The sequence below is a fragment of the Barbus barbus genome (assembly GCF_936440315.1).
Source record: "Barbus barbus genome assembly, chromosome: 45".
In the NCBI taxonomy this organism is placed as follows: Eukaryota; Metazoa; Chordata; class Actinopteri; order Cypriniformes; family Cyprinidae; genus Barbus; species Barbus barbus.
This window is the reverse complement of record NC_136723.1, coordinates 4626308-4914665: the sequence shown is the minus strand read 5'-3', so window position 1 is coordinate 4914665 and position 288358 is coordinate 4626308. Positions and strand designations below refer to the sequence as shown.

General features: G+C 38.0%; 1 protein-coding gene across 1 annotated transcript; it reads left to right on the top strand.

Annotated features, from left to right (window-relative positions):
- Positions 1-87102: 87102 nt before the first annotated feature.
- On the top strand, positions 87103-261297 carry LOC306863764 (ciliary neurotrophic factor receptor subunit alpha-like). Its single transcript, XM_079407314.1, has 9 exons — positions 87103-87376; positions 143572-143653; positions 178532-178765; positions 213253-213370; positions 217850-218016; positions 221295-221458; positions 250710-250899; positions 256433-256550; positions 260145-261297. Coding segments are annotated over exons 2-9 (1074 nt in total). The 5' UTR covers positions 87103-87376; the 3' UTR covers positions 260146-261297.
- Positions 261298-288358: the final 27061 nt, after the last annotated feature.

The window sequence follows — 288358 nt, the reverse complement described above, 5'->3', positions numbered from 1 at the left end:
GGCCTAATGGTTAGAGAGTCGGACTAGTAATCGAAAGGTTGCGAGTTCGAGCCCCCGGCCGGCAGGAATTGTAGGTGGGGGGAGGGAATGTCCAGCGCTCTCTCCACCCTCAATACCACGACTGAGGTGCCCTTGAGCAAGGCACCGAACCCCCAATTGCTCCCCGGGCGCTGCAGCATGGCTGCCCACTGCTCCGGGTGTGTGTTCACGGTGTGTGTGTGTGTGTGTGTGTGTGTGTGGATTTGTTCACTACTCACTGCTGTGTGTGTGCACTTGGATGGGTTAAACGCAGAGCACCAATTTCGAGTATGGGTCACCATACTTGACAATACGTCACGACGACTTTTTTTTATTCTATTTGAAAATAAATAAATAAATAAATAACGTGAAACTTTGCGTGTTGCGTTTATTCTGGGTTCACCTGCCTGTACGTTAGTTATGTATATTTTAATAATGATGAGGAGCATATTGAGTATGCACTTTATCATCTTACTCCATTATGCTCCATTATCCCATGTTTTGCGTTATAGGAGGAAAATACTATATACATATGCATTATATTAATAAACTGTATATTGAATTTGATATTTTAATAGATTAAGCCATATTAAGTGTTTATGGTTTTCTATGGGAGGAAAACGCTTAACGAGAAACTTTGCGCATTGCGTTCCAACCAAGTATTAAGTGCATAGAAATGAGCATACTTTTCAGAAGCCTGACATTTAAAATATCCTTTTTTTATTGATCTTATGTAATATTCTAATTTTCTGAGACACTGAGTTTTGGGTTTTCATTATCTGTAAGCCATAATCATCAACATTTCAAGAAATAAAGGCTTGAAATATTTCACTCTATGTGTAATGAATCTATATAATATATGGGTTTCACTTTCTGAAATGAGTGACAAAAAATATTGACCTTTTTCACAATATTCTATTTTTTTTTTGGATGTACCTGTATATAATATAAAGTAAATATAATTTACTTGTTACTTTGTGGTTTAAAAAGTGTGTTAATATTTATACTGTAGTGTATTTGTTCATTGTTAATATATATTTATATTAAAGTATTTGGTAATTTTATAATTAAAGCTTTTTAATATGTTTAAATGGTTGTATTTGTGTTTCACTGCTGAATTACATTTAGCAGTTTCTGGGCCACATTTGGCCCGAGGACCAAGCCGAGTCTCAGCCAGATCTGCCTTAAAGTGTCTGGGCCACATAAAATAATAGAAGTCACTCTATAGTATGTGGGCCAGATCTGGGCCACATCAATAAATAAGAGTCATTTTACAGGGTATGGGCCGCATCTGGGCCAGAAGAAATTGTTTGAGTCGGTTTTCAGTTGTGTGGGCCAGTTTTAGTCCATTGACCCAGCCAGAATTGGGCCAGAAGTGAAGCAAGGTTGTGGCCCAGAGGTGGGCCAGACAAATTTTGCTATCTGGGCATAGTTTCTATACTGTAATAAATGTTATGTCAATTAGCACTGAATTATTCGTATAATATATTACCTGTAAATTATCTAAAATTATCTTTTTTTTGGCTACAGCAATAGCGGGAAGCCCTTGTCCATATTAGGGATTTCCTACACATTGTAAGTTATTATATATTACTTCTACGAGGCCATTTTGGACTTCCTGCACGAGAGCGCCCTCCGGCTTCAAGTATGAATGAAATGTCTCATTTGACTGGACGATTTATTCATATAAAAAACGAGACCATGTGAACATTACGAAGTGCTAAACACTTATGCAGTGCATGTGCCATTCATACTCAAAGCCGGAGGGCGCTTTCTCACAGAAAGTACATTTCTGTGCAAGATTATCTTGTTTCTTCATCCATGTGCACACACATCCAAAGCACACACAAAGAAAAACGGATTTTAAATGCATCAGATTAACAGATAAATCATGGTTGATCTATCAGCTAGATGCACGTAAAAATGTGTGCTCTCATATATCAATGTTGTTGTTAATGTTGAGGTTATTTTAGCTTCGTACATTTAGTTTATCCGCACTGTTAAAGAGGGTGATTTTTACCATTCAAGTGAACTGTGTGCATGTATTTTAGACACTTACATTTTTCTTGCTCCATCCATGCAAAAACTGTCCTTCTATCAACCGAGTCTCTATTTACTTACACTGCTGGGTGCTCTGGTAATATCAACGGTCTGACCCATTTCAGGAGCTGACAAAATTACGATTTAAAATCAGAGCATAGCTCACATTCACTAAAATATTGAAAGGCTAATGATGATGATTCAAAGCGACAACGCCGGTTATTGACAGTCAAAGCAAAGCCTGCTCTGAATGTCCGCCCCCGCAGCTGAACTGGAAGTTTGGATTGGTTTTGCACCCAAATCAGACCTGTCTGTTATTGGCAAAATAAGGGACACCCATTCACGACCCCCCCCCACTACCACACACACACACACACACAAAAAACATGCTCAAGTATGTAAACTTCCAACAGAACATATTAATATTGTTATTTTAAATTTGATTATTTATAACTATTAATTATTATTAGTCTTTTTGACAGTTCTGCAGCTGTTACCTGGATGAGATGCATTTTTATTTATTCATTTTTATTCATTTGCACAAATTAGGGCTACATTTATATGTCCCATTTCAATCTAAATAATTTAGCTTTTTTTTTTTTATTATTAAAATGCCAAATTGTATATGACATTTTTGATTATTTATTATGTATATATTTATGATTAATATAAATTATAAATTAATAAATAGGGTCTAAAATGAATTATAATCCATTAATTCATCTGTCTAATAATGTCTAAAAATATAATATACTAATATACTACCAAGCTCTGATAATGTATGGAATATTATATTGAAGCATAGATGTGTCTGTCACTTTATGGTTGAAAATTCTGTCATAATTTACCCCAGGTTGTTCTAAACCTTTATAAAGTTATTTCTTCTGTTAAACACAAAAGAAGATACTTTGAAGAATGTGGGTAACCAAACCGCTTCTGGTCCGTAACTTAAAAAACAAAACAAAACTAGTAGAGTCATTGGGGACCCGAAACTCTTTGGTTACACTCATTCTTCAAAGTATCATCTTTTATGTTCAACAGAAGAAATAAATTATTAAGGTTTAGAATGCAGGGCTCCACCCCAGGAGTGCCCATCAAATGCCGGCTCACTCAGTTTCTCCATTGGTGCCTTTTATTTGTCTATTTTATTTTATTTATTTATTATTTTTTTTGTACTTTTGGTGAAAAATTAATGTAGCGGAGTTGAATACTTTGCAAATCGCCTTTCTTAATAATGTACTAGTTAGCAACTTTCACGGCTAAATGCGGCTAAAGTAAACATTCCGGCTCATCAGCCCACAGAAGAGAGGGGAGGGGTGAGCAAAGCTCATTACCATTTAAAGGCAAATGCAACAGAATGGCTCGTTCTAAAAAGGGCTGATTTTGACAAGGTAAAAAGGGTGTTTTTTACACTACCACTGATACATTTTAACCAAAGTATGTACCAAAGACTTCTCATTAAGACCATAAAGAATCATATCAACTTGTGCAAAATGGGCCTTCAATGACCCCTTTAACATTATTTTGAGCCTGTGCGTGGTAAATATTGTGGTAGCTACATGAATGGAGGAAACTTAAGTACTTTTGCTTATTCCATTCTAGCTGCCATATCAGTTTTTTTTGTTTTTTTGGTCTAGGTAATTTGAAGAAACTTAAGCTAGCTGTCAAGTCTAAAGCTCACGAAATGTGAACAAATGTAGTGCTATGGATGCAATACTAAGGTTATCTGAGGTTTACAAACAATACTTAAAACCAATGAGGTCGCTGAGATTAGTGGCATCTGACTGCTTATTTCTATTGATGACAGGTCCTCATGGCAGTAACAAGAATTCTTCAGATCAGATAACCAAGTACACACACAAGCGGTGTACTCTACACTTTGATGATCAGTCTACCTCTACCGTGTCTCAGGTACGAGTCTCTTTGAAGTTCTGCAGATGAAAGACAGGAGGAGCTTTTTTTTGTCTTACCTCTAGATAAATGGGAGGCAGAACGAACAAAGGCAATGTTTGTGGAGACCCAAAGTCAAGAGATTTGTGTTCGTAGGGAATAATATAAGTGTCTCATCCAAGGTAACTTTCAAGGATTGTGCATATCAAAGTCATCTCTTGACATCAAAGCCACTCCTTTGACATGACTAACTAAACACCTCAGATTTGTGTGTGTTAATGTTCCTTACTAGTGCAGATAAAATAATAATGCAGATTGATATATTACATCACAGACACTCTTAGAAGATATTACCAAGCTTCAAGGTAGGAAAGAAAATCATAGCATTCTGCAAATTAAAGATGTTCTTTCTTTGCCTAAGGATGATTTATGGAATGGATTGCTTATTTAGCCTATGAAATGGATTTTCATATTTTATTTATTACTATTACTATTATTATTACTATGATTATTATTATTATATATTACATTCTGTATGGTATGACACAGCTTTTAAGACTGAAATGGTGACTTAGTTGTCTTAGTAGCCATTGAGGTATTTAACAACATTAAGATACATAAACTATAACAACAACAACAACAATAATAATAATAATTTAATTGGATAATGGTGTATATACATAGTGTACACGCACTTTGTTTTTGATGTCTATTTTAATATGGTTTGTACTGCACAGTGGTCAACAGTTGTTGTACTCTTGTTTTATAAATATTTTCTTTGACCTAATAATGCTTTATAATTATTATTAATAAATTAAATTCATAAATATTTTTTTGTAATGATGGAAAATAAAAAAGTTTTTTTCCTATTCATTGTAAACATAATGAATGAATTGTTGTTGTTGTTTTTATTTTCATGACTATTTTGCTAGATACTGACCAGAAAAACTAATAGGCCCTACAACTAATATAAGTAAAACGTTTATAAATGAAAGTGTAAATAGAACAATATAACAAATATACTATTTTTTGTATACAATGCAAATGCTCTAATTTTTGTCAGGTAAATCTCTCCAACAATATTCAGGTAGGAAATACTACAGAAAGTGAATAATCACAAATATAAAATGCAACACTGTATAAATATATACACATGGCTTTTTATTAAATTTGTCATATTTGCAAAGTAATGAGCGGTGAGTAATTTTACCATTTGTTGATTGATTACTATTAATGATAAGTATATAAGGATGCTATTACTTTAAAACCTAACGTCAGCCACAATATTAAAACCATATACCTAATATCATGTAGGCCCAAACCATATGCCCAAACAGCTCTAATGTGGTGAGGCATGGACTCCACTAGACCTCTGAGTGTGTCCTGTGATCTCTGGCACCAATTCATTAGTAGCAGATCTTTTAAGTCCTGTAAGTTGTGAAGTGAGGCCTCCGTGGATTAGATGTGTTGGTCCAGCACATTCCATAGATGCTCAGCCGGATTGAGATCTGGGGAATTTGGAGGACAAGGCAACACCTTGAACCCTTGTTATGTTCCTCAAACCATTCCTGAACGATGTGTGCAGTGTGGCAGGTGCATTATCCTACTGAAAGTGGCCGCTACCATCAGATCTTCAATGAGCCTTGGATGCCCATGACCCTGATGCCAGTTCACAAATTGCACCAATTCTGGTAAGTACTGACACCGGGAGCGCCATACAAGACATTCCGTTCTGGAGATGCTTTGACCCTGTCGTCAAAGTCACTCATACCTTTTTGCTTGCTCATTTTTCATGCTTCCAGCACATGAAGAACACTTCAAGAACTGACTGTTCACTTGCTGCCAAATCAGTGATACTCTCTGTGGTTTTAATGTTGTGGCTGATCAGTTTGTACATCAATTGAGGTGAAAAGGGTATAAAAACAGAAATAATTTCAAAACATCAGTTTCCACAAGGATACTTTTTTTCAGAATTTTCTCACATTTATACTAGATTAAGTTTTTAAGTGCTGAGAGGTCTCCCCTCATTCAAGTCTGTTCCTTCAGGAAATATTCTTAGAACATGTCAGTGGCAAAAGAAAGTGTTTTCTTCAAGGTCTTAACAAGAGCAAAACATTGTATATAATAATTACTTTTTCATTTTAAAGGCTAAAAGGTTGTCTGATAGGGATGTAACAATTCACTCAACTCACAATGCGATATGATTCACTATCCGATTTTCTCACAATTATTATTTTTTTTAACAAAATGAGATTTAAGACAAATTTTAAATGAAAAGGTGTCCTTTTATTATTTATCAGACAAAATGCTGCACATTTCTTAGTGAAATTGAAATATTAAAATTTAACTGAAATTTTCACACAAATCCCAAATCAAATAATAATACAATAAAATAAATCTCTTTCCATTTAAAATGAGGCAACCACTGCATTTTGATCACAATCCAAGCAAAGATGCTGCATGCTTGCAAAAGGGGCAGTTTTTAATTTAAATTAGATTGTATAATTTCCAAATTTGAAGCAAAACAGAATGGTCTGACTTTTGTTTTGTGAAACTATACTACATAAAACATATCTTAATGAAACAAAAACAGCAGACGAGTGAAAATGCAAATTCACTTTCTGACAGCAGGTGGCAATGTAACAACAGCAATACAGCGCTGCACTTATAAGCACTGATTTAAAGATGCAAAAGGAGATATAGGAAAATACTAACTTTAGCCTGATAGCACTGAAAGCGAACGTCCCACCCTCCGTGCAAAGCCACGCCCCCTGAACGTACAAACGCTCAAATACCCCTTTCCACCGAAAGGAACCAGGTGCTAGTTCAGAGCCAGTTCTATTGCCGGTTCTTAGTTTGTTCAACTGGCAAGCCCTTTAAGAACCGGCTGCTTTTCGACAGGCTAGAGAGCCCATACAGAGCCCGGTCTTACGTCACTGAATACGTTTCATGTTTCGGTTCACTGGTGCGGCCACGGCAGCGCCAAACACAACAGACAGATCGATCGATCGGCGCACAACACACTAAAGCATTGCGAGAGCGATTCAAAAGCATAAAGAGCCGTCTGCTTTCCAGTTGCTCCAGCAGCACCCCGATGCAGTGCCGATCCATCCCGAACAAACCTAAACAAACTATCAACAACGGCGAACATTGCATTGCTATTGATGTTCATGGCATCCAAACACGGCAAATCCAACGTGTTCATGTTTAGCTGTGTTCGTGTATTTATATGTTTTTATATATTCTGTTGAAGCGTAAGACCAAGAAATGTTCGTCCAATCAAAACGTTCGGTCCGAGCATTTTAATTGGACGAACATTTCTTGGTCCTACACCTTCCACAGCATATATAAATACAGATAAATACATTTAGACCACATAACTTAATGATTGCTATCAGGATGTGAAGAGACTTTCAACCAGAATAGCAAAATATGTTTCTTAAGACAGTCACCTATTGCACCTTTAATATGCATTATACAATTAAAATGAAATCCAAAGTAAGAGTAACAATTTAATTGATGTTCAACAAATAAAAAAAAACAGATATAATACAGATAAACTAATGATAAAGCTTGGCTTATTGAATATTAGATCCCTTTCTACAAAAGCACTTTTTGTAAATGATATGATCACTGACCATAAAGTCTGGTAAAATATACCGAAGTATCAGATCTAGGACTTCTAGGCTGTTAAATAGCTTTTTCCCTATAGCTATCAGACTGCTTAACTTGAGAATGTGAACTACACTTAAAAGACTGTACTTTTTAAATTCTATTTTAATGGATTTTAGTTTATTTATTAGTATTCTTATTTATTAGATATGTGTATAATATCTTTTTTGGCACTGAATTACTGAGGTGTGGAGGTATGAAACATATAAGAATAGAATCTCTCTATCTCTAAACTAGATGTGCTTTGTTTGACAGAAACCTGGCTAAAACCAGATGACTACATTACTTTAAACGAGTCTACCCCCCAAGATTACAGTTACAAACATGAACCGCGTCCAAAAGGTAAAGGGGGATGTGTTGCCACAATTTATAGCAATATTTTCAGTATTTCTCAGATTTTGGGTTTCAAGTATAATTCGTTCGAAGTAATGGTGCCTCATATAATGTTATCCAAAGAAACAAGTGTTAATGATAAATCCCCTGCGATGTTTGTACTGGCTATTGTATACAGGCCACCAGGCCACCATACAGACTTTATTAAAGAATTTGTTGATTTTCTATCAGAGGTAGTGCTGGCTGCAGATAAAGTCCTAATTGCTGGTGATTTTAATATCCATGTTGATAATGAAAGATTTGTTGGGATCAGCATTTATAGACATTCTAAACTCCATTGGTGTTAAACAACACGTTTCAGGACCTACTCATTGTCGAAATCATACTCTAGATTTAATACTGTCATATGGAATTGATGTCAGTGGCGTTGAAATATTGCAGCAGAGCGATGATATCTCAGATCATTATCTAGTTTTGTGTATATTCCATATAGCTAAAGCTGTAAAGCCAACTCCTTGTTACAAATATGGTAGAACCATCACTTCTACCACAAAATACTACTTTATAAATAATCTTCCTGACTCAATTCCTCAGCATATCCAATAGCTCAGAACAACTTGATGATGTAACAGAAACTATTGACTTTCACTTTTCTATCACTTTAGATTCGGTTGCTCCTTATGCTTAAGGAAGATTAAGGAAAAGAGTCAAACACCGTGGTATAATGAGCACACTCAGGCCCTGACGAGAGCAGCCCGGAAAATTGAGCTAAGCTCGAGAAAAACAAAATTAGAGGTATTTCGTATTGCTTGGTGGGAAAGTACCCTATCCTAGAGAAAAGCATTAAAAACGGCTAGATCTGCTTACTTTACGTCTCTTTTAGAAAAAAACAGACACAACCCCAAGTATTTATTTAATACAGTGGCTAAATTAACAAAAAATATAACATCAGCAGGTGCAGACATTACCCAGCAGCACAGTAGTAATGACTTTATGAACTGCTTTACTTCCAAGATCGAAACTATTATATATAAAATTGTAACCATTCAGCTGTCAGCCACAGTATCACATCAGATAGTACGCTATAGATCCCCTGAGGAACAATTCCACTCATTCTCTTCTATTGTAAATGAAGAACTGTATAAACGTGTTAAATCATCTAAACCAACAACCTGTATTTTAGACCCTGTTCCATCTAAGCTCCTAAAAGAGGTGCTTCCAGAAGTAAGAGATCCTCTTCTGAATATTATTAACTCATCATTGTCATTAGGATATGTCCCAAAAACCTTCAAACTGGCTATTATTAAGCCTCTCATTAAAAAACCACAACTTGACCCCAAAGAATTAATTAATTACAGACCGATCTCGAATCTCCCTTTTCTGTCAAAGATATTAGAAAAGGTAGTATCATCACAACTATGTTCCTTCTTAGAGAAAAAATATATATGTGAGGATTTCCAGTCAGGCTTTAGACCATATCATAGTACTGAAACATGGTGTTAGCTTTCACTGTTATGCTGATGATACCCAGCTCTATATTTCTTTGCGACCTGATGAAACTTACCAATTTGCAAACCAACGGAATGTATAGTTCATATCAAAAACTGGATGTCTAGCAATTTCTTACTGCTAAATTCTGAAAAAAAACCAGAGGCGTTAATTATTGGACCAAAAACCTTTGCATGTAATAGCCTAGATCACTGTCTAATACTTGATGGCTGCTCTGTAAATTCTTCGTCATCAGTTAGGAACCTAGGTGTACTTTTTGATAGCAATCTTTCCTTCGAAAAACATGTTTCTAGCATTTGTAAAACTGCATTTTTCCATCTCAAAAATATATCTAAATTACGACCTATGCTCTCAAAGTCAAGCGCAGAAACATTAATTAATGCATTCATGACCTCGAGGCTAGATTATTGTAATGCTTTATTGGGTGGTTGCTCTGCACGTTCCAGCTGGTTCAAAATGCAGCAGCTAGAGTTCTTACTAGAACCAGGAAGTATGACCACATTAGCCCGGTTCTGTCAACACTGCATTGGCTCCCTATTAAACATTGTATACATTTTAAGATCTTGCTAATTACCTATAAAGCCCTGAATGGTTTGGCACCTCAGTATTTGAATGAGCTCTTATCGCATTATAGTCCTTCACGTCCGCTGCGATCTCAAAACTCTGGCCATTTGATAACACCTAGAATATCAAAATCAACTGCGGGCGGGAGATCGTTTACCTATTTAGCGCCCAAACTCTGGAACAATCTACCTAACCTTGTTCGGGAAGCAGACACACTCTGTCAGTTTAAATCTAGATTAAAGACCCATCTCTTTAACTTGGCTTACACATAATACACTATTGGATTTCTAAAATTCAAATCCGTTAAAGGATTGTTAGGCTGCATTAATTAGATCAACCGGAACTGGGAACACTTCCTAAAATACCTGATGTACTTGTTATCTGATTCTGCTCTAGCTTAGATTTAAACTGCTGATTTTGTCTGGCCAAAGGAGAATGACACTATTTCGACAAACTATTTCCCCGTCTAAATACTGATATAAAGCTGATATAAAGCCGATATCAAGCCGATGTAAAGCTGCTTTGACACAATTTGCAATGTTAAAAGCGCTATACAAATAATATTGACTTGACTTGACTTGATTGGACATTTTCTCAAAAAACATTTTGAGTGAATTATGTTTGTAATCAGCTTGGTTAATTAAAACTAATTTGTGTTGTCTTCATGAGAGTTGAAATGAACTCGCACTGAATGAACAATGCAAGGTAGGTCAAGCTTAAATTAAATTCTGTCAGTGTTCTGTCACAAGAGACTTGATGTGTCAACTTATATTTAATTGCCAGTTGCAGACTTACTTTGTGAAATGGTTTCTTAGTCTTCGCTTGGCAGTCTTTGCTTACAGTTAGAACTGAAGATCTCTGTGGTTATGTGAACATGCCTGTTGCATGAAGAGTGGGACACAGATCATGCTATAGCACTAAAAAGCAGCCTGGCTTTTTTTTAATGACAGCATGAAAAAAGAAACCCGCCTTGAGGGTTAAAGTCACAAAATTTCAGTGGTAACAAATTACAGGATTGCTGTAAGCTTTATCGTTTAAAAAAGGATGAAAGTTCCGGCTTTGGCAAACCACCACTCTTAATGGACCTCCCAATGAGTCTGTTTCTGAGATGCCTTGCATATGAGTCACATGTAAAGAGAATAGTGTAAGAAATGATCATATGATTTATTAAAATGTTCGGTAAATACAAATAAATAACAGTTTATTGGTAAATTTCACAGTTCTTTTGAGGTATCCAAGTACATGAACCACTTTCCCAGAAAACATCTCTTAAGTAACACTCAATATGTATGTTTGGAATAGCAAACTACTCTATTTTTGTTTAAAGTTTAGTTTATATGTTTGCATACTAAACTGTAGTTTATAGTATGTACATGTTCATAGTCATAGAATACTTGGATAACCTACTACACTGATTTTGCAGTGTGAGAAATGTTTTTAAAGTAGTGTAGTGAACACTGACCTCATACTTTTGGCAGTTTTTTCCAGCGTTCTTATTAAACCAAGATGCTTGATGCTTCCGTAATTTACGCTTCTTTGATATACTGCTAATTAGCTATTTTCGCTCTGCCCGCTCTTGTCCCTAATTGTAATTATACATAGTACAATACTGTCACCTTGAAAATGAATTACCCACAAATGTAATTACACAGCTGATAATGCAGTTGATAGCATTTCATTTTATAGCTCCATCTGAGGAAGCAGGCCGTCCCCACTTCCATTTGTGTATTTATGCATATGAACTTTGTGAGGAAATTCAAATTAATAGAGATGAGGTTGTTCATTCATCAAGTGAGGTGTGCTGAAATCATCCACACATCAGGAAAGTGCAATATATACTTATTTAATATATAATACGCATTTATATTGAAGCTAACCGTAATCTAAAATGTAACACATTTTTAAAGTAATTCGAAGTGTAAATATATACATTGTATTTAACTGTACTTATAAATTAAACTATTTAAAAATCAAGGAAAACTTAAATTACAAAGATAAAAATATTATATAAAAAAATATATTCTGTCCCTCTGCAAAATGAATGAATGAATGAATAAAAAATAAATAAATAAATCTAAAGTTTACCACCATGCATTTAAGCAGCAACTTTAACCATGAAAAAATGAAAATAACTTAGAGGAACAGGAAAAAAAATATATACATATAAATGTTGTGTAATTAATATGCTCTATATGAATTATTTGCATTTTAAATCCCCCCAAAAATTCTTAAAATAATAATAAATAATTGTGGAAAATTTGAGCATTGCTTGTCTGTGCAAATCTTACTGCCATGATTCTAGGCTGTTGTTTGTATTTGCTAGGGCATATATTAGGGCTGGTTACTAGGTTATTGCCAGATTGATGCTAAGGTGAGTGGTTACCAGGGTATTGCTAGGCAGTTGCAAGGATGTCCTGGGTGGTTATTAGGAAGCTGATATTTACTACCCCAAGGCAGAGGAACCCAGCCTCAAGTCTCTATGATATTAGTCTATAAATATTTTCTATGGACTAAATGAAATTCTGAGCCTCAGCAAGCATCACTAATACATTATATTTTTCTCGGATTATTTGATCTCTAATCAGACACCCACTGATGTGCATCATAGAGATATCACTCTAGATTTCATCTCTTTGAACAAGATAAAACTGGACATTTTCCCACATTTGTTTGTGCTTGATTTGTCTTGTCTTGCACTCTGATTATCAGCTCTGATCAAACTCCTCTCATGTCAGAACACAGGCGATAGTATCAGCAAAACAACGTTTGAATTTGTATTTCCCTGGTTGCTGAAAATATCTGTAGAACTGGATGGGTGGTTGGTAATTTTATAATGCACATCGAAAAATTTACAGTTCTTTTCCCTCAGCTCTGACTATTAATTCATAAGTGGCTCCATATAAAATAATTATCGTTAGCCATCCTTTCATTTCCTGACCCGAGGCTTACAATTATGTCTTTATTTTTATATCCAAATTATATAGACGGACAATTATTTGTGGCATAAAAATTCACCAAATCCACAGACATTCTTGGCTGCCCCAAAGAATTAATTTCACACATTGAGGCAAACATTCTCTTCTGGAGTATAGTTTGGCAGTATACATTCTCGCAAGCTGTAAAGTAATGAAAATGAATTGGAAACCATATTATAACGCTGAGATTCAAATCCAGCTCTCTCTGTCTGTTACTGAGGCTATAAAGAATCCAATTTGCTGAAGGGCTAATAGAGAGCACGGCACAATGGGGCATCTGTGTGTTCATTCATATATATCAGCTGTCACCGCATTGGTCTCGCTCTGTCAAAACCACGGAAGACTGCAAAACACCCTGCTGTGCAGCATAAACCTCTGCAAATAAACACAGAACACAAATGTCTGTAATTTTCTGTGCTTAATGTCAAAGCGTCCATGTGTAATTTTATGATTTTAACATGCTTCATTTTATCTCTGTTTAATATGCATGAGGCCTGGTTCACACTATGGTCAAACAGTGCTAAAAGATGCATTGGTGTACCTACAACAGCATGCTTGTGTCACACTGAACGTGTTTCTGCTGTGCTGTGAATAATCATATTAATTATTTATTTTAACAGCTACCATAAATTGTAAAATGGTTATTGTAAGTGTCCCTTTGAGAATTATTACAAACTCGATCATAGAGAAATCAATTTTGCATGAGGAGAAAGACCATATTTACTTCCAAATGGTAATTGATCTATATGGAACTGATTCCCAATTCCCAAATGTTGTTTTGAACTGCTTAAATCATCTGGATTCTGTCACTTTGTGTGGAACCAAATACTCCAGATGTCTTATTTCAAACAATGAGTGTTTTTCTCCAGTGTTTTGTGCCTATATTGTGCTGATAAATAGGTTTTTAGTGTGTTTTCACATAGTTCAACATGTAGAACTGTATTCTGCTTTGTCTGTGAAATACAAATGGCTTTTGAAAGAATTCTGATCACAAAGTCTTTGCACATTTTACAGCTTTCTCTCCAAGCGTTCTCTTGTTTTGTTCAGTTGTTTCAGATTAAAGTTATAGTTCACCCAAAAATGAAAATTTGCTGTAATTTTACTCACCCTCAGGCTGTCCAAGATGTAGGTGACTCTTTTTCTTCAGTAGAACAATAAAGAAGATTTTTAGATTAAACCGTGCTCCTTGGTGATTCATAAAATGCAAGTCAGTTACTGGTATTTTGAGAGCCATAAAAAGGATTTTAAAGATCACAAAATTAATGCCTACAGTATGGCTCCCTGACAATATATTGAGATCTTATGAAGCGCAACAATCAGTCTGTGCAAGAAACGGAACATTATTTACTACATTATTACCTGTAATCCATAGCCTTATGCACTGATTCAATTCACTAGTTTACATAATCATGCAATTATATTATTAAAGCACCCCATAATAATGCAAAATGTGAATGTTTTACCTGTCTAACGCTGACTATACTTGTTATCATCAGCTCTCCTTTTTACATAAAGGTTGAGAAACCATACAAATTTTCGTTTCACCCCTTCTTTCATGTTTTCGGTTCACACATGCGCATATCAGTGGCTCATTGGTCTTTGGTCCGAGTCGAACTGTTTCATCAGTTCAGTGACTGTTGGAGGAGTTTATTCATACCAGATACACCAGTATTTTGGTTTGATTCAGAGTGACTGTTTCAGACGGTTCAGTCCAATTCGGTGAACTCATTCAACTGGTTCACCAAAAAGAACCAGTTCAAAATAATGATTCAGTTTGTGAATCGGACATCACTCCGAACTGCTTGCCTGAGGCTCTGGATTACAGGTAATAATGTCGTAAATATTCTTTCTTGCACAGACGTTTTATTTTATGAGACCACTATATATCAGGAGCTACTGTTGGTAATTTTGTGAATCTTGATGTGCTTTTCTCAAGGAAAGAGTCACCTACATCTTGGATGGCCTGAGGGTAAATAAATTAGCAGCAAATGTTCATTTTTGGGTGTCCCTTAACTATACTTTAAACTTTTCCCTAAACGGCACATACTAAGAAATCGTCAGGGCAGGTGGTGTCTTTCTAAGTGGGCAGTTCTTGGCCAGGATCATCTGATATTTGGACACTTCTTTATGCCGCTAGTCATAAAGCCACGTCTGGCTATGTGAAATGTGATTCTGTTGATGACATTAGGCGTGCAGAAATGACACATTTCACCTCCTACATCCATAACATAAATGACTATAATTTTGTGCTATCAATTTTTCCAAGCTATCCATCAAATTGAATCGTGCTTTCCAGTCTGTTTGCGGCTTATTTGTTTAGGAAATAAAGAATAGAATTGGCAGTCTGTCACACCAGCCTGCAGTGGCAGCAGCTGAAGATTTTAAAGCCAGTAATGATGTCGGCTCATCAGTCTTTGAGGAGTTGGAAGCGCTGATCCAATTGACTGATTGTAATAGGACCTGACTAACGGCGGCCAACACCATCCTGGCGGCACAATTTATATTCCCGCATGTCAGAATAGAGATCACTCCTGCAAAAGACTCCGTGACCACAAATGGGCCGTGATCAAACAACCTTGCCCACGTTTGGCCCTAATAGGGGGCCTTAACTGTGCCTGAAACTGGGACAATAACTTTAAATATTTTATTTGGTCTTCTGGAAAGGACTGACGCATTAAAGCTAGAACATCCTGTCAGACTGACACTGATGAAAGGAGAGAGAAAGAATAAAGACGGTGAGAATGGGAGAGAAAATTTCTCGTTCACATTTACCCAGTTTTTGCGCTTCAGAAGAATATTTAAGTGTATGGAAGATCAAAGAGACACCAAGAACTCGCTGCACCCAAGCATGTCCGAAACTAGCTTCTAACAATGGAAATAGTGGAGAAGCTGATGCATCACAAAGGATGGAAAGATGCTTAAATAAACAAGACAGAACAAAGACATTCTCTTACTCCCTAAAGTGAAATTGACTGACATTTTATTCATGAGCTACCACTGCATAAACAAGAAATGCTGTATCTTAACCAGAGTTTTCATGTCCTGAACAACTTCCAGCAACAGGAAATTTGTGAAGGCTAAGTAAAGTCAGGTCAAATTTAAAAAAAAAAATTCCCACTTGGACATGAAGACTTGTCTAGCTAGCATGCACCAACTAATCCCAGTTGCTTTGTAATGTGACTTTTAGGTGTGGGTAAATCCCAAGGGTTCACACTGCTTAATAACATTTTCTTTTCAAGACTTTTTTTCTTCTTTTTTTCTTGATTATAGTATCTGGATCTGGATCAGCACCTGTAGCTCCCAAACAATTTTGACTTCCTGCCTCCAGACAAATATGAAAATGTATTTTTTTTTAATTAATGAAATAAAATTAAATGGTTTTAATAGAAAATATGTATTCAAGTTCTAGTATTTAACATGGATTGTAGTTTTAATGTATTTTTTGAATGAATTATTATGATAAAATAGCAGCTCCATATCACTGACCCATAGCACTAATATTTTATTACAGCAGAGGACTCTTAAAATGTGAAATAGACATATAAATGACTACTGCCTTTGATGTCACAACTCAGAATAGGCACTAGTAAAGTGCTTAGGACTATGCATGTTCTTGTGTGCCATTGACATTGCATGATGACATTTTTGCTCCATTGACTTTCATGTGTATGGGAATGTGGGAGACTGGAAAATGCAAGCTCATGCAATGAGGTTTTGCATTTTTCTGAATTCCATAATTACAGTTTTGCAGGGAGGTGGAGTATATATATATATATATATTAACATTTTGTATTTATTATTTGATATATGATGATTTTTGTTTGTTTGTTTGTTTTTTTAAAAAGACGCCAGTGAGTCTAAAGTGTCATTTGAGATGTTTTATCGTCACTCGTACCTGAATGCTTTTTATTGCAAGTGCAACGCTGTATCAGGTGCGCTACCAAGAAAGTTTACTACATCAGAAAAGCTAAGCGTATGTGGCTGAAAATATGTTAGTTTACCAATCATGCACTGTGGCAAAAGAGTGTTAGGGTCATAATATATAATTTTGCAAGGAACCACACACAATAAGTCTTTGTAAATAAATAATTTGCCCCTGAAAGTTGGTGTTTGCTGCCACTAGTATTTGTTTCAGCTAAATGCAGTGAATTGTATATATTGGTATGTTTTTTAAGTTTTGCACAAAAAAAGGCACTCGTTGGTTAGTAGAGCATTGATGGGTAGTTTTTAGGGTGGTCTGGGTTATTGTTAATTAGTTGCTTAGTGGTCCAAGTCAAAAGAGCCCACCCACATGCCTCTATTTTGATCTGTACATATGACCATTGGACCGTTTTACCTTGTTTTTTTTAACTGATAAACACCTGCATATCCTGAATGAAGTTGTGTAGAGTTCAGATAATCAGAATCACATTGCAGCTGGTGATCTCAGCCAGGTCTTGGCATTTTTGTGTGTAATATACATCAAGTGGTCTGTGAATCATCCATGCGTTAGCTGTTAAGACGACATGGACATAATGACTCATGCTTCCCGTCATCCTTTTGCTCATCCTGCTGTGATTTAGCAGCATAATCAACACAGCATTTCAATGTATGATGTTGCTCTTGTGTCTGTTGAAGAGGGTTCAAGGACCATACATCTCTTTGAGATAAATAATGTTGAAAATCATCAGTGAGTATCTTCATAAATATTACAATGTTCCCTCTTCAACTATGGGCACTTTTGGCCATGTGGATAAACTTGCTAAATCACACTTTTCATCCTCGTTAGTTAATTGTCTACTAATAATTTCTAACATCAACAAACATGCTTTGTAAATTATTTATTTTTTTCCATATCAAACTATTTTCAGATGAATTGGCCATAGAGTAAATGACAAATCAAACCTTTTGTAAAATGAAATAAAATGGATTATTTGTATATGTTTCTTATATCCTAAATACATTTTATTTAGGATTTTGTATTTTACATTTTGTCAATTGATATTTTATTTAAATGTTTAATATATACTGTATATACACTTATACTGTACATGTATGTGTGTGTGTGGAATTTTTTATATCATTCAGATTTTAGGATGCACTTTCATATTTTAAGAAAGTTAATACAAGACATAATGCCTTTGAAAAGTAGACAAAATAAAAATGGAAAAGAAAGAAAGAAAGAAAGAAAGAAAGAAAGAAAGAAAGAAAGAAAGAAAGAAAGAAAGAAAGAAAGAAAGAAAGAAAGAAAGAAAGAAATTCATGGGAAATAAAAATTCAGCAGTTACAAAAACAGCGGTCACATGATTCTCATTTCTTAACTCCACTCACCATAATCACATATTATTACTCTTAAACAGTATGCTGTTCTGCTTACAGTATCTGGAAAGTAACTAAACAGGAATGTATTTCTTGAATGCAGACATGTGTTTTCCACCCTGTCGTGAAAAACATAATTGATGCATATGCGTATGAAAAGTTGGACATGTTGTTTATTTATGAGAAAGGTAACACAACCCAAGGTCTAAACTCAGCATAACTCATTCCATCAGAACGTGCCAGGCATTTTTTTTTTCTCCATAATTACTTTCTTGGCAAAAACAAGTTGTTGAAATGTAATGAAATTTGACGTGTCATCTCTAACTGCCCTTCCTTCAGCTCACCCACTTACATAATTCTCTGTTAAAAAGAGATGAAAATTGCATACATTGTTATTCAAAAACTACATTAAAATGCAATTAACAGATGATGAATTGAATACACTTGTTGTATAATTAAAGTTTTCAATATTTTATTTAGTTGTGTTTTATTTATTTATTATTATTATTATTTTTTTATTTTTTATTATTTATTTATTTGGATGATTCTCCTTGTCATTTCAGTTATGCTTATTTGTCATTGACCCATGTATGGTCATAATGAGAGTGGATCATCTTTTTGGTGTTCCTTGGCATTAATACATTTGATAGAATTGTATTTTATTTTTATTTTATTTTTTGGTACTGATGTCATGCTATATCATTAATATAGTCACTTCTATGACTTCCATGATGTACAATTTAATTAAAACTTTTTAATTAAATCTGATTTTTTCAAATTTCACTAGATTACATTTAAAAAGATTAATCAAATTGGTTAAAGTTTTATGCATTATTTGAATTAACAGAGTTTTTTTATTACAATTTGTATTAAATCACAAAACATAGATTCCATAAAAATTTAAACAAAACATTTCTGATAAAGCAAAACACATTTCTGTAGGACACTGTTATCTTGAAAATGGAAATAACTTATTCAATTCTTAAAGTTTTATTAATTTTATTGTTTAATTAATTGTTTTTGATTTTATCTTGTTTATATATATTGGATATAATATTAGATTATATATTGTTTGTTTGATTATTAAAATTTAATTAAACCATTACAAAGAAAATTCCTTTTTTAATTGGACACAGAGGCTGGGTGAATAAAGAAGAATTATGGGATGGAGGTGACGCATTTATAAACAATGCAGAACCGTAATTACTGTGGTGGTGCTTTGGCACAAACATAGACGAGCACTTGTGCTGATTTTGGTCTGTGACATCTTTAGAATGCTCTTGGGTTTAGCAAAGGCTGCGGAAAGGGTTTTGGACCACATTCAGAGGTTTGGAGTGATTTGTAGGTTTGATGCTGGACCACATACTGAGATCAGCCGTTTACTTTGAGGAAGAGTGTGTGTGTGGGCACAGCAAATACAGTTGGTTACATTTTGAAATAAAACAAATTCTGTGTAGATTTCTCATTCTGTCAACAGACAAGACATTTTCTGTATGCAGAACCACAAACAAGAGGAAGTTTTAATTGGCTCTAACACACTTTCGTATTATTGAATAAAATAACTTTTGTTCAGTGTGTGTCAATTCTGTACAGGAGCAACAATCTCATTAACCTGCAATCATTCAAGTTCAAGTACCTTTATGCAAGAAAAAAAAAGCATCAGATGAATTATGTTACTTACAACGCTTAGAAAACTCATTATTTAGAATTGTAGATGAAGAATGGGGGAAAAAATAACTTTTTTGCCATTGCAAAAGTTACCTTTGAGAAGCTTGGGTGTTGGGTAGTTGGCAGAATGCAGCAATGTGGTTGATAAAGCATTACAATAGATGCTATGGTGTTCTGGAGGGATGCTAAGTAGTTACTTAATGGCCAAAGCATGGCCACAAACAAGCTCAAAAATGTATTAAAAAAACAAAGAAACAAACAAAAAAACTATTGACAGTTGACTATACACACTTGTAGTTACAAACCCGATTCCAAAAAAGTTGGGACACTGTACAAATTGTGATTAAAAACAGAATGCAATGATGTGGAAGTTTCAAATTTCAATATTTTATTCAGAATACAACATAGATGACATATCAAATGTTTAAACTGAGAAAATGTATCATTTTAAGGGAAAAATAAGTTTATTTTAAATTTCATGGCATCAACACATCTCAAAAAAGTTGGGATAAGGCCATGTTTACCACTGTGTGGCATCCCCTCTTCTTTTTATAACAGTCTGCAAACGTCTGGGGACTGAGGAGACAAGTTGCTCAAGTTTAGGAAAAGGAATGTTGTCCCATTCTTGTCTAATACTGTCACGAATCTGGTCCATGCTCTCCTGGTTTACCACCACCAGAGGTCACCCATTCACCACATTGACTCTCACACTACACAGCACACTGGACTCCATTTCCCACTATGCATTGCACAGATCACAGCTGTCACCATTCACTCATCACACACACCTGATGCTCATTTCACAATCACACACACTATGGCCATGGACTTCCTCAGCATCAGGGCCGAGTATTGTTAGCCAGTCTACCTTACAAAGCGTTTCCCTGTTTTCATAGTCTTAGTCTTTCCTTGTTTCCCTGCCGTGTCTGACCCTGCCCGTGTTTACTGGATTTACCCTTAGCCTCTGCCGTTTGGACTCTGTTCGCTCCCCGTTTGGACTTTTGCTCTCGCTTTTGGATTATCTCTCTGCCTTGCCCCTTTGGATACTGTTCGCCGATCATCGACCCACGCTTGCGCCCCGGATTGCTCTGTCTTGCCTCTGCCATACCTGTTTGCTGTCTCCTGACCCTGCCTGTATGACCATGTTTTCTAATAAAGCTTTGCACATGGATCCGCATGTCTCACGTCTCGTCAGCCCCGTAACAGAATACTCGGCCACAAGAGGATCCAGCAGCTTTCCAGAGGATCAGGAGGAGGGTATGGACACAGCTTATCGCTTGCTGCGGTTCAAGCAGGGTACCCGATCACTGGAGGAGTGCATTGAGGAGTTTTTAAGTGTAGCCAATGACTCAGATCTGCCGGACTGTTTTTTAATTCATCTTTTTGGGGATGGCCTTAATAACCCTCTCAGAGGTAAACTCTTTAGAGAGGGTCCGCGTTCGTCACTTGCTGAGTTCATGGACTATGCCTTGATGTTGGTGGGTTCTTCATTCACTGTGGGTGTCGCGGAGGAATGCAACACCGCACTCACTCGCAAAATGGCGGCAACAACACCACCCCGTAGCTTCATTGCTGCCAGTCACGAGCCAAGTCGAGTCCCTGCCTATTTCAAAGAGCCAAGTCAAGCCACAGCCTGCGTTAAGAAGCCAGGGTCTGCTCACGTCATGCCTGCCAAGCCAGAGTCTGCTCACGTCATGCCTGCCAAGCCAGAGTCTGCTCACGTCATGCCTGCCAAGCCAGAGTCTGCTCACGTCATGCCTGCCAAGCCAGAGTCTGCTCACGTCATGCCTGCCAAGCCAGAGTCTGCTCACGTCATGCCTGCCAAGCCAGAGTCACTTCACGCCTCAGCTCCTCAGCCAGAGTCACTTCACGCCTCAGCTCCTCAGCCAGAGTCACTTCACGCCTCAGCTCCCCAGCCAGAGTCACTTCACGCCTCAGCTCCCCAGCCAGAGTCACTTCACGCCTCAGCTCCCCAGCCAGAGTCACTTCACGCCTCAGCTCCTCAGCCAGAGTCACTTCACGCCTCAGCTCCTCAGCCAGAGTCACTTCACGCCTCAGCTCCTCAGCCAGAGTCTCTTCGCACCTCCGCCGAACTGCCAGAGGCTGTTACCACAGATTCAAGGTCAGTCCTTCGAGTTCTGATATCCAGTGTGATGGACCCACCACTGATGTCGGTGCGAGTAGCTGGCATTCCCAGGGCCTCAACCTTGGCTGTTACAGAGACTGTTCCCCTGACCTCAGTGCTTCCCGTTATGGCGGTTGCCATTTTGAGTGTGTGGGCTGCACACTGTGCTCCTGAGGCCTCTTCAGTCCACGACTCTGCCCCAGAACCTCCAGAGGAGGCGGCATCCACTGCAGAACCACCAGAGGTGGCAGCTTCCGCTGCAAAACCTTCCGAGGTGGTGGCGCCCACTCATGAACTCGCTGTCTGCCTTGTCACGGCCACGGAGGCCGTTCCTGACCTCATGGTCTGCCCCGTCATGGCCACGGAGGTCGTTCTTGAACTCACTGTCTGCCCCGTCACGGCCATGGAGGCCGTTCCTGAACTCACGGTCTGACCTGTCACGGCCACGGAGGCCGTTCTTGAACTCACTGTCTGCCCCGTCACGGCCATGGAGGCCGTTCCTGAACTCACTGTCTACCCTGTCACGGCCACGGAGGCTGTTCCTGAACTCACTGTCTACCCTGTCACGGCCACAGAGGCCGTCCCTGAACTCACTGTCTGCCCTGTTACGGCCACGGAGGCCGTTCCCGAACTCCTTGTTTACCATGTCACGGCCAGGAGTGCCGATCCCGAGTCCCGAGAATCCAGTTCTCAAACTACGGCCAGGAGTGCCGTTCCCGAGCCTCAAGTGCCCGCTCCTCCAGAGCGCCCTCAAGTGCCCGCTCCTCCAGAGCGCCCTCAAGTGCCCGCTCCTCCAGAGCGCCCTCAAGTGCCCGCTCCTCCAGAGCGCCCTCAAGTGCCCGCTCCTCCAGAGCGCCCTCAAGTGCCCATTCCTCCAGAGCGCCCTCAAGTGCCCGCTCCTCCAGAGCGCCCCAAAGAGGCCGCCTGTGAACTCACGCCCTGTCCTGTCACGGCCAAGGAGGCCGTCTGTGAACTCACGCCCTGTCCTGTCGTGGCCAAGGAGGCCGTCTGTGAACTCACGCCCTGTCCTGTCACGGCTATGGAGGCCGTCTGTGAATCCTCGTCCTGGCCAATCACGGCCATGGAGACCGTCCATGAACCTTCGACCTGCCCGGTCACGGCTCCTGTGACCATGGGGACTCTCTCTGGGTTGTCTGTCTCTGTTCTCCCTGTGGTGTCTGTCTCTGTTCTCCCCAGATCCCTGATCCTGCCATGGCTTCTTGACCAGTCCGCTTTACCGTGGAGATACTATGCCCAGTCTACGCCACACTGGTGGGCTCCGGCTCCGTCTACTCTGCCGTGGTGGTCAGCTGTCTGGCTCTGGGGGTCTCCTGCTCCGCCCAGGTGGAATCTGGTCCCGTCCTGCCCTGCAACGAAGACTCTCCCAGTGTTGTCTGTCCTTGTTCTCCCCAGATCCCAGTCTCTGTCATGGGTTCCTGCCCTGTCTGCCTCCCTGTGGTGGTCTTCTGCTCGGGTCTGGTGGTTGTCTGCCCCGCCGTGGTGGTCTTCTGCTCCGGTCTGGTGGTCCTCTGCTCCGCTGTGGTCTTCTGCTCGGGTCTGGTGGTCATCTGCTCCGCCGTGGTGGTCCTCTGCTCCGGTCTGGTGGTCATCTGCTCCGCCGTGGTGGTCCTCTGCTCTGGTCTGGTGGTTGTCTGCCCCGCCGTGGTGGTCTTATGCTCGGGTCTGGTGGTCTTCTGCTCTGCCCTGGTGGGCTCTGGTCCCGTCTGCTCCGCCCTGGTGGGCTCCGGTCCCGTCTACTTCGCCCTGGTGGGCTCCCGTGCCGTCTGCTCCGCCCTGGTGGGCCTCTGCTCTGTCGGTCCTTACCTGGCCTCTGGCTCCGCCCTGGTTTCCTGCTCTGCCGGTTCTGCCTCTGTCCCCGGTCTTCCCACTTCCTCAAGGACCTGGCCCTCCGTTCCCTCCCCCTGTTCCGCCTCCACTCCACCGCCCTCCTGGACTATATAGGAGCGTCTGGAAGCCGCTCCTTGGGGGGGGGGCTATGTCACGAATCTGGTCCATGCTCTCCTGGTTTACCACCACCAGAGGTCACCCGTTCACCACATTGACTCTCACACTACACAGCACACTGGACTCCATTTCCCACTATGCATTGCACAAATCACAGCTGTCACCATTCACTCATCACACACACCTGATGCTCATTTCACAATCACACACAATATTTAAGCCATGGACTTCCTCAGCATCAGGGTCGAGTATTGTTAGCCAGTCTACCTTACAAAGTGTTTCCCTGTTTTCATAGTCTTAGTCTTTCCTTATTTTCCTGCCGTGTCTGACCCTGCCCGTGTTTACTGGATTTACCCTTAGCCTCTGCCGTTTGGACTCTGTTCGCTCCCCGTTTGGACTTTTGCTCTCGCTTTTGGATTATCTCTCTGCCTTGCCCCTTTGGATACTGTTCGCCGATCATCGACCCACGCTTGCGCCCCGGATTGCTCTGTCTTGCCTCTGCCCTACCTGTTTGCTGTCTCCTGACCCTGCCTGTATGACCATGTTTTCTAGTAAAGCTTTGCACATGGATCCGCATGTCTCACGTCTCGTCAGCCCCGTAACAAATACAGGCTTCTAGTTACTCAACTGTCTTAGGTCTTCTTTGTCGCATCTTCCTCTTTATGATGCGCCAAATGTTTTCTATGGGTGAAAGATCTGGACTGCAGGCTGGCCATTTCAGTACCCGGATCCTCCTCCTATGCAGCCATGATGTTGTAATTGATGCAGTATGTGGTCTGGCATTGTCATGTTGGAAAATGCAAGGTCCTCCCTGAAAGAGACAACGTCTGGATGGGAGCATATGTTGTTCTAGAACTTGGGTATACCTTTCAGCATTGATGGTGCCTTTCCAGATGTGTAAGCTGCCCATGCCACATGCACTCATGCAACCCCATACCATCAGAGATGCAGGCTTCTGAACTGAGCGCTGATAACAACTTGGGTTGTCCTTGTCCTTTTTAGTCCGGATGACATGGCGTCCCAATTTTCCAAAAAGAACTTCAAATTTTGATTCGTCTGACCACAGAACAGTTTTCCACTTTGCCACAGTCCATTTTAAATAAGCCTTGGCCCAGAGAAAATGCCTGTGCTTCTGGATCATGTTTAGATATGGCTTCTTTTTTGACCTATAGAGTTTTAGCCGGCAACGGCGAATGGCACGGTGGATTGTGTTCACCGACAATGTTTTCTGGAAGTATTCCTGAGCCCATATTGTGATTTCCATTACAGTAGCATTCCTGTATGTGATGCAGTGCAATCTAAGAGCCTGAAGATCACGGGCATCCAGTATGGTTTTCCGGCCTTGACCCTTACGCACAGAGATTGTTCCAGATTCTCTGAATCTTTGGATGATATTATGCACTGTAGATGATGATAACTTCAAACTCTTTGCAATTTTTCTCTGAGAAACTCCTTTCTGATATTGCTCCACTATTTTTAGCTGCAGCATTGGGGGAATTGGTGATCCTCTTGCCATCTTGACTTCTGAGAGACACTGCCACTCTGAGAGGCTCTTTTTATAGCCAATCATGTTACCAATTGACCTAATAAGTTGCAAATTGGTCCTCCAGCTGTTCCTTACATGTACATTTAACTTTTCCGGCCTCTTATTGCTACCTGTCCCAACTTTTTTGGAATGTGTAGCTCTCATGAAATCCAAAATGAGCCTTGCCATGACATTTCAAAATGTCTCACTTTCAACATTTGATATGTTATCTATATTCTATTGTGAATAAAATATAAGTTTATGAGATTTGTAAATTATTGCATTCCTTTTTATTCGTAATTTGTACAGTGTCCCAACTTTTTTGGAATCGGGTTTGTAGAAATAATAAAATATGCTTTCAGGTCTTCTCTAGTCATAGTCGCACATGCTCTGTTTTTCTGCATGTTTTTGCTGTTAATCAGAGTTTATGAGGGTTTGTGAGTCAGAAAGAGAAAGGCATTGCTGTAGCTTGAACATATGGTGATGCTTATTGAATTTGAAGGCTGAGAAGTCTTAAACAGATTAGACATATCAATGATTGTGCCATGTGGCTTACATTCAAATTAATTTAGTTTCTTTCCAAATGAGCTCCATAATGTCCTTGAATAGAACTGCTTGTACATATACTTGTGTATAGTAGTTTAATAGCTTAACTCTCTTTTTTAAAGGCCCTTTAAAAGTGATTCACAGACACATCAGTATTTATTTATTGTTTGTTTGTTCGTTCTTTCATTCATTCACTCACCCATTTACTCATTTATTTATTTATGCCGGGCAACGATTAATCATGATTAATCACATCCACAATAAAAGTTTTTGGTAACACTTTAAGGTAGTTTAAGGTAAGGTAGTTGCAAAGTTTAAGTATGGGGTAGGATTAAGGGATCTAAAATACAGTCATGCAGAATAAAGCATTAATATCTGGTTTATAAATACTAATAAACAGCCAATATGCTAGTAATATGCATTCTAATATGCAACTAGTTAATAGCGAGAAGACAGATAGATAGATAGATAGATAGATAGATAGATAGATAGATAGATAGATAGATAGATAGATTTGTGATAAACCCCAAAAATCACAGCTCTATTCTCCCTCATATCGTCAAAGATACTTCAAGGATCATTTTGGATTTGAATCATACCTAAAAGTTCACACCTCCATCCCCTTCCCTTTCCACTCACACAATCGTTCTCTCTGTCACGCTATCTGCAACGCTTTTCATGTGGAGGTCAAAGTGCTGAATGACGCTCATGTTGAAAGGTGCATTGAAGCTCTGACACGAATCACAGGAAAAGGGCCTTAAGCGCTCCTAGAATAGATTTACAATTTTTCCTTCAATTTCAAAGTGTTTAGAACTTTGTTACTTTGAAATGAAAGTTATTTGAACTTAACAAGATTCAGGTACCTTTTTCAAAATCTCATTAAATGTAATTTAGCTGTCAGTGTTAAGGGGAGCCTTGAACAGGCCTCCTATAGTCAAGAGAAACAACACGGCTCATCTGCATGCCAATTAATGAAACAATTCAGAAGACGTTAATTTATCTAATTTGAAATAAGACCAAAGGGCTTCAAGGAGCTGGTATTTTTAGTCTTAATATAATTAGATGAATTAAAAGCTAATATATTAAAAGTAATTTGATATGCCGTGACACTGGAGAAATGGAATATTAATGGAACAAAAATTGGACAGTGTGTAAATCAGACAAAATATTTAAATGATTAGTTCACCCAAAAATGATTAACCCCACTGTATCATATTTGATACACTAATTTGTAAGGTCTCTGAATGATCAACATGATCAAAACTTTGCTGAAAAGCCTCTTATACACAATCTACAACATGCCTTCTGTCATCTGGTCGGTAGTCGGTAGTTTATACTAAAGGGCCAAGAAAAAGGCCCTTTAGTATAATTCAAAAAATGTGCACGTTTCCTTTTGCTTTGAAATCTTTACAGCTTTTTATGTGACTAATGCATATTGTTAGTGATATATCAAGATAAACACTTACTTGACTGAAGCAACTTACCTTTACTTAATTATCCATACATATTCTTTTAGAAAACAATAATAAAAAATATCAAATATGACAATCAGAGTGTTGAGGAACGTTTATTTATTTTATTTTTTTCATCTCTCAATCAGCATTGTATTGTTACATCATGTTTTGCTCTACCACAATAAAATCTGCAGAGCTTCGATCATAAAACTAAGCTTTTATATACCATCATACTAAGACATTGTTTTGTAGTATAAAATAAATTATACTTCTATGCATTTTATGTAAGTAGCTTGCTATAAATATCTCATTGATTTACATTTCAAGCTGTCAGAATTTAATTTTACTTCTTGGTAATATAAATATCAACATCTGCACCAAAGGCTTGGGCCTCTAAATAAAACTTTTTTTTTTTTTTCCCTTCTTAAGTATATTACTATATCAGTGCCAATAGCCTTGTGGGGAGCGTGCCGACATATAGCACAATTGCGCTTCGGGTGTCCCAAGCTCGAGTCCTGGGCTGGCTTGCAGACCTTTCCTGGTCCTGTTTCCCCTCTTTCTGTCCACTTCTCTTCCTGTCTACATACTGTCCTACACTAATAAAAGCAAAAAAAAAAATCCCAAAAACAAATATTTAAGAAAAGTATACAATACTATAAAAGATATAGTAAAAAAAAAAGAGAGAAAAAAAAAGGAAAAGATCGTTTCTATCGCGGTCACATGCTCACTTGGCACTGCTGTGCTATGTGGTCATGAAAACTGTGGTCACTGCTCTTGACTAAATCACTTTTATAACTTTAATAAGAAGAAATATATATTCAATTTACACAGAGAATATGCAGTGTTTTTATGGATTTGATTACTATTTACAATGTATGTAGCATTTCTTATACTATTCAAAAGTTTACGGTCAGTAAGAAAAAAAACAAAAAACATGTCGTTCCAATATCCTATGGTTTTTGTCACGGTGCATGGCGGAACTGGGAACTCTGGGGGCCATGGTGGTGCAGGGAACTCAGGAGGTCATGGCAGGTGGTCCCAGCTGGAACCCTTCTGCCCCCCCCCCAAAAAATAAAAAAATCCATGGGGCAGCTATTGGGGTATCAGCCCCTCTGGGGCTGTCCTCAGGAACAGGAGCCCATCTTGGGCTAGCTTGGAAGCTGAGGCTTCGTCTGGGCATGACGAGGAGTCATGCAACCGCTTCCATCTCAGCGACAAGGAGGCAGATGGACATATCTACATTCAAATATGTTTTTTTTTTAACCTTGTAATTTTTCAAAGTGTCAAATTAATTTTCATGTGAAACAATACCGAACACACACACACACACACACACACACATAATATAATATAATATATACTTATTTTTATTTATTTATTTACTGGTGGCATATGCCAAACTTCTCCAATTATTTTGTAATTCTTAAAATTTGCCTCTTTCTTACAATCAAATGCAAGCTCACATTCAGATTTTTTAACTCGGATATGCATGACGTCAATACGAAAGAAAAGATCTGCCACTTCTGTTTCATCCTGAATGTATTAAAGGATTTCCATGTGGCTCTTTTCCATACAAAGACAGCAGTGGTGACGTTTCTTTTTTCACCTAATTTAACAAAGACAAAACATTTGGAATGACAAGTAAATAATGGTTAAATGATGATAGAATCACTATTTTGAATACATTTTTAATGACATCCTCTAAAATGACGTGATGTTCTTCAAACAGTTTCAGACATTTTCAGAGTGATTTTTTTCTTCTATCAGCATCTTGTCTCAAAACATTAAGTGAAACTTAATATTCGAAACTCTGAAATCCAAACATATTTGCGGACTTGATCTTTACACTAATATGCCAAGTTCAGATGAATCCACTTTGACTTCCAGCAGTGCGAAACCGGGACGGTTATATAAATGTTTGCAAATCATTAACTGCTTAGCTGACCTGCTAAATGACTTTGACAGAGGGAGAGGCGGCTAATGTAAATGGCACAGTTTATTTACCCAGCAAACACACCACTTTACCGCAGCAGCTAATTATCAACAGCTAATGGTAAATGAGTTTGGGGTGTCTGTGTTAGTGTCAGTCCTGTGTCTTGTTTTCCCCTCCCCTCGTGTCTCTATTAGACCTTCCTCGTTCCTGTGATCAGTAGTTAATTAGTCCCTAGCCCTGTTTAATTTCTCCGCACCTGTTTCTGTTCTTCCTCTGTGATTTCCTTGTGTTCTTAAGCCCTGTGTTTCCCTGCCCCTGTGTCCGGTATTATCGTCATCTCGACTCGTCATCTCCATGTCTCCTGTGATCCCAGTGTTATCAATAAAGTTCTGAAGTGTGTGAAGTTCCTCTCCTCCGCGTTTCCCTGCTCCAGAGTGGGCTCTGACAGAATACCGGACCTAAAACTGTAAGCGGCATTCCACGTTTTTTGTTTTCGTTTTTTGGAAAGTTTTTTGTTGTTCCAGTTTTTCCTCCATGGACACTACCGGCCTGAGTTGGAGAGAGGGGATCTACCGGTGTCTGGGAAGCATCCAGGCCCGAGCCAGCTCGCCGTCGCCCGCGGCTATCCCGAGCCCGCCGCCGTTTGCGGCTCTCCCGAGCCCTCTGCAATTCGCGCTTCCAGAGCGCCCCCGCGAATCCGCGCTTCAAGAGCGCCCTCCTGTGCCTGCTCCTCGCAGGTGCTCTCCTGCATCTCCGCTGGTCCCGTCCAGCTCTCCTGCGTCTCCGCTGGTCCTCGCCCCCAAGTGTCTGCGCTTCAAGAGCGCCCTCCAGTGCCGGCTCCTTGCACGTGCCCTCCTGCGTCTCCGCCGGTTCCGTCCAGCCCCGCGCTGCAAGAGCGCCCCACAGAGTCCGCGCTGCTGGAGCGCCCCACAGAGTCCGCGCTGCAGGAGCGACCCACAAAGTCCGCTCCTCAGTGGCTCCCAGGGGGGAACTTCCCCAAGAATTTTTTTTTGGGGGGGGTTATAGGGTCATGGCCTGTGTGGCCGGACCGAGGGCCAAGGCAACAGAACCCGAAAAAATAAGGCCGTGACCTCCCGAGTCCCCTGACCCGCCATGGCCTCCCTAGTCCCCAGACCTGCCATGGCCTCCCGAGTCCCCTGACCCGCCATGGCCTCCTGTGCCTCCCGTTCCGCCATGGCTCCCGGAACGGGCCCCCGCTCTGGAGGCAGGTAGCCTTGCCCCTTGATCCCTGGATGCCTCCAGAGTGCACACCCCCCCTCCCCATTAGATGGAATAGGGCGTGAGGACACACCTTCTGGAGGGGGGCGTTATGTCAGTCCTGTGTCTTGTTTTCCCCTCCTCTCGTGTCTCTATTTGACCTTCCTCGTTCCTGTGATCAGTAGTTAATTATTCCCTAGCCCTGTTTAATTTCTCCGCACCTGTTTCTGTTCTTCCTCTGTGATTTCCTTGTGTTCTTAAGCCCTGTGTTTCCCCGCCCCTGTGTCCGGTATTATCGTCATCTCGACTCGTCATCTCCATGTCTCATGACATGGTTGTTAATAGTAGTACAGGAAGAATTTTAGCCAAGAAGTAATGATGTTGGACTTGGAGATTGGATGCATATTTTAAGTCCGTATTTATTTTGCTGGCAGAAGGCATGTTCTACATGTTTGACAATTTTGGCATATGGTGATCATTTATAGACAATGCATGTTTCAAACAGGTCTGTGTTGTTTAGGTTTTTAGTTTGATCGGGGTGTTTGTGGAAACAGAGATGAAAATATGATATTACTATATTTGCTGGATGTAAATTTTTGATTTTGATCCAAAACTGTATTTATTTATTTTTTAAGTATAGAATTGCAATATTAAATAGCTGTTCTACTTTAATATTTTGAAATGTAGTGTAACGTGATTCTTCAGAAATCATTCAGATATGATGATTAACTCCTCAAGAAACATTTCTGATTACTATCGATGATGAAAACATTGCTTCATATTTTTTTGGAAAACATGACTTTTTTTTTTTTTTTACTTTTCTGCTCTTTTTTTTTCACAGGATTTTTTGATGATTAGAAATTTCAAAATAACAGCATTTATTTCAAATGAAAATGGCAACATCATAAATGTTTTTACTGGCACTTTTAATCAATTTAATGTGACCTTGCTGAATAAGAACTTTTTTTTTTTTTTTTACTGACCTTAAACTTTTGAATGGTAGTGGTATATTTCACTTTGAATTGCCAGACTTAACTCTTTCCTAAAAAAATAAAATAACGAAAACGACTAAATGTGACTAATACTTTTCTTTTAAAGTCATAATTTTTGCTGGTTTAACAAAGCAAAATCTTGAATCTGTTTAAAATACCTCCTGCCGTACACTTACTCCTGGTTGGGAATCGGTGTATAAATAATGCAATAAATAACACCTTCTTTCCCGTGGAGCTGTAGGGAATCTCACTATTTTCACATTTGAATTGTTTCAAAGTGTTTCCGTATGTAAGCACAGCCGGTTCGTGTGGAAAACCTAATACTGTTTACTCACCGTATTCAGCTGATTTTGACTGGTGTGTAAATTCTGTGTAGTATTATCTCTGTCTGTGAATTGTCAGAATGCTCATATATCCTGTTTCTGAGATGCAGTCGCAGAAAATATTCAGTTCTACTTTGACATTTTTTCAGTACCATGGACAGCAGACATAACTACTGTATCTAAAAACCAAATGCAATGCATTCCACATTCTAGTTCATGTCTTTTAATAAGTACATTATTTAGCAAAATGTCACCAATTCACACTTATGGAGCCGTTCACATGAGATGTACACAGAATTACCTAAATTGGGAGACTTTTTTCAACTATTATTGATGTATATATTTTAGTTGTGATTAATTTTTTAAGCATATTATGCAATTTATTTGAGCCCTAAGTCTTATTAAAACAAAATGAAACCTATTATTTCACTATTATGTCTCGTCTCAGACTTCCATTGCTGATTCTGCTGCGCTATCAAAGCATTAGAGCACTATCTTTCCCTCAGGCCCTGGTATCTGTTCAAATGGCATTGACACAATGATGCATAATCCAAGCTGAGCGGCAGTTTACATCTGAAGGCTTTTTCAGTCTGCAATTATAGGCTCTGTGACCTTTTCCGTTGTTATTTAGACACATACAAAGGCTGCACATATCTGACTCTGGAAATAAACGGAGTGTTACCATTCCTCTTAATTAACTGTGGGTTCAATATTAGGTAGAAATCCTAGCAAATTTGTGACAGTGAATGATTTGTGTGGTTATTATACAGCAACAGAAATGTCTGAGGATTATCTGAGATTATAAATGCATTTTACTTGTGCCATAATGGGCTATTCCCCTATTTTTGATAGTTTTCTCTTCCACATGAATGTATTTTGAAAATATAAAATGTGAGTGATACGTATATGCAGGTGATGTCTCTTATTGCATCCATGCCACATGGAATAAAATTGCCCTTGATCTTTAGAGATGAAAGAATGCTGTGAAGTACAATAAAAATACTTTAACTTTCATAACTCAAACCTTTTTCACCAGTCCAGAATAAGAATTTACTAAAACTAAGCTGCAAATTGACTCTATCTGAACATCTGCTCCTCTTTGACATCACACAGATTAATACATCAGTACATGGGCACTTATGTTTGCACTTAAAATATACATTTTGAGTGTTCAGAATACTATAGTAACAGAAACTAACAGTAAAATAGTAAGTCAGTATTTTTACTAAACATCTGAGGAATTAATAATAAGAAGAACATGTAGTAAATGTAAAATTGTGTGGTGTTTTGTGGGTATGTGTAGCACCTACACTCTGTGTGTAATTTTTAAAACCCAATGTTACCCGTCAAAAAAAATAAATACATAAAATACATACTAAAACATGATTGTTTCGGGCACAAAAACAAACACAAAAATTTACTTACATAAATTCACAAAATGTGAATTATTCTATATCGTGGAGTTGAATGTGTCGAGGCGTGTGGAGTATTTTCTTTTCATTCCTGTTCAAAATGAAGAAAAGAGATGTAAAAATAATTAGATGTTTTCAAAGTTTTATATATGAGGATATATGAGCATTTTCAAAACTAAGATTTTTTAAAATAAAATTTAAGGGTAGCTTTTTGCCAAACCAGTTTTATTAGCATGACTCCCCCCAACCATATAGTTTTGTAGTATTTCTAGTGATAATAATTATCATACATACTGTATTAATTTATAAATGCTTTTTTCCCAATAAATTTGGTTTCTGTGTGAATTGAATGTGATCTTGTTAGTGTCTGTATGTATTTGTTTGTAAAATATCTATCAGTCGTTTTGTCTCCTGCGCATGTTTGCACCATGATAACACTTTCATCACTTGCATATTTAGATTTATCACTATAATACTAGGCTAGTGCACTCTATTAGTTAAAATACCGTATTGCATTTGCAAATCCCCTCATGCCTGAATGTGCTAATGTCAGCTGTGTTGTGAATATTTTCAAATGTGATTATTTGTTAAATATTCAAAAGCCAAGAATGAATTGGCTACCAGCTGTGCTTGTCTAAGCCCATTTCAGATGATTTGTAAATTGTCTTTCTGAATGTCCATCATCTCCAGTGTCTGTTATTTCTGTGCAGTCATGCATAAAACCTCTCTACAAATGTGTGATTATTTGAACTTGTATGCATCACATCTGCATTTGCTGATATTTAGCGATGTGATCACTGAAAAGAACGTGTCAGTGACTTCCACTCATTATTATTCAGAGTTGAAATGATTTTACAGAGTTTGGGGAAGTCTACATAATGTTTGTTCTAACATTACACAATAACATGTAAGACCTTAGTGATGTAGTACTGTTTGCTACACAAAATCACACATGCTAAAATACTAAAGTAGTAAATCTTACATTGCCACTGTATGGTGTAGTGGTTAAAGATCTGGGTTGGTTACAGACAGATTGCAGGTTAGATGTCGGAGCTGACAACATCATTCTCTTGAGTAAGGCAATTTACCCCTGGTTGTTCCAGGAAAGCTGTTTCTGTAACTTAACAGCCTGAGGCATGTGGCAGTAAATACGATGTATACACATTATAATGTATAGCATGTGAATGCATTAAAATTTGTGACGTATACCATGGATAAAATAGGTTTTAAAGGAACCCCTTACAATGCGAGTGAATCAGTCTCATATGCGACAAAATTTCACGCTCAATTTCAATGTAATTAGCCATTAGCTAAGAAATTGTTAGATTTAGAAAGTTTAGCACACACACACACATATATATATATATATTTATATATATATATATATATATATATATGTGCTAAGCTTATTCCTATAAGTTTATATATTCCTCTATATATATATATATTGATTGGTTTTACTATATATAACTATATTTTTGACATTGTTTTGATGACTAGGTTACATCATCTTTTAAAAGTGACACATATCCGATATCTGCATTTACACTATACTAGGGCTGAAATATTTATTCAACATTATTGACAACAAATATATATATATATATATTTTATTTAGTCGAATTGACGTTTGATCTCATATGACCTAATGTAAAGACCTGCAATAACGAGGTTAATTCAGCTCTCCTGGTTACAATCTAAAAGAAGAAGACACACACAGCTGACCAGACGTAGCTAAGAGTGGCGATTAGACACAGAGAAATATGTAAATATGTGCTTTCTTCTTTTCGCTTAATAATGAAATAAACATAACATGAATGAAAATGGTGAGAAAACAGCATTTAAGAAAACATCTGATCATAGACAAGTGGATATGTTTGCATTAGCTAAGCAATTGACGCTCCAGTAAAGTCACTTCACTTGTATTTATATCGTGTTTTATACAAGAGAGAGGGAAGTTGTGGCCTAATGGTTAGAGAGTCGGACGTGTAATCCAAAGGTTGCGGGTTCGAGTCTCGCAGGAATTGTAGGTGGGGGGAGTGAATTTCCAGCGCTCTCTGCATCCTCAATACCACGACTCAGGTGCCCTTGAGCAAGGCACCGAACCCCCAACTGCTCCCCGGGCGCTGCAGCATAAATGGCTGCCCACTGCTCCGGGTGTGTGTGTGTGTTCACTGCTGTGTGTGTGCACGTTGGATGGGTTAAATGCAGAGCACAAATTCCGAGTATGGGTCACCATACTTGGCAGTACATCACTTCACTAAAGCAAGCAGCTTTACAATAGTTAAAAGAAAAACTATTCAATTCACTTTCACTTTCAATTAGAATTACAACTTGATGTTCTGTTATAAAGCAGCTCTCCAGTGTGGAGTGATGAAACAAAAAAAATACATACTGTCAGACCTGTGTCCTCTCTTGTCTTGTGGTTTTCTGTCTCGTGCTCCCCTGGACTTAGTTTTCCCCATATTTGGTTTGGTTCCTGTTCCTATCTTTATTGTTTCATTATCATTTAATTATGACCTACCTGTGTTTGTTTTATTATCTCATTTAGTGTGTGTATAAGCCCTGTATTTGAGTCTAGTGTTTGGTATGAACGTCGATGTCCTGTTCCTTGTGAGTCTCTGCCCATCTTGTGTTCCCTGCCTTGTGCTACCCTTTTTGGATTTAATTAAAGACTGTTATTTTGAAGCTTACCTCTCATATCCTTGCTTCCCTTGTGTTGTACCATGACACACACATACTGTTTTGATTATTGTAACACTATAAGATGTTTGAGAGCTAATGTTGTGAATAAAATAATTTATTAAAAAAATAAATGTCTTGTATATTACCATTTTGTTCCTTATCAATATGACTTACAAAAATAGATGTTAGGCAGAATGACGCATCATTCAATTACTTTTTCATATAGTTAATTAAATGGTGAATGATAATGTTTTTATGTCTGTCATCTCATTTTGTGTGCCAAATATATGTATTTGTATTGTTAAAGCTTGGAAAAAAAAAATCCAAAAGCTGATTACCTTTTTATTTATTAGTTAGAATATGTATAACTCAATATTTTAACTGTAAAAGTGTAAAAGCTGAATGATCGATCGAAGCCTATACTGATTATTCTGTGAAATAATCAACGATTAGTCAGTTAATAGCTCTAATAATCGTTAGTTTAATTGATTATCAAAATAATTGTTTATAGCAGCCCTACACTAGATGTACTGACCCCGAAGTAGGTTTGCCAGGTCAGCAAAACAAAACCAGTGTAATTGCTAATCAAATCTAACCCAATCACATTTTTTTTGTGATTGAGTTTGTTTGGAATTATTCGGCCTTTAAGAACAAAAAACATTTGCCCATTGGTTCCTTTGGTTGTGGGAATAATGTGAAAGTGGCAATCCCATTGGCTAGCATTTACCTATCATCATCGATGTTTTGAAAGCAGCAGATCAGTTTGAGTGAACACATAACAATGTCATTACTATTCATGAGCCCAGCAGCTTATCAGACATTAAAGCATGTATATGATTATTAGTAGTAGAATTGGTAGCAGTATTAGTATTATTGTTAGGTAAAAAGATTACTAGCCAATGGCAAACCGACAAGCTTAGCAGGTGAGTTGGATTAATGCTATTACTTCAGTAATTGTGTTTATGATTCAGTCCTATTTACCAAAGTCCCAGCATACATTGGGGTAAAGTTAACATGGTCGCATTGTTTGACCATTTTGCACTGTTGTTGTTGTTGTTTCTGTTGACAGCTTCACATTTTACAAGTATACTATACATTTATACAAGTCGGGATGAAGAAAACAACCTGAAATAACTTTCATCTTTTTAAAGTGAAGGTTTGTCACTCTATCTTGGTTTCCTTAAAGTGTTTAGACTTGTTTAGTAGTGTTTATGGAATATTGTAACATCAAAGGAGAACAACGTTTGCAGTCTTGGTCCTGTAACACAGCCTGATATTCCTCAGGGCGTTTTGCGACCGTGCAAAGCAAACGTCAGGCATAATGAGTCCCATGAGGTGGCTGTCAGTACCATTACAGATTCCCCACCATGATTAAAAACCTACAACAGACATCAGTTGAAGGAATTCTGTGGCTTTCAAATGTAAACCAATCTGGATGCTAGAAATAAAGTGAAAGATGACACATAAAACCACATCGAAATTGCTTTGCCTCATGGTTTAAATGTCCAGGTTTTGTGCTTCTAATTTAATGTTGTGTGTCATTGTGAATTGGACCTTGATATACTGCATTAGTAGGGCACTTTTACAGAACATGGTTTTCAAATATTGATTAGTGATTAATTGCAATACCGTATATTGCTATACATTTTTTTTAAATAATATATATTAGTCACGGTGCACACAACGGGGAGGAACGAGGAAAACAAGATGAGGATGTAACTCAAAATAACAGTCTTTAATGAATCCAAGGCAGGGCAAGACAAGGCAGGGATGACACACAGAAACACCGGGAGTAACGAGTCGACCAGACCAAACCTAACTGAACAGACAGGAACTTAAATACACAGGCTAATTACAAAACACAGCTGGACAAGAATTAACTAATAATCACACTCAACAAGGACAGGAAACTAACCAAATAAGGACACAAGAGGTAAACACATGACACACACGACACATGACTGACATAACTCCCCCCTCCCAGAAGGCGCGACCCGTGCCGTAACAGTACCACTGAGGAGGGGGGGTGGGCGGAACAGACAGAACGGAGGCCATGGGAGCTCTGGAGGCCATGCAGAGCAAGGAGCTCAGGAGGCCATGGCAGGTGGTCCTTGTGGCTGTGGCTTCGGTCCACTCGGCCTGGCCACTACAGCTGGAGCTCTACTACCCCCCCCCAAAAAAAATCCATGGGGCAGCTATTGGGGTATCAGGAGCCCTCCAGGGCTGTCCTCAGGAACAGGAAGCCCTCCTGGGCTAGGCTTGGAAGCTGAGGCTTCTTCTGGGCATGACGAGGAGTCAGGGGCCCTCACAGGGTCCCTCAGCAACCGCTTCCATTTCAGCGACAAGGAGGCAGGCGGCTTGCCACAGTAACTGCAGGCGAGCTTGGGTGAGCTGCGGATGGCGGCGTGCTTGAGAGAGCTGCGGACGGTGGTGATGATATCCCCTTGGACGGCGGGCTTGAGGGAGCCACGGACGGTGGTGGGGTGGAGAGGCTCACGGCCAGCGGACTCGTGGCGATCCAGCTGAACTGACGAGCAGCAACTTCCTTGCCGCGGGACAGACAGAAACTAATAAAAAAAACCGTTTAAAAACAGACAAAAAAGAAAACGAGGTGAATGGGCGCAGCTTACTGTTTAGGTATGGTCTTCTGTCACGGTTCACACAATGGGGAGGAGCGAGGAACACGAGACGACGATGTAGCTCAAAATAACAGTCTTTAATAAATCCAAGGCAGGGCAAGACAAGGCAGGACTGACACACAGAAACACTGAATGAATTAATTAATCTCTATATGTCCTCCCAAAAACCCCAGGCAAACACTAACAAAAATAAATGGGCAAAATAAATTTGGCTAACAGAATATTTAGCCATCCCGGACGAGCCCCTAATTTCATGTTATACCCCATCTAGGGAAGAAGTGCAACATGAAAAGACTGGCACGAACAAAAGATTTTCAACAACAATACGTTTATTGTGAGTATAAGTTCAGGAGCCGACAAAGCCAAAATAACAAACAAAATGTCTTTTTTTCAAACCTCTACCTTGCCTAACCAAAATAAAATAAAATAAAGTACAGTTCACTATCCTAACTTCCTAAGACCAAAACAGAGAACAAAAGGATTCACAAACAGAAATGGCATCAGACTCCGTGCTATCCCAATTTAGTATTTACAATATTTACAAAACTATTTACAAGTTTAGAGGGCAGTCCAAAAATCAGTGTCAAACAGGCAAATGGGTCAAATAACCCTGTGTATCTTTGATACAACACTTGCAACCAAACAAAAAAGCAAACAGTATTCACAATCTCACAACTCTTTTAATACAAACTCTCACACAAAAACTCTGCACTATACAAAACAAACTGCTCAAATCACAAAATGGCAACAAAATGGAAAAAGATTGCAGCTGAGGAAGTGATGTTGTGACTTTTAAAGCTCTGTAGACCAATCAGGAGACAGCAACAATCAGCCTGCAGGAGACAATCAGATGGCTTTCCCTAGGGAGAGCAGAAACACAGACAGCCCCAACATAACAGAGAAATCAGAACAACCACAGGGTTATAACAATATATATATATATATATATATATATATATATATATACACACACACACATATAAGTATTGAATTATATTAATTATCAACATGTAAGGTAAGCAAGTAGTTTGCAATTATAAATAATTTACTGTTATTACTATAGTAAATACATGCAATGTAAAGTGTAACAACGACACTTTAAAATAAAGTGGGTAGCACTTTATTTTAAGGTGTCATTGTTAAACGCTACATGCACATACACATACTATTATAATAATAATAAATTATGCATAATTACATGCAAGTAACCCTAAGCCAATCCCTAATCCTAACCTTTACCATATAGTAAGTACATGTGGTTAATTAATATTGCTCAGTACTTAAATATATAATTACACTGTAACAAGGACACCTTAAAATAAAGTGTAACAATAAAGTGCTATCAATATTGCACATTATTTCAAAGACAATGATTCTGTCATTGACTTTATTTAAACTCAAATGTCATTTGTTTCAAATAATGTTGACCATTGGTTCATTATGGACATTCTTGAAAAAGCCTTAGATGTTTATTAATTCATAAGTATTCCAATGTACCTATAATGCCCAAAAATGCTGTCTTAGGTACCTATAGCGGTTGCCTTCATCTTTGCGCTGATTTAACCTGTAGCAGCCCTCATCTTTGATTTTATGAAACTTATAGACCTAAAGAAACGATATGAAAAACGCAATTATTTTTCCAATTTCCCCAACTTTAAATAAGTCAAGTGTAAGTGAGGGTCTGGAAAGACCCTAATAAATGCAACGTGGTCAGACTTTCCCCTGCAAAAATAAATGTCAGACTTTCCATAGTAATATATGTCTGGAACATCATAAATCAAAATAATCTCGTGCAGTGGCGAGGCCACTGTGGGGGTAAATGCAAACCAGACTGGTCTGCAAAACAAAGGCACCTTGACTGGACCACTGCATAGTCCAGGGAGGACTTAATTTATATGAGCTAAAAATAGAAATGCCGTACCCCTAATGACATCACAAAATAATATTTCAGTACTTAATGGCAAGTATGAAGACTTTGAAAGAGAGTAAGTATTTGACCATTCACCACAGAGCATGCATGCAAAATTTGTCAATATCATACTGAGTTGGCAGTCTGTACGACCAAATATGGGGGGGGGGGGGCAAATTGTTCCCGTAATTGCACAAATATATGAACAAATGGGCCTGTTTTCAGCAAACACATAAGCAATTCTAGATGAATACACTATCTGCATATGAACATCTATTCTAAAGCTTTGAAGTTGTTATTAATGATGCCGATTTAACCTTGTGAGAACGGCATTGTTCCGTTTAGCCCTGTGTTTTTGTAAGATGGTTTAGTTAGTGCTCCTGAGATTGCTTATGAGTCCCTTTTTGACTGCATAATTGTCATTTGTATTTCAATGGAGTGCATTTTTTTTGTTCCAGCTAAAGAACAAATTATGACATTTAACATCTTAAAAATCCTATCTGAACACTCACATATGGGTACTTTTTTATTGTTGTGATACTTTTCCTTCAGCTACTGCTGTGATGTTTGATAGTGCCTGTTGATGTCAATACTACTTCTTTTTTCCCCCTTTTTGAATCAGAGAAGGTTTCCTGTGTGTTTCCTGTTAGAATCATGTAAAGGCTGCTCAGTTAAAACAGCTTAAACCTAGTGTTTCTATTGAAGTGATTCTAGTGATCTATTTCACAACACCCCTTTTATCTACATCTAAACTGCATCCGAAATTTAATTACGATTTTGTTAGAATTCATGTTCATAAACTATGTTAACTGACTCATAAACAACTGAAAAACATGTCTTTTAACTGATTCCACACATTTTCAAAACTTTGCCTCATTTTTTTTCAAAACTTCACACACAAACCCAATAATTGTACACACAAAATGTAAAATACCTCATGCACATCTCTTGCAAACTGAGCCACTGCATTCAAAATATCAAAAACGCATCTCAAAAGCAAACATTTGCAAACACCTTTGCCATAATATTAATTCCTGTTAGATTTTTGGGTCCCACTTTATATTAGGTGGCCTTACCTACAATGTACTTACATTTAAATTAATAATTTGATACAATGCATTTGTTGTGTACATACATGTTTTTACATTGTACTTATATTTTTTAAATACCTGCATGTAACTACATCTGCAACTAAATTCTGTAACTACATTCATAATTACACTGTTGAACCATCCCTTACACCTTAACCCACCCAGAAACCTACACATAGCACCAAACCTGACCCTAACCTTACCTGTATCCCACCTCAAGGACAGCAGAAGTGCTTTACAATACATTATGAACACAATAAGTACATTTACCTATTTTTTGATGTAAGTACATAGTAGTTAAGGCCACCTAAAATAAAGTGTAACCAATTTTTGTGTTACATTAAGTTTTATGCAAGTGTTTTATGTAATTGAAAACTGAGTAAAAGGCCAATAATTAGTGTATGATTTTGCAAATTTGGTGTGTGGTTCTGGTGTTTGAGTGACAGGTTTCAGAAACTGTGTGACAAGTAAAGATTTTGTGTGTAAGCATGCATTTGAAAAAAAAAAAACAGTAATTAAGACTCATTTCCAACCTTACTTTTGTGTGAGTAATCCAACATACACACATATTCACTTTTTAGAGGTGTAATAATGGAGGTTTGTGGATAAACGGCTTTAAGACTTCTTTGACCAACATTGAAAACTGTAAACATGTTTAAATTACCTGGAAGAGCACCTCATCTGTCCTGTGATCACACTTGTGATTAGAGCATGTTGTGGTATAATGACGTGACACAACCAGTGTGATCTGTGATCTCAGATGAGCGCTGTGATGAATGACTGTAACCTTCAGTCAAAGACACAAGTTCAGCTCTCAGCTCACAGCTTTATCACTGGAGAAAACAGCCCCTGTAATTGGCTGGTAATATGTAAGGGTCACCCCAATCAAATTACAGAGACGCAAGACATAAATATTTATTTATATCACATAGTAAATATTAGAATTGTATTATAATGACTACCTTCATGATTCACCAGTTTTTTTTTTTTTCTCTATAGAGAAGGAATGTAAGTAAACTTCCAGAAACAGACTTTTGACTGTCAGCATTGTCTGGTCCACTGCACAGCATTATTCTGTACAACAAGTGACCCATGGGTCAATGCAAACTCTTACAGCTTCCTTCTGTTCTCCGAACACAAAAAAAAAAAAAATGTTGTTTTGAACAATGCAGTCACTCTTTCCCATGCAGTTCCAAATAATGGAGGCTAATTTTGATAACATCTGTTAAATTGATCCTCAAACTATTGTCGAAAACCAATTTATTTTAAAAATAAAATACATATGCACCCCCCCTCCCAAGCAATCGTGTTATCACATGGTTTCTTTTTCACAAAAAGAAGTAACATTGAATTTTGTGACAACATTCAAACCCTTTCTACAGCATGAAGAGAATACAGTAGTTTGTACAACAACTGAATTTTTAAGTTTTTTGTAGGAAAACATATCATTAGTTTTATTAATTTATGGAATATAGACTTATTAATAACTATAAGCCAATATTTAAACCTAATTTAGTTAGCCCCTATATTAAGGTTAGGACGTTTTGTTTTGTTTTTATTTTATTTTTAATTAATACTTTTGTTCAGCAAGGATAGACAAAAAATCACAGTACATACATGTATAATATTGTGATTTGTTCTTTTGAACTTTCTAAAAAAGTATCACAGTTTCCACAAAAATAAGCTGCACAACTGTTCTTTTAATATTGATAATAATCAGAAAAAAATCAGCATGTTAGAATGATTTCTGAAGGATCATGTGACAATGAAGACTGGAGTAATGTTGCTGAAAATTCAGCTTTGCATCGCAGGAATTAATTACATTTGCAAAATTATTCAAATTGAAAAATAGTTATTTTAAAATGTAATAACTTTTTACAGTATTTCAGTTTTTACTGTATTTTTCATCAAATAAATTCAATCCGTATCCAAACTGTATCAACTGTTCAAAATTTAGTAACAGGGTTACAAAAAAAAAAAGCTAAATCCTTATAGAAGTTAAATAGAAAATATATTAAACTTTATAATATACTTTTATTTTAATGTGTTGATCAAGAGTTTTTGATGGTTAAGCATGCATCATTTTGTAGTCTTTTCATGGCAAGTGTCAAAGAACTTCAATGTAGGCCCTAAACTTCCTCTTGAACGTTTTACTCTGCCACATTGCCAAACCAAACAATTAATCAATTTTGTTCCCATAAACAAAAGGCTGATTTTTTTTCAATTACCTGGAGAGCATCTGGGAGAGCTAATCATACAAGGTGATGCATAATTCAGAGAGCTGACTCTGTGTGTCTCACGCTGCAAAGATGATCTGCTGACACGGGAACTAAAATTTACATGTCAAAGAATGTTTGTACAGGTTCTGCGTTGGCCTTCCGCCACATCCAGAGAGAGTTGTAGCTCACGTTTGAGAGGTAAGAAGCTCTGCTGCTGTGTTGCAGGTCTCATGGTGAATGTAAATGTGACATTGCTAATTTCTAAAGAGAGCTTCGGGTTATATTTAGTGATTCTTGTTTTGACAGCACAACCTTTAGATAAACAAAGTTGATGAAATTATTCATTTTCATCTTTTACACAAACTGTGTCGATCCAAAACATTGTGAATTCTACAGTATGATGCAAAAAGAGACATTTTGAAGAATGATCATGCTGATCTTTTCCAAATTTCCTTAAAAACGTACAGTGGACATCTTTATACGTTGATCCGATTACTTGAAGCAATAGCTGTAAATGTCAAAGCTGGATTAGCACTTGATTAACTGATTAAGAACTAGCCAGATTTTGAGTTTGTAAATTGTATATTTCAGTACCGTCTGCAAGAAACAGTTGGCATGATAGTTTTGATTGATATTTGCTCACTGCAAGCTGTTGTAGTTTTCTTTTTGACCTATTCATACTATATCGCATTAACAACCGCAATATCTTTTGAACAAATAAAACTAATAAATGATCAACCAAGATGTCCTGCCTTGCTAAACCATCCGCCAGATAAGCTTTCTACATCTGACTTGTAACTTAATTAAATCAGATGACTGCCTTTCTGGGTGGAAGCTTCAAATGTTTAAATTACACGAGTAAGTAAGCAAGATTAATTAATATGATAATCAAAAAGGTGAATGTGCCTCACTGTTTGTACGAGTTTAGCAACTTCCTCGAAATTAAAGCAGATCTTGCGCATCTTTTCTTCTGCAGGGATTGACTAATTAACTAAAGTAACACAAGTATGGCAAATTAATTTCGCCTCCAGGACCGCAAAGGGCTGGTGGTGTATGCTTAATGTAAATGAGTCAAGAAGAACAGTAAATAGCACTTTACGCATTAAAAATCAGGTCGCATGCCACAAACAAAACTCCATCTCACAAAAACAAATATGAAATTGCTTAAACTTTAGATTTTCCTGGGTAATTTCAAGAAACTGATTTATTCTGAAATAAAAATGCTCTGACAGTGATGAATACGTGCTGTTCCAACCTGCGCTATTCCAGCAATAGGAGGCCATCTGAAGTTAAACAGCTTGTTAAACAAGGTTTTTATTTTTTTCAGACAGGAAAACAGCATTACAGAGATGTATGAGTTCGGTTCAAGAACTTTTGCAGCATTAAAAAAGAAGACAAGAAGAAGAGAACTGCACTGATTTAGGGAGCCAATTATGTGCAGTTTGTTTATTGTTTACATCTCCATCTATGAATATTAATGACAATTAATATTTAATGTTATACTGTTGGATGAAAACCGTAATGCATCTTCTGATTAGCTAACTGGTAACTTAATTTTTGTGTAGGTTTAATATTTAAGTCAACACATTCAGTTTGGAGACTTTAACTAATAATTAATAGTCGTAATTAACTCATTTCAAAGGATTGTAAACCCGTTGGTATGGAAGCCCATTTCTGCCGCTGAATAAATAAAATAAAATAAAATAAAAAAGGTAATTGCAATGTTTTATCTCACAATTCTTTTTTTTTTCTCACAATTGCAAGTTTTCATCTTGCAATTCTGACAACAGTCTTTTTTCTTCTCAGATCTAGACTTTATAACTTGCAATTGCGAGCTTAAATCTCACAAATCTGAAAAAAAGAATTGTGAGTTTGTCTCAGGCAATTCTGTGAAAAAATTCTGAATTGCAAGATGTAAACTCAAAATTGTGAAAAAAAAAATATATATATCACAATTGTGAGATAAAAAGGTCGCAATTACCTTTTTTATTCAGTGGCGGAAACAGGCTTCCATACATACTGTAGGAGATACAATAAAACATAAAATGAAATAAAACAATATATTGTGACACGTGTCCCGGGCACCTATCAGCGTCGCCCTGGAAATGGAGGAGATGCACCTGCTCCCAATCACCACGGGCTGATCGGTCCCAGCTGAGACGGCTTAGGGAGGGTTACAAAAGCCGCAAGAGGACCCATTTTCGGTGAGCAACGACTCCTGAAAGAAAGCCACTAATGTTGTGTATTTTATCCTCACAGAAAGCAGTTGACCGATCAGCCCGCCACCCGAGCACAGGAGAACGAGTACCCTGCACTCTGCCGGCCGGCCCACTGGGTCACGCAGCACTGAAAGAGGACACAAGACACGTTGGCACTTTCATCTATTTTTATTTGTTGTACATTAAACACACCCCATGGGTTTTTTTTTTTGCAATCCCCCTTGTCGTGTGATTCTTCAGCCCGCTACAATATATATATACACACAGTGGTGTGAAAAAGTGTTGGCCCCCTTTCTGATTTTTTTGCATGTTTGTCACACTTTAATGTTTCAGATCATCAAACAAATTTAAACATTAATCAAAGATAACAAGTAAACACAACATGCAGTTTTTAAATGAAGTTTTTTATTATGAAGGGAAAACAAAATCCAAACCCACATGGCCTGTGTGAAAAAGTGCTTGCCCTCTAAACCTAATAACTGGTTGGGCCACCCTTAGCAGCAACAACTGCAATCAAGCGTTTGCAATAACTTGTAATGAGTCTGTTACAGCGCTGTGGAGGAATTTTGGCCCACTCATCTTGGCAGAATTGTTGTAATTCAGCCACATTGGAGGGTTTTCGAGCATGAACCGTATTTTTAAGGTCATGCCACAGCATCTCAATAGGATTCAGGTCAGGACTTTGACTAGGCCACTCCAAAGTCTTCATTTTGTTTTTCTTCAGTCATTCAGAGGTGGATTTGCTGGTGTGTTTTGGATCATTGTCCTGCTGCAGAACCCAAGTTTGCTTCAGCTTGAGGTCACGAACAGATGGCCGGACATTGTCCTTCATGATTTTTTGTTAGACTGCTGAATTCATGGTTCCATTTATCACAGCAAGTCTTCCAGGTCCTGAAGCAGCAAAACAGTCCCAGACCATCACACTACCACCACCATATTTTACTGTTGGTATGATGTTCTTTTTCTGAAATGCTTTGTTACTTTTATGCCAGATGTAATGGGACACACACCTTCCATTAAGTTAAACTTTTGTCTCGCCACAGAGTATTTTCCCAAAAGTCTTGTGGATCATCAAGATGTTTTCTGGCTAAACTGAGACGAGCCTTTGTTATTTTTGCTCAGCAGCGGTTTTCGTCTTGGAACTCTGCCATGCAGGCCATTTTTGCCCAGTCTCTTTCTTATGGTGGAGTCATGAACACTGACCTTAACTGAGGCAACTGAGGCCTGCAGTTCTTTAGATATTGTTGTGGGGTCTTTTGTGACCTCTTGGATGAATCATCGCTGCGCTCTTGGGGTAATTTTGGTCGGCCGGCCACTCCTGGGAAGGTTCACCACTGTTCCATGTTTTCGCCATTTGTGGATAATGGCTCTCACTGTGGTTCGCTGGAGTCCCAAAGCTTTAGAAATGGCTTTATAACCTTTTCCAGACTGATAGATCTCAGTTACTTTCTTTCTCATTTGTTCCTGAATTTCTTTGGATCTCAACATGATGTGTAGCTTTTGGGGATCTTTTGGTCTACTTCACTTTGTCAGGCAGGTCCTATTCAAGTGATTTCTTGATAGCGAACAGGTGCGGCAGTAATCAGGCCTAGGTGTAGCTAGAGAAACTGAACTCAGATGTGTGATAAACCACAGTTATGGGAGGGGGGGAGAGGGGAAACAAAATTATGAAATTTTGTTTTCCCTTCTTAAAAAAAAAAACTTCATTTAAAAACTGCATGTTGTGTTTACTTGTGTTATCTTTGATTAATATTTAAATTTGTTTGATGATCTGAAACATTTGCAAACATGCAAAAAAATAAAAAATCAAGAAGGGGGCCAACACTTTTTCACACCACTGTATATGCATGGGTGTGTATATATTTAATTAAAACTGCATAAAGGTTTCATAAATATAGTACATAGTTTGTTGGAATTAGTTTTGAGATCCATGGTGGCTTTTTAGTGAATATCAAAAAGCTATTCCATGGCTGGAGAATCTTTGAAGCTTTGACAGACTCTTCAGAACTGAGGTGAGAATGCCATTTTTAACATTTTGTTGGTCCAGGACAGCAGCAACTTTTCCTTATGAGACTGCCCTGTGAACATCGATTCAAGTTCAGAGGATCTGAAATATATGGTTGAAAGTTTTTGGTCTTCTGTTTTTGAGAGTTTCTGCAAAGCCTGACACATTTTTATCCGATGAGTTCCCAAATAAAGCAAATTTTGTCATTTAAGAAAGTTTATAGTGTTCTAAATCTACAGTTTCCTTCCAGGAACTCGAGCTGCGTCGAAACGCTAAGTGGGTAACGCCTTCAGCGTGACCGCGCTCTGAACCACGTGTGTAATCTGTCCAATGGAAGGGCGAGACGTCATAGGCAGGTGACGTCACCGACCGGGGAGCATAAAAGCATGTGCGGTGGAACCGGCGTTTGCTTTTTGTCATTCAGCAACCGCCTCTCTGTCTGTGTGTACTGTCTTTGCATGTTGCGAGTCTTATTTAGTGTTGTCTGTCCCTTATAACACATTATAAGCTCCACAATAAAACATGTCTGAGAGTGCTCAGAAGTTGAAGCACATGGGCGACAGCAGATCACATTTCAGACTGTGTGTTTCCACTTGCAGACGCTACATCACTGTGGGGATACTCACGATCTGTGTGTGGTCTGCTTGGGAGTCAAGCAGACTCTGCTCTCGAGGGAGTGTCCCTATCTCCTTCCCCGCCTATCAGACCCAGCGGCCGCTCTCCGGGATTGGAAGCCCGCTCCGCGGTTTCTTCCCCCCAGGTGGAGAGCGTCGATGAGGCTTTGCATCCTCAGTCGCCCCAGTATGAGGAGCTCATGGAGGTGGCCTGCAGAGACACCGGCCGAACTGCAGAAAAGTAAACTAGATGAGAGGTTTCTGCGTGTCAGGCCGCCACCTTCACGTCGGAGTCTGACATTTTTTCCCAATCTCCACACCGAAGTGTCGAAATTGACGGGATAAACCTTTCTCGGCCTGTCTCTTCATCCCCGCCTCTGGTAATTCCGGTAATGTGGCGAGGTTGAGTGAGCACGGATATAGAGCGATGCCCCGAGTGGAACAGACGCTCGCAAGCTAGCTGTCCCCTTGCGCGGCGGCAATTCTAAAGACTCCGGTCCTTGCCTACCAAGCCGCTTCACACAACTTCAGCACTGGTGGGCAAAGGGTAGGTTGCTGCAGGTCCGGCTAGTGCGTGTCTGCACACCATGGTGGTGTTACAGGCGTACCAAGCCGACCTGCTTAAAGAGCTAGATGAGGGAGAGGAGCTCAGGCCTGAAGATATTACTGAGCTCCGTAAAACCGCTGATTTGTCTCTCCGCGCCACCAAAGAGACTGCCCGGCCCTGACGAACGTGGCCCAGGGCTTACGAGGGCAGGCCCCTCTGGAGAGGAGCGGGTTACACCTCATTATACGGTGTCCGTCTCCCCCCAGTGCCCTCGGGAGACCAGTCTGCCAACCCTGCCAGAGCTCCAGGGCACAGCTGGCTCCAGCGAGCGCTTCTCTCAGTTATTTCCACCCCAAAGTGTAGCGGAGCTGAGAAAGCTCACCACCCCTGCGGGGGTCTCTAGAGCTCCTGGTTCGGCCGTCTCCTGCGGACCTCCGCTTCAGGGCACCGAGTCAGCAGCTCTGAGTACATCAGAGGCCAGTCTTGAGAGACTGGTTCCCTTAGTAGACCATCTGGCAGCGTGGAAACTACTGCCAAATGTGTCTCAGTGGGTCCTGCATACTGTAGAGAAATCGTATTCAGTTCGGCGCTCCACCGCTGCCTTTCAACGGGGTGATTTCCACGTTGGTGGGCCCCGAGCAGGCTCTGGTCATGGAACAGGAAGTAGACACTCTCTTGAGGAAGGAGGCCATCGAGGTGGTCCCTCCTCACGAAAGAGAATCCGGGTTCTACAGCCGGTACTTCATTGTTCCAAAGAAGGATGGAGGGTTGCGTCCCATTTTAGATCTGCGTCAGTTGAACCGCTCAGTCATGCAACTGAAGTTCAGGATGCTCACTCTCAAACAGGTTGTGTCTCAGATCAAGTCCGAGGACTGGTTTGTCACGATAGGTCTAAAAGACGCATACTTCCACGACTCCATCCTTCCCACTCACAGGAAGTTCCTGAGGTTTGCTTTTGGGGGCAAAGCATACCAATATCGGGTCCTTCCTTTCGGCCTTGCACTCTCACCCAGCACTTTTACAAAGTGTGTGGATGTTGCTCTGGCTCCCTTGCGACTCCAGGGCATCCGCATACTCAACTAAATCGACGATTGGTTGATTCTAGCTCAATCAGAGAAAGTGGCGATTCGACATCGAGATGTCGTTCTCACGCACATGAAAGTGCTGGGGTTGAGACTGAACGCCAAGAAAAGTGTGCTATCTCCAGCTCAGAAAACCACTTATCTAGGTGTGGTGTGGGATTCAACCACGATGCAGGCACGTATGCCCCCTGCTCGGATCGAGTCGATCCTCACCTCAGTCAAGAGAGTGAAAGAAGGCCGGTCACTCACTGTCAAGCAGCTTCAGAAACTGCTGGGGCTGATGGCAGCTGCGTCCAACGTGATATATTTTGGCCTGCTGTACATGAGACCCCTACAGTGGTGGCTCAAGACCAAGGGGTTCTCCCCGAGGGGAAACCTTCTTCGCATGATCAAGGTCACGCGGCGATGCCTACGTGCATTTGACATGTGGAGACAACCTTGGTTCTTGTCTCAGGGCCCGGTGTTGGGAGCTCCTTGTTGTCGTGTAATGTTTGACATGAGTGGCCACCCTGCGGTCTGTGGAGTGGTCGCCATCTCACATGGCACATCAATTGTCTGGAGATGCTGGTCGTGTTTCGAGCACTCAAACACTTTCTCCCAGACCTAAGAGATCACCATGTGTTGGTGCGCACCGACAACACAGCAGTGGTCTCTTACATCAACCACCAGGGAGGTCTGCGTTCGTGCCCCTTGTACAAGCTGGCGCACCAGATCCTTGTGTGGTCCCAGGGCAGACTTCGCTCGCTGAGAGCCGTCTACATCCCTGGGTATCTCAATATGGGAGCAGACATCTTGTCGAGGTAGGGGCTGAGGCCCAGGGGAATGGATGCTTCAGCCCGAGGTGGTGAAGCAGTTATGGAGAGTGTTTAGCCAGGCACAAATGAACCTCTTTGCGACTCAGGAGATGTCCCCTCTGGTTCTCTCTAGGTCCTCCAGCTCCTCTGGGACTGGATGCTATGGTACAGACCTGTACGCCTTTCCCCCGATAGCTCTGCTCCCAGGAGGTCTGGCGAGAGTGCGCCAGGATGAGGTCAGTCAACCGTTGGTAGCACCGTTCTGGCCAGGCCGAGTATGGTTCTCGGACCTGATTTCTATCCTCGACGGCTCTCCATGGGCGATGGCCGTCAGGAGAGATCTCCTCTCACAGGCAGGGGGCACTATCATTCACCCCCGCTCGGAGCTGTGGAAGCTGTGGGTGTGGCCTCTGAGGGGGCGCAGCTCATAGCTTCCGGTCTCTCAACCGAGGTTGCTGAGACCATCCTCCAATCCAGAGCTCCCTCTACGAGGAAACTGTACGCCCTGAAGTGGAAACTTTTCACTTCGTGGTGCGGAGACCGCCACCTTGACCCAGTTAACTGCCAGATTGGTACAGTGCTGGAGCTTCTGCAGGCCCGTTTCTCTGCAGGGCTATCCCACTCCACCCTGAAGGTTTACGTGGCGGCTTTATTGGCTTACCACGCCCTTCTCGGTGGCCAAACAGTGGGTAAGCACCCCCTTGTTACACGTTTCCTCCGCGGTGCGCTGAGGCCTCCAGTACGATCCCGTCGGTGGATCGTGGATGCAATCTCTAGCGCTTACGAATCCTCTGGTCTCCTCTCGCCTCTGGGGGTCAAGGCTCACTCCACTCAAAGTATGGCGGCCTCCAAGGCCTTCCTGGCAGGTGTTCCTATGCTGACATCTGCAACACTGCGGGTTGGTCTACGCCTCTGCTACGCCATACTTCCGGCATCCCTGCGGGCGGTTGCTTCATTCCTAGAAGCAAACGCCAGTTCCACCGCACGTGCTTTTATGCTTCCCTGTCGGTGATGTCACCCACCTATGTTGTCTCGCCCTTCCATTGGACAGATTACACACGTGGTTCAGAGAGCGGTCACGCTGAAGGCTTTCCCCGCTCAGGCGTTTCGACGCAGCGTCTCATTCCCTTCAGGGAACCAGGGTTACATACATAACCTGAGACATTTTTCAGCATGACTTGAGTAAACAAAAACAAAAACTCATTCAGATGTGTGTTTAACCTTTCAAAGTTGTTTGAAATTGACGGCCGTAGAGGCAAACTAGGCTCTAAATGTAAACCCTATTCCTCTGAGAATAAATAAGTTGCCCACATGCATATAAAACAAGCATTAACATTTGGAGTTAAGTCGCAGCTCGATAGGCCTCCCAAAAGAGCTGCTGATGAGCGCCAATATTAATGCTAATGGTTGATATTTTGTGATGATGGTACTCCATCAAAGTCATTTCATACTGCAGACCTGAAGTGGTGCTTTAGTCTCATTTCCATGCTTTATTTATCAGTAATTAACATAATTCACGTGTGTACATTTAACCAGCCAATTATTTGTAGATTCACTTGGACATTTTCGTCAAGGGTCAGTTCTGAGTTTATTTGACATACTTTTTTAACATTATTTTTTTCTTTTTTGAAAGTTTTTCAGCATTCTAATCAAGCGGGTACAAGATTGGAAAAAGTTGTCTGGTTACAGATTTGAATAGCTAATTAGGTGTCATTCACGTCTACTGCTTAAAACCAGCATGGAATGGAATTCACAACCCATTTTACTGTGCCATATTAGTTATTTGGCTACTGGTTTTAATTAACCAATAGCATACATGGCCTAGATGTTGTCAGCAGAAATGGAAAGTTGTTTTATTGGTTTTATTTATGTATTTATTTATTTAGAATAATGTGTGCTGATAAATCATGCATAATAAGACCAGATTAAAAAAACAAATGGGGTAATATTTTATAATTTATTTTTTTATTTTTGACTTTAAAGTAAAACAAGCTAAGAACAGAGACGGTTTGTCATGTATTTCTAATTAAATCTTTTTGTTCTCTCTTGTCACCTACAAATAATAAAAAATATAGTATGGATCAAAGACGCTGAACTGCAGTGGGGCACATTCTGCCTCTGTTTGCCTGCATGGTGATGAGATGGCACAAACTAACAGCAGCTCCACACAATAATCTCAGTTGTTCCATTTTCCGCCTGCCTGTAAATCTGACATTTGAACATATAAATAAACCGAAAAAGAAAAAGGCCATAGCAGGTTATTGTCTACAGAGGTGCAATATAAATAACAGTGAATTTTGTCAACAGGATATTGTCAAAGCAAATAGAAATGTCATTATGAAGTCATAGAAAGCGACGCTTTATTGCTGTATTTTTGTCGTTTTATGAGTTTATAAACAAATAATATTGCTTTAGTAAAATTACAGGCAAAGTTAATGTTGTTTTCCCCACTGTAAGCAACACAATGATAACTAGCGCAATAATTACAGGCTTAAGCTGTCCATCATGTTGGCAGTATCGTTGCAATGGCAACAGATCTGTTTGTAAGCAAGGAGCAGACAGCTTGTGTCCCACATGGTATGTAAATCGTTTGGGTCCACGACCAAAATGACTGTTATTACACTTGACCTTTACAGTAAATTGCTCTAGGGTTCTGTTTGTGACAACATTGGCTGTGTCCTCCTCTGTTTATATGGCATGAGTGCCTCCTAAAGTTGGGTGATGTCAAGGATGTGGTCTGACATCTGCAGCTTTTCTCAAAACTCATACCCACCACAACGATAAAAGTTCACAGGTTCACAACAACGGTTGAAACCTTCTGAACATGAACATGAACATGAAAAAAAAAAAAAGCAAAATACATTATTCGAAACTGTAAAAGGTTTACACTCAGTGTCTGAATTCTGACTTGTTTTCATTCACTCATTCAAGACTGTGTTAACAGAAGTGATGTTGCAAATATTGAAAAATATTGTTAGTAACGAAGCTTTTACGGGTTTGGAACGACATGGGGGTAAGTGATTAATGACAAAATTTTTATTGGGTGGAGTAACCTTTTAAGAAGAGTGTTGATCTTCAGTTTATATTCGGTGACTTGTGTGCACTTTGGCTGCAGATGATCTGAGCCAGTTTTGGTGAACATGTAGCTTAGCTTAACATATCCCTCTTGGCCCCAGTCAGAACATGAGGTTTTGACTTCAAATCTGTCTTGGGCTGCCTGCTGTGCCTCTTCTCGAAATATATTGATGGTCTCAAGCTCTGCTTGCATTGTTTTTCTCCAGATTAGAGCTCCTCTTTTTCTCTTGGGGATTTCATTACAGAGCATGGTATGCAAATACTGGATTGCTCAGTCAACTTGTTGTTTACGATGGGCTTCTGGTTGGTGCGATGCCTTTTGTTCCTGATTTTAAATACACTCTGGCCATCTAATACGTATGCACAATGTAGGATTTGTTGTAAGCAAGTGTTGTTTAAGATTTGTAGCTTGTGGTCCAGGCTCTTGGTGTGTCTCCAGGTTTCTGCACAGTATACCACTACCACTTTGACATTTGTTTTGAATTGTCTCATTTTGGTGTAGCTCTGAGATTCTTTTTCCTCCACATTGGCTTCAGGATGCTGAAGGCATGGCCAGCTTTAACTAGACCACACCTGTTATTCTGTTGCCCTTTTTTAGTGGTGATGCTACTAGGGTAGATTAAGTGGTTGACATCTACAATTGCCTGGCCACCTATAGTGATGGGAGCTTTCTGATTGGTGTTAAACCACAGACTCTGGGTACTAATCTCAAGGCCTGTAGACGTTGTGACATCCTGAAGTTCTTTCTCTGGATATGTTTGTGGAAGTGAGACAGCAGGGTGATAATAAATACTATGATTATTGATTTACACCGTATTCATACAGTAATCTCTTAAGTATTATTACAGAAAACCAAGTTATTGAATAAGTTTAAATGTATAAGTACAGTCAGGTCCATAAATATTGGGGCATCGACACAATTCTAACATTTTTGGCTCTATACACCACCACAATGGATTTCAAATGAAACGAACAAGATGTGCTTTAACTGCAGACTGTCAGCTTTAATTTGATTTACATGCAAATCAGGTGAACGGTGTAGGAATTACAACAGTTTGCATATGTGCCTCCCACTTGTTAAGGGACCAAAAGTAATGGGACAATTGGCTTCTCAGCTGTTCCATGGCCAGGTGTGTGTTATTCCCTCATTATCCCAATTACAATGAGATAAAAGGTCCAGAGTTAATTTCAAGTGTGCTATTTGCATTTGGAATCTGTTGCTGTCAACTGTCACGATGAGATCCAAAGAGCTGTCACTATCAGTGAAGCAAGCCATCATTAGGCTAAAAAAAACAAAACAAACCCATCAGAGAGATAGTAAAAACATTAGGCATGGCCAAAAACAACTGTTTGGAACATTCTTAAAAAGAAGGAACGCACCGGTGAGCTCAGCAACACCAAAAGACCCGGAAGACCACGGAAAACAACTGTGGTGGATGACCGAAGAATTCTTTCCCTGGTGAAGAAAACACCCTTCACAACAGTTGGCCAGATCAAGAACACTCTCCAGGAGGTAGGTGTATGTGTGTCAAAGTCAACAATCAAGAGAAGACTTCACCAGAGTGAATACAGAGGGTTCACCACAAGATGTAAACCATTGGTGAGCCTCAAAAACAGGAAGGCCAGATTAGAGTTTGCCAAACGGCATCGAAAAAAGCCTTCACAGTTCTGGAACAACATCCTATGGACAGATGAGACCAAGACCAACTTGTACCAGAGTGATGGGAAGACAAGAGTATGGAGAAGGAAAGGAACTGCTCATGATCCTAAGCATACCACCTCATCAGTGAAGCATGGTGGTGGTAGTGTCATGGCGTGGGCATGTATGGCTGCCAGTGGAACTGGTTCTCTTGTATTTATTGATGATGTGACTGCTGACAAAAGCAGCAGGATGAATTCTGAAGTGTTTCGGGCAATATTATCTGCTCATATTCAGCCAAATGCTTCAGAACTCACTGGACGGTGCTTCACAGTACAGATGGACAATGACCCAAAGCATACTGCAAAAGCAACCAAAGAGTTTTTGAAGGCAAAGAAGTGGACTGTTATGCAATGGCCAAGTCAATCACCTGACCTGAATCCGATTGAGCATGCATTTCACTTGCTGAAGACAAAACTGAAGGGAAAATGCCCCAAGAACAAGCAGGAACTGAAAACGGTTGCAGTAGAGGCCTGGCAGAGCATCACCAGGGATGAAACCCAGCATCTGGTGATGTCTATGGGTTCCAGACTTCAGGCTGTAATTGACTGCAAAGGATTTGAAAAAAAATCCTTAAAAGTGAAAGTTTGATTTATGATTATTATTCTGTCCCATTACTTTTGGTCCCTTAAGAAGTGGGAGGCACATATGCAAACTGTTGTAATTCCTACACCGTTCACCTGATTTGGATGTAAATACCCTCAAATTAAAGCTGCAGTTAAAGCACATCTTGTTTGTCTCATTTGAAATCCATTGTGGTGGTGTATAGAGGCAAAAATGTTAGAATTGTGTCGATGTCCCAATATTTATGGACCTGACTGTATTTAGGTTCAATATTTGATGAGTTAAATTATTAAATTAATATAGATACGTAGACTGTGTACATTTAATCAAGACTCTTTTTTTTCTAAGTTTGACAATTGACAAGACACTGATGACTATTTCTTATACAGCTTACATTGCATCTGTTCTTATGTTTTCATTATTTGTTGGTTTGCTTCTCTAAAAGTAAAAAAAAAAAAAAAAAAAAGCACTGCCGAAAGTTGATGATAACTGCAGCAGAGTGCAAGGGGTGAAAATCCCTGGGCTGTCAGAAATATTTACAACTCGGGTGCTTAGGAAAGCAATCAAAATATATCTGATTAATCTCATTGTCTTCAAAACACATTCCAAACTTTGCCTTCAGGGTCCTTGTACAGAGTCCACTTAGCTAAGTCAAACATAATGAAATGCTCATTTATCATGTGCTATTACCTTGCTCAATTTTAATAGGAGCAGGTGACTTTTTAGACCTTATTATTATAACATATTTACTGACAGATAACTCGAGACTTACTGATATAAAAGATATAATTAAACTTTACTTGACATACTACTTGTGCAAAGTGCACTTTTCTTAATATTAAGTCTAAAATCTTAATGCCACTTTTGATGAGGATTGTATGATGCTGCACAATTAAAGTTAAGTACAACAGTACAAAAATTAAGTTGTTCCAATTTAGCAGACTTTAAGTATATTGGTTTAGTATACTAAAAATACAATTACAGGACATTTTATTAAGTACATAAATATGAAAATGTACTTGTCGTATACTTAACATGAAATAAATGTATTTCAAATACATTTAAGTATATTTATTTTTCACTAGGGATGTATGTGAGTGTAATCCATGCTGCAGAACAAATTAACCCCAAAGGGGACAATGAAAGGTAAATCTTTCAGCTTCAGGGTGAGGGTCCACTGCATTCCCCTTGTTTGACCCGTGGTTGTCTTCATCACCCAGTCAGTCACAAGGGAGATTATTATCAGTGACAGGGGACACTCTTGCCTGACTCCTTTCTAGACTGCAAATGATGCAGATGTCCATGCAGAAGCTTTGGACAAGATTGATTAACTTCTGCTGCATTGGATTCTCCAAATTGGTGTCCAGTCTATGAAGCAGATGTACAATGGTGATTGCCACTCTAGTGACTGCTCAATAATAATATGTAGAGTTGCTTTCTGGACTGGGTATGATCTTCCAGCTCAGAATCCTGCTTGTTCTTCCTCTCCAGCATCACCCTGGTGAAAACCTTGCTGGGGAGGAACGGGTGCTGGATTCATCTCCAGTTCAGTCCAGGAAGCTTGTCCATGTATCCCATATTCCATTCTGTTCCTCCTTCTCCTGTGCTTCTTGTAGCAAGTCCACCATGATGTTTTTTCCATATTTGATCTTCCAGGCAGATTTATTTTTTTTTGGTAGTGGAGCCCAGATTCACATGCAGGTCTTTCACTGGGTGGTTCTCCACCTGGAACCCATTCAGTAGATTGCTGAAGTTTTGGTAAACGCCAGACAACAGTAAACTGAAATGGCAACCATTCAACTTGGCATAGAACTTTTAATGTAATCAACTTGACCAACTAAATAAGAAAAAATGCATTTGTAGTCCAAAGGGTTCAAGAATTTTAAGCTGATGAATCTGCGACCTTTGATCAGTTAGTGGTGCAATAAAGTTGGAGTGCCAGAGCCCAAAAAGTGCGCCAAATGTCAGTAAGAGTTTTCTATTTATTTCCTTGTGGAGTTAAACAGGAAATAAGTAGTATGTAAATATTTAGAGTACTTCCCTGAATTTTGCGCTCTCTCCCGTAGATGTCTCTAGACTCCCATTGTTTCGTTCTCAAGGCTAAATTAGTGTTGTTGTTGCATTTGAAATATTTTGATAACGCATACATCTGTTTCTTGCTAGTAACCCTGTTCCTCAGTGCGAACATAAAGCTGCTGTAATTTATTATTCATAACGGCACACTAAACCTGTTGGCCTCTTAAAATCTAAAGCCTTTTCGACATCTCAAGAGGAACTATTTTATTTTCTTTACATAGCAAACTTGGAGGTCTCTGCGCAAAGAAAACTGCAGTGATTTAGCAGTGACACGAAGAGGTTTCCAAGATATTTGTTCACCTCATAAGAGTGAAAACAAATGTAAATTAATTTGGAAGGAGATAACAGGTTGATTTATAATTGCTCCTAACACTGGGCCACATTGGTAATTTGCTCAGCACTGGAAAATGGCTTCAAAGAGATTGAAACGACTCTACAGCATGATTATATTTTTAGACAACGAATAATCTTCGGTTAATTGTCTTCCAAGAAAAATCCTTGGCATGCCAATGTTGTGATGTTCTCTGACTGGTTGTGCTTCTTCACAGCAGCCTGACTGAATGTTACAAAGTCAAAAATTTAATTTTAACAAAGTGGGCTGTGTTTTCCAAAGGCCAAGAAAGGCTAGCATTATAAGCAGGCACTACAAAAAGACGCCTCACATGACTGCCTAATCCTTAACATGCACACAAAAATGTGTGTTGCTCCTGAAGGCAATTATGCACATGTGTGAATGCCCGGGGCCAAATGTAGCATTCTGCCATGCAGACGAGCCAATGAATGTAGATGAGCTTTTCTCAGATAGTAGTGTTTTTATCTCTAGTGGTTGCTGAATAACAAACCAATAATAGAGTAATATATGTGGAGCTGCTCCTTGACATTTATTTCGTTAGCTATGCTATTTGAATATGCATGAATAGTCATTCATATTTTAAGACTTAACCCTGGTGCATCATTAAAAAAAGTTACACATAGGTCCATAATGGACAAAAATGGCCACGTTAAAAAAACTGTCATAAAGATTTTGAAGCTTGGGAGCACAGACTTACGTTTGGTCTCATTTTAAAGAAGACCCATGGCAGATTATTGTTGAAGTAAAAAGTTTAAAAAGTGAAACAAACTAAAAAAAAGTTATAGGGGATTAAGTTTATGAAAATGATTTATAAACAATATTTTTATTTATTATAAAATATAAATTTTATGAAACATGTTGAACTATAAACCTGCTAGAAAACCAAAGCCATACATCTAAACAAGTTGTGTTCCAAATTTGAGGATGATATCTCAAAAAATGAGCTTTCAGTAAGAGTTTGTTTGGGCACAGCACCAAGTTTTCCCCATTAGATGCCAGCAAAACTCTGCTGGTTAACACAGTGGTTGGATTTGTGATTTGTAGTGGAGATTTTCTCTCTCATATATTACAAGCACACACACACTTTTTCTTTTTTTTTAATGACACACATGCAAACCACACTCTGACATCCATACCACCACACCCACACAATTATAGCTGCATTATTTATCCAATTGTCTCTATAATATGCAGAAGCAGAAAACAGAAATAAAGCGAGTATTTGCTTTTATAGGCCAAACCTGAAAAAAATGGCACCATCTGGTAAAATTAAAAAAAATAAATAATAATTTTGAAGCTTTGCCAACAGAATGAAAGCCTATTGACAAAAATTGCCTAATTTTACAGTTAAATGGCTCTGCGATTAAAAATAGCATTTTTTTTATGGATTTCAATGGGAACATTGTTGTCCAAAAGTTACTGAGAGGAACAATTTTTTTGTACCTAGTGCAAAATAGATTTATTAAAGGAAATGGGGGAGAAATAGTAAAATTCCAATAAAAATACACACCTGTGCCAAAATTAATGCAGCAGGTAAAATGATAAAAAAAACTAAAAAAAAAAAAAACTGAAAAGGACAAAAATGTCCAAAAGGTTGCACAAGGGTTAAGATTTGTGTAAAGATAGTGCTGTTCTAAGCTTACACTGTAATGAAGAATGGGTAAAAGGATATTTTAATAACCCTCTAAGAATCTAGCTAGCGCTTTGTGTACCAGCAGGACCAACTACCAACTCAATGCGGTACCTGGAGAGTGATTCATGCAGTTTAAGTTGTGTAATGCAAACTGTCAAACAGTACTTCAGTGTTTAATGGTCTGTGGACCAAAGTCAAGTTTAACATGACAAGTACAAACTTTATTACAAGAGAGTTCCCACCTAGGTCTAAAACTCCATATAGATATATATTTTTTTAGACTGAAATGACCAACCAATAAGCTCAAAACCCAGAAAGTGCCATCCAGCCTGCTGAGAAAAACAACATCTCCTGTGGAGAATAAAGTTACTAAGGATCTCTATAAAGGCTGAAGGAACTTAGACGTCTTTATCCATCAGATAAGTGCACTGGTGTCACACTTGCGATGGTCAGTATGTACCTTTACCTCCTTGGCTATTTCACTCTGTTCTGTTCTTACTCTGACAATGTGTACTTTTTTCTGTTTGCTGCTGTTCTTTAGCAGTGAGACATTGTGTAAAAATAACAAGAGAAATAGAACAAGACAATAACAAGAGAAATAGAAATGAACAGATATTTCAAAAGAGGTCTATCACTTTTCATTTTTCCACTTTCCTTTTTTATCCATATGTTTAAGTCACAAATAAAATGGGCTACGTGCTTCATTTTTTATAACATAATGTGAACCATAATGTAACCTTTTAGTAATAAAAACAATATGCACATTGTATGCATATTTTTACAAGTTTCACTGCTGAAATATAGTGCTACGGATCATATAACCTCACAATTAGCCACAAGCGTCACATTTTATTTTAAAGTTTGGCAAAGAACTGGCCAGTAATTTGTTTGATTACAGAAATTATTCAGCTGATTACAATCATTTGCACAGAATGTACAATATATTCTGTGTGAAATGTCTACTCTGGAATATTTTGGAAAGTAATAAAAGTAACAAACTATTGATTATGTTTTGATCATTTAAAAGAAAGAAAGAAAAAAAACATTCCTGATATATTTATTATGAATGACAGACCCCGTGAATCACTCAAGTTGCAGCGCGCAGATTAATGTGACCATACCGAGAATAAAACATGAATTTACAAGCTCTGTCACTCTGTATTAACTCACTGTTGCCCTGTCTAGAACACTTGGTTATTTGTGACTACAAAGTATGTGTGTAATGTGACACCAATCCTCATAAATAGTGCATGTATGATAACTGTGAGTTTAAACTGATAGTTGCTCAAGGTTATATATCTCATTCAAATACAGGTGGCTGTACATGTAATGCTTAACAGAGTCTGTACCGTGAAGAATGAGTTTTAATTTAAGAAAAACTACAATTCTTAGTTCTTTATTCACTTTTTCAATGCAAGCCTATTATAATATCTTAAAGTTATTGAAAATAGATAAAAGTTTAAACCCAAGGGCATTGTTTGTTATGGACTCACAGAAAAGGAAGATGTATGACCGCTTTCAAATTTAATCAATCTTCTTATATTTCTGCATCCTCTTATCTCTTAAAGCGTTTCCCTTGAATTAAACTGAAAATGAGTTCATGGCAGTCTTACAACAGAATACTTTCTAGGCCATGGAATGGTGTTTAAAAAGATTTGAGGTGCCAACTGTCTGCATTTAAGCCTGAATATAGACCAACATTTTACTTCAGCTCAATTGAACGCTTTCCCATTCTTTGTAAATAAATAGCATCCAGATGGGATGTATTTTCTTCCTTTAAAAAATGGGGTTTATAAATCTCTGACCTCAATATCCATTGATGTGAAAGAGAAAAGCAACTCGAGTGAATGACTTTGCTTTTTGACTGTATCCACAGAGCATTTTAATTAACTAATCATGCAGTTTATATGTATTAAGATAGATTTACTCTGTCAGTCGTCATGTTTCGAGGTGCCAAAACCCACAAAACTCAACATTTCAATTAATTCCAGAGCACATACAGTAGAAGTGGCCACAGATAAACCTGGCAAGAGACCGACCTTACTTTCTCAGCCAAAAATGCTCATAACGGCCTCTAACCCTACACTTAGTTTAATTGAAAAATTAGAGAGCACTCCTCTTTTTTTTCAATTGCATTCAAATAATGTTCTTCCCCATGAGTTCCCTTTGTACGACCACTGCTGCACACATGGTTTTACTCGTAAAACATGGCTAACAGAGGATAGCACATGACTCTTATTGAGGGTTTGGTGACATTTAAGATGTGCATGTGTAGGATCTTGACCCTTGTCCTTGCCACCCGTAACCAAAGCATCATTGCATTAAGAGACATCTTCACTATCTGGAACTGAACTAAAATCTGGCACTGAACCGAAATGTAAAACGCAATCTCAATTCAATTCTAAGTGACACACAACCCTGCTTCAAAACAATCTTGTTGTATGGAGTCATAGCTACCCAAATATTGACAATCATGAGACAAATTCAAGTCAAAGAACTCTGAGATTGGATTCATATGATTTGCGAGCTATAGGAAGGGAAGTCAGTCTGCTAAAAAAAAATGTGGCCCAAGTCTTTGGTAGATCTGATCTTCAAGAGCAGTTTGTATGCATTTATCTCTCCCGCCTGTCCGCCCCCTGCTCTTCTGTTGAGGTTAGGCCTGCGTTTTATCTCGGACCAAACTTTAAATATTTTCAGACACAACTCTCTTCCTTAGCCGTCTTCCTTTCAGCAGACGCATGCCACAGAATGTGTGAAGTTCAGCAGTTGCAGACTTCAAGTGAATATATTTGTATTCCACTAAGCCTCTTCAAAGATAAATTCCGTCCACATCCGCTTCTGATATTTCTTCATTGTTTGCATGTAACGCGTGACCCTCCGAGATCCTAGTTCATCCCGGTGAAAAGCGATGCAGTCCGGTTAGTGTGTCACCAATAGAAGAACAGTTCCAGCTAATGTATTCCATTTATTTCAAACAGCCAAGCGTGAAGTTGTGTGCTTTTATCACGATGACAGCAAATAGGTCTGAAAATTCTCCCTTTTTGGCTGTCTGAGATGAAGACATGCAATTAAAACAAAGGAGAAAACCAATTAGCTAACAGACACCTTCCGGGGTGTGATGACCTTCAGAATTGTATGGAGCAAGAACGATGTAATGAAATGTTCAGAGTGCACTTTAAAAAAGAATAAACAACAATAACAACTAAACACTTTAGCGGCATTGCTGTTAGTGTTGCAGACCCACAGTCAACTTGCTCTTGAGTGTTCATGGATCTGCTTTGACCATTCCAAACAGGGCGGCTGGATTACATATACAGGTACATCTAAAAAATTAAATGGAATATTGTGAAAAAGTTCATTTTTTCTTGTAACATTTCAAAAAGTGAAACTTTCATATATTTTAGATTCATTTTAGATATCTCGTTTTCTTTGAAACCACAATAATGGGAAAGACTGCTGACTTGGCAATGATCCAGAAGACGAACATTGACGCCCTCCACAAAGAAGGTAAGTCACAGAGGGTCATTATTGAAAGGTGTGGCTGTTTACAGAGTGCTGTATCAAAGCATATTAAATGCAAAGTTGACTGGAAGGAAGAATTTGGCTAGGAAAAGGTGCACAATCAACAGGGATGACCGCAAGCTTGAGAATACTGTCAAGCAAAGCTGATTCAAACACTTGGGAGAGCTTCACAAGGAGTGGACTGAAGCTGGAGTCAGTGCATCAAGAGTCACCACGCTCAGACCTCTTCAGGAAAAGGGCTACCAAGCCACTTCTGAACCAGAGACAAAGTCAGAAGCGTCTTACCTGGGCTGTGGAGAAAAAGAACTGGACTGTTGCTCAGTGGTCCAAAGTCCTCTTTTCAGATGAAAGTAAATTTTGCATTTCATTTGGAAATCAAGGTCCCAGAGTCTGGAAGAAGAGCGGAGAGGCACAGAATCCATGCTGCTTGAAGTCCAGTGTGAAGTTTCCACAGTCAGTAATGATTTGGGCTGCCATGTCATCTGCTGGTGTTGGTCCACTGTGTCCACTGAAGTCCACAGTCAACGCAGCCATCTACCAGGAAATTTTAAAGCACTTCATGCTTCCTTCTGCTGACAAGCTTTATGAAGATGCTGATTTCATTTTCCAGCAGGACTTGGCACCTGCCCACACTGCCAAAGGTACCAAAAGCTGGTTCAATGGCCATGGTGTTACTGTGCTTGATTGGCCAGCAAACTCGCCTGACCTGAACCCCATACAGAATCTATGGGGTATTGTCAAGAGGAAGATGAGAGACACCAGACCCAACAATGCCGATGACCTGAAGGCCGCTATCAAAGCAACCTGGGCTTCCATTACACCTGAGCAGTGCCACAGGCTGATTGCATCCATGCCACGCCACATTGATGCAGCAATTCATGCAAAAGGAGGCCCAACCAAGTATTGAGTGCATAGAAATTAACATACTTTTCAGAAGCCTGACATTTCTGTTTAAAATATACTTTTTTTTTATTGATCTTATGTCATATTCTAATTTTCTGAGACACTGAATTTTGGGGTTTCATTATCTGTAAGCCATAATCATCAAAATTTCAAGAAATAAAGGCTTGAAATATTTAACTCTATGTGTCTATATAATATATAATATAAGGGTATCTATATAATATATGGGTTTCACTTTCTGAAATGAGTGACAAAAAATATTGACCTTTTTCACGATATTCTAATTTGTTGAGATGTACCTGTAGCAGCCTATAGAAAGAGCTGCTAATGAGGCATGTATTTAACATGTATGTTACAAACCCTTATCAACCACCTCATAGCACCCTAGTAATTACCTCAAATATTCTAGCAACCTTCCAGGAAGTCTTGATGTAGCCACCAGCTTGAATACTCTAGCTCAGGGGTGTCAAACTCAATTCCTGTAGGGCCACAGCCCTGCAGAGTTTAGCTCCAACCCTAATTAAACACACCTGATCCAGCTAATCAATTCCTTCAGGCTCAATTGAAAACTACATGGTTTGTGTGTTGGAGCAGGGTTGGAACTAAACTCTGCAGGGCTGCGGCCCTCCAGGAACTGAGTTTGACACCCCTGCTCTAGCTGGTGGCTAGTAATGCATCACTACCCAGAAAATCCAGGACAATCTAACAACACTCTAGCAACCATCCTTAAAATACTACCAACGCCAAAGCCACTATCCTAAAATTTAAGAATAATTAATATTCTTGAAAATTCACTTCTAAAAAAATCATCATGCAAATAGCCTTAGACTTATATTAAAGGGATAGTTCACCCAAAAATGAAAATTCTGTCATCATTCACTCACCCTCAACTTACTCCAAACCTGTATGAATTTCTTTGTTCTTCTTAAAACAATAGGAGGATATTTTCAAGAATGTTCGGAAGCAAAATGTTTCTGGTCTTCACTGACCTCCTATATATATACACATACATACATACATAGAGTATATATATATATATATACACATCCCAAATTCCGGAAATGTTGGGATGTTTTTTACATTTGAATAAAATGAAAACTAAAATAATTTCAAATCACATGAGACAATATTTTATTCACAACAGAACATGGATAACTTAAATGTTTAAACAGATAAATTATACAATTTTATGCACAAAATGAGCTAATTTCAAATTTGATGCCTGCTACAGGTCTCAAAATAGTTGGAACGGGGGCATGTTTACCATGGTGTGGCATCTCCTCTTCTTTTCAAAACAGTTTGAAGATGTCTGGGCATCGAGGTTATGAGTTTCTGGAGTTTTGTTGTTGAAATTTGCTCCCATTCTAATTCTATTCTATTCTTTCATTAAATAGGTTTCCAGCTGCTGAATAGTTTGTGGTCATATTTGACGTATTTTTTATTTAATGATGCACCAAATGTTCTCAATGACTGCAGGCAGGCCAATTCAGCACCCAGACTCTTCTACTACGAAGCCATGCTGTTGAACTAGCTGCAGTATGTGGTTTTGCATTGTCCTGCTGAAATACACAAGGCCTTCCCTGAAATAGACGTCATCTGGAGGGGAGCATATGCTGCTCTAAAACCTTTATATGATGTTTTATAAACAAAGTTTAGGAGGAGCACGTTCAGATAATACCTAATTAATACGAGAAGAGAACAATCAGTAATCAACCCAGTTAACAAGATAAGAGGAGTGTATATATACACAGCAGACTTACCTCTGTTCATTGGCAGTTTTCCAGCATTTGGTTTACAACTTTTGCCATTATATCACAGACTCAACATTTCTCATCCAAACAACGAGACCTATACTGGGGATTTTTTCGGATCCTCCGGCCAATCCGCCGATCGCTCCTTCTCCTCCAGACATGGGTGCCGAGCTCCAGGCTTCGTTGCGGCCGCTGCTCTCTGCTCGACCAGCCACACGCTCTCCACGACGCCGAGGCTTAACCCCATCCTCTTATCATTCGGCCGTGCCAACAATTCCTCCAATCGGAAAGTGGATCGTATTTAAGCCTGAGGCAAACGCTGATTAATTCCGATTAATTAATATCAATGAGGCTTACCCGTCTGACACAGTGAGCATTGAACTGCTGTCAGGAAAACATTGGCTTTTCCGTGAGCCCTCCTGATCGGGCTTCCCAAATCACGTTGCTCCTCGTCCATCGGCTAGTGGGGCCCATCTTCCCAGCGCTGCGAGCTACTCCCATTGGAGGCAGTACGAGCCCCCGGTCTGACGGCCCAAACACGCTGCTCCTCCTCTTATCGGTCGGTAGGGCTCACCGACCTGACGCTGTGAGCTTCTCCCGTCAAGAAACGGTATGAGTCCTCCCGATCAATCACCCAAAAATCATGCCGTTCCTCGTCCATTGCTCCCGTCGGAGTTTGTATGGGCCCTCCCGGTCAAAAGTCTAAGTTTCTTCCTGAAACGCCAGCCCGCCAAATTTTCGGCACTCATTTTGGGGGGTTATTTGTCAGGCGGCTGTCCTTTTGCTATGTTGCTTTTTGGGGGTACTCTGTGTTCGGGCCAAAATTCCAAGCTCAGAGCCTTCCCCTCAGACAGCACGCCAAATACGCATACACTTTATTCTATTTATTATATGTAAGTGTGTACCCGTGAAATTATGTTTATTAACAAAGATCGGGAGGAGCACGTTCAGATAATTAACCTAATTAACACGAGAGGAGAACAATCAGTAATCAACCCAGTTAACAAGATAAGAGGAGTGTATATATACACAGCAGTCTTGCCTCTGTTCACTGGCAGTTTTCCAGCATCCCTCCGCCACCCCTTCTCCGCACTTACAACTATTACTGTCTTATCCTGTAGGGGGGGTACTCTGGGTTCGGGCCAAAATTCAGAGCTCAGAGCCCTCCCCTTGGACAGCACGCCAAATACGCATAAACTTTATTCTATTTATTATATGTAAGTGTGAACTCGTGATATACCTTTCAGCATTCATAGTGTCTTTCAAAACATGCAAATTGCCCATACCGTATGCAATTCTACACCCCCATACCATCAGAGATGCTGGCATTTTAACTGAACGCTAATGACACGCTGGAAGGTCGGAGAACACAGCGTCCATGATTTCCAACAAGAATGTCAAATTTGGACTCGTCTGACCATAGAACACTTTTCCACTTTGAAACAGTCCATTATAAATGAGCCTTGGCCCACAGGACATGACGGCGCTTCTGGACCATGTTCACATATGGCTTTCTTTTTGCATGATAGAGCTTTAGTTGGCATCTGCAGATGGCATGGCAGATAGTGTTTACTGACAGTGGTTTCTGGAAGTATTCCTGGACCCATTTAGTAATGTCAATGACAGAATCATGCCGATGAGTGATGCAGTTGTCTGAAAGCCCGAAGACCATGGGCATCCAACAAAGGTCTTCGGTCTTGTCCCTTATGCACAGAGATTTCTCCAGTTTCTCTGAATCTTTTGATGATGTTATGCACTGTAGATGATGAGATTTGCAAAGCATTTGCAATTTGACGTTGAGGAACGTTGTTTAGTATATCACAGTTTTTTTACACACTCATTCACAGATTCTCGAGACTCTTCCCATCTTTACTTCTGAGGGACTCTGCCTCTCTAAGACATCCCTTTTATAGCTAATTATGTAACAGACCTGATGTCAATTAACTTAATTAGTTTTTAGATGTTCTCCCAGCTGAATATTTTCAAAATGTCTTGCTTTTTCAGCCCTTTGCTGCCCCGTGCCAACTTTTTGAGACCTGTAGCAGGCATCAAACTTGAAATGAGCTCATTTAGTTGATAAAAGTGTAACATTTCTCCGTTTAACAGCCACTCAGAAAATTTTTAGCAATTACCCAGAAGATCCATCTATACCCTATCAATCATCCAGAACAATATAACATCTAACCACACATTATCAACACCTTTTCAACTACCCAAAACACCTTAGCGACAGTGTTGCAATTTCCCAGAAAGCAACCAGTCAATACTTGGTGGACACTCAGAAAACATTCCCTGTCTTTTTTTTCCTCCTCACCTTCAAGCACCACTTGCATACACCTTCTCTGTCTTGTTTTCCTCCTCACCTGCATGTACCACTTGCATTGTCTTCAGAAAATTTTAAATCAGTTTGATCTGTTACAATTGCTGTTATCTGGATTTGTGACAAAAACCCGTCTAAAACCCGAACAATAACTTGTGAAAGTTGTGGAACAGTTACTCTTCTTTACCTCCACTAATGAATGTCAGCGTATATAGTTAATTATTTTTCCCCATTCTAATTGGAAACTTAATTGACAAAGGATTAGCCATAAGAGGGAATTAATTGCCTTAGCACACACATACACAAGTTCGTCTGAAAGCAATTCTGTTCAGTGTCCTGACAAAGATTTATTTCCTATTCGGTGTTAACAAGAATTTAATCTTTTACAGCAGCTTCTCGAGATGGGCTCAGCGCTATTAAAAATACTCCACAAAACTTTGATTTTCCCCATCAAAACCGCAGCTGAATATTATCAGCAAAATGAGAGCGACCACTAAAGCAGATCAAGAGCAGGATATCACCACGTTCAGACATATCACAAGCAAGAAATTCTCTGAAATTTTCTTCAAAGGTCTTAGACTGATCTATCACCTCAAAAGGGATGTGATGTTTCATAATGTGTCCATACATTCACATAAATGATTTGCAGATTATAAAAGCACACAGTACATGTAGCACATATGGAAAACAGACCGTGCCGCCCCACCATGTGTGTATGTAAGTCACCCTTTGTGTCCCGTGACTGGTTTGAAATGCACTTTAAATGTCAACTAACCCTGAAGCAAGTGATTACTCCGTCTAAAGTTTCATCACCAACCCGTGGTCTGGTTGTGCTTACAACAGAGTTGAATAAGTGGCCGTTTCATCTAGAGATCCACCTGATGTGTTTGGTGCAGCTCATTTTGGACTTTGAGTTTGGCCTACATGTCATGCAGACATGATGAAGAGACTCTTGTCAAATCCTTATGTTCCTCCATAGTTTCTTCACTGTACGATCTCATTATTAAATGCCTTCATGTGTCTCATGGACAAGTTCCACATTTGGTGGTTCTTCAGTGATCTTTTCACAGGTTACCTGACTTTACTGAACCATTTTTGTCATCTCTCACATACTGTAACATGGATGTGATCATGTTAGACAAACAGTAGACAAGTGTAGGTCACGAATGAATGAATTGAAGTGATCATTTGAAAATATGAATTATTACTCCACCAATTGTTTAAATGGTCTTGCCTCATATCAGAACTTTTTAAAACCCAGGAAACATGTTTATGCACTCTTGGTTCTATTGTCCCAAAGTTTTTTGAATGGACTTTTGGTGAAATGCCTGAACATTAGATGTCATAACAGCAAACAAGAAAACTCATTTACTTATTTGCTGCTTTCAGAGCCGCATTGTTTATACTCGTGCTCCTGCGAACTTTCCATCTTGTAGATTTCAAATAAAGTCTGAAAGAGTGGTGACATTGAAGTCAAGTGGCCATGGTGTATTTCATTTATAGCTTCGATTTAGCTTTTTACTTTGTATTTAGGTTTCAGTATTTATAAAATTAAAGGTTATCTTGAACAAAATGTGTAAAAATCTAAATATTTTGTTGATCACAGAGCTTATTTTCTGCAAAAAATTCAACCCAAAGACAAACTCCTATTTGGTGAGGAAACCAGGGTGATGCTTACTTTTGGGTCAATCAATAAACGTATGTCCTCACTGCAGCACTTTATTAAGGTCGACATCTAGCGGGTGTTAAAATCTTGGTGGTTGGGTCTGATTTTAATGAGCTAAAATTGCTTCATTTGGTCAACTCTGATGGTCTCCTTTATATTTTCAAAAACCTCATCTAGGCACTTTTGAGATTCTAGCAGCTTGAGTTTCTGACCTCCTGACCTCTTCTCTGAATCTCTTCAAATGGACCTCTCTCTCAGAACATGCTGGCTTCTCTTTCATTTCTTCCTGATTTAGAGACATTGAGAAACTCAATGACAACTATGTTTCCATTTTCAAGGTTGAAATCTTCAGTGATTAGATCCATGTTCAGCACCCAGCTCACAGCTAATACGTTCAAGCAGCAGATCTGAAGAGCTGAATTTCCACAAAATCTGCACCCTTTGCACCGAAGGTCAGCCGTCCCAAAGCGATGTTCTACTTTTGTTGCACCATAATCCATGTACTTAATATAGCGCACACAGTGAAGTTTTCAGGTACTGATCAGCTTGTCTTGGTGTCAAGGTTTTAGACATGAGGTAAGAATCGAATGAAGATTCTAATCCATGATTTAATTGTCTAGTTGTATCTTCTCTATGTGCATATTTAAACAAATTGTAATCATATTTTAAAGCCAAAACATTGATTAGTTTATTTAAAGTCCCTTTGTAATTATTTTATTGGATGTGAAGGATAAGAGTTTGTTTACCAATAACATTTTAACCCATTAACCACGTTTTACTAGAGCAACTGTGTATATCACTCAACAGTTCACCGTAGTTTGTGTTGTAGAATAAATCTTGTAGCAGAAGAATGCCAGCCAATGAAACTGCTCAATAAAATAACATAGTAATGAATATTTGTGGTAAGAAAGACACTCAAGGTTGTGCTTTATTGTGAGACTATAGTCACAGCTGAACAGGCAGCAAATTGTGCCTAAAAACATAATTCAACCTTGACAATATATGCAATATAGCACATGCTCTTTTATACTGTATTGCTTAAAAATACTCTGTATTTGTATTTTTTAGCTTAACTTACCAATTCAAAGGCTGACTTAACTGAATGCAAATGTAATAAAATAGTTATTACATTGTTATTATTGCTAGTTTGACCAAAAACATTCTACTTTTTATAATTTGTTTTCAAATCAGCTTCCACACAGTGTTTATAGAAAGCCAAGTGAATAAGTCACATATCTGAGACCTGACATTTTGTTCTCCTTTGCATTAACTGTCCTTATCTGGATAGAAAGATTAACATTTGGAGTCAAACCTGTCACGTTGTGAACGCACTTACCTGCAAGCCAGAAAGTCAATAAATTTGCCAAAGCCATTTGCATACAATAATCTTTCTCTCTCATCATCCAAGGACATGGTGCATAAACATAATTTTGAGTGATTTCCACTGGGTAAAACATCATTGTCTCTATCTGACATTGTATGAGTGCGGTATTGTTGTTATTTATTGTTGCTGTTTCTCAGCTCTTCTTGGAATGAACAAGAGCAGCGTCTGTCACATACAGAGTGATTGGATGCCAAGAGAAGCTTCTCGGTGTGATATTTCTCCAATGACTTGCCTTTTATACTAGTGCAGACAGGTAAAGATGCTGTCAAATGTCAAAATAATTCTTACACCTATGATATAATCAGTGCTTTTAAAGTGTTAAAACATTGTATATGTTTCCTATGTCCACTGCTGCCGCTGTCAAGAGTGAAAGTATTTTAATATCCTGAATTGTATTTGTGCTCTGTTTAGGCCAGTAAGCAACCACTCAAATCAGCCTAGCAACTGCATAGCAATGAATTTGAAGTCCACTTTGAACAGTCTAGCAACTGCATAACAATGAAACAATATCCAGCATAGTGTTTTGCATGGTCAAGATCCACTAATTTTCTTCAGAAAATTAAAAGTCTTATTTTCTAACAATCTCCTTAAAACTTTCAAATGGCACAGAGGAACATGTGGTTCATGAAGCAAATTATTACGCTCAAACTGGACAATCCTAACACATTTCCGAGGGTTCTGATGCACATGAAAGATATTTATATGATATTTGATAATATTCATCCTGTAAAAACAGCTTCAGTGCCCAGCTCTGTTTAACTAGATTGGAATTTGTAATGATCACTCAATTCATAGCCAGACGTTATTGAGCCGTCACCAGATGGTGCAGGGAATCAAGGTGAAGTGGCCGCATGCCCAGCCATATTCAGGCAAGTCTGTTCTAGCCTTCGGTCATAATATGGCTCACATAAAGAGGAAGTTGGATAAAGTCCTGTCCATGGATGAAACCTAATCCATGACTAAATTATGCCCTACCATCCATTGAACACATTTTTGCTCCGAGTTCTCGTTTAATCTTTGTCTGGGAAACAGGCCTGAAAGTAAGATGAACTGCCTCATTCTGTAGATACCGTCATATCTAAAAGTTTTCATCTCGATCCAAGGTCACCAAAAACAGCCCTTTATTTAGATAAAGCTGTTTTTCCCCTGAGAATGAATGCAGTGTTGCCTACACCAGTGCTAAGATTACCCATCAATCTTAATATATGACGTATGCTTTGTTCTGCTCATATGACAGTAGAGCATACTGTCAGATTCAAGGCTGGGTAATGGTTTCCCTGTTTTATTTATTGTTCAAAGACTAGCCAGACTTTCCGATACCTAACACAGCAACTAAACTAGAGGTCTCAAACTGCCCTAGATAGTTTCTCACTGCCACTCGTGTGTCAAGATTTATCTTTCGACCCACAAATAATTTCATACTTAAGATCGATTTGGCCTTTGATCATACAAAGCAGGGTACTTCAACTCTGTGTCTCATTAAGATATATATATATATATATATATACAGTATATATAGAAGTTTCTAACCAAGGCTGCATAAAGAGTAATATTGTGAAATATTAATTAAGCAACTGTTTTCTGTTTCAGTATATTTGAAAATATATTTTATATCTGTAATGCAAAGCTGAATTTTCAGCATCATTACTTCAGTCTTTTGTGTCACATGACTCTTTAGAAACCGTGTGTGTGTGTTTGTTGATTAATAGAAATCTCAGTAGTATGTACTTTTTATACATTTACTATATATTATATAGTAAGAAAATGTCTCGTCTTTTGTGTGTCAGCGTTGTTTATAATGGCTATCTAACTGTTTGAGATGTCTGACCTCTTCTGTAGCACTTTAAGTAGAATATTATGTGTAGAATTGGGTCAGATAAATTTTGTGATCTGCTTTGCCTTGTTGACTCATGCAATTGACCTGCTCTGTACTGTCCTGTATCCTGCAGTTCTCGAGGAACATAATCTCAGGCGTCAGTAGTTCACTAAACATGCTGAGGGGCATGCTGGCTATGAGTCGTTCTGAAACTCTGGAAAGGGCTGTCATGCATCAGTAACTGTTTATAGTCAAAAAAATCCATTTGACATAATTGAAGAAGTGCACCACCCGACTAGTAGCCCTCGGGTTAGACTTTGAGATCCGTGAAGCAGACAAACCAGACTCTCAGTGGATGTTGTATTTAACATACCAGTCTGCAAAGTTCCTGAATTACATGCAAAAAAGCTATTGTTTTCTCTTGTGGTGAAGATTTTTGATGATGCAACACTGCTGAAACACCAACAAGGATTTGAGCGCATTAAGGTGCACTCTATCAAAGTTGTGGATAACGGCCAAGAGTGATTGCTGAATGATGCTCTTGTCATAACAAGCGACAACGTGAACCGAAATGTGATGTGATGTGCCCTGTGCGGTTACACAAGCCTTTTAAGGAAAAGTTCAAAGCGTTCACCTTGACATAGACATGAGCTTTGACAGACAGCGCATACTATAAAAGTGACTGCTGTCAAAATGACAGTTTCATATGAAAGTTTAGTTGCGATGTTCTTTAGTGAAGTGTCATAGTTCATTCAGTGTTGGAGGGATCGGTTTATAGGAAAAAAATGTAATTGAGAATGCGAGAAAACAATGTCTTAAATCACACTTGAAGATCGCATGACATGACATATATTAAGTGTTTCGAACAGCTATGTACTATCATTTAGATACAATGCACAATACACCCTGTAAATCCATAAAATATTAAATAAAGTCAGAACACACTCAGAATAAAACAATTAAAAGAGTATTTTTGCTTGTTTTTGTTTTTTTTTTAGTAATATTATGGCTCAAATAGTGTGATAAAAGATAATATGGAGCTCAAACTCACACAACAACAAAAACAACAGTTACTGTATAAAGTGGGACCTCAACATTTTTAACCTTTTTTATGACATACAGTGAGCCTAATTTTTGTTTTACTTACAAATTGTAGTCTGTTTGCCAATTATAAATTGTAAATTATAAATTGTAGTTACAATTTTAGGTGGTGACTCCTTTTGGATTACCTTTAGATTTATTATGACCTTTAGATTTATTTTTATTTTAACTTGTTTATATTGTATTTCATTTTCTTTTTTTTTCTATCAACTTCATGAAATGCCTCAAACATTACATTACTCTAGAGTTTTCCAAACTGGGGTAAATAAAAATAAATAAAAACTGCAGGGGGTTTATAAGTTGATAAAAAGCTAATAATTTCATTTAAAATGTTAAAATGAATAAATTGTTTATAGATAAATACATATATACATAACTCCCAAGTGTTCCAGGTTTTTAATATTTTTGTCAGATATACTTTGGCAGTGTTTAGAAATTTGCATAATTATTCATCTCAAACTTGGTGTAATGGACTGAGAGGTGTTTTGCCCCCAAATTCAAAAGTATGGATTGCAAATTAATTTGCCTCATAGTTATATATTGTTACTTACTGTATTCGATATCACACACAGTAGAACTTGTAGAAAGGGAAAAAAAAACAAAACACAAAAATTACAAATTAATGTGAATAATTTGTAATGCTGTAATCCATAAAAAGTAACTGTAATCTGATTATGCAATTTTCTTCATTTATTTATTTTCTTTATTTTCTTTTTTTTTTATTCTGAAGTCTCAGCAACAAGTCTTAAGGTCATTTTTCAAGGATGTATAAAGTCAGTTCCCCTTAGGTTCACACAGTTCACTTGGTCAAATAACATCAGTTTAGTTTCACTAAGTTTGATAGATAAAGTTTCTATCCAATTTCACAATTTCTATTACATTTCAATTCTATTCAATACCTTGATTGTTTCATATTATGGAACCAAACCAATTTTATATATATATATATATATATATATATATATATATATATTTGTTTTTACTGAAAATTGTATTTGTGCTGATTTAACAAAAATGCAACTTTGTATTGTTTTGTTATATAATGTAAATACATTACTACATTTTTAATTGAGGCTTATGTGTCCAAATAGAGATTTTAAGGCTGCTGTACTACATATCTGAGCAAAATGAGATTCACTTTTAGTCCTAAGTATAACGCTTCAGGGTTTAAGTTGTTCTGCACCTTTTGTGCACTAAAATTGCCTTGGCACTGAATTACGGCGCCCTAGAAACTGCATATCAATGTACTAACAACACCCAAGTTTCAAATTGATTACATTTTGATGAAATGGAAATTTTATATGATATGATTTGATTTAACTACTAGCATTTTAAATAAGTAATTAGGGTCTATTTTATTTTTCTTTTTTTTCTTTAAAAGTCATCTCCTGTTTGGTAAACACATATATTCAACATTCCCATATTGGTTAACCATTCCGGTCGTCTGAAACATGCCTCAGGGAATACGTCTGCCTGTGATCTTACTCCTCTCAGAAGGTCTTCTGAGTAACAAACAGCCTCAGACAGTTTTCACTCCATTCAGTGTCCATGAACCCAAGATGAGCCTCTACAGGATTTCACACTCATATTAGCATTTTAATATCGTTAATACAATATGCTATGTGTTGGGTAAGTTACTTTCAAAAAGTAATGAATTACTATTTCTAATTACATTATATTGTATTGAAATTACTTTACAAATTACTCTGTCTGAAAAGTAATTTAGTTACTCAATCAGTAACTTTATTAAAATCACTAATTAGGCTACATCTTAAACTCCATATAGGCCATAATAAATTCTTTATTCTTTCAATTTGAGTCAAACAGAACAATTTAGCCTTTTAGCTTTAAAACAGGTAATACTGAAACATTTTTATAAAACATGTAACCACCTTTGGTTAAATAGAAATACTCTGCAAAATGTCTGAATTAAAAAGCTTAAGAACATTTAAACAATACATTGCACATTATAGGTAAGAATAGAACACAGAATGCAGAATACAGAAATGATCTCCTCAGCTGAATAAAGCCGCGTCAGATCGCGCTGTTCTTCTGAGGTAAATTCTGGCTTATTCCTCATAGCAGGTCTTCTTTCAAAAACGATGAAAATTAGATGAATCTTGATTTTTTACCCATTTTATTTAAATCTAGGTGAGGGCACGCAGGTGACTGCATAATGAGCTCAGACACGGGAAAGCCTGTACCTTGCTTTAGTTCCATAAGGGTTACATAATCAGAGAATATCCGTTTTCAATTTGAATTTGTTCATTTAAAAGTAGACACTTCAAGCTTTCTATAGACATATTTATCATGTCTCTTTATCAAGTATTCGCTGAGTATGTGATGCGTAGAAAGTTGTTCACGGAGACCTAGACGGCAGAAAGTGCATCCTGTTTGTTTTGTTTATTTTACAAAATGTTTTGTTCTTATTGTCATTGTACACAAATAAAAGTAGGCCCTTTTTAGATTCAATGGATTTTAGTCTTATCTGTATCTGAGTATGTAAGGTTTCTCTGTGAATCAGGAAAAACTGAAAGTGAACAAGCTGGCTTGCAGAGGGTTAAAGATGATGCATTCAATTTTATGGTAACACTTTAAAATAGGGAACACTTATTCACTATTAACTACAATGTTTCCCCCAAAGAAATTCTCATTTGCAGCTTATTAATAGTTAGTAAGTTAGTTGTTAAGTTTAGGTATTGGGTAAGTTTAGGCATGTAGAATAAGTTAATGTAGAATAAGGCATTAATATGTGCTTAATTACTACTAATAAATAGCTAATATTCCAATAATATGCATGCTAATAAGCAACTAGTTAAGAGACCCTAAAATAAAGTGTTACCAATTTTATATTTAAACTGTAAATTTAGATTTCAAATTCAATATTGATTTTTAGAACTGTTGGAATTATTTACAGCATGTAACGCAAGTACTTTATAAGTGACTGTAATTAAATTACCTAAAAATTAACAGTAATCCCTTACTTTACTTTTTCAGTGGATAAGTAATTTAATTACTTAGTAACACCCAACACTGGGCTATCATGAGACTAGCACTAGCATGAGAATAGCACTAATCAAACTAGCACTCACACTCGCTGTGGGGAAGGCAAGAACATTCACAGCCAGTTACTTCCTGCATGTTCAGGGTTCCTCTGGGAGCTTTTAGAAGACTAGATTTTAAAACGAGTAAAAAAACTGTTGCAAGTCGGTTTGCGAATATTGCCATTGTTTCATTGCTGTTAGTTAAATTTTAAATGGCAATCGATAGAAAAAAGCTGAAATTGTCTGCAAAACAAAGTTTGAACAAAGTTTGCATGTTAAACGATTTGGACGAAACTAACTGCCGAGGTTTATTATTTCAGGTTAGATAATTAGAACAAACCCAAAACAGAATATTGGAGAAATATAAATTTAGTGCTGCCTTGCAAGCATTGTAATTACCTCCAGAGAAGTTCGCCAATTTCTATTATCAAATGAACAAAAAAATTAACTGATTATGATTATTATGTCTCACTCGTTTGTCATTTCTCAAAAACTTGGTATAATGAGCAGATCCTGAAAGTCGAGCTCTGAGGCTGGGTGAACAAAGAACAAGTACATGAATCGCTTGCACTTAATTGACCAGATGCGGTGCAGCTTTGGCACAAACTGCAGGGAGATAGTTTTAAAACTCACACGCATTAACACACAACAAGGTTTTGAACTAATCAACGAGAACGCCTGTACCATTAAAGTCTTTGTAGATTGAAACCAGCAAGTATAACGGTAACACTTCATAACTTATTAATTAAAGTGCTGCACCTGGTTCTACCTTAGATGATTATACAGTGTGTGGTACTTTGAAATATGATACTGTATGATTATCATGTTCATATACCATGATTTTCATGTTCATATACCATGATTTATGTCGTAAGGGGAAAAAATAAACACATTTTATTGTGTGCTAAGGCAACTATTACACAGTGAAACATTTTTTTTTGTTTTAAATAAAGTTTTGTTTCACTTTTATTTTTAATGCTTATGAAGTTTGACACACTGAATATGAAAATCATTACTTTTTGTATATCAATAACCGTGTTCATGGAAGATAAAAATATATATTGACAACTTGTACAAGCTAATCTCTTATTACTCATGCATAAAAATGTCATTGTCCAAGCATAATACTAAGCCAACAACAACAGTGTGACATAGACAGTTAACAAAACTTTAGATGTGTGTGTTGGATGTTTTATGTATTTGTTGATTAGTTCCACAATGTTCTGGAATGTTTCAGAAAGCACTATAATATTCCAGAATATTCCAAAATATTACAGAAACTTCTAAAATGTTCCCATCCTTGTAAAACAAAAATATCTAAATGAATAAACAAACAATCAAACATGCAAAATTAGTACAAAAATGTATTTGTACTAAACCAATGTTTCATGATGTATGAGTTCTAAAATATACCTGACCTAAATATTTACCAAATATTGATGATACATGAAAAATAAATAAATAAATACATACATACGTTAATACATACATAAATAGCACAACATAATTACAGAAGAACCTTTAACAAAAAATGAGGCTAATTTGTTACATTATGTTATAGGTTATTTATTGGCATAGATGGTTCCATTAAGAACCTTCATCCATGCAATCTTTGTTTTTTTTTTTATTAACAACTGTTTATTGAAACAAAAATCAGCTGTACAAATTTAAAACCCACCCCTTGGTAGACTTAAAAATAAATAAATAAATAAAATAACAAATAATAATAATAAACATGTATTAATTAATATTTATAGATAAACAAATAACAATACAATTATTTTTTACAAATATTTTAGAAAAGAAGACACAACGTTAAAAGCTTAATGCCATGAATTTACAATTTTCACGTTAGATCCATGTATATGAGAAGTAGAGAGTTCCATTGAGATAATATCCAACAAATACACAGTCCAGGTTCGTCTGTCTATTGTGTGAGGAGGACTCCAACGGTTGACCAGCAATTTTTTTTGCTGCTGTGAGAGCAGCTAACAGTAAAGATCTTTGTTGGATGGACATGGTGAAGTTCCAAAAGTCATTCATGAAAAAATGGCGTGGAGTCAAACATATCTCAGTACCCAACAAATATGATAGGTCCAGTGAGAGCTGAGTCCAAAAAGGTGAGAGAAAGGGGCACTCCCAAAAAAATGCTAAAACGTTCCTAAAACTCCTTGGGAAAAGAGATTACACTTAGGAGAAGACGACTGATTCATATAAAACTGTTTCATTGAAGTGATTAGGGTTTTTAGAAGACAATTTAAACATACCCCATACCTGATGGGAAAATAAAACATGCACATTCTCATTAAGATCCTTAGCCCAAACAGTAGTAATAGATAAAGGTTTGTATGAATGCTCAAGAAGAAAGAGATAGATGACTGAAGCAGAGGAGGGAGATTCCTCAGAAGGAAGGATTAGTTTGCGCAAAGAGTGAACAGGCAGTTGAGAGTTCCAAGGCACCCCAAACGCCCGTAGGTCCGATCTAATACGCAAATACATAAAAAGGATGTGCCTGGCAGATTATATTGAGTTTTAAGATTCTGGAAGGATTTTAAACCACTATCATCATAGATATCTCCCAGAGTGTTTACTATGAGTCCATTGCGGACAATGAAATGGAGTACTGCCTGACAAAAGGTTATTTTTGTGGAAAATAGGTGAATGCTTGTAACTAGCTGTGAACGTCTTTAAACATCCCTCCATGTGGAGAGGAGATGGGTTACAATGGGACCAAACCGAGATTTACACTGCCTAAGGGGAACTCCCGAAAAAAAAAAAAAAAGATGCTTCAATTTATACGGATAAACAAAATAGATTCCTCAATTGCTCTCCAAGACACAGAAGCGTCAGGATCAAACCAAACTGCTAAAGGGCGGAGGGAAAAGGCTTGAGCATACAGTCTAAAATTAGGGAAAGAAAGACCTACATGTAATCTACATCGTTGTAAGGTAGTCAGTTTAATACGAGGACGTTTCCCATCCCATATATACCGTGAAACACATGCATCTAGTTTATTCCAGTAGCCAACCGGTGGAGCAAGATGAATCATGGAAGAAAAGAAATGAATACGTGGGAGAACATTCAATTTAATCACCGATATACGAGTCTGAAAAGAAGTAGGAAGACCAGACCGATTTTCCAAATCTGAGGATACTTTGGCTAGAATACCATTATAGTTTTTTTAGATGATTTCCTGCAGGGAAGGACAAACATCTATCCCTAAGTACTTCAAGTTTTGAACCAATGGAATAGATATAGAAAGGGACATGGAATAAATTTTAGAATTGAGGGGAAGTAAACATGGTCACATTCAACACATGAGGAATAGAATGTGATGGCTTCTCCAAAAACAATAAGATATCATCCGCAAACAAAGAAATATGATGATGAGTATTCCGTATAATTATGGGAGAAATAGTTTCAGATTGTTGGACCGCTTGAGCTAAGGGTTCCAAGGATAGGGCAAATAACAGAGGAGAAAGCAGGCAACCCTGACGAGTACCTCGATATATAAAGAATGGGTTAGAGCAAACAGCACCTGTGAGAACAGTGGCTGCTGGATTGGCATACAGAACCTTTATCATATTTATGAAACTCGATCCCAGACCCAGATACTGTAGCACCGCCCATAAATAGTTCCATTCTAGCTGATCAAAATCTTTCATCGCATCTAGAGATAATACTGTGCAAGGAGAGGACAAACTATTATTTGAATTAATAATGTGATATAGCCTGCGTAAGTTGTCCGAAGCTGTGCGAGATTTAATGAATGTTTGGTCATGATGAACTAGCCTATTCATAAATTTCTCTAGACGACGAGATAGTACTTTAGCATATAATTTAACATCAGTCCCCATCAAAGAAAATGTCCGGTAAGTAGAACCGGAAGTCGGATCTTTATTTTTTTTAACAAGAGAGAAATAACAGCTATATTAATAGATGAAATGAGCCTTGAGTAACTGAAAAAATGTATCATATCTCACATGAGGGGGCCTAAATCCGACCAAAAAGTAGTATACAATTCGATTGGAATGCCATCTATGCCTGGGGATTTCCCCTTGTTCATAGATCGAATTGCTGACTCCAGCTCCTGAAGAGTGATCGGTTCAGCCAGTTATTCCGAATCTGACAGCCTAGGTAAATCAAGGTTGGACAGAAAAGATGCATAAGAGTCAGGGTCACCATCAGCGGAAGACGTATAGACGTTAGAGTAAAAAGAGTGAAAGGCAATATTAATGTCTTTTGGGTCTGTAATAATGAGCCCAGAATGGGATTTCTCTGCTGAAATATTAGCAAACTTTTCACTGTTGCGTAATCTTAGGGCTAAAAGATGGCTTGGTCTACTCCCTTGAAAATAGTAATTCTGCCTGGATCTTTGGATCAGGAATTCTGCCCTGGATCTCAGTAATGAATTGAGTTCGGACCTAACCGCAATGATTTTACTGAGTGTATTGTCTGAGAAACAACGCTGATTATCTCTAGTCAGATTCTGTAACTGTTATTCCAGTTCAACTATCTTTTTGTGTCGGTTTTTCTGAAGGAAAGAGGCATATGAAATTTATCTATTCCTTATAAACCTGCATTCCAAAGTGTTCAAGGATCATCCACTGAACCTTGGTTAATTTCAATAAACTCAGCAAATTTATTTCTGAATTGACTGCAAAAATTTTCATCCTGTAACGATTTAAGGTTAAATCAGCATCTAGTGGCATGAGATGTCCGAGGGATGAAAGATAATCTGCACAAATTTCCATCATGATCCGACAAAGATAAGGAACAGATATCGGCATCACGAACAGCTGAAGATAAAGAAGTAAAAATGAAAATATAGTAAATTCGCAAATAGGATTTATGAGTAGCAGAAAAGAAAGTGAAAGACTTAGCATAAGGGTTTAATAAACGCCAACTGTCCACCAACGAGGATGAGGTTACACATTGCTGAAGTTTGTCAGAACACAAAGCTTGAGAGTGTGATTCCTTTGGTCCAGATCTATCTAGGATATGCGACATTACATAATTCATATCTGCACCCAATACAATTTCTAAATCTGAAAACTTCAAGAGATAGGTTGACAAAACAGAGAAAAAAGTAGGGTCAGGAGTACAAGGGGCATAAACTGAGAGAAATACAATATTCCTATTCTCCACTATTGTTTTTATATGTTATTCTACCATTTGTAACACAACCTTTATCTAAAATAGTAATATTTAAAGTCCTCCGGACCAATATTAGGACACCCTTGCTTTTAGTAGCCGAAGATGAGTGAGATACCACTTTATAAAACTTATTATTACACCTGCGTTTATCCTCCTCTTTCAAATGGGATTCTTGAACTAACACTATATCAATATTTCTTCTTCGCAAAAAATCCAGAAAACCTGTACATTTGTGAGGGCCATTTATTCCATTAATATTACAACTCAGAGTATTAAGGTCAGTCACAGGTATCAAACAGAATTACTGCATAATAAGACAAAATACAAGTTTGAAAATAAAACCAGTTGAGTCTACCATTAAACCACCCCCATCCTCCCTGTTACCATTCAAAAAAACAAACACATTCCCATGAACTATGGCAGATCAAACCAAGAACAAACCTTGATCTGCCAGCACCCCTTAATATGGTCCGTGGCGTCAACAAAAACCTGCACATTACTGAAGCACCAACATTTGGCCCCATAGTCACATATTGACTAGGTAGTATTTCTATTAAAAAAGAAAGAGAGGTAAAGAATACAACTAAAACAAATAAAATATCATAATCAGTAAGTGATGCTGTATGCACAATGAACTGTGAATTAAGAAGTGAACATTAAAGTGAACAGTGAAAGATACAGTCACCTTACCATTTAGAGCATCTCTTCTTTGATTAGACAGCAAATGTCCAGCTGGAGTTCACTGAGAGTTGGTGGATGAAAGGGATCTGAGAAAATCTCTTGCTGCTTCTGGGGAGTGTAGCATTTTAGGTTCACCTTGATTGAGAATGACCTTCAGCGTTGCAGGATAAAGAAGAAAATTCTGGATGCCATCGTCTCTCATCTCCTTCCTAATTGGCGCAAACGCACTTCTTCTTTTTACGGTGACCAGAGAAAAATCTGGAAAGAAAGACAGCGTTGCTCCGTCTGAAGTTTTCACCGGGGCATGAAGTCTGGCGGCCCGCAGAATGATCTCCCTGTCCGTGTACCGCAGCAGTTTAAAGATGAAAACCCGTGGTTTAGCACGATCTGATGAGAGCCTTGTGTACACGCGATGCGCTCGCTCCACTTAAGTCTCTTTGCCCGCCGGAAACGGAAGCCATGTCAGTAGCAATCTTTTCAAAAAGCCCATAGGGTCGTCCTTTTCGGAACCTTCAGGCAATCCAAACAAATACAGATTGCTACGCCTATTGCTATCCTGTAAGTCCTGCAAGCCGACGGAGACAACTCCTGATGTTTACGACTGCATGCCATCAGGTAATGAATAAATTAATAAAACTTAAAACAAAACGAAAAAAATCAGCAAAAAGAGGTCAAACGTACAGAGCTCTAACTCAAGTGCGACTAGGTTCATGAGCACGTCACGTGACTCCCCCATCCATGCAATCTTTCAAGACAAAATTTTTATATAGTGGACAAAGGTTCTTTAGAGTTTATTTTGAGTTCCTTAAAGAATCTTTCAGTGAACAGTTTGCAAAGGACTTTGGAAAGGTTCCATGTGTTAAAAGGTCTTTGTGGAGCCATTGATGCCAATAAAGAACCTTTATTTTTAAGCGTTTAACTCTAAGTGTAAGCATGGTGGCTATGAGTTTTTGCATGGCCAAGCGCAATTTTCTTTAAAAAATTTAACAATTTAGATTAAAAGATCTCAAGTTCATTTATATTCAAATAGCTTCATAAAACTTTAACTCTGAATTTTTAATACCCATCTTTATATGAATATATAACTACTGATCTGGTATGCATTGTATAATGTTCATTAATGACTTAATGATATTCGGTATAAAGAAACTGACCCCTATTTATTATTTTTTTATGCTCTTTCTTAAGTGAAGCTACTGCATCGGAAACCATTTTGTCCTCTGAACCAAAATGCCAGTCATTTCTGTAATCACTTAACAGTATCACTGTCGATCCGAGCTCATCTTGTAACTTTACAGTGTGTTCCTGCAGTGCATCGTGGGTAGTCTCCCCCACTGGCTGAACGGTGAGCAGACTGATAGGAGGGCTAGTAGTGACTTTGCTTTTCTGTGGAGCAGCTCATGTTTAATGCACAGCCCTGCTGAGATCTGAGTATTGATTTGTAAATGCTCGCCATGTGTGTTTATCCGGCTAAGATTCTGACCATTGTTTCAGGAGGCACATTTGCATAGAAGCAAGAGCCCAGAAGAGAGAGAGAGAGAGAGAGAGAGGAGGGGGCATAAAGTGCTGATGAGCTGTAATTCAAATGTGATTTAAATAAAAAAATAAAAAAATAAAAAAAATAAACGGAGAGAGACAGATAAAGGAAGTGGGGTGCTGATTACTGTGATTGGTGGAAAGACTATTTTGTAATATTCATTCATTCACTGTTGTACATTGTTTATTATTTGATTTTAGGGTTGTCTGTTTAATATTTAGGGTGTGCATTTTCCATTCGGATTGGTTTGCACTCTGTTTAGTGTGCATTTTTATGTTTGGTGTGTGTTAATTGTTGCATTTCAAGTGCGTTCGTAGATTTCGTAGATTATGTTGAACCTGTAGTTTGTTGTTATGTTTGGTGTACTATAAGCAGTTTGTTGTGCATTGTTTGTTGTGTTTGGTGTGCACTATTTATTATATTTTGTTTAGGGTGTGTTGTTTTTAAGTTTGTTGATTGTTGTGTTTTATTTGTGTTGTTTATTATGTTCAGTCTGATGGTTTTTAGTTAGTTTTTTTTTTGGTGTATAGGCTGTTTATGTTTGCTTTGCATTGTCTGGTGTGTACTGTTTATTATATTTAGTTTCATGTGCATTGTTTGTTATATTTGTTGTTTGTTTTTAGTTATTTGCTTGATCTCAAGTTCCCTTTGATTTTTTTTATTTTTATATAAACAGTTGTAGAAACACCAAAACAAAAAGAAAAAAAAAAGAAAAAGAGATGATCTTACAAATCTTTACAATTATCAATATTTATATTGATATATTTTTATATTTATATTATTTATATTTTATTTGTTTCATCTAAAGTTTCCTTTGATTTTTAATTTGTAGATAAACATTTGTAGAGACATCAAACAGAAAAAAATGTGATCTTACAAATCTTTACAATTATCACTATTTATATTTATATATTTTTTTATGTTTATATTATTTAGCACCTATATTTTATTCTTTTAGGGGATACTTTAAATGCATCCAGCAAGCGATTCCTCTTAACTAACCCAAATTCCAATCTGGATAGTTCAGATATTGTGCGTTTTAAAATGCAGTAACCACAAACCTATGCCAATTTTTTTCCCAGTAAGTGCCAAGAGTGAGGACATATGTCTAATGAGATCTCTTTTGCATCTCAGTTTTTTCTCCAAGACAATAATGTTATTAAAGGGAGATAAAAAAAAAAAAAAAAAGATTTAGAGATTTCAACATTGTCTCAAATTATGCTCAATCTGCTATTTATTTAAAAAAATCGAATTGTTCCAAAGGTCTAATTTTTGCCTAACTTCACGAGTAACATCTGAGAAAAAGCGGACACTTAAATAAGGCATGACTGAAAACCCCATTAAGTCTCCTGAGCAATGAAAGAGCAAACTCTGAGCAATAGAAATTTCTCTTTGGGTGGTTGCATTTGTGTTTTTGTTAATCATGCCCTGCGTATTGCAAGCATATGTCACTGCGCGCGTGTGTGTTTGTCTCTCTGGCAGCGCACACTTCCTGCAACAGTGGCTAGGGGGTGCATGTGGACAGAGGAAGCCACACTAATATATTCCTCACTGGCTGCTGTGAGCTGGTCACATGGGGAGCCAGTGCGAGTTTAAAAGTGCTTTGGTTTCCCTTCAGCCAGTGCAGTGTGAGCCTTTGCTTGAGACGCACACACATGCACACACACTACATGCCTTTGCCTACAGAACAGCAACTTTCTGTACTGGAGCTTCTCTGATCTACCCAAACACACACATACACTTTCACATCTGTGTGCAGCTATAGAGGACAAGACACAGGCATTAAGGAGCGGAGGAAGATAAGGCAAGAGACGGAAGCAAACGCTTTTAAGTAAGTAACTTGATTCTATCTCTTCTTTATAAACTGTCAGTCATTTTTAACAGGAATGTTTTGTTGCATGCAATGCCATTTGGTTTTGTGCTCTGAGGGACATGCAAAGATGGACAGATTTTTTTTGGCACTCCTATTTTGGAAGCTGTTGGGATAAACAAATAATTGGCAAATGTCACTTAACGGATTATTTCCTGTTTGCTTGAGGTTGAACCCGTTGTCACAGTGTTCACGTAGCCGCAGCGTCTACTCGCTCTCCGCTGCCTGTTATGCACGTGTTAGAAGGATGCGAGCGAGTGTGTTAGACAGCCGTGCACCATGCAAGAAATGTGATTCACGCAGCCTCGCTCCGGGAAGAGGAGGCAAACAAAGTGGCCAGTTCGCCGGAGAGAGGAGAGATGGGGGTGAGGATCAGGGTACGGAGGAATGGGAGAGAAAGACGGGCGACCGAGTGAAAGTGGAGAGGCTTTGAAAAGCCCTGACACTAGGCAGACAATTAGCCCCAGCTTCTGTTATCTGTGCCTTTTCTGTAGCCGCTGCCCTGAAGGCGCGGGTCAAGGGAAGATCTGACCCAGTGTCAACACTCCTGCATGGAAGCCATTATCAGGACCTGATTGATTAGTTTTAGCAGAAATCTCCTCATCTCCTCCTCCATCCCTAGCTTGGGCTGCTGCTTTTTGTTCTTTGGCTGGGTTTGTATCTTGCCGGTTTCCCTGCCTTTACTTTCTTCATCTGTGTCTTGGACTTTCGTTGTGGGTGGACATCTCAAGGAAACCTGTCCGAGTCACATTAAAAAAAATAAATACATTTTCATGAAGAAAACATCAGATATTATTATTATTATTTGTATTATTATTTATTTATTTATTTATACAAATTAAATCACCATAATGCATGCCGATTGAATTATAGAATGTTTATTTATTATTTTAAGTATTGTTTTAATTTTATTTCAATTTTAAGAATAAGAACTAAAAAGTAAGAAATATCAGCAAATTTATTAACAAATATTAACAAATATATTTTAAAATAATCCAAAAATCAACAAACAAACATTTTTAAATAAACAAAAATCTATCTATCTATCTATCTATCTATCTATCTATCTATCTATCTATCTATCTATCTATCTATCTATCTATCTATCTATCTATCTATCTATCTATCTATCGGCTTTAATTATTTATTGAAATTGTCATGTCATAATGCAACGAGTCTTACAAAGAAAGAAGATCCATTTTCATTAAGCAAAGTATAATATTTGTATTACTTACTTTTGATTGCACATTAAAATATGTCCTGGACATGTTCTTGAAAGGTTTCATGAGGTTCATCCGCATTTTGCATATCTACTGGTCTTTTTTACTTATTGGGATGCAACATCCATTTATTGGGGGGCTAAAACTCTTTATCTGCAACACAGGGACATGCTGCGGGGGTAAAGCTCTTTCTCTTTGGTTTTAAAGACTCTGCCCTCCTCACATTAGCCCTAAGGGGGGTCAGCTTAACGCTGGCAGGGTTGACACTGCCTTAATGACGCCCTGTTTCATGCCTTATTGAGAGCGGTGACTGAATGGCTGCCGGACACCTACTTTTCTTTTTAAATGAGGGTCTCTGCTTTCTCTGTGCAGCGTTTCAGTTCGTAAAGCCTTCACCAAAGGGGCTCTCGCTGTCATCTGAGCAGCCTGTAGCTTGGCACCTGGTTTTAGTTTGACTCCGTCCACACAAACGCAGTAAAAGAGCAACACGCGCCGGTCCGGGAGCTTGTGTGAACGTAAATAAAATGTTGCAGACTCAATAAAAGAGCTAAAGTGCGGTGCACGTGCTACATTAGACTTAATTAAATGAATACACTCCTATTGGCAGATTAAACAGGATGTCTTTAGGTCTGGAATCACGGTAGGGATTCGTCTCGCAGGGTGTGATTCGAGACCCCATGCTCGCGTTTTTCGCTCTAATCTCTCCGTCCTGCCCCGGAGCCGTGTTTATGATTCAAACAGAAGAAAAGTAAAATAACACCAGCATAATATTTCCCTTAACATACTTACCCATTGGATAAACATCCTTAAACAGATGTCAGAACGCAGGCTGATCACAGACAACGGGGGCTGCCGATGCGTTCTTCCCCAACATACACAAATTCTACAAATTAGAAGCTGGTGCTTGAGGAATCCGCCAGGAAAACGCTTCCCACTGCTCTCATTTTCAGAGCCAGGGCCACACTGAGATGAAATAGTCTGTGATCTTTATGAACTGTGTTGTTAAAGCTGTTTTGATGTGTTGGTAATCTGCTGCTCATTCAATTACCATTTGATTGATTTATTTATAATTTAAATTGCGTGCGAATTTGAAGCCTGTGTATTTTATGCAGTAAATAAGAATTTTCGAGATGAATAGTTATGTTATTTTCTTGACTCTTCCAATTTTGCCCTTCACTGAGCTAACTAATGTGATGTTGCCACCATTTGATATTGAGAATGTGAATGCCGCCAACCCCATGCGCTGTATTAGTATTCATTAAAATGCATTTAAATGCGAGAAGTCTTGTTTTGACTTCCACATGGGTCTTTATATGAAAATTAATATTTAAATCACTTTTATATAGAGAAAGACAGAGTAGATTTGCACTTCCTGATGGAAATACTAGTGCTTTTGCAAGACAGTAAAGCCTAGAGCATATTTTGAATTTTACCAGGGGTATTTAAGGGTGTGCGTACAGTCTGTGGTTCAAATTTTGTCATCAGCGTTGTATTGTACGCAGTGAAATTTTTTAACCACTTTTTGCTCAGTTCACATATGCAACTTGAATTTTTTCATTAAAAAAAAAAAAAAAAACACTGGACCAACTCTCACTCTTAACTAACTATTAACGATTACTTTTGCCTTAATAACTCCTTATTTTACTGCTTATTAATAGTGAGTAAGGCTGTTTAGGTGTGTGGTAGGATTAAGGGATCTAAAATATGGTCATGCAGAATAAGGCATTAATATGTGCTTTATAAGTACTAATAAACATCCAATATCCAATAACAATTGACGGTAGCATTAACAAGCTTATGAGATAGACTCTACCAAACTCCCAAAGGAGTCTTCAATATTTGGCTCTGCTTGAAATTAATTAATCCCTGGGTTGCATGAAATCTATCATTCTTCCACTTAACCCCGTCCACAAAGCGTCCACTATTACCAAATTAGACTACCTGGATCATAACTGACCTGTTTAACTCAAGGATGTGACTTAACCTTGGTCCTCTCCTCAATGGCTCCATTCCTGTTCATGAAGCATTATAATACCAGATCCAGGTTCTCCATCCCAGACTCTATTTAAAGACACATCTTGACCCTTGCCAAAGTAAACACAGAGTATACATACTTATTTATAGTCTGAAGGCCATAAGATCACCAGCATGTCTTTGAAAGTTCAATGAGTTGACACTTTTGCCGTTGCCTTGGAGGTAAATTTGGTTCCTGAACTTTCGAGTGTCATTTACTGACCACCTCTATTGCTTTTGCACCTGTAGATAAAGATTTAAGCAAGGAAAGGCGGTCCAAGGTAAGTGCACAAGGGTGACCCGTATCTCTAGGCACAGTGCAAAATACAGGACGACCAGAAAATAGTAACCCAAACAACTCTCTGGCTCTTCTCTGGCTACGTCGCAAGCTTTTAATCTATTAACTGCTGATCCTTAAACTCTAATCAATGCAGGCTTTTATATTTCCATTAAACGAGAAAGGGAAATGAATAAATAAATCATGCCATCAGAGTAGCCAGCCTCCTTCACTTGGGAAACCATCACAGACGGACCTCTTCTTAGCGTGTGCATTGCAAATCGTGTTAGCGATCTAGGGCAGAGTTATTTGCCCAATTTCCATCCATCCCCTTGGCTTTTTATGGCATGTCTGTATTATTAGTGCCACTGCTTTTGATAGCAAGTACGCTTGGTTATTAAGGGAAGGGGGTTTGCAGAATTCGGATGAGGGGGGAGGCGTTGTGTTGACTGGGAAACGTTAATTGCATTAGTATTCCCCATTTGGCCTCTGATTGGAGTGGACTGTGGAAAATGCCAGGGTACATTTCTCTGTTTACGCCCCGGCATGGGCTACTATGGACCCTGGCAGATAGTCAAGGTTGAGGGCCCCTGGACATGCTGCATTTGTGGCGCCTTAGTCCTGCACAAGCTGCCTGGTTTCTCTTACGAATTCAACATCTTGTACCTCTTTCGTAACCTGTTGATGGCATAGTGAACTTGTAAAAGTGAAACATGAAGAAATGCTAAAATACAGAGGTTGACGTGTGTCAAACAAATCAAGATAAAGCTGAGATTGTTCTGAAAGAGGATCAACATGAATCAGGATTTACATTGTTTCTCAGATGCGACTTGTTGCATTAATATAGCTTTCAGTTGATGCTTTACATATGCCAACTATTTTACATTGTCTTCAATCTTTGCAAAATTTGGAGTTTTATGATAATAGTTTAATTATTTTGAGCATTGGTTTGCATCATTTAAAACATTCTAATATATACATAGTATATATATATATATGTGTTGTTGTTGCTGTTGTTTTTTTATTAATGCTGTTCTTTGGAAGAACCCCCCCCCCCCCCCCCCCCAAAAAAAAAAAAAAAAAGTATCACAGTTTCCATGAAAATATAAAACAGCACAACTGCTTTCACAATGATAAAAAAAACAAAAAAACTTTTTTGAGCAGCAGATCAGCACATTATAATTATTTTTGAAGGATCATGTGACTCTGAAGACAGGAGTAATGATGCTGAAAATCCAGCTTTGCATCTCAGAAATAAATAGCATTTTAACAAACAATTAAATTTAAGTTTAATAATACCTCACAATATTACTGTTATTTTTATTATTATATATATATTTTTTTATCAAATAAATACAGCCTTGGTGAGCAGAAGAAAGACAGAGAAAACACACAAAAAAAAATTTACCAACCCTGATATACTGTATATGAACAATAAATGTTTCCATGTATAATGTCTTTGCTTTTACTGCTCACTGTTACATACAGAACTACCGTGCATTACATTTAGTTTCCTGCACAACAAGGTTGCAAATTGTGTTTTTAAAATGCAGCTCAAGTACTGCCATGCATCTTCACAATGAACAACACTATTAAACCATCTTAATGGTGAGAAAAGACTGTTCAATATTGCATAAGTCTACCCTTTCGCTCAGAAGCTATTCAGTCGGCAAACCCGGGTGATTAGATATCGTGAAATCCGTTTAAAATAATCTTCTCTTCTTATTCTTAACTTAACATGCCAAGTTAACTTGTATTGTCACCTGCAAGCATGATTAGATTTAGAGTGTTTAAAAGGCTTTTAATTGAAAACGGTGGCTTTATTAACAGTGCTGTGAAGCCCTGCAGGTGGACTCGATCTGCCCTGTAATCCTAGCAGTCTGGGTGTGATACGATTGTTTTCACTAAGCATACTGAATTAGCTGTGCTCCCTGCTGCCCACAGCTGCTAGTGCCTCCATCGAGGAGCTGTTTCCTTCAAGAGAAATACTTTCTTCTCATTAATGTGGCTTAATAGTTACGGCTGCTTTGGAAAATTGTGTGAATTCCTCGAATGACCTTTTGAAGGGGTCATATCATAAGGAGTCAATTTTAAGGTGAACCAGTTCATTGTACTGTGAAAACATACGCTAAGTTTCAAATAAAAAGAAATAAATAAATGACTTTACTTTACTTTTAGTCATTTAGCAGATGCTTTTTTCTGAAGCGACTTACAAATAAGAAAAGGTAGCTACAACTAAAAGTCAAAACTCTGTAAATACTATATACACACATTTAAGAAAATAAAGAAATTAAATCAAATTGACAAATGCATACAACAACATTTCAATACTAAACATTTAAATGAAAACAAAAAATAAGCTAAAAACAATTCAAAATAGAAAAACAACAAAATGTAACAAAAGCCAAACACCAAAAAACAAGTACATGTAATAATAAAATATACACATATAAAAATGAATTCAATATATATATATTATTTCATTTCCATATAGTATGAAGTACTAAACTAAAATTAAACTAAAATTAAAACTAAAACTGCATAAACAACCTATACAGACATCAACACTGAGCCAAGCACACGTTTTAAAACAACAACAGCAACTTAATTACACATAGTAAGAAATGGTTATAAAAACTGAAGCAGAAGTGAAACAAGTTGTAGGAAAGAGGAACAATCAAAAGTGATACTTACAGGTGCTGGTCATAAAATTAGAATATCATGAAAAAGTTGATTTATTTCAGTAATACCATTCAAAAAGTGAAACTTGTATATTAGATTCGTTCATTACACACAGACTGATATATTTCAAATGTTTATTTCCTTTAATTTTGATGATTATAACTGACAACTAATGAAAGTCCCAAATTCAGTATCTCAGAAAATTAGAATATCAATTAAGACCAATGCAAAAAAAAATATTTTTAGAAATGTTGGCCAACTGAAAAGTATGAACATGAAAAGTATGAGCATGTACAGCACTCAATATTTAGTTGGGGCTCCTTTGGCCTGGATTACTGCAGCAATGCGGCGTGGCATGGAGTCGATCAGTCTGTGGCACTGCTCAGGTGTTATGAGAGCCCATGTTGCTCTGATAGTGGCCTTCAGCTCTTCTGAATTGTTGGGTCTGGCATATTGCATCTTCCTCTTCACTATACCCCATAGGTTTTCTATGGGGTTAAGGTCAGGCGAGTTTGCTGGCCAATCAAGAACAGGGATACCATGGTCCTTAAACCAGGTACTGGTAGCTTTGGCAGTGTGTGCAGGTGCCAAGTCCTGTTGGAAAAAGAAATCTTCATCCAAGCATGAAGTGCTCTAAAACTTCCTGGTAGACAACTGCGTTGACCTTGGACCTCAGAAAACACAATGGACCAACACCAGCAGATGACATGGCACCCCAAACCATCAATGACTGTGGAAACTTTACACTGGACCTCAAGCAACGTGGATTATGTGCCTCTCCTCGCTTCCTCCAGACTCTGGGACCTTGATTTCCAAAGGAAATGCAAAATTTACTTTCATCAGAGAACATAACTTTGGACCACTCAGCAGCAGTCCAGTCAAGACGCTTCTGACGCTGTCTCTTGTTCAAGAGTGGCTTGACACAAGGAAAGCGACAGCTGAAACCCATGTCTTGCATACGTCTGTGCGTGGTGGTTCTTGAAGCACTGACTCCAGCTGCAGTCCACTCTTTGTGAATCTCCCCCACATTTTTGAATGTTTTTTTTTTTTCACAATCCTCTCCAGGGTGCGGTTATCCCTATTGCTTATACACTTTTTTCTACCACATCTTGTCCTTCCCTTCGCCTCTCTATTAATATGCTTGGACACAGAGCTCTGTGAACAGCCAGCCTCTTTAGCAATGACCTTTTGTGTCTTGCCCTCCTTGTGCAAGGTGTCAATGGTCGTCTTTTGGACAACTGTCAAGTCAGCAGTCTTCCCCGTGATTGTGTAGCCTACAGAACTAGACTGAGAGACCATTTAAAGGCTTTTGCAGGTGTTTTGAGTTAATTAGCTGATTAGAGTGGGGCACCAGGGGTCTTCAATATTGAACATTTTCACAATATTCAAATTTTCTGAGATACTGAATTTGGGACTTTCATTAGTTGTCAGTTATAATCGTCAAAATTAAAGGAAATAAACATTTGAAATATATCAGTCTGTGTGTAATGAACGAATCTAATATACAAGTTTCACTTTTTGAATGGTATTACTGAAATAAATCAACTTTTTCATGATATTCTAATTTTATGACCAGCACCTGTAAGTATCACTTTTGATTTTTCCTCTTTCCTACAACTTGTTTCACTTCTGTTTCAGTTTTTATAACCATTTCTTACTATGTGTAATTAAGTTGCTGTTGTTATAAATCAACTTTTTCATGATATTCTAATTTTATGACCAGCACCTGTATATCCTTTGCCGGTGTCACAGCCGATGTTGTAATTAATTAATTAATAAAAAAAATTAAAAATAAATAAATAAATAAATAAACCCTGTCCATTCCAAAAGACCATTATGCTTATGTGCAAGTTAAACGTACAGTTAAATAAATAAATAAATTAAGATATACATATAAAAACATTATGCACTTATCTGTTGGTTTGTTTGTTTGTTTTGATTTTCTTTGCTTTCATCACAATCATGCAACTTATTGTTCTTTATTATTGAAAAATAAATATTCTCAAATATTGACATTGTAATTGCTCTGAAAGCAATGGATTTTGACTTGTCAGGCACAAGTAAAATCAATGCCATCAGAATGCAACATATAGGTGATATACAGTACTGTATTTAAAAATACAAACAAACAAAAATATTTTTTTTGTAATTAATAAAAGAATATAAAATGTTCCCTTTCATCAAAAGTAATGATTTTGCCAATTCTAGAAACTGCAGTTGCAACGTTAGCAACAAAACAAAACAAAATAAAAATAATATAAAATAAAAGATCCTCTTTCATCAAAAGTAATATATTTTTTTGACTCTAGCAACTGCAGTTGCAACTTTACCAATAAAATAAAATAAATAATAAAATACAATTTTATGACTTCTTTATAGGGGAGGGGAAAAACAAGCCAGTTAATGTTGGTAACACTTAAAGGGACTAATTCTTACTATTAACTAGCTGCTTATTAGCATGTCTATTATTAACATATTGGCTGTTTATTAGTATGTATAAAGCACACACTCTTCATGACCATATTCTACATCCATAATCCTATCCAATACCTGAACTTAACAACTACCTTACTAGTTATTAATAAACAGCAAATTAGGAGTTTATTGAGGCAAAAGTCCTAGTTAAAGGTTTGTTAATGGTGAGAATTGGACTGTGACATTAATGTTCTTTCATGTGGTAACTACAGTTTAAGATGTTTTATTTATTTTTTATTTTTTTTTGCTGTTTGCTTAATAGTTTCATCACAATTGCTGGCATTATAAAGATCAACAGATAAATACTGACATTCTAATTGCTCCGAAAGCAATGGATTTTGCCTCGTCAGGCCTGAGACGAATCAATGCCATCAAAACACAACATGTGGGTGATATACAGTGCTGCAAGGACGTCTCTGAGCGAGCCGGTGTCCAGGTGGCTTAACTGCCTACTTAATGAGTACCAAATGACTGTATCTCGTCACCAGATGGCAAATGTTAAAAGAAAGTCATTTACTTTGAGTCTTTGCGGCGTTTTAAATAATTGGACTGTGATTACAGTGAAATGTCATGCTGAGCACACTGACATCATCAGCTGATGATATTTTCAAAATTAGGACCCCCTGCCGTTTGCCCATTAGGGGTTTATCTGACTAACATGGCTTCACTCGGTAAGTGTCATTTTATAAAAGGAAAAATGTACACATAAATTAATTTTAATATTGCATATATATTATGTATTACATAATTTACAAAATAAAAATAATACAATCATCTTAGGTTTTAATAAAAAAATAAATATACTGGTCCGTGTAAAGTGGTTAATAAATTAAACGAATAGAACGGAACAGAACAGAACCTGAAAATCAGAACAGAAGTAAAGTGCAGAAATACACATTTCAGATTTTCTAAAGATCATCTTGAGTGCTTCAGATGAGATCTTAAATTTCAATGCTTGATCAAAACGTGAAAATATGTAAATATCAAAAAGTGTTGACTTTTTTTTTTTTTTTTTTTTTCTTTCTTTTTTTCCTTCTTTGACTCATCATAGAACAGGTGCAATCTGAAAAACAAATATGAATTTTCTCCCTAGGGACAACGGTTTTAGTTATGTCTAAATCTTTTCAGTCAGACCTACCATGATCTAAGAAGTATTTTAATGATTATATATATACACTACCCATCATCCACAGATTCACCAATAGAGAAGTTGCCGTTATACCATGAGGAAAAATAAATGAAAGTGACTACAAACTCCCGTGAAGCTCCTTGTATTCTATCTCCCTCTCTCTCTCATAAAAAAAATAAATAAATATTGCAAAAGTAGCTGGTCCGTACTAAGATCAGTCTTCATCATCTTTTAAATATTTATTGTGTCTTTCACTGTCTGTTTTCTATTGAGCCTTTGTGAACTTTTCAGTCAAAAAAATAAATGATTATTTACTGTTTCATCTGATCTTAATCATCATAATGAAGTAGGGCGATATGATTGGAAGCAGTTAATCTGCTTAGAGAAATGGCCTCCTCTCCGTCTCTATGGCCATAATTATTCCTCCTTCACTCCATAGGGAAGCAGTCTCCTTAAGAGGTTCATTAATTACGACACAAACCATAACTCTTATCTCGCAAATAGTTTCCCCACATATTCCTGTTGATTTCCTGTTTCCAAAATGAGCCGGTTTTGCCAAATGCTTAACTCAGGTGGAAGTGAGAATCTGGGCTGAATTTATAGCCGTCTTGCAAAACCAGCACTTGTCCTTTTTATGTCTCCCAAAATAATAAGACATCCTGATTAAGTAGCGAGTGGCAATGATAGCGAGGAACAAATGCACTAATGGTCGCTGAAAATAAAACAGTTGACAAGACTGCATTAAAGCGTGTGTAATTTAAGCGCTTTAACAGCTTAGGTGCTGGTGTTGTGGAAAATATAACAGCGTGTATTTTACCTGAGAGAGAGAGATCTTTATTCCAGTAAAAAATATTTATTTTTTTATTTATTTTAATTTGTCCATAAAACCTTATTTATTTATTTATTCCTCCATTTATAGTGTGAATAAAAATGTATGTATTTATTTATTTATGGTTAATAATGATAATAATAATAATAATAATTATTATTATTAATAACAATAATAATAATAATTATTATTATTATTAATAATACTATCTGTGTATTAATAATAATTAGTGTATATTTTCTTCTCCTGCACAAATATAATATGTGCACCAACATAACATCAGTTAACATCCACTATTCTGGGGTCTGAGGTGATTTTGGGGCCCTTGAGATGTTTTGATAATTTGTGCTTATTTCAGCTACTTATAATATACTATTGACCAACATGTATTTTTTTTTTGTATTCAGCACAAACTGTGCTACAATAATATGTGACCAAGATCGATGTACATGTTTGCATTTTTTAGAAAAAAAATATTATGCGTGGTTAGTAAGTTTTGTGGAAACAAATGTAGCTGAAATAAGGCCATAAAACCCACACCACATAGTCCTGAATAAGACTTTTGTGTAATCAGTCTTGTAGGCTAGAATATTTACTTCACAATTATGTGAAAATCATTCAGCTTACTCATTCACAGAAAACAATATATTGATTGAAATTTTTAAAGACATGTTTTGCGATCGAAAGTCAATATGCGAGGGAGTGGTAATAGGCTTGAATATTAAGTGATTTTCACCTGAGAGACAAAGGGCCCTCCCCTAAAGCTGCTAATAGGACATCAGCGTGACTGTGACTGAGGCAGGTAAGAGAGAGTGTGAGGAAATTGAAATTTTTTTTTTTTTTTTTTTTATTATTTGGTATTTTATTTACAACACAGTATAATCAAAACATACATAATGAAGGTCAAAGACACATTATTGTGCACACTGATCTAACCACAGAGATGTGAACAGACTTTAACTCATTCCTGCAACAGATTCTGTTCAACAAGTGAAACAAGTAAATCATACCTGATATTTACGTGTTATTTAAGTGTTTCTGCTTATTTCCATGGATTCAAGAAAAAAAAAAAAAATCAGATGTCAAGGATCTTGTTTTACCATAGAATATCAGTGTAGTTGAATATCTGATGTTGGTACAGAGCTCTCAGAGAAAAACAGTTTGAAGAAAGTCAGCAGGATTCATCTGTGGTTCAGGTACCTGATTCAATTAAATACAAACCACCAAAAAAAAAACATTTGTGAGCATGTTAATATCATGTATATATTTTATATACTTTTTTTCCAAAACCACAAAGTTTTGTTGTAATCGTGAGTGTACACAAAAAAAAGTAGACACTTAAAAGTTTCAATTGATGTGTAACACTTATTTGTGTGACCAAAATCAACAGAGTATTTTTAGTGTCTTTTGCACTGATAAGAAAAAAAATGAACTTGTCTCGCCAGGGAGACAGCCGACCCCAGAGGGTTAAATCTTGGTTAATACCAATACCAGTTTGCTTCAGAAATGGTTATTTAATTGATACATACGGCCAATTCTGGACTCAAAGAAAATCTTATAATTACAACATTTCAATGCCACTCATGTTCATTCATCTCATAAATATGATCTTTCCAACATGACTTGATAGCAGTGAGAGTCTGGCCATGCAGAGCTAGTGAAAAATTAACCTTGATGAGAAATGGCACACAAATATATAAACAAGGAATCACACTAACGCTGAGGGAAGGGTTGGTTTGTGGACTACATTTGAAAAACCTGTAGTAACTTAATTGGCAAGAGCTTGATTTTTCCCACTCAACGTCTTGGGCTCTCAGGTAATCAAGCGCACATTCAACACATGCAAGTTATGATGCAAAAGTGATTAGACTAATTAAGACTAACAACTGTTCTATCAAGGATTTTTTTTTTTCTTCAGTTTTCTTGGCTGATTTGTTAAGGTAATGCTCAGGTGTAGGCTTTGTTTCAAAACCAAGTATGCTACCTACATAGGCAGCATTTGAAATCACCACAGACACACATGCAATCTAAAGTCTATTTCAAAAGCAGCTTGTGTTTTTGAACAGACTTCGCATCAGGAGAAGAAGTCAAAAGAGCTCATGTGGGAAGATGATGATTAGATCACTCCACAAATTAAAATTAGAATGGAAGATGCGTCCCACATGATGTTTGTCCAATTAGCATTGCCTTAAAATCATACAAAACAGCTGTTCTCAATCAGATTTTGAGGTTAAAAGGTGCATTTTACAGAAACTCTGCATTTTTTTATGTTTAAAGTATTAGTTTAGCAACATGCCAACCCTTACTGGAAAGTATATGATGCTGATTTTGTTCCAAATCAGTTACTTATGAGGTTCAGTTAGGATGTTGCCTAGGCAATAAACATCAAGGCTCACAAACCAAACTCATATTGTGATAAGCTATTATGCTAATATGCATTTTGGCTTTCGGATTGTCTTTGACATGCGATACACCTGTCAGATGCATTAATCTAAAGCATCAACGCTTCACTGCTAAAATCAGCTTAAAACAAAGTTGAGGGCATGTAAATGCCAAGTTTGTCCTAGTTAATGTTAAGGCGGCACATTACGACACAGCGGTGCTCTTAGCACGGAGGAGGTGCAGACAGGGACTTTACACTTAAGCTTGCTTCACCTCCGGGGTGCTTGAGAGACATTAATACACTTTTGAAGATGGGATTGAGGGATTTTGTCAACCTGCGACACAGCCTTCGGAGATTAGTTTGATAGCAAATTTTGGTGCTCGGTCTAATCAGATGGATAAACCTACGACTGTTGAAAAATGATTTGCAGATTGATCTGTATTTTGTAACCTAAACACCTGCATGTGAAACTGATTCAAATGCCTTTATACTGAACAAATTGCGTCCATTTGGATTAAATCCCGAACATAATTATGTGCCCTGAAATACCGAATGATATATGGAATGCTTGGCAACCCTAATTACGACCTTAAACTTGAACATAAAGTGCTGCTTACTTTAGCTCACCCCGACAATCCATCTCGGGATCCGTCAATCCGTCGCTCCCGAAACCTCAATCTCCATTTTCTCTGCTGCTGTGTCAAAGAGGAAGCTTTGAACTTCAATTGCATCTAATGCAGGAACCTTCTATTACCGACGGCAAGCCAAACCTGTTTATCGCTTTCCACATCACATGTGAACTCTTGAAGCAAGGTTAGATGTTCTCAGCAGAGCAGGAGGCAGTGCTGACAAACTATGATAAATTAGTTGTTTACTGACATTTTATGCTGGCTGAGGATGGTGGTTAGGGAGGAGATGTGTGTTAATGAGAGGAAAATAAGTCATGGAGATATGCTCACATTGATAAGAGAGAGTCAAAAAATGCCGATTAGGTTGCACCACAAACTGGAATATGCGAGATGCAATCTATATGATGTTTATTCATGTGATGCTAATCTTGTCCTGGATTGCATACGATTTAACAGTTAATGGCTTAATCAGTAAAATGGATGTCATTTTTAGTAGTTAATAAAAAAACAGACATATTGCATAAATAATGTTTAAAGTTATAGTTCACCTAAAATTCTGTCATTTACTTACCTGCATTCTAAACCTGCATTAGTTTATTTTTTCTGCTTCTGAGATTTTAAAGAATGTTGGTAACCAAACAGTTGACGGTACCCATTGACTTCCATATAATAATTCTATATTACTTCTTATACTGTAGAAGTCAATGGCTACCGGCAAATGTTTGGTTACTGACATTCTTATATATATATATATATATATATATTTGATTGAGTAAAATGACGAAAATTACATTTTTGTGTGAATTATCCCTTGAAGTAAAACATAAATAAAAAATGCATTCAGAAATGTGACATGGTTGATGGTAGCAATTGATTTAACACATTTACCAGCCTTTTGCTAATTTGTATGTCAGAAATGTAATATAAAATGACATTAATGAGGTTTTGGAGGTTGCTTATATAATTTAAATGTTTATATAGTAATTTTTGTTGCAAAATTGGATATAACTTTATACAGAAAATATACATATTGCATGCTTCAAAACTCCGGAGTCTGAGGTGCAAGTGTAGATTTGGACTTAACCGATGAACACCACTTTAGAGAATGCAGTGCTAGCAGATTAAATAGCATTTTAATGCACTTTGTAATGATCTTATATGGGCACCTCCTGTGCCTACCTCTCATATACCCTTAAAATCCCCTTACTGAGCAGATCCTCCGCTGTCTGAGTCTTCATTTGTGCGTCAACCATACAGAGGGTGGGGAATGCTTTGTCTAGATGAAGGACATTGCTGACAGCCATATTTTGGTGTCCTTGTAAACACTGACCAATCGAAAAACAACAGAGCATGACACCTTTATCAAGCCAATAGCGTAACTATAGAAAACCACTAAAAACTGCCATTTATGGTGGCATGTGATGGCAACGCACATATATCACTTAAAGCATAATGGCATATAGTCAAAACGGCCATATTAAAAGAGAACCAATCAGACTCTTTGTCACGGTGCCAATGTAATTAATGTGCCAGCACCAGGGTAGAGCTGTAACTGAAGATCAGTATTAGCTGTCTCATTAGCATTTTAAATAAGATTGAGATTAGTTACACTGCCAAAATAATGTGGCTACCAGCGCAAGTTTGGGGCCAATTTGGGTATTTTCCCATCTCCATCCAATTAGATCTTTGACACTCACATTTCACCTCTATTTCACAGAGAGCAATTAAATGTTGAGTTGAAGCTTTAGAGAAGAATGAGGAAAAGAGAACGGAGCTTATTTAGCTTGCACAAAGAACGCCAGAGAAGTTAATGAAGAAGAGAATAAGAGGCGACAGAGATGAGCGGCTAAATAGTTTGGACTGATAAAGGTGTCACTGAATATCACTGGACAAGCCATTAGCTTCCCCTTTCAGTTAGCTTCCCAGATTTGCTTCCTATGTTTGGATGCAAAATTGACTGAACAGGGAATATATGTTGACATATATCATGAGAAATTAATTTGAACCTGCAGTTGGCCCTTAAAAAGGTTGCTGACCAATTCTACCTTAGCAACTGTTGCTATCTGCCATGTCACAAGCGTATGCTCTTTTCAAATGCACGTTTAAATGTATAGTTGTAAAATTAATTTAGATGTTTTCTAAAGCAATAAAGGAAATATTTCAGAACAACCATGTATGCTATAATGTTGACTACCTTAAAAATGCATTTCATAAAAATGAAATACAAATTTCTGATTTTAAATCCTTCAAAAATTGCCCCCATTGACGAGCTTCACATAACCTTTTTTTTTTCAAATAAAACATTTGTCATTGTTATTAACATGCTGTTCATTGAACGTCTTAATGTGTACTGAACCTGAAATAGTCCTTTAACTTCCCAATATATGCCCATCTAAATATGATGTGACCAACTAAAAATAACTTGACAATTTTACTCTGATGTCACGGTTTGCAGCAGATGACTAAAATGTCAAAATAAATAACTGTATACAAAAGTCTGTCTTATCTGAAGCAAATCCTTAAAGCAACCAATATCGGCGGTGAGACATCAATCCAGCAACATATGTGGTATATATATCACAGCATACAAAACAAACCACTTCAAACTCAGGATCAAAACCAGCCAAACTTGGCATCATTTCCATCATTGGGTTTCTTGCTGAAAAAAACCTAAAACTTTAATCGGAGTCAAAAACATTACTGAGTTAACATACAGCATGAGAAAGGTCAAATGCCCCCAGCATCCCTCAGTGCACAGATGTTTAGCGCAATAGCATTTTTCACCCACCGCTGCTGCATAATCTCTGCTGATCATAGACTTGGCAGCTACCTGTGTACTCATTAATTGATTCCCACCGGTTCACCTCAACGGCCGTGACCTAACTGACATTGCATTGCCCAATAAATGGTCCTATTAAATCAGGGGATCTCATAAACTTGCCGAACAGGGATGTCTTGCGCAGGGCAGGTCAGCATTGGCTATCAATTATATGTCCAGATGACCTTCTGTGGCCTCACAGTGGGGCGACTGCTGACCAGACAGTCACTTGCGAGTGTCTGGATCAGAACATTCTTTATGTTCGCAGTGTTTTCCTGTTTAACAGAATGGATTTATTAATCTGCTTGTGTTTAGCCTTGCACAGGTCATACATGGATCCAACTGATCCCATGCTCTTATCTATTATTGATTAAGTGGTCTTGGAGGTGTATGTAATACCCAACATGTCAGCCTATTACTGAGTATTAAATGTCTATCTTATGGACATGACCGATACATAAAATCATGTGTCTTGTTGAGTGACTATTGCTTTTCAAGGAGATTAGACAATTAGTCTCTGGTAGACAAAAAAAAAAAGCAACCAACCACACGAATACCATAGCAATCATTAAAACATTATAGTAACACTGTAAATTGTAGAACTGTTTATAGCAGGGGTGGCGAACGTCGTTCCTGGAGAGGCGCAGCCCTGCAGAGTTTTGCTTCAACCCTAATCAAACACACCCGAACAAGCTAATCAAGGTCTGAAGAATTACTAGGAAGCTACAAGTAGGTGAGTTTTTATTAGGAACTCTGAACTCTGCAGGGCTGCAGCTCTCCAGGACCGGAGTTCACCACCCCTGGTATATAGTAACACCTAGTTACACTGTAAGAACCACCTGGAACAACACTCATAACACAATATAAACTGCATAGCAGTCCCCTAGCAACCAACTAAAACACCCTAGCAATCAAATAGGAACGCCTAGCAACCACCTAGTTACAGAGAATGAACAAACCAGAACACCCCACCAATTTCTTTGCAACCTCCAATTAAACCAAATAAGCCACAAACCAATCCCTTAAAAACCACCTGCAATATTGTAGCAACCACATATGCAGGAACACCTAGCAACCACTTATCTACACCATAGCAGCAACCAGAGCACCCCACTTACTATCTACACCAATATAGCAACTGCATAATCATGCCTTAGCAACCACCTACCAACACCCTACCATCTGCTTAGCAACCACAAAGAGCACCCTGATAAACACCTAGTTGAACCACCTGTAACACAATATTAACCACATAGAAATCTCCTAGCAACCACATAGAACACCATAGCAATCAAATGTGTTGGAATGCCCAACAACCACCTAGCTACACCCGGAGAACCACACAGAACACCATAGTAATAACATAGAAACCACCCAAAACCCAATTGCAACCACGTAACAACTGCCTGCCAACTGCTAGAGCAACCACCAAAAAAACATATCAACCGCATCACAATCCCATAGCAACCACCCACAACACCCTAGCAACCACATACAAAGGAACACCTAGCAAACACTTGTCTACAACCCAGGAACCACACAGAACACTGTGGCAATGCCCCAGCGACCACACAAACATCCTAGAAACCACTTAGCAACCACTTGGAACATCATACCATTGCATGACAATCCCCTAGCAACCACCTAGAACACCCTAGCAGCCACATACAAAGGAATACCTAGCAAACATGTGTCTACTATCTAGGGACCACCCAGAACACTGTATAAATACCCCAGCAAACACCTTAGAAACCACCTAGCAACCACTTAAAGCAATATAGCAATGGCATAGAAATGCCCTAGCAACAACCCAGCACACCCTAGCAACCTAATTAAGTATGTAGACCCTGTGTGAAATGTACTGATTGGAATGATAACCCACATCACTTTCTGCTTTGATTGGTTTGGTGGTTTGTTTTCTTTTTTTGCTTTTACTAAATTATGTGAATAGCAAGAAAACACTAAACCTCAACTGTCGGCCAGTCTCCTTGCATATTTGGCATTTATCAAAGAGTAACACTGTTGTGTGTCACACAGATGCTGAGCTGTCAAAAGGCAGCGTAAAAAGTGTTTGCCAGCCGGTCCATCTGTCTGGTTTAGGTGTGAACTCTTCCAATTCTGTTTGGGCTGTTGTTTGTGCAATAGTGTCTTTATCCAAAGGAAAAAAAAAGGTGATTTTTGAAATGTTTGCAGAAGCACTCGAGCGGGAAAGCACAGCTGGTGACACCCACAAGGCGAGTGTCTGCTCGCGTCTCGGCAGAGCTGAGTGTTCCAGAAAGCCGGACGTATCAGCACCTCCCTCCCAGTCTTTCCGCACTAAGCACTTTCACCTGCTTTACAGTTCTATCAGCGGCAGTGACACACTGATACATGCGGACCAACATCCATTAAAATGTGTTTGCTTCAATGTCAAACAAAAAATGTAACATGCCCAGGAAGAAATGCGCTCTGAGCTGTTTCTGTCCCTCTCTCTTGCCAAACATGAGCAGGCAGGAACAAATGCATTTCCTGCCCGATGCTCAGTGCATACTGAATGACCGAAGCTGATCAAATAATAAATGGTATTTTGCCAGAGTAATGAGATCCTCGAAACATCTAGATTATGTTCAGTTGGTTAAACATAGCAAACAAATAAAATGTGTGTATATAATATCTATAACATCAGTAATATATTATATTATTGAAAATTATTATCAGTAATATATAAATACTTTTTAAAGAACTGAATGCTTTTATTCAGTATGGACACATTAAATAATAATAATAATAAATCTATTTCTTTCACTTTTTCTATGCTCTCATTTCCCTTAATATCTTCCTGTCCTAGCTTTTATGGTTTTGAATTATGACTAAGAATACAACGACTGATAAAACAATACTAAAACAGTGTTATTGTACTATAATTGAGTTACCATTAGTTTTTTTTAAATAATATTTTGAATATTAATATTTTATTTTTATATATTTATATTTTATAATCTTATAATCTTACTTTAGAAATTTTGTTGCTTATGTTGTCATTTTTTTATTTTTTATTATATGATGTTATTTTACTTTCTATTCATTGAGAAACACTGAAACAAAGTGGTTTCCACAAAATATATTTCAACATAAGAAATGTTTCTTGAGCAGCAAATCAGCATATAATAATAATTATTTGAAGGATCACTGAAGACTGGCGTAATGAGGCTGAACATTCAGCTCTGCTTCACGGGAAAATATACATTTTAAAATATATTGAAATAGAAAACAGTTATTTTAAATTGTAATATATAGTACGTAAAAGTCAGTAGTAAGGTTTTAGTCATACCACCCAGCACTAGTTGCTAGGTAAGACAAAATCGTATATCTTGTTATGTCTTCTGAAACATAAGTATGCCAACATATTTCCAAAACATGTTCTGAAAATATGATGGCATTAACATAACCCGAACTCTGCCGGGTCGTTTTGCTCACGGACCACCAGACAGTGTTGATATTTGCAGCTGGTGGTGAGAGGAAGATTGTCGTTACATGGTTGAATACAAGCCAACATCATGTGACGTCATGCTCACATTTGTTTTGCTGTGTTTCTATGTCTGTTGCCTTGGCAAGTGATGAAAGCACTTAAACAGAGTATTGCATTTCCTGAAATGAGAGGAATGACAGTGACGGCCGGCTGCCACGAGAGCTGCTCTGTGTGCTCGCTTTGTAACCAGAGCAGACCGCATGTACCCGACGCTAAACGTTTTTCTGGGATGGGTATGGCTTGGTGTGATTTGTACACATTTTTGAGATGGTTGTGTCGGATTCACATTCGTAGCTTGTGAGATTCACATTCGTAGCTTCACTGACCAGACTTTGGTCAGTGAAAATGTTTTGTGAGAATTAACTATAAATATCTGACATTAGTTGCGACAACCTTAATGACAGTCTTATATTGTTGAACCCACTTGGTTCAAATATTAGAGTTGCGAACATGTTAATACAAAGTTCGGTCATGAAGCTCTAGATGGAGCAGGCCGATAGGTTTAGCTCAATCTGATAGAATCACAACATTGTTCACATGGTGTAGCTGATTGGTTACTTTTCACATCGCCAGCCAATGAGCTTGCTGCTCAATATTCAAATTTGCTTGCTCTAGCAGTTGCTCTGCTTTTTCGAAACCCTCCGCCTCCCCCAGCTCCACCCTGTATAAATCTGCTATGGGGTAATGTCATGTATGTTATATATGGGACAGCATCGTAGTAGATCTATTCTGCCAAGACCAAACATATTAACATTGTCATGTAAATTACCATGCTAAACTTGCCAAGAGGTGTCATTACAGAAATACAGTTTTGCAAAACGGTCTGACTAGCTAGTTAATTTCTCCAACGATGCATCGCACTATGGTATTTCAGCAACGAGTTACATTGTTGTATGGGAAACACACATCTAGTGGCACCACAATTCATGTGGAAAGATAAGCATGTTTTATGGTATGGTGATTTGGTATGAATTTTACAATCAACTTTCTTTTTTTTTTTTTTAAATCGTATGTTTCCATACAAATAACATTGTAAAGAAAAAAAAGATTTTAGAAGAAAAATAAGCATGAAGGTACAAATCAGATTCTACAAATTCATGTCAGTTAGCCACCAATTTGCCAAAACGTGAAATCGTTATGAATTGCCATGCGAGTGTGATGGATCAGTTAGGCTGGGAGATCAGCTGGTTGACCGGCTAAACCAGTTAAATGCCAGCTTGACCATTCTGGGAGACGAGTTTGGACTTGTTAACCACCTTTAGTTACTTTTTAGACTACCTTAAGCAATATCTTTTTCAGCAGGGGTGTTTTAATGAAAGTCAATAGATCATTTGTGGCATCATAGTGATTGAATATTCAAATGGTACAATGCAGCATTTGAATATTCAAACACTACTGAAACAAATGGCTAGTTGTGTTAGCTGGGAACATCTGACGGACTGTTTTTACTGCCTACGTGATTAATTTCTTTGACTCCATCTGGCTCTGTTGGTTTACGGTGTTCTTGCATGTAATCTACAACATCCCTGGCCAGATAGCCCTTCTGTCCTGACCGCTGATACATGGTGTAATCCATCCTCCTGCTCTTGTCTCGCTCGCTTTAGCAAAACTCAGTTAAGGCACTTTCCCCGCCGCCGTGACTAACTGTCCCGAATGCCGTGGCAAAGTTCACCGGGGGTCTTTGTAGTTGCCAGTTGTGTTGGGGGATGGGAGTATCGAGGAAATGGACTGATATTGTGTCTGATACACTGTTTGGATGCTGTGCTGCACTTCGGATAATCAAAGCTTGTCTGATTGTATCCAGGTTTCTAATTTACATCACCCATTTCAGCACATACCTATCCCTATTCCCTGTTCTAAATGAATAAATAAAAATATAATAAAATAATAAAACAACAACAAAAAATAGAAAAAAAAGAAAATAAACAGTAAAGTGACATTAAATTAATAAAGCCATGTTTGTTTGTTTATTTATTTGATAAAATACAATAAAATAAAATAAAATAGCAGGCTTATATATTTTGCTGAAGATATCAACGTGGAGGGAAAGAAAAAATAATGAATAAACAAATTAACAATAAATTACAGACAGATAGATAGATAGATAGATAGATAGATAGATAGATAGATAGATAGATAGATAGATAGATAGATAGATAGATAGATAGATAGATAGATAGATAGATAGATAGATAGATATTTTTGTCCTTGTCAGTGTTGAATAAAGAAAGAAAGAAAGAAAGAAAAACAAAAACAAAAATAGATACAAATAAATAAACAATTTATATCAGGGTTAGTTTTACTTTAGAAGGTGAAAGTGGAAAAAAAAGGAATAATAATAATAATAAAATAAATAATAAAATAAATAAAACACAACAAAACAAATTGACAGTACAATGAGACATTTTAGAAGGTCAATTTGGGGAAAAAATATATATTTATATAATAAATGAATAATAAATATTTATAAAAAAATAAAATAAAAAAACATGAATAAAATAAATTACTGAATAAAAACCTAACTCTCAGTTTGAATATAGAGTAGAGTTTAGGATATGCATTAAGAATCTATGAGCATGTGTAATGAGAAATGTTCAGTGTGGTGTGTATAGTTATGAATATTGAGTCTCCGTTACAAAGATAGGTCTTATGCGCACTGCTGTCCCTCACACATAAATAAATAGTTAAATATACCTTCTGGAAATAATGCAAATATGGTTGGATTTATTTAAACATAATAATCAGTCTTGTGCGGTCATGCTGCGTTGACCGTTTGAGTAGTCTTTCGGACCATCTGCTCTGCAGTATGCTAACAGTTGTAAGTCTGCTGTTGTACACGGCCGTGCTACAGTAATGCACTGTCATTGATAATGCACTGTCCCTGTCTCACGTGTAAAAGTGCTCACTAATCTTCTCAAGGCCGTGGTCATCTCTTGGGCTCTTTTTAGCTGGGTAAGAATCGCTCAAGCCACATCAGAGCTCGTGCGATAAGCAGAAAATGTCACTGTATGATATCTGATCTATTGAGCACTTACATGCATCAGTCATAGGAAAAGTGCATCTGAGATTCAAGCTTAAAAGTGTTTTAGGCTGGGCAGATTAGGTTGGAAAATTATGGCTGCAAGGTCTACATTCATGAAAATATATGTTTTCTTAACGGATAATTTAGACTATAGAAAAAGGAAGTTCTGATTGGATGAGCAGTGCTGTTGGTGGTGTTGTAAAAAGTTGATAAACTGTCTGCACATTTACAGGTTGTAATATATGTACTGTACAAGCATAAATAGCCTACAGTCAAGATAATTAATTATATATGCATAATTACCTACTGCTGTCTTTGTTGTTGTCGTCTCATTTTGCTGCTGCTGGTATTTGATAGAAGCAGTAAGCCAGTTTAGAAGCTTGGATTAAATAAGTTTTATTATTTTATTATTATTATTATTATTATTATTATTGTTATATTTTATTTTATTTTATTTATTTTTAATTCAATTTAATTTAATTTAATTTAAAATTAAATTAAATTAAATTAAATTAAATTAAATTAAATTAAATTAAATTAAATTAAATTAAATTAAATTAAATTAAATTAAAAATTTAATTTAAATTAAATTAATAAATTTAATTTAATTTAATTGTGAAGATGCAATGAGAATGACACATTAGTAAATGTGTCATTATAGTAAACAACTTTGGTACAATTTAATATAATTGGGCAAAAAAAAAGAAGAAAAAAAAAGACAATATTAAGGAAAATTATAAATATTTTTAAATTAAATAAATATTTATAGTAATTTGAACTATTATTATTATTGCTTGGTTTGATGGTTCAATCAGAGCAGTCTTCTCTTATATATCAGTGGTTTACTATAAATTACAGGGTTTCAACTTTCATTATTATACATTATCATTTATATCATCAAATACACAAATAAAAACAAGCCCTTAGTTGAAACAGAAAAAAATAAATAAATCATATCCTATGTTTGGTTAAAAAAATGTCTTGTTTACCATATTACAGCTACACGGCCTATTTGGCATCATGTTTGAGTGTCTTGAGACCTGTGCCATTTTTACAAGAACCAGTCGTAATAAGTATATGCTCCATTTTGATTAAAAAACGGGATTTTTTATGATGCACTGATGAGTTTTGGCTTTGCAGCAATATTAGATGTTTCTTCAGCCAGGTGGACGGCTGTGATTTTGCCGTTGTGGGCACAGCCGTCGCCATTTATATAACAGGTAACACATAACCTCTATCCTTCAGGCAAAGCTGGTTCACGGCAGATAAACTGAATAACCAAACGCTGGTCAGACATGCCAGTCTATTTGTGCTGACAGGCTGTTTATTATTCCGAGACCTGTATTAATACTAACCGCGGTCACATTGACAATCATCAAGGAAAATGGTTACAATTTTAAAACTCTGATTACTGAGCTGTCAGGGCCGGACCGCGGCGGGACAGAGAACTGGAGACGAATATCAACGCGAAGTGAATTTCAATAATAAAGCGGCGTTCAGAGGCATTGGTTAGGGTGTCAAGGAAGCGCTTTGTCTTTCTCGTTTGCTTCCTCTGTCTGCCCCTCTCTCTTTTTCCATCTATCCCAACGATCCTGCACTTATTCTTTTGTCGGTTAATATTACAGGCGCAAGGTCAGGTCTGTTTGCAAGCACGCTCCTGCTGGAGTTTGATATTGATTTTAATCAAAGCTGCGCGGCTCGTCACCTCGGCCTGCTTCAGAACGTCCTGTGTCAGGCTTCGTATTTCACGCTTGGAAAGGTTTTTTTAATTGATTGCAATTAAAACCAGCGGGATGGTGCTGTTGTGTCCTGAGCCCTCGTGACTTGTCAAGGTGGAGGAGAGAGAGAAAACTGAACATCACTTCATTTCAACTGTGCTTTTGAAATTGTATATTTAACACAATTGTAGTATTTCTACAACTATATGGTATATACTATACATGTTGGTAGGAACAAACCATTTAAATCAGAAGTTCAGTTGCTCACAAAGGCATTTATTTGATCAAAAATACAGTAAAAAATTATATTACATCATTACAGTTTAAAATGGCTATTTATCTATTTGTATCATTTAAAAAATGTGATTTATTAAATCATCAGTGTCACAGGATCCTTCAGAAATCATTCTAATATGCTGATTTGCTGCTCAAAAAACATTTCTGATTATTACCAATGTTGAAAAGCTTTTGCTGCTTGATGTTTTGTTAAAACCTGGATCTAATACAATTTAAACATTTAGGACAAGTAAGATTAAAAAGAAATAAAATAATACATTTATTTAGTAATGACACATTAAATTCACATTGTATAATATTTTGACAGTTTATAATATTACAAAATATTTCTGTTTCCAATGAATTATTTTCCTTTGAACTATCCATTCATCAAAAATCACAGAAAAAAAAATGTATCAGTTTCCAAAAAGAAAACGCAGCAAACAGTTTTCAATGTTAAAAATAATAAGGACTAATGTTGATAATTGAGCACCAATAATAATTGTTAGTTACTGAGCAGCTAATCAGGATATTAGAATGATTTCAGGAAGGATCATGTGACACTGGAGGATGGAGTATTGATGCTAAAACTAGGAATAAAAAATACAATATATTCACATAGAAAACTGTTGTTTTAAATTGTAATATTATTTACCAATATATATATATACAGTATCATGATCAAAATCAAAGATCAAAAGATTATATATATAAGTATATCTATATTATCTTTTGATCTTTGATTTTGATCATAGAAATGCGGCCTTGGTGAGCATAACAGACTTATTTCATTATCTTTATTATTCCAAAGCTTTAACTAATAAAATAAAATAAAATCAGAATCAGAATGAGCTTTATTGGTCAAGCATGTTTACACATCCAATAAATTTGTTGCAGTGACAGAAGCTCCACAGTGCAACAGAAAGACAGTAACAGGACAGGACACAGATAATAAAAACTAAATAACAACAAATAGCCAATAAACAATAAAAAAAAAAAAAAAAAAAAAACCCACCATATATAATAAATAATATAGACAACTATCAATCAATAGCAATCAGTTCCCACACATAAAATCTTTTTATTACAGACAGTTGGTGAAAATAATGTGGCAGGAATAGCTGGGCAGTGTGTCAGAGAACTTCCACAATGGGTACTTTACATAGACGTATAGCAACTAAAAGAGATTGGATTAGAGTTTTTTATTTTATTTTTTTGTTACCCCCAACCCTAAGGGTTCTTTTATTTTGTCACCAGCACTCTGCGATCAATGCGGCCGACGTCAGTAGGTCTGCTGCTCCGATGAGAAATAGAACCAGACACCAGATATGGAGCGAGAGAGAGGGGGAGAGAGAGAGAGAGAGAGAGAGAGAGAGAGAGGGAGGGAGAGAGGGAGGGAGAGAGGGAGGGAGAGAGAGAGAGAGAGAGGGAGGGAGAGAGGGAGAGAGAGAGAGAGGGAAAGAGGAAAAGCACTCACTACCATTTCCATTATCTCGGTCTACTCCTTTACACAATGATTCCATTCCCTTGATAACGGATGCTGACAATTCCCAAGGGACATCCTGGCAAATGAAGGATCCCCAGTGCTTCATCAGATATACCATAATGTTAATAATTACATGACTAGTGCGCCTGGCTGGAACCATCCTATCGCTGCATTCCACCCAGCTGCCTATACCATTTATCTGACAGCCATATAATATTTAAATAAAAACAGTCAACGCTTTTGCAATGTAAATAAATGCCACTAAATTCGAAAAACATGACATTCAAGGGGAAAGGGGAAAATTTTATTTTTTTAATTAATTAATTAATTTATTTTTTAGTGAGTAAAATGTAATGAAATACTTTTATTGCATTTAGTAAAAAAATAAATGCATCTATAATCATTGATAATGACCATTACAGTAAACAAGTGTTCTGCTTTTAAATACATAAATTACAGTAATAAATTATAAATTAAATACATGAATTAAAGACATAAATTACTATATATATATACATATATATATATATATATATATATATATATATATATATATATATATATATATATATATATATATATATATATTAATACTGTATATATGTTTTAATATTGTTTTAATAGTTTGCTGATTTTATGCTAAAAACAGCATTGCCAGTAAGCATTGCCATTTAAAGTATATTTACACATTCCAAATAAATTAACCAATAATAACAACAACAGTTATAAATAAACATATCTATCCAATAGCCCAAACAATTCACTTTTTTTTTTTAAGACAACATTGATGAAAGGTGTATTTCCAAATATATCTTTCAAATAAATAAATATTTAGATGATAATAATATACTGGTATTTGTTTTTATATAATATGTTTAATTTTCAGATTTTTTTAAAATACAATATTAATGTTAGTTGTAATTCTAATTTATCATATACATATTTACTTTAAAATACATATTTAATGTAAATAAACTATATATTTTGAGCAAATTTACTACTACTACTAATATGAGGACAAAAATCACTGTGAACTACTTCCAATAACAATACCAAAATGAAAGACCTCAGAACTGTAATTTAGCAATAAAAGAAATCCCTCGCTTGACGTCACTGGTCATGCTCTGTCTCAACCTCTTGATATAATAATATCCAGTGGAGTCTCAGCAGTCGCGTGTCCTCTGGCTGTGGGGGATTTGAAACGCTTCAAATTTATTGATCAGAAACGTCCCCTCTGTCCACCGGTCTAGACTACAGTCATTTTATTTCCCCCTGGGGGTGAAAAGGAAATATCAATTCAAGGACTGAAAATTATTTAAAGTTACCTAAAGTTTATTTGTACATTGTATGCAAGTTTTACGTGGTTTTGTTGGTCCTGTATTGATCCGTTGACTCCTGCAAGTCTTGGGAAACATAGAATACACTTTATTAATTCAATTGCATTCTATAAAATAATATGAATATTTTGTTATTTAATGTACTGAAAATGCAGTGAGTGATGTAAATATGGAAACATGTAGTAGAACCAGCTTATTGACTACTCACTTTCTGAACATGCTTCCTTTAAGCATTCTCTTTCTCTTTATGAAAGAAAAGCTGATTGTAAAGGAAATGCCAAGCGATCACCTCCTCTCCGTATTCTCCTCAGAGGACGGCTAGCCTCTGCTCTCTTCCTTTCACCCAGCTCTGCACATCACAAACACCATGAGCAGCGGCAACAAGATCCTACGCATTATTTTTTTTAAATACATACCAGAGAGGAGAACGCACGAGGAAGTCATTTACTCTGAGCATCTGAGCTGCACCCACTGATGTCTGCTGGACCCCTTGAGTGATTCGCTTTCTCCAATTTCTCTCTCTCTCTTTCACTCTCATTCTTTCTCTCGCTCTGTCTCCATTTCGTCTGATTCTTGCCATGTGTGAGCTCTGACACCTTCCTACATGAGAACAGCTGGAGAAAAACTGAAGCCTCCCTTTTCAGATGCTGTGATTTACAGCCACAAGCGCTGGAAAAATTGCAAAACACAACGTTCGCACAACATGTCATGTCGTCTACGGAAGACGTGATGAAATTCGAATGGAGATGTCGATGATTGTCTAGCAGGTTTAATCTTGTCACCTTTCAGTGGATATGTAGTTCAGATTATGTAGTCTAGTAAATTTAGCAGTGCTCGCTGAGGCAAGCATCACTTTCTTTCACTCATACTTAGAGTGGGTATTTGAACAAATCTCCAGCCATAAGAAATTAAACTTCAATCATGCAATGTTTGTGTTACGGATATGACATGATACCTCAAACCACACCACTTGTCAAAAATAAATTTATGATTTTTTTGATTGGCGGATGAAACTAGCAAAAGAAAGTCTTATTTAAGGAGGGACAGGTGCTTAGCAATAAATCAGACATTTGGAGGTGGACTGAACTCTTTTGACTTTTGACTTTTGCCAGTACACAACCACCTACGGTAGCAACTATCCAAACACCCTTACAACGGCATTGCAACATGCTGAAAAACATCCTTGTAATGTTCTGGAAACCTCCCACAACAATCTAGTATTGTGGCAGTGAGTTCTAAAAAGGCAAGGTCCTACATTCATGGCTCTGAGTGGGATCCGTATCAACCGGCATAGGAGGCAGGCACGCTAACAAGCACTCTAAAGGCCTCAGCCTTTAGCATTAGGCACTAGTTTGCTCTTTGAGGTCAGATAAGTGAGATTTACCCGCACAGCCCTTAGTAGTTGGCCTCTGTTATACCCCCCCCCCCCCCCCCAAACCACACTTTCAACTATATCCTGACACCAATTTAACTGGTCCTACTCCACTCCAAGTGGGACTTGAACCAGCGTCAACAAGCATGAAAGGCAGGTGCGCTAACAAGGACTCTAAAGACCATAGCCACTACTATGGGGGTTTCCAGCCCTGCTTCTGGAGAGCTACCGTCCTACAGATTTCAGCTCCAATCTCAATCAAATACAGCTGAACAAGCTAATCAAGGTCTGCAGGTCAGTTGCTCTCCAGGAGAAGGTTTAGAGACCCCTGCACTTGCCTCATTTGCTAGATCTAGTTATTTAATATTTCATGGCCTTTTTTGACACTTTTTTCTTTTGAAGCAGATAGTAGCGAGATTGCAGGAAATAAGTTTGGGAAATGTCACTGGATTTGACCTTGTAACAGCCACAAAAACACCACAGCTCATGGATTGTATCTGCTAGGCCACAACATAATCAAACTCTTGTGTAAGGGTATTCAAATTTGGAATGAAAGTCCTTCTGCTCATTTGCATTTTTAATTAGCATTAAGTAAAACAAATAGATAAAGTCTTACTCAATAATAACCCTCATCCTTTTGGGACTGATGAGAGCAGATCTGCTTAAAATTGCCTCGCTGCCGTCCTTTGTTCCCTCAGGAAAGTAACTGTCTGCGTTGTCCTAAGGGACTGCATTTATCTGCACTCTTAAAATTCGGTCATTGTCTGATTCTCAGTTCCACTGAAAAATGAGCTGGCATCCTAAACTGACGTTGTGCCGATGGACGTTCCACCTCAATTTATCTTTAAGAGAAGGGACAGTGAGAGAAGAGTCGGGTTTCAAGCACGTCTGGCTGGAGGCTGCACCTAGCTTAGTGGCCATGCTTAAGCTGAAAATGTGAAAGAAATCCATTACGGGAAGGTTTAGGAACAGTAAGACGTGTGGCATTACCTCTGACAGTTTGAAGTGTCCCTTCAGTCTCATTTCAGAGGGTTCAAAGACTACAGCCAGGCGTTTCACTAAAACTCTTGATGATAAAGACGAGAGTTTAGAGTTTCATCAAACCTGTAACAAGAACCAATTAAATGACAAAATTAAATGGATGATCCCATTTTTCTTGATGTGTGTAATTTTGACAGTGTTCATTTGAGAAGCCTGACCAAGTTTGGACAATGATATTTATTTGTCTGACCAGATTAAGGGAAGTGTTCATGAGACACGCTAAAATAAACATATCTTTTCAGCTACTAGGTAGCGGAGTAAATAGTAAAATTTAGTCACTTCCAAATTTTGAGGTGAATTCTTATAAAATTAAATACATTTAGTTAACCTATTTAGCATTATCAATAATAGTAAAAAAATATTTTATATATGTAATAACTGTATAATTACTCATTAATAAAGCATTTCTAAACATTATACAATCCTAAAAAAAGTCACTAACTCATATGAATCTATATATTAAAATATCAATAAATAGAGATGTGAATACAAGTTTCTGACATTTATGTTTGTATACACAATAACAAACAACCAATTATTTAATATTGTCTGTTGATATTAATAATAAATATGTTACATAAAAGTTGTTAATTAGAAACAACAACAAAAGTGACGATTTTAGGAACTACACGTTAGATACATATTATCAGTGTATTGATCACAATTTGATTGTCTTAAAGTGTACTGTAAGAAAACAAGTGGATAATGCAAATCTAGCAGATACCGGATAATGAATAGAACTGGTCTCCTCTTTTCTCACCTCTTTTCTGTGTGGTTTGCGTGTGTGTGTGTGTGTGCATGACTGATACTGGCTCTCTTGAGAGTCTCCGTGCTGAACTTGAGCAATTTCAAACATTAATTACTTAAGTGCTGCTCCCTAAGGGCTGGAGCCTCACTCCACTATTTGTTTTCCTTTCCAATGCTCTCTCTGTCTCTCTTTCTCTCTTTCTGTGTGTGTGTGTGTGATTCTCCTTCACTATTTCTGATGTTTGGTGCCACCATGACCAGTGGTATACCCACAATCCCTTGCTTTCATAGAAATAAGCACTGCTATTGGGAATTAAAAGTATTTACTATAATTTTCTAGTCAGTGTTGATGTGTTGATAAAAACATGTTTACATTTTGCCAAAAAAAGTGTAAGAGTGAGAGAAAGGTAAATTATTATTGGAATGCAATTAATAGTAGGCAAGTTAGTAAACACCTTCCATCCCACCCCATAAAAAGAGTCATTTAAAAGGGGTAGTTCACCTGAAAAATTACCTTACTGTCATCTTTTTTACTGACCCTCAAGTCATTCCGGAGCTGTACAGTATTACATACTTCCTCTTTAGTACACAAAATGAGACGTATACATTATTCAGACTACATTTCTGTGCTTCTTTGATATTTTTACAGCTTGACAGCATTCATCTACATGCACTTTCATTATGCATATGAGCACTCAGGGAAATCTGAAAATGTACTCATGTGTTTTATGAAATAAGTAGTCATATGAGTGTGGAACACCATCAGATGTAACAACAGAGTGAGATGAAGCACTGTTATCCAGTCAAGTGTATAACTTGATATTCTCTCCACTGAAATAACTTTCTCTTTGTGAAACACAAAGCAGTAAGATGCATTGTGAATGTGTAATACTTTAGTCATCGCTCAGTTTTTACGTATTCTGATTGTATTTAGGTAATCAACATTACGAAATTAGACAAATTCTAGCAAGGGCTTCAATAATAATAGGAGCCATAAAAGCCGCATATTAAAGATAATACAAAAATATGGCATTCCCCATGACTGAACATGAAGAGTTACGGGAAATAATCTTGCGTTTGTTACATTAATAACCAAAAATCAGGTTACGCTGACAAGCCAGTGGGCAGGGATAGTTGAATACTGATGGATTTGACCATTTCAGTCATGTGGTTAGGGGTGATTTGCAATCATTCAATTATTTCAATACATTCAATTAATCTTTGCCTTATGAAAATACATGTGCTGTACTGCAGGAAACCACATCATGTGATATCTGAGACTTTTCTGACAGCAAAGGACAAATCTCTAAAGGATTTGGAAGACAATACATTTGAGGAGACAATTTATATGTTGCCATCAGCATTTTGGTTGTATCCATCATATCTGTCCAAATGTCTTCTATTTAGAGAACTGGAATCGCAGCAGAAATAGTTGTAAATGGGTTTCTTTGAGGTTATAAGAGGTCAGAAATGTGCTTGTGGAGAGAGAGGCTTTCCCTGATGTCCTTTGTCTGGAAGTCTCTGATCCTCTGGCGATGTGTCCGGACATTAGTGCCGTGACCCCCCTCATCCTCTCTCGATCCTGTTGCTACGCGTCATTAAACTTGAGAGCGCGTGGAGGGCGTGATGTAGATGGTCGTTAAGATGGCTGTTTGTGTGTGTGCTAAGAATGTGAGTATGTGTATGTGTGTGCATGACTGTGTGTGTTTTCCTGTGAAGCAGAGAGTAACATTAGCATGATAACTAGACATGAGCTGGAGACTTGTTGAAGTATGAAGAGGGGAAATTGCAATACCCAACAAAGCGACTGTAGGGAATGCTTTTCAATTAAAAAAGTCAGTCATCTTTACGATCTTAAGCTAGATATTAGCATGGGTCAGTTAGCCCCTGCTGGTAGATGTTGTAAGTACCATCTGACAGCAAAAATCTTTGTTTCTTTTACAGCCTGCTTTATTTATTATTATTATTTATATATTTTATTTAATTTTATCTACGTACAGTCATGTTCAAACATTTTTTGTTGATAAAATTTGTAGTTTTTGTGGAGTGATTTATTTATTTATGTATTTGATGTAATCTGGATTCATTGATAAATGGAAATATCAAAAGAATAGCATTTATTTTAAATGTATATTTGTTTATTATTTGTGTTTATTATTTTCAATGTAATAGTCAATAACTGTCACCTTTGATAATTTTTAATTCAGCAACCTAATTAAAAAATAAAATAAAATAAATACAAATCTTGCAGATCCCAATTTTCAGTAGTGTTTATATAAAGTTTTTTTTTTTTTTTTTTTTTTTTTTCAGGAACCCTTAAAAAAAAAAAAATTATGCATAGAATGTACATTTTATGGGCAAATTGTATGGAGCAGATATTGGTAAAAATAAGAAAGTAGGGTTCTAGAAGAAAAAAACAAAACATTTTCTCTGTAGAGGTATTAAAAAATATGATAAGATCAGCACACGACTAAATTTAATTCATTTATTTTAAAAACTTTTTTTTTTAACTGAGCCAGGTGTTAGCACACTACCCTAAAGTCATTACCCATTTATCCTGCTCAATGGATATTTCCTCTTCTAAGTGGCCACCTCCCCTCCCAAACCCTCTTATCGCTCCCCCTCTCCTCCTGAGGAGGAAAAGTCTTGCTGTCAAATAAAACACAACCAACGCTATCAATAATCGATCCCAAAGCAGTGTAAAAACTGTCTTGCCCTGCATACATGATAGGATCGGCCGTGTAGATGAGTCGGTGTGGGAGAAGGTGTAAGAAAGTGTCAGTGTTGCATTGCAATCAGCTTTTCAGTCTGTGATACAAGTGTTTACAAAGGAAAACAGAGCCATGGATTTTTTCATAATTTAACATGATAATCCTGAGATCACTGTGGGGAAAATAACACAGCAGTCATTCTGCCAGTTGTTATTTGACATGAAGAGGAATGTACCAATTGCTTATTTAGATTGTTAAGACATCCTACTAATGTTGTCCGCACCCAAATAGAGCACAACAAACTACAGTATGCCGCAACATAAAGTCATGCTAATGTAATGACCCCCTCAGTTTGAGCCTTAATTTTCGATTTTGTGCCTACATGATTAAGATATCCCTCCTACCGTTCGGTCCGCAGATGCTGGACGCCTGCCTCGGCTCAACAGCATCAGCCGTTAGGACAGCTCCACGCGCCAACCAGTAAACAAGTCTGACACACACGTCCGTCAACCAGATAGGGGACGACAGCTCCTTCAAATCGAGACCGAGTTGGCTCGTGAAAAATGCTGTGCAGTTTAGCAATCCACTTTGTACATCAGCAGTTCCTTTACATCGCATTTGCATTAGGGTTGGCATGAATTAAAAGTGGGGAGTTGATAATAGGAAAAGGGTTAAACCAAGGAGGTTATTATACCTGGAGAAAGACATCCATTACCATTCCCATTCATCTCGATGACAGCTACTCTGGACCCACCGGAAGTACGTGACCAGCTTGCTGCCATCTTTGCTCATGGGCAAATCACTCACAGGTGAATTACGACGTGAAAAGGCAGTCATCGAAGAAATGCTGAAATCCATTTCACGCTTTCAAGAGCCCTCCACATAAAATCGATTGTTGGCAAAACATCTACTATAATTTAATTAAATATTTGCGATTTGCACTGGAACTTTAGAATGGCTATTAATTGATACTTTTTAGAGAGTGTGATCATATGTTTCTACAGTTATTAACATGTAAATCCAAGGGTGTAAAATAATGATGCTTTTAACCTCAAGAATGAAGTACTTATGGCATCTATCGGCAAGGACTAGTTAGCCTATATGCTAAGCCGCCAAACACTCACCCCTTGGGTTAAACTAGATCTCAATGTTGTCTTAAGTTGTTAATATGGTAAATATGCTTAGATACTAATTCAACCAGCAGATAGATAAGAAATCTAATATGTGTCTCTGCTGGTTTAAATGTGCAATAATGATTATGCTTTATCCAGCCACCCCCTTCAAATGATTAAATCCCTGCTGGTAAAAAGAAAACACCAAAATGTGAAATCAATTAAACAGCCTTTGGAACAATTCTAATTAACTATGTCAGAGACTTTCCCTCATCCGTACAAGGTGGACCGTCCTTGAGAGTTTACAAAAGCTACTACAACACTCCACAGCTGAGAATAACCAAAGCGTAGAGGCATGTTCAGTTTCTAATGAAATTGAAAAGTAACCCTTGTCTCCACGTTGTTTGGTTCAATTCGCCACGTTTTGTGACTTGGCATCACATCCAACCAGAAATGTCACTTCTTAGCGTTGTTGTAATATGCAGTATATCGGCGTAATCACAAGAACCCAGAATGCACGAAAGCGGTACCCTTTCCACCAGATGCCTCGTTTTAATGTCTCATGGCTCGCTCTATTGTAAAAGGTCATCGGGCCCTTCAGCTGAATTCATTTCTGGAAAAGGTCTTGGTTAGGGCCAAACACTGTGGAGGAAATCCAAGGGATAAGGTTAGCACAAAGGCAGCCAAAAGTGGAATGACATACTCACAGCATTATTCCTCCAGAAGTAGACCCATATTTGGAAGGGAATATAATGGAGCTTTGCTTATGAGGACATGAACCCAACCTGTGTGAGAGATCAAGCTTAATACAGTTTAGGAATATTTGTCCTGTAAATATGTGCTACTCTATTTTAAGCCGTTTACTTAAAGCAAGTATTATAAAGATCTGACTGTGGACACTTCAGATACCATAATGAAATAAGTGAAGGAATCTGAATAAAATTACTGAGTGCATGGAAAATTCTCTTGTTAATCTCACTTGTTGAATAGGAATACATTATGGGCCAAGTTATGGTCCAGGGCATCAAGCTACCAGGGACATCTAAATGGGGTATATACTTTGGGTCCTGTGGCATATAAAATATAGGATGACCATTAGTGCCCCTGGGCACATATAAATATTAGCTGTTCACTAGGGCCATTAGGAGTGTCAAGAGACCATGATCCAGTCTTGTGAAGCAACTAGTTAGACCAGGGGCATCCAGTCTTGGTGTGTCACCTTCTCGCAGAGTGTACAACCTGCTTAAACACACCTGCCTTGAAGTTTTTAGAACTGCATCCGAAATAGCATACTGTCAGAATGTCTTTTAAAAAGCATGCTCTCTACACCGTCAGCCAAAAATGAGCAAAAATCGTACTCTTAGGTTTAAAACAGCTTGTCATTGGGACAGTATCCCTACTTAACCCTAAAGCATAAGTGGTATATACATATTGCCACTTTCAGGCACCAATGTGCACCTTTTAGGGGTAGACAAGGTACAACGTTATCCTTTTGAGGGTACTGCCAGAGTTTTCTGACAGTGTGCTATTCAGGGCAGGGCAGCAGAAAAGGTGGGACAACTGGACCTTGTGTTGGCTTTGGTTGTCCTAGACAATTGCTTGCTGCGGCCCTGCTCATGTGATAGAAAAGGGTCTATCAGATGCACACTTCAGAATTTCAGTGGTTATTCAGCTGGTTAAGTGTGTTTAATTGAGGTTGGAAGTAAACTCTACAGGAAGATTGAACGCTTGTAGGCTAGATTAAATAAAAGTCATCGTTTCACAGCTTTCAGAGATACAGGTTTTATTGTTTAAGGCACTGGGCATTCTTTTATCTCACTTCTGTCCACTGCAGCATCAAACTACACCGGGTTCAAGGATCAGAGTTATCAGAACAAGCCTCTGTGTAGAAGAAATGTTCAATATCAAACGGCAAGAAAAAGCCCAAAGATAAGGTGAGGTGCACTGCATCACGATCAGCTTCGACTGAGAGAGCTGATGAAATTGTTTCCGACTTGCATTAAGACTGGCAACTGATTTTTGGAGGGAAAAGCATTTGGTTTTGGTGTCCTTGATCGGCTTAGTACCTGACAGGCTACTTAGTCTGAGATGTACAACTCGCCCACTCAACTGTAAAATAGGGGGGAAAAAGCAGAGTCGACTGACGGCCAGTTTAAACTATCACACTTCAGGGACAGTAATTAAAATCACATTATCACAAACAAAACATCTGGGATCCGACTCGGAATCGGAATGATTTCAAAGTCAAAGCTTACATTACAAGAAGCCACCACTAACAACACACTTCCCCTAATGTTGACAGTTGGAGGTTTTCATCCTTTGAATACAATGTTAAAGGTGTAGGTGAAAAGTTTTTTGTTTTTTTTTGCAATTGGAAACCGGGTATGCTTCACATATCCTGTCTGTTGTTTTGTGCATTGGTGTAAGTCTACCTTCTAAGCTACTGTAAAACAAGACAGCTGCATGAAAGGGGATTTTATTCTGTTTTGTACACAAATGGAGTAGTTTTATGCCATTAAGTTCAAAGGCAAGCAAGCCCAGAGAAGAGAGTGCCATCAATCAGTCTAATGCATCTGGGAGAAAATGTGTATCCAGACAATGCACAAAATGCTAAATTTTATCTGAAATGGTTGTCTTAGACTTTCGCTTTCTCGCAAGGTCTTGTGTGCATTTCATCAGCCTTACGTTCAAGTTTTTCGTAAGGGCTGAGTGCTCTGTTCTATTCTAGAGTAATTATTATTATCAGAAACCTTGCATACTGTATGTTGTTTCCTCTTAATTCGTGCCAGCTGCATGCATGTGGCTGTTTATATCTGTAAATATTCTGTGCATCCCATTGCATAATTGAGGGTTAATGTGTCGATTGCCATGTCATGCATGCCAGGTGCGCCTTGCCAATTTCCAATTCAACTCAGGCAGTTGTTGTGGAATATTCTGCATTATCTCTGCACCGCAAAATATCCCAATACATTTTAACAAGCAAGTGAATTATGGTGGTTAAACGAATGAATGATCTGAAGGCTATCGCTGCTCAGCGGAATAGTTTAGTCCAGATGGGTTGCTTGTGGATTCCTCTGGCATGGGGACGAATGGATGGCTGCCTGTTTCCTGCCAAACACGGCCCTGCCATTGGTTCCATGGCTCTCCTTTCCAGAATGTTCTCTGTGACATTACTTCCTAATGAGCGTGTCAATTAGACTTGCTCCAGATGGATGTTGTATGGTCAAGACTGTGTGTTGATACAATGGCAGTCCAGATGCGTGGGCTCATGGAGCAAAGTACAGGAGATGAGAGATGCCAGGACTGTAAGTTGTTTTCATCCCAGTAGATGAATATCTTGTGTGAAGTGTACCATCGTCACTATCATCTGAGATATATACATTTTGTAATTTGAAGGGTAGGGAATTGAGAACGGGTTATCCGGTTCTTGAACATCTGCATTTTTCTACCATTAAAATAAATGTTTTAAATTAGTTGTACTTGAATGTGATGAGAGAGAAAGACTGGCTGCCGTGAAATAATGCAGAGACAACGTTTCTATTGCATTGATCTATCTGGTCTCGCAGTGATCAGTAGAGTCCGATTGACTAGCAGATTTACTCAAATCAAATCAGTCTTACTCAATGAATCAATCAGAACAGTTACTTAATTAGTTGACCTTGACTCAGTCTTGACTTTTGGTTATATCCAAATTGGCACAAGTACTAAAATAATCTTTTATTGAAATGCACCTAAACTGGAATCGTTAAACTGAATCGTTAATTTCTTTCCCTAAGGTGTAATTAGTCATTCAGCTGATGCGTTTAACCAAGTAAATGCTTATTATTTATCAAAGGGACAGTCCCTCAGGAGTGACCTGAGGTTAAGGATCTTGATCAAGGACATCCTGACGATCCTTCTGGAGTTTGAATCTTCTACTTGTCAGTTACAAGGCCAGATATTTAGCTTCTACATGTGTGGACTGCATGTGGTCACTTTTAATTGCAGAAATGTGACTAATTTTCTGATGATAATGACTTTAAGGTGTTAATAAGTGTTATAGTCAGGTTGTGTTGGTAATTATGTGGTGGTAGATGCTAATGCACTATTGTGCTGTTAAGGCTAATTATCTAAGCAGAGCTCAAATAGCCATCAGTGCAAAAGCATGAGCAGGTTTCATCTGGCAGAACGTGAAGACAGTGCCCAAGGAAAAGTCATTTTGTTGCATGCCGCTTACTTTAATTTGACAAAGCTGAAAGTATGTTTTACTCCTCTTCTACAGTGATATCTCAAATGACCCCAGATTAAACTGCAGAACATGGCCTCCGGTTGCCAGAAATAATACATTAGAAGACATCTGGGCTCAGTGTGTGTTGTTGTGGTTTCGATACAATTTCCCATAGCATTTAGTGAAACCAAAGATGATAACTGAACCAAAACATACATATAAATGGAGACTATTTTGTTTTTAATGGATAAAGAAATGAACGCCATTACTTGGAATGTTATAATGACTTAATGTAACAAGCTTTCAGGGACACGGGAAGATAAATATAGTATATTAGCTAATGATGTTCTACATAAAACACTGAATAATAGAAGTAATAATTTTTTTTATTAATTTTTTTTGAAAAGCAAAAGCAGAGAACTCAATACAGCTACACATGCTAGAGTTCTGCACATCTAATGGAACAATTATTGTATGGAATATGGGTAAATTATGTGAAGTCATCAAAAAAAAAAAAAAAATGACATGGTTCAGTCCCCCAAAATGCAGAAATATGCATGTCTCAGAAATTCAGAAAGTCAATGAGCATGACTTTTTAAAAGCATATTTCAGTATAAGCCTCTCTTAGACCTTCATGGTGTATGAATAGACCATATAGATATACAACAAACTGCTCTGTTGTGACACCATATTCATAATTGGGAGGGTTTAGTGCTCATTGTGTCCTTGTAAACAATGCAAAGTTTGTCTTGCTTTCATTATGTGTTTGTTTGGAAGAGAAACAAGACAATTGAAGTGTAGGAAAGCCAATATATTTCTCACAAACTAGATTGTCTTTGCCGTATTATTAAACTTTTTTTATTCTACTTGCTAGAATAATGGGGATTCGGTTCGCTGGAATTAGCATGGGATATCTGTGCCCTCTCTCTCTTTTCAGACTGCTCACGCAATCTTGACATTTTTAAAGCAATTTCTTTCTTTCTCTCCCTCTCTCTCTTTTTAGGCAAATTTCGCTGCTTTTCAAGAACACTCCATGTATTCCACACTCGAATTGGTTGAATGGCTCTCAGTCGAGTAATTTATTTATTTCCCCCCCAACTTTTAACTTAATTAGTTTGGTCAAACAGTTTCCTTCCGAAGGCCTTTTACGCAGTTAATCCCCTGCAGTTATTGTTCCAGACTGCTAGTCTCGACTGAAGTTTGTGGGCTGTTCACGTCTTATATTAATACAAGTCCCCCTTGTCTTTAATCCACTGCTTGCCATGCTCCTTTGTTGCATATATTTATTTAACGTCTACCATTTTGCAAGGGCTGGGAAAGAGCAGTCTAGCCACAGCGGCGCTTTGGTTGTTTTGTAAATCTAGAAAGCACGGCCCAATGTGGCTGTAAACACATTTCTCGCGCTCCCCCGTCACGTGCAACTGTACCTTCCGTCGCAGGTCATCTTCCCTCACCTCATCTTTCCTCCCTCCCCAGCATTAACTTACAATGACTTGCAGAATATCAGCACTGTAAACCTGTAATTGCTTTCCTTGTCTCTGGTCCCAAGTGGTCCTTTATGCTGAAGGATCCATCTCACTCCCATTTAAAGGAGGGTTCCCTTTCATCTGTGCCTGGGATGTGTAATGATAATATGAAACCGGATTTAGCCTCAGTCTCTCTGAGTGCTGTCTTGGCAGCGGTTGCCTCCCTTACTGTTTTTATTGATGATGCTCTCTATGTATCACGGGTCTCATATCACCCATGGGCTGTCCTCTAATATGCCTGAGTGTAAACCAAGCCCCATGTGAGAGTAAAGGTCATAACTTAAAGGGTTATTTAATAATGCAACAAAGGGACATGCATTTACCAAGGCACAGGTATAAGAAACTTTACTGGGCCGTGAACGGAGTAATTTATGTGATGGAAATGTGCATGTTGTTTGAAAAAAATACTTAAAAACACACATTTTGCATCATTTTTGCATCTAATGCCTTACAAGTATACTTCTAAAATGAGTACTTACGAAAATACTGTAAAATAATATTAAGTGTAAATTAATGGATGGGTTTTCAGACGATTAATTGCATGTTATTGCATTAAAAATGAAAATACATTACCTTTATATTAAATGCATTTAGTTAAACTAAGAATTTTTTTCTTCACTTAATTACATAGGACTTAAATACATATTTATATGCAATTTTCTAATTACTTGTATTGTATTTGAAATATGGTTAAAGCATACTGTTAAATGTACTGACAAACAGTTAGGGTAAAATATATTAATGCAATTTATATTGCAAATTACACATTTAAAATACCAATATCAATAAAATAATATATTTATAAATTTTATATAAATATTTATTGAATATTGATATTTAACATCAAATATCACAGTGCAGATACAATTATAATCAAGTACCTTCAGAATAAGTGTACTTTAAAGTATGATAAAATATTAAAACAATGAAAAAAAAAAGATTTTAGATGTACTTTAAAATGTATCTGATATTATTACAAAGTGCACTTTAAAATTGTACTTAAGTGAGTTAATAAACAGTCACAAAAGTGTCTCTCTCTCTTTCATATTTCACATTGAATATTCTTTTATCTGCATGTACACTTTTTAAAAATCTGTATAATTTTAATATTTGCAGTGCACTCTTGCTTTTCAACCTCTTTCCTCCAACCATCTGGCTCCATTCTGGTCATCCCACCCTACATTTGTCCCATTTCATGCCTTGATTTCCCTCAGTTAAAATGGGTTGCAAACAGCATTTCATGTTGACTTTAAACCAAAAACCATCTTATAAACAATCAGGCTATTTCGAGGCAAGTTTCATTCATGCAAAGCTGTGTACCGTTGCGGCACATTGAACTGATTTGTACGAATTAGAAAATGACTCATGTGCCAATAGCAGAAAATCATTTAGCTTTTTTGACAGGCAGACATCTTCAGCTCACAGGGTCTTAATTTGGTGTACATAGTAAAGGCCATTATTGTGTCTGCTCCAATATAATCTTCCATTTAACAAAAGAAACTTTGCAAGTGGAGTCCTTTCTCTGAAACTTGTCAGAATGATGAATGGTGCGCGACATGATCTGAAAAAGATCAAGGGCTTCGTTTGTCTGAAAGGCAGGGATGCAAAAGGCAGGGGCTTGCTGTCTAATCCTTGAAAAGCCGCCATGAAATTTGGATCTCGATTGGCTTCGCCTGCCTTTATTCTAAATGCACAGAGGAAAGTTGACGGTTCCACCTTTATAATCCACTCACAGATCACACAACCGAGAATTTCCCTCGCCATTCATCAAATATCATTTTTGAATGCAACAACTGAGAATTAAAATCCTTTTTTTTTTTGCATAATTAGACTGTACATTAGTTGTTATATAGGAAAATGACTTATTTGGCTGCTTAATGAGTTGTATGCTAATCTTCCACAGTGCATTATGGAATACCGCTGAGTAAATAGAACAGGGACAGATTAATCTCAAATTGATTAAAATGTCATTTAAATTCCTCATCATTTAGGCTTACACCTGAGCCAAGTTCAATCAACTCTGCATGAGAGATGTGTGGTTAAACCCTAATGTTGTAGATAGATCTACCTGTGTTGAAATTGATGTCATACTTTGCCCAAAGTCCCTCAGGATGTCGGTGAAAGAGTAATTAAGGACTGAATTACCCGCAAATCCCTCTTAAAGAATCTTCTTCTCCATCTGTAATAGCTTTTTGTTTTTTTTTTGTTTGGCATAATATATGATCTGTCACTGATTTAGTTTCTAGTGTTATTAAACAGATAGTAAATCCAGATATTTTACGGAGGGGGAAAGCATGCTTTTTGATAAACAGACCACTGCCACAATTGCTACAGCGAATCGATTTATTATTCATAGCATTGTTCTCAATTACCCCACAACATTTCTTTCAGCATGAACCAACCTGGAGGTGACCTGACCATATATGTACTCATATGCATCAAACAGCACTGATTTTAATAGACTAGCTTTAGCAAGTTTGTGCATCTTGTTTGCATTTTGTAAAAGATAGCTCTATGTATGCAGTTAGCAACATAGACATAGTCAACATGAAGGCAAAACCAACCTCCCTTTTGCTTTGTTAATACACATATTTTAGTATTATTTTTAATAATTTGAAAATTATTTAATATTGTTTTAACAACATTTTAATTTTAGCTTAAGCTTTAGAGTTAAGACAATGGTAACACTTACAACAATTTCATTAGGTCCCACTATTCCAAAGGAGAGAAAGAGAGAGAGAGAGAAAAAAAAAAAAACTCCAATCAATTTCACATGGATAAAATCAAGTCCCAACCTCATTTGAATACTCTGTTGCACTAGGACATTTGTCACATTACTTAAGTAAATTGCTGAATGCATGCATGGCAATAATGTGCATTTCAGCACAATGTCCTCATGAGAGAGCACAGAAAAAAAATCACAAAAAAAATCACATTTTGTGAATCTTTGAACAATTATTTCCCCACCATTTGGCATCGATCAAAGTCACATCAGGACTCAAAATGCTAACATTTCTTCCAGACCGAACTCAATGTGCAAATGTTACAAGTCTCAACAGGCGAAGATACAGTGAAAGTGAGGGTGAGAGACCTGTGTTCACCTGTCTTTCTCTCTATTCTCTAAGCTCACACCTTTGGAACAATCCAGGATCCACATGACAGGAGCATTCGATCCATATTTGAGTTCAGCGAGCACACCTTACATCCCAGGCCTTGATAAAAACATAACTTCCAGCCTTATAAAACAGAAAGCAGGTTTCCTTACTTCCATCACACCTCAGTTTTAGTTTGTATTGTATCGATCAGTTTCATGCCAAGAGGGTTTTTTTTTTAATCATAATATCATATACTTCCACTAAAAAGTAATGCAAAAATAAAAGAAGAACCATTGTCACCAACTTTTTTACTCAATTTCTAAGACTCCATCATGTTTGCTGCCTCTGGCAGTGAGCAGTTGTGAAGAGAATTTGCCAAGTGAATAAATAAATAATTAAGGCTATGTCAATAATGATTACAGAAGTAATCTCTGGGTGAGAGCATTACCTTAATATATTTCCTTTCTTAGCATATCACTTCCTGTGCATTATACCGTCCACCAAAAAACTTAATGAAAATAAGCCTCAGATTTGTGCACATTTTAATCAGACTTTAGCTGCAAATAATCTTTATTTTGTCATTGTCTACAAGCCTGATTATTAACATATTGCTCTGAAAGACTGAATATGTGTAGTTGTTGCCTTAAAGAGCTATTTGCACTTGATCTGACCCTTGTTGTGACTTGTTAGCAACTAAATGTAATGCAAAAACAATATTTGTAATAGAATAAAATGCATTTATTTTAATATTTTTAAATGCATAGCAATATTTTAAGTTACCTAAAGAAAAAAAAAAAGATTTACAGTGTAGTTATCATAAAATACCACAAAGAATAAACAGCCAATCAAATAAAAACACTCAGTTTGCTACGTAGCTCTGCACTCACAGAAATTGCAATTCTCTTTATAAAGAAATGTTTATAGTTATGCAATACAGCCAAGCCGAGTCTTCGGCTCTAAGCCAATATATGAAGCAAAATGCATGCATTCCCTCTTCCTCTCTCCCCTCTTCCTCTCTCTGTAGCTGTAAACCATGTTCGGAGGGATCGATACTCTCTCCGATAGAGCAGCTAATGCACTGTGAGCTGATTTTGCTCAACATGACAGCAGCGGCTCTGCTTGTGTGTGGTGTTTATTACTGACCAAACAGGAAGAACGAGGGGAAAAGTGTTATTCAGATATTCTTGGCTTTCTGTCAGTAATGGCTGAAATGTTAGACAATCGGAGTATACAAATATAACAGAGCTGTTCGGTTATTATAATATTTACATGCCTTGTAATCAATGTCATTTCCGCATGGTTGGTAATTGCATCAAAAAAGACATTTAAAAAGCATTATTCAGAACTGAGTTATTCTGTGCATCGAACATACATCCGTCTTTCGTGGCGAATGATATAAGTGATACCTAATTTATGCCTTTTGGATTTCTCTTAAAGAAAGAACTAATCCTCACCTCAAACCATCAAAATGCTAATATCCTTTCTGTTTGAAATGCTAGGAGCTTTCGCTCTCCCTCTAATTTTCCTATTCTGAAAAAGACCTTTCTGAGTAACGTGAGAGAGCAAGAGAGATCAATAACTCACTGAAGCTCATTATTTATTAGCCTACAGACTGAAGGCGGCCGAGGAGAGGTGGTGTAAGGATTAGCTAGCATGGCTATCCCTGCCAAACATACTCAATAGATGCACAAAAGTAGCCCCAGAAATAAACTCCATTATCCCTCCCTATTAGCATGCTATTAGCAATTATAGATTTTGCTGAGTTGCATCCCTCTGGGTTGAATGCAAACATGCCAGGCGCCTTGTCTAAGTTCAGTCATAATATACGTGGCAGAACGTGATCACAGAAGAGGCCTGAAACTCCCCAAAGTCAACAGAGCTTTGTGGCAAAAATATCACATTTGAATGATCTCTCATGTATTTACTGATGCATGTCGTCATTTCGGATTTTGGTCGTGGTGTTCCATTCCATGATATGGTCGTTAAAGAATGGGAGACTACACCACCGGCTTGACTTTGAGAGCAATGACAATAAGAGTCAGTGGATCAATAACCCAATTCTACGTTTTTTAGACAGGCCTTCTCCAATAAGTGTGAAAGGTGATTGTCAATTGCACTCTGGTGAGCTGGAGCTCAGCTGGAGTGGGCATACTAAGTCAAACACCTGTCATTTGGGAAGGCTTTGTACTCAAAAAGAGGGAGGTTATTATGCAACATGACTGAGTCAAAGGCACGGGCGGACTGTGAGACCTGATCTGGGTCTCTTTTTCTCAGAGGAAGAACTGTCAATGTCTATTGAATCAACTTGTAATATGTGCCAGTGACTGAATTTAAGGTTCCTTTGAGCCAAAGTGGCCTATACTTTCAGAATATTCCTGCGCTATGGCCTCCTGTCCCGGAAGCAAGACTGCTCAATAAATTTCTCGTATGATTCAGACCCATTGTTCGTTACAGCAACAGTTTCATTGACGGCAGACTCTGTAGTTCACTCTACTGTACCGTCCAACACAGGAAAGAGGTTGCTGATGAATATCTTTGTAATGTCGAGTCAGGAGTTGCTCATCAAGGTGAAAAGACCTACAGCAGTTGCACTCAGTGATGCAAGAGAGTTGTCTGTCTCTGTCAGCACAAATCGATGGACTCTGTCAGAGTGAAAAGTGCACACACACCGATTTCCAGGTTGGTGGTGTAATTGCGTTGAATTAGGAGGATTTTGTTTGTGATTTCGGGTCTGTGCGAAAATGAAATCTGAAATGAAATTCCAAATGGCTCCTATGGAAGAAGACCTTGTTCCATTACTGTCCACAAAGACCATACACAGTTGCTTGAAAAACAATTTGTATTTATTTCACATCAGCAAACTTTGCCTCTGTTCCAAATGGTGACCACAGCTCATGCGGTCCTCATTGAATCCACTATGATGTAATGTTGCATGGACTGTTGGTATCACCATGACGTCCACAACAGTGCAATCTTCACAAAAGAGCACATTGTGAGTGCATCAACCGAGACACCGGTAGGCACCCTTTTGAACCGCAAAATGCCAATTTGGACACTCAGTGGTCTTTGTAATCCTATAGACACACACAAACAGCCTTTGTTAGCGTCCATGAGGTCATGAAGACCACTGGGTTTCCCAATTGGCATAATATGGCAATATTATGACTGTATGTTCACATCAAGCGCATCATTTTGGTCATGCCGTTTATCTGAGGTATCATTTGACCAACTATGTTAACAACCCGGTCTCATCCCAAGTCGTCACATATTGACGCTTTGGTTTTGGCGTCGCTTTTTGACGCTCAAGGTACCCCTTTAGCGTCACTTTTCGACGTGAAGGGAAGCGTAATTGTTCGGCGTCGATATGCTAACGCGCTATTGGGAATTTTATTGTCATAATAAGGTTGGCATTATTGCATATATGTAGAGGTGTGATTTTTGAATGTAAACAGTCAAAATAGTGACTTACCCAACCCCTGCCCCTAAACCTACCATCTGTGAAGAAAACGCAAGATATAGGAGGCAGATGCAAGTACTGGCATAATTTATTTAAAAATGATTAATATACGCTAAGTGTTTCCTATTTAAAAAAAATACCTTCCCTTCACGTCGAAAAGTGAAGCGAAAGGGGTACCTTGAGCGTCAAAAAGCGACGCAAAAACCAAGCGTCAATATGTGACGAGTTGGGATGAGACTGTGTTAATGTTAATGGTTTTACTGAACTTCAAGTTTTAGTGAAAACTAGTCTCACGTAGACAGACATTCAGCCTGACGGCAGGAGTGCTGGGAACCTTGGCTGCTTTGAATGGCCATGGCCCCCCAAAGAGGCCATATGACTGACAGGTAAAGCAACCAATCACGTTTCACTTGTGCCGCATCGAAACGTACCCACAATAACAGACCAGTGTGTAAAACACAATTTACAGAGTCTATGCTGTAAACTTTACATATTTCACATACTTTTAAAAAATCCAGCATTTAGTTGATCATAAGTGCTCATCGTCACAGTTGTAAACATGACAGCTTTTTCCTTCCATGAGGGGTCTTGGTGTCATGGTATCTTTGTTTCCAGTTGGAATGTTAAAGATCGTGACAAACTCTTCTCCTGGTAATCTTGTATATTTCAACCAATCAGATGACGACTTTGAAGTCCCTGAAGTGTTTCCAATTTTGTGTGCCGTATATATCAGACGTTCAACCAACTAGACTAAGTCGATACCACAAAACTTTATCTCAAAACAAATTGTCCTTATTATATTGGATGCACTCACCTTTTCTTCATCTCATGAAGCTCAAACTTTTTCAGAGTGCGGAAAGTGACCAACCACCTCGGTGGAATATTCTCCCACATGTGTAATTTAGGTATCTGGCAAGGAAAGACGATGTGAGTGTGGACTGGCTGTAATTGATTATATGGCTAATGAGCACTGAGAAGAGAAGTAAGCTGGGAATAGAATCCTAATGACTCTGTCAGAGTGGTGATGAGAGGAGCACCTCACCAGGGCCCTGCCTTACAGCTCAAACAAGGCCCCTGGGCAAATTTCCAGTGGTTTCAGCTATCTGTAGGACACCAGCCTCTGGGGTGTGAACATGAAGGTGTGAAAGGAGAGAGTTCACCAAACAGATTCTGGTACATCCGAGTACAGATGACACCAGAGTGTCTACACAGTCATCTAATATTCTTAAATGTATTTAGTGACAGTAATTTGCCCATGAGCACAGTGGCAGAAAGAGTGGCGTGAGAGGTGATGTTTCCGATCCAACTCTGTTATATTTTTGTGCAAATTAATTTGTGCCTTGAGGGAAATTGCAAAAATAGGTAGAGGCCATGTTGTGTGACATACCCTCATCCTTAAAAAACTCTAAAAAACCTATGCAAGGACAAAGACAATACAACCCAGACTGCACTAAATATGAGTTCGCTTGCAATAAGCATGACTTGTGCTAACCATAATGTTGGTTCATCAATTGATGTCCAGTGTAAAATTTGAGTCCTGATGTAAAACCATTTTAGAGCAACTGATTTAGCAGATAATGTCTTTGAATCTACTTTAATACATGTATTAAAGGGTTAGTTCACCCAAAAATGAAAATTACCCCGTGATTTACACACCCTCAAGTCATCCTAGGTGTATATGGCTCTTCCAAGCTTTATAATGACAGTGAATAGTGGTAAAGATTTTGAGGCCCAAAAAAGTGCATCCATCCATCATAAAAAAGTGCTCCATGAAAAGTGCTGAAAATCTTGACTGCTATTCACTGCCATTATAAAGCTTGGAAGAGCCAGGACATTTTTTAATATAACTCCGATTGTATTTGTCTAAAAGAAGAAAGTCAAATACACCTAGGATTGCTTGAGGGTGAGTAAATAATGGGGTCATTTTCATTTTTAGGTTAACTATAACTTTAAGGGGACAGTTCCTCTTATGTTAACTAGGGTTAAGTTTGCTGATTATGGACACAATAATAGAACCATGAAGAGTTTGATCTGTCAACATTTAAGTTCCCACCTCAGATCCTCCTGTGCAACTTTTCATATTTTTCTTCGTAAATTGTGCCTACTCTAACATTTTAGTCATTGCCAGTTTTTGGCCTCTTTGGTCATCTGAAAAAAAAAAAAAAAAAAAAAAAAAAAAAAAAAATTATATATATATATATATATATATATATATATATATATATATATATATATATATAAAATAAATAAATAACTACACTGCCTGAGAACTGAGTAAGTGGTGAGGTTTCATGGTTGACATCTGCCAGGCCCACGGACAGAAATGATCAGAGAAAGACAGAGCCACTGTGGTATTTCGGTTTGAAGGACTCTTGGAGCCAAATAATTATTTTGCGAGTGGGCAGAAAACGCCCTAGCTTCAGGGCTAACCACCTGTCAGTTTCTTGATGCTCTCTTCTCCTTCTGTTTTTTTCTGTGTTTCTGTATTTCTTTCTACTGGCCTTTCTCGACTTCTCTTTAAAGCTCTTTTAAGAGATCCTCACATTGTGACTTTTCCACGTTTCTTGCTCGGTGTCTCACATCAGAATAGCATCATATACAGTTGGCTTCAGTTTCAGTAATTTATCTGAGGAACAGATGTTGCTTTTGCACAGAGGTGGCAGAGGCAGACCCCTGTACCACCACAGGGCATTCCGCCTGCCAATTGCCAGCTGGAACCTTTGAACCCGAACTATCTGAATGGCTGACTCTGTCAAACATCTGTTTCCCTACAAAGCACTGTCATTTTTATTTATAAACTTTGTTACATTGACAAATTAACCTGTTTAACCTGTGACCATTTGTGATGTGGTTAAACCTAAAAACCATCCAATCAGAACAATGAGGTGCCAAGGACGGGTGGAGCAATAGAAGGCATTCTACTTTTTCATTGGACAGCCAGTTGGCTTATAATGAGCTGTGATCCATGGATCTTCCCAAAGTCGTTGGAGATTGAAAGTGTTGCCTTCATCTGTGATTCTGAGGGGAGAAAGGGAGAAACAAAGTGTCCTAGACCATTAGCCTAGGCTCTGCATGACAGATGTTCTCTTTAGGCCAGTAAACCGATAGAAAAAGGATAATTACATCACAAGTCACAGATCACTGAGTCACTGTCAAGAGACTCGTACCGCTCCTTCTCAGTGAAGACTTTCTAAAGACTGATGTATTTTGGGCCCACAGACATTAGCAAGAGTAATGCCTGCAGAACTTATTCATTCCCAAAAATGAGATGGGAGTTTATGACTTCACTTGATGATATCACAGTTCTTTTTATAGCTAGTCCACTTGGTGGCCACCAAGGTACATTTTAGTCGTTCAGGTCCAGCTGCTTCAAAGGGAAAGACTGCGTTTTCCAAAGTTCTATGTCTAAATGCCTAATTTTAAAAAACAGCCTTTTTGTTTCTTGGAATGCTTAATTCACCCCTTAAAATATATTTGAAGTACTGAGTGCTAGTACTTTAACACTTGCTCTTTTGTTTATCCGTTGGCTAAATGATGTAAGCAACGCTATCCTTATACAGTAATTCACAAACGCACACAGTAAAGTCAATACAAACACACATAGACCTCTTATAGCGTGTAAAAGCATCCTGTGTGCATTCCGCTATAGGGTGACTGCTTATTTCGTCTCCCTGTAATGTCCCAGTTGGCTATGTGTGGTTAGCACACAGGGTGGCCAGGGTTAGGACCAGGCCCAAAGCAGGAAGGGTCTATTCATGGGTGCTGCATTTTAAAGTCCTTGTGGGAAAAAGTAAATAGAGTGTTTTTAGCTCCTACATAGGGCTCTGTTTATAGATAGACGAGTCTCTCTTCAATAACTCATTTAGAATATGAACTACATATTTACTGCAAAGTGGGATTGTGGGTAAATACCAGCAGCACACTGTTTGCAGTGGGAATTTCTACTTGCATTTGCACAAGGGCTGATACATGTCATGCAGATGGATAATGGAAGAGAAAAACAGTGTAAAATCACACCTAACAATCTGTATTACAACCTATAAACCAATTCTGTTGATGGCCTGCGTATTTACATTGGCTAATATAGTCATAATGAGCTTATTTAACGGCATTGACAGATGAATATTCATTGCATAGGTCCATCTGCACTATTTTATCATAAAATTGTTAAAGGTGCCATATACACGATAAACTCTTTACGCCACATGCTTTAAAATACAGCTGTGCTAACTTGGCATGGGGAACACAATGGGTTCGTAATTAGATTGCAAAAAGAGAATGGTCCAGCATAAATGAACACTGCATTGCATACATGCTGTACGTAGATCAGTGATAATTAAGAATGTCCAATATAAGGAAAAGGAAAAAAAAATAAAAATAAAAATCTAGTTTAAACCAAAAATGCCACTTGGGTTTGTTCGTGTTGTTTTTATGTTTATTTTTTTTATTAATTTAATTTATTTATTTGTTTGTTTATTTATTTACCAATATAATATGGTTCACACTTAACCTCAATAAACTCATAATTTGCTGCTTATTAACAGTTAGTAAAGGTAGTTGTAAAGTTTAGGTAGCATTAGGGATGTAAAATATGGTATATGCAGAATATGCTATTAATATGCATGCTAATGAGCAACTAATTAATAGTAAGGATTTGTCCCTATGCTAGTGTTACCATAATATGTGTTCTTTTTATACCAAATTTAGATTTAATAACTGTCATGTGTTTAGATTTAAAATGTCATGTGGTGTAACCACTGAGTAAAAAGTAACAACATAATTTCCTTATTTCTTGAATGCAACATGCACATCTTTTTATTCTTTATATTTTTCTTACAAGATTTCATGTAATTATACAAATTATCATGCATTTGGGGTGTCACACCACATGATATTTTTTATACAAACTATCAAAATAATGAATCCTGTCAACTAATCTGGCTTTTTAAGAGACATGTTGACCTTCACATACAGTCATTAGTTCCCTTTATGATATCTTTTAATACCAAATTGATTGATTTAAATATGTGCAGCACTGAATAATAATTATTTGCATGAGTTGTATTTCTAATATACTTTTAAACAAACTAGTACATTTAACACTGGTCAATGAGCTGTCTTCTACCTTCATTTAAACACACTCCCCCATACACATTTTCAGTGAATACTAGTATCAACCAACTAAACAAGATGTGTTGTAGCGTAGTGCTGAAGCACTGATCCAGTATTGATCATTGGCCTGTTTTTAAAATAATACCAGCACAGCAGCCTGCAGATCACAGCCCCCAGGCTTTGATAGGATTGACATTGCATTTTGCATGCGATTAGGGGTGATGTGACGGGTTCAAATGTCAGGGCTATTGGTTGTATGTGTGCATGGCCGGGTGCCATGTGCGCTGTTGCATGGGTGCTAATCTGAGAGATCTCTGATACAACTGAATTGATGAAGGGAGTTAGTGTCAGGAGGGGTGCTGGATGCAAGACTTTAATTACAGGATGTGACCTCAGAGTGTGTGTGTGTGTGTGTGTGTGTGTGTGTGTGTGTGTCAGTAAGAAGACTGGAGTCTTTGTCGAAAATTGATTGAGATTTTATCTTTGGATGTTCAGTCACATTTAGGGCTGAATATTGAATATTCATGATACATTTGGAATGATTTTGCCGGAAATGCAAAATTAGGAATCGTCATGAATTTGAATGCATCATTTGAATGCAAGCTTTTTATTTGGCCATTAACATTCTAGTTTCATGTATCAGTAGATATATTGGGATTCAAATCTGATTTGCCAGTGTAATGTGTGTTAGTGCAAGTATAAGAATTTAACTGCATGCATGTAATGGTGAGCTATTTAAGCTAAATGCTTAATGTCTCGTCTTTGTAACTCTAGGGAGACATCATTCGCTGTTAGAAACCATTGATATGATACTGAAAATTTTCTGGGTTCACTACCACTGGCAGTGCTATTTGTATTCAACATGTAGACCAATCTCCATATCCTTTAGGCCACATTGATTCATATTGGAGAACGCCTTGGCAAGTTGAGAGATTTTTCTGAAGGGATAGTAAAAAAAAAAAAAAAAGATAATAAAAAGTCTTTGCCATTTCCGTCCATCTCTCAATCAAAGGTGTGGCGGGATTTTCCTTGCTGGTACTGTTTTGTTATACTTCATACCTTCTTTGCAAGTATTCAGTTCAGGCTTTCCAATTTAAATGCAAATTTTACACGACATCACAATGAACCTGAGATGGGTGCAAAAAATCATTCAGCACCAACGATGAATTATATATTTTAATTAACCAGTAAGGGAAATGCGTCTATTCAGCAGCAATGGCCATAAATAAGAAATGAATAAATAAGACAGGAGATAAAGACGAGCAAAATGGGTCTCATTGAGCAGCGTTATTATAAAATCTGCAGTGCCATGGGATGTCATTAAGAAAAGAACCCTGAGCTGTCAGATATCAAATGTATTGTTCTCTAGTTTGATGGGCTAAATGCTACTTATGGCCGCCAGAAACAGGAGGATTTTTGAAGAACTGACAGAGAGATACAATTTTAATTTCACTCCTGTCAGTCCATTTTTTTTTTCTTGAGTGCTGGAATAAATATGAAGTGTCAGTCAACAGACTAAAGTAGTTCTCTGCTTTACTCAAGAATCTCAACGGGATAGAGGAAAGCTTTGGTTTTATAAGCGGTGATAATTGAAGAATGGAAAAGTGCACTTCAAAATACTGAAAGTAATTTTGGACATACTTTAAATTTGGATATACTTTTGAATTAATTTAACGTGAAAGATTTATCAACTGTACCCTCTAAAGATATTATGCTGTGCAACAATATTTGAGTAATATCCAGACATATGCTTGATTTTAGAGGCTTTATTGTCATCTCTATGTAAATAATGACCTCATGCAATGTTTATGATGGATTTTTGATGAACGACACACAGAGACAAACAAATGCGAATACGTTATTCAGCGAGAATGTACAATATTGACTTTAGTCTGTGACATTGATCAAACAAAGAAAATTGTTTGCTCTCTTATCTTCACACTTGTGTGTATGTGAACCTTGTGTTTAGTGAGTGACGAATGCTGGGTAAATACAGCATGTTGATAAAAGACACCCTAAGTATGCAGACCCATGAATCAGAACATAATAAGTAGCTGACAAAAGCTAAATATCCACAATATTAAACACCCACATCAATACAATTATTGTACAAATATTATATGCACATCACTCCCACTTACGTCTTCAACGCCAGCCAAGACAAGGACGTTCAAGCCAGCAAAAACATTCACAAACTTTTGCTGCAAATGCGAGTTCTCCACAATTAGTGAGACAGCGTTGTGATTGCGATGTTAAATATATAAATAAAGTGTGTATACATTTCCTTTAGCAAGTTAACCATCCTGATAATGGGGCATGTTATAATTTCCTGTTTAACTTTAATGAATAACTACTGTTGGGATCATGGGAGACAATTAAACAAGTGAGTATACAAAAAACGAATGCCTGTATTCCATCCTTGGCTTTATGTGTGCATTCATCCAGAAGAAAGTGTTTTATTCTACGGTTATGAATATTCCCTGTCTCGCTCTGATGAATGCCTCTCTTTGTGTTTGTTTTAACTGCGGGCTCTTTTTAATGTTTTACATTCTGGTGTGCTTGGGGAGACAAATTGATTTCCTGACCCTACAATGTGTTGTTTTTGGTCTGGATTTCAAATGTTTCACTCTCAAGTCTTCCCATAGGAAAGAGAATTACCAAAGGGATCCTTTTCATATCTCAATTATTTCTCCTCAACGTAAATGAGATTAAATGGAAGTCTTCTGCTACTCAGCTATTCCTAGATTCAGATTTCCAAGTAATCTCACAAACGTTGCCACTATGGTTTTAGAAGTGATTTTAGCAATGTCTCAAACTATGGTAAGATTAGCTAATATCTGAAAGTCTTTAATCAGAGATCTTATTATGAACTCAATTCGCCAGTTTTTCCAAAACCAAACTTCAGCTACACATTCTGCACCTAACAGCAGGCAAGGGAGTTTTTGAAACTTGATTGAAAAATGGTAAATATTTTTGCAATTCCGTTCGGTGCCACTTGTGGTGCAGAAATTACACACAGCACATTTAAATGAAACTGCAACTCTATTAAAGCGTAAGCGATTTCAGCAAACTTCCAATGTTTTGCTTACTCTGACCACATGCCCTCTCTCCAAAACGTTGCCCTCCAAAGGCAAAGTCAGCTCGATGTCTCAAAAACCCATGAACACTCAAAATGATTGACAGGGCTAGAGTATTTCCCATTATAAGAGTGTAGGCTGTTTTGCTGTTCACAGTCTAGGGCTGTCACAGAAACAGTTCAATTAATTGATCAAGACACATATTTCAATGATATACTGCATGTAAGGTAGTGGGAATATCTAGGCTGTTTGTTTAAGTGGCCAACAACATTGGCTCAACCAGTGAGTTTGGAACGAGACTACCTCTCAGATCTTGAAATGTGTGTTTCACATATGGAAGACATACAAACAGATTGGGCCTACAACTGGAGGTACTCCAGGAGCCAGGTTAGGAAGCATTGTCCCAAGTTGTGGAATAGCAATCATTGATCAAAGAAGTTTTTGTGTGGAGAGGGTGAGAAATAGAGATAAAAAGAGAGATAGAAGGCCAGATGGAGAGAGACTGTGAAGGACTTTATGATGGTCAATCCTGGATCCAAACAGTCTGGCATTGTCTTTCCTTCCTCCTATTTCTTATCTAGGTCTGTCTATCCCGCAGCCATTTGGGCAGAGAGAATATCAGTCCCTGAGGACATTGACTTCACTGATGAGATGCTATGAAGAAGGGAAGAGAGAGAGAGAGAGAGAAAGAGAGACAGACAGGGAGAAGTGGGGCGGGGAATCAGGAGGCAGAGACACTGGAAGAAAGAAAACAAGCGAGTGAGAGAGAGAGAGAGAGAGAGAGAGAGAGGGAGGGAAGGAGAAAACTGTCCTCATGCTGTCTTGGCATCGGTGCCACCCAGTTTCTCTCGGGCAGGCCAGAAGCCTCACGATCTACCTCTGTGTGTGTCTCCGCAGATGGCCAACATTGTGACGTCCTTCTGCTGTGTGGTGCTTGCAGCCGTGGTGGTGGTTTATGCCCAAAGGCGCAGCCAGCAAGGTAAGTCTACATTTTGAATACTTCCTCCATCTGTTGCGGGTCTCCGTTGTATGTGTTTGTACAGGAGCAAGACAATTTCCTACAACATCAGTTAGATATTTTGTAGATTAGGGATCAGTTTGTTCTTTTCTGGTTATGTGTCCTGTCTTCGTTTTACTTGTCATTTTCTTTGCGTCCCTCCTTCAATCTGTCTGTCAGAGTGGAACAGATAAGTCACATTGTGAGCGGAGGGTCAGTATCACCTGACTGTGGGGAGGGGTGTGTGAATGTGAATGCTATTTAACGCATGACCTGGCTGCCCGGAGACACAGAGACTTGCCTGTCACTGGGTCAAAAAGCTCCAGAACAAAGCAATCCTCAGAGTGTTTATTAATCTGTCTTACGTTTGGACCAGACATGTTATCTTGCTGGCTGTGATGGGTTCTCTCATGCTTGGGTGAATATGCAGCTATGTTGTTTCTGCATTCCATTTTAGTGTTATTTTGTGAGACAGCGGGGTGGAAGTGTTATCGAGACATCCTTGCTTCGTTGGAAGCTACTACTTTAAAGCTATTGTAATTTTCTGAGTTCTTATTCAAGCTGGGTACAACAGCATATTACGCCATTTCATAACAAGATGCAACTCAAGTTTCCATCAACAAGTAATTTGTCTGTCCATGGTGAAGGCAATCACAGCCAATCAGAACATATTTGATGGCGCTTACACACTGGAGAAAGTGTTTGATGGAAAGGAATGCACACAATTAATTTTAAGAGTTTGGAAAGAGTGATATAGTTTCAAATGAAGAAGGAACAGCTACTTGGATGAACTGACTACATTATAGTGCATTGCAGCAAAAGTGATTGGTCGCATGGCAAAATATCATACTTTAGTAGACTTTAGTGTTTAGTGATTGCTACCTTCCAGCAGAGTTTATCTCCAGCCGCGGAACCTGATTTTACCAAGTACGACATGCTCCTTGATCAACATCTTTGTTGACCCTGGAACAACATTGTGATTAACCAATCAGATCTGAAGAACCAGTTTATAGTCTTTTTGAAGTTTAGCCTTACAATCAGTGTTTGGTGCTTGTACATCAGTATCATTCATCTATCATTTCCTCTGATTTTAGGGATTTCTCATGGTTAAGGTTAGGTTCAGGTGTAGGGATATGGTCAAGACTAATTTTTCGGATTAAAATGTTGTTCCAGGGTAAACAAAATATGTTGACCTAGGAACACATCTAACTCAGCAAAATCGGGAAGTGCATCTCCAGCCCCAGTTAAATTCACCTGAACCAGCTAATCAAGGTTTTATGGAAACTTCCTGGCAAGTGTGTTGGAGCTAAATCCATTATGGATATTTGCCCTTTAGGAGCAAGATTTGGCACCCAAGTTTTATGCCCTTATGGTGCCCTATCTCCTTCGAAATCAATGGATTCAAAGCATTATCTGACGCAATGAAAAAAACTAAACAAAAAAACTTGACTCTAGCTTTGGGTAAAAAAAAAAAAAAAAAAAAAAAACAGATGCGAAACAACCTTACTTTTGGACTGTCGATGAACATATTTCTACTGAACCTTCAACTAGAACTTGGAATGGGATGAGGTGTAGTGGTTAAAGATCTGGTTTCGTAACAGAAAGCTTGTACCACCATTGTGACTCTGATCTAGACCGGGAGTGCCCAGTCCTGCTCTTGGACAGCCAACATCCTGCAGAGTTTAGCTCCAACCCTAATTAAACCCACCTGAACCAGCTAACCAAGGTCCTCCAGGCAGGTGTGTTGGAGCAGGTTAAAGCTAAACTCAGCAGGATGTTGGCCCTCCGAGAGCAGGACTGGGCATTCAGAACCTTTTTTTTTTCAGAGGGACTAATTTGTACGATCTTTTTTTTTACATTATTGACACACTATTTTCCTTTTTTGATATTGTGCAGTTGCTTTGACACAATTTACATTGTTAAAAGCACTATATAAATAAAGGTGACTTGACTTGACTATATATTGTCTTTGAAGTCACTTTCAATAGAACTGTCAGCTAAATGACTATACTTACTAAAGAAGGGCTGCCGACCCTACGCCAGCCAAAACTGCAGATGTAGCTTCAGTTTGGAACACTGTTTGAGAGTGATAAAGCATCTTCTTGGATGTCTCATGCTGTTGTCATCCCCCCACACCCCTGCGGCGGCCCACGTTTTGTTGAAGCGAGGCTCTCACTAAAGCTGATTACATCGCTATAATGCCTAGTCATTGGCATGTGTTTCTTTGGCAGGACAGTTTGATACGATGATGTCATGGCTGCTTATCTGCTTCGACGTGTTCTGATTGGTCAGCTGATCGCATTTAATCTAGACAGCAGTCATCACAAACCATGCAATGTCAGTTAAGCCTTTTGCATACGCACACACACACTTAAAAGTGGCCTCAGTGAACGCTAGTATATACAGACAGACGGAAATACAGATGGACAAACAAAAACTACGCAAAAACAGAAAAGATTACTGTTATATTACAGTACACAAACAAGATGTGTGCTTAATGCATCATTAGGATAGGTATAGTTGTTGATGAATATGTTTTAAAAGTAACCAAGACACATACAGTCAGTGACTTAATGAAAAATGTTTCTTAGTCAACAAGAAACATTTTTCATTAAGTATACTATACATTTTTATATACTACATTTTTCATTAAGTTACTATAATTGTAATAAAATTATATTTGACCTCTTGGAAAGTCTTTATTTGTATTCTGCCATTAAGAATCTCTGTGTTTATTTTTATTTATTTATTTTTCCTTTTGGGCAAAGCTTGATACTGCACCATATGTTTGTTTCAGTGACAAACTGTCAAAGCATCCTAATTCAGCTTCAGGTGGCTCTCTTCTCACGATCGTATGAATGTGAGTAATTGCCTTAGAGCTTTGTAATCCTTCCAAGTTGGGTTAGTGTAAAACAGGGGCTGTTGCTGGCCATGATTTGTAAGTAAAGTTGAAGACCAAATTACTTTCCAAACTTGTCAATCACAAGCATAAGGGTGTAAACCCTGGTTTTGCCAAGAAAGAAGTGTTCCTGCATCAAAATCTTTTGTTAGTCCTGGAAAAACATTCCAGGCAAACAACCATAGTTTTAACCCTATCTATAACCCATGCCTAGACAATAACTACCTAACCTAACAGCAGATTGAAATGATAGGTTAAGAATGTCATTCAAGCTCCATCACCTCCTGCATTCCATGTAAAAAACAGATGTGGGCTATTCCTGAAATGTCTGACTTCCGACATTACACTTACTGGATGCTCATGAATGGCATGCTATTGTTAGCTTTGCAGGTGTTTTAACAAAGAAGCCTCCTTCCATCCTAATTGCACAAGATAAACAATGCCATATAATGTTAACATATGTTCTGCAGGTGTATGACTATAAACATAGCGGATCATTTGCAGTGTTTAACCCACCTGTCTCCGCAAACATTTTCTTATTAGGTTTAATAATCACACCGTGTTGGAGCTTATAGATTAGTACCGTACACCCACATATCACAACGTTTTCAAGTTTCATTTTAAGTAGTTTTCTATTTTATTCTTTAAAAAAAATTCCTACCGAGTTGAATGGAACTCAGCATAAGCCTAAACCTCATCTGATTGGTTGACCCAAGATGTTGATCCAAGACTATTAACACTAAACAGTGTGCTTTGTTTTCCATCTGCTGTTACATCTTGTACATAGTTGAGTGTTTATGAGTACACTTCACTGACCATGAACTTATGTGTATGATCCCTGTGCACTGCTGCTGTGGACCCCACAATGATGAAATAATGTAACACATAGATGTAGCGGCACATGTACGGACAACTGAAGTGCAGAACACTTTTGACTTTCCGCATTCTTCTTGTACGTCCTGCACTCCAGACCAAAATGTAAATCATTTTGTATAGTTTAATTCCGTAACTTAAAATATGACAAAAACAGAAAAAGTTAAGTTGAAATACAAATGCCTTTGCGCATGCTGTACACACTAACTACGGACACTGGAAAGTTCAATGCTATGTCATTTTAAAGTTTTTTGATTGTGTTTGAGTTTGCGTGAAGGGGGCAGGGCTTATCATCAGTGCTCAATTTGCACAGGAAGTAATGTGAGTAATAAGAGCTCACTCTTAATTCCCAAATAACTAAAATAAAGTAAAATACACAACTGACCACTGCGTCTGCATTGTTTTATGCACTCGATAACATTTCCTGTAGCTCAAATAGTAGAGCATGGCGCTAGCAACGCTAAGGTCATAGGTTTGATTCCCAGGGAAAGCAAGAGCTGATAAAATGTAAAAACTGTAACTTGAATGCAATGTAAGTCGCTTTGGATAAAAGTGTCTGCTAAATGCATAAATGTAAATGAAACCAATGTTAACAGTGCTAATTGCGATTAGCATGCTCAAACCCTTTGTGGAAGTATGTTTTTTTCATGTTGAATTTATTTAGTATGTGAAATTAACACTGTATATTGATTATATTAGTAATTAAGCCATCGTATACAACAGGACAGTTTCGTAATTCTTTAATTTTGCTATGTATTCTGTAAATACAAAAACCCTGATTAGATATTTAGCTCATTTATATTTTGAGTATATTCAAATATATTTAGTAGGTAAATCACCATAAACTATATTCTTACTTGAAGGCAATATCGAGGAACGTTATTTTACGTTAATGAACACTTTGCACCTGTGTTGATGTCAACGTATATCATTGTTACATTAGTTTCTTATTAATACTGAGGATAAACAGTATGATATATGAGCATTTAAACTAACAAAATAACATATGTGGTGTAAATGGGATGTTAGTAATAATGTAAAGTACCTAAAAGTAGTTTTAATTTCTATATGAAAGACACTCATTTGGTTATTTTGCTATAATGGGTTGCACATGATTAAATAGATTTTTCCTCTCTCTCTTCTTCTTCGTCTAAATCTGACACCTTTCATTTCTGACACCTTATTTAATTGGTTAATATCTGATTTGAGTGAGAAAGCCATATGGCCGCCTGCATTATATTCAATGTTTTTCCTAATTAAACACAAGATTTAGACGTTTTACATATAACAGAAATATAAATAAATGGTAGAAATGTAAACCGTATCCTTTTGAACAAAAATCATGACGAAGTCTAGAGATATTTTTAAACTGGAACTAAGAACACAACCCAACCCCATCCCTCCATCCGAAACACACAGACAAAGCCTTGCTTTATGTCATCAGTCAGTGAGATTGAGTCCAGACAAGCCCATCTCTGACAGTTTAATTATTCATGAGACCCTAAGTGAGAATGAGAGCAAATATATTTCAGAACATCCATTGTCCTGGTCACTTCCAATTCGGCTCAGTGTGGAGAGGCTGTTGAATTCAATCTTTCACTTGTTTGTCTCTAGTGGCCTAAAGGGCCTCACAATACACAAGAGCGCTGTTTGGTGACGAATCGAGTATAGCAATGTGGAATGAATAATGTTGGTGAGTGATGTGTCTCATGTCCAGACTTGCTGGATTATGAAGCTGGCACACAAATCTAAGGCAAATTAATGATTTTCAGATATTTGCACTTTAAATGGGTAATTAAAAAAAAAAAAACGGGACATTGTCTTCGGTTGGTAATCTGTGATTATGAATAATTTGGAAGCTGTCTAGCTGTCCTCCTTAAATAGAGAAAACCAGACACCCGTTGGGGTGCAAGTGTGAATTTCATCAACAATTTTGGCTTTGTTAGAGGTGTGAGAGTGTGTGAACATTGCCTCCCTAGAGAATCTGCGTGGATTTTGTGGCGCAATTGCGCATTTATGTTCAGAAGTGTGAACCATCTCACAAACTCATACCTTGAATCGGCAGGGGGTGAAGAGAAAATAAAAGCGAACGTGGTGGCGATTTTCAATCACAAAAAGAAGCTTGTGAAAGAAGCCAGGTGCATGAACTGCTAACACCGTCTCTTTCACTACCATTTTCAAGGTGCTCCGGCACCACTTCAAAGATTTAAACTAAACACATCTTACATTGGGTGTCAGACGAGGAAATGTTCGTCAGCATTTCAATATTTGCTTGTTGAACGTCTAAAGGACTGTTTACCGCGGAAGATGTGCAAAAATAAACCTCTCACAATAGTGTATAAATCATTCAAACTTTCCCCTGTTAATAAAGTTCCTTTTCCCAGCATCAATCAATGCTTAAGATGTTCTCCTTGGAAATCCCAACACGGAAAGCATAAAATTGGCATGGCTACACACGCCGCTGAGGAAACAGCTGTTTTGAGTGAAGCTACAGATGTAGGCCGTGTACTTCCCTTCCGTAGTTGTACTGTTATCCTCCTTTAATTAAACTGTGGAAATGAGGCAATAAAGGGGAATCTTATGAATCCTGTCAAGGGCAGTCCAGAAACAAAGTATGTTTTTTATAAGTAAAAATGCATATTTATTCATCAGATTTTGGGGTGAAATATGAGTGAGGAAATGCATGAATCTCTTCAATATTTCTTCAACTTTAAGGGATAGCTTATCCAAAAAAAAAAGTTGTTTTACTTACTTTAAGCAAGACTTACTTTCTTCTGAAGAATATTAAGATATACTGTGTGTGTGTTTGTATATATATATATATATATATATATATATATATATATTCATCAAGATTTGACCAAAATTTTGACCAACATTCTTCAAGACATTTAAAATTCAAGATTTTTTTCAAGTCATGAATCTGAGTAAATGATGACAACATGTTCATTTTTGTGTGAACTCTATCTTTTAGTACAAGACACAATTTGATCTTTATTGTATGAAGAGAAGAGAAAATAGTCTGTGAATAATCATTTATAATGTGACAGTGTTATATTAACGATGCTCTTTTATTCTTATCACTGTGAGATACAGGAAGTTATGTGTCTTTACTTCCTGTCTGATTGCATCTCTGTACCCTCGAGAACTTATTTTTATAAATCCCATTCTTGTTCTTCATCCAGTGTCCATAATTATGATTTATTTTTATTAAAAATGAACATTTTAGACATTAAAGTTTAAGACAGCATTCTAATTTGAAATCAAGATAATAGCTTGATACCCTAATGAGTTAAAAAAAATGCATTTTGCACTTGTTGAATTGATATTTAGGATTGCTGTACTTTGCAAGGAATGTTAATTTACAGTTTGGCCAAAATTAGGCTGTTAGGGTAAAGTTATGCCCCCCAACCATTTTTCACATCATGTCTAAAATGCCTTAAATGCTGTTTTGGTTGGCCGCTCACTAGGTTTTGGAACAGAGCTTAAGTGTCCATCCCCTCGGTCAGGAGCCAAATATCATAGCCATTCTAGGATTTTGTGAGCTTGCTAATGGGGATGTTTACTCATGAAGGTCAGCACAGTTTTTAATATATTCGGGCACTGGGCTGGAAGTCTTAATGGAGCTGCACAATGCATTGCAGTCTCAGTGCTCTGCTGTGTCTAAATTCATCTAATTGGCGAGGCAGAGTTGAACTGCGGATCAGACTGCTGGATTTGTGAGAGTTCATGCGTAGTGTTCTTGTTCAGTACAGTGAACACTGCTTGACAAGTCAGAGTCTAGTATTATTTCTCCTTAGTCAGATCAATAGAGTTTCCAAGAATTTCCAGGATTCGGTTTACAGTATTCTGTAAATGATCTTGCAGAGAATTAAAAAGAAGTTACACTTAAAAAGTGTAACTTCTAATTATGCTGCTTGTTAGTAGTAGCACTGATTCACTTTTATTCAAAATTTAGAATTCCCTGTGCTAAGACCATCTAACTGCCCAACTGCCAACATGATCCAAGCTCTAATGGACAAAAAAAAAATAATAATAATTGTAATCTGCAATTTTAATGAACTTCATTAAGTAAAGCACACACCTACTGATGGGCTAGCAGTAATCATGTTTGATTCAGACGGCTGTTAATGAGTATGCCTGGAGAATAAGTGATACATTATGATGCTTAGCCATGACATAATTATACTATGCAATAAACTACTGTTTTTCCAAGACCAAAAAGAATTATCTCCCAACTTGTATATTATTGCTTTAGATGAAGATTATTAACTCTATTCTCTTGTTCATTATTCCCCTACTCCCTATAAACTACTGGCAGCTTCCTTCGGTGAGTCTCTCTACAGCATTGCACATCTTGGCAATGAAATCTTTGCCCGTTCAAGACAGCAGTTTTTGAGTCATTTCACACATGCTTAATTGGACTGAAGTCTGGACTTTCATTGCTGTTAAGCCACACCACAGCAGCTTTTGCCCAATGTTTTGGGTCATGACCCTGTTGGAAAATGGATTGTCTTTCATCCCCAAGAGCTCATCTGCTGATAGCGACACATTTCCTTACAGGATTTTTCCATTGTTAGCTTCATCGAGTTTTCCTCATCTTTATGAGTTTTCCAATTTCTGCCGCAGAGTAGCATCACAAAAGAACAAAGCTCCCACCACCGTACAGCACTGTGGAGTTTGTTCTGAAAGTTCTTATTTGGGTCTCAAAGAAGATGTAATCTTCCTCCAAATTGTTGAGACAAATCTTGCATGACAATTAACCAACCTAGCCAAAGTAAAATTAAATGGAAAAACAATACAGTTAAATTTAATAATTATTTATAATAAAAAATAAATAAATCAAACCTCACTCTCTATTCAGTTGAGTTTCCTTTGCATGACAACTAAGCAAATAAAAAAAAATATATATATATTCAATATATATATTGTCACGGTTTAGTTTCCTTTCAGTTCTGTTTTGACCTTATTTGGTAGTTCCTGTTCTTGTTTCCTATTAATTAGTAATCATTGTTTAGTCCTGTCACCTGTTTTGTGTTAATTATCTCGTTTGCTCTTTTGTTTCCTGGTCTTTATAAGTCTTGAGTTCCCTGGTCTAGTTTGTCGTGTCTTAAAGTTATGTTAACGTTGTTCAAAGATTGTTTTCGTATATGATTAGAGGTTACAGCTCATGAAAGTAAAACATCCAGTATCTCAAAATATTAGAATTTTCTTAAAAAAAAAAAAAAAGGATTTGCAAAGCAGAAAAGTTCAAGTTCTTTAAAGTATGTTCATTTATGCACTCAATACTTGGTCGGGGCTCATATAGCACAAACTCCAGCATCAGTGAGGAATGCCATGGAAGTGATCAGCCTGTGGCTCTGCTGAGGCACTATTGAGTCTTCAGCTCGTCTGGATTGTTGGATTGACTGTTTCTCATCTTTCTCTTGAAAATATACCATAGATATCATATGGGGTTCAGGTCAGGCATGTTAGCTGGCCAATCAAGCACGGTAATATCACGGTCAGCAAACCACTTGGAATTGGTTTTGTCAGTGTGGGCAGGTGCTAAAGTCCTGCTGGAAAAGGAAATCAGCATTTCCATAAAGGTTGTTAGCAGATGGAAGCATAAATTGCTCCAAAATCTCCTGGTAGACAGATGCATTGACTTTGGACTTGTTAAAACACAATGGACCAACACAAGCAGACGTCACGGCACGGATCTTAACAATGAAACTGGAGTAGCCTGCCTTAAAGTAAAAAAATAAATACATAAAATGTGGTGATTGTTTTGAGCTAGGCAAAATTAAGCTCACATTGTCATCACAGCATCCTGTCTGTGTGATTATTCTCTCTCCCTTATAACAGCGTCTTAAGCAGCACATCAATGCATCTCCCAAGGCTACTTCATGGACTATCCAGACAGCTGTTTAAATCACCCACACTTCCACACAGATGTTTTTGTTTGTAAATAGAAACTAATGCGGAGGACATGAGCAATATATTTCTGGTGTGGACAGTGTGTTATTTCCCTATTTCCGGTTAACTGTGAATGCAACTTTAGTGAGAAATGAAATGCCTAACAGATGCAAATGGGGAAATCAAATCTGGGGTCTGTATTGCATATGTAAAAAGGAGTGTGAAGGTGCACATGCAGTGTTTGAAATTGTCTCCATTTACAGTACTGGGACAATCACTCGCATACGGAATAATGTGGTGGCAGCCCCTCTCTCTTCTGTTTACTAATTTGTAAGTATAAATAAATAGGTGTGTGTGGCATTGCTTTGTCGTTTGATGTCTTACCTGTTTGATTTTGAAAATATGTAAATCTGGGAATATGAAAATATGTACATTTGTAATAATAATAATAATAATTAAAGCAACATACAATAAAACAGCCCCTTTTGTCCTGCCACAAACATGTATAGTACTTTGTTGATATATATTTTTTCAGTATCTTTTTTTTTTTTCACAGCCTGTATTTTGAATTACACGTTAAATTGTGTTGCATTTTAGGGTTAAAGGAAATGTCTGTAAACTCAATGGATAATGTCCTGGCAGAAAATTACTTTTGAGTTTTTCTCTAGATTTTTTTCCTTATTTGATAGAGCCAGACGTCGACTATTCAGACCGTTCAAAATAAACAGAGTAATGTTTTGAAAGTTTGTCAGTGTTTACACTCTTTGGGGATATCAACGTATGAATGGCTTACTCATAGTTGTCTCTGCACATTACACAGCGAGAAGAGAGTATTTTAAGACCAAAAATATTACACACTTCACCTTTAAGGTGCAAATCCGCCTAATCCTTTGTATCCCTTATTGTTAAAGTGCATTACTGTTTCACTGCATGCACACATACCCAAACATAACATTTATGAGCAGGTACCCAGATGCCAAAAAGCGAGTATTAAAAAGGATTTTTGAAATTTAATCCCTAGTGTCTTGAATGATCTACCAGGTATTGTTCAACCTCTGGCCATGCAGACATTTTCCATATGCGTTTTCGTAATTGCATGATTAACTTTACTTTGCCCTGCTTGAATCTGAGTGTTTTTCCTGCTGTTGTTCTCAGAGAACCAATTTAAAATATGCAGATTAAGTACCTATCAGATGTCAGGTGGTATTACAGAAATGATATATATTTGCAGCACAGGGCCACATTTACAGTAGTGTACTATAAATCTTAAAAGTTGCAATTCCAGTGCATTATGTGCATGGTACGAATGAAGAGACACTGACTGGAACTTGAACCTGAGCCATATATAAAATAGAAATACTGCAAAGCACTGGAAGCTCTTGCAAAAGGAGTGGAGCTCTTTAAGATTTGCTGCAATTGATTTGCTGTGATATTCTCTGTTAGCTATCAGAGTAAGAAAAACACCCCCATGCTCTGTCTGTAACCTTTTCAGCCAAACTGACAAAAGTGATTCAAGCTAGGAAATTGGTTCAAAGGAAGGTGGAATTGGATTTCCAAACTACAGCACCGTGGATGGATACCGCCGCCTTAAACATGCTCGTTGGGCTAAAGAGATTTCTGAGACACTCGGGCAAGACCTCTAGCAGGAGAAGAAAGCCAGTTCAGCTCAGACACTAAGCATTTCAACAATAAGCCATCTGCTATCAGCACAGCTAAACAGAAATATTACAGTTACAGTTAACCAGCAAGACTTTCTTGGTCAATACGCTTTTCAAGAGATACAATGCTGGTTGACCAGCCTCAGTATTTCTTGTGAACAGCATTGCTGGGTTAGTCCCAGGCCTCAATAATAAGGTCAGCCCGCTGGCCTGAGACCAGCGTGAGAGAGTTTAGGACCATTTGACGGAACAGTGATTTTCTCTTGTTGGGCCAGTGCTTCATTGTTAGTAAATCTTACATTTACTGATCTTTCTACTATGGTTCAAAACTTTGGGGTCAGTAAGGTGTTTTTGTTCGTTTGTTTGTTTTTTTACATTTAATCAGCAAGGACACAGTAAAAGTAAAGGCATTTATAATGTCATAATATACTTCTGTTTCTATTTCTATCATGACAACTCTCTGCATGGTAATGGATATGACAATGTTAATGTATTTTGTCTTGCCGGAATAAATCTGCTACGCTGCTGCTGTTGGTTATTGCTGTTGTTGTAGCATATTGCTGCTTCAAGCAAGCAAGTACAGGAACTTGCTACTGCCAATACATATGCCGATATGGTGCTGTGAGTATTTAAGACATGCTGCTGCACAAATAGCATATATAATAAGCGTAGCAATCTATACAGGTGGAGCTGGGGAGGTGGAGGGTTTCAGAGTAACTCTGAAATAGTGTTGCGAAATGCTCTTGAGAATTCTAACCAGCCATTTAAATGTAAATCAGAAAGCTCATTGTCTGTGTATGCAACATGAACAAATCAGCTTGTGCCAAGTAGTTTAAAGGGGTCATATGATGCTGCTAAAAAGAACATTATTTTGTGTATTTGGTGTACTTACGCGGTTCGAGGTTCAAAAAACACATTATTTTCTACATACTGTACATTATTGTTGCTCCTCTATGCTCCGCCTTTCTGAAACGCATCGATTTTTAAAAAGCTCATCGTTCTGAGAAGCGAGGTGTGCTCTGATTGGCCAGCTATCCAGTGCATTGTGATTGGCCGAATACCTCAAGCGTGTAACGGAAATGTTACGCCCCTTACCATTTCACGAGTTCACACTTATATATAATAAATAGAATAAAGTGTATGCATATTTGGTGTGCTGTCCGAGGGGAGGGCTCCGAGCTCAGAATTTTGGCCCGAACCCAGAGTATCAGCCTGCACCATCTAGAGTTTCATGGCAGAATTTGGCATTTCTATATATCAAACATTCCTGAAAAAAAAAAAATAATAATGTGTCCACAAAAGTATTCAAATATTTCAAAACTGATAAAAAAAAATAGTAGCAAATCTGTATATTAGAATGATTTCTGAAGGATCATGTGACACTGAAGACTGGAGTTATGAATATTCAGCTTTGATCACATTTTAAAATATATTCAACTAGAAAACTGTTATTTTAAATGGTAATAATATTTCACAATATTTCTGTTTTACTCTATATCTCATCCATTAATAGACTTCCTTCAAAAACAACAACAACAATCTTACCAACCTTAAACTTGTTAATGATAATGTACCTGTATTCCATGCCTTGCATTTGGTTTTAATTTAGTTGCACAAGTGGAAAAATTATCTAGTTTGACAGCATGAAAATACAAGAATGAATTTTGATAGCCTTGAATGGGACAAAAAATGTATAATCTATTGAGACGTGTCATGTATGCCATCAGTTTCCAGCAAAATTGTGTATGAATTTATATGTACATTATGTGAAAACTACATTCCAGAAAACTATTAAGTTTTGTTTTGATATAGTGAAAAAATTTACAAATTTGAAGAAGGGTTTTAAAAAATATATATTGCTAAATTATTGTTGAGCCTTATGAACCTCAACTAGACCAGCAAAAAAGTAATACTAGTCCAATGCCCTTAATGATTTAAACCGTCAGGAATCCCTATATATTTAAAATCCTGCCCCATCCATTGTGAGAAGCTCCATTAAGTGAAACCTAGCTTGTTCAGCAGTCATAGTGTTCAGGTAACGTTCTTTGTTTGGGAATCTGGATTCCATTCAATTGTAGGCCAACAATTAACCTTTAGCCAATCCATTTGTTTTTAACAGGGAATGAGCATTTCTCCATGTTTTAGTTTGCTTGCTTGCCTGCTATGATCTGATGGGACTCTGGTCTGCCCTGTTCTGGTGTCTTCTGTACTGCAAAAAATGCATTCATTAGCTCAGCATATTATTGTATTCTAATTAACTAGTTAATTCATGTCTCTAGGTGCTTCTTAGGTAGCCCATTCAATCACCAGACTGTGATTTCTACCCCTGGGACATACTTTACTTCAGGATTCTCATGACCATGTGACGATCCCCATTCCAGCTCACCTCTAGACAGCTTGACCTGTCTTCAACTCGTCACCCATCTCCTCAAGCTCTCTGTCCGTGCTTTATAGAACGGGACCTCTTAACTCCTGCACACATCTCCAGCTGTGCTACATCAGCTTGGTCTGTTTGGGACTGTTGCTCTTCCAAGACCTTAATGACTTGAAGGTTAATGACATGTCCATCTTTCCGCCAGAGCAGAGGCTCCTTTCCTTCAGCAGCTTCTGCTTGTGGATTCTTCCCTTCAGGATTGTTTTTTTTTTTTTTTTTTTTAACCAAGGATTGTCTCATATCCCAAAACGGTTTTGCCATATACTGTATGTTGCCCTTGGCCTGCCCTTAAAGGTTTAAGCCCAAGGCTTTCGGGAAAACATTGATACCATTGTTAAAAGGATTGAATTGAAGTGGGGAAAAAAAGACATTTGGTAGTGCAACAAAACTTTTGTCTGTACTGGCTAAGATGAATCTAAAAAAAATAAAAATAAAATAATAATAATTCAACATATATATAAATATATATATATACAGTACCCTCCAAAATTATTGGAACAGTAAGGCCAATTCCTTTATTTTTGCTGTAGACTGTAAACATTTGGGTTTGACATCAAAAGATGAATATGAGATGAGAGATTAACATTTCAGCTTTTATTTACAGGTATTTTCATCTGGATCTGATACACAACTTAGAAGATAGCACCTTTTGTGTGAACCCACCCATTTTTCATGTTACCAAAAGTATTGGAACATGTGACTGACAGGTGTGTTTTGTTGCCTGGTGTGTCCTATTAATTGATTATTCAAACAATAAATAGCACTGAATGTCTGCGCTCAGTTTCAGATCCGTGCAGACTGCATTTATAGTTAGTTAGACGTGTAACCAACATGAAAACCAGAGAGGTGTCTATGGGTGAAAAACGAGCAATTGTGAAGCTGAGAGAAGATGAAAAATCAATCAAACCATTGCACAAACACTGGCGATAGCAAGTACAACCATTTGGAATCACCTGAGGAAGAAAGAAACCACTGGTGTACTAAGTAACACACCTCAAACAGGTAGATCAAGGAAAACATCTGCAGTTGATGACAGAAACATCGTGACAGCTGTAAAGAAAGACCCTAAAACAACTGTTAGTGACATCAGCAACAACCTCCAGAGGGCAGGAGTGAAGGTATCACAATCTACTGTTCGCAGAAGACTTCATGAACAAAAGTACAGTGGCTACACCAGAAGATGCAAACCACTCATTAGCAAGAAGAATAGGAGACGAGCCTCAAAAATTCTGGGACAAGGTTTTATGGACTGATTTTATGGACCAAACGTTTCAGTGAAGAGTTTTTAAAAAAACGATTCTTAAGTGGTTTTCGAAATCTATTTTTGCACTATAAAGAACGTTTTGTTTAATGAAAAGATCCCATGCATGTTAAAGGTTCTTCATGGAACCATCATTGCCAATAAAGAATCTTTATTTTTAATGGGAAGCTTTGAAACAAAATGTAAGATTACTTGCATCTTTATGGAAAAGCCTCTGTTTGCACTGTATTTAGTGCTATTACTCACTTTGAAAAACTCTCTTCTTTAGTTAAGACTCAAATACAAATGAAGCATTTCCAGACACAACAAAACCAGACACAACTGCAGCAACCCAAAGGTTTAAGGGACCTAACAGGGATAAATCTTCACCTGGCGTAATATGAGCCCAGGATGAGTTGAGTGTGGAGTGTGCTGTCTCCTGAAGTCCTGAGTGGATCTCATGTTCAGTGTTTCAGTGTTTGATTTCAGGTGATGGGGACTTATTATCTGAAACAGTGCAGGTTGGCTGCTTATCCTCTGGGGTGTATCGATCCACCAAGCTCTCTGGGACAGCTAGACAATTCTATTCTTACTGATGCATTTACTCTATCTCCCTCTCTTCCACCAGCCCTGCACGTTCTGCCTTTGTGCTTTCTTCATCCTAGAGAGCATTATGTTACCAACATTGACTGTGGAAACCAGCATTGTGACAGCTCTTACTGTCAAGTCCTGAAGAACAATGCATCCATTACACTTCTATTAAGAATGTCTTATTTTCTGAGTGAGAAATGCTAATGCAGTCCATGCACTTTAATTGTAACTAGCGGCAAAAACATGTAGTTTAGATTCATTAGCTAGCTAACTATATCACACTTAGCATAACACTTTCATATCTCATATGAAAAATGAATTGCTTCTTAAAAATGCCCTGGTGTAAATTATGCTTAACTCATAACATATTCATGTGAATGGCCTAGCTGATAATAATTTGATCAAACTCGATAACAACAGACAGTAGAAAGTAGAGTAAATGAAAAGCATTAAATAAAGTCTAGTTAGATACTGTGTATAAACAAAACAAAACTTAATTATATCAGGAAAGTATGGCTTAAAAATAAATAAATAAATAATACAAAAAAATAAAAAATATTATATATATATATATCTTCACAATTCTTCGAATGTATCCACAGCGGACTGATGCGAGTGCGATTGTGTGTGTGTGTAGGTCAGAAAAGCAAAGGGACAAAAAACATGAATAAAAAAGTGCAGATGGCATCATCTCCTTCTGAATCGTTACTTCCATGCAGTGGTGTACAGCTGACACTATTCATGACTGTCCTCACGATGATGATGCAAAGGTGCTGTAAAGACGGAAACAAACAATCAAACCAAGTGCGAAAATAGTTGAAGATGCACCGTGAGTGACTCTAAATGTTACTTCTGTTTTTCACACATTTTCATTGCTTCCGTCTCTGCTGTTGACTCTCTATGAGCTCATTAAGCCGAACACATTAAATGAAGCATTTGTGATCCGTCTGGTGATACTTTCTATTTCTGCCCTTCATTAATCCTTCAAAAGATGTTGACGGTGACAAAAACATTCCCCAAACAACTTTGAGCTTTGCGCTCTGTTCCCCAAGTATATCATCAAATTAGTTATGCGAGACAGGCGTAACTCGATGCTGAACTTGATGATTGTGCTAGACTTTCATTGTCTTATAATGCATTATTAAGGAAAAAAATGCTATTTGTGGTCCGTTGAGGATAAAAGCTGCTGACAAGTGGACTCATTGGAGAATAAAATGTGGGTTACAGCTTGCAGATTGTGCATGGGGTGTAAACGTGAGCGTTCTTGCAGAGTTGATTCTGAAAGCATATGCAGGTGTGCTAATGTCTCAATGACACAATGCATTGTTTTGCCTTAATTGCCTTAATATATTCAAAAATGCATACATTGACTTAAACACACCTTTTCTATTAAGAGCATGTTTTAATTCGGAGAGTCTATTTACAATAAGTACACCAACATGTGATTGGGGTAGTCGACATTACAAACGACAGTAGTTTAACAGCAGCTCCAGTGGTGTTGATGATAAAATGCATGCCATTGTCTTTTTGATGCAATTGGCCCAGTTCGAATCTGCCTTTTGCCAAACTTTTTTCTTGTTTTTTTACTCCCTTTTCAAATCTCATATCACATCAAAAAGGCGTTTATTTTCAAAAAAATGAAGGAATTAATCAAAGTTTAAAATAAAGTATTGGGTGTGGTTGGGTAGGTGTAGGGACAGCTTTATTGTCCCAATAGGATGGCATCTATGTAATAATTAGAATTAAAACTATAACTTAAACTCAATACATTATTATTGCATGTTGTTTTATAATGTACTACAATACTGAGGTGCAGATAATTGCCAATAGGTAGTATAAATAGCAAAAAATCCTGCCATTTTAACAGTGTAAATAGAATATATAGCTATTTGCACTTAGTGTAAATAGCATCTATTGCTAAGAAACTCCTGCTATTTTCACTTAGTGTAAATAATCAGAATCAGAATGAGCTTTATTGGCCAAGTATGTTTACACATACGAGGAATTTGTCTTAGTGACAGAAGCTCCACAGTGCAACAGAAAGACAGCAACAGGACAGGACACAGATAATAAAAGAATAATATACAAATATCCAAATAGGCAATGTACAAAACAGCAAAAACATGATATATAATATAGACAATTATGTGTGTACAGGTCTGATATGTGCAAATTTTAAATAAAAAAAAAAATAAAGTAAGCAAGTGTGGTGAATAAATAGAGTTGTGTGTTCCGCGTTTTATTGTCAAGTGTTCATGAGATGGATTGCCTGAGGGAAGAAACTGTTCCTGTGTCTGGTTGTTCTGGTGCACAGAGCTCTGTAGCGTCGCCCAGACGGTAACAGTTCAAAGAGGGAGTGTGCTGGATGTGAGGGGTCCAGAGTGATTTTATCAGCCCTTTTGCTCACTCTGGATAAGTACAGTTCTTGGAGAGTGGGGAGGGTTGTACCAATGATTCGCTCAGCAGTCCGGACTACCCTCTGTAGTCTTCTGAGGTCAGATTTGGTAGCTGAGCTGAACCAGACAGTTATTGAAGTGCAGAGGACGGATTCAATGATGGCAGAGTAGAATTGTTTCAGCAGCTCCTGTGGCAGGTTGAACTTCCTCAGCTGGCGAAGGAGGTACAACCTCTGCTGGGCCTTTTTCACAATAGAATCAATGTGATTGTCCCACTTCAGGTCCTGAGAGATGGTGGTGCCCAGGAATCTGAATGACTCCACTGTTGTTACAGTGCTGTTCATGATGGTGAGTGGGGGGAGTGCAGGGGGTTTTCTCCTGAAGTCCACGATCATCTTCACAGTTTTGAGCATGTTCAGCTCCAGGTTGTTAAGGCTGCACCATGCAGCCAGCTCCTTAACCTCCTGTCTGTAAGCAGATCCGTCATCATCCTGAATGAGGCCGATCAGTGTGGTGTCGTCTGCAAACTTCAGGAGCTTGACAGAGGGGTCTTTAGATGTGCAGTCGTTGGTGTAGAAGGAGAAGAGAAGTGGGGAGAGAAGCCCTGAGGAGCTCCAGTGCTGAGGTATGAGTGCTGGATGAGGATTTACCAAGCTTTACTAACTGCTGTCTGTCTGTCAGGAAGCTGGTGATCCACTGACAGACGGAGAGCTGAGACAGTTTATACTGAAGGGTGTCCGTGATGATGGTGTTAAAAGCGGAGCTGAAGTCCACAAACGGATCCTCACATAAGTCCCTGGTCTGTCCAGATGCTGCAGGATGAAGTGCAGTCCCATATTGACAGCATCATCCACAGACCTGTTTGCTCTGTAGGAAAACTGCAGGGGCTCCAGTAAGGGTCCAGTGGAGGCCTTCAGATAAGCCAAAACCAGTCTTTCAAATGATTTCATGGCCACAGACATTAGAGCCACAGGTCTGTAGTCATTAAGTCCAGTAATTTGGGGTTTCTTTGGGACGGGGATGATGGTGGAGCATTTGAAGCATGAGGGGACTTCGCACAGCTCCAGTAATCTGTTGAAGATCTGTGTGAAGATGGGGGCCAGCTGGTCAGCACAGGATTTCAGACAGGCTGGTGACACACCATCTGGGCCTGGTGCTTTCCCTCTTTTGTTCTTTCTGAAGACCTGGCACACGTCATCTTCACTGATTTGAATTGTAGGTGTGGGGGAGAGGGGGGTTGCTGGAGGTGTTAATGGTTGTGTGGAGAGGTCTTCAGGGCAGGTGTGGGTTGTTTTTTCAAACCTACGGTAAAAGTAATTCAAATCGTCTGCCAGTTGTTGATTCTCCAGAGCACTGGGGGATGGTGACTTGTAACTGGTGATATCTTTCATACCTTTCCACACTGAAGCAGGATCACTGGAAGAGACTTTGTTCCTTAGCTTGTCAGAATAATTCCTCTTTGCCACTCTGATCTCCTTTTCCAGTGTGTATTTGGCCTGTTTATACAAGACTTTATCCCCCTTTCTGTAAGCATCTTCTTTGGCCTGACAGAGCTGTCTGAGTTTTGCAGTGAACCATGGTTTGTCATTGTTGTAGGTTAAATGAGTACTGGTATACTGCACATATCCTCACAGAAACTGATATAAGATGTTACAGTCTCTGTGAGCTCATCCAGATCGATGGCAGCATTTTTAAAAACAGTCCAATCAGTGAGAGAGAAACAGGCTTGTAAATCCCACTCGGTTTCATTAGTCCATCTTTTAACAGTTCTTAATACAGGTTTTGCCTGTATTAATTTAAGTTTCTGCCTTTAGGTTGGAATAAGATGAACCAAACAGTGATCAGAGGGTCCTAAAGCTGCTCGTGGGACAGAGTGATATGCGTCCTTTATCACTATGTAACAGTGATCCAGTATATTACTAATAATCCCCATACACTTGATTGGCTCAATGACTCTCTCTCCTCTCCACCTGTAGCTGGTGTGTGGTGAGCGGACTGGCGCCGTTGTGCTGTGGCTGCCGTCGCATCATCCAAGTGGATGCTGCACACTGGTGGTGGTTGAGGAGAGACCCCCCCACATGATTGTAAAGCGCTTTGGGTGTACAGCAATACACAATAAAGCGCTACATAAATGCATCATTCATTCATTCATACTGTCTCTGGTGGGACATGTGATGTGCTGTCTCTGTATTTTGGCAGTTTGCGGGAGAGATTTGCTTTATTAAAGTCCCCGAGAATGATTAAAACAGAGTCTGGGTGTGGTTGCTCACTCTCTGTGATCATTTCAGCGAGTTTCTGTGAAGCTGTGCTCATGTGCGCTTGTGGTGGAATGTAGACACTCACGAGAATGAACGAGCAAAACTCCCGCGGCAAATAGAACAGCTTGCAGTTAATGAAGAGCGTTTCTAGATCTGAACAGCACATCTTCTTTAACACAGTTACATCTGTACACCACCTCTCATTGATGTAAAAGCACATCCCGCTGCCGCGCGATTTCCCCGTTGATTCCGCGTCCCGATCTGCTCAGATCAGCTGGAAATTAGGCAGATATAGCACGCGCTGACGAAACTTCACGAGCGCGCCGGCTCGCTTCCCCCGTCTGCGCGTCCTGAAGCATTTGACCAGAGCTACGGCTCTCGCTAACTACAATGTCCAGCAAAACGTCCGAGTAGTCAAAATCCGGTAGAAGATTTTGTGGTGTGTTCTGCCGAATGTTCAGCAGGTCATCCCTGGTAAAACTGATCGTATTTGAGTAACAAAAAAACAGGAAAAACAAACAAAAACAGTACAAACACTGAAGAGCAATGCACAGTAGCTGCCATCTGCGATGCCATCTCGAACAGAATTAACCATTGAATAGAATCCATTGCTATTTTCACTTAGTGTAAATAGCCTCTATGCCTTTTACTTTCAGTACTACAAATCATTTCAGTACTACAAATTTTCAGCAAGCCTGAACATATGCTGGTAACTTGCAACTTTTATTTATTTATTTATTTAATATAATCAAACTCCTGGTTACCTCAAGGTTTTGAGTTTTCTCAAATTCTGATAATTTTATTTATTTATTTGTTAGTTTGTTTCTTTGTTTATTTTTTTTTTTTATTATTATTTTTTTTTTACATAAGCAAACTCCTGAAGTTGGTTTCCTCAAGGTTTTGAGGTTTCTCAAATCGTTGTTTTTTTTTTTTATCAGCCAGATATTATTTCTCTATTCAACTGAGTGCATCTGCTTGTTCAGCATTAGCTGCCCCTATACCAGTCACTAAGGCATTCCAACTGAACCCATTGACCCAAATGATGACAACAAAAGTATGCATGCCATCTGTTTCAGACTCAATTTGATGTATCATGCCCCATTGACTACACCCACAAGCATAGAAACCAGAGTAACTCATCAGATGCTGTGTTGATAGTTATACAATACACCCTCACCGTCTTTGTAACTCACTTTTTCTCACCACTTGCAGTTATAGGTGCATTCTCCTCTAAAGACACTAAAGAGCAGTCCCCTTACCTCAATGTTTGTTTTTCATTTCCATCTAGCCACACTAATTCATCAAAGTGAAGCTAGCATTGTGCTTGCGTGAGGCCTAGCTTGAAAATAGGGTATTGGCGTACGCAAAGCAACAGAGAGCCCACATATGTCAAACGGCAAAGTCTGGGCATTTATCTTCACGCCTCCATCTGCATGCACTCTCAGAGAAGTGTGTGTTGGAGCATTTGGGTCAGGAAATTCACAGTTGTTAGTATTAACCTTTGTTATCGGCTCTCACCACTCTTACAACTCAGAGTCGCCAATATACAACTAATAGCTTTTTTTCAGTGCTTATGATACCAATGCAAAACTTGTTTTACAATGCACACTGCAATAGAAAAGCACAACTGTAGAGGTCAATATCTGTCCTCCAGGCTGATAGATGATATGGCTTTTGCTAAGTGTAGACAATTAGCAGCTTCTAAATGAGCCTTTGAAGGTCACGTTCCATGTCAAGTGCATATTAATATATTTTATGTTGTATTTATGAATGTCATCACAATTAATGAATGTTACTTGGCTTATGCTCATCAGGAGATTTGCCATGCATAAAAAACAGCCGTGATTCTGAGCCTCCGCTCCTTGAGCTGCAATTTAGTATGGAAATAAAATATACTTTGAGATAAATTGTGCAAAGATAATTATGTTTTAATATCACCATAAATGCCACGACTGTATATGTAGTCATAATATTAGTGCAATTAATGTACATGATCTAATGTCTCTGTTTGCATGTGTGGCAGTGGCGGTAAATCTGCTGATAGATTGCTCTCTTAGAGCTTCAGTGAGTGTGTGCTCGGGTTGTGCCGAAGAAGCAAACATTGGAGTGGAATGGTTGTTTCAAAAAAACTAATGCTTGCAATAAGTTTTAATTTCCTGTGTGGTTTAGCAGCTGCCTGTTGTCCCTTAAAACAGAAACTCAAAACGAAACTTAAAATGTAGTGATTACCAAAAGAAGAGAGAAGTCAACTTAGACATTTCTGAAAATGTGAAGGACATTTCCCCCCATAATGTTCTGATGCCCCTGGTGCATATTATAAAATGTGACTCATCTGTTGAATATTACCAGGGGTGTTCATTCCTGCTTCTCAAGGGTAGTGTTAATTTAGTCAGCCATTTGTCAGACAAGTATTAGTCAAATAAATGTCTGAGCGTTTTAGTCTAGTTTTAGTCAATGAGTTTCATCACATTTTTGTCATGCTGTATAACGGTTAAACTGATAATATATAATATTATCGTCAGCACTTCCGCAATAAAGACCAAGCATGTGCGCATGGTTGTCAGATTGTGGAGTGTCAAACTCAGTTCCTGGAGGGCCGCAGCCCTGCAGAGTTTAGTCCCAATCCTGCTCCAACACACAAACCATGCAGATATATCAAATAAGCCTAAACGACTTGATTAGCTGAATCAGGTGTGTTTAATTAGGGTTGCATCTAAACTCTGCAGGGCTCCGGCCCTCTAGGAACTGAGTTTGACACCCTTGGTATACATGAAAGCTTGCATTGCAGAGGCATGTACAGAGATTTTGATCTTATTTTTATTTTTTTAAATACATTTTAGACTCATCTTTTATTGTCAATGATATTGTGTATTGATGTAATCACAGTTATCGTTTATTAACTTTATTGTTGTCTTGTCGTTGTCTCATTTTAGTCATGGGGAAAAAGGTTTTCATTTTTCATCACAGTTTTTATTAATGAAATTAACACTACTGGAGGTCCACTGTCATGTAGAATTAGGTCCAACCCCAATTAAACACACTTGAACCAGCCAATCAATGATTCTTATAATTAAATAAATAGTATGCACTTTGATGAATTTATAAAGTTGTACCATACAACACTTCTTAATATTAGTAAAAACCTCCAGAAAAGTGTGTTAGGGTAAGTTGGAACTAAACTCTGCAAGAGCTTCAGATCCAAGATTGGAAATCCCTGCACTTGGTCGTCCTTGAATTTCTCCACTCTTGACACACAGAAATGGTGAGGTGAAGACTATAATGTCCTTACATTCAGAACCCATCGAGATCAGAGTAGAAACATAAGGAACTCGAAACGCAGGGAAGCTAGTCATGTGATACTGATGATGTGGACTGACTTGCTACAATGGTGGCTACAAGATCATGTAAGGTAACATCTAACACCAATGGAAGGTCAGCACAATCCATCAAACATTCTGCCTCTACAACAGGAGTGTCAAACGTAGTTCCTGGAGGGCCACAGCCCTGCAGAGTTTAGTTCCAACCTCATATTATTAAATGCACCTGATCCATCTAATTAAGTCCTTCAGGCTTATTTGAAAACTACATGGTTTGTGTGTTGGAACAGGGTTGGAACTAAACTCTGCAGGGCTGTGGCCCTCCAGGAACTGAGTTTGACACGCCTTCTCTACAAAGACCTTACACCACTGGAAACATTCTCTGGTGTTCTGTCCCCAGTAGCTGGAGGAACCATCCAAATGTTGTTTTCTTCAAACGGACCTGTTATTCCAGTGACACTCACGAACAGACCCTCCCTTTCCGGACAGATTTTCCTAGAGTGTTATCCAAACAAGACTTGCACGTTGTTTTGCTCGCAAGTGGCAGTGTCTGGTGAGTAGCGTGCCACCTGCGGGAGCAAGAAGGGCCAGGCAATCACACTGGGATTACCCTGAGGTAACAAAAGAATTTGAATGAAGTCACGGCAGCTTTTGGTTGCCCTGCAGTGAGAGGCACCAACCCAGGGTGTGAGTTTAGGGAGGGCTGTTAAGAGAAAGGAATGAGAGAGATGGATACAACTGAGGAAAAGTAGACGGGAAAGGAGGTAGGACAGATAAGGATGAAGCATAAGACGGTGTTATGAAAGGTTTTCTCATGGGGAGTAATAGTGTGGAATACAAAGCAGGCTTGTCAGAGAAGAGCCTGTTGGCCTGCCAGAACGTGTACCCTTCTTAAATGAGAGTGTCCTGTAGCAAACAGCTGCAGTTTCCTGTCTGCTGTCAATCCGCAAGCCCTGTTACCTCAACTGCTAACCTAAAGTAGAGCTGCTGTGATGAAGGTATGAGGTTTTGATCAATATGGCTTGAATTGTTAACTCACAAACAATAGACACCCTCTGATGTGCGAATACAACAGGTAATGCAATATTGCCAAAACCAAAATCAAGCCAAAACCGTAAATCAAGACAGCAGTTCTGACAGCAATTGATTGAGATCAATTATTAAAGCTATATTTTGCAAGAACTTTGAGATACAAATTCTCTAAGAAGATTTTGGGAAGTGTGCTGTGTGTTAGCATGTTAACAATCGAATCATAATTGGTAAGATGTGTGTATGAGCAAAACTAGATCTCTTCGATTATAATGTAAGTTGCTCTTTGCTGCAAACATCCAGTGTTGCTGCATTTGCAGGATACACATGCTGTGAAACTGTCAGCATCGAACAACTCCCTCTGAGAAGTTGAGTTTTTAATTATATTCCCTTTAAAACTTCTAGCATCATCAAAGCAGTGCTTTTGTTACAAATTCACCGTTTTCAAAAAAACAAATTAAGACAGTTACTATCGGATTTCAGATCACCTGCCCTGAACCATGTTCTTATTATTAATAATGGTACACTTAATTTCCAGCGATCTCGTTGACCTGATTACACAGATACTATTTAAACTGAACTGAGCTGGATGATGTCATCACTGAATTCAATAATGAAATGCCTTTAACTGAAAATTGAGTGTTTTATCTTGTCGTTTTACATTATTGACACACTATTTTCCTATTTTGATATTGTGCAGTTGCTTTGACACAATTTGTATTGTTAAAAGCACTATATAAATAAAGGTTACTTGACTATTATGCATTAACCATTTTTGTGTGGTCTATGACAGCGCAATAAAAATATCAGAGTTTGGTTATACCGCCCATTCGCTTAGGGTCATGTTTATTAAATACCTTCAGAAGAGCTAATTATACAAGTTGTCCTTAAGATCGACTAGTGAAGTAACTGTTCACGCAATCCAGAGACTCTTTAGTTTAGTCATCCCCTGCTGTTCCCTTTTTTATAGAGAATATGTAGGAATATTATTGATTGCAGTTTACCAGAGGCCATTCCATCCTCTGGTCCAGAGAGATCTTGTAAACCCTGGTCAAAGTGATTTTTCTCATCAGAAGAATGATTTATCTTTCTTTCAGAGACATGCCTAGGCCTGACATGATGAATGATCTAAAAGTGCTACTCTAGCCGAGATACTGGTATCCTCTCGGAAATGCTTTGTGTTCCCTTCAGCATAGCAACGTTTTCAAATTGGAGTACATGCTGTGCACCAATCATCAAATTCCAGTCGCAAGAATTTCCCCTTTCGACATAAACACATCAGCATCTCAAAAGACCCTTTGCATTGGGATTGATTGGGGGAAACGATAACAATGGCTGAGCAAATGGAGACAAATTACGCCAAGCGTTGTTGGTGCTCTGAGTGGCTGTCAAAACAGACAAAAAATTAACGGCAGGATTCTTTTTTACCCCTACCGGAGCTCATTCCTTCCCTCTCCCTCCTGCTGCCACCCTGCGAGGGGAATGGGAACAGGGAAGGAGCGATTGTTGGTTTTAGGCCTCAGTGTACCTCCTGTAAACGATGGGAGTGCGTTGTAATGACATCCAGGTATGTTTGCTCTTCATTTTGCACGGCTCATCTGTGATCAGTGCTGGAGGACATATGTGCTGGCGGAGATGTAGTAAGAGAGGGAGGCGTAGAGCAGGAAGATTTCCATTCCTCCTTCTGATGAAGACAGGGGGCTGCAGACACAGGCCTGCCACGGGATGTTTACATTCCACCAGCAAGGCCACGCAATTCCCTCATTCAAAGCAGAGCTGAGGTAGCACGGCGGAATAAATGTGCAAGTAATCTGGGTATAACGGCATGTTTTGTCCAAGGGCCTGGGGGCAATGCAGCAGGTTCATGCCATCTACTTCATACTAAGAATGAATTAGAAACTAATTGCGGTCACCAGGCAGCAGAGTCCTCTTGAAACTTGATTTTACAATCAGTTTATTTCTGCCATGCTTTATTTTTGTTCAGTCACATCAGGTCCAAGTATACAAATATTTATAAGATAGAGGACTTTATAACATGCCTGTGGCACTGCAAGAAAGCCTCAGTGACTGACCTGAAGACTCCAGAACACTGTCAGTTGATTTTTGTAATGCTTTTTGATCTGGCTTGTTACCAGTGAACATTGCACTCTGGAATATCTTGGCCCATGGTCATCCTTCAAATATGAATGAAACCTGGTTTGGAAACAGAGTTGGATGGAATCATTTTTGGCTTGCAGGAAAACCCAGCCCTTTTAAATCTTAGCAACATTGCAGTGTTCAACACAATTTTTTTTCTTCTTCTTCCAAATGGCCAAACCATGATCTTTACGGAAGTTATATTGGAGTTCCCTGACACAAAGCAACGTAATGAAGCGACATAATTAATCACATGTCTCAAGCTACGTCTGCAACAAACAGAATTTGCCATCTGCTTGCTTTTAGCGAGTTGCTACTAAGCATCATTGGTCCAAAACCCCAACAAAGACAGCCCTGGAAAGACAGAATTTTTTAACTTCCTACTTGGAAAAATACAAAAGAACCCCTTCTCAAGCACCACCCTATTTTATGTTTTTAAAGTTTGTAAAACCCTCTACATGTCAATCAAATGTTTGTTTGAGTTTGGTTGCTGGTAAACTTCCAACACATTCTAAGCTGGAAGAGTGGTAACTCAAACATCATCTTGTCAATGTGATGATCAGAAGTTGTGCATCATACAAACATAGTGACATCCTGGTAGATGTACACAGTTAATGAAGCATATACTTTTTAGAAAACCAAATATATCCCTGAGGTTGTTTTGCCAAATATTTGCTGATGCAGGTTTGTAAAACATGCCAAATATAGAACAAATGCTGGTTAGTTACTGGAAAATGTAAAATGTCCTAAGCTAACAGCAAGCTATGATATAGTTTGTTTCCTTGTACGTCTTGGAAACATTGGCACCTCTATCGGTCACTGGAATGCCTCTATGATTGGAAGTATAGGTGAGGAGCGATATCCCACATCCAACTTTGAATGAAACGCAACATTAAACATTAAGTATGTTCTAATCGGCTTTTGCATAAAATCATAAATACCTGGCACTGGAAACACCCGGTTGGTTGGGAAACGGTGAAAGACTAAACCAGCGCCCTGCATACTTTGCAATCACGATAATCACAGCATAGCATCACCACCACCATGCTAACATTCTGTATGGACCAGTTGCTGGAATAGTCTGATGCTGCCGGAGCCATGCTCTAACAGTGTAGCTGAGCTCCTGAGATACACAACCTACCCACTTGATAAGCCGTCTTACAATACTTATGTGGTTCCCGAAATTGCACCAAATCAATGACACGAGCACAGCAAGCCCAGCTCCATATTTCTACACAGCCTGTGAGCAGCAGCTCCACATGTGGAATGCCAAGGATGTATGTTACTGTGTATAAGTAAATGAAGAGAGGGGGTGCTATTGCTGTGGAGTGCATTTCTGAGATTAGGATCCAGTTCAATCAGGGTTGCCTTTGTGTATTAGGGCTTTGGGTGGGAGTGGGATGGGGTGCTTTAATCTCCTCTGGTGCCGATTTGCATTGGAGTGTTGCCTCATGCTGCTCTCCATCACAAGGGGCTGTTGAGTTGTACATCCTGTTTCATCTCCTCTGGCAGGCTCCTCATGTGTCTGGGAAAACAAAGTGAGACTGAGTTTTTATCAAAAGTTCCATTGTGCAATGAATGGGGAAAATAGTAAGCCATTATTTAAAAAGAAATCATAGAAAGATGCAAGGAATCTGGTAATATGGCTATTTTAATGGTATAAATAATTTTTCTATAAACACACACCTGCACAGGGCAGTGCATTGCCCACATCGTTATATCCTACTCAGTTTTCCTTCTGACTATTAAAGGTATTATATAAATGTTATGTAAAGGGATATTATGTAAACGTTACAAATAAATAAGTGCTGTACAAAATTGAATCCCTGGAACAGATATTATGATTTTACTGCAGTTGAATTACATTTTTAGACATGACACTAAGCTGAAAGATTGTGACCAATTTATATTATAAGGAATTATAATAATACACAGGGTTGGGAAATTATGAAATTTAATTACAAAATAAATGTAACTGTAATCTGTTACAGTTACTGAGGGAAAAAAAAGTGTAATTAAATTACAGTTACTTCTGAAAATGTTAACAATTACAAAGGGGGGCTCATTTGAATATCCTCACACACATACAGATTAAATTTTATTTTTCAAAATTGTATTGACTGCTCTAAAATATGAGACGCCAATGTTTCATAAGTTTAGGACACAGAATAGGACACATGCTTATTCGATAGGTGTTTTATTTTCTATTTGGGTGTATGTATATGCCTTTTGTTAAGATTTACTTTTTTTTGTTAGTTTTTTTCTCAAGGCATTGTTAGATACCAGTGTTTCCTGTCATAGTTATACAAACATTTGATTTCAGAAACAATAACATAGCTATTTCACAGTTTCTTGTTAAGTCTTTTAAATATGTATTTACCTCAGAATGATCTCAAAGTATAAAGAGGCGTTAAAGTCAGATTGTGTGGTGGCTGTGCTTTAAAATGTAATTATTATTCATATTAATACAATATTATTATTCATTATTATTTTGAAAGTCTGACAGTAATCAGTGTGGAGTACTAGCGCAAGGTTAACCCTTCCTGCTTTAAATGTTTAAAATGATTAACAGTTGAAAACATTTGCTAGAAATTTAGAAAAGTAATCTAAAAGCAATCAAATGTAATCAGTAACATTACTTTAATAAAGTAATTGAAATGGTTACACTACTATATCACATTTTAAATAGGGAAACTTGTAATCTGTAGCCTATTACATTTCCAAAGTAACCTTCCCAGCACTGATTATAGACAATGGTTTATAGTTTTATATTGCATTAACACATGCAATATGCATTCATAATAATAGTCTTTGTGGGCTGTTCATGATTTGTTCTCAAGAAATGCAACCATCGAATATTATTTTATGATGTTGGTATCAAAATCAACTGGTGGGCGTAAAGCAGCTATTTTACAAGGACATTAAACATGGCTCCAGTATTAATTCTGTAAATTGTGGGCAAGGATCGAACGTTGGCTTTGAACATGGTTTGAGCAATCCATCTCTAAATATAAATTGGATCATAATTCATTGTAGTTAGTATGCTAAGCATACACCCATTAGGGGTTTCCTTAGGTCACAAGCTAAAGCGAAACTTATAGAAAGAGTGTTGTTCTTCAGCTAGAGTCTTAGAAGCATGTGGTGCATCACGGGAGGTCTGGGAGGAGAGAGAATGAGGAACAGCGCCAGTGGCTATGAGTAAGCAAGCATCCCCCCCGACAAGTGTAAAAAAAATAATCCAAGTAGCCAAACCTGCATTCCCAATGTAGAGCGCCTAAGCCCAGGAGCCCGATGATGAAGCTGTCTGATCCATGTAGTATCAGTCTGATGCTTTCTAATCCTATTGACCTTTCTAGAATATGTAGAATTTCATGACCTTTGTTTGTGTGAAAATCCCTCTGTGTTACAATACAATATCAACCAGGGAGGGAAAACTTCCATATGCCACAGTTCTGCCCAGCCCACCCGCAGCCTGGAGGCATGACTACTGTGCGATGAGTCCTTGTAAACTCTGGCAGCTCTGAGCGCATGCTAATGCCATGAAATCAAGGATGGAACCACATTTTTAGAATCGGTCACTGAAAAACCTTTACTAATTGAACTTTTTGAATAATGGTGGTGTTAAGGTCTATTTTGATTTAGTTTGATCAGTTTAAGCAGGTTTGGAGCTGGTAAAGCTGGCTAGTGAAGTTTTGCCGGTAGTTCATAATCCTCTTGGGACAGCAGTATACCAGCAGCCCATACTGGGCAACAGTATCCCAAACATGACAGTATTGCTACCATAGGGTTTTCAGCAGGCAATGTCTGGCGTGAAACGTTTCGTTGCACTGTGCATTTTCACAAAGCACTTTTCTGATAAATTGTAAGTTTCTGTCCGTGGATTTTTTTATATTTTTATTATTATTATTGTCAAGTGCCGGCGATGCGGTGTTGCCAGATATTGCTATGAAAATAAATAAAAACCGTGTTGGTGTGCCTCCAGGACCTGGGTTGGGAACCACTGTTATTGTTGTCAAATTATGTGGAATAGGCAAGTCCAAAGACACTTATAATAGCAAGATCTGGCAACACTGCAGAGGCTGTGCCCGTGCTCTCACTCACAACTAAATATGTACTCTACTGTCATGAAAGGTCTATTCTCTGAAAGTTTGAAAACAAAGGACACTCAATTACACATGCAGCTTCTGTTTGTGCAGCCAATTAACTGCTTTGTGCTTTTGCCGCATGTTTCAGAAGGACAGCTGTTCCTCATCTAGCCAAGACTGCTAGTTCTAGTCCATCCGGTCCTCTGTTGGCCGGTCTAGAATTCCCTCCACAAGCAACACTGCATATGTCCTGCTCATAAACCTTTAGCACTTCCATGTGGGTGTAAAGTCCCTCTCCTCTCATCTCTACATGACGCCTCCGCTAACCTCTGCGGCCAGTTTACATCTACATTATCAAGTGTCAGTTTGATTACTTCTTTAAACTCTAACCATATTCCCCTTCCATCCTATTTCTAATGGGATCTTCAAACTCATTGCTCTTGAAACTCTACGCATCCCACGTTTATAGCACATTTGCATGTGTTAGTTTTTTGGCTTGCGGAATCAAACTTGATGCCCTAATTTCCTGTCCTAAAGATAATATTGAGTTGCGGAGCATTAGCTATTCCACCATGTGGTAACACTTGGAAAGAAAGCAAACCTAAAATCTGATATGGTCATAAAAGAAGTACCTGCTAATTACATAATGGGAATTAGGTATTCTGAGCTATCGAAAGGTAGCAGATATGAACAATTGTTCCTGGGCTTTGTTTTGTTGTGCCAATGCACCACCGTTTCCGCGCCCTATCGCCGCCTGCCCACCGCCTCAACAGATAAGCAGGCAGGAAACAAGAAATGGATTTATTTGATGCTCCGTAACAACACGGTCTGGCAAAAGTGGGCCGACAAGTGAGAGACAACCCCTTAATGAGAATCCTCAAAGGGAACAAGGCAGAGGGCAAAGCAATGACTCCCGTGCTAAAGATATTTGGAGAGGAGATATTTCACAGGCTTACACAACAGATTCCCCACAAAGAACTGTCTTCAGAGGGTTTCTCGAAAAAAAAAAGCTATAAAATGGGCTTTTGAGAAGTTCCGCCTGAATTCAGGCGTTTAGCCTCCTTGCAATTATTCTTTTTTGATATCTGACATGTGTTTGAGAATGATAATTATGTTTGGTCACTGGACACAATTAAATTGGTTCAAAGAAATGATAGTGTGTAGTGGGAGTTGTGTTGAATACAAAACAGTATGATTGCATGCAATGCATTGTATGTTAGTTTAAAGCAAAGAGAATATAATTACCCTTAATTTTATAGCGGAAAAGAATCTATAGAATGATAATCAGGATGATGAAATCAACAGACATTCAAATTAGTTTGCAGTACAAGGTGACCTGAGATTTTTCTTTGAGCTAAAACGAACACTTATTCAAAAAGATATTCTATTCCCATACTGTCATTTAGAAATGAGAGATCACATTATAAAAATGTCCTGTTTGGATTTAAAGGCATATGTTTTTGGTTGCTTAGCAGACATCAAATCGACTTATACGATAGAGGAAGTTTCCCTGTATCAGCACTGGGGCTGTGTTCCTATCTCAAAGATATTAATATCATTTTTTACAATTTTGTCATTGCTTATAAGCTTATAAGTTATTATCTGAAAAGATAGAAAGATATTTGCTTTAAGCAGAACATTTGCATTTTCTTTGACAGTCGCCTCTGTTGCCATCCTCCTCTTTTGAACGCAACAGCCTTTCGCTCTCTTTTCTACTCAAAGCTGTGGTATCACAGGCTTTGACATCGGAGTAAATGTAAAATTCATGGATTTGGTTTGCCCAGAGCGTGTGGATTAAGCTACAGGGGTAGTTAGTCAGGTCAGTGGAAGAAAGAGAAATTGCTTTTTCCGACCTCTGTGCATTGTGGGAGTCACGAAGGCGTAATGAAAGTCAAAGAAGAGCATTGATGTGTTATCCAAGTTTTGTTTGTTTGCCTGTTTGTGCATTCTGAACCTACTTTTTTCTTATGTTTCTTTCATTGTTGCAGCTGTCGCATGACAGCGGACATCTATAGGGCATTGCTCGTAGTTGCGACATGAAGAAATATATTTTCGTTTGATGTCAAAAACCATAACAACACGCCTTGGGGTGTAAAAAAGATTCTGTAAGAAAACAACCACATCTTCCTTTTTCCTGTGAAAAACAGTAATGACTGAACTGATTGTAAGTTGAAAAATAAACAGCCCTGCTATATATCACAGAAAGGCAGTTGTATTTAATATTTGATATGATATTCATAGCCAATTCATTTATAGATGTTTTTTTTCCTTACAAAATCTCATATAATCCACTGTGACAGAAACAAGCTTTTAAAGGGATAGTTCACCCAATAATTTAAATGTGATGTTTATCTGCTTACCCCCAGGGCATCCAAGGTTTAGGTGACTTTGTTTCTTCAGTAGAACACAAACGAAGATTTTTAACTCAAACCGTTGCAGTCTGTCAGTCATATAATGGCAGTCAATGTGACCAAAGGCATTGAGAGTTAAAAAAAAAACACTGACAAAACCAAATTAAACCCTGCGGCTCGTGACAATACATTGAGGTCTTAAGACACAAAACAATCGGTTTGTGCAACAAACTGAGCAGTATTTATATATTTTTTTACCTCTGATCCACTGCAGTGTCCAACTGTCCTGAGCGCGTTCACAACAGCCGGCGCGTGACACGTCAACGTGCTCTGGCATAGTAGTGCATGCATGGAAGTGATCTGTCCCGCATATACATCACTCATTGATTACACAGTGCACAGAGTTTGTGGGTACGACGGCTACTCAAAATGGTAATTATGTCACGCGCCGGTTGTTGTGAATGCGCTCAGGACAGTTAAACATTGCAGTGGATCAGAGGTAGAGGTACTGTTCAGTTTCTTGCACAGACTGATTGTTTAGTGTCTTAAGACCTCAGTGTATCGTCACATTGTACATATCATCGAAACAAAGTCACTTACATCTTGAATGCCCTGGGGGTAAGCAGATAAACATCACATTTTCATTTTTGGGTGAAATATCCCTTTAAGACAATCTTGTTCTCCTCACATTTTGTCACATGCTGCCTTCAAGTCATGAAGAAATGAACTTGTTTTAGACGAGCGCACATGAACACCACCAAAATGTCCTAAATACCAGTGGGAAACACTGGATTATCTTTGAGCCCAGGGTTTTGAGTGGGAGTGGTGACAATTGAAAGAATGGTTGAATCACAGTTAGGGGCCAAAAAAAGTCTTGAGACATTATCTTGAGCAACACATTTTATGTGCAAAACACCGCAAAATATGTCACATGCAGACACAAAGCTGAAAGGTGGGAAATCTATAAAAAGTCTAAAATAGTCTAAAAAGTCTTAATATTTTATTACATTGCAAATTTGGGATGGAATAAAAGGAATCATGAAACAGCCTACAATGTGATTATTAAACTTGAAAAGGAGCCCGGTCTCATGAAAATGCATATCAATAGTACATTTATTTATTTTATTTTTTTTTTTTACTGACTTTGGTGTGCATGTGTTCCACACGTGTTTGACGTGCATATAATATGCATTTTTGCGTACATATAATACGCACCGACCCCATACCCCTAAACCCACCAATTGCGTATCGTATGCACATTTCTATGTTCATTTCTGCATATGGTACACCAAATAGAAACATAATTTTTTTTTGAGGATTTTTGATGATTAAGTTGTATGAGTAGTGCATATTTTTCTCCCTGGTGTTTTAGAATGAGCAGCCAGCAATTGAAAAGCATAGACATGTCAAAATAAAAGTCCCTTTGTTTTTCATGCTTGTTTCTAATTAAAAGTCCCACATTATGCTTTTTTTTCTCTTCTTCTCTCTTCTAGTTATTATTGGTATTTTGGTTACACAATAAACCAACAAAACTCTCTTCTGTCCTGGACAAGAATGTCTTATTGTATGCTTTAGGAAAGACAAAAACACATTATTTAATACATTTTCACTGTACCTCAAAAACGGCTGAAGTTTTCACCTTAGGGAAAAAGTAAGTGTTGTAATTGAATGCGACCATCTGTTATGTTTCCTCAGGTGCCAGGATTCAGTATGAAAGGATAGGAAGTGATGTCACTATGCAGTGTGGCTCGCTGGACAACGACGCCTCGGTAACATGGAAGGTGAACGGTACAGATGTGAAGGCCCGTCGGCGGGAAGAAGGACCACGGCTCAACCTGATGGAAGTGAACATGAGTAGCAACGGCCTGTACAGCTGCTTCCAGAACCCTGATGGTCAACGCCGCGACCAGATCAATCTCCGCGTCGGACGTAAGTCGTGTCTGTTTATCCCACTTTCCTCTTCTTCATATTCACTACATCCTTCCCAGAACTCGGAATAATCCTGCGCAGTGTTTACTCCAACACTGATTTTTCTAAACAAGTACTGCGCTCGTTTCCGCCACTTGCTACCCGGTCATCTCATAGAGGCCGGTGACCTCTTGTTTGGATGTCTCCTCTGTGTATTTGAAGAGTGTAATTATTAACAACAAACGTCATTGTTTGACCCTGACCGCTCCTCGGTTCTCCTCCGGCCCCTGATCCCAAGCCTTGTCTTCTCCATCAAACAGCTGCTTCTATCTGTGTGGGAGTCACTGTGGTGCAAGTTTTATGTCTTATCTATTTGTCAACTGGATTAATTTGTCATGCTAGATCTTTTTCTTTATGAGGACACACAACACGATGGGAGAGGAGATGGTAGACGTCCAGATGTGCGCAATACAACAGGGTCCTTTGGTAGAGCTTCTGAGTCAATTGTAATGTCAATTGTAAATCAGACAGCAGTCGAGTACTGAAATGAGACTGTACAAAACATTTTTATTTTTATTTTTTTTTGGAACTGTTTAATTTTCTTAAATTGTATTTTCTCTAATTTGTATTATTGTTATTATTATTGTTAAGTACGATTTATAAAAAAATTTGGAACTCTTTGGAACAGAATTTTCAGCTTTTTTATTGTTTTTTTAATTATGTATGATTTTTTTAAACAATTTGGAATTATAATTGGCCACTTTTTATTATATATATATATATATATAATTATTTTTTTTTTTTTTTTTTTTTTTAAGTACACATTTTTGGAAGTTTTTTGGAACTTTATAAATTCTAGTTATTTATTGATTGATTGAGTGTAAAGAAAAGCTTTGTAAAGAAAACCTCATGTTTTGAGCTCTGATTACACTTTATTATTTAAGTATAAACCAATATACCAATAAATAAATAAATAAATTGAATATTAAAAATGTTACATATCTGATATAGCTGCATATTAAACATTAAATGTCTTCGGATAGGCTGTGCACTTCATGAACATGCATCACAGAGGTGGGCGACGTGGTTTATGTGATCTTACACTTAAATTATTTTCCTCAACACTCTGATAAGCCCAAAGCTAAATTATGAACTGCAAAGCACCATAATCAATATTATGTGACAAGATGCTACCCGTAACGCCGCCTGACAGCAATTTCATTGACTAATCAAATTAGACGAATGAAGAGGGGAAAAGTGGAGATGAGTCCTCTTATGAGAACATGATGAGGAATGTGTTTCATCACCCGCCTCTGCATGCTTCCATGGCTCCTGAAAATAACTTGTACGAAATGTAAGCGAGATCACATGATTACTAAAAATGGTTTAATTCCTCTAAAGGAAATTCATTTTACAAGCTTTAATAATGCATGGTTTCAAAGAGCATGCAGATTTTCTTGGCAAAAACTACAGCTAATTTCCACTTTGCTTCTTTTATTCTGTCTCTGCAAGCTAAATGTCATTTAATATCTTGATTGTTTCTCGTAAGATAAAATAGAGCAATTTAAGACTTTTGTTAAAGGGATAGGGATAGTCGTTCCAAGCCCGAATCGCTTTCACACAGGGTTGAAAAGATGCGATGGTGAGTAAATGATGACAGAATTTACATCCCTTTAAGACATTAATCCTACACTTGTCTCCTCTGTTTACTTCTGGAATTAACATCTGTTCCAGGTGATCTAAACACAAGCGATCAGCCGAGACAGATTGCCATTTACACCTGGTAGTAACATCCTAAATGCATCTCCTGTGACCTCTTATGATCAGATTTCGTAACCACATACTTCACCTGCTACATCAGTGTATTACTGCATGTCGATGAAGCACAAAAAGTTTAAAAAGTCAGCACAATTTAGCAGATGGTCCTGTTTTAGAATATTTTAACCAAGTGAAGGTGAGAACAGTATTTCATTGTGTGACTTTGTGAGCTTAGTCTGACGGGCTGGTGGCCCTGTGGCCACAGTTTCTCTCTCACAGAAGCTGGGTCACGGGCAAGCCGGCTCAGCTAACAAGATAAGTTCTGCAGCTAAGTGCCTGAATGAGAATGGCATGGTCCCAATCCCACAGACAGGGAGAGGCCCCTCCGCAAGTACGTCAAACGCTCTGCCTATCTGTGACAGGAACGCTTGCCAGGAATTAGAGGGGACGAATCGGCTCTGGACATTTGCAAGGATTCCTGTAGTTCCTCTAAACAGTCTTTAGGGGTCTGTCATAACCAAAACAGCTTGTAGGTCAACTTTCACAGACAAACCATAAGAAATAAGTTTTGGTTTTGAGAGTGAAGAGGAGTCGAATTAAACATCACAACTGGACTCAAACCTATTTCACCCACACAAGGACCATGGCTCAACTTCTCAAGCGTATTTACATTAATTATTGCACCACAGCTCTGAATAGTCTGGACTCTGAACATTTTTGTGGGCATCTTACCCGCAAATAGCGAGACTCCCTTGTTTATGTTAAAGTCGTGTAGAAATGGCAATAGCGACAAATCTTTTAGTTTGTATTATGACCAGAGCTGGGTAAAATTTACAGTAATCTATTACTGAGTCCAAATTACATGACAAAAATGTAGTTATTAATGCAATCGGTTACACTCCTAACTTGTTTATCACATCGATTTAAAAATACAAAGAGAGAGAAAATAATTAATAACATGAAGTGCATTAAACATTACATTGAGGTTTCCTAAACTGGGGTATGTATAGAACTGCAGGGGAGTTGTGCGTTTAATGAAAAGCTAATAATTGTTTAAACTATAAAAATGTACAATTATAATAAATCATTTTAAAATAACATCAATCAAATTAAAACACTTAATAATAATTAATATATACATATTTGGTCATATATTTTTTTAAGGTCCCATTCTTGATATTAACAAACCATGAACCATGATTTTGCCTCAATAAACTCCTAATTTGCTGCTTATTAATAGTTAGTAAGGTAGTTGTTAAGTTTAGGTATTGGGTAGGATTATGGTCATGAAGAATATGTGCTTTATAAGTACTAATAAACAGCTAATATGTTAGTAATAGGCATGCTAATAAGCATCTAGTTAAAAGTGAGAATTGGTCCCAATACTGAAGTGTTTCCAAATATTTTATTTATGCACCTGTGCATCTTTATTTTAAAATCTCAGGGGTACTTCAAGTAAATATATTAGGTAAAAGAGGTTCAGATGACAAAAAAAGTCTGGGAATGTCACATGTAAATAAGAAATAACATGAATTTGTGCATTTTAATGTGTTTGAAAGTCAAAAGCCTTCCAGTGACAATGGTCATCAGTACTTGATGCAATGCAGTGTTGAAACACTTTTTAAACCTGTTACGATTTTTGCATTTTGCATCTCGGACCCTTTCTCAGTTCAAGACCTCAGGACAAATAACCCAGTGTGTATTCCTGCCCTGCAAATAGTGGCAGTACATTTAGTAAAAGTGAAACATCTTCAAGAATTCAACCTTTAACAAGATCCACAACTAAACTGCCTAAATGGGACTGGATTTTCTTGAAGTTATATTGCCTATGTGTCTTAGATTCTAACTTTTTTTAATCACTGGGTACTTGCAACCCCATGATTTTGGGATAAATAATGACCTATCTATTATACTTTCATAACGCTGTCTTGAAACACTCAGTAAGATTAATATGGTCCTGGATACCATTATTGGTTGGCAGGAAATATGATGCATAAGCATAGAATAGTTTAATAATAATGCTTACCTCTTGTGAGCGCTGTTTGCTTCTTAAATGTTGGACTTTCATTTATTATTTCTGAAAGTTAGCTATCCCAAATGTCTCCTGTGCACTAGTCCATGGATTGAAATCCATGACGGGTTAAATCCTGCACAAAAATAATGATTACCTGCCAAAGAGTTGTCTTTTAAAAGATGAAGAGACAGACAGTATCGGCCTTAAGTGCCATGCCAAGATAACAGCTAAAGCATAAAATCACACAGAAAGTAATGCCAGTCTGAAAAAAAAAAGAAAATCATAAGAAGTATAAAGACATGAAAAAAAACATATTCACCAGCAAGTTACCTCTTGTAAAGTTCAAAACCTGCCCCATCCTTTTCACTGCTATGGCTTTTCTGTTGCTTGTGGTCTGTCTCCATTTAGCTGTGAGAAACAAGAGAAAGCCATTAAAGTGGCATGTTTTGCCTGCCCTGGGGTAGAGCTGGTTTCCTGCAGGACAAAGTGCTGGGTCTACAGTAAGCAATGCTGAGGGTTCAGGCAGCACCACAAAGTATGCGAGGGGGAGCAAGCGGAGCCGTTGTCAGAGATAGCAAGCTCGTGTTGGGCTGCTTTGCGGTGGTAGTCAGGGAGAAGGTTGGAGAGAAGACATATGTCAAGGTCATCACCGCTTTACTTGAGTGCACATGATGTCGTATCAATTAAACATGCATTACCTTACTGCAACAGAGGCAAACAAAAGCTTAAGAGTACTCTATAGTGACTTTTTTTTTTACTTTACTCCACTTTTTTATGATGCCTTGTGTTAAGTTCTCGTCCTAATGTCGTTCCAGTCTGTATGACTGAGTTTCCTCCGTGAAACACAAAAGGGGATATTTTGAGGAATGTCTGAGCTGCTCTTTTCCATACAGTAAAAGCATATTGTCTTTTTAGGCTTTCAAGCCTAGAAGAAAAATAAAACTGAATTGAGGACGATAACTATAATGGTATCTATAAATATCACAGCCATAATGATAACGACACAAATAAATTGTATACAGACTAAAGCTGACAAAGGGTAAAAACAATGTCCATCCACAGTCCATTGATGTGGCGTTAATATAATTATCTCTATAGTTTAAAAACAATAAATGTGCTGTATATAACTCAGACACTATATTCTAAGACATACGATAGATTGTTTAAATAAAACTGCATTTTTTTTTCCCGTCACAATTAATTAATTTCAGCAAAGTGAAAATCAAATGCCTGGCTCACCTAAAGTAGTTCCATGCACAGTTCAAATTTTTCACATGCTTACATATTTGTGCTCAACTCATTTTTTTATTTTATTTTTGTCATTAGCAGAACATTAAGCGTGGTTTTGGTCTTCCCCCCATGGGACGGGAAATTAAAATTGCTTTCAACTACACGCCCTATTAAAAAGTCATGTGCTGGCCACTTTTGATCATTGCTTTGGTCAAAACACCAAATGATTTTTTTTTGGTTCATTTCTATGAGAGATGGCTCTAGTTCGTATTTGTATTTTGTTAAGGCTGAGCGCCTTTCCCCTGCCAGCTTTATTGTCTGTGAGTGATATTTTGTTTACCATTGGGATCCTCTGGGATTGTAGAGAACGGGTCGGCCAAATGTAGAATACAGTAATTACATCAGAGCTGGAGAGAAAAGCTCTGTGAGACAAACCTAGACATGACTCACCAGCATAAAAGGCAAAGATTTACTTCTGTTTTAAAGGGTCTGCTTATCTCCAATTCTCTCTGCAGAACTTTCTCAGTAAAAATAAAAATAACTTGTTTTGACGAGCATTTGAAAACTGTCTATTATCTTGACATAAAATGTTGAATGCACAACTTGCATTATTATTAATAGACGGTTATTTTGGAATTGTATAGATTTTAAAATGTATAGATATCATTTACTCAAATATATTCATTTGCAAATACAGAAGACACAGGTATTATAACATTTTGACGAGAATTCCGTTGCTACGATCCTATAACGACTAAATCATTAAAGTTTCTGGGTAAACGGAGAACATTTCATTATCAGATTTGCAGCTGAAATGTTCCATGCTGATCAATTATACTGCGCAGGAGTGAGAGGAAAAGGAAAGAGAATTATAGAGACGTGACATGCTGAAGTTCTCCGCAGCAGATTTATAGCATTTAGCAGCTTGTCTCATCCTTTGGGAGGAAGGATTGCTGAACTTTAGCTGTAATTTACAAGCTTTCTCCAGGATTTCCTCTCTAATCAAAGTTTCCCCATTCTTTCCATACTGTCAGTGTGTTCTCAAAGAGAAAGACAGATGCAGAAAGAAAAAGGAAAAGGAACACATTGCTAAATACGTACCTATTCCAGACCATCGGTAAATTCTAGCAAAGCTTTTCTATGTTATTCAGCTTGAATATGGTTACTGTCAAACATATTTTCAAGCCTAAGATGGATGTGGGTCTGAAAAGCAAGAAAATCAATAAGTAATTTACATTTTTTTTGTGGTTCATTTCCTCGGGCATAACCTTATTCCCTAGTAGCATAATAGCGTTGTTATTTATAGCTGAAGTAGACAATGTCAATACAGACCAAACATGGCCGTGACATCTGGAGATTTCTGTATACCTTGAAATTCAGAATCTAAGTTCTTAATCAGACTTTTGATTGTACTGGGGCATTGCAGCAGAAAGTCTAAGGAAACTCACAGAATAATGCATTGCAAAATACATAGCTGGCATAAAGTGTGACAAAAAGAATTCGACAACCATCTGCAAGCCCTCCACCAAAACATCTGCATCCACTCAACCCATCAGAACATTTTCAGGACTGGCTCGAAAACAGTAGCTGAGCTTTAAACATTACATAACGCACCCCGTGTGCCACCAAGATGAACCATGTCGGATTAGCAACCGCTTTAAGAGGGTCTGCGCAATCTTAACAGAGAAACAATGTTGGAGCTGTTGGACTTATACCCTCTTTCTCTCCAAACAAACAACAAGAACTCTGCCTCTCAGAACCCACGCAGAAGTACTCCGACACAAGAGCGGCTTCTTTCCGATGAGCTTGTTTTATTGCAGAATAACACATCACTATTGATCTTGGCTCGATTGGAAATTCTAAGTGGTGGGCGCTCGCTTTTTTCCATCCACCATCAGCACGGAGTGTGTCCCACGTTGAGTTAGCTCAACACGCTGAAAACCTGCTGAAGCTGTTTATCTGTGAAGGCTTAACTTCAAAAGACAGCCCACACACGTGCATGCAAACACACTCAGGTTGGGGTTATATATGTATGTGTGTGTGTGTGTTTATATGTAGTGGAAGCTTCAGATACCCTAGGCACCTGTCACAGCTGAACATCCAGGAAATGTAAATAAACATACTACAGCTCGTTCAAGTCAGTGAAAAGCAAAGCTGACAATGTTCTTTTTAGGAAAAACGTGACTTATTACAAACTTAACAACATTTTCAAGGCATAATTTCTGGATTCTGTCTTGACCCAAAACTATTTCAGTTTCCAAAAGGCCATCAGGACAAACACATACCAGCATCAAACACATAAACGCATCCACAGATCTACCTAACCTAATTTAATGTCTACCAAACGATCTACCTACCTACTCTACCCTAACTACTGTACTGAGCTATCTGTGATGCACACCCATGCACCCATACTTAAAGGCATAGTTCACCCAAAAATGAAAATTACCCCTTTGCTCAAACCATCCTAGATATACTGTATATGATTTTCTTCTTTCAGATGAATACAATAAAAAAGGTACTGGCTCTTCCAAGCTTTATAATGGCAGTGAATAGTGTTCTCTCTTCTGCTCACCTTCTCTTCAGAAATATTTTTACTAAATAAAATGTTATTCCTGTGATTTCAAAGCTGAATTTTTACCATCATTACTCCAGTCACATGATCCTTCAGAAATCATTCTAATATTCTGATTTGCTGCTAAAAAAAAACATTTATTATTATTATTATAGTTGTTGTTGTTTTTGTTATTAAAACAGCTGAGTAGAATTTTTCAGGTTTCTTTGATGAATAGAAAGTTCAGAAGAACAGCATTGATCTGAAATATAATTGTTTGTAACATTATAAATGTTTTATTATCACTTTTGATCAATTTAAAGCATCTGTCAGGATTGTGGACTGTTTTGTGTGTATTTTGCCCCCTATGTGTTCCCTGTGACCCAGTTTTTCCCTCATGCTGATTATTAATTTGATTCCAGGTGTGTCTCGTCTTCCTCCCTGATTACCCTGTGTTTATAAGCCCCAGTCCTTTCTGTTAGTGTTTGTCGGTTCTTGAATGTCATCCCTGTGCTCTATGTTCCCTGTTGGACTATTAAAGACTCTAGATTTGCTGAATTTCTCGTCTCCTCATTTGTCAACCCCCCCCCCCCCCCCGCCCCAAAAAAAAAAGAAAAACAAAATTACACTGACTCCAAGCTGTTGAATGGTGTAGTGTATAATGTTACAAAAACCTTATTTCAGATAAATGCTGACCTTTGGATCTTTCTATTCATTAAAGAAGAGAAAGATCCAAAAATGTACTCAGAAAAAAAAAATGTACTCAGCTGTTTTAAATATTGATGATGATTATGATAATAATAATAATATTTCTTGAACAGCAAATAAGCATATTATAATGTTTTCTGGACGATCATGTAACACTGAGGACTGGAGTAATGATGCTGAATTTTTAATTTTTTTTTGTATTGTATTTGTATTGTATTGTATTTGTCTGAAAAATAAAGTCATAAACACCTAAGATGCCTTGAGGGTGAGTAAGTCATCGGGTATTTTTTCATTTTTGGATGAACTATCCCTTTAACCGAATCTAGAAACCCCCCTACCCAACCACCTATCTACACTCTAAAAAAAGGTGGGTTGTTTCAACCCAAATATGGGTCAAATATGGACTAACCTTAAAAATTTCATTAAAAAATGTAACCCAACACCATTTTAAGAGTGTATCAACCTGCTCCACGTTAAACCACCTTCCACTTCACCCATCCACTTTCTACCCACCAAATCGATTCAACCACCTACCCAACCCTACATAGCCTAACCTAATCCAATCCCCAGCCCACCTATCCACCCATCTACCTACCCTTCCACACACACTTAACCTAACTTCCAGCCATGCAATCACCCACCTACCTATCAGCCCTACACTGCCACCCACCTTCCCATCTACTCTATACATCTCCCACTTCTTCTTTCTCTAACCCACCAATCTAACCTATCTACCTACCTAACTTAAGTTTACCATCCCCTTACCTAGGGTGACCATATGTGCCATTTTCCCTGGACAAATCCTGGCCAGGATTTCTATACTGCCTAAAATATCTAGAATCTGGCTTTGTTTGCGTGTGCAGACCGATCGGTGTATGACATCGGTTCCTTATGTTTTCTAAACGCTCTCGAGGTACTTTGAATCAAAGCAATATAGAAATCTTGGCCAGGATGCGTTTGGGAAAAATGGCACGTATGGTCACCTTACCTTTCCAGCCATCACATTGTATGAACCAACCCCTCTATCTACCCTACCTAGCAAACACCCAAACTACTTAATGGCCTCACCCACCCAAGCTATGCTTGCATTCTCTAAAATGTTATTTGTTCCTCAGTAGAGAAAGGCCGTTGTCCAATTGCTTGGAATTGCTGCTCGTTCAGCCGTGACGAACGGGCACGGGATAACCTTTCTCGCACCCAGCAGAACCTTAAACTAAATAACTCAAAAGCCCTTTCATTATACAGCCACCTCTACCTCGATCATATGTTCTTTGAGACTGCCGCTTGTCAACATTTCTGCTCTGATTAATTAAGAATTTCAGAAAGAGCCTGAACACACACCACCTGCTTGCATCTAAATTGACAACAGAATGCGGCCTCTACAGAGGAAACAACTCACTCTGAGCAAGCTGTGAGTGCCAACTCTCATTTCCTGTTCCCTGCAGTATGGCACATGCCTTGGGTGTGCCCTCTCCACAAATCGGGAATTAAACAGCTGTAAAGCGTGTGAGGAGTAAGTTTGATAATAAGATATGGAAGATCTAACAACTCCCACGCTGTGAAACACTCTTTAATTCGTTTGAAGTTCAACTAGATAAAAGCAAGCTGTGTGAACTGTTTTCTCTGCGTAGCTTTACTCAAATCTTTAAAGACCCCATGAAATGCCTCAGTGAACAATGAGCCAATAAACAATAAGAATATAGATTTTTCCTGTTATGATGTCAGTTTTATTAAGACAGTTGGGGCAGATGCTATTAGTCTGCCAATGAACATAAACACCACAAACTACGTACCTGAGTGGTCAGTTAAATCATCAATACGCTTGGTTTATTTATCTTTATTAGTTTTAACGTTATTAGTGTTTAGCCATATACCATCATATAGATGCCCTTAAAGCAAACAGACAATAGCTAAATGTCATTGAGGTTCTCTATTTACAAAAAAAGTACCAAAATGGCTTTCTCTTTCACTGAATATGGAGAACGGCTGGATTAAATTATGGATAATTAAATTACTAAAGCTGCCCACCAAAAAAAGTACAGGTGTGGCAGCTAAGGCTCTTAGCGTCATTGCGTTTCCAAAAGGAAAAATGATTTCAGAGCATTTCCACTGGGAATCTCTCTCGTCTCGCCTCACCGCCTCATCAGAGATGGAATAATGGAACGCAGTGTCACACTCTGGCGATTCGCTATACAACACCTCATTCACACACAAAAGATTAATCATGTGCTGAATACTAAACCCTTCAACAAATATAGCCTCTACAAACTCTAAATCTGGATTTAAGCCATTTCCAAGGGCCATCAGAGTAATGATAACCTAGTAATAACTACACTCTCTAGCAATTCAAATGGCGTTTGAGTTTTGAGGGCATTATTTTCATCCTGATAAAAGGGGCCTTCATTTAGAGATGAAAAATAAACGCTGTTCATTATGATTAGGATCTTAGCCAAGAGTATAAATAATGTAGGAATAATGCTGTACAGTCTATCACTACTCCCCCTAGAGGTCCTTCACCTCAGTTGTAATGAGGGCAGCGCTGGCTGTGAATTATTAAAACACTGAGCAATTACAAAAATTACACTACATGCCATAGAATGGCTATTAACATAAGCTGTGTTGGCTCTGATTGTGTTTGAAATGTGCTGAGGTTGGGTCGTTTCTGCACTTAAAGTGGATCGCCAGTTAACTTTTGATTTCTTAGCATGAATTATTCTTGTTTACTGAATGGTGGACTTATGAACTCATGCATTTTGAACATTCCCTATTCTTGTTAATCAGGTCATATGAGAGGCACACGTTAATTTGAAGTTCCATTTAGGTTGAAGATGGTTCTTGGTTTTGGAATGGCATTATATATACACTGTATGCATCCATGCAACTTTTTAAGTGCAGGAAGAGTTTGATGTTTGATGTTTGTCCCAATGGCTGCCATTTTCCAATGTCAAGACCTCCAATGCCTTGCAGCCAGATTTGCACATTCTGTGGTTTGACCTAATAGCTCTGAGTTACATTGTTGGAGTTGGATTTCCAATGAAATTCTTGCTAGAGGCTTGCAAAACGAGGAAAGAATGTGTCTCTAATTTGTGTACAGTAACGGCATGAGGTTAGAGTTCCCTCTCTTCTGATACACAGACATACACAAGCTCACTTTATATGCTTATGGAAAGCTTTAACGCAAGATTCACAATTTTGATGAGTTGCTTCTACTTGATGCCCAAAATGAGGGCTCAGAATTGTCCGAGCTCTTAAAACTCAGAGTTCAAAGTACAGACACCCTCTTCAACTTTTGAGAGAATTATCCTAACATCCCACTCTGTAGTTAAACGTCTTCAGCTTGTTATTTTTCATGCTAAACACCAGTATGCAGCTCCGAACAAGCAGTAATAAGTAGTTAGATGTTTCCTGCGTCTGTCTGGCTCCATGTGATCCAACCTCATAAACCAGCATGGAAGTCAAATCAGGTCTGGATGAAAGATGATAAACGCAGAGCAGTGCATGACTGAGCCAACGTGTAAGTGATCTATCTGAAATCACGCCATATCCACAAAGCGTGTGCGGAAATCCACCACCATACAAGAGCAAGACTACTTTCTTTCAGAGCAGAGAAGCTGAACTATTGTAATTGCTATATTTAGGGCACTTTGTTAAGCTATATAATTTTCAAAATCATAATTGTTTAAAACAAGTCAATTGATTAATCAATTAGCAGACGATTGAAAATCATTGTTTTTTTTGTGGCAGAAAACAACACACTATAGACATTGCAAAAAATAAATCAATTGACCCACAATTAATTATGTTAAAGTTTTGTCTTTTTTCTTTCATTATTTTTTTTTTGAGTGTGATTTCCTGATTTACCTAAAAACAAGTGACTAAAATGTAAATTGTGTTTTTTATTATTATTATTTATTTATTTTGTTTATTTGGGGGGGTTCAATTCAGTGCATGTAGTCAGTTCCCAAAAATTCAAAAGGTTTACATAAATATGCAATATATTTATTTATTTTTAAAGTTTTTTTTTTTTTTTTTTTACCTCCATAATATAACTCCAGTTTCAATATTTTGACAGATCTCATTTGGTCTCAACATTTTTTGAATATCATTTATATAAATCTTTGGAAAACTAAATTTCCAAGGTTACATATTCTCTCATGTGCGTCTCGTTGTATCGATTTTATAGCTCCAGCACAAGCACGCTCTACTCTGTGATATTCACAAGTGACTCAGTAGGACATTTGATTAATTGCTATCAATAAATCCATCAATGCTTGTCTGTGTGCTAAAGGTCAGTGTGCAAGTAAAGCACACACAAGGGCAGTGACGGTTCAATGTTATTTGTAACTGTGAGTGCTGTGTGTGTGTAAGTTTGCCTTTAATTACTCAAAATTTTGGTAGTAAATATATACAGCTAACTGTAAATTATATCTATGAGGTTACACAAGATACAAATTGGCTCAGTCTAAACAAACAGGACTGGCAGGTTTGATTGGCAGCCGAGAACATAATTATGTGAAGCAGAAAAAACGGAAGAGCAGTCGGCTGTCCTCTCCACACGAGCAATTCAATTAGTGGCCTTGTAGCCAGAAGACAGTCCTAGAGTGTGAAGCAGTGGATGAATATTCATTATGTGAACGTTCATTACGAATACAATTATGAGGCAAGGACCTTGAAATAGAGTCTTTGTTTACCCAAATTATCAAATATACTGTACTGGATTTAAAAAAATCCTGTTAGTGTAAGCGGAAGCCAGTTTAGTTTACTTATTACACTGCATAAAAATGCCGAAAATAAGCATCTGTTTTGAATGCATGAGAACTACACGTTTTGATATTGACAGACAGAGTAATTATTGAGAGCGACCAGTCAATGCAATGTTGTCGGCAGTTGGTGACAATTTAGAAAGTCTGTCAAATCGACTGGAAGTTCATTGAGATTTTATCTCTCGGTTTGATCCTAATTTACTGCTGTGATTTCAATGAGTTGTGGTTTAACTGAACTCTTACATAAAGGTTGACTTAATTTGATAGTTTCTAGGCTAAAAAGAGGGTTTGACATGTTAAGTAAATGACACTTTTAGAAATAAAAGATTGTGTTTCTCAGACTGTAAAGATTTAATTGCTGGACACTGAATATGAAAGAGTTTTAATATTGCTCAAATTGCCTCTTTAAGTAATATTATACTTGAAGTTTTGTGTTGTATTGAGAACTAGCAATAGAGCATAACTTCAATCTTCTCGTCATTTACAACTTTAGATTTGATATTTTATATACTTTGTACTCCACTGTCAACTTTTGTTGTGTGAAAAAAGCTTGAACATTCTGCCTAAACCTTACATTATCACAGAAGAAAGAAAATTTAATGAGTCTGGAACAACGCAAGGATGAGAAAATGTGCGGTGACCCATACGCGGAATTGGTGCTCTGCATTTAACCCATCCAACGTGCACACACACAGCAGTGAACACACACACACACCGTGAACACACACCCGGAGCAGTGGGCAGCCATTTATGCTGCTGCGGCGGCCGGGGAGCAGTTGGGGGTTCGGTGCCTTGCTCAAGGGCACCTCAGTCGTGGTATTGAGGGTGGAGAGAGCGCTGGACATTCACTCCCCCCACCTACAATCCCTGCCGGCCTGAGACTCGAACCCGCAACCTTTGGATTACAAGGCCAACTCTCTAACCATTAGGCCACGACTTCCCCTAAATGCATTATGCATGGAATATTCCTTTAAAATCTGTTTCTCTGTTTAGGTTTTAATATCATTCCTTTATTTTTATACAACACATACGTTGCTAAGAATAAAGCCAGAAATGCTTCTTTTTAGATGCGGTTTTCATTCTTTTATGGTAAATTGAGGAGAGGTTATCTAGTTGTACCACTTTTACAATTAAATGACTTTTGATGTGTAAATCAGTTCTCTGGGAAGCACTGACATACTAATTATATCTAATCCAAAAACACATGGCCATTAAATAAGCAAATATTTCTCAGTTTAACCTAATTACAAATCCTATTGCTCAGACTAATGTTTATTCAGATGTAACCCTCACTATTGGGTATATTCTGTTTCTCATTAGGGTTTGGCAGTGATCTAGCAGAGGAGTGATGATTATGTGGTCAGATTGTTTTCTCAATAGATCCTTGATGGTGCTTTAATGGGGAAATTGTTCGTTGTGCTCATAATGTCTGTGATTAGGGAAATGGCAATAGACCCTTGACAATGGAGGAGTGAGGAAGCCATTCAAGTATTGATCACGCTGATGACATCATCAGGCAAAACCCAAAGCACACACACATGCAAACATTCGTCTGTTAGTGACCTTGGTGCTTGCTGTTTAGCGAGTGCTGTTCATTCGGAGTGACAGTATCATCTATCAAGGAAAGTTTCCTGGTGTTAAGTGGTGGCTCGATGGAAATAAAGCCGAATTGCGATTTCAATATTTCTTCACCGCTGAATCACGTAATTGTCGATAAACTCGAAACTGTTGTGTTGGCAGTTCCAATCTAAAACTAGTAGCTCACGACCTCCCCTTGACCTTTGGACAGGAGCAAAAACAACCTTCCTTTTTTAATCTGTATTTGTTCCATTAAAAAGATTTGAACACACATGATTATGATATTGAAATGTTGAAGTATTTGTATCATTTTATATTTGTATACATAATTATAATGGCATTTAATGAATGTTATGCTTTAAAATTAACTTTTTATTATGTTTTTATTATCTCAAATTATACAATTATTATTGTATAATATATTATAATATTTTAAGTTTATTATAATATCTTAAAAATATAATAGATAATCTTGTTATCTTGTTTATGTTGCAATTAAAGACAAAAATATTCAGATTTGTATTTATTTTTTTGGTAGTCTAACTGTATTAAACTTTATTGCATGCACGTAATTATGTGTGTATGTATCTGTCTTCAAATGCTTTGAGTGTTTAGCAAAATATCACAAAAATGAGGGGATTAGATGCTTAAAATTGAACCTTAATTTATTAGAATGTTACATTTTCTGAAAACAAGTCTTTATATTTGATGCTGCTCAAGTGATTTTATCTTGGCTTAAGAATATCTGGAGTTATACAAGACATGTCTTCAAAAACTTGGGTGTTTAGCAAAATATTGTATATAATTTTTACATAAAATATCACAAAGATGTGATTATATGCTTAAAATTGAACCTTAATTGCATTCTCTGAAAAGAATGTTTTAATAATATTTGATGCTGTTTTGCTGCTCTGTTATTTTATTTTGTTTTAAAAAAGACTGTATATATCTTCAAAGTCTTTACTGGTGTGTTTAGCTAAATGTGCATACACTTGTGGAAAGCATGCAGCGTATATCATCAGGAAAACGCATGAATGATGAATATTTCATGAGAAGCTTTTTTTTCTCCGTTTTCAAGATCTAATGTTACCCCACTCACAGCAATAACCCAGAATATGGAAACTGAGTATTCTTTTTAGATGAAAGATGGTAGTAGATAGCAACATCTGCATAAAAGATGACTCATAAAATCCCAACGGTTTAAGTTGTATTTTATCATCGATCAATTTAAGACCTTAATTTAAGCTTTAATTTAAACCCAGGATGACTTAATTAGTATAATGACAAGGGAAATAGATTCTCTTAACAACACCAATTGGCAAACCAAAGTATTTGTATTCTTGAATACAGTTAGGTCACATGAGGACACGGGCTTTTTTAATTAAACAAGTCTATAAAACTGAAGCACAGCTTTTCTGTGCATAGCATGCAAAATCAGCCATCAGTGGCTACAATGATCATAGGAAACGTTAAAAGGAATGGTTCACCAAATGTATTTATTTATTATACTTTATATTATATTATTTTATTTTAAGTTTGTTTGTTCGTTCGCTCATTCATTCATCGCCATGTTGTTGTTCTAAACCAATATGCTGAAAAAAAAATTTTTTTCTTTTTTTTTTCCACTACACTTTTCCACACAGTGACAGTTGCCATGTCTGTCAAGCTTCCAAAAATTTAAAATAAATAAATTAATAAAAATAAAACAAATGCCATAAGAGTAGACATTATTGCGTATATGCTGTATTGCATTAAACTATCAAATGGTTTCAAATGAGGCGTGGGGGGGGTAAAAAATGTGTCCCAGAAAAGACAACAACCACATATGGTTTAGAATGACATTTGGTTACTTAAATCTTTTCACGTGTGAACAATTCTATCGCTTTTCCAAAACGTTTGTGGTCATTGTAGCCAACTGTGTGGCAAAACCTGTCCTTTCAGACTCAATGCTTGGAGAAATCATGGTGATTCCTGGCTGTAGCGCACATTCATGTCCTTTGATTATGCTCCACAAAGGCATGGTGATGTGCGCTGAAAGGCTTCAGTCAGTTGCTGTCTTTTAGTGTCAAATGAAAAGAAGAGCAACCAGAGGAGCCACAGCATGGAAGAGCAGCGAGTGAATAAATCTGGCTCTGCAGGACATCATTCATTACTCCATCCCAACAGATCAGTACACTTCATGTAGAGGTTCTCCAACATGTTGGTTATCATCTCCCTCTGCTCTTGTACCTCATTTTCTTTCTGTTCGCTGCTCTTTGTATATATGGTCCCATTGATATGGCTCTTTCAGCCTTCTCACTGTATCTTTCTGTACATTCCAACTGTGAAGCCTTCAAAAAACTTTTGTTTCTTTCAGAGGATTATTTTGGTCGCCCTTTCTCTTGCTGTTACTGTTCCTTAATATCAAACCCAGACTCATTGGAAAAACAGGCAATCTACCTACTGCAAAAATGTACCTATACATGCAATTCATTGCCGTTTTTAGCTGAAGGGACCACACTAGTGACAGTAAAACACCAAGCGTTTTTATTCTTTTCCACACAAATTATGAATATAGAGGCAGATTAGATTTATTTTCATGCACTTAGCACATGACTTGCAAACTAATACATTATGATGTTTTCATCACATATGCAGCTCCATATGTATGGCTTTTCTGATGTATTAAACTTGCTTGGTAGCGCACCTGGTACATTGCACTCATGATACAAACCACTCTGGAATGAGTCCTGTGAAACACAAATCATGATAAAAGTGTTCAAATTATTGTAAAAGTAAGCTAAAATGACACGATTGCTTCAACAAATGTATTTTTTTTATTTCACATTTGCTTTTGTAAACGCTGTAAGTAAGGTGAACTAGAAATGCTTTTAGTACCACGTACTGGGTATTTCATTTTGAAAATGTCATGTAACATGAAAGAAGCAACGTTAATATAATTTTTTTGCAGAAAGTTTGTCACAGATAGGCTGCATTTTTCTGGAGAGCTTGGGCTGTTAATATCTCTCCGTTTGACTTTCCAATTGTTTTATTAGTTGTATATTACTTCACAGTTATATTTAAATATGCCTATGAAGATATAATGCAATAATATAAAATAAAAATATCTGAATGCCTTTAAAACTGATGTATTGTTTACATTTACATTACATTTACATTTAGTCATTTGGCAGACGCTTTTATCCAAAGCGACTTACAATTGGGGAATACAAAAAGCGATTAATCTTGAACAGGCAATCAGACAGAGGAAGTGCTCGTAACACCAAGTCTCAGTCATTGTTCAAATTAGTACAAGCTAGTAAGCGGAGAGAAAGATAGAGGGAAATAGTTTTTTTTTTTTTTTTTGAGTTTAGGATGAAGTCAAGTACTGCCGAAAGAGATGAGTTTTCAGTTGTTGCTTGAAGATTGCCAGAGATCCGGCGTTCCGGATAGGGGTGGGAAGATTATTCCACCAGCCAGGAATGGTGAACGAGAATGTTCTGGAGAGTGATTTTGAGCCTCTCTGTGATGGTACCGCAAGGCGTCGCTCACTAGCAGATCTCAGACTTCTGGAGGGGATGTAGGTTTGTAATAGTGAGTGGAAGTAGGAGGGTGCAGAGCCTGTGGTAGATCTGTACGCAAGCATCAGTGACTTGAACTGGATGCGAGCTGCCACTGGTAGCCAGTGCAAGGAGATGAAGAGAGGTGTAAAATGCGCTCTTTTGGGCTCGTTGAAGATCAGTCGTGCCGCTGCATTCTGAATCATTTGTAGAGGTTTGATTGTGTTTGATGGCAGACCAGCCAGAAGAGCATTGCAGTAGTCCAGTCTAGAAACAACAAGGGCCTGGACAAGAAGTTGCGCAGCATGCTCTGTCAGAAAGGGCCTGATCTTTCTGATGTTGTGTAGTGCAGACCTGCAGGATCGAGCAGTCTTTGCAATGTGCTCTTTGAAGGTCAGCTGGTCATCAAAGATTACACTAAGATTTCTGACCGAAGTTGATGGGGTAATCATTGATGAGCCTAACTGAATCGTGAAGTCATGCTGTAGAGTCGGAGTGGCAGGGAAGACCAGAAGTTCTGTCTTTGCCAGGTTGAGCTGTAGGTGATGTTCTTTCATCCATGCCGAGATGTCCGCCAGGCAGCCTGAGATCCGTGCAGCTACCGTTGGGTCATCTGGTTGAAAAGAGAGATAGAGCTGTGTGTCATCGGCATAGCAGTGATAGGAGAAGCCATGTGCATGTATGATGGGACCCAGCGATGTAGTGTATGTGGAGAAGAGGAGGGGTCCAAGAACCGATCCCTGAGGAACAAACATGTTTAACAAACATCACCTCTTGACAGAGAAAAAAACAAAAACATTTATATATTGTGTTCAATGGTGAAATGTTACATTGATGAACAGCTGAATGGACGAATGAATGAACGAATGAATGAATGAATATTTAAGGAAATGCATACATAGACACTATTTATATTTGTGTAAGACACTTATTTCAAGCCTTCTGATTAAAGATGATGATAAATACAGGAGGACAACATGGCGAGAAATTGAATCCGCTGTAGCTGGTGTCCTCAACCATAAACTACAATTTTAATACAAATCATGTAAATCTGTTCACTGTTTTGTTTTTATTTTTTATAAAGTATTATTGGACTAACCTGCCATCATGACTAACATTTTAAACATATAATTGTTGTATGTTTGACATTGCTTAAACAATACTTTTGCTTTACAAACAAAGAAAAATTATCCAATGAAAGCAATGTGGGAGTGGTTTTTCACACTGAAGACAGGAAAAAGCAAAAGGCTTCCATAATCAGGTGGAATTGTGGTTTCTGTAGCTTTGCACGCAATAATTAGCATTGTCACATTCCATCGCTATCCACAAACCAGAGCGGCGTCTTTTGATACCTATTTAACCCTCCCTCCATTCCCTAGCCGAAATTAGAATAGTAACACACATTGAGAAGTTGCTTTTACGTGTGTGGAAAAGTAACAGAAGAAATGTGGTGAGGTAATCCCTTTGTGCCTCATTCATTTAAGAGATGTCCAGCTACATTTAGTGCTTTCAGACAGACTTTTTCCTCCCTTTCTCTGCCTATTAGCATGCTAGTGCATAGCACTACGACAAACTGGCTTTTTTATGGCTGTATTTTTTTGTCCTTGACCTCTTTTTAACATATTCTCTGGGGTTTACATTTGAGAGCTCTCTGCATTAATTAAAAACCATCAGTAATAGCGGAAGTGTTTCTTCCAGTGTCCCAAGCTATGGGAAATTATGAGTTATTTTATTCATTTGGTAGACCTTAAAACATTAGCCTATCACAATACACAATGTAAATTTTTAGTGTTTGCAGTATACACTACCATTCACTGGGGTATGTATGATTTTAAATGTTTATGAAAGAAGTCTTTTATTCTCATCAAAGGTGCATTTACAGTATGTGATAAAATATAGTAAAAATAATTAATATTATCACAATTTCAAGCATAACATTTTATTTGAATATATTTCAGAATGTAATTTATTCCTGTTATCAAAGCTGAATTTTCAGCATCATTATTTTTCAGGTTTTCAGTGTCACATGATCCTTCAGAAATCACTCTAATATGCTGATTTCCTGCTAAAGAAACAATTCTGATTATTATCTGTATTGAAATGTAATTTTGTTAGAACGTAGAAGTTACTGTCGCCTGGCATCAGTTGAATGCATACTTGCTGAATAATAGCATTCATTTCTTAAATAAATAAATATGGTCATGTATAGAATTTACTATAATGTATGCTCAAATGTGCTCTTTTTAAACACACACACACACTTGTCATGACCATATATAACCAGCAATCTCAGCAACTTTCACATTATTTATGTAAGAATGCCAGAAAACACATTTGCAATTGGAGAAAAAATACAGAAATACTGTTGCTGATGAATAACTTGAAGTTCAGACTGCCTAACACTGAACATTTAGACATTTTAGAAGTTCACAGCTCAAATATTTCAAATTTTAAATAAGAGGTCAAGTGCTTCAGTTATCTCTGCTAATTGATTTTATGCCACAATTACTGTCGATAGATCTTAACCCTGAACATCCATTTAAAACACTACAGAATGGGTTTCCAGATTATGCACTCGTCTTGAATATGTCATAGTTGCTATTATAAGCTTCCCATATTGCATCTGTCCAAGATATTTGGAAATGCTTATATCATATTGAGAATCGATGCTTTCTGAGTAGCTTATTAGCTGCCGCATTAATAAAACACAATCTACCCCAATACCAATGATTCTTTCCATCTGATGTGTAATTACTGCTCTTATTGACTCCGTGTGTTTTTCCAGTAATCATGCTAAAAAAATATGTTAAGGTTATACAAACGGGAGCAATGATTTCTGCTGAATCACTTATCCCTTATTTCCCTTCTGTTAGAGTTCTTTGTATTTGAAGACTGGCTGCTGTTGCCCAGAATAAGACGTTGCTGTAACACATGGGCACACAGCGCTGAGATCATGCCATCAGATAAGTGCAGAGATACTGCTGGCGGTATGGCCTTGGGTGCAGATTGGAAGAACCGCTATGTAATCTTCTAATCCCATTAATTATTACACACAGTCATTATGGGGAGCGACGTAATCCCCCCGCGAGACCCAATCCGTTCAGAGACACAACAACACTGGAACGGAAGCAAGCCTTTCCTTCTTTTCTTTTTGTGATCTTGTGCAAAAAACTAATAATAGACTGTTTTTCTGAGGTGTTCCACTTCTCTGAAGCTGTTTCTAGATGTTAGTTCAAGAATCAACATTTTAGGAAAAACAGCTCTGTTTTTGTTAGTCTGACCTTTTATGAACCGCAGAAGACCAATAAAGACCAATGAACTAATGTACATAGCCTGAGGGCAACATAACTAGAAATTGTAGCAGTTGTAGTGAGTGTACTTAAAAAATAAAGAACCGTTTTGATGGGAGATGTAACCCTTAAAGTGTGTGTGTGTGTGTGTGTTTTGACTGGCCATTTCACCAACAATACTCTGAGTATACCAAAATGTTGAAGGCATTTCTGTTGTGTTTTTGATTGTAATGACTTTGATGAAGTGAATATTTGAAATTGATGGCTTCTTGAATGAAAAAAAAAAGAAAGTATTTTATTATAAACATTGCAAAATTCCATTATTTTAAAAAAATATATAATAATTGTCAGTTTTAATGGGATAGCTCGCCCAAAAATGAAAATGTTGCCATAATATTTTGTCATAATATTCATTCCAAACCAGTATGACCAAAAGAGAAGATATTTTTAAAAATGTCTGTGTTATGTATACATGTATGTATTTATTTATTTAGATACAATTGACTTTCAAAATATATTCTTTCTTATGTGTTCTGCAGAAGAAAGATGTTTATACAGATTAGAAATGGCATGAGGGTGAGTTAAATAATGACAGATTTTTTCTCTAAGACAGTTTTAAAAAATGTGAATGAACAAAAATCATATTGGCAAATACTGGGAAAATCTATGAAGCTTAAATTATGATGTTACAGATGGTTTAGTCTTCTCTCCAGAGCCTGATTAATTTAAAACTTTATGGTCCAGCTTTATGTGAAGGCTGTTTTTATTTACTCTCAGATTAAAGGCATCTCTTTGAAAAAAAAGCTTTGTTACATGGGGAAGGGGTAATTGAAATAGCGATGCAACATTTAATAAAAGAAGCAAAATTTTGCTCAAAATAAGCTTGTTTTTTAGATTATTTTCTACTCCCTTCATCTCTTGCTTCTGGTAAATTGTATTAATTATGGGCCAGACACACAAAAGTGCAATGGGGAATTCGGTTTGATTCCCGCAGAATATTCGGTCTGCGCAGAATTCTCTCATGATGTTTTTTTTTTTTTTTTTCTTCCCCATTCCTCAAATTGCATTTTCCAATTTGTAAATGGACCAGATGTCTGCAAGTGAATCTAGACGACTCTCTAGAGATGGAGAAGCCGACTGTCTGGAGAGCTCAGGTGATTTGTTCTCATTGCGTACATTGCTGCCATTAATTGAGACAGAGGACTGTGGGTCTAGCCCATAACTCCAGACCCTAATGAGAATTGCATATTTTGTCCAAATTGCATGCTGCCTTGCTGATCCAGACAGTCCTGAGCTTTGTGCAGGGTGAGGCAACCTGCAGTGTGTTTAGTGAAATGTGTTGGAGCATGTATACAGATAATGAGCTGTTGGTTGAAGCATTAAATGCCTGTGATTGTGCTTGTATACATCTGTTTGACTTCAGGGGATGACGTTTCAAATTTCCATATTGACAAATAAAACTGAGACAGTATTGTTCTTAAACTATAGCACTCACAATGAAATATAAAAATGAATATGCACTATGGTTCACAAGTAACAGTGTATAGCAAATTGCACTATACAATTTTAATGCAGAGATTGAACAGAAAAAAAAATGTTGACCAACCATTTGGACTTTTCTAAAAAATCCTCTCCTCCTTAAGATCCCCGGCAACCTCTTGGTATCATCAGGATAAGAATGCCTGTATTTGTGAGGATAACATGCCTCGAATACAGATACAAGATGCCATAATCCATTTTTTATGTCTTTAGCATGTTCCCTACATTTTATGTTCGGCTTATGAACGTCACTGCTGGGTTACTGCTTTGCTTCCCCTCGCATTCAAAAATAGTTTTTAGCCCCCTCCTAAATGACCGTTTCATAACATGTTCAATCATTTTTGTGGTTATGTCAGTTTGGGGCCATTACTTAAAACCATTTCCGTTTGCATCAGTCTTGCAAAATGCAATTTTCCTGCAAAAACAGGAACAAAGGACGAGGTGCATGGAAGAAAGAGTGTTTAGCTCAAAGGGAAGTTTGGGTGCAAGGAGACTGTGGTGGGGGTAAAACACTCTGAAGTCCATTCATGGTCCAGTGAATCAATGGAATTCCTTCTATCTTATGTCTGGAGCACCCAGAGCAACCCTGAGCAACACATTCCCAAATGGCCACTGTCTCCCGGCTAAGTGTGTGATTTGTCATTTGGGACGAACCCCGGAGTTCTTTGCGATCGGGAATGTAGACTAAGCACAGCGTCCTCCGCTTTTGGGCCTTTGTGGGAGAGAATGTTTACGTTGGGTTTGAAGCTGGCTTGAAAACCTTTACTTAACTTCATATCCTTTTTACAGAAATTACAGACATCTGTTGAACTGTGACTAATTTTCACTTGGCCCGAGCATGTTCCAAATTTACAACAGAGTCCCGATATCTAATTATAAGCAGAGGGATCGTTTATGCTGTCGTTGCGGTGTAGAAATTAAGTCCCCAATGTGATTCCTGCAGGGATTCTTGGCTTACCCATCAGAAATGTTAATCTGCCTGATATTTTCACAAGTACACAGTGGAGGAAAATGTCAGGAGAAACGGTAAATATTACAGGGAACCATTCAACTTAACCTGTCATTTTCCACTCAAAAGAAAATTAGACTGAAATTAGAGAGCACTTTGTGCTCCTGCTGCCCCCATTAGAACTATTTCCACCCATTTTTAACCCTTGTATTACTTTTCATCTGGCAAGTGTTTCTCGGTTGAAGCCGTTTTTCTTAGGCAAACCACAACTCTGGGGTTGCCCTTGTAGTAATAGAATCTTTATCCCACAGGTCAAAAGCCAGTCAGGCCTATTATAATTCTAGGTGAAACTGAGGCATTCCACCTTTGGGGAGCAGTGTTCATGTAACAGATTGATAAATTAAGCTGTCAGGCAATGTTCGTGTCAGGAATCTGCCTGAGAAATGCAACCGTGAGGTTTGCACTTGCCAACATATAAGAACCGCCCAGCTAAAACTGATTGCCTGAAATGGCACCTTTCTGGCTTTCGTTTTCCACATCGAGATAAACTCTGCCATGCATTTAAAGCCTCAAATCTATTCCCGAAACCCAGACTGGTATTTTGGACTAATCCGCTCACTAGGACTTCTAATCCTCGGTTTAAACTTAAAACTTTAACAGTCACTAATTAAACACTGAGTGCTAAATCCTGAGACCAACTTTGTGCCAGGATTAAATTTGCCAGACAGGAACTGAGCTGTCTACAAATACCAACTTGGGTATTGGGTTGGGCTTGTTTTGGCCAAATAACTTTCCTAACACGCATATTAGAGGCCATTACTTCACCTCACCTCACTGAAGATACATCTTAGCAACCTTCTCCATTATCTAGCCGACTGATGGACCACAACAGGACGAAAACAATCCTGCATACCTATGGGCTCCCGAAGCACCCATGTGGCGTTAAATTCCAATTGCATTTGGGCCTGTCAGAGTAGATTACCTTAGTATTTTAAGCTGATTCACTCTCATCCCTGCTCGACCCACATGGCTTTAGATTGTCTTGGAGTACCAATTTTCAGCTCAATTGCTCAGGCTACTCGCATAATAAGAAGGCAGCGGCCACACTGTACACATCTGCAGGTGTCTACTGCAGACTTAGGTGGCTAAAATTCTGTGGGTTCATCGCCCGAAGGCCAGAGTGAGTCAAAGAAAATCGCTGCTGTCATTTTCAATGGATCAAACTCAATGGTCTGCACTTCCACCGCCAGTCCCCAGCTTACATATTGAACTGTCTTCCTCTTTTTCAGTCAAAGAGGGCTTTGCATGAGCAACTTCCTGACTGATCAGAAACAATGGTGATCAGCAGGGGTAGAGTGAATGTGGGCCAGCGTTTGAGCTTAGTGGTCTCAGGCAGAAACCCACCATCCTCCCCCTCTCAACACTCACTTTTCTCAGTCTTTAACCCCCCAAACGCTGCCCCTCCTAACTCAAACCCTAATAGCTGGGAAGGCTGTATGACAAAGGAACAAACAGGCATGTAATACCTCCCGTTCCTTGCGGATGACACGGGGGACAGGAATGTGAAGGGGCTGGAGGTGGAAGGGGGGGCGTCAGGAAAAGGCAAGGAGCAAAGAGCCGACTGCCAGAGCCCACTGTCAGATTAGAGCCATTAGCATGACTGTGGAATGACAGGGAGCTCCATCCGCACAATGAACACCATTTATCCCCTGCCTCTCTGTAGAATATTAGACTCGCCGTCCACCATCACACACCCTACTGTAGACGGGACAAAATTTCCCAGCTGTTCACAGACATTCATAAAAAAAAAACTGAAGCACCGTTCTGGGGGATTTAGAGGGAATATTGGATTGTTGAACAGCTTGATATTTCATTGAGGCCTGTCTATCCTCACCGCTAGTTAATCCTTGACAAATTGGAGAGCTGTGAGACATTGGAGATGATTTGGTCTGTGAGCTACAACCTGATGCTTTCCTCTCTCCAGCTTTAAAAAAAAAAAGTCTTTGCTCCCCCAGCCTGGTCGACTTTTGATGGTTTTAGAGGGGTTTTGTTTGGCAATTGCTTGGCAGGACAATCAGCAAAACCAGTTGAATAATAACTTAGCCAGTTTGGGAGTTGGCCTAGATTGATAACCAGCTTGGTCTGATTAAAAGACCAGACAAACCATCTGAAAACAAGATTGGCCAAGCTGGGAAGCAAATTAAAGTCTGCTGATGTAAGCTACATTTGTTAATCTAATGGAAATTTGTTAAATGCATATGTGATATTGCTATAATTGCACCATTGACTCTATTGTTAGAGGTCCTTTACACCACATGGAGAACGTTAGAGCTTCTCATTAGTGTTAACTTTCATGCTTTCGCATTAAAATATGCAATTCTCTTTTTTTTTTTTTTCTTTTGACACAGAGACATCAACGTTTGGCATTTGACTTGCTAATAAATATCAGTAAGTGCAAACACATTGCCCAGTGTTCTCAATTAATAACACCCCTGTCAAGGCCATCTATTCCGAATACAGACACTCTTGTTTCCCAGTAAGGCATGCATGATAATGATTGAACTCTACAAAATATAGACACAAACACTCATTTACATATACAGTAAGAGACTATTTCCTTGTCTTTCAGGGTATTCTTAAGGTAGAGCAAAGAAAAGCTCCCAGAAAGAGACACTTTTCTCATGGGTGTCCACAGTGGCTCTAAGACCACCCAAACACAGTTCAGGATTTACTTTGTCCATGCTGTTGTCTACAAGGGCAGTGCATTTACCTCTCCCACCCCTCCTTCATCCATCAGCCCCTCCCTCTTTGTTTTTCAACCACATGCTCAGCAGTCATCAGTCTTCCTTCCCTGCATTTCTGTCAAATTAGCCCCTCATGATGGCCCACTTTAGAGGCTAACTCCCCCTGATGACTTACCCCCTTCCCTGTTCCCATCAGATATTTGTCTGAAGCATTGTGTTCTTTGTGATTTCATTTCAACTTTGTGACTGAATGGGTGGAAGAGACAAAAAGATTTACCGGTCTAGTTCAGTGGATCTCAGGGGATGCAAACCTTCAAGTTTAAGAAAACAAAATCACCATAAATATAAAAAAAAATAGTCAAAATAACTAATGTGCTATAATGTGATAACTTTTCATACAAGCTTATTTTCATACAATCATATGATAGCTTTATATGATGAAAACAAGTAAGAGTAAGTTATTGTTCACAGAGAGTCTTCCCATTTACTTTAAACTATGACTATTAAACTGTGCAACTGGATCAAGTCAGTGAGTTGATCTTGAGAACCTGTCTGGTTCGTGAACAAATCATTCAGACCACTTTATATTGGATCAACTGATTTATTGAAAATATTTGTTTAAAAAAAAAAACAGGTCTCACATAAACTTGCAAGCAGAGCTCGAGTGAATGCCAAGGTTTTTAGTGCGTGATATCTTACAGTTCTGTCTGTTCCTGACACAAGCTATCATATGGTTTTAGAAAATGTATGAATCACTTATATGATATTTTTGAACTTTTATGGGGTCATTTTAAAGCCCAGGTCCTACCTAAGCTGCCAGGATATTGTCCATAAATTCTCCTTTTGTATTCTATTGAAGAAAGTTACACAACTGTCCACTTAAGCAGGGGTGTCCAGTCCTGTTCCCGAAGGCCACCTTCCAGCTGAGTTTTGCTCTAATCCTAATTAAACACACCTGATCTAGCTAATCAAAGTCTTCGGGTTCCTTGGAGATCAACTCTGTAGGAAAGGTGCCTTCATGAGCAGGACTGAGCACCCATGCCTTTAAGGAAGACACAGATTTCATAATACATTTAGAATAAAATCTACCCAGAAGACTGTAAACCATGATTACAGCTGTTTAAATCTAAAATGTTGACTGGTAAAATTCAGTGGCTGAAAAATGTTTTGTGTTCATGACTTGCAAATGCAAAGATGCTGTCACAGAATAGACTAGACTTTGTCAACTCCGACTTGAGTCCATTTTCCAATAATACGCAGTGAAGTATTCCTTAATCCCAAAATGGGATTCACTCTAGAGTTAGGTCACAGAACCAAACCCTATCCGAGGAATTCCCTCTGGAGTGACTAGAACTTTTTACGTCCTCAAAATCTCTCAAACATCCCTTTGTCTCGATGATAACCGGATGGTTAAGGGACAGTGCAGGAGAGGGTCTGTGGAAACAGAACTGCTACTTTTTCCACCGCACGCTAATGGCTTCAATATAAAATTACTGCCTTGAGGTTTAGAGTGTCGGAGTATTATTCATGTATTCCGCCCATCTACAGATGGTCTCTGCTCTAGTCACTGCATATGTACAACTTGTGTTGCTACCTTTGAAATTCACCTCAGAGAATCAAGGAGTATTTTCAGTGAAGTGGATATAATCTTAAACTGGCTGGATTGGTCACAGAGGGCTAAAAGGGATGACTGGGGATAATGTAAACCCAGATGTGATGTGGATTTCTGGGAATGCTCTGATTGGTCTGGAAAGGTTGTAGCAGCATCACACAGCTCAGCTGCTAACAAGAGACAATTATAGCAACCTGTTTGAAAAGCTGGGGGGAATGTTACATATTAAACTAATTGCTTGTTGTTATACATTTAACCTGTAGCAACTTTATTACTTAATTACTACATTTAGCCTTTAAAGGGATGGGAACATGTCATGCTTAATTCTTTTCATAGGTAAGAAAATTGTATAAATCTAGTGATCTGAAGCTGTCGAGAGCTGGTTTACATTACTAGACCACCCTGACCGAACACATGTTGAGTGAAAACAACAGCACCTACCCTGTCAAAGCCATTGAGACCAGGATTTTTAAAAACAAAGTATATCCCATGTTTTTCTACAGCCTTCACTGTTAAACGGATTGTTAACGCCATGGACTATTAAGGCTGCACAGTATATTACTCTTAGATTTATTGTCACAATACAGCGTTGGATTTCGCTCGTGCAACGCTTTGAAATTGTTTTGTTAAATATCGCTGACTGGCTTTTTCCTGTCCCATTTGCTCAGCTCAGTCTGTCTCTACAGCTTGCCGAAACATATGGTCAAGAGGAGAAATGTTTTACCGACAAAACACAGCGTGAGTAAAGTGCCGCCTTTTTGTTCGTGAAAGGGGGAACTGGACAGACTCTGAAGGTAACGCTCAGTTTATGTACATCCATGAGGAGGAGATTGATGATTTATTGGCACTCGTGAGAGTACAATTCATTTAGCTGGTCTATAGCAGTGGTCTTCTATAGGCCAGAATCACCCTCACTCCGATTCATGCACCACTGTCGAAGGATTTATGGGGCTTTTTTATATTGGACTTTCTATTATGATCCGAGGCATAAGATGAATTTGCATGCATGCACAGACGGAGCAAAGCTGCTCCTTGAAAAGATGCCAGCCAGGCACTTTCTGCACAGGACGAGCACTGTGACTAATTTATGATGATGGTTTCGCCTGTTTGAAGACCCTACCCCCCAAACCCAGGTCTTCTAGACAAGATGCAATAATAAAAGCACTATTTGGGGTAACCAAATAATAGAAAAAAAGGATTTTGTAGTTAAATGTGAGCACATCTTTAAAACCTTAAAAACTTCAAAAATTTGGTGAATATAGCAGTTGTTTTTGTTAAATAGCAATGTTGGGAAGGTTACTTTGGAAATGTAATAGGCTACAGATTACAAATGTCCCTATTAAAAATGTAATGCGTGGTGATAACTATTTCAATTACTTTAGTAAAGTAATGTAACTGATTACTTTTGATTGTTTTTCTAAATTTCTACTGAATGTTTAATCATTTTCAAACATTTAAAGCAGACGTGGTTAACCTTACGGTAGTATTTTACTCTGATTACTGTCAAGTGACTTCATCACTTGAATTAAGATTATATTAATTTAATTTTAAAGCACAGCCACGACAAAATCAGCACCTGTTTTTACTCTGAGATCATTCTGAGGTTAAATACAGATTTGAAATCATAACAAGAAACCGTTAAATAGCTATGATACTGTTTTTTTAAACAACAAATGTGGTAATAATTGCTTTATAACAGTAATATAATGCACAAGTAAGATTCTTAATACTTTATTTAAATGGACCAGATATCATGATTAATTTAGATTGTGTTGCCCAGTGAACCAGAATGTATTTAAAATCTTGCATATTGATTTCACAGGTCAGGTGTTGTATAGAGCACCCTATGTTTAAAAATGTGATCGCTGCAAAAGCATCTGCATTAGACCACGCGTCTTTGTTTCAAGACATTGTATTCAAATTAAATAATTATGGCTGTACAAGCTTTCAGACGCCCACAGCATGCTTCCAGATTAAGAACCACTTGTCAGCTGTTACAGGCGGCGCATTAGCTGCCGGTCCAGACAACATTAGGTGTTTCCTGCAACTGATCTCCACATTTTCCTGCAGGTAGAGGCCTTCCATGCAACTTGACCCCCGTTCCCCTCCCTGCACTGCTTCCAATTGCCGAGCACATAGTCCACATTCCAGACGAGTCATGGAGGGGGGCTCCGACCCAGCTTTGACAGATCAGCAGTTAGTGATGATAGTGGTGGTCGCCTGGGATTCGCTTGCTCTCCTTTCATGTGGCCCGGCGGCTTGACATTTGTCAACTGACCCCTGAAACCGCATCTTTCATTGTGCTGGCCTTTTAATGGCCTCAGATTAGGGAGCAGACAGCCGGCAACACAGGGGAGCCAATAGCGCACCCTTATCTTTTGTATTTTGTATGACCAGCTGGATTTGTTGAAAGTGTGAAAAGAGTTTACCTGATGCCTCTGGGGTCGAAGACTTGGCCAGAATCACACATGATGTTTTTTTTTGCGCCTTGAGTGACAAGTAGGATTCAGATTTAAAGTGGGGTTAAAAAAAATAAGCAGCCAAGGTCAAAGGCAAATGTTTTTGTATGTTTCATTTAAATTGCATCAATATAGAAAAACAGGACTCCGGAAGGCTGAGAATGACTTTTTTTTATTTTTCACCAGTAAGTGTACCTCGTCTGACAGCTAAATTGCACCTCTTCATTGACTTCTGCAATTATCAGGTTTTATTACAAATACTATACTGAAGTCTCTCTTTTTGTACCAGGAGTTTGTATGATTTGCTAGGCCTGCATATGGTATGACAGCACTCTGAACGAGTATGGCTATGTAAAGTGAGTGATTTTTAAATCACAGAGGTTGGGACATTTTTTTTTTTGGGCTACTCTCATCCTTATAAGTGCCATGCAAATGCAATCACACACACTAAATCAATCAATTCACACTTTATTAATGCAGATGATGTAACTGATCACTTTTTGAATTTCACAATAAAGAGGCAAACAGTTCCACACTGTTAACTTTACATAAAGCATTATTGGGTGTGAGAACTTAATATTCCAACAAGGAAATTAGAGCGGGAAAAAAGGGAACTTCATAAAAATTGGTCAAGAAAAGAGCCAGTTAATATCCAACCACTAAATAAAAGAGAAAATAGAAATTATGTTTTGCATAAAATCCCATATTTTGATGTCATTGTGACATGATTACATATATATATATATATATATATATATATATATATATATATATATATATAATGAAATCAATCTAAAAATGATTTATTTACATGTTAAGGCTTGTTTTTTGATCATTTCTAGAATCATCTATATAATCATATTTATTTTTCTTGTAGAACTGATAGATTTTCTTGGTAACACTTTACAATAAGGTTCATTAGTTAACATTAGTTAACATGAAATAATAATTAACAATGCTTCCATAGCATTTACTAATCTTAGTTAATGTTAATTTCAGCATTTACTAATGCATTATTAAAATCTCAAGTTGTGTTTGTTAACATTAGTTAATGCACTATGAACTAGCATAAACTAGCAATGTATTTTGATTATCTAACGTTAACAAAGATGAATAAATGTATTGATCGTTGTTTGTTCATGTTAGTTAATACATTAAATAATGGTAACAAATGACACCTTATTGTAAAGTGTTACCATTGTCTCTTATGTTTCACTTGTTTTTCATAAACCACTGCAAAATAAAATAAAATAAAACCTCTATAACCCAGATGTTCCTTTGTGGGATTCACCCTCTTAAATAAGTAATTTGAATAACTTTCCCATTCGTTTCATTCAATGCTAGTGTGATCAAAATGGCTTAAGTGACACTTTTGCTTCGCTTCTCCCCATCTCTGGCTAACGCTGTTCCTTTGGCACTGGTAGCTTAGATGAAATCACTCGTAAGGAAGAACGCTGAGATATGTCTTTTGTCACTTCAACAACATTCTGTCCTACAAAAAAGGGGGGAAAGAAACGAAAAAAAAAAACATAAAGGAAACAATAGAGGTGTTGCTAGGTTGCAAATTCTCTCCAAAAAGCAACCTTCTTTTGTTTTGCCGCTTTTGCCTCTTTGGAGAATGTCTTTGAGATCTTCCACTGTGCGGATGGCCATGCACTTTCTTTGGGGAAGGGTGGGGAGGTGAAAGGGGAGGGTTCCGGTGTTGTTAGTAGCTGGGATGAGGGTCCGTGAGCTGTCAGTGTGCCCATTTGGCCTGATGGTGAGGAAGGCCTCCTGCAGGCCCAACTCTATGGAGGAATGCACCTCCTGAGGAGAAACTGTCTAAGCTCTGAGCTCGCGGCTCACGGATGGAATGTCAGGTCAAACGCATCACACTCTGGACTCCTCCTCTCCTCTAACAATCTTCTCCTATCTCCTGCATCCAGGTTTCCACACACAGCTAAATTCATCTCACTGTTTTAGTCTAGCGATGATCTATGCAACACCATTCTGTTAATGTGTGGTTTGCAGTTTCTCCTTTTTTGATTAGTATTCTTGTTTATTTCCTAACAGAAGAGTAAAACTCCATTGGATTGGTAATTGATTGCTGAGTAACGGATTGAACAAGATGCTTCCCCAAAGTAACAGCAGGGTGATTTAAAAAAAGCTAAATAAAAGGATAGCTTTTTCACAGTAGGGTATTTTCTATAATTCTATTCTGCTGTAAAATAAAGTATAATAAAATGAAATAAAATGGATTAAATTTATTAGACTTAAAAATGTGGAGGGGTCAATTGAGAGGTTATTGAAGGAGGGGTTATATTTGTTTCTACACTTCTGAAAATAATATTCTTTATAGTATTTTTTAACAATTAAAACTAAATCTAAAAATGCATTTAGATGTTACGCTTGTTTTTTTGTTAATTTCTAGAATCGTCTAGAATGCAAGTGTTTTTTTTCTTGTAGAACTGACATATTTTATTTTGTTTTTCACTTGTTTATTCATAAACCACTGTAAAATAAAATAAAATAAAATAAAGAATTAAAATTAAAGTAAATATGTGGAGAGGTCAATCGAGAGGTTATTGATGGAGGGATTCTTGTGTTTCTTAATTTCAGAAAATAATATTCTTTTATAGTAAAATATTTTTTGTATAATTAAAAAATCTAAAAATTATTTATTTACATCTCAAGACTTCTTTTTTGATAATTTATCATAGAATAATCTAGAATTATATTTTTTCCCCACTTTTTTATTTTTAATCTACACTGCAAACTAAATTAAAATAAACTGAACTAAAATAAAATAAAATATAAAAAATAATAGTAAAAGTTGTGGTGACAAAATCTGGTTGCAAGGGTGTTCTTGGTGATTGTTAGGTTGTTGCAACATGTGCTGCCAGGGTATTCAGGTGGTTGCTGATTGGTCTAAAGTTGCGACACTCAAGTTCTATTCTGCATATTTGACTGTATATATGACTTTGTGTTTTATTGTCCACCAAGTTGATTGTCTAAAGTAACAGTCCATAATTTGTGGTATAATTAGTCAATTTACACAAAAAGGAAGAAAGTTTCACATAGGTTAGGTTATTTGCCATAGTTATGGTGTTTACTTTAGCGTTCACCTCTACTCAGATGGCTCAGAAAAGGTTTAAAGTCAATTTCAAATGTTCTTTAGTCTGTGCCTTTTATATCAGGCCTTAAGAGCACCGCGAGTTCCCACAAGTGCACAGATACTTTGGCGAAATCTCCATCAAAAATCTCAAAGCCTGTTTCATCACAATCATGTAAGGAAAGAGCGTGTGTAAGCTGGCAGTTTAGCCCAGAGGTGAGCTTTAGAAGCGGTTTTGTTTCTTGCGGGCTCTAGTTTGTCAGGCCCCTGGGGGCCGAAGGAGATGAGGACGGAGAAGGCGGCACTCAGCAGCCAACGGAGCTTAAATCACTCTCCATTTCACACACAGGAACACATGGGAAGGGGTAATATTATGCGTAACCCTGGCAACCGGTCCAAGTCATCAGTTTCAATTCTTGCAGCGGTAGGCACGGTCCAGTGGCGCTTTAAGAAAGGACCCTAATCTGGAAGGAGGGCATGGGCGGTTATTACATTTCCTTTCCCACTTGATGCTTGGAATGGGGAGGTTCAGGGGGTTACGCGTTCACGGAAGCAGGGGATATCGTAAAAAAAAAAAAAAAAGCCTCCTGGGACTTGTATTTTGGGCCGCTGATGGATTTCCGAAAGGTGTTGTTGCTGACAGTGTACTTACATTTCCACCCTTCTGCTTTCCTTCACAGTTCCTCCGAAGGAACCGCAGGTGACGTGTCGATCAAACACCTATCCCAAAGGCTTCTACTGCAGTTGGCACCTTCAGCATCCGACGTACATCCCTACGGACTTCGAAGTCGATGTCCAGTAAGATGTTTACTTGTCTGCTTTTCTCTTTATTTGCAACTCCATCTGTCAAGCTGCTCGTCCTTCTGCTCTCCTCTCGCTCCGTCTGTCATGTCATGCCCTCTCGTGTTCGGCGGAGGCTTTGAGACACACTGAGCTCATCTGAATCAGTGATCTGTGCGGTCAGACGCTGTCTGCTGAGAGCTGATTAGGCCTGCCTGACTCTGAGTGCTGGAACTCAAGGCAGTATAAGTGGACTCTCCGTGGAAAGCCCCTGCAGAGCAACCCTACACACACTAGAGCTCCATGTCTCTTTCTCTGTATCCCTCATCTGTCCACATCTGTCTGGACAACCGTAGAGTGGCTTTATCCTCATCAGTCACCAAATGGAAGTGTCTGATTCTGCACTAGTACTTACAAACACTAACACAATCACACAGAATGCTGCATGTTAAATAGCAAAAGACGTTAATTCAATAAATAAATAGAAATTTGGAGCACATGAAATGTGATATTGTAATATATGAACATATAGCTCATCTGAATCTAATGAATGAAGTAGTGCTGTCAAACGATTAATCGCGATTAATCACATCCAAAATAAAAGTTGTTGTTTACATAATATATGTACGTGTACTGTGTATATTTATATTGTATAATTAAATGCACAAACATACAGTATATGTTTTGAAAATATTCACATATATAAATATATTTAATATATAAACATAACCTATTTTTCTTAAATATATACATGCATGTTTGTGTATTTATATGTATATAATAAATATACACAGTACACATACTTATATTATGCAAAAACAAAAAAAAAAGTTTAAATGTATTTTAACCTATTCATCAAAGAATCCAAAAAAAACTTTTTCCAGTTTCAACAAAAATATGAAGCAGGGCAACTGTTTTCAACATTGATAATGAACAGAAATGTTTCTTGAGCAGCAGATCAGCATATTAGAATGATTTCTGAAGGATCATGTGACACTGAAGACTGGAGCAATTTTTTAAAGTTTTTAAAAGTATAAAAAATAGAAATCTTAAACTGTAATTATATTTCAAAATGTTAGTGTTTTTACTGTATTTTTGATCAAATAATTACAACAGGACAAATGTCTTAAAGACCCCAAACGTGCGATTAAATGGTAAGATACTTCAGATATGTTCAGTACAACATATCTTCAATCAAAATTTTTCATTTTCCTCGTATTTTATAACAGTAACATTTTATAATGATGCGTACAAGAGCATGTATTTTTGAAAAAAAAAAGAATCACTCGCAGCACAAAATATTAGCAGGCAATGTCACAGCATGCAAGTTTTTAAATGAGTTTTTAATGGCAAATTTGTCGATTTTTAATAGAATTACAAATAAGCATTGCTCCAAAGGAACTAATTAGCTGACTAAAATATATATATAAAATTTGACTTTAAAGGGGTGGTTGATTGCGATTTCACTTTTTTGACGTTAGTTAGAGTGTAATGTTGCTGTTTGAGCATAAAAAATAACTATAAAGTTACAAAGCTGAAAGTTCAATGCAAACTGAGATATCGTCTTTTAAAATTCTGGCAGTTTAATGCCTACAAAAACGACTGGTAAGGGACTACAATGAGTTACTTCCCGGGTCCGTTATGTCACGAACCCAGATAAACCCCGCCCCCGTGTACATGCAGCAAAGGGGGCAAGGCCATGCTGCGCTGCTTTAGAGAAGAGGAAGAAAACTAGGGGTGCACGTAAAAATCTATTTATACGAGTCGCGATTCTGTCTTCTAACGATTCTAATGGATTCACAAGTTTCAAAATCAATGTTCTAAAGCAGCGGTTCTCAATCATGTTCCTCGCATCCCCCTGCTCTGCACACGCTTTGCATCTCTCTCTCTCTCTCATTCAGATCGTCAGATCAGCTCCAACAAACTGTTCCAATTACACATTTATTTTCACATAACTATGAGAAGCTTTATACATGGACGTGCATGCAGTTGCTGTGCTGTATTAAAGCTTTAATCTGGGTAAAACCATATATTAAAAGCTAACAGAAGTAGCATTCACAAATAACAGCGTATCTAAAAGTTTGAACCAACAACAAACAAAATACCATTAAGAGCCGTGCTCCATACAGGTTCTCTTCAGTAATATCTTCTGCGCCTCAATCGGGCTCACACTGATAAGCAATTTTGACGACGCCATTGTTTATAATACAACTGGAGCACATGCCGCTGAGCTGAGAGGCGGGACATTTAGACACGCACTAGAGGCGGTTTAGCCAATCACAGCACACTGGACCAGCTAACCAATCTGAGCCCATCACGTTTTCTGAGGGAGGGGCTTCATAAAACCAGGAAATAATCGGGACGTTTATCAGAGAAGGGACAGAGGGGTGTAGAATAAAGGTAAATTATGTAAAAAATAATGTTTAAAAAAAAAAAAAAACGAAGCATGAATACATGTTTGATTGCATCCACAATCAAGCCTAGAAAAAAAAATAGTCAACTACCCCTTTAATCAAATAGCATTGACTTTGATTAACCTCTATTCTTAACAACTTTAGAAGCATTAATAATCCATTAAATTTTGTATATTGTGCAGTTTAAGTCATTATACATAATTCTACAAGAGCATAATGTCAGGGTGATGACAAGTGATTTATGAATGAAAATGTGCCGCAAGGCGTTTGAAGTATAACCCCAATAAAGCTTCATCAAAACCTAATAAATGATTTTGCAGTGCACGCGCAGAGCTGATATCAGGAGGTTTAAAGGTCAGCTACAAGGCCTCGGCCCAGATGTACCCTAGAGGCGAGCAAATGGCAGCCCCTAATTTAACATATCTACTGCTCTCATGCCACGTGGTACCCCTGCAGAACATCAGAATGGAGCAATAATGTTTGCTTCTTCCAGAAATTAAGCACATTTCTTCCATACAACAATAACTAGTGCTGGGTAGATTACTTACAAATTGTAGTCCGTTAGTGATTCTAAATTACATGCCAAAAAATTTTGTTAGTAACACAATCCATTACATTACACATTATATGATTAGACTATGATCAGGTAATATGATCAGACTACTTTTTGATTACTTGCCAATCGATTAAAAAAAAAACTAATTAATCGCAAATTCTTTCTGAAATTAATAGTGATTAGTCGTGATTAATCCCACCTTACAGTAAAGTTCTTAATTATACTTTTATATTGCAATAATTTTAAATTCAATCTTCAAATTAATGTGGAAACAACGTAAACGTATATGTTTAATATTCGTTTAATGACATCTTTTTTATGACTGAATGCCATTATAACTGATACCAACTGATGTCTTCAATGAATTTTGTCCTAATATTTAACCATTGACTATAGCCATTCAACATTACAGTATATTTGAGAGCTACCAATTTAACATTTATTAGACTTTAAAAAAAAATCTAATTTAAATTAACTTAAAACAATCTTCACATAAACCCATTATAATACTTGAAGTGTTTTACTTGTAATGAATCTAAAATATATGAAAGTTTCACTTTTTGAAATAAGTTACAAGAAAAAATGAACTTTTTCACCATATTCTAATTTTCTGAGATGCACCTGTATGACCTGTGCCCATCAGCAAGAAAATATAGCCTAATTTATTATAGTTATCAAACACTAAATTCTAAATTGAATAAAGATAAAGCTTAAAACTACAGAAGTTAATGATTTACACTTTTTTTATTTTGTTCTTTGATTAACAGACATCACAGCAGCTGGTTATTAGGATATTTTGGCTGCTACTTTAAGAGCTGCCGCTGCTGAACTTGACGCGGATCTGATACTGCTTTAAATGTGACTCATAAATAATAAATACTTACATGCACAGTTTTAAGGCAGCTTTAATTGACTTTTTTGTAACTTTATGACATCGCATATACTCGTAGTTTCATTTGGGTTTGAATATGATACAGTGCTTTAATATAGCCTAATACGGAGCGCGCCGGCACATTTGTGCGTGCAATTAAAAAAGAGTATGAGCTATGAGCACAATATAACGGCTGACAGGACAAGAGAGTTTGTTTTTACATTTACTAAAAAGATTTCATTTGTTTACCTGCATGTGCATGAGACCATTAACCAAAACTCAAAAACGCTAAGACTTTCTGAATATAAATAAGCGATAGCTATTTTAGAAAGGAAAATTTAAAAGATGAAAAAAGAAGAATTAGTGAGAATCAATAAATTCTGAATTATTTATTGCTCATTACAAGCACTTCATTTTTGGAATCTGATTACTTAATCCAGATTGCATGTAATCGGTTACTACCCAACACTGACAACAGTGTCGCCGTATAAGGACTAATTCATCCAAGAATTTAACATCTGTGGTCTTTTACTTTTCCATGGCATTGAAAAATAGAGAATTTGTTTTTAGATTAAATATTCTGTTAAAAATTAAAGTACTAATGTTATGATGCTTCAGAAGATAGTTTTAGATCTTTTTTCTTCATTTTTCTTCAGACACAACCAGAGGCCCTTGGAGGTGACGAAGGATGAAGTTCATAAGAACAGATGCCATGTGAAGTTTCCAGAACTTTTCTCCAGCTTTCCTTACCGGGTCAACGTCACGGCAGTGAACTCACTGGGTCGAGCTTCCAACGCCATCAGCTTCGAGGAGTCTTCAATAGGTACAGTGTATATACTACGCTAAAAAAAAACAACATTGGAAAGTACTTTCGCTCATAAATTGCTATTAAATTTCACAAATAACTACAGAAGTAATTTTGAGTAGCAAAACTGAAATATAAAATACAGTAAAATATACTGTAATGATATATATATATGGCTTCATTGCAGTCAGAGAACATATAATTTACAAGCCATTTTGATGAGAACACATTGAATTGCTGGAGAAATAAAAAGTGAAAATAAGCCTCATTCCCAGAGTCATTTAGAAATTCCTATTCATTGTTAAGCTTGTATGATATACTTGGGTTGAGCAAACAGACTTCGCAAAAACATCTAGCTCATATTTTCCAGACACTCTTGTAACTTACAATCATCTCCTTTTTTGAAAGAACAAAACCCATTCTGGCAAACAGAAGTGAAGAAAATATCTCCAATATCGTCTGGTTGATGGAGGTGGTGTTGTTGAAGTGGCTTCTGGCGACTAAATAGAATGCTTACATGCATGGCTACGTGTGCTTGATAGTAATAAAAATGCTAATGCAGTCTGGATCACTGGATTGACAACGAAAATATTTTCCCTCTGCTTCTAGTGTATATTTTATAGAAAATGATTCCTTTTAAAATGCATTTCATATGTAACAGCTATTTCATTTCATTTTTAAAAAAGCAACTTATGATTAGCATATATTTTAGTGACAAGTAGGGAACATATCGATGAAAGTACATCAACGAAGTAAATTGCCTTATAACGGAAACAAAAGCATGCAGACTATTATATGTTGACCACAACTTCAAGATGCATGGGAACTAAATATGCTAAAATTAAGTCTATTTTTTTTCAGCAACAATGCAAAAATATTTTTTGTAATTTTTAATAAAACATTAGTGCTGTCAAATGATTAATTGCATCCAAAATAAAAGTTTTTGTTTACACACACATATATATACACACACACACACATGCATGTATATATTTCAGAAATATGTTATTTTTATATATTAAATATATTTATTTATAATATACATTATATGATTATAAATGTAGACATGAAAATGCATGTAAATATTTTTTTAATATACACTGTATGTGTGTGTGTTTATATATACATAATAAATATACACAGAACATGCATATATATTATATAAACAAAAACGTTTATTTTGGATACGATTAATCATGATTATTCATTTCACAGCACTATACAAATATTTTCTTACCTCTTTTTTCCCCTTGTTTTAAGCAGAAATCTAACCAAATTTAGAGAGGTTTATGCTTGAAACAAGGTAAAAAATTTATATATATATATATATATATATATATATATATATATATATGTATGTATAGTAGGTATACAAATTGTTTGTTTTTAAAGTGAGCAATTTATCTTTTCTACAGGATGTTAGATATTTCACTGAAAAAAAAAGCCAAAATACTGATTAGGAAAATGAATTTTTGCAGTCCAGCTCTTCCTCTCAGCATGCCCAGACATAAAAATTTGCATCCGAATAGCCGACATCTATACAACATCAGCAGTGTTTGAAAGTCGTAAAGAGTGTTTCGCTCAAGCCAGGTCAAGGCCTGAGCTATAAATCCTAAAGCCACTATTTGTCTGCTATGAATAGTAAAGGGAACGGGGCTCAGAAACATCTCTTTGTCCTCGTGTGTATGTGTTTGTGTGTGAGTGAAGCTAAAACCGCAGAGCAAACAGAATGATCCTTGGACACCGCAGCTCGAGAAGAAGAGAAAGGGCACTCTGTTGCTCTCTGCTTATTTCCCATAAACCTTAGCTCCAAAAAGCTTTCCTCACATTCAGGAGACGCCGCTGCTCAAAAGACATCTCGAGAAATGTCACAGTGTGGCTTCTTTAGGAGACGTGTGTGTTACGTCAAACTGATTTTCTGCTCAGAGGGATGAGCTGCGGATCATAAAAAGGAAATCTCAGCACTATTCCTCATGCATCTCTTTTTCCATTATATTCTTTCGCTAGTGGCATTTGTCATGTGTGATTCCACTAAAGCGGTGTTCTTTTTGTACTGAGCCTTGTCACAACTCGTATACCATTAGCATCTCATCTCTAGAGGCATTTTCATACTTCCTAGCTATGTTAGAGGAATAGTTTACCCAAAAATATCTCTGTTATGACATTAATAAACCTGTATGGCTTACATTTTGTTTTCTGAGAAAAACTAAATGAGAAATTTTGAAGAATGTTCAAGCTGTTCTTTTCCATATAGTGGAAGCAAGTTTCAAATGAAAGCAAGCTTCAAGCTTTAAAAAGAGAAAGTACCTTAAAGATAACCCAAAAGTCTTCCCAATCCCAAAAATCTTTTTTTCCCATGCACTTGTAAAATCTTATTTTGCTTCAATAACATGTCTTCTTGTAAACTAGTTGAAACAAGACATCCAAAATACACATGTAAGTGTGTATTGTATGATACTTTATCTATTTGCATCTGTAGATTTCAATTACAAACCATATTTTCTTTTTTTTTCTTCAAATATCTTAAAATTAGCAAGAAATCTAATCTAGACTTAAGTAGCGCTTAAATTCATAAAATTTACAGTTTTAGTTTTACTCATATCTATTCTATATTTGTCTAATTTATGTAACAATTTACATATATATTTCAACATTTTTTCAGTATTTTAAAATAGATATCCAAAAAAAAAAAAACTTTAACTGTAATATGTCAGCAAAATGAGACATGAAATTTGATCCTGGCTTAATCCAATTTTCATATTTATGTTCTAGATTTTTATGCAAACTAATGAATATGAAAATATATCATGTATAATTTGCATATTGAAACTAAATGTTAGAAAACTTTAAATACAAAACAATTGTCTTAAAATACTGTGATTAATGAACTACGGAAAGTATGGTGAGTTACCCTATTATTATTATTATTATTATGTATTACCCTATTTACCTGTAGTATCTTGCCTTTAAGCCATATTATGTGCAAGAACCAGAGGTTTTTTTTTTGTTTTTGTTTTTTTACATATTCAAAAATGCCAGATACATTCTGTTATGAGATACATGAGAAGAAATGTCATTTGGTGTCAATTACGTCAAACCTGGCAAGACCTGTTTTGACATGACCCATGTGCATATGGCCATGTGTGGATACGATTTGAGGACTTTCTCCATCTATTTTGCACAGAAGAAAGCAATGAAATTCTGATGACAGAATTAATTTGGGAGGGATTTATTCCTTTGAATACGATACCTGCGATTGGTCATGAGCTTACATCAAGTTCTCTTCGGTCCAACAGTGAAACCTGACCCCCCTGAGAAGGTGGTGGCCAAACCCATGGCCAACAATGCAAAAAGACTAGAGGTGACCTGGAACAGTCCCAGTACGTGGCCCGATGTGGACACCTTCCCGCTGAAGTACTTCCTGCGCTACCGGCCGCTCATCCGAGACCAGTGGCAGCACGTAAGTAGCATCTTTAATGTCACCATTATTAATGACACCATTTGCATAAACTCAACCAACTAGGTATTTTTGGCAAAGTTGGTCAAACAGCATAGTCTTGCTTGTCAACTAACAAGCTCAAAATGCCTAAAATTTTTCAATAAGGCAGTTGTTTGGGGCTCAGCAATCTGCTGAGGATAAATCCAACTGTATATTGCACGAAACATAGCATATTCTGGTAACCAGCTATGTTAGTAATTTCTGCAGCATTTCGAATAGAGTTTCAACCATGTCTCAATTTGTACAAGAATACACGGATCAAAGCGGGCTGCTGTGATTTGGTTCCTTTGTCAGCTCTCCTCATGAGTCCAATTGTGTCCCTCAGCTCTACAGAATGAGACCAGACATGCTCTTTGGAAACTGATCTGCTCACCAAGATGTCAATCAGAGTATTGAACAGTTGAAAATAGGTGATTTACATCCCTTAGTCTCATATGCGTTGCCATACTACTGAATGAGAGCACCAGCCAGTCAGTCAGAGAAGATTTCTTAAGAAGCCTCTTGGGATTATTGAATTTATTCCTCTTACATATCAAGGCTGAAAGTAGATGTTGTGTCATGGTTATTTCCATTAAGCTCTTTAAGTAGATGAGCACATCTCACTCTATAATCTAGTTACTGTCTGGCACTAAGAATATTAAGTGTTTCAGAAATACTTCAAATCTGTTCTGTAATTTTGAAATTAGACTACCTGCTCTGGACGAATGCAGTATAGAGTTGTTTTGATGTAACTTCGATGTATAGATAGATAGATACTTATATCAGCTGGTTGTTGATTGGATTTTGAGATGTGGGTGTGGCATTAAAGATTAATAAGGTGTGTTCGACTTGAAGCGGCGCCACTTCAAGTCGAACACACCTAATGTGAACTTGCAGTCAGTTGTAGAGGGGGCGGGGTTTAAGTGGACTAAATGATTGGAGAATTTCTGCTTGCGTTACTAGAGACAAATCTGTTGGAAGATCATGCTGCAACATTTTGATACAGTGTCGATTAAGAAAAATCATATGTATAAATTGTTCGCAATGACATCTACAACAGTTGTTTACAAAAGAAATGTTCATTGCATGCCAACGTTAACTGCACCAGGCTAATACAGTAACAAAAGGTTTTGTGAATATGTTGCATTTTATAATAAGGCTTAAGTGTGCACTAAAAAGAATGTCTAGTAAAGCAACTAAACTTAAAGTTGTCACTCTATGTGCAAACACCAATGTTATGTAGTCATGATGCCATGCTTCACTACAGAGCACATCTCATCCCTCCTTACAAAGAATCCAACTAAATTTCCAAAACAACTATTACTCAGTGCCATTCGAATCCTATTTGAGTTCTCTGAGACCACTACTCCTCTGAAACAAACCATATCAGCCCTAACACGAGCTCATATCAGCTTGCAGCAGAGACCATATTGAGCTCCATCACGACAAGGTGGAAACCTCATCAGTCTTCGGCAGGGCCGCGTTTCAGCTGCGCCTCACATGTGCACTCACGTAGTGCATCACGGCGAGAGGGCTTCAGAGAGATGAAAGAGCCAGCTCGGCACGGGGAGCGTGGTGTAGGGAAGCCATTCATTCTGCTGAGGAATGAGGGGATGGCAGCTGGAACAGTCCTCGCTGAGCGATGGATGCCTCAAAGCTGCCTGGGATCAGACGGCAAAATGTGGCATGGAAACAATAAAGCGCTCGCGGCTAGCCAACGGTGTCCCTGGGTTTAAGAAGTGGACATGTTTAATATTAGTTTTTTTAATATTAATAACATCAATTCCAGTTGAACTGAGGTGCGGGTATGCAAACATGGCTCAGATTTTAGTACCTCCGATTCCTGTTCCCAGAACTGTCTAAATAGACACGATTGTTCTACTCTTTGCAGCTCACTTTCTTTTTTTTTGAGATTTACAATTCTAACACAAAATACATTTTGACAGAACTGTTAGAGGCCTTTCGTCATGGAGGAATGGGTAGACAGATAGATAGGTAGTCAGGCAGGCACAAAGTCAAAGTACCGACACTTTTACAAAAGTATGCGTTTGCAGAGATAAGTTAATTTTGGATCCATAGTCTGGTAATTAGGACTTAGAATTGTTTTTTGTGTTTGTTTATTTTCAGTTAGCCATCTGTTTGGACATCAAAAGAACACAGTGAATCCACTAAATTAAGACTCATTTTGGATTCATTCGCAACTGTATTGACACAAATAATGCAATCTTTTGCAAATGCGTACTGTAAATTTTCATTAATTTTAAGATGATATTGTCATCATTTATTCACCCTCAAGAATTTCTAAAGTGGACTAAAGTGTAACCCACTGCATGCAGGTTTGGAATGACATTACAGTTTTAAGATTAACTTTCCTATTATATTATCTAAGGCATATTTCAAGATCAGAGAAACAAACGTTAAATATGTACCATAAGTAATAGTTCAGTCTTGATTTACTATTGAAACCTAACATTAGAAATAACCTGGTCAAAAGCTAAATGTGTGGCCTCACATTGACATATACATGTTTATAAAGTAAAAATGTCATTTTTGTTGAGCTGCTCAGATAAATGAATGGACTGAGAAATTCAATGGATCAATGTTTCTGCTCAGTTGTAATTGATGGAACTGAGCTGAAGAGACATGGTGCAGCGGAGCTTTAAAAAGCACTGACATTTAACAGACGACTCTAAGAGCAACGGAAGTGTGGAGTAATTATAAGAAAGAAATGCATACATTCACACCCGCTGAGTGATGAACTTTGAAACTTTTCATTTCCTCGAAGGTGTGAAGAAGAGATTATAAGACATCTATTTGAAGTGGGAATATATATGCTAAAAATATTCTGTATTTTGAGTGCCAAATTCACTGACAATAAATAGGGCCGCTGTTATTAAATAGCAGTGTTTATTTGCATGTTCTGTATGACTTGTTTTAGTGTTATCTGTGATCATTTTTTTATGAGAAAAATTACAAATTATTCATGATGTTATTTCTGTTTGGATAAAAGTATTGCCACAATGATGTATCAACCTAATCAATAGTGTCAATTAATATTCAAGTAAATGCATAATTTTGCATTGATTGCATGAATTGGGAGCTTGGACGGCCATGGCGGATCCGGGGACCTATTTTTTCGGGCGGCCAAGGCAGATCAAGGGGTTCCGTGGCCTTGGCTCTAGGCCCGGCCACACAGGCAGAGGGTATATGGCCCCCCCCAAAAAAAAATTATTGGGGAAGTTCCCCTCTGGGAGCCATTGAGGAGGAGCGGGCTCTGTGGGGAGCTCTGGAGGAGCGGAGCTGGACGGGACCAGCGGAGGTGTAGGAGGGCGCTCTGGAAGCGCGGAGCTGGACAGGACCAGCGGAGACTTAATTCCTGGCGGCACGGGCTTCGTCGCGAGACTCTCCAAACACCGGATGACTGTCTCCTGCCAGTTGAGGTTGGAGGTGTCTGGGAGCTCCAGTGGCTGATGGAACGAAATCCCGAGCTTGAACAGGGTTTTGAGCTCGTCTCCCTCGAGGGAGCTGGAGAGGGCGAGCGGTACAAAAGCCAGTGCATAGTTAAAAGGGTCTTGAATGGCGTGAGCCATTTCGATGAACTGGGCTCGTTCATCCATGTTTCTTATGGGTCGAGTCTTCTGTTACGCGTTGCTGATTGTAGGGAAGCAGGACGACAAGGGATGCAAAATAAATTAAATTATTAACAACAGGATAAACCGCATGAACATAACTTTTTTGTGAGACTCGACCAAGGCTAGAACAAAACTGAATGCTTATAAAGGAACAGGAACAAAGGAGTAAATGAGATAATTAACACAAAACAGGTGAATAGGATGAATCATTAACTAAACTAGGACAGGAGCTACCAAATAAGGACAAAACAGAGCTGAAAGGAAACAGACATGTGAGAAATATTGCTGAGGAGGACTTTAAATATTACTATTTTAGACAAAGGTTGTGATACAGATGGTAGAAGAACACATATAAAAACAATAGTGGAGCATAGGAATATTGTATTTCTTTTAGTTTATGCCCCTTGTACTCCTGACCTTATTTTTTTTCTGTTTTGTCAACCTATCTCTTGAAATTTTCGGTCTTTGAAATTGTATTGGATGCAGATACGAATTCTGTAATGTCGCATATCCTGGAAAGATTTGGATGAAAGGAATCGCACTCTTAAGGGTTTTTTTTTTCTGAATATGAATCTGTCATCTTCTACTTAGGGTAATTTCTGTTCACAAAGGATCTTTAGGCACGTTTTCGCATAGCATTTTTTTTTTTTTTTTTTTTGGGAGTGCCCTTCTCTCTCATCTTTTTGGTCTCAGCTCTCACAGGACCTGTTATATTTGTTGGATACTGACATATGTTTGACTCCACGCCATTTTTTCAAGAATGACTTTTGGGACTTCACCTTGTCCGTCCAACAAATGTATTTACTGTTAGCTGCTCTCACAGCAGCAAAACATTGCTAGTCAACCGTTGGAATCCTCCTCACACAATGGACGGACGAACCTGGACTGTGTGTTTGTTGGACATTGTCTCGATGGAACTCTCTACTTCTCGTGTGCATGGATCTAGTGCGGAAACTATAAGTTTGTGTCATTCAGCGTTTGATGTTGTCATCTTTTCTGGAATCCATGTGAAAATTATTTTACTGTGGGTTGGGTTGGGTTCTGAATTGGCACAGTTATTTTTTGTTTGTTACTGCTGTTTCAGGAAGAAAATGTAATAAGTTGTTAACAAAAAAAAAGAACAGGTGAAATCCTGTTAATCGCAAGTTATTCTGGAGAGAGATGTGAATGATGGATTGAAATAGATGGGAGCGGCGAAAAGACATGAGACAGCTGTGAAATGACTGCATATGTTTCACGCTCTGTCTTTTGTCCAGGAAAGCAGCAGCGTGGAGTGTGAAAAAAAGAAAGGAGGCTGGGGGTGCGGAGGAGAAAAAAATGGTGTGCTGGGCCATTTTTCTTCTACGCCCCTTTCATTTCCAGAAATGATGTATTTAAACTCAGGCTTTAACAAGCCGCTGTGGTGCCACTCAGCCAAATGAGAAACAATCTGCTCTTGACCAGTGGGGGCTTCTGGGAGTTGCTGCTCAGAACGAATGTGCTTTGTTAGAGGCCAGGCTACATAGAGCTCCATCCAGTTTCAGGTGACTGATATGTGACTGCAGATCTAATGGGGTTTGGCTCACTGTTGCTTCGGGTAATCACAATGATGGACAAAAATAAAGCTAGTACGCAATGCCAAAATGGAGTAGTTTTAAAAGAGTAATGGAATTTGAATGAGATTTAGAATATTTTGTTTGAAATTGTGTAGTAGGATAGCAAACATTTTGACTGTCAACATAAAGTCTGGTCCACATTGTAGCTCATTCCAGATGAGTGTCGCTTGTTTTGTTGTTTAGCATGGCCTTGTTAAAACCTCTGTTAGTAGATGTCTGGTTTGTAGAACGCAAGTTTGTCCATAGCACCCATTCAAAACAAAGAGTAGTAATGACGGCGATCTTAAATACACAGTTTCCTGCTCTCCCAAATTGGAACATACCATTTCTATAATATAAAATAAACTCTTGACTTACTATATGATTCATGCATGCGATTTAGGAACACGAGTCTAAATAAATAAATACAAATAATAATGCAAATGAAAAACATTTGCACAAACATTTGCAATGCACTCGCTAAAATTAGCACTTTCTCTAGAGTACACTTACTGCCAGGCCCACTCAGCTGGATCAGAAATACATTCAAGTAAAACCAACTCGAACACAGTAAAGCAGTGATGGAAGGCAAATAAAGTCTCTCCATCACAAATATAAATATATGTGTGTGCATATACATATATTATGTAAACAAAAACTTTTATTTTGGATGCGATTAATCGTGATTAATCGTTTGACAGCACTACTTTTTGTTATTTTCGTTTTCATTGTTGTATGTGTTTCACAAATTGTATTGCACAATGATTCAGTCAATTTATCTAAATTAAAGACATTTATAATGTTACAAAAGAATTCAGTTTTCAAATTAATGCAGTTCATATACCTTCTATATACCTAATACCTTCTATTCGTTAAATAATTTATGTCCATTCATAATTAATAACTTACTATCATTGTGTGGACATTAACAAAATAATCTTGCTTACCTGCTACTAAACAAAAATCATTAAAACACTCGTTGTATCGGCCTGGTTTCTTGTAAACAAAACATTGTTTGATTTCACACTGCAATGTGTCCTTGAATAGTGCTCCTTTTTATATATTCCCATTTCAAATGTTTTAATTAATGGATAATTGCAAAACAGCCTTTTCTTTAATATCTAATTTCATGAAGAAACTGCAAGCACAACAGCATAGCACAATAATTGCCTTGTCTTTATTTTTCCTTTGTTGTTCTTTTTTTTTTTTTTAATGGAGAGACAGGTTCAAATAACAGTGCACTTATGCTGATTTATTGACTACTAGACTGTGTTTCATAGGACCCATTAGCCATTAGCGTGTGACGTCAGTTAGCAGTCACAGTTATGATATCATCCACGGCTGTCCGTGCTGCAGATATCAAACGGCATTGAAGCTGGGGAAATCAGATGCCTGCTTTGTTGTTTGCACGTTTGGGTATGCGTATGTATGTGTGTGAGCCACTATGAACTTCCAAAACACCTCGCTGTAGCTAACAGTGGCTCAGGGCTCAGTTAATAACAGCACTGAGGCGGCTTACAGCAAATTAACCAGCAGTGTGGAGGGGGGAAAAAAAGGTCATATACAAAATGTGTGTGTGTTTGGAGACTCTGAGATGTGTAAGTCCTATGAAAGTATGCTCAGTCACGCTGTGGTTTGGCCCAGTGGCCAACGTTTTGTTTGAACGCTATCATGAACTGTCCCTTCTCATGGTCCCGTCGGCCGCAGCCTCCATTCCCCTTCTTATTTATGGATCTCATCAGAATTCAGAGTTTATAAAGCCTGAAGATGCTCCCTTGAAGACACACAAGCACTTCTAGCACTGAGGTTTACTTCATGTCAACAAAAACATTGACTTCTGCTGAGCTTATGACGTTATTTTCTTTCTCTCTTTTTATTATTATTTTTTTACTATTTTACAGTTCTCACTTGAAATAGATACCACAACAGATTTGTTGAATGCTGTTTTAATTGCTGTTTAATGTGTTTGTTGAGTGGAGACCTCAGCCTGAACCTGTCCGTCACCTTTCATATTAGAGTTAATTGAAAATCTTGCACTAGGCGTTATGTATGTTTGTTTGTTTTTGTTTATTTATTTAATTTTATTGTTTATTTATTAAATTTTTTGTTTATTGTTTATTCTGTCTTTCTTTACTTATTTATTTTTATTTTGTTTTATTGAATTTTTTAGCAGTGTCGAATGGAGATGGTAAAATATATATAAAAATTGCATAAAGAAAGTAAATTTTGGGGACCATTACGACCTTACTAACTATCCTTAAGCAGCAAATTAGGAGTTTATTAGGACTAAAGTCATAGTTAATAGCTGGTGAGAACCAGATTTTTGAGTTTTGACATTGATTTATGTCAGTCAAGCACATTTTTCATTACTGTAAATTGTAATTGATATATTACTTAAATGTATGTGTAAATTGATGTATCTGCAATACTGTTTAAAAAGTATCTTATGCTTACCAAGGTTGCATTTATTTTATATAAATACAATGAAATGGTAATATTGTGAACTAGTATTACAACTTAAATTAACTTTTTCTGTTTTTACATTTTATAAAATTTAATTTATTGCTGTGATATAAATCTGAATTTTCAGCATCATTACTCCAGTCTTCATTGTCGCATGATCCTTCATAAATTATTCTAATAATCTGATTTGCTGCTCAAGAAACATATTAGCCTGTTATCAAAGTGGAAAACAGTTGTGCTGCTGCATATTTTTTGTGGAAACCATGATACGTTTTCAATATAGTTTTTATTTTTTAATTTTTTAATTCATAGAATGTTAAGAACAACAGCATTTATTTGAAATATATTTTTGTAACATTATGCATGTCTTTACTGATCACTTTAATGTCTCCTTGATAAATAAAACTATTGCTCAATTAAAAAATAAATAAAAAAAAATCTTAAATATCCCCAAAGTTTTATGTAAATAGTATGTAATAAAAATTATGTTTACATAATTGTAAAAATAGATTATTTCCAAAAAGACAATGACAATCTAATGACAATAATCACAAAAAACATTATAAAAATACAAACAACAATGTGCCATTCAGAAATTGCTTCCTTAAATTATGTGGTAATTCCAACCAGAAGAATGTGCTAGTCTCTGTTTTCCATGTAATTACAATAAAGATGCTTTCTAGCTTCAAAAGAGATGCAAAAAACACCATAAAATGCCCCATGTGATGTGTGAACTATATTTTAAGTCATTCATGAATTGGACTCAGTGATCTGGTCAAAACTGCACACCGGAAGCCAAGATTATAAATGAATAACAACCTTCAGTCTGTTTTTGACACAGATCTATCATATGACTCCAGAAAACTTGGACTGTAGTTCACAAGTCAGATGGACTACATCATCATTTCGCTTTCCATGTGCTTATTTCCCCACAATTCCCTTCTTTGATTGGTTCAGCCCTTGATTGGCCGTTCCCCGTCTCCCCCGGCTGCCCTGCGTTTAATGGCCTTTTGTGCATCTGTCAGCAGAGCCTCTCATCCTCCAGCCGCACTTAGATTAATCAATAGCACCGGCATTGCAGCACCATTAGCATGGTAAAGGAAATTAGAGGGAGAAAGAGGGGTATTCAGCCATCTTTGGTGAATGTCCCGTGCTCCACCCCAGCCGGCCCCCGTCTGCTCCACACACACACCGGCCAAACATTTGCACTTCTACATGCTGCTGCTCTTTTTTGTGCAACGAGACTAGAACACTTCTGTTAGAATACACAGGGCTACATCACATGTGTACAAGTAACGAGGGGAGTGATTTTGTTTATGGGTGTTACTTCTGCTGGATGTCCTAATAATAACTGAACATCTGACCCATAGAAATAAACAGTTGAAAACATTGAAAAAATAAAGGAACCATTTATTTTATGCATTTATTATATACACTCACCGGCCACTTTATTAGGTACACCTGGTTAGTACCGGGTTGGACCCCCTTTTGCCTTCAGAACTGCCTTAATTCTTCGTGGTATAGATTCGACAAGGTGTTGGAAACCTTCCTCAGAGATTTTGGTCCATATTGACATGATAGCATCACGCAGTTGCTGCAGATTTGTCGGCTGCACATCCATGATGCGAATCTCCCGTTCCACCACATCCCAAAGGTGCTCTATTGGATTGAGATCTGGTGACTGTGGAGGCCATTTGAGTAAAGTCAACTCATTGTCATGTTCAAGAAACCAGTCTGAGATGATTTGTGCTTTGTGACATGGTGCATTATCCTGCTGGAAGTAGGCATCAGAAGATGGGTACACTGTAGTCATAAAGGGATGGACATGGTCAGCAACAATACTCAGGTAGGCTGTGGCGTTTAAATGATGCTCAATTGGTACTAAGGGGCCCAAAGTGTGCCAAGAAAATATCCCCCACACCATTACACCACCACCACCAGCCTGAACCGTTGAGACAAGGCAGGATGGATCCATGCTTTCATGTTATTTACGCCAAATTCTGACCCTACCATCTGAATGTTGCAGCAGAAATCGAGACTCATCAGACCAGGCAACGTTTTTCCAATCTTCTTTTGTCCAATTTTGGTGAGCCTGTGTGAATTGTAGCCTCCGTTTCCTGTTCTTAGCTGACAGGAGCGGCACCTGGTGTGACCTTCTGCTGCTGTAGCCCATCTGCTTCAGGGTTCTACGTGTTGTGCATTCAGAGATGGTATTCTGCATACCTTGGTTGTAACGAGTGGTTATTTGAGTTACTGTTGCCTTTCTATCATCTCTAACCAGTCTGCCCATTCTCCTCGGACCTCTGACATTAATAAGGCATTTTCGTCCACACAACTGCCGCTCACTGGATATTTTCTCTTTTTTGGACCATTCTCTGTAAAGCCTAGAGATGGTTGTGCGTGAAAATCCCAGTAGATCAACAGTTTTTTAAATACTCAGACCAGCCCGTCTGGCACCAACAACCATTCCACGTTCAAAGTCACTTAAATGCTCGGTTTGAACTTCAGCAAGTCGTCTTCACCACATCTAGATGATGACCCAAAACATAGTGCCAAAACAACAAAGACGTTCATCAGGGGCAAGAAGTGGAAGGTTTTAGACTGGCCAAGTCAATCTCCACACTTAAACCATGTAGAGTATGCATTTTACCTGCTAAAGAAGAGACTGAAGGGAGTAACCCCCCAAAACTGAAAGAGGCTGCGCTGAAAGCCTGGAAAAGCATCACCAAAAAAGAATGCAAAAGTTTGGTGATGTCAATGGGTCACAGGCTTGATGCAGTTATTGAAAGCAAAGGATTTGCAACTAACTATAAAGTCTTTTTCACTTTAATCTATGTTAATTCTATCTGTTCCAATACTTTTGGTAACATGAAAAATGAGTGGGTTCAAACAAAAGGTGCTATCTTCTAAATTGTGTATCAGATCCAGATGAAAATACCTGTAAATAAAAGCTGAAATGTTAATCTCTCATCTCATATTCATCTTTTGATGTCAAACCCAAATGTATGGCCTTACTGTTCCAATACTTTTGGAGGGCACTGCATATTTAAATATACACCTTTAAAAAAATGTTTATCTGTTTATTTTTATTTTTTAATTATTATTTATTTTTTTGTAATCTCATGGTATTCCTTAACAATTTTATATTTTGGAAAGTGGCAGCTAGTTTGTGTGCATTCTTATCTCATTTGTACTTTGTTTTCATATCTCTTTTTTTTAGCAATCTGTTTATGACTCTTTAGGGTTTATAACTCTCTTTTTTTAGGTTAAGGGTGGAACTTCATGTATACCTTCTTTTTTTTGTCAAAAAAATTATAAATTTTCATACGAATCACATCTTACAAATTTATACACACACCACTGACAAGAAGTAGTTTGGCTATTTTTCACAAATTTCATCTGGAGTGCAAAAGGCTTCAAAATCTAAATCTGAAATTGCGCTTACTTACTCTCTGAAATCCAGTTCACTGTAATCACAACTCAAAAACTCACCTTTATCACCTTCATACCCTTTATCGGGTTTTATCCAGTGTCTCATCAGAGTCTTTCTCTCAGGTATTTAGCGTAATCATCACAGGTCTGCTTCAGTTAATGTGTGGCTGCTCTCAGATGGATTGTGTGTCACAGATCCTCGCATGCGTGTGACACTCGGGCTCTGCTGAACAGATGCTCTTCTCATTGGCTGTAATTGCCCCATTGCAGGCCTGTCATCAGAGACGCTGGACTTCTGATTATTTCAGAGACAAGTGATATTACGCATCATTATCTGTCATCAGGATGGTGATGCCACTAGCGTACAAATGGACACACAGTCATGTACACACACATGAGTAAGTGCTGATGGGTCTGGCTCTCAAGCGGTTTCTCCTCAATGCTGACTGAGTTTAATACATTTGTGCCGAAAACCATTATTCCCTCTCCACAAATATCCTCTCCTTGTACCTTTTTTCCCCTCTATCAGAGAGACCATGAAATTACTACTTCAAAGAATTGTGAAAATACTTTATTTGCATTATTTACTGGATAATAGCTGGTTAAGAGCCTCAAAACAAATAAAAAATAATAATATGTATAATTATAAATAACTAGTGTTACACTAAAAATAATTTTTCATATGATTTGTAGAAACGTAATAGCACAACTGCTTGTTGCAGGATTGACATATGTCATTTATGTCCATATCACAAATTGTGCAGAAAATATATGTAACATGTAAGGAAGGAAGGAAGGAAGGAAGACACTTCAGAAGCATGAAGGCCTGTCTTTATTCTTTATTAATCTCATTTCTGTCCAGGCGAAAAAATTGAGATATTAAAGATTACACTTTTGATTTTTCTTTCTTATGGGATTCAGTGCAGGCCTTAGGTTAAGAAATCAATATGATCATTAATAATAAACGAAAGCCCTGAATGATTCATAATCGGGATTTTACAGTGTTACCTATATTACGGATTGATCAGATGCTTGCATGTCAACGATTCACACGCATACATGAGCCAATGGCTGAATCAGAGCTCTTCAGTCATGTATCCTCCTGCATTATAGTGCATTAGACATTAACATTCACCTCTGACAACTTCAACAGTATGATGAAGTAGTTTGTTCAGCTCTAAGGTTATTTTTCCTCGGGGGCGCTGTAAGCTGTTTCTTGACGCTCAGAGCATAGAGAGTGAAAAATGCACCTTGGCTCCGTCTCTGCCGCCCATATTGATTCTGGGATCAGCAGGGGCATCCTTGAGATGTCGATGGATAAAGGTTTGTGTATTCACACGCCTTATTCAGTGTCACAACCCCCTAAGGGCTGGTGCCTTATGATCTGACTCTGCACAGCGAGGGGAGCATCTGTCTGGAGCACTGGATCAGTGTGTGTGACACACATTTATAGGACTCTCTGTGTGTGTGTGTGTGTGTGTGTGTGTGTGTGTGCACCTGGTATTCATCACGTCCTGGGGACCAAATGTCCCCACAAGGATAGTAATACCAGTAAATCTTAATCTTGTGGGGACATTTTTTGGTCCCCATGAGGAAACAAGCTTATAAATCATACAGCATAAAGTTTTTTGAAAATCTAAAAATGCAGCATGTTTCCTGTGAGGGCTAAGTTTAGGTGTAGGGTTGGTGTAGGGCAATAGCACATACAGATTGTACAGTATAAAAACCATTACGCCTATGGGATGTCCCCATAAAACATGGAAACCCAACATGTGTGTGTGTGTGTGTGTGTGTGTGTGTGTGTGTAATATGTGTGTGTGTGTCAATGAAATGTGTTAGATGACATAAATGAAAAGACAAAAACACCTATCTGGGTGTGGGGCAAATGTGATTAAAAAAAAAAAACATTTTATTATTTTATTTGTAATATAATTTATTAATAATAGGGTTCTAACTGTAATTTGAAAAAAAAAAGTAATTAATTTATAGTAGATTATTATAGATAACATCACTAGTCGCTGATCTAATAATAATTAGATTTTCATTTTAATTTTAGTTAACATGGTTATGTATTTTTTTAATATGTCTGTGTATATCTATTTCCAGTTTGAGCTTTATTTAGTTTGGAACTAGTTTTTAATTTTACAGCTAGCTGAAATAGTGTGTATATATATATATATATATATATATATATATATATATATATATATATAGGCCTACTGTATATTTTTGTTCAGATAATTTTAATTTTAATATAATTTATAAAAAATTGTTTTATTTGTTATCATTATTTCATTTATTTATGCATGCCTGCATGTATATATGTTTGTCTGTTGTGCCCCTTTTTTTGTTAACTATAATAACCCTGCTTCAGACAAACTGCAAAATGAATTGTTGTGGACTGCAGGCCAGTAATACTCATGTTCCATTAAATGGAAATACATTTTTTTTATATATTTATTCAGTATTTCAGTCTGCAGTCTTGATCACAACCATTCAATCCTTTATCTATTTATGGTAGATTATCACAATAATGTTGTGTCTTTAGTTAATTGGGATTAATTTGATTAATTAACTAGATTAATTAGATTATATTTTGCAACAGCATTTTTTTAACCATTTAACAACCCTAAGTAATTTAGTCTTTAAATACATTTTGATATATAAACAATCAGTCGATTAAAAAAATGAACTGATACCGACTTTTACATTTTTTTTTTTACATAATTTAAAATTTAATAAATGTAATGCAATAATACACTAGCATGTTTAGTGCATCTTTTATGGATAACTATTTCCTGCACAGTAATAATTTTTTTATTTTATTTTATTTTATAATTTTTTAGCTTATCTCCAATGAAACAAAATCCCAAACAAATGTTAATGTAATGATGCTCAAAAAAACTGAGCTTAAACTTTAATGCTAGTAGTCAAAAAAACAGCTCCTTGATAGGTTTTTGGGTTATTATTACTTCTGACTAAATGTTCTGACCAAAATTGTTTATTTAATATCTAATCTGACCGATTCCATTTGAGATCTGAAAAATGATGTACACATTAATATTGAATGTAATATTTGTTTTCTCATCCCTGTTTTTTTATTTTTTATTTGATGTGGCACTACTTCCAGTGCCTCTTTGAGGTATGTGTTTACATGTATGTATTTTTCTAAGGCGGTCCATCTTCTTTGTTGATATTTAACCCATTACTGAGAACATCTCATTAGTGCCTGCTTGCATGGGTTCCTCTTAAATAGCATAAAACGGTTTGTGCACTCAACACAGGGGCGCTGAAGGAATTACTGTAGTTTCACGCAGTCAGTTCTCTGTGATAAGCACAAAGGTGTTCCCACTACCTGTGATATTAATTGCACCGATGTTGGCTGGGTATCAAAGGGGGTCTGGAACCGCGAACAATTATCTATTAAACCTGTTGGTCAGCAGTAGCGATCTCACAGAAGGGAGACTGAGGGAATACTCTCATTAGCTTGAGTGACAGAACCTGCGCTGACCTGCTTCTTTTATCCCATCAGTAGAAAGTCAAATGTGAATTTTTAAGTGGCACTTAATTGCTTTTTCTCTCCACAACAGTAGACACGCTCTCCAACTGGGTGTATTTATATTCCCTGACAGGAGGGCGAGAAGGAGTATACGGTGCTATAAGCTCAAATGAGAGCTTTCCTATCTACTGTAACCTTAAGTATGCTAATGGTCCTGTGCATGTGCATGTGACTCATGTTTGACTAAAGAAGGGCTTCTCAAGTGGTTTTGCTTCAGGACCCAATTTTTTTTTATTGGAAATCAAGTGGCAATCCATAAATTATGCAAAATTATTAACATCACATACAGTACACTGCATAGGGAAGTTGACCAATTTGGTTTATAAACAAAAACAGAAGGCATGGCAAGTATTTTTCTATGAAAGTCCATTTTGTGCAATTGCAAATTTATTTCTCCGTAGAAAATGTTTCTTCTCAGTTGTGACTTATTTTCTCACAATGTGACTTCATATATCTTAATATTATTTTATATCTCACAATGTGATTTCTTGCCTTGTGACTCTATATCTCATAACTGCGACTTTATATCCTACAGTGTGACTTTATATCTCTTAATACGAGTTTGTATATGTTGCTTTATATCTCATAATCAGTGTTGGGTGTAACGCATTACAAGTACCGCAAGTTACATAATCAGATTACTTTTTTCAAGTAACTAGTAAAGTAACGCATTACTTTTTAATTTACAAGAAAATATCTGAGTTACTTTTTCAAAAATGTAATGCCAGTTACTTTGTTTTCCAATTTATTGACTAAAAAGTCTCCTGTCCCCATGTTTGGAGAAATAGGAAGAACGTCTCGGTATCGTACGTAACCCTCGTTCCCCGATGACAGCGATGATTCAAGATTGTGGCATGGGACATAACATTAGGGGTCTATGGAAAGCGCCACAACCTGAACCCCGTCACAACCTTGGCCGCTAGCGCGTGTCAGACAAATGCCATGCAAAAGGTCACAACCTTCCCATCGCCCCAGCGCAAATTCGCTGACCTTGGAGTGAGCCCTCACCCCTAGGGGGCACGGCTCGTCTTGGGATTTGTACGCCAAGGCGATGGCATCCACTATCCAGTGGGCCAACCTCTGCTTGGAGAGAGCCTTCTCTTTCTGCTGACCTCCATGGCAGACAAAGAGCTGCTCAGAGCTTCTGAAGCTCTGGGTGCGGTCCACATATATGCACAGCGCTCTTACGGGACACAGCAATGCCAAGGCTGGGTCTGCCTCCTCCGAGGGCAGGGCTTGCAGGTTCACCACCTGATCGCAGAAGGGCGTGGTGGGAACCTTAGGCACGTATCCAGGCCGGGGTCTCAGGACAACGTGAGAGTAGGCCGGCCCGAACACAAGGCACTCTTCACTTACCGAAAATGCTTGGAGGTCCCCGACCCTCTTGATGGAAGTGAGCGTGGTCAGGAGCGCTGTCTTAGCAGACAGGAACTTCAGCTCAACTGAATCCACCGGCTCAAAGAGACCCCTCTGGAGTCCAGCCAGGACGATAGAGAGATGGTGGAGGGCGACAGCCTGCGCTCCAACCTCTCTTGCAGGAAAGAAAGCACTACTCCAATCGTGCATCTTCGGGGGTGAGCTGTGACATGCGGCGTGATCGTAGACCTCCCTGACGGTTGATGTACGAAACAGCCGTAGTGTTGTCCGTACGGACCAACACATGCTTGCCTAACAGCAGTGGCCGGAACTGCCTCAAGGCCAGATGCACTGCCGGCAGCTCTAGGCAGTTGATGTGCCAAAGCAGTCGAGGCCCTGTCCAGAGCCCCGAGGCTGCCTGCCCATTGCATGTAGCGCCCCAGCCCGTGCTGGAGGCATCTGTTGTGACAACAACATGCCGGGACACTTGTTCTAAGGGCACCCTGGCCCGTAGAAACGCAAGGTCCGTCCAGGGGCTGAAAGAGCGGTGACACGATTGCGTGATGGTCACACGATGTGTACCGCGACGCCATGCCCATCTCGGGACTCGTGAGTGAAACCAGTGCTGAAGTGGTCTCATATGAAGCAACCCGAGCAGCGTGACTGCGGATATGGATGCCATATGCCCCAGGAGCCTCTGAAACTGTTTCAGCAGAACCACTGTCCTGCCTCTGAAGGAACTCAGGCAGTTCAGCACTGATTGGGTGTGCTCGTCCGTGAGACGTGCCGTCATACTCACACACAGAGAAAAGAGATTATCTGCACAGGGGAGATAATTTATTTTCCCAGTTGGCCCGAAGCCCCAACTGGCTGAGATGCCAGAGCACCAGGTCCCTGTGACCACACAACTGTTCTCACGACCGGGGCAGGATGAGCCAGTCGTCGAGATAGTTGAGGATCCTGACGCCCACTTCCCTTAACGGAGCAAGGGCGCCCTCCGCAACCTTCGTGAAGACACGGGGGGACAGGGAGAGCCCGAAGGGGAGGACCCTGTACTGCCATGCCTGCCCCTCGAACGCGAACCATAGGAACGGTCTGTGTCGAGGAAGGATCGAGACATGAAAGTAAGCGTCCTTCAGGTCGATCGCTGCAAACCAATCCCGGGACCGGATGCACTTGATAATGCGCTTCTGCATCAACATCTTGAATGGGAGCTTGTGCAGGGCTCGATTCAAGACTCGCAGATCCAGGATTGGTCGAAGGCCACCGCCTTTCTTGGGCACGATGAAGTAAGGGCTGTAAAACCCCTGCCTCATCTCGGCTGGAGGGACCGGCTCAATTGCATCCTTTGCCAGGAGGACAGCAATCTCCTCACACAAGACAAGTGCATCTCGGACTGCCACCGAAGTCTCGAGAATGCCACTGAACTTGGGAGATTGCCTGGCGAACTGAATCGCATAGGGGAACTTCGTCGACTTCCTAGAGGACTTGGGGGCCGGCTGGGACGTGGGGGGCGCTGCACTCCTGCGAGAGGGTCGACGCACCGGCCTAGGTGTCGATTCAGCACGGGGCGGAGCAGCTCTGGAGGACGCAGGAGGGCGCCCACGGCGACAAGCAGACTGAGGCCTGGCCCTCGGGCCAGCGGTGGCAGCTGGAGCATCCCAGCGGGGCAGGATGTGCTGGATCGCCTCGGTCTGCTTTTGCACTGCCGAGAACTGCTGGGCAAAGCCCTCAACAGTGTCGCTGAACAGCCCAGCCTGGGAGATGGGAGCGTGACAATGTGACTTTATTTTTCATTGTGATTTTATATATCAAAATGTGATTGTTTCATAATTGTGACTTATCTATCTATATATATATTTTTTTTTTTTTTTATCTAACTTTATATAACAAAATTGTGCCTTTATATCTCACCACTTGACTTTATGTCCCACTATTTATCATAGCTTCGACTTTGTATTTTACAATGTGGTTTTATTTCTCATCATATGACTTTATATCTTAACGCTTTATCTTTCAATGTGCCTCTTTTAAACTTTATCCCACAAATACGTTTTTATTTTTCACTCTAAGGTGAAAACAGGCTTCCATTATTTTCTTCTTTCTTTTATTGAAGTTGATAAATTAATGCATTGTGCAATCCTATCTATGCACGATTTTATTATTTGTCATATTTGCCTTTCATTATTTAGCTTTAGAATTATTTTTCCCCCTGCTGTTTTTGACCCTATCAGAACAGTCTTGCCACACTGATTCTAAATATGAAAAAAAAAGCTAAATAAAAGTCGGCTTCTTTCTTGCTAGGATACTTATATGGAATTGTCCTTGGATACACAACCGCAAATAAAAAGGAGAAGAATTTAAGGCCCCGATAAAAGAATCCACATCCCTTAAAGCCATGATTTCCATACCAAAAGCCCTAAGTCAGGACAGGGTGCTATAGTTAAATGGGACAGGATACTGAGGGGAGAAAAGGGTCACCATGCCCTCCCTTATGTAAGAATGTAGAAATCTCCCATTCCTCTGGGCCTCCCCTCCACTCACGGTATAGGCAAAGTTGTTTTCAGCAGTCATCTTTGATGCTAAGATGAAAATACAGACTGTAGATATAATACACAATGAGCGGCAGATCTGAGCACCGCTGCTTTGAGCACTTTTTTGCACCTTTTAGAAATGGGATGAATTGATAATGTGCCCCCTGATATAGCTCAGCAGATGAGGAAGGTGCTATATTGTGTAGCTTTCAATGCCAAGAGGAACATAAAAGCTGGAGCTATCACATGCAATTAATAGATCAAGAGATTATGTTATACTCTGTGAATTATCAAGCGCAGGCTTTATCCAGGCTTGAGGAGTAAAAGAATACATGTGACTGTAACAAGGCTGTCAGTTTAAAGGGACAGGTGCCACATTCGTTCATCATTTGCTCATCCTTATATTGTTCCGAACATTTATTGTTTTTATATCTTCTTTTGTATTCCACAGAAGACAGATGTCATATTGAATCAGTGTGTACAATACTGAAATACAATTTTAAAATAACCTTTCCATCTGCTTTTAGCTACGCTGTATAGCTACAGATGCGAGAGCAGATTTATAACATTTCTTTCTCAATTTATCATCCTATCTTTCAAGTGCATTCAGATAAAATTATTTTAATTAAGTTTATAGTGAAAATCTTTCAGAGCGAAAATACATGAAAACATGAAAAGTAGCATTGCATAATGAAACCAGAAACAAAGTTAGAAACAGACATTCAAATTTTTAATTTAATTTATTGATTAAATTTTTTTTTTTAATGAGAACTGCATGTATATTAGAGGATTTACCAAAAAAATATCCAAGATGTTGATGAGTTTGCTTCTTTATTGGAAGAGTTTTGGAGAAATGTAGCATTGCATCACTAGCTCACCAATGGATTCTCTGCAGTGAATGGGTGCCGTCAGAATGAAACAGAAAGAGTCCAAACAGCTGATAAAAACATCACAATAATCCACACCACTACAGTGCATCAGTTAATGACTTGTGAAGTGAAAAACTGCGTGTTTGTAAGAAACAAATCCATCATTAAAATAATGTTAACTTTAAACCATTGCTTCTGGCTTGAAGTCCATAATCCATAATAACGTTAGTCAGTAAGGTAGTTGTTAAATTTGGATACAGGGTAGGATTAGGGTTTAGAAAATCTGCTTTATAAACACTAATAAACAGCTAATAGGTTAATAACAGGCATGCTAATAAGTAGTTAATAGTGAGAATTGGTCCCTATACTAAAATGTTACCAATTTAGGATATTAAATATGCTTATTATACAAATATTAGATACTTAGGATATTATTATGAGCCATAGTACACATGAAAAAATAAATAAAATCCCTAAACAAATTGTTTTTCAGAATATTTTTGACCTTCTGTCTGCTAAGACACTGCAACTACGCTGACATATTTTGGTATAACGCTCTAATATAAGCAATTCCGACAAAGATACAGAAAATAACTAAAGATTTCTGACTTGCATGTCGGCAACTGAGCAGCAAATGGAGCTGCCAGACTCCAAGCAGTCACTGTTGGCTGATTACTGTCACCATGCTGTGATATTTTCTAAATTCTGCCCACCTCCCTGCATTCATGCCTCCAGCCCAGCTGTGCTTAAAGCTGAAGGCAGTGGAGTGCGGCTCACCCCACCTGATGCCTGCTTGACCAAACATGAAAGACTGTAAACAGCTTCTGTTGATAATATAGCAGTGAAAGAGGACTAGGCCAAACAGGTGTAGGCAGGATTTTGCACCGTTTTCTTTCAAAGTGACTTTAAGTACATCGTGGACACTTGGAAATGACTGCAAACATACAGTAGGTCAGGGTGGGAACTTCTCTTATTCTTATCTCTCATGTTTTTCTGTGATTTCATCAGTTATTTATTTCCAACTTAGTTACTGAAAATTGAAACCCTGACGTTGCAGAATGTTTGAGACTAAAACTGTGTTCACAAGCATTTACATTAGTATGCACTCAAAATATTTAGACCTAAATTTAAGATGTATATTTTTGACATTCATGTGAATTGTCTCTACATTTGTAGTACACAGTAAAAAAAATAATTAAATAATGCATATTTGACAGTTATACATAAATGAAACAAACACAATTTATGTAATAGTACTAAAAAATTGTTTTAATAACCAAGTTTACATATTGATCATCAACATAGGTAAATGAAATTGAATATTGCATGTTCCACAGCTAGCCATATTTTAACCCTGTTGATACAGAATAAATGTATTTTTTAATTTATATTTATTTATTTTTTGAAGTGCAAATCTTATTTTTTTTTTTGTAAATTTAATTTATTTACTGACAAATTTGCATGTGCGTGCGCGCGTTTGTGTTTGTTAAACCTGTGTAATCTAAATGGATGGACATTCTATATTCCATTTAAAAAATGTAAAAAAAAAAAAAAAAATATATATATATATATATATATATATATATATATATATATATATATATTTTTTTTTTTTTTTTTTTTTTTTTTCCAAGTGCAAATCTTATTTTTTTGTAACTGTTAATTTAATTTATTTACAGACAAATTTGCAGTTTTGTATGTGTGTGTGTGTGTGTGTGTGTGAGAGAGTTTGTGTTTGTTAAACCTGTGTAATCTAAATGGATGGACATTTTATATTCATTTAAAAATTTAAAATCTTTATTCATTTATTAGTTTGTTTATTTATTTATGGTATGCTCTTATAAGTACACTGCAGCTGGTTGTTTTTCTAATAACTTGGAAATTGTCTCAGCTCAAATAATGCATAAAGTAAAATGGTTCGAATAATATTAATAAGTATTGGATGTGTGTGGCCCAAAATATTCATGTAGTGCCAGATTTAAGTCTTTAAAGTCTATGAGTGGCCTTTTTGATGTGATTCAAGCATTCTCTGTAAGTTCACACTCACAAAAATATGCTCTCTAACATACCATCAACTCCATAGCACCAGATTAAAAGAAAAAAAAAACATCACTTCCATTTCCCGAACCAAAACCTAGTGTGCTGTGACTCATTACTGCACTCTAATTCAGCTTTTTATCTTCAAAGGCTGAACTCTTGAAAAGGAAGTGTGTGGCTGTATCTGGACACTTGAGCTTTACATTTGCAGGACTAATTTAATTTGCATTTAGCACTAACAACTTCCCTCATTTTGTCAGTTCGCCTTCCTTTTTTCTTGATGTGTCCATTCCTATTACTACAGGAAGTCTAGCAGAACAGGAAATGTTCAAAATTAGCATCACAGATCATTGACGGCTAATTCCAGCTGATGGTTTACAGCTCCCATGCCCATCTTCTGCAAACGACGAGAGTGCAAACAAACACAGTTGATTCTCAAAGCAACCGATTTAGAACTTGTGGTTTGCCAAGTATGCACATTAACCTGAATTGAACGGAATGATGGTTTGAAATACACACGAGGGAAGTGTTTGTGTTGTTTCAAGAATACACTTGGGTGTGTTCTGCATTTTAGAGGAACAGATGGGAATAAACTAACTAACTGATTAAAGTAATTTCTATAAAAGTTATTTTTTTTGTTCTACTGGATCTGAGCACAAAGACTATGCAGTTTTCTATAAAGGGTGTAATCCGTAAACAAAGAATTAGCAAAGAATTAGGGGATGGCAAGCGAAAAGCTAAAAAAAAACTGTTAAGACTAGACGAATAAAAGAAGTGCTAATGTGGTCCAATTCAGTTTAATCCCCGAGTAAACACAAGCTTTCCTCCGAGGTTCAAATCCACAGTTCCAAGTTGCAAAATTCAGGCAAAATACCAGCCCAGAGACCCATTTGTCTGTACTATTCATGCGATATGAGCACTAATGAAATATGTACTGAATAGCATCTCAATAAATAAATAATTGATAACATCCCCTGTGTAACGGGGTGAACGAGAGGTTAGACGTGCAGATTCATTTGCAAGCTTTTATTAATAAACATAGAAGAATAACAGGCAGGGTCAAAACACCAGCAAACGGGTATGACACGGGCAAGACACGAGAGTAATCCAAGGGCATGCGTGGGTCCTCGATCGGTGAACAATATCCAGAGGGCTTGAGAAGAGGGGTAGTCCGATAACCTGAGCAATAATCCAAACGAGTCCGAAACGGTAAATCCACGATACAAGTGCGGGAAACAGGAAACGAGACTATAAACAAAATAAACTTAGACTTAGAGAACACAGAATGGCTTCTAAGGCGGCTAACACTTGGAGAGTGTTATAAGCAGAACCATGTGTGTCGTCAGTGCAATGGATGATGGGAATTGTAGTTCGTGGGTGAAGTGCAACAGTAGTGTGGTGCAAAAGTCAATGTGATGGATGAGGGACCTCTGGTGGTGCATAAACGGAAGTCCACAGACCAGATTCGTGACACCCTGAATTGGCAGGAAAAAAGAGACCAAAAAACGAGTTTGTTTAATAGATTCTAATGTCTGTTTACTTTGTGTCTGGTTTCATTATGCAGTGCTATTTTTTACATTTACATAACATACATAACTATGAGCTCAATTAAAATAATTTATTTAAATATAAATTAATGCACTTGAAAGGCCGGTTGGTAAATTGTATAATCTGTTCCCATATCTACAATAGCTAAAAGCAAACGGGAAGGATATTTTAAATTTGCATTCCAGTATAAATCACTAATTGTTTGGAAATTGTGTTAAATTAAAGGAATAGTTCACCCAAAAATGAAAATTTGCTGAAGATGTACTAACCTCCAGGCTATCCAGCATCTAGATGAGTTTGTTTCTTCATCAGAATTGGAGAATTGTAGCTTTACATCACTTTCTCACCAATGGATCCTCTGCAGTGAATGGGTGCCGTCAGAATGAGAGTCCAAACAGCTGATAAAAACATCACATTACAAATAATTATATATTATCCTGTATGCATAATATTGCTTTCTCCAGTTGTTTGAATCAGGAGAGAAATATGCACAGATCAGGCACTTTTTACAAGTCAAAACAGCTCTAAACAAATACAGGGGATTTTGATGTGAAGGACAACAGGAATGGACTTTTTATAAGCAGCAAATTAATAGTTTATTGAGGCAAATATCATAGTTAATGGTTTGTTCATAGTGAGAATTGGACCTTAAAATACAGTTTAGCCCTGAATATGTAAGTAAAGATGATTTCTCTAAACTGTAACATTTTCTGTGTAGTCTTTATATGTAATTTATTATAAATGTATTGCATTATAATGCATTATAAAGTCTTATAATAAGTTATCTGTTCTAATAAATAATAGCAATCACATTTGTAATATATTACAATAGTTATACCCATTTACTTTTAAAGAATGTGGTGTATTAAAACACTACCACACCACATTTCCAACAGTAAGTAATTTGCCTGTCCTTATCGCAGTGTTATTCCAATATTATTTGTAATATTGTAGCACCTAATAATACTGGAGCTAGATTTTATTTTTACTTTTTGATTTTCATTTATGTTTTAGTAATTGTATGTGCTTTTATTTTGTTTTTATATTTCTATATAGCTTTAATTTATTTTTATTTCAGGTTTAGTTGTAGTTATTTTAGCATTCAAATATTCAAATGTATTTATTTCACTTAGACTACACTTCTATTTTTTCATCTATTATTTATAGTTCATTTTAGATTTTTTTTTAGAATTTATAGATTTTATTTATTATTTATTATTTTTTAATCATTTTTTTCTCCATAGTTTTACTTTTAGCCAACAATAACACCACTGCCTAATCGAAAGCAATAATCTACACAGAAATCATAGCCAATCAGAACTTGCTGAAAGGGACAGTTCACCCAAAAATTCTAATAATTTTGTAAATAATGTTCAGTTTTTATTTCATAAGACCTCAATATGTCTTCAGGAGGTACAGGTATTAATTTTGTGTTGCCTGATGTTTTTTTTTTTTAAGTTTTAATTTAATTTTATTCTTTATTTTTTGGCCTCTTAAAGTGCAGATAGCCATTGATTTGGATTTTAGCTAAAAACATCTTCTACATTTTGGATGGGTAGGCTATATGTAGATGTATTTTGGACCAATAAAATGTCATTATGGGTGCAACGCTACAGAAATAGAGATCAATCAACTGGCTGGGACAAAAGCTCAGATTTGCATGGAAAAGACCGCTTTTATCTTGTGTCATGAGGACCCAGTGATATTGTGTGCAGCTGTGTCATTGTTTCACTCACTGCAATATGTGATGTAGGACAGAAATCCTCTCCTCGCTGTTTCAATGACAAGACTTACATCTAATCTTATTTATAGGCTTTGGCTACACTGAACGAAGCCCAGGATGCAGCGAGGCGCCTGGGATTGTTGAGGCGTAGCCGTGTATGAGGGTCAGAGTGTGTTAGGTACATAATGATACGGCTATATAAATAGCTCTATCTAATAGTCGTCTCAGACATCAGATGCATACTGTCTTGTTTGTCTCGATTCTTTATATCGGTCTTCCTCTCTGTTTCTCTCGGCACTGTGCAATGTTACCTGATCCAGAAGTAGACAACAGGAAGCTAAATATCAAATTTCTAGCTTTTAAAGCTCATCTTTGGCTAGGGGTTTCCACCAGCTAGTTATTTCTAACTGATGGTTGTGTTTTATTTGAGGGTTTACAGTATGTATCCTAAAATCACAGGGTTTACGAAGAACATTTTGACTCCCACTACCAGTTCTGGTGTTGACAGATTTCACAAAAAGATAGCCATTGGGAAATGGTTTGTGGAAGAGAACTGCAGGTGGAACCAAACATTTTATGTCCATTGGCATTTCTCCGAATGGCTACAGCTAATCTGATTCGTTTCGTCCATCTCCTTATTGTTTCAAAACAGCCTTGTCAATAAAATCAGCTGATGAATGTAACTGAACAAACTAAACTGCAAGAATAATGACTGTTACCAGACATGTTTCCAGCCCAAGCTCATTGGAATTGTGTGGTTGTGGTTATGTTTGTAAATTATTGCATGTTTCGCAGTAGTTTCAAAGTGAAATGTCTAGTGAGTGGCACTAAAACTATAACTGTGACCACACTTTTATTTATGTTGCTTATAGCACATTTTAAAGCGTGATCAAATGTCCGGGGAGTGTCACTTAAAGGTTATTTTCGTGTTGTAAAATAACACTAAACCCAATCCTAAATCTACCCGATAGTGTTCACAATTGCAAAAGTGAAATCAAAACGCATTGGCTGATGAAACCCTGCTATTTTAACTTCTTTCTATGCAGGTTTGAGCTGTTTGGTCAAACTGTAGTTTTCACAGGAGTGCTTTTCCTCACAAGTGCAACGCCGTATCGGGTGGGCTATCGAGCAAACCTACTGCATTAGAAAACCCATACATATGTGACACTAACATTCAAAAGTATCAGTTTTCAAATTTCCCTGCATGTTAAAATTGTTTTGAAGTCATAGCATAATGTGCAAGGAACTGTGTGAAAATTAGGCTTTCTTAATCGAAACTACTTTTACTTTTGCTGCCTCTTGCGTTCATTTCAACTGGAAACTGCAGCGATTTGTACGTATAGGTACGCTTTTTTGAGTTTTGCAGGAAAGTATTAATAGAGCCATGTATTTCCAATAAACCTGGGTAGTACATTTCACAAACACTCCCCATCTGTCATTGTTTAGTCAAATGAATGCCATTGGTTGAGGGTTCAGCAGGTCAATGCCATATCTATACCATTCTTTCTCCAATAACATCTATTTAGAAATAGCCACGCCAACTGTCACTGAGGTGAATGGGAATTTGAGAATGAAAAGCACACATTTACAATTCAAAGCCATTTTAGTTTATTTCAGCTGGAAATATAGTACAATAGATTGACGAAACATTGCAGTATGATAATAATCGAATCAAACACCCAGGTGCTCAGTGGCCACTGTGGGGAAAGCGCGGAGAACGTGGTTTAATCTGAAATGAAAAGGATGCAGCTTTTGTTTTGTGGGTTTTGAGGAGCGCTGGGGAAATGAGCAATGCTCTCTTTTCCAATTATGAAAGATAAAGTTCAATTAAAATGTAAATGCGGAGACTAACCGCCACACATGCTGCGTTTGTCTGTGCACGCTAGATGGAAAGACTTGCAGACGCTGCTAGTGGAAATTCACTGAAGAAAAAAGCTCTTTTGGTCTTTGTTGTGAGCAGTTCAGGTGCAGATGAGGTATTCTCTGAGTCTCACAGCATACGCTCTCCAATTTTCCCGCTCACTCTTTCTCTGTGTTGTACAGCTGTACTGAGACCTGGGAGCCAATGAAGTACTAGTAAATTCTTCAGAATATATGCTTTGCACTCTGTATACTGCACTGGGATCTCGCTTTGTGGGCGAAGTAATTCTCCCATTCTGCTGTTTCACCTCTACCAGGCGTGTGCGAGAGGTCTGTGCACCATTCAGAATCGAACTGAGAACACCTTTTGCATTCCACAATTTCAAATTATTTTCAAAGGAGTTTGCAAACAGGTGCAGAATTGTAAAAACTGCTGCAGGTGTGATATGTATATGTACATGCATACATACATACACACACACAATATATATATATATATATATATATATATATATATATGTATATATGTGTGTGTGTGTGTGTGTGTGTGTGTATGTATGTATAAATAATAAAATAAATAAATAATAAATAAATAAATAAATACAATTATTATTTATATTCACATTTGTATAACATTATAAGTACAGCATGCATATTAAAATTATTGAAAATATAATAATATTACAATTGTGATATTAAATAAAACATATATTTTGTGATATTGCTGTATTGATCATTTATATATTCAATATAGATTATTTGTTTTTTGTATACTACTACTACTACTACTACTAATAATAATAATATTTAAATAATTATATTAAAAAAATATTTGAATGAATTGACTTCAATTAAGAATAATAATAATTATTATTATTATTATTATTATTATCACTACAGTTTCTTACCACTAGATTTGCATTTGTACTTGCATTTGTATAGTGACACTTTGTAATGAAATTAACATTTCAGTAATTTTATTTTATTTTTTTGCTTATGCTCATAGATAATCTCATAGAAAATGCAATATGGGCAAACAACATGTCAGGGTCCTCAAGTATGTTGATAGTCCACTTCCTGTTTGTGTGCTGCGGTGGATTTGCACACACCTGAGGACCACCTGTGGACTCTTTGGTGCCTGTGGGTAATGAGGGTCACTTGACCACAACAGAGGAGGGGGCACAAACAGGCTGGGAAGTCCCGTGCATGTCTTGGCCGCTTTGAGGAGGGGGAAATTTGACTAATGCACTGCAGCTGAGGCCTGTGGAGGGAGATGAGTGATAGTAGAGACAGCCCAGCGTCTATGACTCATCCCGCGCATCCATCACTGGCCTGTCCTGCACTGCTGAAGATCCAGTCTGGAACTCAACATCATGTGCGGCACTCAGTCGCAGTTGCTCAATCTGTGCTTTTCTCGCTCTTTATCGGTCACACAGCAGGAGTGCGGAAAATTCTGAGCTTTCTTTTTCAATTCATGAGTTGGAATGTGAATTTAATCGGCATTGACCACAGAATGTTGAACTGGAATGACAGGAAGAGGAATTTTTAATTTAAATGTAATTTATTTGAGTTAATTTAAATTTAAGAGTTGCATGAACAATTTTTTTCACAGAATGTGACTAGTTTTCATTATTTATTTTGACTAATTATGCCTTTTTTTTCTCTGATATGTATATTTTATAAGTGATAAGGCTTACTAGTTGAATTGTTGTCAAAGCAATTAAACTTTATCGACAGAACAATGCAACATACACAAAAATGTTTACATAATTACAAAGTGGCATTGTATACAAATATGTAATGGTAACAGTTATTGTACATGTGACCCTGGCTGTGAAGACCCAGCTAAAGTCATTTTTTGATGATTTACTATTTCCTACATACATTTCACATTCTGTGAAAATGTAACCTTGATATCTTTAATATTGACTGAGTAAGGCCATGTCAAATATTTAAATTATAGTACAATTAATGGTTGAAATCAAACTTTTATGCTTGTTACCTCATAATTAGATTTTGAGACTTTATCCTGGATTCACAGAGAGGGTCAACACACACATACACACACACACAAACAGATTTCCATTGATGTATGTTTTGTTAGGATAGGACAATATTTGGCTGAGATACAACTATTTGAAAATCTGGAATCTGAGGGTGCAAAAAAATATAAATATTTAGAAAATTGCCTTTAAAGTTGTCCAAATTCATTTCTTAGCAATGCATATTACTAATCAAAAATTAAGTTGATACATTTACAGTAGGAAATTTACAAAATATCTTAATGGATCATGATCTTTACTTAATGTCCTAATGATGTTTGGCATTAAAAAAAAAAATCAACAATTTTGACCCATACAATGTGTTTTTGGCTATTGCTACAAATATACCCCAGCAACTTTTTGGTTTTGTAGCCCTGGGTCACAAATATATGTTATACCCACCCCTGCACCCATATAATTTCCTGTTAGCTATGGCAAGAAGCCCCCCTCGCCCACCCAAAAACCGCCGATCAACCCTTTCCCCACAAATACCTCTAATGAAACATTCTTCATAGTGTGCATCTCGTATGTAATCATCTCAACAGCACGCATCTTTCCCATAAGTTCCATATCCCTGATTGGCTCTCTTGTTATTGATTGACAGGTGGAGCTCTCTGACAGCACCTCCCACACCATCACTGACGCCTACCCGGGGAAAGAGTACATCATCCAACTGGCGGCCAAGGACATGGAGATCGGCACTTGGAGCGACTGGAGTGTGGCGGTCCACGCCACCCCCTGGATGGAGGAACCCAAGCCCATCACCTCAACCACTGAGAGCGACATTATCCCAGGTATGCATGAGCTGCCAACCGTACGCACACTACTCTCCTATTCACTGTAATGGTGGTTCCGTCTGCCCCCGTGATCTCTGTTCTCTCATAAAACAATAATAGTGGCTGATGATGAAGACACGGCATCTGGAGCCCTGCACCTCAAAGTCATGCTGTAAGAGAGGTTCAACAACAAATTAATAGTTGATGCGCTCTGAGGTTAATGAGGAATTGACACCAGGTTCTGTTGAGTTTAAGGATGAAAATTATAAAGGAGATGCCATATTTAATCTGACACCAGAAATAGCCATAGTGTGAACTCAAATCATCTTCCTGTTCAAATTGTGCTCAGTTCTTCAGTTCACTTATCCAAAAGAAAACAGACTGAGAATCTCTTGGAGGCTTGGCCTTCGGCCTCCAGTCACAAAGCCTTCTGAGCACTGAGAGTTTCCTTCGCAATCCACTTCAAAGTTCTGGATTCAGCTCTGACTCCATTCTACAGTCACTTTTCACCATCTAATCAGTTCTTGGAGTAAAATTACAATGTTTTTTTTCTCTTTTTTTTTCCCCCCTCACTGACACCTCTGTTTTCCTGAAGTGCATTACATGATGGAAGTAAATGGCTTTCGAATTCCACTTCATTTTTTCACAGAATCCTTCAAAGTCATGTCTCTTCAGTTTATCAATCAATGTGCATGTTCTCAACTGTACAACATATTTTATGAACTGTACCGATACCCCATCATTCAAATTATATAATTTTGTTAAGCGTGTGCTCCGACTGAGTTCTGCACTCTTGCAAATTCTTCCATCATAAACTGAGCAGATAAAATATACAAATATATTTATTTTGCAGTGTAGAAAACATCACAGATTATAATGTGAGTTTTTGCAGGAGTGTGTAACTTGCGCTAGACTGAAGTCACGGACCGCTTCAGTGATTAGGAACATTCTTTGCATGGTTTTAGTATATAATTTATAATTAATTTGAAGAACCAGTTTGGTTTTCATCCTACTAAGATAGCCAATACGAAATCTTTCTCAAAAATATTTCCTCTTAAAAAATAAATAAATAAAATAAATAAATGGTCACACTTTATTTTAAGGTCCAATTCTTGCTATGAACAAACCATCAACTAAGACTTTTGTCTCAATAAGCTCCTAATTTGCTGCCTATTACACTGTAAAAAAATTACCATGATTTTAACGGTAAAAAACTTAAAATGCTACAGTAAAAACCTGTTAAATGGTTAACGGTAAGTTCCTCTACTATATACGGTGAAAGATTGTAATAGACATTTCAGACAATTTTATGGTAAAATACCGTTTTTGGAAGTGAAAAAAAAATATATAGAATTTACAGGGAAAAACCGTAAATTGACATTCCCAGAATTCACTTTGTTGCACTTCAAATTTGATGCGTTTTCTTTTAAATAACTTTCGTCTTAGTGCTTCTAATCAGTTATGTTTATTAGGGTTGTATGTTACATCTATTGTTGTTAAATTAATATTTATTGCATATTTCAGTTTTATGTGTTGTCACCATGATGGTGTTTAGTGTTTGTGTGAATGGCATTGTGCACCTTATATATATATATATATATATATATATATATATATATATTAGTATTGGCCTTCTCAGCTTGTTGAAAAGTTGCTTGTGGTGAGCTTTGGTTCATCATGTGACTTTCTCATCACCACCTGATTTTGATGGTTATCAGTGTAGGTACTAAACAGATGTCAGAACTTCAATAGGTTGGTATATTAACATTACATCAGTTAAAGAAATACGGTTTGTAATTGTAAATCCGTAAACGCTAAAACGTTGGTATTTTTATGGCAAATTCTGGCAACCACAGCTGCCAGTTTTTTATTGAAAAGTTTACGGATTTTTTTTTAGAGTGTAGTTGGTAAGGTAGTTTTGGTAAGTTTTGGTATTTGGTGCAGAATATGTGCTCTACAATTGCTAATGAACAGCCAATATGTTAATAATAGGCATGCTAATAAGCAACTAGATGATAGTGAGAATTGGTCCCAAAATTAAAGTGTTACCAGATAAATAAACTCATAAGCGGTTCTTAGCTTTTTTTCTCCACATAGCCAGAATATGATGCATTATTTCTCCAAAAACTAAATCTGTTTTGAATGTATTCTATTAATTAACATTAATACATTACTAATCATTAGTACAATACTGAGGGGAATAATCGACTACATTCAGTATATGCCAATTTTGTTCCACCTTTGCAGTTTAAAGATTTTTTTTTTAAGTAAAAGACTATTGAAACTTCCTTAAATTAAATGTAAGTATTTGTTATTTAAGACAACACAGATACATAGGAGGTGGTAATTATTACATATTTTAATTACAAAAGGTAAAATATGCTCCTAGAAATCCATTCCAGGGGAGAAAATATTGGCCCTTGATGGTAAAAGGAAGACAACAACACAGTGTATGTACTACTGCCGCACAAAATCATGTCATTTGAGAGGATAGATAAAAACAAAACAAACTTTAAAAAGGTAATATTAATAAATTACAAGCACATTTTTTGGACTCCATAGCATTAGTCAACCCAGTGTGCAGTAAGTGCAGATCAACAGTAAGAAATTTCTGTATGCTTTTGTACAGTTTTTGTTACAAACTCTCTTTATGCTCGTATTGTGAGTGATTCAGTGGCCAAAAAGAGAAAACAATAAATAAAGCTGTGGTTCTGATGGCCTATATGCAATATTAGTATCACTGCATCCCAGTTTGGGAGATAAGAGTACCGATACTGTGGTCCTTTCGGGGCGGAAAAGAGAATCTTGACTTGAAAACCCTAGGGATAGCCCATGTACATTTTATTTTGTAAATAGCACTGACAACTTGATGACTGTTATTAGAAGTAATATCTAGCGATGGCTACCCTGCTCGCTTTGATCCAGCAGACGGTTTTGAGTTTCTACCCCCTTCATGCACTCAGCGTATTTAATCCACACTATACTTGGAACGGAGGAAAGAATCAAAAAGTCAGCAGAATTTCACGCTAGTTTTGTGAGCTGTGTGTCAAAACACTCTCTCTAAAAGCTTTTCTTTCTTTTCTCCTGGGTAAAACAGAAGAACGTCCTTGTAATAATTCCTCCTTTTCCTGTTATTTCAGCATTTTGTTTGCTTAATTTGAGATGAGAGTCATTGCATGAGACAGCTCTTTCTACTTTATCTGCAGTGTTTTTCAGGGAGTCATTTCACACATTGTCACACTGCACGAAAAAATACAATAAACAAGCGATATAAAAACAATAATATCTACTTACAGTACACTTGTGAAGTCAATTACATTTAAAATTGCACAACATGAACACATTCAGATGGCACCGGAGCAGTTGTTTAGTTAACTCAAAATATTGCTCTTATGCTATTGTTGTCAGTCCTGTCTTCCTGTGTCTTGTGTTTCCCCTCCTCTCGTGCCCATATTTGGTTAGTTCCTGTTCCTGTCCTCACTTTGCTTATCAGATTATTAGTCCCCAGCCGTGTGTTATTAATTATCTAGTTTACTCCTCTGTTTATAAGTCCTGTTCTCCCTGAGTCTGGTGTCAGCTGTTATATGTCATCCCTTTGTGTTCTGTGTCTCCTGCGACTCCTGTGTTCAAGCAATCGGATCAATAAATACTGTTTGATGAATGATTCCCTTGTCTCCTCGTTCCCGGTCTCCAGTGCAAGTGACAATTGTATTGCGAGTTACAGATATTAAGTTTATTTTATTACAGTTAATGTCTCATGTAACCAGACTTTTGACACTTGATTTAAAATCTGGTCCAATAATTGGGCCAAGACCCACTCACTTACACAGGAAGAGACTGTCTAACTGATATGTAATGTGACCAATCACAACTCATTTTGTTTTTATGTATTGTTAGGGGTGAGTAAATATAATTATTAATGTTTTCCAACATCTATCCATTCATTTTAATGGCTTTTTTTTTTTTTTTTACCATTTTTTTGGATTCACCACCATGGTTGCACCACATGACATTTAATTACCTGAAATTACCTTGCCTAGTCATAAAAAAGGTAAAATTATTCAATATTTTAAGCGACTTATTCACCTTGACACTTGAGACTGTTGGGAATTATTGCTGGTCGCACCACATAACTTTTTTTTTTATAGCCAAAAACTTTACATATATATATTTATAAAAAGATTAAAAACACAATGTGCAAAAATGAATGTGCAAAAGAATGTGCAAAAAAGTTGTACAGGGTATTTAAATAGCAGCAATATGAGGTAGAGAAAAATTATGAATAGCTTATTGATATGGTGATATTTACATGGAGTCAAGTGATGTTATGACACAGAGTTAGAGTTTAGGAGCCTGATGGCCTGGGGGAAGAAGCTCAGGCTCCGGAAGCGCTTGCCAGATGGAAGCAAAGTGAATAGATGGTTACCAGGGTGATTTGAGTCCTTGATTATTTTGACAGCTCTATTTTTGCAGCGTTTGAGGTAGATGTCCTGCAGAGAGGGGAGAGCAGACCCTGAGATGCGCTCAGCTAAGCGCACAACTCTCTGTAGTGCTTTGCGGTCCTGATTGGAGCTGTTTCCATACCACACTGAGATGCACTGAGTCAATACACTTTCTATGGTCCCTGAATAGAAAGTTTTCAGGATTGCTGGTGAGACCCTGAATTTCCTCAGCTGTCGCAGGTGCCTGGCTTTCTTAACCTGTGTTTGGATGTGTGTAGTCCAAGTCAGGTTCTCGGAGATGTTTACACCGAGGTACTTGAAGTTGCTCACCCTCTCCACAGGGGTCCCACTGATCATAAGAGGAGTGTAGGGCCGCTGCTGTCTCTTCCTAAAGTCCATGATCAGCTCTTTAGTTTTGCTCACATTCAGAGAGAGACAGTTGTCCTGGCACCATGATGTGAGTCTCTCTACCTCATCCAAGTATGCGGTCTCATCATTGTTGGAGATGAGGCCCAGAACCACAGTATCATCAGCGAATTTGATAATAGATGTGGAGCTGTGAGAGGACACGCAGTCATGCGTGTAGAGAGAGTAGAGCAGGGGACTCAGGACACAGCCCTGTGGGGCTCCTAAGTTCAGGGTGATGGAGTTTGAGGTGAACTGGCCAACTTTCACCACTTGAGGTCTGCCGGTGAGGAAGTCTTGAATCCAGTCGCAGAGTGAGGAGTTTAGGCCGAGGTCTGTGAGTTTAGATGCTAGCTTGATGGGGACTATAGTATTGAAATCTGAGCTATAGTCAATGAATAGCAGCCTTACATAATTCCCATTGTTGCTGTCCATGTGTGTGAGGGAAGAGTGGAGGACGTGAGAGATGGCATCGTCAGTAGATCTATTGGGGCAATAGGCAAACTGAAGAGGGTCCAAAGTATAAGGGATGGAGGAGCAAATGTGGCTCTTTACAAGTCTTTCAAAAACCTTCATGACTATAGATGTGAGGGCAACTGGGCGATAGTCAACTGGGTTTACAATTTACAAACTTTACGGGGATTTACAAACCCGTACCTGGTAAAATACTTAGAAATAATGACCATGTTTTTCTCCCCTGGCAGAAACCACCCCTGGACCTCCTTCAGCCGCACCACGAGTGGGTGAACCCACAGCGGCCTGCTCCACCCTTCTCTGGTCAACCCACCTGCTCCTGGCCTGCGTCCTGCTGTCCATCATGTGGTATGTGACCTCACTGCAATGCTATTTCCATGCATCTCATTCACTGTTCTTATGCGAGAAAGGATCATGAGCTTTCAATGAAACAATGTGAACAATGAATGAGGTGTGAACAATGAGCAATGTATGAGTATAATCTCTGAAATGGCATTTATAAATCATAAGAGGCTTACCACATTATTCATGCAGCTGGACTACACTTTTCCTAATTATGTACAATACAAGCTCACAAAACACTTGAGACACCAATAACTAACTAATAGTCAGAACGTATGCACATAGTTTATTAAAGAGGTACATGTTTGTTCCCCTCATTATCAGAGTTTGAGTCTTGATTTTGTGGTTTTGGTCTTCAGACCTCTATAGACCACATAAAATATGCCTTGGTCTGGGTCTCATTACTCAATGTCTTGGTTTGGGTCTTAAAACTTGAAGTAGTTCACTGAAAGTTCACCAAACTTATAAATGTTCAATTAGTCTTAAGCCGTGGTCAAATTAGGGATTTGTTGGCAAAAAGGTTCATTGTCAATAGTGTAGTGAGGCATGAAGCACAGCTCACACAAAAATCACACAAGCCGGTTTCTTTTGGTCAATAAAGTGAATCCACATGACAAAATTTAACACGTTGTGATATCTGAATGGGAAAACCTTTCGCCTTCATGCTAAATTCCCAATCGTTTGGATTTCAATTGAAATGACTGCAGTTTATAAAGGTAAATGTGACAGCACCTCTAGTTGTGGTCTGGGACTCAGACAAGACACAATTATCTATTTTCAAGGTACTAAGGGTGATTATTAACTCAGCCACTACTTGGCACTGTATTGCCATACCATTCTCAAGAATTCAGAAGAATGGCTACGCAGCCCATTTACAAAATGTCTTTATATTAGTAAATGAGTGCAGCAATACATTTACCAATTTCTCAATTCAGTTCATTGAAATAGACAAACTTTTTTCTCATGTCTTAAAGTAGTTCACCAAAAAATACCAGAAAATTCTGTTATTAATTGCTCCCTAATTACTCCATTAACGACCCTCATGTCGTTCCAAACTGGTAAGACTTTGAAACTCATCTTTGAAACACAAATTAAGATATTTTTGATGAAATCCGAGAGCTTTCTGACCCTGCATAGACAGCAATGCAATTTTCATTTTTGGGTGAACTATCCCTTTAAGGTATGTTTACACAACAACAATATACTAAAAAACTGAAAAGTTTTACCTTTGCATTTTTGAAAAGTTTCACATAAAGATAACAATGTTGTCAAAATGGTTTGTGTTTACACGGATAAGCAAAAGCGACCAAAAAAACGCTGCATTATGCAATCCAGGCCAGTAGTTGTCGATGTAAAGAAACATTATATGCATAATATGCATTTTATGTATTCCTATAAACTGAATACGTATTAAGCATTCACATGGCGTCATTGTTCTTATAAATTCGCGATTTTGTAGTTTTCATGGAGACGATAATGGTGTCCTTTACAAAAAACTTGCACTTTGAAGGCCGTTTTCAAACGTTTACATTTCCAAGCCCCCAAAACGCTGTTATGTAAATGAACATACAAAGCGCATAAAAAATAAAAATTTAATTTTTGGTTGAAAACCGTGTTTTGTAAATGCCCCTTAGTCTGAATGCAAGCCTTTAGAGGTCTAGTCTTAGTGTAGATCTGGATCTTATTGATCTGGATCTTGGTGTGTCTGGTATTTGCCTAGGTTTGGATCTTAGGGTTCTGGTTTTCGTCTGGATTAAAGTAGGCTGGTATTGTTTTAGGGGGTCTGGTCTGGGTCTTAAAGCTCCATCTTGTAGACCATTCTTTTCAAGAGCTCAAATCACTCCCACATGCGCTGTCTCTGCACAAGTCCACACGGACACAAAAACTAGGACGTGTTCGCAGACATCAACAGACAGAACTGATGACAAAAATTATGTCATGCAAACAGTCCGTGAGCCCGAGCGGAACGCAAACAAGAGAAATATATTTTCGGCTTTAGTGGTTCTGCTATTGATCTGGATCTTAGGAGGTTTTGTCTGGGTAACTGGGGGTGCGCTAGTGATGTAGGTTATAAAGTGGTCTGGTATTGTTCTGGGTCTTAAGGAGTCTGGTATTGATCGTAGTCTCATGGGTCTGGTATTGATCTTGGTCTCAGGAGGTCTGGTTTTGATTTAGGTCTTAGTGGATCTGGGTTTAAATCTTAAAGGTGGTGGTCTTAACTCCACTCAGACTTATGCATCTTCCAAGTGCTCACAGTACTTCCAGAACGTGATTTTGTATCGCTCTTGACAGTCATAAGTACTAGACCTAATGGACTAGATATCGGCAGACTACTGGAAGAGTTTCCCTCTCAAAACAAAGACTATTGGGCTTTCTGGTAATTATGTGAAATGAACACTCTTAGACACCATTACATTGTGGCTTCCATCCTGAAAAACTGTAGACATTGTTGACAGCGGGTTACAATACAGGACACCCAACCAGAGACCATCGGCTCACTAGACCGGCACAATCCACCCAAAACCCCTGAGAAACTGAGGGACGGACCCGGTTATTGGTGCTTACAGCCACATAAACCTCATCGATCCCCTACACGAGTCAGAAAGCAGGAGGAGACAGTCGAGTAACAAGCCTGAGATTCATTAGCGCTCGGGCCATATGTTTACAGCATGCCTGTTATCTCCAACTCAGCAACAAGGCATAACGAGCCTATCTCTAATTAAAGCAAGCTCATGCATGGAGCTGGAAGGCAGGAGGAAGTGTATGATAGCGCCTCAGGGGTATGATGTGTTTGCCCTCCCGAGACGGACACGTACACGCAGAAATACCTTCGCCTTATACCTCCGCACCCAACCGTTTTGAGCTAGATTTATTTGGTCAGCCCGTAACAGGCCAAGACAAAATTAAATACAACATCACGGGTGGCTGCTCACCAATTACATCTTCCCACTGGCATGAAGTGGGAGCCATTTGGATATTGCTCTCATTGGCCCCTGTTTGTTCTCATTTGCAATACTGTGTTGGTAATTTAAACTGTAGTAGGCTGACCGCTGTATAAAAGTGCTCTGTTGGGGAATGCTTTCAGATTCGTTTAAGGAGTTGACTTTGTAGTTTATTAGAAGTTACACTAACATGGTGACTTAATCTAGCAGCCAAGGTTCAGAAGTTATGTAAAATGCTAAATCTGTCAAGTTCATGTCCACGTCGTATTTCACATCAAATCATAAAGAAATATGAAATTATTTTGTGTAAAGAAAACAAAGCTTACTTTAGGGTCATTCTAATTTTGTATTAATATTTTCATGACAATTAAGCACATATTTCTCCACTCCAGTTTTCATTACAGTTATGCCAAAAAAACGTGTATTATTTAAAATGTATATTATTTATACACCATGTTTGTTTTACTGACTATAATTTATCCAAACAAATAAATAAGTTAGTTAAAATTACTTTAAAATAAGAATATTATGACATATAGTAATAATACGTTATTTTGGAGGATGCTATGGTTATCATTGAACATTTTTGCCAGATGTATTTTTGCCCTTGATGTAAAGATATGAATGCTAACATATTTTTTTTTCTTCGTTTTTCCAGATGTGTAAGCTTCATTCCTGTGGAAAAAAATGAGGAGTCTTCTATTTCTATTTTGCACATGTTAATAGATATCGTGCATTGATAATTTAATTCAAGTTCTTTTTCTCACGAAAGAAACAAAGACCTAGAAAGATTAATAAACGCTGACATTTACAAAAGGAAGACAAAAGAACAATAAAACATTTCAACATCTCTGACGAAGACAAACCAGATGCAGACACAGGAACCGAACCCCAGGGGAGCAAAAGATTTGGGGACACGAGACTCAACTGCCTGGCAGCGCAAGAAGAAAACAAACAAACAAACAAAACAAAATGCATCCACCTCAATTTCGTTTGTCACAAGATTTTTCACCCCATTTTGATCCTTCAAACTGTTCCAAGGACAGAAAAAGCTGATTTTGTGTAACATCGATTTCCACGACATACAGCTAACTCATCATGCCAAAGACTTGGACTGTTTTTCTTTTTTCCCATGATCCCTAGCTTCCCCAAGCCTGTGTCTGTAAGGGATTGAAACTGGCAGTAGGAAATCTTCACAAGCTTCAAAGACCGAGGAGTAACATTTATTTTGAAGGCCATCATTTGATATCTGTTGTATTCTTTTTGTTTACCGCTTTTTCTTTTGGCCCCTTAACACAGAGAAGTTGAAACTGTAAATAACAAATTGGTTTGGACTGTTCTGGACCGCCTTTTGTAACAGGAAGAACAGCGTGTCGTGTCAGACCATCTGAAGATTAAGCACCGTTCGGAAACATCTTTTCATTCTTTGCCTATTTGCCTTTCACCATCTGCTTTTGCAGACTTTTCTAGTAAATATCACAGTTTAATACTACCTTTTACAAGAAATATTGTTTCGCTTTGTTTTTGGTTATCATTGAATAAAATATAATTTTAGAACCTTAGAACCTTTTTGTTTATTTGTTTGTGCTTTGCTTTTTTTCTTCCTCTTTCTTTTCAAACCTTCATAACTGCTTAATTCTCCTTGATCATATTTTGTAAACTATGATACGTATCTTTAACATGAGAAAAGTTTATTATTTAATAATGTATGTATTAGCTTTAGATTCTTGTAACCTGTATCTGGGTTCTTTTTATAGATGTATATAAAATGAGAAGTTGTTCATTAAATGTGACCATTTCACAATGAGTAGAACCTATCAGTCTTTTTGTTCATGAATGTTTTGGTTTTAAATCTCTAACACAGTACCAAAATTCTTTATAAAATAGTCCATGAAACCTGTATTTAACAAAGTCTTAAGCCCGAAACAAGCTGCACGATTTCTTATTCGCCACAATTGTTTCACGATGCCTATCTCTCGTCTGGGACAGCCGACAATCGTGCAGTGTGTTTAGGGCTTTAGTCGTATTTATTTAACTTTGCATAGTATTGTTTGATTTTTGAGAATGTTGACCAATGTTTTCTAATTTTTATCAAGTGACAAATTAATTTGTTGAAAAATAGAGTAACATTTAGCATTTTCTCACCACCGCGACCCTACCAGAACCAACTCGATTGCATGAGAAAGCAATATTTTACAAGGTACCGATTTCATATGGATTCTATCTTTTGAATAACAGTAAGCATAAAGCTCCTAAACCCAACTGTCAATGGATGCAAGCAATTTGCCAAAATGTTAAATATTACCAAACTGTCATAAGTGTTTTGAAAAGAACTGACCTACGAACCAATTTTGGGTCACGACCCACCAGTGGAGAAGCACTGATCTAATATAAACCACCCTTCTGACTATTACAGAGTGTGGATAAAGTATCTTGATAAATGTTTTCCTTTGACTGTGAGCTAACACTGGAACATAAGGTTGAAGAAGATTACAGATGATGGCATTCGAAACGTTCAATTAAAGCATCCTGTGTCTATGCAAAACATCCATAAAACCATAAAACACTGCAGTAATTTATATAAATGGCTCATGGTACTTTTTGTTCTTCATGTCTTTCATTGCAGGCTGTAATTTGTGTTTATGCACACTTGAAAATACCATTCTGTTAAAATAGTAGTTTAGCACAAAACTAAAATTTGAATAATTTACTCACCATTTCAAACCCACGACCTTTCTTCTAATATAACAAGAGCACCATTAGGTAAGTAAAATAAAAGTTTTGCGCTATATCCCAAGTCTTCTGAAGCGGAACCATCATCGCCGCGGGCAGAATCATCTTCACCGCGATCGGCGGCACACTCTTCGCCGCGGGCAGAATCATCTTCACCGCGATCGGCGGCACACTCTTCGCCGCGGGCAGAATCATCTTCACCGCGATCGGCGGCACACTCTTCGCCGCGGGCAGAATCATCATCGCCGTGGGCAGAATCATCTTCACCGCGATCGGCGGCACACTCTTCGCCGCGAGCAGAATCATCATCGCCGCGGGCAGAATCATCTTCACCGCGATCGGCGGCACACTCTTCGCCGCGGGCAGAATCATCATCGCCGTGGGCAGAATCATCTTCACCGCGATCGGCGGCACACTCATCGCCGCGGGCAGAATCATCATCGCCGTGGGCAGAATCATCTTCACCGCGATCGGCGGCACACTCTTCGCCGCGGGCAGAATCATCATCGCCGCGGGCAGAATCATCTTCACCGCGATCGGCGGCACACTCTTCGCCGCGGGCAGAATCATCATCGCCGTGGGCAGAATCATCTTCACCGCGATCGGCGGCACACTCTTCGCCGCAGAAGTAGGTTGAATATCCCCGGACCTCCCTTGCGGGGAACCAAAATCAGACGCCTCCTCATCTGTTGGTTTGTCGGTCATGTCTTCTGTTTGGGTCGTGTCTTCTGTTATGTAACGTCACTCTGAGGGAACACAGGACTCGGGAATTCGACGAATTGAAGGTTTAATGAAGAGCAGAGAATAAACGTTTCCAACAACGTACATAACTTTAAGACACGACAAAACAGACTAAGGAACTCAAGGCTTATAAAGAACAGGGAACAAAGGAGCAAACGAGATAATTAACACAAGAGAGGTGAATCGGATGAATCATTAACTGAACAAGGACAGGAACTACCAAATAAGGGCAAAACTGAAAGGAAACCGACACGTGACGCAAAGAGCATGCTTCAGCATTGCAATGGCACCATATTTGAGGGAAGATATTTTACCTTTTAACTTTGTGTACCATATAGATGAAATTAGATAATGCAGGTTTGGAACACCAAATGACAACTTCAAGTAAATAATAACAGAAGTTTCATTTTGGGTGAACTTTTCCATTAAGAGAACATAACATTTCCTTATTGTATTTTCTGTCATATTTCCTTCAAGTTCGTCAAAGAACGACTGAGATGTGAGTTACTACAGTACGTCTAGGAGAACCTTAACTCTCCTTCAAGCATCAATCTCTCTGTCTGTACACCCGAAGGCACACTGTTGACTTACCCTCCACTTAAAGTCTTCTATAAGTCCAGACTCAAGAACCCTTATTAGCTGGTGAGGGAGAGGAGAAACTTACAGGAAAATCAATGGCTCACAGGCTCGCGGTCTCCAACGGCTGTCTAGCCAGGCATTACGATGACTGATCGGCCATGCAAGGCCTGTAGCGTTCAGGGGAAGCGGGAGAGGCTGGGTTAGTTATGGGGGCTAGATTTGAGTTGTCTGATGGACAGCTGCCAGCCTAGTATTTTAGGGAACTTTTTTGGCTTTTTTAAGCACGCCAGTCGGTTCACACAGAAGCACGTCTTTGACACAGCTGGTGCTCGTGGGGCTCGCTGTCGACATCTTGATTGGCAGATGAAATAGCACTGATTTGTTGTAAACGAGTTGAATCAAGATGTCTGTGAAGTGAATAGAAATAATTAATATTTTTAGAGAGAGGTTGCACAGAAGCTGTGCACAAAACTTTGCAATTTTAACATTTTCGCTCTCCACAAAGAAGCATTTTCATCATCACAGACCTGCCTGTTCCAGTTTTAATGTAAAATCCTAGTCAGTTGTTAAGTTTTCATAAATTTAACAACTGAGTTCCAATGAGGCATGTAATTACAAATTATTCCTACAGCGTTACACATATTGTAATCCGTTAATTATTATTTATTCATGTTAACTCAAAACACACAACTGATGTTATATAGTACATGGCATATAGTCTATTAACATGAAACTGAATTCTTAAATGGTTTGTGAATCTGGATATCTAATGGGATATAAAATAATAGTGCAGGACTTTAATCTGGAATTGACTGGATTGTGAAAAATGGATGTTGGAAGCTGAGAAAGCATTACCTCTGTGAGAAACCAAGCAAAGATGTTTCAATAAAGTTTGATCAAACTAAGTTTTTGATGAAAGGTATTAAAAACAAACATCTTTTTATTTTAAAGAGCTTTCACTTAAAAGCACAACCATGTAAATGCATTATATATGTATTATAAGACGTCATATGTGTTTTTTTTGATAAAAGGTAATGAATGCTTTTCATAAAGAGTAGCTTAGTGGATAACACAATAGTTTTAAAAGTAACTTTCTCCAACACTGCTTACAGGTATACTGTTAGTTTACTAGTTAACTGCTGTACGTCTAACCCACTTATTGGTTTATAAAAGTATAAACTGAAGTGCGTTCTCAGTAAGCTGTGCATGTATTGTGGTACTCTCCTGAACACGTGTCAAAGACTGACACAGAAGAGAAGAAATTGTTAAGTATAAAGTCATTATTTTTGTTTCCTTTGCGCACAAAAAGTATTCTTGCAGCTTCATTAAATTATGGTTGAACTGATGTCACAAGGACTATTTTAATGATGTCTTTACTACCTTTGTGGACCTTGAATGTTTCAGTTGCTTTGCTGTCTATAAAGGGTCAGAAAGCTCTCAGATTTCATCAAAAATATCTTAATTTGCGTTCTGAGAGCCCAGTCTCATGGCAGGCAGGCAGGGGACACTTTTCTGTAGTGTATTTTGGGACATATTCCAGTAGGATTTATTGGTTTTAACAAACAACCAATAGAAGGCAACCAATTACCAGTAGAGACAAACAGGGTCCATTACAGTTTCCAGTAAAAACAAATACAAGCCCCATTATAACCATTAAAAACCAGTACTAATTTTTTAATGGTGTCTATTGTTTTTTTCAACAGGGGTTTTATTTTTAGTTCTTTTTTTATTCGATATATCCCTAAAATATATCATGAAATATCTCGATTCTCAAATATGTGTAAGTAAATGCATTTGGCATCTTTGCAAATTATTGTTATTCGGTCTATAATGGGCGATAGGCAAAGTAGCCAGCCTAATACTGTAATCTATTAACTACTTAAGTACCAGATATGGGTATCATGTCATAAAATACTTTTAATACGACTGACTTTGTATTTAATGTGAATTAAATAAAAACACTACAAGTTAATTAGCCAATAACACTTTCACTGTAGAAAGATAGCAAAGAACGTTTACATTATCAAAGAACATTTTCACTTCAGTCCAGCGAGTTCAAGCACTCTCAAAAAGTGCCATAACAACCTCTAAAGCTGTTTACACTGTGAAATTAATATCTTACTTACATTCGTACATCTTCAATTTGCTGTTTCTGATGAGAGAAATTTCAGTCAGCCAGTGCGCGTGTTTTAGTAAAAAGTAAAAAGTCGTGACGTATTGTCAAGTATGGTGACCCATACTCGAAATTGGTGCTCTGCGTTTAACCCATCCAAGTGCACACACACAGTGAGTAGTGAACAAATGCACACACACACACACACACACTGTGAACACACACCCGGAGCAGTGGGCAGCCATGCTGCAGCGCCCGGGGAGCAGTTGGGGGTTCGGTGCCTTGCTCAAGGGCACCTCAGTCGTGGTATTGAGGGTGGAGAGAGCGCTGGACATTCACTCCCCCCACCTACAATCCCTGCCGGCCGGGGACTCGAACCCGCAACCTTTCGATTACGAGTCCGACTCTCTAACCATTAGGCCACGACTTCCCCACAATTTAGCAATGACTCATCAGAACGGAACAGAATTGGTCATTGCATTCATAAGCTCAACAGAATCTTATGTGATTGGTTATAATGCGCAGTGATTTAAAAATGTGTGCCAGTCAGCGAACGCAGATTTGAATTTAGCAGCTGGTGATGGTTTTTATTTTGATATATATAGTTTAAAGGACAAACTGCGTATTTCACCCAAAATTGTTTGCTGTGATACGATTCCAAATTTAGGCGGGCCAAAGGGAGGGCCAAGCTTGTTGGCCACCCCCACCCCCCAGAACCGCCCCTGACGCAAAAATGGACTTTGGCGTTCATATGAAACACCAACCCATTCTCACTCCCAAGGCGTCAAAAACTGAAGCATGGTCAAACGCTTTTGGCGTCACTATGAAGACGCCAAAAGTGCCCCTAGGCGTCAGTATATGACAACATAGGACGCCAAAAGCGTTTGACCATGCTTCAGTTTTTGACACCTTGGGAGTGAGAATGGGTTGGAAACACGTATTTGGCGTGCATATGATATGCATCTACCCTACAAACCTAATCCTACCCATCGCATAGCATATACACGCCAAAGTCAATTTTTGCATAACAATACCACGTGTTTTTGTTTTTATTTGGCGTACTATTTATACGCACACTTTCATGAGATTGGGTTGGTACTGAAGATAAAACAGAGGTATTACGGGTTTGGAATGACATGAGGGTGAGCAATCATTTTTGGGTGAACCAAACCTTTGTGCATGACACTTGGTGCTTTTTTTGTTGTTGCCAGCCCCTTCGTTAGACACCGTTCATCACATGGTTAAGCATTAAGGGTGCACTCTGTCTACACCATTATATTAATGTACACAAAAAAAAAATCCTTTAAATGCAATATCATGATCACAATGCTGTATCTCCTTTTTAAATTATCACATTTTTCAATCAGTTTTTCCTGTGTCAAACGCTGAAAGTACTCAAGCTACACCAGTCTACTATTTTGACATCCTTTGTCAGACCTAAAGTTTAAGCCTCCGACAGCGCATTGGAGAAAATCAATAGACCATTGCATGCCTGTCTGCACCTCGGCCCGTCTAATGACAACCTCGACCTTTCAGAGGCACTAACTATATGAATGACACCTAAAAACTGCCGGGCAAATTCAGTTTAGTCCCTCCCTCTGTTTCCAGTAGGTTTGGGAATCCTGACGCAGATACAATCTCAATCTCCAGGGATAATCTTCTGACTGATCTTTAATATTTCCTGCTCAGCACTGCGTGGCATATCTACTCGTGGAATAGATATGATATTTACTTAGAGTAAATGTTAAATAAATCTCCAATTTAATATGTTTTGGAGGAGTTCAGTTGACATTTAGATTTACGAATTAAGAATTGAAGTTTGAACCCACTAAAACTTCAGTTACTGCCTTTTTGTTAATCCAACTTCAATCATTTGGAACTCAGTTCTATTTCCAGAGTTTTAGAAACGAAAGAGATTGAGTTCTAAGTGATTGATATCAACTTGTGCTGCTTACAAACACACACAGTATGTATAATCTGCACAGTTTTCAACATTAATTGTCACACATTCCTCTTAAATTGTAAAAAATAAATCTTAGTTTCCATCCATTTGTCTTGTAACAATGATTTTTTTTTTACAATTTAAGAGGAATGTGTGACAATTAATGTTGAAAACTGTGCAGATTATACATACTGTGTGTGTGTGTGTGTGTGTGTGTGTCTGTGTGTGTGTGTGCATGTTTTTGTGACAAATGAGGACATACATTTGTATAATGACACAGGTATGACAGGTATTACAAGGAGAAGGTAACTTATAAGGACATTGCCCAATGTCCCCACTTTTCAAAATGCTTATAAATCATACAGAGTGAGTTTTTTGGGGGGAAAGTAGAAATGCACAGTTTCCTGTGAGCGCTAAATTTAGGTATAGGGTTGGTGTAGGGCAATCACACATACAGTTTGTACAGTATAAAAACCATTAGGGGAAGTCGTGGCCTAATGGTTAGAGAGTCGGACTTGTAATCCAAAGGTTGCGGGTTCGAGTCTCGGGCCGGCAGGGATTGTAGGTGGGGGGAGTGAATGTCCAGCGCTCTCTCCACCCTCAATACCACGACTGAGGTGCCCTTGAGCAAGGCACCGAACCCCCAACTGCTCCCCGGGCGCCGCAACATAAATGGCTGCCCACTGCTCCGGGTGTGTGTTCACTGCTGTGTGTGTGTTCACTGCTGTGTGTGTGTTCACTGCTGTGTGTGTGTGTGTGTGTGTGTGTGTGTGTGTGTGTGTGTGTGCACGTTGGATGGGTTAAATGCAGAGCACGAATTCCGAGTATGGGTCACCATACTTGGCAGTATGTCACTTCACTTCACCATTACGCCAAAAGTCCCCACTTTTCACAAAAACAAACTTGTGTGTGTGTGTGTGTGTGTGTGTGTGTGTGTATGAAGAGTTCATTTGCAAAAACAGATAACTCTGTTTTTAACAATTCTCAGAAATCATGTTTTTTCCTTGTGCATTCCAATTAATCTCAATCAAACTGCAGTTGGGTTATTTTGACTGGGTTAAAAAAAAATAAATAAATAAATAAATCACCCATATATATATATATATATATATAAGATTAATTTTTTATATAATAAAAATAGCTAAGAAATGTAAATAAATTGAATGCCAAAGCTCAAAATAAACAAACAAACAAGCAAATAAATAAATACATACATACATAAATACTCAGGTTTTTGTTACTTATTTAGCAGATGCTTTTTAAAGTGACCTCAAAATAATACGAATTTGTCTAGCAAAACCACAGAAAAGCTTTTTTAAGCAGTAAAAGCAATAACACTTTATTATCGACTACATACAATTCATGGTTAATGACTACGTACAATTCTTTCTATTTGAAAGCTAAATGTCAAATAGATTAGATAATAGAAATGTTAAAATAAGATTTAATGCATGTTTCTCTGAAACTTCAAATATTCCCCACTTTTTCGAAATATTGTGGATTTTGCATTAATTATTGCCTAAAGTGGGCCACAAACAAACTCTAATGAAGAACTTTATGTGACTTTGTTATTGTTGCATAGACTAGTTTGTGGATCCTTGAATGCCTGAATGCTGGAGACTTTCATCTGGCAGATGACGGAGCAGCAGGTACACCTCATAAACGCTGTGCCCATCTGAAACCTCTTTTTCACGCAGAGCCAAGTGTTGGATATATTTCTCTTTCAGTGCTGGGTGTTTAGTGGGGGTGTGATTCTTCTAATTGTAGATCTTCATTTGACAGTTTTTGTAGCACATTTCGTGCTTGTTTTAAATCTTTTGAAAACTGGTACTGTGTGTAGTACGCAGCTGTCATAACCCAGAAGGCATTAAGTGGCTTGCAGGAACTTTAATAAGACGGCTCATATGCACTGCCCTAAAAAGATGATTACAACACACTTAAAAACCTCTGTGGCATTACATAACGAAATATCAAACATGGTATTGTCTTCAACAAATGATTATAGATATTTTCTCAGTTCTAACTGTATTTTTTTTAGCTATTTTTGCAGCTAATATCCAGCTAGTGTTTTTTTTTTTTCTTTGTGGAGGTGCTATGAATGAACTCTTTATACCCAGTTCAAAATATCTTATGTTTTCTATATGTGCATTTAAGCAGTTATGCCAGTTTCATAGATATTTAAATGTATTTAAACTTCTCATCTGTTAAGCATTAAATAATGTTTGTCAGTGACTTACTAATGGAAGTTATTTTAATGACAAAGAATGCACAATAGTTTGACGTTAATGTGTTGCATGTATGGGTAAAATAGCATAGACAACTTTATCAGCACGTTTAGATATTCAATCAAAACCAAATGTCTTTTTCAACTGCACTCATAGCATTTTTTGATTTCCTTCCCTGGGAAGAATGTGATGCTGCCTTAGAATCTGGTCAAACAAGGTATCTAGAAAACAACATAATGTTTGTCTATTGTACTATTCACTTACCTTAGGAAACTTAGCAAATGTAGCATATCTCAGATTTAGATGTCATAATTATGTTCAATTAAGGAATTTTTCGTTGGAAAAAAACAAGGAAATGTCTTCTCTGTGTATCGAAACCCGCCAAATTAAAGGGAGTTAAGTGCAAACCCCACCCATACAGACCATGTCATTGCTCGACTCAATCACTCAGTCACCTGTGAAGAATTCTTCATGGATCCAGTTAATAAAAATAATGGATGGATGCAACAAACAGAAAAGCTAAGAGGACATACAAGTGCTATAGTAAGATCAGTGTGTGTGTGTCTATCTATACAAACATACAGTATTGTTGTGCTCGACTTGAAGCGGCGCTGCGCAGAATGATCAGTGCATGACATTAAAATACATTGTAATAAATAAACATCAAAATACACACGGTACTTTGATGTCATACACTGATCATTCTGCACAGAGCCGCTTCAAGTCGAACACACCTTATGTTAATCTGTTAATTGTTTCAGTTCATTTATTTATATAGCACATTTAAAAACAACCATCGTTGACCGAATTGCTTAACAATATCAGGATACACACACAATCAAAACAAAAAGTCACAATGTCCAAACTCAACTCAAAATGAAAGCTAAGGAATACAGGTGTCTTAAGAAATTACTTAAAAATTCCAACAGTCCGAGCAGTTCTTATGTGAACAGCTAAACTTGAACTGAAAAAAGCTCATTCACCTTTATTTTTTCGCTCGGATAAATAAGAAGGCGTCAACCCATTTAAAATCTTAAAAACAAACAATAAAATCTTAAAATCAATCCTCAAGCGGACAGGAAGCCAGTGGAGTGAAGCTAAAACTGGGGTAATGTGCTCATTCTTTTTAGTCCCAGTTAGCAGCCGAGCTAACTGTAGCGTTGATGAGATGACTGATCCAATCCAAGATATAAATATAAGAGACTCTTTCAAACTCCTTAAACAGTAGGTAGGGCTTGACTTTAGCCAACAGTCACAGATGGAAGAAACTGGCTTTTACAACAGAACTAATCTGTTTTACAAATTTAAAACACTGTCAAAAATCACACCAAGATTCTTGGTAAATGGACAAACATACAATCCTAAATTACCAAGAGCATCTACAAAAGCCCTTAAATCCCCAGGACGACCAAACAGAACAATCTCAGTCTTATTTTTACTACGACAAAGAAAGTTCAAATAAGTAATGACAGAAAAGAGACTTGTATATAATACATTTGTATATAATCTGCATAACAACTGAAGGAAATACTGTATTTTCTGAAAATATACCCCAAGGGCAACATATACAAAGAAAACAACATGAGGCCCAATATGGACCCTTGGGGGATGCCACAAAGAAGAGCAGCAGAGGAAGAAAATTCATCAAGGTGAACAGAAAAACATCTGTACCATTTGAGGGCTATGCCCTTAATGCCGACACACTGTTCAGAAATTAGTTAGTTAATGGTAAGTTACCTTAATATACCAAACCACTACTCTCCTAAAAACAAAGGTGCTTCACGATGCTTCACGAAGAACCTCTTTGTCTAAATGGTTCCATAAAAACCTTTAACATCTGAATAACCTTTCTGTTTCAAAAAAAGGTTCTTTGTGGCGAAAGAAGGGTCTTTAGATTATAAAAAGGTAAGAAAGAGATGGTTCTTTATAGAACCTTTGACTGAACGGTTCTTTGTGGAACCAAAAATGTTTTTTCTATGGCATCGCTGTGAAGAACCTTTTAAGCAGCTTTATTTTTAAGCATGTATGTGATAATTAAACAACAACAACAACAAAAACAAAAAAAACGTCTCAGGTTACGTATGTAACCATGGTTCCCTGAGAGGGAACGAGACACTGCGTCCTCTAGAGGTCGCTATGGGGAACTCCATCTACGTGACCCGTGTCTGAAGCATATATACAACAACACCAAATATTGGCCGGCGACAGCCTATGACGTCACTCCCGGTGCGCCACAGTATAAAGGGGCGCCGGGAGAAAGCATCATCCGCTTCTTCGTCTGAAGCTGCATCCGAAGCATGGCCTGAAGTCTAGAGGACGCAGTGTCTCGTTCCCTCTCAGGGAACCATGGTTACATACGTAACCTGAGACGTTCCCTATCAAGGGAACTTCGAACTGCGTCCTCTAGAGGTCGCTATGGGGAACGATATACCAACGCCGCCATGCTGAGGGAAGTGCATGCCATTCCAAAGGCGAGCACTAAGCATCAACTCTTATCAACGATAAAGGAGTTGTCCCTGGGATGAATTGACGGCTGTCAGTGACATTATCCCCTTCGGCCAAAGGCCTGAGTTTCATACCCCGGACTTACCTGATAGAGGCCGGACCTCCTGGACCTAGGGTAAAACTCAGGGCTTGGAATCAGAAAGAAAGATTCCTTTAAGGGGATACGGCCGAGCGCTTAGGATAGTAACTAAGCCTGGCCTGTCACCCAGGGGCTACTGCTTGCTCCTACAAGAGCTCGCCGAAGGAACTGTATCAACAGATCCTTAATAGTAGCCCCCGTGCAAATGATATCACTGGGGATACATAGGTAGAGTGGGGCCCAAGGAGACCGGGGCCCAACTGACTCAAAGAATGGGACGAAGCCTCAGCGCGTAACCCATACCATACAGGATTTTTAGAAAAGACCACAAGACACTCGGTGTGCGATCTTACCACAGCGTGGCTTTCAGAAAGTGAACAAAGACTAGCGTGCGCACTTACCATAACATGGATTTAGACATCGTTCTTTCCATATGCTCTGGAGGGAGCAGCAAGCTCATAGATAACCCTCTATAGCGAGGGGAGCAGTGCCGGCTCGACCAACAAGGAGAGCTCGTGAGGGAGCAGCAAGCTCATAGATAACCCTCTATAGCGAGGGGAGCAATGCCAGCTCTACCACGACAGAGCTCCAGAGAGCGGAGAACTTAACTCTCAGTTCATGAGAGGATACTAGCACGTACATGAGTAGAGTGGGGCCCAAGGAGACCGGGGCCTAACCAACTCAAAGAATGGGACGAAGCCTCGGCGCGTAACCCATACCATACAGGATTTTTAGAAAAGACCACAAGACACTCGGTGTGCGGTCTTACCACAGCGTGGTTTTTAGAAAAGTGCACAGAGACTAGCGTGCGCACTTACCAAATATGGATTTTAGAAATCGTACTGTCAGATGACGAGGAGGCCTAAAGAAAGGCCTGACGTGCTGAAATTTCTGAATAACAGAGCTCTGAGAGCGGAGACTCGACCCTCATAAGAGGGGAAACTCAACGCTCAGCAGGGAGCGGCATGCTCATAGGCAGCAATGCCAGCTCTACCCAGACCGAGCTCCAGCGAGCGGAGAACTTAACTCTCAGTTCATGAGAGGATATTAGCACATACATGAGTAGAGTGGGGCCCAAGGAGACCGGGGCCTAACCAACTCAAAGAATGGGACGAAGCCTCAGCGCGTACCCCATACCATACAGGATTTTTAGAAAGACCACAAGACACTCGGTGTGCGATCTTACCACATCGTGGATTTCAGAAAGTGCCCAGAGACTAGCGTGCGCACTTACCATAATGATGGATTTGAAATTTCTATTCTCCAAATGCTCTAGCTTTAAACAACGTTACTCTCTATCAGATGCTCTCTGGAGGGAGCAGCATGCTCGTAGTCAAAGTGACCCTCTAAGAGAGGGGAGCAATGCTATCTCGACCAGCAAAGAGAGCTCCTGAGGGAGCAGCATGCTCATAGGCGACCCTCTAAATGAGGGGAGCAATGCTAGCTCTACCAAGACAGAGAGGATACTCAGCACATATAAGTAGAGTGGGGCCCAAGGTGAAAACCGGGGCCTAACCGACTCAAAGAATGGGACGAAGCCTCAGCGCGTAACCCATACCATACAGGATTTTAGAAAAGACCGCAAAAACACTTGGTGTGCGATCTTACCACAGCGTGGTTCTTAGAAAAATGCACAGACACTAGCGTGCGCACTTACCAAATATGGATTTCAGAAACCGTATTGTCAGATGCTCTCTGGAGGGAGCAGCATGTTCATAGATGACCCTCTAAGTGAGGGGAACAATGCTAACTCTACCAAGAAAGAGCTCTGGAGAGCGGAGAATTCAACTCTCAACATGAGAGGGAACTCAGACACTCAGAAGGGAGCGACACGCTCATAAGAGACCCTCTAAAATAAGGGGAGCGATGCCAGCTCACCCAACAAAGAGAGCTCAGAAAGGGAGCAACATGCTCATAAATAACCCTCTAAAGTGAGGAGAGCAATGCTAGCTCGACCAACTATGAGAGCAACCTGACAAGGAGGCCTAGAGAAAGGCCTGACGTGCTGAGGCTTCTGAATAACAGAGCTCTGGGAGCGGAGACTCGACTCTCATATGAGAGGAAACTCAGACGCTCAGCAGGGGGCGGCATGCTCATAGGCAACCCTCTATAGCGAGGGGAGCAGCGCCAGCTCAACTAACAGGGTAGAGCTCGGAGGGGTACAGCAGCAACGAGGAGCAGGTTGTTAAGTAACAAGCTCTGGGAGCGGAACTCTACTTACGGCAAAAGAGGGAACTCACACGCTCATACGAGAGCAGTATACTCAAGGTGACCCTCAACCGTGAGGGGAGCAAGACTAGCTCTACCATGATAAAGCTCTGGAGAGCGGAGAATCTACTCTCAGCATGAGAGCTCAGACACTCAGGAGGGAGCGGCATGCTCAAAAAATAACCCTCCACATTCTAGGCGAGGGGAGCAAACCGGCTCGACCTACAAACAGAGGGATACCTAACAACCCGAACGAGCTGCTGGAAAAGTATCAGGTAACAGGTAGCTGAACAGAAGGCAACAAGGGCTCAGGGAAACTGCTACTTAAAACCCTAATAAGGGTGGGCAGTTCCAAGCTAAACCTCGTGTGCCTATTATTGCCTCGTTTGAAGAACAAAAGGGCCAAACTCGAAATGCTGCTCCTAGTTACCAAAGCATAGTAATAACGACGCTCATCCATACCTGATACCATTTCTAAAGTAGATTGAACACATCCCAGCGAATCTGAAAATTGGATCGTACTCACCCATCCAAGGATCCAGCGCATAAGATCGGACCCAGAGGCGCAAACAGGGCCTAGGTCCAGATCATCAGTAAGGCAGGTTCTAAAGGCATAGAACCTAACCAAAATCATCATAGATCCGGTAGATGGAAATGTGAGTGTAGGAGGTGCTCACCTAGCCTCAGTTAGGTGGAGTGAACGGAGGTTGCAAGGGAATTAGAGAGGGAGATGTAAAGGCCCTCTGAAGGAAGGAAAGTCTCAACTTTCACCCTGGCCCGGGCAAGAGCGTTGTGAACGCCTCTTCCAGACCACGTCCCTCAGGTTCTGCCTACCTCTCGTCGACCTGCGCTTCCCTGAGGCCTTACCCGCAGGCGGGGGAGGGGCGCGAGTCGCGACACTAGCCTTCTGTACCCATCTTTGATCCTCAGATCCAGATGGGCCAGGACCCTCGCGTTGTTTGGGTTCAGACCTGGACCTTCTCGGGATGAAGGTTTTAAAAGCCGCTGAGCGCGCCCTCGCCTCCCTAAACTTTTCAACCACCGTCTCGACGGAGGTACCAAAAAGTTCAGAAGGCGAAACCGGCGCATCGAGAAGAAAGCCCCTCTCTTTCTTCCCAACGTCTGCCAGGTTCAACCACAGTTGTCTCTCCGTTACCACCATGGCCGCCATGGACCTGCCCATAGCAGCGGCGGCCTGTTTGGTGGCTCGGAGAGCCAAATCAGTGGTGCGGCGCAACTCAGCCACCTCGTCAGGGGAAAGACCCTGACCCTTATCCAGGTCTTTCAGCAGATCAGCCTGATAAGCCTGAAGCACAGCCATCGTGTGCACCGAGGCGACGGCCTGACCTGCTGCTGCATATGCCTTACCATTTAAGCGAGATGTTATCTGAAGGGGCTTAGATGGCAAGGAAGGAACCTGAAGAGAGGATGCCTTGCCCTCAGAGAGATAGCTAGCTAGCGTCTCTTCTATGGGAGGCATCCGCTCATAGCCGTTCTCACGCATCCCCTCAACATTAGCATAACTGGTATGCTGAAATCTAACAATACGAGAGGAAAACGGCTTTTTCCATTCCTTCTCAACCTCCGTATGAAGGTCAGGAAGGAAAGGAAGGTTCACTTGGGCTGGGGGGTTATGGCCAGAGAGATAACGCTCATCGAGACGACCCCGCGGCGCCACCACTCTGGCCCGCTTCCACGGCAAGTCAAGCCTTGCCGAGGCGCGTTCCATAACCTCCAACAGCTCCTCATACGCAGGGCAGGAGGATTGAGAGGGCTCAGTCTCGACTTCTTCACCCTCAGACATCTCCTGCTCTTCCTGGGCAGCGCCCAGCAGAGCACTAGCTGTTGAGTCAGATGGCGCCAGTGAAATCGCGTCATCCTCCTCCAGCAGCTCGCCCTCGTCCGCGACTGATGAGCGTGAGAAGGAAAGCCCCTTCTCTAACTCACCAGCGAGACTCACCTGCGAGCCCCATGAGCTCATTTTCCTCCGTGCCTCAGCAGCAGAGGGTCCTGAACCCCGGGGAGCAGATGGCTGTCCCTCCTTCCTCAAAAAGAGAGACAAACGAGAGCGGAGCGTTTTCATGGAAAACCGCTCACAGTGCACGCATACCGCTCCCTCGAGAACATCGCGTGCGTGCTCCTCACCCAAACAAAAGACGCAAAGATCGTGTGAATCATCAGGTGTCAGATAACGCGGACACGGATGCACACACCTCTTAAACGCCTTGCTAGTGCTCGCCATTATTATATTTAGAAGAAACCGTTCTTACCTCGTGAATACACGCTTCAAACAAAGCAGTCATTGAAGACGAAGAAGAGGATGATGCTTTCTCCCGGCGCCCCTTTATACTGTGGCGCACCGGGAGTGACGTCATAGGCTGTCGCCGGCCAATATTTGGTGTTGTTGTATATATGCTTCAGACACGGGTCACGTAGATGGAGTTCCCCATAGCGACCTCTAGAGGACGCAGTTCGAAGTTCCCTTGATAGGGAACATAGTTTTTAAACATATAATCTTATATTTGACAGTGAAAGATACTAAATTGACATTTCCACAAGTCCCTGTGTGACACTTCACTTCATTTTTTTTTTTTTTTTTTTTTGTGGTGTCATGTGTTGTGCTCCTATTTAGTAGTATTCATCTGTGGAGGTAGTTAGTATTTAATTATTATTTAGCTGTGGAAAAGTTGTGATGAAATTTGATTTGATTTTCTCTTTATCTGAATGTTTTATGTTGCTACCATAATTTTACCAATTTTTTTATGGTAAAGTTTTGCCAACCTCAGCTGCCAGTTTTTGCTGTATTTTTTATTTTTTATTTTATTAATTTTTTTATTGGTTTGGCTGTATTTGACTGATTTGGCAAGAAGAAATCATGCAACTAAATTACTATTTTCAGACAAGCTTTATACAGCTATTCTTCATCTGTCCCCACCATGATTCTTTGATTAACGCATTCCAAACTCTGTAATAAAGAAAATCCATATTTCCCACTCGTAAATATGTCATGTTCATGTGCACTCATCTTCTAAACACGATCACTCAAACATGACTTAAAACCAGTATGATCTTGGTCGAGCTCTCTCAAGCGTCGGTATAGAGCACATCTGATGCACATCAAGTGTGAATCTCGCTGTGTAATCAACAACAGAGAGAGGAGAACCCCACGACTGCCCTGACAGATGATCTTGGCCCCCGCAGACGTCCCGGGACAGCTGAGAAGGGCCCTGTTCATCTTCCTCCGACTCCCGCACCTCCCAACGGCAGAAGCGGAGCTTGATGAATTGGTTTGGATGAAGGCGGCCCCTCTTTTATGGCTGGTGTTGAGCGCCAAGTCTGAGTCGAGGAAGGAGGGGGCCCGGGTTAAGGTGGGAAGGCGCTAATTAATTTCAGTCTTGGCCAGGTGACCGGCTGGATTCCGTGAGCAGTGGCAAAGCACTCTCGGGTCACGAGGTTAGCAGGGGGAAACAAGCCAGACGACCAACAAGAAAAGGCCAGTTTCCTCCCTTTCATCTTCCTGAGACTGATTTATGGCCGATCCATCAGCATGAACCGTGTTTGGCATTCCCAGTCCGGCCCGGCTCATGGCTGTGATGTCTGTATCTGGTACTGGAGCAGAGACGGTGCTCAAGGGGCCGTGGTGAAGCCCGACACCTCGCAGGCGGGAAGGGCCGCTGGGTGTCCCGTGACAGTCTTCAAAGACTCCCCCCTTCCAGGCACGCCATGACTGGCACTTTTATGACTTGGCAAAAAAAAGAGCCGCTGTCAGGGAAGGATATAGTACTCTTCTTTAAAGTTTAAGGTGTTCCTGATTCACGGTCACTGTCAGGGCCAAGACACAAATACTAGCAGCCACACTCAAACACCAAACTGCACGTGTTGGCAGAAAACACACCGTTACCATGTTCAGATTCCTGTTGAAGTGACAGGCGTACAACCGTTATTCTGTTAAGTACATCGGCCTCAGCAAATCTGAAGGAACTGTCTTGGTTCTTATAGGAAGAGTTCATCCAAACGCTCTAAATTATTGCTGTATTGCAGTAAATTCACCCTCATCTTTTTCCAAACTCATGCTGTTAGGATCAGAAAATGAGATGTTTTGAAGCAGTTGTAATTCTACATTTCAGTGGAGGCTGATAACATTTAGCAAACCAATAAAATATTCTGGTATTTTATATATATATATATTAAATACATTATTAGGCATAAAACTATAATTAAAATTATTCAAATATTACCTGTTTGCAAATAATTATGATCATATGTTCTAAATTATTTTGTATAATTAATATATTGCTCTGACATTCAGTCACTTTGAGTTCATTTAATTTATTCAGACTACATCTTGGTTAACTATAATTTAATTTAAAATGCAAAGCATTTATTTATTTATTTTACTATATATAGGTGTTATTTATTACTATATATAGGTGATATATAATGGTTTCACCTGCATGGAGAGATCCTTTGACCACATGATGTGGGTTCACAGCAACAGCTTCCAAATGCAAATGGCACACTTAGAATCAACTTCAGACCTTTTACCTGCTTAATTGTGGTAGAAATCATGAAGGAATAGCCCACATCTGTCCACAAAATGGATTTTGAGTCAATTGTCCAATTACTTATGGTCCCTTGAAAAGGGGGGAGGGGGGAGTAAAAAACTGGTCTGTGCTTTCTTCTCTTCTTCTTCTTCTTCTTTTTTTTATACATTTTTGAGGAGGTTCAATCTACATTGTCTCATCTGAACAACCAGCATTATTTTAAAGAATTGTTGCATAGTTTTATTCGCCCATACGATGACAGTTCACATCTCTCGAGTACCAAAGACACATGCAGAACGTATGGAAAATGTCAAAACCAAATATAACATGCAACCGTATGGAAAATAAAATTAGCATATGGGTCTGGCATAACATGGAGGTGAGTAAATAATGACAGAATATCATTTTAGGTGAACTTTTCCTGAGAAAGTTCAGTAAGACTAACCGCAGAGGGAGTGAACAACATCAGCAACATCAGACAATGCCTTAAAATGGATTATATGCTGTGCAATTATATGACAGACGAGGCAGCGTGCTTGATTAACTTTGATTGCTGGCCCATTATCCAGCGAATAACAGCTGATGTGGCCATTAGAGAAGTTAGTGAGACACAGCGTTTCACCTTTTAATTTTAGACATTTCAATCACATCTCGTAGACAACCCATTACTACTCAACACATCAGAACTTAAAATACACTAGCTCATAGTTTAGTAATTAGTTATTTAATTAAATATATAATATATAATATATATGGTAAATGTGTAGTGGTGTCCAGAAATGTTGTTGCTTTTTTTCAACACTGTAATATAACGGTCACATACAAATAAATAAACAAATAACAGTTGAAATATTCATACAGAACTTCTTAATATTTGGTATATTGCTTTGCTTTAATGGCATCAGCACTGAATGCGTTATACGAGAATGTTTTAAAGAGCATTTTCAGATCTGAACTCTATAGTGTCACTAAAGTCACTATAATTTCACGGTTGGTCTGATTTAACTAAATAAATCTGTAATAAACTACTGATCTTTATGCATTGTTAGAATGTTTGTCTATGAAGTTGGTCTTCAGGCATGGCTGACTGCTCTTTATTAGTTGTGTGTTTTACTGTACTTGTCTGCGCCCGTATAAAAGTGTGCCACTCATCTGAAGCAGCCAAACATTACATTTTACTGTCACAGTTACACTGTCTCCTCTATCCAAACATGTCTAAGTTAGTACCTAATAAATGCTGCTTCATCACATTCTCTAGGTGGAGACTGACACCTGCTGGACGCACACTGAAAGTGCCTTATCATGTAATTTCACTGACATTTATCTCCTATACAATGCATGGCATCAACCGCATACAGTTAGGTGCATATATATTTGGACACTCAGTTTTCATAACTTTGGCTCTGTATGCCACAAGAATAGAATTAAAATGAAACAATCAGGATGAAATTGAAGTGCAGACTTTAAGCTTTAATTCAAGGGGTTCAACACAAATATTACATAAAATGCTTAGGAATTACAACTATTTTTATACACAGTCCCCCATTTTCAGGGGCTCAAATGTAATTGGACAAATTAATATAATCATTGATAAAATGTTAATTGTTAATATTTTGTTGAGAATCCTTTGCAGGCAATGATAGCCTTAAGTCTGGAACTCATGGACATCACCAGAGACTGGGTTTCCTCCGTTGTGATGCTTTCCCAGGCCTTTACTGCAGACTTCAGTTGTTGTTTGTTTGTGGCTCTTTCTGCCTTAAGTTTTGTCTTCAGTGAGTAAAATTCTGCTGAGATTTACTTATTAGAATATTCCACTTTCTTACCTTCAAAAAACTCCTGGGTTGCTTTTGCAGTATGTTTTGGGTCATCGTCCATGAAGCGCCACCCAATCAACTTTGCTCCATTTGACTGAATCTGGGCAGATATTATATCTCTATACTCTTCAGAATTCATCCGGCTGCTTCTGTCTTCTGTCACATCATCACTAAACACCAATAACCCAGTGCCACTGGGAGCCATGCACGCTCATGCCATCACACCGCTCCACCATGTTTCACAGATGATGCTTTGTGCTTTGGATCATGAGCTGTTCAAGCCTCCTCCATACTTTTTTCTTCCCATCATTCTGGTACAGGTTGATCTTAAAATTTCAGCAGTGCAAAGAATGATTTTTCAGAAGTGGTCTGGCTTTTAGATGTTTTTTGGTAAAGTCTAATCTGGCCTTGTTTGCACCTTGTGGTGAACCCTCTCATGAAGTTTTCTCTTGATTGTAGACTTTGACAGTAATATGTCTACCTCCTGGAGAATGTTCTTCTCTTGGCTGGATATTGTGAAAGGGTTTTTCTTTACCATGGAGAGGATCCTCAGATCATCCACCACTTTTGTCCTCCGTGGACGTCCAGACCTTTTTATGTTGCTGAGCTCACCAGTGCATTATTTTTTTTCTCAGAATGTACCTAACTGTTGATTTGGCCACTTCTAATGTTCCTGCTACCTCTCTGGTGGATTTGTTTTGATTTTGAAGCCCAACAATTGTCTCTTTCACTTGAACGGACAGATCCTTTGACTGCATGATGTGGTTCTCAACAACAGCTTCCAAATGCAAATGACACACTTTGAATCAACTTCAGACCTTTTACCTGCTCAATTGTGGTAGAAATCATGAAGGAATAGCCCACATCTGTCCACAAAATGGATTTTGAGTCAATTGTCCAATTACTCATGGTCCCTTGAAAAGGGGGGGGGGGGAGTATTACATAGTAAAGAGCTGTAATTAATTAACCTTTCCTCCAATTGTGATGAGGATACCCTCAAATTAAAGCTCAGAGTGCACTTTAAGCCCATATTCATTATATAACTGTAACTTGAATATGTTTTGGTCAACAGCTAAAATAACAAAAATTGTGCCTTTATCCAAATATATATGGACCTGACTTTATGTGTCTGTCCACAGCAGATATGGTTCAATATCTGGGGACAGCGAGCACACACACACACACACACAGACAGACAGACAGATTCCAAAAGTAGGCTACATTCGTAAAGTACCACTGCCGTAATGAATAGCTAAATGATTTCAGAAGCCAAGATCAACCATGTCAACTAATAAGGCAATCAGTATAACAGGAAGGACAGAAGCATTTACTTTTGCTGAAATACTCATTACAAAATAATGTTTTCACATGAAGTGTTTGAAAGGCCCTGTGAGATGGGGATGACACTGATTCTAGAAGAGACAGTATATTTACAGATGTACATATTAAAAGTAGCAGGACAGTAGCACACTCTAAGCTAACGTAACCTGAACAACTTTTATAGCACAACAAAAGCAAATAATTCTTAATTAGAATAATCAGGTGAGTGTTCCATAACTGGCCAGCAGAGGGCAGATGTTTAGTGAACTGAACTGTACCTGTACCTCAGGACAGGGAAACTTCTGGAACTTCCATTCGATCCTCCAGCCAAAGCCACTAGAAGGCATTATCTATCCCTACAACAATATCTGTGATGTAAAAGGATTACCTGAAGGATCTAATCATGTAATATTATACTGCTTTGATTTGTTGCTACTTGTAATGGTTACTGTAATTATAGACCTAATAAAAAAAAAAAAAAATGTGTGGCTCCTGATGGTGTATTGAGGTCTTATGAAGCAAAAAGGTCAATCTGTGCAAGAGACTGAACATTATTTACAACATTATTACCTGTAATCCAGAGCCTCATGCAAACAAACCATTTCACCAAATCCATGTCTAAAACACCTCAAGGCCCAGCACAGATCTACAAGATTCTCAATCAAAACTCACTTTTGGACGTTCATGACAGTCAGTCTGATGTCCGGCGTATATGATTCTGTGATGCTAATTTTTGACAACTCATACGGTGGACGCTGCAACTTCAGAAAACACATGCAAATAGAAAAAGCACCAGTAAATCAAGAAAACATCTTCATCAGTTTGACATGAGGTGCTGCAAATGCTCACAGCACAACCAAATAAAGAATTTATTTGCAGCGTGTTTCTTTTTGAGTATTTGCAGTGCATTTCTGTATTTGTTTGTGTTGTGAGTATTATGCTGATATCATATATCCATGGATATTACCAGAGACCTGGGAGTAATTTTCCCTGATAATCATGCATGTGCTTTCTATCATCTGTTTGAAATCAGAACAAGCAATGAGAAGTTCGCGAATGAATCACTCATTTGATCTAAAGTCAGAAAGGATTCAGTCTGATTCACTCTGATAGTTCACTCACGCACTGAATTCTTTACAGTGGTTTCTCACAGTGTATAGTTCTGGATGAGTTGAATATTTTGACTTGAGATTTGCTAAAATGTTAGTTTAGTGTTTTATAAGATATTTCCAAAAGATGTCGCCAAACAGCTGTGTAGAAACAGACAAAGAAAACAGAAACCACTTCAAGTCTACTATGTAAATGTAACTGAATTTGATTGCATCAATCACAGTTGGACATTCAAATAATTAATCAACTAATAATTGCCAGTCATTTTTTAGGTCAGGTCCAAGTAATGAAATAGGCCTGAGTGCAGATTCTGATAGAATTTCAAAGAAACCTAACTGCTGCATACTGTGTTGTTCTGTTCGATGAAAATGAGACTAGTACGATTAGCCAAAAGCTTTTTTTGATGTCTGAGTTTTCAGTTTGAAGGCCACAACATCATTTGAAGATGAATATATTGGGTAACATATTTGTGGGGATGTTGATGTGGCAAGACATCTGCTGCATCTGGTTCTCTTACTCAGATTACAGACTGCAAATGTATCTTCTGAAATGTAGTAATGCACAAGTTAAAGAAAAAATAGCATCTTCTGAATTTTGAAGTATCCAGGCTGTAGTACTCGTTTTTCAGTCGTCTTGGACTTGTCTTGGACTTGTTGGTATTTGGTCATTGGACTTGCCAAATGTTCTAGTTGCTCTCAACCGAGTCCAGCTATATATGTTTTTTTCTCTCTCTCTCTCTCTCTTTCAAAACAAAACCATTAATCTGGCTGCTTGTTCGGAAAATGGGTAATGTAATTGGTTTAATTTACAATCCATCTAGAACAGGCATTGCCATTGGTCGCCTGGTAAATGCACGGCGAGTCATATGCCTGGCTCCAAGTGTGCGCGCTGCACTGAGGCATAATTCATTTTTATTTTGGCTACAGAGTCTGACACAAGGAGTTGTTTAATACAGTTTGGTTTTACAAAGTTCGTTGGAGTTTTCCCTCTCTTCCACCTCACTTTCCTTTGCTTTTAAATAGCTTATAAATGCCCGTGCGCATTTTACTTTCACTTTCAATAAAATAACTGACAAAATGTTTAAATGTAAAAAAAAACCTGAAAATCAAATGAATAAGAAACAGAAAAAATAAGAGCAAAACAAATAAAGCCTGGAGGCACGGAATACACCTTGATGTAAAATAAAATAAATTACACAATTTATATAAAGTAAAAATAAGAAAACGCTGTGGCGATTTTTTTTCCGATTTTATCGATTAATTCGAATTTAATGTTTTGCCACAATTTCATTTTTTATAAATCGAGGAATCTTTGAATAGAAATATTACCAAAGCTAGAATTAAACAAATAAAAAACCTTCTGAGTTTTAATTTCTATATTTTTTCAATCTTTAACTGTCTGTTCTCTAATTGAACTGAATGATTTTTATTTCTACTATTAAAAATGGCCACAGCTTAACACTTGTAATATTATCTATATCCCCCTATCCCCGGGGGATATATTAGATAGCACCTATATTATATGGCCTAACGTAAACAGTTAACAAATGCATGCGTGGCCGCACGCACAGACACACAGAGCTGAAGGTGCTTATATGCTACACAGCCTTGCTTGGGAGGGTTACATTGTACTATGGTTTCTTTAGGACAGGGGTCTCGAATCTTGGTCCTGGTGGGCTGTGTCCTGCAGAGTTCAGCTCCAACCCTAATCAAACACACCTGAAACAGCTAATCTAAGCATACTAGAAACTTTCAGGCAGGTGTGTTGAGGCAAGTTGGAGCTAAACTCTGCAGGACACCCTGGACCCTGGCCCTCCAGGACTGAGTTTGGACCCCCTGCTTTAGAACAAGTAAGAATAGGAACATGTTGACTTTTTTTACACTTCTGTTGCTTGTTATTTGTAATATTTTCCATTGGCAGCCCAGAATGTGATTGTTACACTATAATAAAAATGCTGAAAATGTGAAGTTGCACTTCGGCTTATGTGACTTTAGTGAAATTGCTAAACCTAAAGTAAATAAACTAGCCTAATTTGATCCTGCAGTGTTGCTGCACATGCTTTTAGATCATTACAAATAATAATGCAAAATGATTATCTTAGAATAGAAGATATGCTGTCTCTCGTGTCACATAAATTATCAATAGTTAAGTATGTGGTTTTGAAGAAGATGCTTTTTTTTCTTTCTCCGTTTTGACTGTCTCATTTGGACTTGAATCTCATTGGACTCGGTTTTGACTCGGACTCGATAGTCCTGGTCTTTGACTTGTCTTGGACTCGACAAAGGTGGACTTGACTACAGCCCTAGTATCCACTCCATATAAAAATCACCTGTGCTCCAGCGACTGCTTCTATTGTCAAGATTAAACATGTTCCAGAGTGTTTAAAACGGGAAAATATTCATTCACATCTCCTCCACTCTGTGGTTTTACAGATTAAAGGTTTTAGATGATTATTATCCACCAACAGTTTCTGCCACTGTACTTTAGAAATGGGAAAACTAAAATATTTGCTTGAGGAGGAGGAACCATCTAGGAATGAATGAAGACTTGAACACTTTAATAATAAGTGATGTAACAGTTTGTTTAGAAGAATGATGTGTTATAGGCTACTATAGTATCATTTTGGTAATTATTCTTATTGACTATACTTTTGAAAATAATAAGGACATGCCCTAGTAATTTCAACAATCATTGGTTTGTGCGTTCATCATGATCAAAACTGTTCACTGATTTTTTTCTCCCCGTTGTTTTCTATAGTTGATTAAAGTATAGCCATTAGATTGTATAATGCAGCCAGCAAACAAACAAGATACCTAGATATCTCCAGTATATATATATATATATTTTTTTTTTTTTTTTTTTCTGAAAATGTACTCACCCTCAGGTCATCCAAGATGTAGATGAGTTTGTTTCTTCATCAGATTTGCAGAAATGTAGCATTACATCACTTGCTCGCCAATTGATCCTCTGCAGTGAATGGGTGCCGTCAGAATGAGAGTCCAAACAGCTGATAAAAACATCACAATAATCCACACAGCTCCAGTCTATCAAGTGAAGCTAAAAGCTGCATGCTTGTAAGAAACTAATGCATTAAAAAATGTTTACTTTAAACTGACGGCACCCATTCACTGCAGAGGATCCATTGGTGAGCAAGTGATGTAATGCTATACAAATATGATGAAGACACAAACTAATCTACATCTCGGATGGCCTGAGGATGAGGATATTCTCAGCAATCATTTTTGGGTGAACTATTCCTTTAATATAAAAAGAAATAGCATACCTGACACTAATTTACAGAGTATGACAGCATGTAAACTGCTGAGCAAATGATGATATGATGAAACAGAGTTGCATAGAGAATAAAACACATGATACATAACAGGCTGTTTATCACATCGGGGTGTTTCTGGCACAACAACTTGCTAGATTAATTATCTGTGGATTACACTTAAGCACTATCATCAAAACTGCATTATTGTGACATCTCTGAGAAATGCCTTATAAGAATACATGTGATGCCTTCATCAAAGGTTTAAGATTTAGAAACCACACCTAAAATTCAAATGTCACTCAAACATGTGCATTAAACTGGCAGATGGGTTTGATTCCCAGGGAGGGCAAGAAGTGATAAAACAAACAAATAAAAAAATGTCTACCTTGAATGAAATCTAGGTTGCTTTTGGATAAAATCATCAGCCAGATATATAAATGCAAAATATAATGTTTTGAAAAAGTTCAAAATGTCAATATCATGTATTTACCGCGAAAACAATAAACCACAATGCTTGAATGAATACAATGAATATTTTATTTTGAATAGAAAATCTGAATGACATGCTTTAAAAACAGCGAAAACACTAAAATAAAACAAGGCCACGTAACATTTCATTGAAAAACAAACATGGATTACAATGGCAAATCTGTGTAAACAACAGGAAATTATCACAACTGCCAAACAATACACTAAAGTAATTATCCATCTTTTAACTTTGTGAATGGAAGAGTGTTTTGAATGGGCAAACCGAGTCTGAGTCAGACAGGAAACACGTTTTCTGACATATATGACACATTTACCTCTATGTATCAGGAACATAATAAAGGATATAAAAATACAACAGTAGGCATTTAATAACTGTACTTTTATTCAAGCTTAACTTCACTTACTCCTAAATTTTATTGCTCGTATAAAATGAGATTCCTAAAACTTCTGATGATGATAACATTATAATTTCTGCAATGTTGTGAAAGTGCATTATACCGAAAAAAAATCAAATAAAATTGGAGTTGGATTTAGAGTTACGAATGGGTCATTTTGAGTAGAAAATGAATTCCAGATGTCACAAAACAGAAAGTTACTAAATCTAACAACAAAAGCAACCCTCAAACCGTGTGAATACAACTCGAAAACAGAGCATGATGGGAAAAACGGGATCATAACTTTCATATTTACTTAAGGAATCCTTGTAAACATAAACAATTCCAAGTCAAATATACTTATAAGTTCAAACTTTAATTTCTACAAGCTTAAATTGAGTACTAATATAACATTTACTTATTATTATTTTTCATTCTTGCCTGAACTAAATTATTTAATGTAGAAATTATATTTGTTTTTATGTAGTATTTACTTCACCACAAAATCGTTTGTAAAACAAATCCTGACTAAACGTTTTCACGGCTAAAACTGGATGACATGCTTTTTTATTGCTTTCATGATTATGAGAAATGACACCAGTGAGATCTTTTGAACAAGCCGAGGCAAACTGTGTGATATCAACTGTCTTTCGTGAGACCATATACAAACGCAAAATTAACATTACACCGTACAAACCCACAAAAATGCTTATGTTAATGTTGACAAAAATGTAAAAAAATAAAAATAGCATCGAGTTAATATTTATAATAGAAAATGTGTATGCATATGCAGATATTAATATCACTAGTCAAACACTTATT

Excerpts from the sequence above, each read along its gene's own strand:
- LOC306863764 (XM_079407314.1), top strand. The coding sequence starts at position 143,572 with ATGGCCAACATTGTGACGTCCTTCTGCTGTGTGGTGCTTGCAGCCGTG. Across the intron at positions 213,371-217,849 it reads GACTTCGAAGTCGATGTCCA|ACACAACCAGAGGCCCTTGG; the intron begins GTAAGATGTTTA and ends ATTTTTCTTCAG. Across the intron at positions 250,900-256,432 it reads TGAGAGCGACATTATCCCAG|AAACCACCCCTGGACCTCCT; the intron begins GTATGCATGAGC and ends CTCCCCTGGCAG.